This window comes from Scatophagus argus, chromosome 2, assembly GCF_020382885.2.
Source record: "Scatophagus argus isolate fScaArg1 chromosome 2, fScaArg1.pri, whole genome shotgun sequence".
Taxonomy (NCBI): Eukaryota; Metazoa; Chordata; class Actinopteri; family Scatophagidae; genus Scatophagus; species Scatophagus argus.
The window spans coordinates 26,974,666-27,223,328 of NC_058494.1; the positions used below are offsets into that span (position 1 = coordinate 26,974,666).

General features: G+C 45.6%; 26 protein-coding genes and 3 long non-coding RNA genes across 54 annotated transcripts; 16 read left to right on the forward strand and 13 right to left on the reverse strand.

Annotated features, from left to right (window-relative positions):
• Positions 1 to 1,109: 1,109 nt before the first annotated feature.
• socs7 (suppressor of cytokine signaling 7) lies at positions 1,110 to 17,129 on the reverse strand. The gene is made up of 10 exons (XM_046374955.1): positions 15,235 to 17,129; positions 14,362 to 14,441; positions 12,783 to 12,887; positions 11,401 to 11,535; positions 10,931 to 11,076; positions 10,211 to 10,379; positions 6,476 to 6,604; positions 5,216 to 5,351; positions 4,826 to 4,969; positions 1,110 to 4,325 (listed from the first exon to the last, which is right to left on the reverse strand). The coding sequence occupies exons 1-9, from the start codon at positions 16,791 to 16,793 to the stop codon at positions 4,849 to 4,851; spliced, it is 2,580 nt and encodes an 859-aa protein (XP_046230911.1). The 5' UTR covers positions 16,794 to 17,129; the 3' UTR covers positions 1,110 to 4,325; positions 4,826 to 4,848.
• Positions 17,130 to 21,992: 4,863 nt separating this feature from the next.
• On the forward strand, positions 21,993 to 42,273 carry gpr179 (G protein-coupled receptor 179). The gene is made up of 11 exons (XM_046374930.1): positions 21,993 to 23,438; positions 24,507 to 24,615; positions 29,170 to 29,266; positions 29,968 to 30,197; positions 31,668 to 31,736; positions 34,863 to 34,972; positions 35,310 to 35,548; positions 35,696 to 35,834; positions 35,931 to 36,033; positions 36,920 to 37,066; positions 37,461 to 42,273. The coding sequence occupies exons 1-11, from the start codon at positions 22,516 to 22,518 to the stop codon at positions 40,665 to 40,667; spliced, it is 5,373 nt and encodes a 1,790-aa protein (XP_046230886.1). The 5' UTR covers positions 21,993 to 22,515; the 3' UTR covers positions 40,668 to 42,273.
• Positions 42,274 to 42,360: 87 nt separating this feature from the next.
• Positions 42,361 to 47,821, reverse strand: mrpl45 (mitochondrial ribosomal protein L45). 2 transcript variants are annotated; one of them, XM_046375202.1, is made up of 8 exons: positions 47,662 to 47,821; positions 46,758 to 46,953; positions 45,092 to 45,209; positions 44,767 to 44,865; positions 44,392 to 44,440; positions 44,118 to 44,267; positions 43,781 to 43,954; positions 42,361 to 42,824 (listed from the first exon to the last, which is right to left on the reverse strand). In XM_046375202.1, the coding sequence occupies exons 1-8, from the start codon at positions 47,722 to 47,724 to the stop codon at positions 42,726 to 42,728; spliced, it is 948 nt and encodes a 315-aa protein (XP_046231158.1). In that variant the 5' UTR covers positions 47,725 to 47,821; the 3' UTR covers positions 42,361 to 42,725. The 2 variants fall into 2 exon arrangements, with proteins under 2 accessions (XP_046231158.1, XP_046231148.1); XM_046375192.1 differs by having other exon boundaries at positions 44,392 to 44,449.
• Positions 47,822 to 47,958: 137 nt separating this feature from the next.
• On the reverse strand, positions 47,959 to 67,211 carry LOC124051541 (zinc finger protein OZF-like). 3 transcript variants are annotated; one of them, XM_046375019.1, is made up of 3 exons: positions 67,134 to 67,210; positions 60,949 to 61,139; positions 52,694 to 54,457 (listed from the first exon to the last, which is right to left on the reverse strand). In XM_046375019.1, exons 2-3 carry the CDS (start codon positions 61,118 to 61,120, stop codon positions 53,211 to 53,213), a joined length of 1,419 nt encoding a protein of 472 aa, XP_046230975.1. In that variant the 5' UTR covers positions 61,121 to 61,139; positions 67,134 to 67,210; the 3' UTR covers positions 52,694 to 53,210. The 3 variants fall into 3 exon arrangements, with proteins under 3 accessions (XP_046230965.1, XP_046230975.1, XP_046230985.1); XM_046375029.1 differs by lacking the exon at positions 52,694 to 54,457 and adding an exon at positions 59,330 to 60,786 and having other exon boundaries at positions 67,134 to 67,211; XM_046375009.1 differs by lacking the exons at positions 52,694 to 54,457; positions 60,949 to 61,139; positions 67,134 to 67,210 and adding exons at positions 47,959 to 49,901; positions 50,064 to 50,503.
• Positions 64,363 to 67,234, reverse strand: LOC124051590 (zinc finger protein 311-like). Of its 5 annotated transcripts, none has more exons than XM_046375134.1 (4): positions 66,943 to 67,234; positions 66,304 to 66,780; positions 65,888 to 66,051; positions 64,363 to 65,683 (listed from the first exon to the last, which is right to left on the reverse strand). In XM_046375134.1, the coding sequence occupies exons 1-4, from the start codon at positions 67,112 to 67,114 to the stop codon at positions 65,546 to 65,548; spliced, it is 951 nt and encodes a 316-aa protein (XP_046231090.1). In that variant the 5' UTR covers positions 67,115 to 67,234; the 3' UTR covers positions 64,363 to 65,545. The 5 variants fall into 5 exon arrangements, with proteins under 5 accessions (XP_046231090.1, XP_046231071.1, XP_046231061.1 ...); XM_046375115.1 differs by having other exon boundaries at positions 66,136 to 66,780; XM_046375105.1 differs by having other exon boundaries at positions 65,888 to 66,780.
• A 752-nt stretch (positions 67,235 to 67,986) lies between these two features.
• npepps (aminopeptidase puromycin sensitive) lies at positions 67,987 to 84,753 on the forward strand. Its single transcript, XM_046374943.1, has 23 exons — positions 67,987 to 68,385; positions 70,304 to 70,388; positions 70,536 to 70,613; positions 70,749 to 70,870; positions 72,140 to 72,247; positions 74,250 to 74,450; positions 74,671 to 74,767; positions 74,852 to 74,885; positions 75,501 to 75,615; positions 76,041 to 76,205; positions 76,343 to 76,447; positions 76,546 to 76,606; positions 76,699 to 76,808; positions 77,410 to 77,473; positions 77,577 to 77,716; positions 79,183 to 79,317; positions 80,180 to 80,399; positions 80,580 to 80,722; positions 80,958 to 81,014; positions 81,114 to 81,221; positions 81,496 to 81,651; positions 81,981 to 82,028; positions 82,703 to 84,753. Exons 1-23 carry the CDS (start codon positions 68,083 to 68,085, stop codon positions 82,847 to 82,849), a joined length of 2,802 nt encoding a protein of 933 aa, XP_046230899.1. The 5' UTR covers positions 67,987 to 68,082; the 3' UTR covers positions 82,850 to 84,753.
• Positions 84,754 to 86,091: 1,338 nt separating this feature from the next.
• Positions 86,092 to 89,101, forward strand: c2h6orf120 (chromosome 2 C6orf120 homolog). 2 transcript variants are annotated; one of them, XM_046375319.1, is made up of 2 exons: positions 86,092 to 86,229; positions 87,927 to 89,101. In XM_046375319.1, the coding sequence occupies exon 2, from the start codon at positions 87,975 to 87,977 to the stop codon at positions 88,530 to 88,532; it is 558 nt and encodes a 185-aa protein (XP_046231275.1). In that variant the 5' UTR covers positions 86,092 to 86,229; positions 87,927 to 87,974; the 3' UTR covers positions 88,533 to 89,101. The 2 variants fall into 2 exon arrangements, with proteins under 2 accessions (XP_046231275.1, XP_046231284.1); XM_046375328.1 differs by lacking the exon at positions 86,092 to 86,229 and adding an exon at positions 86,413 to 86,594.
• A 1,472-nt stretch (positions 89,102 to 90,573) lies between these two features.
• mrpl21 (mitochondrial ribosomal protein L21) lies at positions 90,574 to 91,376 on the reverse strand. Its single transcript, XM_046375306.1, has one exon. The coding sequence runs from the start codon at positions 91,322 to 91,324 to the stop codon at positions 90,743 to 90,745; it is 582 nt and encodes a 193-aa protein (XP_046231262.1). The 5' UTR covers positions 91,325 to 91,376; the 3' UTR covers positions 90,574 to 90,742.
• A 979-nt stretch (positions 91,377 to 92,355) lies between these two features.
• wipf2a (WAS/WASL interacting protein family, member 2a) lies at positions 92,356 to 107,449 on the forward strand. The gene is made up of 8 exons (XM_046375039.1): positions 92,356 to 92,868; positions 97,109 to 97,248; positions 98,284 to 98,416; positions 99,411 to 99,545; positions 100,098 to 100,766; positions 102,900 to 103,148; positions 104,705 to 104,806; positions 105,228 to 107,449. The coding sequence occupies exons 2-8, from the start codon at positions 97,186 to 97,188 to the stop codon at positions 105,269 to 105,271; spliced, it is 1,395 nt and encodes a 464-aa protein (XP_046230995.1). The 5' UTR covers positions 92,356 to 92,868; positions 97,109 to 97,185; the 3' UTR covers positions 105,272 to 107,449.
• Positions 107,450 to 108,099: 650 nt separating this feature from the next.
• Positions 108,100 to 127,071, forward strand: LOC124051559 (butyrophilin-like protein 2). Of its 6 annotated transcripts, none has more exons than XM_046375060.1 (6): positions 108,100 to 108,187; positions 110,292 to 110,630; positions 111,884 to 111,937; positions 124,216 to 124,554; positions 125,814 to 125,867; positions 126,392 to 127,071. In XM_046375060.1, the coding sequence occupies exons 2-6, from the start codon at positions 110,306 to 110,308 to the stop codon at positions 126,862 to 126,864; spliced, it is 1,245 nt and encodes a 414-aa protein (XP_046231016.1). In that variant the 5' UTR covers positions 108,100 to 108,187; positions 110,292 to 110,305; the 3' UTR covers positions 126,865 to 127,071. The 6 variants fall into 6 exon arrangements, with proteins under 6 accessions (XP_046231016.1, XP_046231023.1, XP_046231031.1 ...); XM_046375067.1 differs by lacking the exon at positions 108,100 to 108,187 and adding an exon at positions 108,196 to 108,490; XM_046375075.1 differs by lacking the exon at positions 108,100 to 108,187 and adding an exon at positions 108,196 to 108,487.
• Positions 118,624 to 121,366, forward strand: LOC124051681 (myelin-oligodendrocyte glycoprotein-like). Of its 2 annotated transcripts, XM_046375292.1 has the most exons (5): positions 118,630 to 118,972; positions 119,257 to 119,595; positions 119,751 to 119,798; positions 119,932 to 120,006; positions 120,326 to 121,366. In XM_046375292.1, exons 1-5 carry the CDS (start codon positions 118,915 to 118,917, stop codon positions 120,355 to 120,357), a joined length of 552 nt encoding a protein of 183 aa, XP_046231248.1. In that variant the 5' UTR covers positions 118,630 to 118,914; the 3' UTR covers positions 120,358 to 121,366. The 2 variants fall into 2 exon arrangements, with proteins under 2 accessions (XP_046231238.1, XP_046231248.1); XM_046375282.1 differs by lacking the exon at positions 120,326 to 121,366 and having other exon boundaries at positions 118,624 to 118,972; positions 119,932 to 120,311.
• LOC124051656 (myelin-oligodendrocyte glycoprotein-like) lies at positions 124,111 to 135,281 on the forward strand. 5 transcript variants are annotated; one of them, XM_046375270.1, is made up of 4 exons: positions 124,111 to 124,161; positions 133,102 to 133,510; positions 133,665 to 133,712; positions 133,846 to 134,225. In XM_046375270.1, the coding sequence occupies exons 2-4, from the start codon at positions 133,186 to 133,188 to the stop codon at positions 134,004 to 134,006; spliced, it is 534 nt and encodes a 177-aa protein (XP_046231226.1). In that variant the 5' UTR covers positions 124,111 to 124,161; positions 133,102 to 133,185; the 3' UTR covers positions 134,007 to 134,225. The 5 variants fall into 5 exon arrangements, with proteins under 5 accessions (XP_046231226.1, XP_046231218.1, XP_046231209.1 ...); XM_046375262.1 differs by lacking the exon at positions 124,111 to 124,161 and adding an exon at positions 130,835 to 131,816 and having other exon boundaries at positions 133,172 to 133,510; XM_046375253.1 differs by lacking the exon at positions 124,111 to 124,161 and adding an exon at positions 132,539 to 132,887 and having other exon boundaries at positions 133,172 to 133,510.
• Positions 135,282 to 138,036: 2,755 nt separating this feature from the next.
• On the forward strand, positions 138,037 to 141,472 carry LOC124053501 (CD276 antigen homolog). Its single transcript, XM_046378727.1, has 5 exons — positions 138,037 to 138,041; positions 138,136 to 138,473; positions 140,315 to 140,632; positions 140,997 to 141,095; positions 141,357 to 141,472. Exons 1-5 carry the CDS (start codon positions 138,037 to 138,039, stop codon positions 141,470 to 141,472), a joined length of 876 nt encoding a protein of 291 aa, XP_046234683.1.
• A 6,104-nt stretch (positions 141,473 to 147,576) lies between these two features.
• On the forward strand, positions 147,577 to 155,744 carry LOC124051608 (V-set and immunoglobulin domain-containing protein 1-like). 4 transcript variants are annotated; one of them, XM_046375181.1, is made up of 8 exons: positions 147,577 to 147,624; positions 147,758 to 147,832; positions 148,152 to 150,234; positions 152,056 to 152,394; positions 153,655 to 153,708; positions 154,235 to 154,552; positions 154,917 to 155,015; positions 155,277 to 155,743. In XM_046375181.1, the coding sequence occupies exons 4-8, from the start codon at positions 152,070 to 152,072 to the stop codon at positions 155,390 to 155,392; spliced, it is 912 nt and encodes a 303-aa protein (XP_046231137.1). In that variant the 5' UTR covers positions 147,577 to 147,624; positions 147,758 to 147,832; positions 148,152 to 150,234; positions 152,056 to 152,069; the 3' UTR covers positions 155,393 to 155,743. The 4 variants fall into 4 exon arrangements, with proteins under 4 accessions (XP_046231137.1, XP_046231129.1, XP_046231112.1 ...); XM_046375173.1 differs by having other exon boundaries at positions 147,580 to 147,624; positions 148,152 to 149,931; positions 155,277 to 155,742; XM_046375156.1 differs by lacking the exons at positions 147,577 to 147,624; positions 147,758 to 147,832; positions 148,152 to 150,234 and adding exons at positions 150,241 to 151,043; positions 151,361 to 151,411 and having other exon boundaries at positions 155,277 to 155,744.
• Positions 155,745 to 157,063: 1,319 nt separating this feature from the next.
• On the forward strand, positions 157,064 to 162,535 carry LOC124051639 (myelin-oligodendrocyte glycoprotein-like). 2 transcript variants are annotated; one of them, XM_046375223.1, is made up of 7 exons: positions 157,064 to 158,903; positions 159,623 to 159,787; positions 160,186 to 160,239; positions 161,037 to 161,372; positions 161,528 to 161,581; positions 161,715 to 161,831; positions 162,151 to 162,535. In XM_046375223.1, the coding sequence occupies exons 2-7, from the start codon at positions 159,736 to 159,738 to the stop codon at positions 162,291 to 162,293; spliced, it is 756 nt and encodes a 251-aa protein (XP_046231179.1). In that variant the 5' UTR covers positions 157,064 to 158,903; positions 159,623 to 159,735; the 3' UTR covers positions 162,294 to 162,535. The 2 variants fall into 2 exon arrangements, with proteins under 2 accessions (XP_046231179.1, XP_046231171.1); XM_046375215.1 differs by lacking the exon at positions 157,064 to 158,903 and having other exon boundaries at positions 159,071 to 159,787.
• Positions 162,536 to 164,048: 1,513 nt separating this feature from the next.
• cdc6 (cell division cycle 6 homolog (S. cerevisiae)) lies at positions 164,049 to 169,207 on the forward strand. Of its 2 annotated transcripts, XM_046375346.1 has the most exons (13): positions 164,049 to 164,203; positions 165,058 to 165,361; positions 165,499 to 165,639; positions 165,694 to 165,762; positions 165,915 to 166,114; positions 166,198 to 166,346; positions 166,796 to 166,902; positions 167,030 to 167,169; positions 167,266 to 167,366; positions 167,563 to 167,630; positions 167,729 to 167,907; positions 168,248 to 168,388; positions 168,865 to 169,207. In XM_046375346.1, exons 2-13 carry the CDS (start codon positions 165,070 to 165,072, stop codon positions 168,955 to 168,957), a joined length of 1,680 nt encoding a protein of 559 aa, XP_046231302.1. In that variant the 5' UTR covers positions 164,049 to 164,203; positions 165,058 to 165,069; the 3' UTR covers positions 168,958 to 169,207. The 2 variants fall into 2 exon arrangements, with proteins under 2 accessions (XP_046231302.1, XP_046231294.1); XM_046375338.1 differs by having other exon boundaries at positions 165,499 to 165,762.
• Positions 169,208 to 169,372: 165 nt separating this feature from the next.
• On the reverse strand, positions 169,373 to 175,298 carry ccsapa (centriole, cilia and spindle-associated protein a). Its single transcript, XM_046375360.1, has 5 exons — positions 175,045 to 175,298; positions 173,545 to 173,932; positions 172,267 to 172,607; positions 171,751 to 171,926; positions 169,373 to 170,442 (listed from the first exon to the last, which is right to left on the reverse strand). Exons 2-5 carry the CDS (start codon positions 173,894 to 173,896, stop codon positions 170,364 to 170,366), a joined length of 948 nt encoding a protein of 315 aa, XP_046231316.1. The 5' UTR covers positions 173,897 to 173,932; positions 175,045 to 175,298; the 3' UTR covers positions 169,373 to 170,363.
• Positions 175,299 to 176,653: 1,355 nt separating this feature from the next.
• Positions 176,654 to 180,390, reverse strand: acta1a (actin alpha 1, skeletal muscle a). The gene is made up of 7 exons (XM_046375404.1): positions 180,232 to 180,390; positions 179,085 to 179,224; positions 178,409 to 178,733; positions 178,042 to 178,203; positions 177,752 to 177,943; positions 177,481 to 177,662; positions 176,654 to 177,103 (listed from the first exon to the last, which is right to left on the reverse strand). Exons 2-7 carry the CDS (start codon positions 179,211 to 179,213, stop codon positions 176,960 to 176,962), a joined length of 1,134 nt encoding a protein of 377 aa, XP_046231360.1. The 5' UTR covers positions 179,214 to 179,224; positions 180,232 to 180,390; the 3' UTR covers positions 176,654 to 176,959.
• On the forward strand, positions 176,985 to 191,661 carry LOC124051758. Of its 2 annotated transcripts, XR_006841876.1 has the most exons (5): positions 176,985 to 177,125; positions 177,449 to 178,763; positions 179,000 to 179,247; positions 183,081 to 183,288; positions 190,740 to 191,661. It is a non-coding gene; the product is annotated as an uncharacterized LOC124051758 (long non-coding RNA). The 2 variants fall into 2 exon arrangements; XR_006841874.1 differs by lacking the exon at positions 190,740 to 191,661 and having other exon boundaries at positions 183,081 to 183,652.
• nup133 (nucleoporin 133) lies at positions 183,755 to 194,864 on the reverse strand. Its single transcript, XM_046375372.1, has 25 exons — positions 194,599 to 194,864; positions 194,044 to 194,159; positions 193,819 to 193,922; positions 193,260 to 193,493; positions 192,982 to 193,152; positions 192,722 to 192,877; positions 192,470 to 192,540; positions 192,091 to 192,238; positions 191,659 to 191,809; positions 190,764 to 190,918; positions 190,468 to 190,559; positions 190,141 to 190,298; positions 189,807 to 189,901; positions 189,491 to 189,715; positions 189,280 to 189,402; positions 189,091 to 189,190; positions 188,172 to 188,435; positions 187,969 to 188,102; positions 186,691 to 186,849; positions 185,548 to 185,683; positions 185,273 to 185,391; positions 184,497 to 184,577; positions 184,347 to 184,411; positions 184,123 to 184,211; positions 183,755 to 183,984 (listed from the first exon to the last, which is right to left on the reverse strand). The coding sequence occupies exons 1-25, from the start codon at positions 194,724 to 194,726 to the stop codon at positions 183,848 to 183,850; spliced, it is 3,411 nt and encodes a 1,136-aa protein (XP_046231328.1). The 5' UTR covers positions 194,727 to 194,864; the 3' UTR covers positions 183,755 to 183,847.
• Positions 194,865 to 195,333: 469 nt separating this feature from the next.
• Positions 195,334 to 200,590, forward strand: taf5l (TAF5-like RNA polymerase II, p300/CBP-associated factor (PCAF)-associated factor). 2 transcript variants are annotated; one of them, XM_046375392.1, is made up of 5 exons: positions 195,334 to 195,919; positions 196,354 to 196,495; positions 196,848 to 196,952; positions 197,061 to 197,821; positions 197,996 to 200,590. In XM_046375392.1, exons 2-5 carry the CDS (start codon positions 196,357 to 196,359, stop codon positions 198,791 to 198,793), a joined length of 1,803 nt encoding a protein of 600 aa, XP_046231348.1. In that variant the 5' UTR covers positions 195,334 to 195,919; positions 196,354 to 196,356; the 3' UTR covers positions 198,794 to 200,590. The 2 variants fall into 2 exon arrangements, with proteins under 2 accessions (XP_046231348.1, XP_046231341.1); XM_046375385.1 differs by having other exon boundaries at positions 195,342 to 195,820.
• Positions 200,591 to 202,806: 2,216 nt separating this feature from the next.
• Positions 202,807 to 211,696, forward strand: capn9 (calpain 9). Its single transcript, XM_046375427.1, has 20 exons — positions 202,807 to 203,124; positions 204,071 to 204,140; positions 204,229 to 204,347; positions 204,960 to 205,093; positions 205,946 to 206,114; positions 206,245 to 206,328; positions 206,773 to 206,858; positions 207,160 to 207,237; positions 207,441 to 207,601; positions 207,705 to 207,862; positions 208,005 to 208,213; positions 208,393 to 208,429; positions 208,511 to 208,591; positions 208,991 to 209,048; positions 209,558 to 209,622; positions 209,778 to 209,846; positions 210,294 to 210,372; positions 210,612 to 210,728; positions 210,877 to 210,935; positions 211,392 to 211,696. Exons 1-20 carry the CDS (start codon positions 202,918 to 202,920, stop codon positions 211,416 to 211,418), a joined length of 2,067 nt encoding a protein of 688 aa, XP_046231383.1. The 5' UTR covers positions 202,807 to 202,917; the 3' UTR covers positions 211,419 to 211,696.
• Positions 211,697 to 213,048: 1,352 nt separating this feature from the next.
• ltv1 (LTV1 ribosome biogenesis factor) lies at positions 213,049 to 219,172 on the forward strand. The gene is made up of 11 exons (XM_046375439.1): positions 213,049 to 213,244; positions 213,777 to 213,908; positions 214,052 to 214,264; positions 214,385 to 214,472; positions 215,322 to 215,454; positions 215,556 to 215,787; positions 216,533 to 216,660; positions 216,746 to 216,885; positions 217,279 to 217,331; positions 217,754 to 217,954; positions 218,352 to 219,172. The coding sequence occupies exons 1-11, from the start codon at positions 213,242 to 213,244 to the stop codon at positions 218,460 to 218,462; spliced, it is 1,434 nt and encodes a 477-aa protein (XP_046231395.1). The 5' UTR covers positions 213,049 to 213,241; the 3' UTR covers positions 218,463 to 219,172.
• Positions 219,173 to 219,437: 265 nt separating this feature from the next.
• Positions 219,438 to 225,382, reverse strand: ifngr1 (interferon gamma receptor 1). The gene is made up of 7 exons (XM_046375452.1): positions 224,985 to 225,382; positions 222,602 to 222,719; positions 222,292 to 222,473; positions 222,067 to 222,215; positions 221,546 to 221,714; positions 220,850 to 220,974; positions 219,438 to 220,754 (listed from the first exon to the last, which is right to left on the reverse strand). The coding sequence occupies exons 1-7, from the start codon at positions 225,052 to 225,054 to the stop codon at positions 220,416 to 220,418; spliced, it is 1,152 nt and encodes a 383-aa protein (XP_046231408.1). The 5' UTR covers positions 225,055 to 225,382; the 3' UTR covers positions 219,438 to 220,415.
• Positions 225,383 to 229,958: 4,576 nt separating this feature from the next.
• Positions 229,959 to 233,098, forward strand: LOC124051798 (small integral membrane protein 28-like). The gene is made up of 2 exons (XM_046375476.1): positions 229,959 to 230,161; positions 232,109 to 233,098. The coding sequence occupies exons 1-2, from the start codon at positions 230,063 to 230,065 to the stop codon at positions 232,529 to 232,531; spliced, it is 522 nt and encodes a 173-aa protein (XP_046231432.1). The 5' UTR covers positions 229,959 to 230,062; the 3' UTR covers positions 232,532 to 233,098.
• Positions 232,930 to 233,909, reverse strand: LOC124051805. Its single transcript, XR_006841880.1, has 2 exons — positions 233,774 to 233,909; positions 232,930 to 233,650 (listed from the first exon to the last, which is right to left on the reverse strand). It is a non-coding gene; the product is annotated as an uncharacterized LOC124051805 (long non-coding RNA).
• Positions 233,910 to 234,410: 501 nt separating this feature from the next.
• On the reverse strand, positions 234,411 to 236,603 carry LOC124051789 (lysozyme C, milk isozyme). The gene is made up of 5 exons (XM_046375463.1): positions 236,405 to 236,603; positions 235,448 to 235,717; positions 235,035 to 235,098; positions 234,709 to 234,753; positions 234,411 to 234,574 (listed from the first exon to the last, which is right to left on the reverse strand). Exons 1-5 carry the CDS (start codon positions 236,601 to 236,603, stop codon positions 234,505 to 234,507), a joined length of 648 nt encoding a protein of 215 aa, XP_046231419.1. The 3' UTR covers positions 234,411 to 234,504.
• Positions 236,604 to 238,360: 1,757 nt separating this feature from the next.
• Positions 238,361 to 242,433, reverse strand: LOC124053507 (integumentary mucin C.1-like). Its single transcript, XM_046378740.1, has 5 exons — positions 242,285 to 242,433; positions 241,336 to 241,506; positions 240,270 to 241,136; positions 240,122 to 240,182; positions 238,361 to 238,748 (listed from the first exon to the last, which is right to left on the reverse strand). The coding sequence occupies exons 1-5, from the start codon at positions 242,358 to 242,360 to the stop codon at positions 238,682 to 238,684; spliced, it is 1,242 nt and encodes a 413-aa protein (XP_046234696.1). The 5' UTR covers positions 242,361 to 242,433; the 3' UTR covers positions 238,361 to 238,681.
• A 4,240-nt stretch (positions 242,434 to 246,673) lies between these two features.
• Positions 246,674 to 248,471, reverse strand: LOC124064698. Its single transcript, XR_006844304.1, has 3 exons — positions 248,121 to 248,471; positions 247,682 to 247,893; positions 246,674 to 247,547 (listed from the first exon to the last, which is right to left on the reverse strand). It is a non-coding gene; the product is annotated as an uncharacterized LOC124064698 (long non-coding RNA).
• Positions 248,472 to 248,663: the final 192 nt, after the last annotated feature.

The following is a 248,663-nucleotide window of genomic DNA, read 5'->3' on the forward strand; positions in this document are numbered from 1 at the left end:
CTCCCTCTCCACCTCGAGTGTGCTGTAGCTGGCAGTGGAGGATGCAGATACTGTCTATCAGCTTCTCCCCAGGCACCTCTGTGGAGAGCCTCAGAGAGAAAGAGCTGCATAATTTAACTGGGATATCTCACTTTTTTCGCTTAACAGCCTTCGTGAGCAGGCCAAAGCATTAACTGGAGAGTTTCCAGCCTTAAACAATTCAAAGTGAATAGCTGACATTAAAAATTTACAACAGTTTCTATGCCATGAAACCTTCAGCAGAAACTGAGTGGCATCTTTACACTGCTAACTGCCATGGCTGAATTCATAATGTCATATTCTTATTCAAAATATCATATATAAATGTAGAATTATGCAATGTACTGTAAAGTACATGTTGATGCTAATACTTCTGTACTTTGAATGCTTGCATAAGCATTAATATCTATACTGTGGTGTTGCTTTGATCTTTGATTATGCAAACTTTTAAAGACCAAATGATTAAACAGCATGAAATGAAAATAACCACCAGTTCCTGCTAAGTTAAGCTTAACAGTGACGGAGTAATGCATGTGGATGTGTGTTTTCTTCTGTAGGACTCTGAGGTCATGTATTTTCTGGAAATTTGGTGGTTCCCCTTAGTATTTTTTAGATTAAATATATACAAAACTGACCATTTTTAAGCCAATAAATAAGTCAGGGATTCTGTATTTCTTTATTCCTGTCAGTGTGAGTCCTTGCTTCTCCATAAACGGATCAAGCGGCTAAAAACATTTAAAAATCCACTGAGTATTGGAGGAAGGCATTGCTCCAGTGATGAAAACTGATCTTTCGTAACCACATGGTAAAAAAAAAACAAAACTTTGACACAAGTTCCAATTTAATTGTCATTTCTCAAGCTTTCAATCACATCATGTGGTCTTCCTCAATGGACAGAGTTTGTCCAGTTCATGAAGATCGTTTAGATCCAAATAGTTAATCTATTCGTTAATCACATGAAAACAACGAGATGATCCGTCCGCTGTGCAAGGCCATGTGATGTGGCTGAAAGCTTCAAAGTTGGACGTATGTACGTATATGTTGAATTTTATCCTGTTAGGAAATAAGATTTAGGGCCAATATAACTGAAGCTTACTGAATAAATCCAGGGGCAGATTTTGGCTTGGACCTCCTGGAAATCCTGGCTGTGTTCCTGGTGTGAACCACCTACAGCTGTAGTTTCTTGTACTTTTTTCCAGAGTTTTTATTATGATATATAGCAATGGAACTTGAAATATTTTCAGACTTATTTGTCTCCACAACTGTATAATAATTTTCAAATAGAAAAATGATGGCACACACCAATGTTTATTTTTCTCCTTTTTGTTTTTTACTGAAATCGCTGAGCCAGTAGCCAGCAAATAGAATGAGCAAAATACACCTGGGCATTTCAACAAATAAAACCGACAGGTAGAGTTGCATCATGGCAGACATACACGGTCTGAGGCAGGGCATTGTGGGAAAAACGATGCCTTAGGGCAGAACATCATACCACCAGTACAATAACACCAGATTTACAAAAATCTTATGCTAATGGAGGTAAACTCCACATTAGTTTTGTCTTTATGTGCAAAACTCCCTTGTGTTACTTCTTTATTTGCTGAAGACTATCAGCATCAGTGCATTAATCAAACTGTGTAATACTGTTAAGCTGTTTCTACTGTAAATTGCATTTCTGAAGATATTTTTCTTTGGTGTACTTTCCCCAATTCCTGTAAATACCTGTCCAAATGTAAACACCAACTATATTCACATCTGTTGCTCTTACATAATCGTGTCATATAATAGCAACAGATATCAGATTATCTGACATCGGGCGCCTCAGTGGACCAGAAGCTCAGGAAACATTGTGTTATGAGTATCGGTCGCAGCCTACTGCTTGTAAACTAGTTGGCAGCATATATCTAACAGCATCCGAAGTTTGAATTTTTTGGAGAAACACAAAGCAACAGGACACTTAAACTACAACAACAACAACAGCCATGGCCAACTACTCCCACTGAATAGAGGTCTGATAATGTGAAGAGTGTTTGGCTATTGAATGTTCAACAGAATAGGCTCCAGGACCCCCGCGACCCTGACAGATAAAGCGGTATGGAAAATGGATGAATGGATGGATGGGTGTTCAAAAGAGGCACAATCCATCAAAAGAGTGACAACCAATCAAAAGAAAATAGCATTATTTCTTCCTTGCTGTCATTCAAACTAGTGACATTTGTTAAAAAAAAATAAATAAAATGAAAAAGCAACCAGGTAGACAACTGCAATTGAATCAACATAAAATCACAGTGGAAATAAAACTACTGACTTCTGTGGGCTGAAACATTTTTAACATGTTGCGCTGCATGTTTGCAGGTTTCAACCCACTGCGGGTAATAAAGCAGAGCCAGTTTCCAGACATTTGAATCAACACCCACATTTCCAGTTTGTTCAGGGATTAAAAAAGATTCGGAGTTGTGCTCAGTAAAGGCTATTTCTGCCAGCTGGTGAAACAAATGAAGAATCAGTTGCTACATGGCTAATTTGCTACATCCATGAAAAATAGCTAACAATCATCAAATATACCAAAGTCAAATGTTTAATCCCAAATAAAATGATTTGAGTGGTTTAAATGTCAAATTTAATCCTACCCGGTGTGATTTCATTGCCTTAACTGTCAAGTTTGGGCAGAGTTAAACATCAATTTAAGTGTTTTGGACTTGGGTTTGGGCTAAGGTTAAACAAACAGTTTGTAAAAAGCAAAAAGGACTACTGTTATATGTTAGATAACATTGTCATGAGCTGCTCCAACCCCTGCATGGAGGACAAACATAAATGTAATGTTATGTTTTTGTTACAATCTTTTGTTGCAGTAGAATCACACATTTAGATGTAGGCTACGATAGGCTACCAGAATTCACAAGGTTAGCCAGAAAAGTCACATATCATCCCTCATTAATATGAACAACAACTTAAATCTGCTGTGTTTATATAATTAGTCAAATCTGTTTCAAATCGTCAGTCGAAATTAGCTAGTACCCCTAAGCTACAACTATTATTGATTTTATTAATGTTGGCCTTTTAACAGTTAGCACCCCAGCTAGCTAATATGTGTAGCAAACCAGTTGAAAATGTAAATAATAGCCGCTATTCAGCTCTACATTAGCATAGCAAGTATGAACATGTAATTTGTATGTAACTATAACAATATGAGATGATAACACCAACTATCGGAGCAACTTTCAACACTCAAAGTTAGCATCCAATCACAAATTATGTTTAACCTTATCCTTATTTGACAGGTAAACCAATCAAACCACGGCGGGTGGGCTTAAGCGGTCTCTTCATTTGATATGAAGCAACTTGCAAGTTCCACGTTAACTGCCAAAATAAGACTCACCTACATAAACAAAAATCAGTTAACACAATCCATCCATCCATTAGCCATAGCCACTAATGCATTAGAAAGTCACATGGGACTGGAACTGATCCCAGCAGCCATGCCCTGGGGAGGGGGGGCCAGTGAGTCACAGGGCTAACACAATGTCAAACAAAACTCTTTAAGTAAAGCAAAATGGCAAGTCATTCCGATCATCAGGCTAAAAAAATCAGAACGTTCAAAGGCTGAGATGCAGAACAAGCTGTGAAGTTTTAAAGGCTTCATAAAATCCGTATGTGTAACAAGCACCTCCATTAAAACAAAGAGAGTCATGAATTCAGTTTTAAACTAATCTCATGTCTAATTTACATTAGCACTGTAGTTAACATTGAAATTGTGTTTGTTTCCAGGCAGAAAAACCAATCAGGCTACCAAATATTAGATTATAGGTTCTCCAACATCTCTTAAACACCTCGAGCGTTTGAATGCTGGGCGATGGGCCTCTGTTGCCCTGCCTCTGTGTGTATGTCTGTCCTGAGGGCAACTTTTAATCCAAAAACCCTCATTTAGACAGACTGGAAGGAAAAACAAGGAAACAGCAGCAAACAACAGTTGTACAAATTGACCAGTGCATTGTGTTTGAAAAGTCCAGTTCAGAAAGTTCAGGAAATTTGCAAGTCCGAGTTCATAATTTACGTCCTCCTTTTGTTTCATACCAACATGTGTTGCAGGTGAGAACATCTCTGCAGTCCCTCAGAAGAAGAGGCTGAGTCGTCAGTGTCTTCAGTGTTTTCCCACCATCCAACTACAAACACTCATCCGTCTTTTCGGTTTGTTGGTTTCAAGAGAGAGGCGGGTCCATCTAAGTCCAACTGGACACAGAGATTTCCAGGGACTCTGACTGGCTGATGCTGGCCGAGCAGAACAGATCGGTCCTTCACATAGAAACCTAGGCAGACATACAGGTACCGAGCAGAGTTACGCTGCATTCACGTTAGCACAATATATCCAAACAAACACTTTTCAACTTGTTGTCATGCATTAAAGACAGAGGTCAGAAAGCATCCTGATCTGTTATGCTAGAGGACAGATGTGTTGCTTATCAAACATATCAGTGCCTTATTCATAAGGCTCTCAAAAGGTTTTAATGATGTAACTCGACGTGTGCGTCAGATTCAGAAAACAAAGCATTGTAATGACATTAAAAAGTAACAAAGTAAGCACAAATGAAGAAGAATGAATATCATCCAGTATTTATAAGCAATTTAAGGATCAAAACCTTTTTTAAAATCATGGAAACTGTCCTCCTCCTCCTCCTCCTCCTCCTCCTCCTCCCTCTCTGTGACAAAAGCTGTCCACCCAACAGTGTGGCTGTTCGGGACACCTGAAGACACTTTCCTGCTTTCATACGAACTAACTCTTATTGAACTTCACTTGACCCTCACTCACTTGAGCAGAGACGATCTTTGATGCTACGTCTGTGACTCAGCTTCTTGCTCTGCTCCCACCACCTGTCGGATGCTCTTGATGGACAGGTACATCTCCTCCTCCGGGTCGTAGTAATAAAACTTACTCAGGTAGGATATTAGTGGTCTGGAAGGGAAAGCCAATGATCAGCCGGTCTGTCTTGTGTTGTGTTGTGTCATACTGTGCAGTGACAGGTGAGTCATGTGTTAGCGTGGGGCACCGCATCATTAAAGCCACGGAGGTAAAAATCTCACCACGACAAGAATCAACACTGTTTGAAATCGTCATGCAGCCTCCTGTTCATGGCACAACAGGTGTATATGTCAACAGGTGTATGGTTAAAGGATCACATGACTCATGGGAGCTGAGTACCTGGGCAGTGGAAGCTCCTGGATGTGGTCGATGCGGACTATTTGTCGGATGCAGAAGCGACAGAGATGCTGCAGTGACTTCACGTTGCTGAAGCGAGACACAGGATACAGCAGCTGAACCGGGGTGGGAGGAAGCCCTGCAACACACACACACACACACACACACACACACAAAGTAAATCTTCAGATAGAAACAGATTAGAAATAGACTATTCAGTTTTTTAAAAATAAATTCTTAATAATTCCCTAAAATAGCTGCTGACTGTTAACAGGATTAAATAGTGCATTTGATGGAGACTATTTTCAGTGGCGGATTAATCCACATGTGTAGAGTTGGCCTAAAGCTGTTGAACTGTTCTTTCAACTTTTTTCCTCGGGGAAAACGAGTGCACAGACCCAACTCTTCATCATCCAGCGTTTACATCACAATTTCCTCTCAAAATAATCTTGTCTAGTTGATTTTGTTGCAGCACCTAAATATTGTTAGGTGTTACATCAAAAACAGGGAGTTTATCTTATATGCAAAAAGAATTAAGATGATATAAAAGCATGACAGAATGCCCACAGTAATTTGTACAGACGGCCTTCAGTCGTGTTTTACACTTTTCTCACATTTCTTTTTGGTTTAATCCTTAAACGCACCACATGTGATTTCTGCTGCTAAAGGTGTCTCCATAAAAACAAAGCAAAGGATGTAATGGTGGTTACTGTGTTCACTGTTGAAATGCTCACAGACGAGGAAATGTTTTAATGTTTTATTCACGTTATGTTTAGTCGCGACCTCCCTCCTCGCTGCCCCATAAGTCACAGCAAAAGGCGACCAAATGAAACATAAAATTCTGAAATTCTCTGGGTTTGAACATTGTGGGAAACATTTGGAACCATTACAAATTATATCCTTTTTCTAACTTTATTGTCATTCAAATCATAACCCCAAACCAAAGCACTAATCGTAGCCAGTGAACAGTCTTTGACTCTTTGGGGAGGATATTGAGTCACATGAGAGCAGACACTCACATCAGGATGAACATGTAAGACAGATGTATGTGCACACAAACACGTGCTGGAGGCTATTAGCTACAGCCTTCCTGCTCTGAGGACAACCCACACACACAGATGCATTCTCACCATCATGAATGATGCACAGGCTGAATGCAGACATACAGACATACACTCCTGCTCTCCTCCGTCTCACTAAGTGGCAGCTCGCATCCATTTTTGATCGGTTGGGCTGCGTGCTGATATATGACCTATATTTTACCTGGGACTCTGGAGCGGAGGAAGTAGAGGAATTTGCCGTTCTTGGAGTGCATGATGGCCCGCTCGATGAACTCCACCACAGAGTGGCAACGGTCCTCAAACTTGGGGTGACACCACAAGCTGAATGTCCCTGAAGGGAGACAGAAATGTTTTTCTCTGTATATCACATGTATAGCATTTTAACATCTATAAATCATACCCACATTAATTATGCATCATTTGTATAATTACAGTAAACATGTAAGACCTGCCTGTGTGAGTTAGCTGCTCCTCTCAGCACCTTTGGTGCTTTTTGCAGAGAAATTCTTTTGTTTCTTTAACCACAGATGGTTTAAAGTCCTCAAGTTCCCCTGTTGTACCAACATTTTGTTTAACTCTTCTGATTGGCTGGACGGGACTGCAGCAGCACAACATCACAGCTGCACAAAAAGACTCCTGATTGGTTTGTCATAAACACCATCTTGCGCATCTTTAAGTTGGAACAACAAAGCCCGGCTGAACATAAACTTCAGATTTCCGTTTCTCCTTTGCATGCCTGGATTTCCACCAGAGTGGGCTGCACTGACATTCATTTTCCAGCTGTGCAACTTTAAAATGTTCTGCTCACACACATTACATTTCGCTGGCAACCAAACAGAGCAGCCTGATTAAAAATGTTTGCGTTACAGGTTAGATTCTGTTGCAGTAAATTGCATTTCTCTACACAATTGGATTGGACGTCACGACGAACATCTGGCTTCGATGGGAAACACGTGACATAACAGAACGAAACCAGGATTAACCAGGTTAGCTTTAGGTTAAAACTTTAGACTTTATGTTTTTGCTGTCAAGTCCGAGTTTATTCTTGATGTGTGCAGCTGAGTCTGAAGTGAGTCAAGTCTCCTGTGACTTCAGACTGACTCACGTCTGGAGCTCTTTGGGCTGCTGATGTTCTCACACACACACACACACACACACACACACACACACACACACACACAGACACACACACACACACACACACACACACACACATAAAGCACCTCTTTAATGACAGACAAACATTTTAAAGCTCACTAACTCAGCGTGAAATCATTGCTGTTGTGTTTGTCCAAAGTGTTTGTTTTTTTCATGAGCTGGGATAAACAGTTTTGCTCTCAGCTTCATTACTGAATAATATTTTTGGACAGCTTTCTGAACCCACAGAGGAGCTTCAGTGTCCATGGATTTCTCGGTTGCAGTAACAGACAGGATGAAACTGCAGGTTGTGTGTGGACTGTGTTTCATGGACGATCTGGCGTCATGAATGGGAAACATTTTTTAAAAATTATGGATTTAAGTATGACAGTTTTCCACAGTAAAGTTTGAACTTTGTTGCATTCATTACTGTTGTCATTCATTATCATCTGTTGCTTTTTAGGATCTGAATATTAGTTAAACTACAGGAACCACCTCAAGGCCTTTACTTTCAGTTGATACCACACAGACAACCCGGTTCCTCCAGGAACCCGGATAGACGGTCTAAATGTGGCTTAAAGCTTCCTGAAAGCAATGTTTCATATGAGATTTAAGAAAAAGGCGCCTTTAATTTGGTCAGAAAGTCCACTATCCACGACCAGCCGATCTGTCATCGCACACATGCACACGTCTGAATAAGCTGGTGTGAGCTGACTTCCTGCTCAGTGGCTGTTTGCATCCGAAAGCCTTCCTGCCCTCGATTCATGTCAGGCCACGGTGCGTTCATGCACACACGATTGTGTTGATTTGAATGTGTTGTGTCAGTCGGGGCTGCGCGTCTGAATAATGAATGTGTTTCCAGGCATGACTCCATAGCTTTATAATGGTGACTCATTAATGCACGGCCCCATTTACATCTGTGTGTGTGTGTGTGTGTGTGCCTGCCTGGTTACGTGTGTGTGTGTCCCTTGCCAGTTGCCTTGCCAGTGTGTCACACGTGTGGCAAAAGTGTGTGCAAAGACGCATGTTGTGTTATGTGAGTTATTCATGCTTCAGTACTGTAGGGTGATCTTATTGGTCTATTAGTTATTATGTTTATGCTCTGGTGTTTTTCTTTTGTGTTTAGCTTTCCAAATGTTATCTTTTATCACCAACATATGAAAAGCTCCAACAAAGTGCCAACAATAAAAACACTTTTACATTATTTGGTGAGCTACATTATGTGGAGGACAGCATTTCACCAGTTTAACTGCTAACTGCTGCTCACTACAATCTTTTCTATAACTAGCCTGTAGGCTGTAGCTACAAGCTGCCCTTAGCTAGTTAGCTCAGTTAGCTCAGTTAGCTGACTTGAGTCTGCCTGGACTGGGGAAGTTGGCAAAGGAACCAGGTCAGGCAGCCTCAGCGAGCACAGCCAGACTGGGCTGAGATGGACAGAAAAGCAGGACCACAAAGACACGGCGTGAATGCAGAGTTGGAATATTTTAGCGTAAGAGTTGGTGATTGTTGGAACGGTGGAAAGACAAACTGTGACGAGTCTCGGTTTAATGGAGTGTGTTTTACAGGTTCGTTAGCAACAAACTAAAGCAAGATTAAGAAGATACTTAAGAGGGTCTTAGTTTGATTACAGGGAGAAACTTGAATTCAGAAGGTGTCAGTTTGTATTGGCCTATTTGTCATTATTTGACAAAAAAGTTCTTTTTGACAGATTAAATTTAGGATAAAGTAAATCCACGTTAAATCTCCTGGGGTAAATTTGTGATATGTGGCTAAATACATAACATTGAGCTGACTTGGTTGAATGTCATGGCATCATTTTATATGCATATTTGTGCGTGTGTGTGCTGATCTGGGGTCTGCTTGCATGAGAGCCTAAATGTCTTGTATGACTCATCACGGTGGTGTGTCATCATACATGTGGCTCGTGTCCATATTACATGCCTGAAGTGTTGGATGACCACCATATGGATGTATGTGTTTCTGTAGGCCTCATGTTTGTAGTGTGTGTGTGCGTGTGTGTGTGTGGGGGTGTTGCCTTGAGCCTGCATTATGTTTGCATACCTGCACACATATGTAAGCATAATGCAGGAAAACGTGTGTGCATGCTCTTCTGTCCCTGACAGTTTTAGCCTGAGAGTGAGGACATTTAGGATGAGAACTTTGTGTCTGGTGTTCAGGTTCAAGGTAAAGGTTATAACTGGGTTTAGGCTGAGGCGAGGCAGGGGTTTAGGCACGTGGCTCTGATGGTTATGGTTAAGGGTCCGCAGCCCAAATGTGTGAGCACTCACATTATGTTTTCACTGATGCACGTTTGCAAGCCTCATGTTTTTCATCTACACATTCTGCAGTCTGTATTCTGCACACTCTGCCCTCTTCACACAGGTTCGAATCCTGGTCTGGGCCCTTCTGTGTGGGGGTTTCTCAGGGTCCTCCGGCTTCCCCCCACAGTCCCAGAAACATGTACATTAGGTTAACTGGCTGCTCTACGTCGCCCCTCAGTCTGAGTGTGTGGTTGTCTGTCATTGTGTGCCTGCCCTGCAACTGACAGGCAATCAGTCCAGGTTGTGCCCCGCCTCTCCAGCGCCCCCTGCTGAAGGATAAACCTGACGGTGTATTGTGACTGTTACGCACCAAAATACCCAGATGAATCTGATTTCTGACAGGTGCAGATCTCACATGCATCTGTTGTCAGCATCTGTCTCAGTGTGAGTATATCAGGGTTCATTAAGGCTCAGGGAACATCTGTTACATCACAGAGGACAGTCACTAGTGTAGAGTACGAACCAAGTGTGTGTCTCACCTCGGTAATGCTCCATGCGTGTGTGGTGTGTGACTCCCTGCGACCTGAAGCTGAGGCTCAGGATGTATCGGGGGTCCGAACTGTCTCGGACCAGGAAAGATCCGTCCGGTTTCCCCTTCAGCTTCATTTCTGCGTCCTCCCAGTTCATCGGTCCCCAGTACCAGCCACACTGAAGAGGGACCAATAAAACCTTCAGTGATGCTGGGAGAAACCAACAGGCTTCCACCCAAACAAGCTGAAGACCTTCAGAAACCTAAACACTAACCAGAAACCTCCACTTCCCTCAACACATCCCTCACAGGAGATGCAACAACAATTACATTAAAGGAGTAGTTCACCCAAAAATGATTCAGTTCAGTTCTGATCTCCTCACCTCCACGACAGTTTGTTTGGCTAAAGTGAAGATGTTGGCTTACAAAAGGGTGTAAATAAGATCTTTTTAAATCAGCTTGAGATCTCTGGGTGTCTGGACGAGCGTTAAGAAGCCATTTTCTTTATCTTTACATTTTGAAACAAGTCCCCAACTTTTTCAGTTGTTCTTTGGCAGAATTCTTCAGCTATGGTTTTCCTGAGCACAAAAAAAAAAAACTAAGACCAAAATGTTTGATTGAAAAAGTGAACATCAGATTCATGAATAAAGAAGTTCATGTTAATAAGGTTTGAATGATAAGCAGGACACCATGAAACAGAAAATCTTTTTCCCTCCAATGAGAGTCCTACCTTCTCCAGCTCTCTCAGGCTGGCCGTGAAGTTGCTGGCTTCAGACCGTCGCAGAGCGCACAGCATGGGGGGCGGGGCCTGTCTTGAGGGAGGTGGGGCTTCAGCCGGCGATGGGGTTGAATGAGGAAGTGCCCGGAGGAAGGCGTCTAAATCGGGGAGAGAATATCAGAGAAATGAAAGGTGCTTCATTTAAATTCTCTAAAGTTTTCATGTAGGGACAAATACGTGATGCCATAGATGTTGTGCATATTTTTACCTTTTTTCAAGAAACAACACAGCCATTTTTGGCTTATTGGTGGAGGTCTATTATGATATTTTTTAAGGCCAGTCAAAAGACACAAGATAAACACGCGGGACAGTTTCTCTACATGTCAATAATATGACACAGCGGACAGCAGGGCTCGATGGAGAGACGCAGCACTCACTTCCTGTTTACTGTCAGGAGGCAAATGAGCAGCAACACGTCTTACCATTGAGGCTGACGCTGTGCTGGATGGTGGCGTGGGAGCGAGGGGGAGGCGGAGGGAGAGGCAGGGGGAGGGACTGCAGGGAGGCACCCATAACGCTCACAAGGAAAGGCCCAGGCTGAGGCCCGGCTATGTCATCTGGAGGAAGGACAGGAAGGAAAGGAAAGGGCAAGGAGGGAGAGGAGAGGAGAGGAGAGGAGAGGAGAGGAGAGGAGGAGAGAGGAGAGGAGGAGAGAGGAGAGAGGAGAGGAGGGGAGAGGAGAGGAGAGGAGAGGAGAGGAGGGGAGAGGAGAGGAGAGGAGAGGAGAGGAGGAGAGAGGAGAGGAGGAGAGAGGAGAGAGGAGAGGAGGGGAGAGGAGAGGAGAGGAGAGGAGAGGAGGGGAGAGGAGAGGAGGAGAGAGGAGAGGAGGAGAGGAGGAGAGAGGAGAGGAGGGGAGAGGAGAGGAGAGGAGAGGAGAGGAGAGGAGAGGAGGGGAGAGGAGGAGAGAGGAGAGGAGGAGAGAGGAGAGGAGGGGAGAGGAGAGGAGAGGAGAGGAGGAGAGAGGAAAGGAGAGGAGGAGAGGAGAGGAGAGGAGAGGAGAGGAGAGGAGGAGAGGAGAGGAGAGGAGAGGAGAGGAGGAGAGAGGAGAGGAGAGGAGAGGAGAGGAGAGGAGAGGAGAGGAGAGGAGAGGAGGACAGGGGAGGAAGGGGAGGAAATGCAAAAAGAAAGAAAAAAGAAGGGCAGGAAGAGTGAGGGAAAGAAAGGAAAGATAAAGGTAGGAAGGAAGGAAGGAAAGGAGGTAAGGAAGGAAGAAAAGAAGGAAGAAGAGACAGGAAGCCTCAGGTCACCAAATTAAAACACTTCACTCTTCTTTTAATGTTAACCAATAAAATGTGTCTCTTTGTTATCAGGGACAAAAGGAGCTGACGTTTAGGATTTCAGTTTTTCATATTTCACATTGTTTACAGCTGATTTCTTGTCCAGTATTCATACATCAGTGTTGGACTCTGTGATCAGTGGGAACCTCTGATTTGGTCACCAGAATGTACCCTCAAAACAGCAGACAAGAAAGTACAAGTTGTGTTTTTTCATCCTGGCATGGATTGTTTTTCCGTGACGAGAGGGAAACTGTTTTTCTCATCGATTGAGTCGCTGCACTCAGATTTCAAATTAAATCTGCAGTTTGCAGTTGACCTTTCAAAGCTCCTCAATCAGATTACAGCAGATTACAAAAACTTGTCTTGTCTGTTCCCAGCAACGTACGACAGAAACCAAAATTCATAAGCACTTGACAGAAATATTAAGAGAAACTGCCTGAGGCTCCTTTAACTCGAGCTTTGCCATCGGCTGCCGCGTGATATCACCTTATGTGTGTGGGTCTGTTGCATGAAGGAGGGAAAAATACCTAACAAACTGAGGCTTCGGCGTGGAGGAGGAGGAGGAGTGGGAGGGTGTGGCGTGTTCGCCCCTCGCCGTGAAATATCCACATCCACCAGGGAAACAGTCTCACCTGAAGCCGGGAAAGTAGCAGAGGAGGGAAGAAAGGACGGGAAATAAAGACACACAAGTGAGAAAAGGTCTGTACTGCGCCAGTGTTTGGTCTGTGCTGCAGAGAGGATGTGGATGGAAAATTGCACCCAGCTAATCAGCCTAAATCACCGCAATAAAGAGGAACATCCCACCCCTGCTAATCGAGATGCTGCAGATTCACTGTTTACCCAAGTGAACGTCTGCAGTCGGGGACGGAAAGAAACAAATTCACACGGAAAAAGCCAAATCCCCACGGTCTCCAGAACAGCAGAGAAAGCCGGACCCACCAACTTCAGATCTCGTCTCCTGTCATCTCCCTGGCCGTGAAACATCACAGACCGGCTGGCCTGGTGGACACGAGCCTGCTGAGCTCATGACTTGTGGGTCTTGAAGTCCCTGAGATTTAACTGACCCTCCCTCCTGTGGGGCCCGGACACGTTGACTGTGTGGTGCAGCTTTAATGTTTCCATCTAATTGCTGGTTAGCCCCTGTATTCATTAAACCAGGGGGAGAAAACTACAAAAATCATCTTCAAGAAGTGGATTTACTAAATCTGAGCTCAGCAAGCAACGTGGGACACCAGAATGTACTTCTGAGCCCTGCGGAGGCTGTGGACCGATTCTCATAAAGTCAGCTAAATGATTTTTGCCAGCTGCAGACCTCCTCAGCCTTCGTACCCATCGGCCTTTTGTGCTAAATCCTGTCTTATCTTATCTGGTGCACCAGCCTCAGAGTCTGACTGGTTAAAGGTTGCTGCTCGGATGCTGAAATTCTGCTTGTTTTTGTGTCACTTTTACAGTGATAGTTCAGCATTACGAGCAACATGCTTATTGAAGTTTCCGCTCAAGATTTAGATGAGTGGATCGATACCACCCGCACGTCTCTGTGTTAAATAGAATATTAATTTTTGTGTGTATTAAGCAAACAAAAATCATTAGAACTTGTTGAGCTTCATATGCTCCAATAGACAGACCTCCCCCAGTCTTTAGCGAAGCTAAGCTAACCATCTCAACATTCAATATTACACAACATAAAAATACATATGATACATATGATTTGAAGGTACACGATACTTTAGTTTAAATGGCCAAGCCAATAATAATCAACTTTTTTTGAGAATTGATGAACTGAAGAAAACTAGAGCCAAACTTTATTTTCAACCCCACAGTTGTGAGGATGGCCTGATTTCCCCTCCCTGGTGGGATTGTAGACTGAATGTTTCATGGGTTCTGGACTGTTGATCAGGGGAAAAGACCTTTCAGGACCCTTAGGGAACTGTGGCGGCCATTTTCACAGATGACAATCGAGAAAATAATCAGTTGAATCGATAATGAAAACCATCTTTAGTTGAAGGTCCGGTGGAGAATTTGGACTGTGCTGACTGAAGTGTTGGGGGTTGGGGAAGCATCCCTGAGGGAACCAGAGTCACAACCAAAGAACGCAGGAGTCCTTACCGGTGAAAGCAGACAGGGAGGCAGAGAGGGAGGCGGGGGAGAAGGCACTGTGGGCCCTGGTCAGCCTGGGCTGGCTGTGGCTGCAGGACATGCACGCAGAGCAGCAGAAGAAGAAGAAGAAGAAGAAGAAGAGCATAAGAGGAGAGCTTAGAGTGCAGAGAAGACGTATTAGTAGCTGCAGAGGTTCAGAAAATTAACTTTTCAGAGTGTGTGTGTGTGTGTGTGTGTGTGTGTGTGTGTGTGCAGTTTTGGGTCCTGCAGCTTTTTCACTTTTTCTGTTTGATGCTCTTAGCTCTGGCTCTGACTTCTGAAGCCATGTTTTTTTAATCATAGCCTTCCTTCGGTGTGCTGTTGTGAATAATGACTAAGCAGAGAGTTAGATGGAGTGTGACAAGCCACAAAGGTTTCAAGAGTCTCTGCATTCAGTCACACGCAGCAGTAAAAAGTCCTCCAGCGTCTCAGAGAGGCCCGACCAGCTGCCGGGCAGGACGGACTCCATTCAGGTTCATTCCACAAAACAAACGCTGTCAAGCTTATTAAAACTGCACAGCAGAACTGGGAAGGGAGTCAACGGGTCTGGACTCTGAATGAGTCCTCATCAGTGACTGGATTCAAAACGTGTTGCTCATCATGCACATCAGATCAGGGTTTTTTATTTTTGCATGACTTCTAAAGTCTACCTTTTGAGTTGTTTTTCCTTAAACTTCCTCGCCTTCATCTCTGAAAACAAACTGATTCCTTCACTTTTTCTAAGTAAAACTCATGCAGGGACCCTTAAGAGCAGAGATATTTCACTTCCGAAGCTTAAGACTCTCTGTGACTGTGCTGCTTCATGTTTTCCAAGTGTTTTTCAAAGGACTGTTAGCTGCTCACCTGTCTGCGTCCTGCTCAGCACCGGATGTGCTCGCCATGTCCACCAGACTCCCGGCAGAAGACACTGAGTAGGTCACTGAGGGCCTCTTGTCCAGCAGGTGGTTGGGGCCGCTGCAGCTTTTAGTCCGGAACAGTTTGCTCAGGCGGATCTTTAACGAACCCTTTTTAGACTTCCCTGGAACTTTGAGCGTCTTTTCCCCACCGACGGCCCAGCCTGTGGGAGTCCGGGGCGCGCTGGCGCAGCGCTCCGGCCGCCTTCTGGGAGTCGACGCCTGACTCAGGTTTGGGCTTGTGGTCCACGGTGAGCTCTGGACCGGTGTAGGTGAGGGTGACATGGCAGAAACTTGGGCGACAGCCTCTGGATCCCCGGAGCTTACCTGCGAGAGCCGGCTGGCTAAGTTCCCGTGGAGGCTGCACACCTGCTCGTCAAGGTGCGCTGCTGCCGCCGCCTCTGTGGCCGCCGGGGCCATCCCCTCCACCTGCCTCCTCAGCTCCGCTTGGAAGCTGCTGATGGAGAAAGCCCCGGACATTTTCTGAACTATTTCCCTTTTCCTGTTGAGTAAAAACTCGCGGCGTCCGTTCTCATCATCAGTCTCATCCTCCGTGCACTCATCCATGTCCAGGCCGGCAACGTCCCCGCTCCCAAGTCCCTCCAGGACCAACAAAGCATCACTGGTCTCTGTGGGGTCATCCCCGGGCCCTACTCCCCCTCCTACCGGCCCGTGTGCACCCTGACAGGAGCACTGCGGGAGCTCCCCCGCTTTCAACAGCATCTTTGGGACCGCACCGACACCCAGCTCGCCGAACCGTCGGGCCAGTTCGAACACGGCTCCGTCTCTGTCCCTGGTGGCGCATCCCCACTTAGAGTCAATCACGGTGAGAGGATTGGATCTCTCCGACAACAAGGGCCACTCGGGCGGGGTGGTGATGAGTCGGTGCTGGCGGCACAGCTCCGCAGCTCCCTGCACCTCCGCGGTCACAGAGACCGACGGATGCGCTCCCCATGCCCGGTCCTGCAGGTTCTGCTGCTGCTGCTGAACGTCCCCGGGATTTAGGGTGTTGTTATTGACAGTCGGGCCGGAGCAGCCAGACCCCGGGCTGTGGTCCAAACGCAGAGCTTCTCTCGGCTGATTCCGACGGTCTAATTCTAAAATCCCTTCTCCGTTCCGCATTATATTGGAGAAGACCAGCAGCTGAGGCCGTAGGCCGGGACTGGGAGCGAAGTCAAAGCCCTGGGCCTCCATGGGGCTCTGCGGCGGAGGAGGCGCGGACAGCGGGGCTCGGCTCTCCGTCACCCCGCTGTCAGGTGCAGCCGTGCCCTCGCCGCTCGGTGGGGCTTTGTTCAGGCGGCTGCTGGGATGCTCGAGGCCCGCCGTCGGATCTCGGCTGATATCCAACCCCGCTTTGACGCCGCTGTGAGCCAGGACCTCCTTCCCCAGCCCTGGCACCACTCCTCCCGGCGGCAGATTCCCGTTTTCTGCGTCCAAGCGGTCATCCTCGGCCGCGGAAACCAGGCGCATCAACACGAAATCGGGCGACATATCTTGCGCGTTGTTCATAATTACTCCTCAGGATCGCGAAATGAGAATTATTAGGCGATCTGCTCTTCACATAGCTAACCGCGGAGATCTGCTTCCTATAATAAAGAAAGGGCCAAGCCGCCGCTGCCTCCCATAAATAGACTATGAGCGAAAATGCCAAAAAATATATCAGGCGATTTTTTCATCGTCCTCCCCTACGACAGCGCAGCATCCATCTGTGAAATATCGGGGAAATGAGCGCAGTTTGCTCCCGGCAGCAGGCGGACCCCTGGGTCACACACGCGGTCTGATTTGAGTAGAATAAAAGCCAGTAGAGACTCCGGTCAGTGACCACAGTCTGCCTCTGTGTTCCCAGCCAGGCCCCACCCGCTCCTCCTCCTCCTCCTCCTCCTCCTCCTCCTCCTCTCAGCCCATAACACCACTTTATGAGCACCGATGATGAGAAGTGTAAATTAGTCTGTGGCGTTTTAACATCACCCGATTCAGCCCCACGCGCGAACAGCTGATTTCTGTTTTCGTTCCTTACGAGGGGGCGAAAGTGGAAATAAAACGCTGTATTCTTAGAATATTTCTGTAAAAGCTGGTCAGGAATCTGTATATATCTGTACTGCAGGTTCACATTTTACTGCTTTACTCTTTGTTCTTTATTTCTTTTCTCTACTTTAAATAATCCAGCAGTTCATGCGAGTTCATCAGCTGGAAAGATGAGACTCAGCGGACAGAACCTGTGGACGTTTTGGTCTTTTTCTCTGACTGCAGCTTCTCTGGTGTGAAGATTTGCTGCTTTTCCTCTGAGTGATTTGAATCACCTGAATGTGTTTGTGATAATGTTGGGCTGAACAAACACAGTGAAGGTGTCACTTTGGCATCATTAGCTGCAGTCCTGTATAAAATACGGTATGTAGACAAAAGTATTGGGGCACCTGACCATCACACACAGACAGCTCTGCAGCTCTAACAGCTTCCACTCTTCTGTGAAGGCTTTCCACAACATGTTGGAGTGTTTCTGTGGGAATTTGTGCCCATTCATGCAGTAGAGCATTTGTGAGGTCACACACTGATGTTGGACCAAAAGGCCTGGCTCACAATCTCCGTTCCAGTTCATCCCAAAGGTGTTGGATGGGGTTGAGGTCAGGGCTCTGTGTGGGCCAGTCAAGTTCTTCCACACCAAACTCATCCAACCATGTCTTTATGGAGCTTTGCTTTGTGCACTGGGGCACAGTCATGCTGGAATAGAAAAGGGCCTTCAACAAACTGTTGCCACAAAGTTGGAAGCATAGCATTGTCCAAAATGTCTTGGTATGCTGAAGCATTAAGATTTCCCTTCACATCCCTTCAATGTCTGGATAGTTTTGTCTACATGGTGTTGTTCAAAATGAGCTCCAGCTCAACAAACTCCAATAGTAAAATCCTGCTTTTATATTAATGCAGGAGTCACAGTCATCTGATCAAAGGTCAGATATCACAGTACACTTAACTGCACCAAATACTTTTAATACTTTAAAAACATTTTCTGGTTATACTTAAATACTTTCACTTGTCTGCAGGTGTTAGTGCTTCAGTAAAGGATGTGAACACTTCCTCCACCACTGCTGACACCCCCCCGTACTTTAATGTGCTCAGAACTCTTTAATAGCACACATTTAATGAGCTGTTGGGAGCGGATCTCTCTGGCCTTCTCCCAGGTATCCGTATGAGTTCAGAACAAGTTCATGAAGTCCTCCGTCACTCCACTGTCACTCCGTCAACCCAAAGTTCACAGGCTCATCCTTGGCTGCAGACTGCTGATGCATTCAGGCTCCCAACAACCCCGCAGGCTTCGAAACGGACTGATCTATAGAGAACGTAGCTCGCTGTGGCTCCATAGGGTGGTTCGTGGGAGCTCTCAGGTTTTGGACAAAAGGAAAGACTGACCTGATGGTGGCACTAGAGGAGGAGTTAAGACATCACCATGGTTACTATGGCTCAGCAGGTGGAGCAGGTCGTCCCCTGATCGATTGTTCACATGTCCTCGAGGAAGACACTGAACTTCAGCAGCTCCTGATGGTCCAGGTAAGCACCTTGTATGGTGAATAAAAGCGCCAGTCCAATAACAAATCACCCTGAGGTGAACATGAATCGGTATTTCATGGTACAAACAGCTGTAGAGACATAATTTCAACATGTTTAAAAGAAGATATTTTATCACTATAGGTCAGTTCTTGTGTTTTGATATTTGTTTTCCCATGAGAATAAACCAGGAACCAATCTATCACACTACAAATGTGGTTGTCATGTTGGCACTGGAGAGGAAAGCCAGGGGACCATTACAGTCAGCTGGATTCATCCTCTGGAGATCACGATCAGCATCACAATTCATCTAACAGCAGCTGAGATATTTCAGTCTGAACGCTGCCATCCATACGGCCATGTTGTTAACAAAAAACAAACAAATCAGGCAAAAACAGGTGAAATTTGCTCAGAGGTCTTTTTTTCCTTCATAAAGTTTGAGAAGAGACTCAAGAAACTGAAACAGAAGAGAGCTTCTTTGTTTGAGTGCCCCCTGGTGGCTGCAGGGCTTCAGCACAGAAAACAACATGCACACGCGGTGTGGGCTGCACGCTCCCCGTGACAGCCCTGAGAGCTGCAGTAATGTGGTGTGGCAGGCAGATGGCGCTGCAGGACACCCAGCAGTGATGGATGATGCTGCTGGTGAACATGATAATGATGGGAGAGTGGATGAAGAGCCATTAATCCAACCTGTGTGTGTGTGTGTGTGTGTGTGTGTGTGTGTGTTAACATGTAAGCCACACAGAAGAAGCCAGCGTTTGTTCATATCTGATGTTTATGTGAAGTAATCAAACTAACAAGCGGCCCTGCAGAGCTGAACATTGATGTGATGCAGCCTGGAGGTCAGAGGTCAGCGGCATGCAGCTTTGACGTCACTGCTGCTGTCTCATGTTTTGTTTGTCTCGTCATATGCACCTGAGCACGTCTCCACTCGTGTCTTGTTGCCTTCCCAACTCAAAGAGAGGCGCCGCTGGAAGGCTCTTTGTTTTATCTCGATGTCTTCTGTTTGGTTTTCTCATCTCACCTCAGTCAGATTAATGTGTCACAGCTTCCCTTCACTCGCCTCGCTGCACCTGCTCCTCGTTTGACCTCATTTGATGTTGCGGTAAACGATGAACAGGAGTGCATTAATGTGCTCAGGACTTCAGTGCAGCGTCTCGAGCTGTAGTGTTGGCAGACGCAGTCGGGGAGCACAGATTGTCCTGGCACGATGGTACCAAACCTGGCAACCTCGCTGTGACAAAAAGACCTCATGAAGAATTGGAAGAGCACAAGAACTGGTCCCAGTACGCACCTCTACAAAACAAAAACAACCTACGAGATTCACTCATTAAAATACAATGAAAAATCAGTCATCGCAGACTGCTGGAACGCTGCATTTTTTGGGCGAGCTGCTCCTTTAAGATACAATAATTTTGAGATAAATATAAGTTAGATTGCTTTCAGGAACCAACTCTTGGACTTTTGGGTGTTTGTAAAACTGCTTCTATGATCTCTCATGATCTCTCAGCCTCAAAATGCATTTGGAAACAAAAGCTTTGCTGGTGTCTGTGGCTCCAGGCTGAACCTGATGAAGACATGCGGTCTGTGTGTGTCATGTGTGCCCCAGGGTCCTGGATTTGGTTGGTGAGGCCATTTGAAGGACATATTTGGATCTGAGCTGTAGTCCTCTGAACTGGGAGAGAATCTGAAAAGAGCTCAGAGGTGAAAGAGTTTCTCCTGAAGAACATGCAGTTCAAACGATCATTCAAGGACCAGTAAAATGTCTCGTCTTCTGGATGGACGGTGATGAAGAGAGAGGAAACCTGGGACTTCTGGTGTCTCATGTGGTTTCAGCGCTTGCATGTGCATGACAGTAAATCACAGAACTGCTAAGCACAGACAGACTTTGAGAGAGGAGCAAAAAATATGTGACTCATGGAGGCATCTGCTCATCCTCACGCTTGTTTTTCGTTTACGGCTACACGAGAACAGACAGAAACACAATCACACTGCAACACAACACGTACGCACAGGTCACGCACACACGCACACGCACACACACACACACACACACACACACACACAGTCTGCCTTATTGTTTTCCTCAGGCTCAACTGCAGCACCTTCGCTGCTCTGCAGTGAAATCCCAGGGCGGGAGGTGGGAGTGATGTGTGTGTGTGTGTGTGTGTGTGTGTGTATGGGGGGGGGGGGGATTCTCAGAAACGGGTTGCCATGGTCACCAAAACAAGAATTCTTGCCTGCATCACTCCTTCCTGTGAGCTTCACCTCCCCTTTCCTTTTTTCCTCACACTTCACATGCAGCATCTCTTGCTCATCCAGACTTTTGTGCATGCATACACACAGACAAACATAACGACAGTGTATGTAACACACACACACACACACACACACTCCTGCACACACATGTATCCATGAACACGCAAGAAGGGGATTCCCTGACTGCAAAAAAAACAACAACAAAAAAAACATAAACAATAATAAAATTCCAATCTCTTCTGTAAATGTCAACATGCAGCATCTATGATCTCCTCCAGTGTGTGTGTGTGTATGTGTGTGTGTTACATACACTTTCTTTATGCGTGTGTGTGTGTGTGTGTGTGTGCACTAACGGAGCATCCTCTTCCCCATCGCTTCTCTCTGTACGGGAGGGGTTAATCCATCCATCCATCCAGCACAGGGGATTCACGGTGGACGCTGAAATGCAGCGGAGCAGAGCTTAACCCTCAGCACTGACTGACTGACTGCATCATCTCACACACACACACACACACACACACACACACACACACACACACACACGACAGATGTACCACTCTCATCACCTTTCCGCGCTGATGGGTGCCCCCCGTCAATACGGAGGAGGGAGGCACGGGGTGAATGAAGGCGAGGGAGGAGAAGAGGGAGGGAATGATGGGAGAGAAGGGGTGGTGCCGGGGGGTGGGGAGGGAGGATGGACGAGCATCACAAGCCTCCGTCAGACGGGCTGGACGCTCTTTGGAGCAACAGATAGCAGAGCGGCAGACAGAGGAGCAGAGGAGCCAAGAGGAGGAAACTTTCTCCATCCCTCCATCTCTGCGACACACGAATCTCCTCCTCCTCCTCCTCCTCCCACCTGAGTCGGGGATGCCCCAACTTTAAGGCTTTCCCCACTTCCTCCTCCACCTCCTCCTTCTTGTGCAGTCCGCGTCTGCTTTGCTCTGGTGCCTGGCGCTCCACGTTGCTGTAAACCCCGGGAAACGGAGACTGAGCCCAGGCAGGACGGCGGACTGCGGAGATGCGGGGTTTGGCCCCCGCGTCCTCCGCCTCCCACCAGCAGCAGCAGCACCGACGACGACACGCATGTAAATGATATCTCCGTGCGAGTGCGTGTGCGAGCGCAGAGTGACGCGTGCGCGTGTGCGTGTGGCGCACAGATGGAGCTGTGCGCTCCGAGTGTGACAGGGAGCGCCGCAGACCGAGTGGCCGCGCTCCTCCCGGACACCTGCTGCTGCGGCGGCGGCGGCGCCTCGCTGCTGTGAACGATGAAGAAAGTCCGAACCTCCGCAAACATGTGACATTTTGTGTCTCCTCGAGGGAATTACGTACAGAGGGGTCAAACGCCAACGAGAGACGGTGTTACAGGAGTGTGACCCCCCACTCACCCCGCCCCCCTTCCCCTCCTCTTCCTCTGCTTCAGAGTGAATTCAGGATGGGTCCTGTTTGGCTGCTTCTTCTGCTCCCATCCCTCCTCAGAGCACAGGTGACTCCAGACTTCACCGCAGGAGCCACGGTGGAGGCAAACAACAGCACTGACTCTTCAACAAACAGCACGGGAGCCGCAGACGTCCCCACCACGTCCTCCAATCCCCTCAGCCGTGCAGAGCCTTCTGGGCTTCCAGCGATGCCCTCAGAAGCTCCCACAGAGGAGGAAGATGACTGGTCACCAGCAGAAACCTTCATGTACACTGGAGAACCCTCCACGCTGAAAGAGGCCCGCTGCTCACGGGCGTACAGCCCACCGGCGCAGACCGGATCCCTGCCCATCAGCTTCAGCGCCTCCCTCCGACCAGCTCTGGATGCACTGGCCAACACGGCCAACTTCCTCAACATGATCTTCCAGGCCAGTGACCTGCGGGAGAGCACCGTTCAGGAGGATATGGAGTGGTACCACGCCCTGGTCCGCGCCCTCCTGGAGGCCGACATGCTCATCCAGCGGGCCCTGCTCACCTTCGACGCTGACCCAACTGCCCCAGCGCCACAGCTGGTGCTCAGCGCTTCCCGCAACCAGACAGCTAAGGTGCAGACCATCATCCTCCAGGACTTATCCAAAGCCTGGGGGACCATGCACCCGCCTGCCCCAGCCCCAGACGACAGCTGGTTCAGAAGCTTTAAGTTCCCAGAGTCCACCAAGCCAATGGCAGCCCTGTCCAAGCGGGTGCTCCTCAACGACCTCAGCACCTTGGACACGCCCAAGTGGGGGCAGGGCGACAGCTACGTGACCAATCGCAGCGGGGTGCGTTGGGCCAGCGCTCCCTTCCTCGACTGTAAGGACGGTCTCTTCGTGCCCGGCTGGATGCTCATCCTGTCTGCATCCTTCTACGGCCTCAAGCCTGACCTGACGCCAGAGTTCAGGTCAGAGCCACACACACACACACACACACAACCACACACACTATTATGCAGACTGTTACAGCGCAGAAATACGGGGCGACACAAACACAACCAAGCTGTCTCATGTTGATGACGTCACTAATTTCGGTCAAATCTATTGGTGCAGCTGGTGTCTGAAGGTCTTTGGCCATCAGCGCTGTCACATGAACAGAAAGCTGCACTGGGTTCTCAACAGGCCACACCTCCATCAGGCCTCCTGCAGGTTTTTCATTCGCTGCTTGCATCACACAGTGTTTGAAAGCATCCAATTACATTCCTAAGTACTGCACTTAAACAGTTTTGTACTTATTTGACCACCGTAGTCACTTTGTGTGTTCAGTTTGATAAAATGCAAAATAAGAGCAACACATAAATTATGATGCAACATGATAAATTTAGATGAAGCTTTATTGACACCATAGTGGTTAACATTCACTCCACATTCACCAGCTTCAGCAAGTAAACAAGTAATAACCATATCAGAGGTTCATAATACATTACACATCAGTCTGAAATGGGTTATTGGCATAATGAATGCTTTTACTTTTGGTACTTTAAGTACATATTGATGCCAGTGGTTTTGGAGTAAAGAAACCTACACTGTGGTGTTAATAATTTTACATCGTCTACTCCCTCCATGATGCCCAGAATCATAAACTTGTAAAGTGAAACTGGTTTAACTCCAGTTGCTTCAAATTGCTAACTGATTATCTTGTCTTTCCTGCCAGTAAAACATTAAGTAAAACTAGAAATTCTTCTGTGAGAAGAATAAAAGCTTTGACGCTGACAGCAGCAGTGTTTGAATCTCACCTGATTTTTGTTGTTGTTGCTGTTGTTGCACACTGGAGACAACTTTGACCAGCATTTGGAATAAAAAGAAAAAAGTTTGAATCAACGGAGTTGGATAAGATCTGACATTTGAAAGGGGATTCACCCAAAGGCCATGCAGGTTTCTGTAAGGAGAGAAGAGCATTATTATCATAATGAATGATGATATTTGGAGCCACTCTGACGTGTGTGTGTGTGTGTGTGTGTGTGTGTGTGTGTCAGAGGTGTGATCCGTGTGGATGTCAACATTCAAGACATCGACTTGGACCAGTGTGCAACAGGAGACAGCTGGTTTGCTGATACTCACCAGTGCAACCGCACCACCATGGAGGTAAACAAAATGCTTACGAGGACCAAACGGACCTGACAAAGTCCGCTTGTTCACGACTTTGGCCCACAGTGACACATCTCCACAGCTGCTGTATCGCTGGCTTTCAAATTTAGTACAAATGTTTCCCAGAAGGTCAAACATCGAGCGCCACTAGCAGGTCAAACTTTATGTCCGTGGTTCCCAGATGATGAACCCTCTTGACTTTCGTGATACTTTCACTTTTTACCTAGCGACGCCACCAACATTTAGGAGGAAGCAGTAAAATGTTCATGCAAACATTAACTGGCTTGCCAAGAATTTTGAATGATGAATTGCAACAGCTTTTAAATTGAATTTTAACACCTCACTAAACACTAAACAGGCTGGCCTGAGAGTTCGTATCAGTCGCTGTCCAGAGTCCAGCCTAACGTACCACCCAGCAAACAGCACCAAGGTCACTTCACCTGAACCGTGAAACAACTTGACGTCTGCACAGACAAAATGCATGAAAAACCAGAGGAGAGTTACCCGCAAGGCATCTGTTTTCATGTCACGAGATTGATTTGTTTGGGCTTAAAACATATGTACTCACATTGTTTAATCTTCTATATTATATATATATATATATTCCACCTTTGGTATCAAATGTACAATATTAACATAGAGTGGGTATTTGAAAGAGAGTGTGATAAAGCCTGCGCAGGGACTGTATAGTACACACTGTACTGTACCTTAGATTAATGAGCCATCAGCATGTCCCCTTTTTGTGAGACACCAAATCACTTTCAGCCTATCAGCCTCATCTATTAATGATGCAGATTAAACAATGATAATCTTTGTCTTAATAATGGGGATTGGGTTGGAACTCCAAGATCACAACTTTGAAACAATAACACTACAGGGACGATGGCTGCCATTCATAATATTTCATGGTATCCACAAAGGAGCCCCTTGCTGTTTAGCAGCAGGCCAATTTTTTAGGGTTTGGTTTTCTTCCTTGTTCTCTGGATACACTATATGGACAAAAGTATTGGGGCAGCTGCCCATCACACCAACAGGGACTTTAATGACGTCTCATTGTAAACACACAGACAGCTTTGCAGCTCTAACAGCTTCCACTCTTCTGTGAAGGCTTTCCACAACATGTTGGAGTGTTTCTGTGGGAATTTGTGCCCATTCATGCAGTAGAGCATTTGTGAGGTCACACACTGATGTTGGACCAAAAGGCCTGGCTCACAATCTCCGTTCCAGTTCATCCCAAAGGTGTTGGATGGGGTTGAGGTCAGGACTCTGTGTGGGCCAGTCAAGTTCTTCCACACCAAACTCATCCAACCATGTCTTTATGGAGCTTTGCTTTGTGCACTGGGGCACAGTCATGCTGGAATAGAAAAGGGCCTTCAACAAACTGTTGCCACAAAGTTGGAAGCATAGCATTGTCCAAAATGTCTTGGTATGCTGAAGCATTAAGATTTCCCTTCACTGGAAGTCAGGGAGGGCGGCACGGTGGTGCAGGGGTTAGCCGTGTCGCCTCATAGCAAGAGGGTTCCAGATTCGAATCCCGGTCTGGGAGTCGGAGTTTGTGGAGTTTATGTGGAGTTTGCATGTTCTCCCTGTGCCTGCGTGGGTTTTCTCCAGGTACTCCGGCTTCCTCCCACAATACCAAAAACATGCACATTAGGTTAATTGGCTACTCTACATTGCCCCTAGGTGTGAGTGTGAGAGTGTGTGGTTGTCTGTCTTTGTGTCTCAGCCCTGCGATTGACTGGCGACCAGTCCAGGGTGAACCCCGCCTCTCGCCCGTAGTCAGCTGAGATAGGCTCCAGCTCCCCTGCAACTCTGATGGATAAGCGAATGGATGGAAGTCAGGGGCCGAGCCCAAACCCTGAAAAACAGCCCCCTAACACACCAGAATCTTTTGCCATCTGGCTCTGACAGGCTCAACTAAGAGTTTTTGTTAGCAAAACAATCTCACCACAGTTAACTGATGTGTATATTTAAAGGCAACATGGACAAGAAGTACTTAAAGTCCTTAGAGAAATAAAAATACTAACAAACTCCTTGGTCCGCCAAGGAAGATGATGTGATCAAACGCTCCAGAGCAGCTGCGAAGTGTACTGAAGCACCACCTGGCTGGGAGATTGTTTCGCCAACTGTTTGCCAACAAACTGAAGAGTGGCCATCATACAGTGTGTTCAAGGCATCATTACTGCAGGCAGGCCACAACTCAGACTACCTGAACTTCATGTAAATACTGTTTAAAGTGTAGGCAAGCTGTTCAAACTGTCTGTGAATTTTAGTTACATCACACAAATACGCTCTAAACTGTTAGCGACCTCTGAAAATGGTTTAAGCCCTTTCTGTCTGTGCCCATCACTTTGTTTTTGCCTTTTATCCTTTGCTCATGCTTTCACACTTTGACTCTTCTGTCGGCTCCCTCCCATCATCTCCATCTCCAGTCCTGTTTTAGCTTCAGTTTCCCTTTTCCCTGCCGGCCTGTCTGTCCAGACCCAATCCTCTACCTCTCATCTCTGCCGTCTATTTAAAGATGGTTGCGCTGGGTGGCGGGCTGCAGGATGATCTGATGGATTATGGCGATAATCCAGTCCGCTGACATACTTCCCCTTTCTGCATCGCACTCACGGGGGTCTGAAACACAAGAGAAGAACAGTCCTAAATATTCCCAAATCCACATGGCCGCCTTTGTCCCGTCCCATCCTACCTGGCTTAGAGGATTCAAACCCTTTGGCTGAACAGGGTCACCCACTTTTTTGTCCTGTTTGGTCCTGTCCCCTCTTGTTTCTTTACGTCTTGTTTTGTCTCCTGTTGTCTTTTCACACCATCTCGTCATCTCGCCTCGTCCTGTCTTGTCTTTTCAAGACTTGTTTCATTTTTTCATCTTATCTCATGTAGACTCGTCACCATCTTGTCTTCGTCTGTCCCGTCTTCCCTCAGCACGTCCCACCTGATGTTACACAGTCTCTCCCTCGTGTGTCCTTCAAGCGTTGTCCCATCTTCTTGTTTGTATGGCCCCACCATGTCTAAAAGGATGACGTCCTGATCGGTCTCATCTCATGTCAACCGGTCAACCAGTCGTTCCAGCTGTGCTCACACATGCTGTTGGGTTCAACTGTTTAAACGCAACATATTTTCTAACCTCTTTGAATGTTTTCTATGCAAAAATCTTAATTTGTCAAGGTTATGCAGATGAAATACTTGGCCAGTTATTGACGTTAAGATGATTTCACTTATTTTATTGATTGTGGTATGAGGGGTCCTTCCCCACAGACAATCGTGAAGCTGTTCAAAGTGGCCGTCGTGGTTTCAACTTAAATGTGACTGATGACTGAATCCATTCAGTTTCTATGACTCTCTGCTGAATTGAGATGCGAGCACGAAGAGAATTAAGTTTACGGCTCGGTATAATCCATATCACATTAATGTTCAGCCTGTGGCATTAGGTCTTTGAGCTTCTGATAAGGGGGTTGTGAGTTTGTATATACATATGTGTGGCCAGAGTGTGTGTGTGCTGGTGCTTTGGAACAGGATTTCTCTAGAAAAGGATAATACTCTCAGTCGAGGCATTATGTATCCATTTAGCTTTTAACTTAGATTAACAAACAGACCATCCAAGTGTGTGTGTGCGCGTGTGTGTGCGCGCGTGCGTACGTGTGTCCTGACTGGCTCAATTGAAGCCAGCATCAGAGGGAATCAGACCGAGAGAAAGTGACCCCTTTTTCATTCAGGCACTGTTGTCTTCATGTTCTCACATTTCAACTTATTTTTCCTGTTTGTTGGGATCCCTGCTAGTTGTTGCCTTGGCAACAGTTTCTTAACAAAGTGAATGAACTGCATCCAAACCTATCCTCACCCTTCAGCCACGTGACTGAACAGCGACGTGCCAATCGTGAGCCTGAAATCTGTGCAGAGCAGTTTTGCATGTTTACATTATGATTGTTGATGCCTGTTTTGTATGTGCATCAATGTGGAATATGCACTTTGACACACAGACAGTGGATGTGCTACCGTTGGGGTGTCACAACACACAAAAAATACAATAGATATTTTATGTACATTTGCAACTGCTGCTGGGAGTCAACACAGTCAGGATTTATTTATAAGAACTTTGAGAACTTCTCAATAATTTCCAGACTTTTATGTCATTTAGAGACAGCATTTACAGTTAATAGCTAATGAAATCTGTGGATGTTATTGGAACATAAGAAATTTGAAATGTGAACACAGAGGATTTTACTAACGTGTGAAATCTTTCAAAAAAATCCTTATTTTGCCTATAATTAGTACCAAATCATGTAATTATTTGCAAGAAAAAGTTTAGGAGAAAATTTAGGAAATGATTAGAAAATTACACACTTGTAAAAAGTGATGGTGCCATATGTTGTTATTGTGTTTGCCCCTGCAAACAGGACAATAACGTGCCAAATTCAAGGGCGTATATGTATATGGGTATATGAGGTGCATGAGTCAAACAGGAAAGATAAGTAGGCTGTAATTCAAAACCTGTCAAACAGGAACATAAAAGAATAATGACCAGAATTATCTTTTTGTTTCTTGCAGTGTGTACCGATTCCAGGCCGAGGTTTTCGACTGGGTCAGTACTGCTGCCGCTGCAAAGAAGGTTACTACAACCCTGAAATCGCCCCTCAAGACCCAGGTGAGTCACTGACTAACATCTGCTCACAGCTGGTGAGATGACGGAGACACTCCCCCGACCACTGCCCCGATCTTCGGCCTTTGAGGTCTTTAATATCACTTATCCCTCATTTAAACAAAACCAAAGTTCACAGAAAGAAATTCAGATTAAAACCATTTTTAGCCAAGTGATGAGCTTTTTCCCCATAAAAAGGTTAGTATTGTGTATAGCCTTTGGTGAACACATGGTATGATTTCTGTAAGTTTCTTATATATCCTACACTTACATTTTACAGAGAAGAGAAGGTCGTGATGGAAAGGTTCAATTAATTCAAGAAAAAACAACTTACTTACTCACTTCGTAGCTCAGATTAATGAAGAGTGGAGCCAAGATGCTTCGCTAATCCCCTCACAAAGTTCCCCCTCTCAAACCACCACCACCACCACGCAGACCTCCAACCTGCCCAGTAAAACATCACATGGACCCAGTTAGAGGAATCAGGATTTCGTCACATTCACCATCACTGCCTGCCATTACGAATCAGACGGTGGTGGGTGAGAAATTTGCCTTTAGCTGCCTGTGATTATTTCATAACACAACAGAAAAAGAAGTAAGTTAGACAAATGATACGATGGTTTTCCTGGTTAGGAGTGTATTGCTTTGTGTACTGTATGTACTGAAGTCACGTGTACATGAGGTCCTCACATGGGTTTGTGTGGGAGTTGGTGCAGATGGTGGCCCTGTGAACGGGAGTGACGGCGGTGGTACGTGTTACCCGAACATGCCCACGTGTCTGCCGTGCTGGCCGGGCTGTACGAGTTGCCAGGACGGCACCCCCTGCTGGGTGCAGGAGGCCTGGCTTCTCAGGGCTGGCGTGCTGGCCGTCCAGGGTGTCTTCATGCTCCTCATCTTTGTCAGCATGCTGGTGGCCTACAGACATCGTCGAAACCGGGTGAGTCAGGTCTTTTGGCTCAGATGGGAATGGGAATCAGGGTGTGCTGGGTTTATTTTGGAAATGTAGACTGTGATGACCCCGACTTGCATTTCTGTCTTTATGTGCATATGAGTCGATGTTTGTTGTGATGCTGCTGATGCTGATGTGTCTTCAGTCCCTCAGTGTTACTAAACCACAGTTGGGCTGCCACTGATGGTTACTTTCATTATCAACTAATCTGTCAGTTACTGTCACAATTAAGTGTTTAGTCTATAAACTGTCAGAATACTGTGAAAAATGCTCATTGTAGTTTCCAAGGGCACAAAGTGCCGTATCAGTCAACAGTCCAAATCCCAAAGAGTCTTCATTTACTGTCAGAAATGACAAAGAAAAGCAGTAAATCCTGACAGTTAAGAAGCCCACACTTTGGCTTTAAAAATGACTAACTGCTTATCAAAAGAGCTGGCAACTAATTTTCTTTCAGTCGACTAATCAGTTAACCAGCTAATCAATGGCATTAATGTGTCAGCCTAGAATGCACAATATGCGTCGCCAACACCAACGTGGACGTCGACTTGGCACAGAAAGAGTATTAAAGAGTTCAAAATCACTACATGACTGTCCCGTTGACAGCTGCAGCTTTGTGAAAGGAGAGTTACTTTGTACGTTAGCTAGCTAGCATGTTGGACTGGCTCTTAAAGGTTGTTTTTCGCTGTGAACTTATCTTTGAAACACACAAACATCATATGTGTATGATTTAACCGCAATCAAAAAATGATTTGTTTCTTGCCGGCAACGACTGAAATCTGAAATCAGGTCCCATGGTGGTCCACAGGAAGGGGAGGGACTTTGCTTCCATACAGCTCTGGTTATGTTTTGGTTTCGTGTTTTTATGTTTTATGTTTTTGTTTTAACAGGTGAAAAATGTGCTTTTAGCAGCGTGTAAAAAGTGCAGGAAAAGTTGCTGTTGTTTTACTACAGCATCTACATGTCATCTGCTAATTTTTGCAGCATAATACTTTGGTTTGGGTCTTATTATTTATTCCTTGGTCTTCTTTGGTCAGGTTCTGACTGTCTCTTTTGAATTGGGTCAAAATTTAAAAGAAACTACTTCATTCTGTATCATGTTCAGGTAGGTTTGTGAAAAGTCCACACGTTGGACATGCTAAAGCCTTTAATAGACACCTATTTAACCATTCAGACTGTGGAGAGAAACCCCAGTGCAAAGCTTTTCAGAAGGAAGAAGAAAAGAAAAACGTCAATGTGAAAATACACTGAAAACTGAAAGCAGAATAGAAGCTAACGAGGCCTGGGACACACAGCAATCTAAAAACTGTACCAATGTGCTCAGCAGTAATGTCCAGAATAATGCATTGTAGTCAGCAGCTTGTGATAATACACAGGTATGAGCCTTTAACCTGCCAGCCAGCGACGCACCTTCACCACAGCTTTGTAACTGCTGTTCTCCCCCACCTTCTCCTCCGTCAGAGGATCCGGGCGTCAGGCCTCCTGCTGCTGGAGACGATCTTGTTCGGCTCTCTGCTCCTCTACTTCCCGGTGAGTGCCGGCTGAGTGTGTCACAGATTAGAGCTCTTTACAGATCACTGCACAGCACCGCGCCATGGATTATATCATAATGGACCGTTTGTGGGAGGGTGAACGGGTTGAGGGTGTGTGTGTGTGTGTGTGTGTGTGTAAGTGGAAATGGGGTGGGTGGGAAGGCAGTCGACAGTTTTCATAACTGCTCCGGTGACAGATTATCAGTCAATCTTCTGATTCATTTTACCAATTAAAGAGCTGTTAAATCAAGTCAGCCATGACTTTCTATCCATACATCTGAAAGAGCCGGTCGATGTGAGACTCACTGACCCTCGGTGTGTGTGTGTACTGCAGGTCATTGATTTAGTTTAATGTGTGGTGTGTGTACATGGTAATGGGCCGTTTTAATGGCAGCTCTTTGCCTCTTAAAGGGACATTTCACCCTCAAATCAAAAATACTTTCATTTCCTTTCACCTGCAGTGCAGTTCACCCATTTAGATTGTCTTGGTGTGAGCTGCACAGTTTGTTTGGAGAAGTTGGGAGTTTTTGCACAAGCAGCAATGACTGAACAGATTACAGATTAAAAACAAAAAGGGTACAATGTCAGATTAATGAAGAGGTCTGGATTTTATTTTCCCACTTGCTGCCATCTTGGCAGCTACAGGACACAGTCCTCATTGATTTTCCTGAATTAGGATTTTTGAGGATTATGATCAGGATTGAGTTTATTTGAGGTAGCACAAGTGTGACAGGCTGAGACACCTTTCAATCAGGCAAACATGCTCTAAAACATGTCAGTTTATTGGGTACATTTAGCTCAGACTAATGCAGTGCAATGCAATAACTTCTACTGTCAAGAGACTCTGTGGTCATTCTGGGGGTTTTGTGGTGTGTGTTTCTGTGCACATCCATCCATCCATTTTCTATACCGCTTATCCGGTTTCTGTGGACTTGTGTTATGTTATTCTGATATGCGCTGATAATATGCCGGATATAATATAATTTTACATTCTCATTTTCATGCATTTTGCAATAAAAATGTAAAGCTTTTCACAAGCGGTTTCTCTGGTAATACCTGGAACAAGCACTCCCATCCCGCCTACAGAGTAAGTTCAGAGAGGCAATGCAGCTTGTGTGTTACAGTCGCCACCCTGTGGTGAAGTTGAGACACTGCATGCCATTTATTTCTCATGTCAAGGTGGCTGCAGCTAGCGCACTACTTAGGTGGGCCAATCAGGATCCAGTATTCACTCTGACCAGGAAATCAGGGTAAATATGAGATACATTATGAGATTCAAACTGTCAAACCATATACAGTACGGTGAAGTTAGTCAGGACAGGAGTGCAGGAATTGAGTTGAATTGAATCTTGAGTCTTTTTTGTCATTTTGGGATGAAGATGTAAGAGTTTTGTCTGACAGATTCAAAGGTAAACTGCAGCCCACACACCTGACTGCAGGTGTGACAGATGAAAAGTGAGCGTCCACACTCTCATCTCAGTGAGGACTCACTGTGCCTGGGAGTCCATTTGATCTACAAACAGATCACCTGCTGCAGGGCCTGTTTGGTCGCAGTGCTGAAAAGCCTTTTCTGTCTCTTCAAATGGCTACTGATTGATTGTATTGATTAAAAAAATGCCATTTTGTGTTTGTATTTCAATTTATTTTTAATTTATTTATATTGCACCTTATACAATCAAAATTGTCTGTAGATGCTTTACAGAGACCCAGAGCCTGAACCCCTGAGCAAGCAGACAGTGGCAAGGAAAAACTCCCTATTTGACTAGTTAGTTATTTTTTGCTTAACACAAGGAAAGAATTTAATACATACAGCGGTGTAATATAACTGAATATGTTTACTCAGGTACTGGAGATACTTTTAGTCTCTTTTCACGCCACTTTCTACCTCTACTCCACTACGTCTTGATAAAAAATCTATTATGTTATTTTTGCAGTCACCAAGGACGTCATTCTTCTGATTTTACTTCACACATAATTACTTTTAACTAAGAACTTTTCCAAATCCGTGCTTTTAACTATTATTACAGTATAGTATCAGTACTTTAAAGGATACTGAATACTTCCTCCACCACTGAATACCTCTCTTACATTTGTTGGGGAACAAAAGCAGCTACATTAGTGAATAAAGCACACATACGGTGATGACGTCATTGCAGGATACTTTTGTGACTCCATAGATAAGTTTTCTATTAGTGCCCCTACCTTATATTACCCCGATTCCTAAAAAGGTTGGGACAGACTTGAAAAATATTTAGTCGTTTAAGGGCTAGTAAACATAAAGCATCATAACTTCCCTCAGAAGGTTTTTCTGTTGGCAATTCAACGTGAAGGATTAATATTCAGCTAAATGATGTAAAATCCATTTTTTGGCAGTCGGTGTGAGAATTTAAACCAGTCTGCATCTGTGGCGTCCTTAGTTTGAAACCTTCTTTTATTTCTGTGCAGTGCTGAATTGTGTAGTTAAACGTACATGTTATCTGCGTACAGTTGATGCAAAAGGCTTCACATTTTAAAACCATCCAGACACCCAAAGCTGAAGAGTTAAAAAAAAACAAAAAACATAAAACGTTTCTTTTGCTTTGCAGCTTCAGACTGACCAATCAGATTATTTCTTCTTCGTCCAGAGCAGCTCTGTCTATCACCGAGACTCCAATCTGCCTTTGAGCGCAGGCCATTTCTGCTGATTGCAACTCACATGTTTTCTGATTCTATATGTATTCACTCTGAGTAGTTTATCCTTTATGAGCGGTTTGAACACCATCATGTGAATTTGCATTCACATTTTAGGCTTTAGCTGATGCTCTTATCCAGAGCGACTGTCACAGCACAATGAGCTTTAATTCCTGGATTACAGTCATCCACTCTTCTGTTACATACTCAACTGTAGTACTGATGTTACTTTTGTCTACTGCTTGTACAACACTAGTAACAGCAACAGCTTAGTAAGAAACATAGTAGCAGCAGCACTTGATCACAGCAGTGATAGATAGTGGAAGTAATGATCATCCATATAATAGCAATAAAGGTATAATAGCAGTGAGGATTGCTTATTTCATACAAATAATCAGTCGTCCACACTGATGCAGTAGTTTGACTCACAGTAAACGTCTCTCTGGCTCTCCAGGTCTTCATCATGTACTTCAAGCCGAGTACTTTCAGGTGTATTCTGCTCCGCTGGGTCCGAATGCTCGGCTTCTCCATCGTCTATGGCACAGTCACACTGAAAATGTACAGGTGGGTTCACGTTAAGGTTTCCCTTATTGTAGAGTAACACAACAAAATACAATTCTGATCTGAAAGTTCAATACAGAAGAAATAAAAACTCTTTAAACATCTAATATGATTCTATAAGACTCGCAAAAGAAGTAAACACTTCATACATCTCCAAAATCATTTCTGTTGTTTTCTAATTCTGCAGTAGGAAACTACAGTGCACCAATATCCAGTTATCAGGTTCAGCAAAAGTTAAAGAGTTAAAGGTCCTTAATCTTTCAAAGTTAGTTTCCCTTTATGTTCACAGTCGTCTGCATTCGTCTCCAGCAGTCAAACACTGATTCTCGCCTCTGCACAGGGTGCTGAAGGTCTTCCTCTCACGCACGGCCCAAAGAGTGCCCTACATGTCCAGCCTCCACCTGCTGAGGATTCTGGGAGTGATGCTGATGACCGTCAGCTGGTTCCTGTGTGCGTGGACGGTGGGTGTCCTCCAGAACCGCGACAGGAACATCCCGGTGTTCATCACAACCACCACGTCAGAGGGCCAGGGGTTCAACCTGTGTTACCTGGACCGCTGGGACTACATGATGGCTGTGGGTGAGTGGCACCAGTTGGGGCTGATGGTTCCCGTCACTAATTGACATGAAAGAATGTCAAAGAACTTAAAATACAGGACAAACAACTGCACTATCCATATGTGAACTCTGAAGTGACTTTCTCTGTTCTTTCGTTGTTCTGGCCCAGCTGAGCTGCTCTTCCTGTGCTGGGGCAGCTCCCTGTGGACCGCCGTCAGGCCGGTCCCCTCGGCCTTCCACGAGCCTCGCTACATGGGCATCGCCATCCACAACGAGCTGCTTCTCTCCACCATGTTTCACCTGTTTCGGTAAACAGCGAGTGTTTCTCTGAACTAACCTGCTAACCTGAGTGGTAGCCTCAACAGTAAAAACACTGATGTGGTGTGATTTTCTGTCCCCTTCAGGTTCACCTTTCCTTCTCTCCATCCTGACTGGATGTTGCTGCTCTCCTTCACACACACCCATGTGACCATTACTGTCACACTCGCCCTGCTATTCATTCCCAAGGTATTCAGCATTTTTATGTCATAATGCCAAAATGAATACGTTTCAGGGGAGATTACGGGGGGGTAAGTAGAAAAAAAGGTCAACAATAAAGCATTAAAAATGTAGATTGATGAGTAATCCTAATTTCATTCTTTCTCTTGACACTCACCAGAAGTGACAACTGGTACTTCTGAAATCATTCAGATGAGGTTGAAATGTATTGCATATAATGGATTAATGGGACAATGATTTTGTGAGATTATGAATAGTACAGTGTTATTGGATATTCCGAGAAATTAATTATTTAAAAAAGTTTTAAAGGCACTTATCATCAAAGAGATGACAAGAAACAAAATTCTGAGTGAAAAATTATGACTTAACTTTATTTTCACATACTAACATCTAATGTTTGTCTTGAAGTTCTGCACTATAGAAAAGTTGTTTGATAAATTAAAGAAGTTTTACAGGCTCAGGATTACATCGAGAGAGATTTTAGATTACTTTTTTCTGCTTGGAGAAACTTTTACAAATGTTAAACCTCCATGGATCAAAATATAACGGAACTAGACTCATAATCGACCGTGTTTGCTGTTTGGTGTTGTTTGACAGTTTCACAGACGTGTTTTATAAAAGGAAAAAAATCGATTTCGGGCCTCAGGGAAAACTTCTGCTGCTACTTCAGTTTAGCATGTATCATTTAGTATTTAAGCCTGCTAACATGCGTACACTTAGCATAATAACAAGCTAGTGCTTGGCATGTTTTGTCCAGGAAGTCAGTGGACTGTGAATGTCTTTTGTGACAAGCCATTGAAGAATGGGCATAACTGCAACTCAATTTCAACTCAATTTCATTTCCACGTGCAAAATGTTAAAATATGAGCTGTATGCCGGTGTTTGTGTCCCACAGTTTCTCTACGTGTCCAAGCCTGGGAGAGAGGAGATAGCAGCAGAGGTGTATGAAGATGAAGTGGACCTTCGGCGCTCCAGCTCGTACCTCAACAGCAGTTTTCACTCTGCTTGGAGTGAGCCCAGTGTGGACCCCGAAGACTTTCGGGTAAACTCTCAAGTACCCTCTGAACGATGTTATCATTTTACACTGGCATACAATTTGCATGAGATGGAAGAAATTGCAATAGTCACATTTAAATAAGAAATATAAATTTCCCTTAAGTTCAGTTATAAACACATGCAGACTCAATTTAACACATCTTAAATGTATTATAATTGATATCTTAAATTAACTGTAAAATACAATCAACAGAATGAACGCATGCTGTACTGTATAACCTTTCTCTCCTCTTGATCCTTTTCCTGTCCGAAACTGCGTTCTTCTTAAATGAAAACGTATCTTTTAGCTTTCCTCTGACTTGTTACTCTCCATATCTTTTCCTCTCCTCAATCATTTCAACCATTTCCTCAATCTCTTCATCAATCCCCACCTGCGCCAGGATGAACTGAAGAAGTTATATGCCCAATTAGAAGTCCACAAGACCAAGAAGATGACTGCAAACAACCCTCATCTGTCAAAAAAGCGAAGCTCTCGATGTGCACTGGGGAGATCAATTATTAGACGCATTGCTGAGATCCCAGAAACCATGAGCCGGCAGTGCAGCCGCGAGGACAAAGATGGATCATTCCACAGTAGAGGTGTGAATCAGTCTGAGTCTTTCAGGAGTGCCGCAGATACAGTATCAGTCAGTATCAGTTACAAAAGTTCAATGAAAACTCCATCACCATCGATGCGCAAGTCCCACAGTGATCATCACTATGTCAGGGAAAGAGACTCTTCTTTGCGTGGCTCCATGTTAAAGGCCAACACTGAGAAGAGATCTTCCCGACGTTCTGAGACCGATTCCCTGGACATTCCACCAGGGGTCTGTAAGTCAGCCAGTGCCCAAAATCTGACAATTGATACCAATCTCCTGCACCCTGATCACACCAGGCTTCATAAGTCCTGGAGTCTGACATCAACTACCGGCCATTCTATGGAGAACATGTCTAAGGTTAATAGAGCCAGCACAGTGATGACAAGGTCAAGGCAGAGCATATCCATTAGTGACCAGACCAGGAGTGCTCTTCGCTCAGAGTCATTTGACAAGGCTGAGGTCTGTCCATGGGAGGTGGAACCAGAACAATCAGGAGACAAGAGCCAGAAGCATGTCACATATGCAAACTCTGGGGACAATGAGGTAAAAAGGCCACTATCTCCACAGGCGCTTATCTGTCCCTGGGACCATTTACCACCTGTACAAAATAATCCTCCAGAGGACAAAGGAATACAAGGTGAATCTGAGTCCCCCAAACCACAGGCCCCTGTGTCTGCAAGTGCACCAGGCTCCCCAAGACCAAAGGTCACAAAAGATCAACGTGTCTTCTCCTTACGCACCACCAGCACTAAGTGGCTTTCTGTGAAATCAATTATGGGATCCATGGATGCAGGAAGCAAGTCCAGTAGGGATGGAAGTTTGCATAAAGAGGATTCAATTTCACAAAAAAGTCAGGAAAGTGCTTCGACTACACCAAGATCAGGAACATCTAGTAGACGTCCAAGCATGGAAAAGAGGACACTGCATAAAAGAAGTATGACAGCAACAGACGGAAAACCATGCCTTGTGAAGCAGAATGCCATTAGATTGTCCTCAGGGGATTCTTCAGACAGAAGTCCGAGAAGGCTTGTGATAGTAAAATCTGCTGTCTACCCTTGGGACATGGATGATGTGCAAAAAGATGGCACTTATGAAAATGTGTTTTTATCAAGGCAGAATAGCAAACGTAGTAGTATAAGTTCTTGGGAAACTGCCAGCAGCTGCAGAACTCCTTCGACCCACAGAAGAGGCAGTAATCGAATAACACCAGTCCGTAATGTTTCCCATGCAGATGTGTGTCCATGGGATGGAGCAGGTACTTTCCAGGAAGGAGAGGGACCAAAGAAACAGCAGAGCATTAAAGCAGATGTCTGTCCTTGGGAGTCACAGGTATCTGAAATATCTAATGTATGCCCATGGGAAGATCACAGTAATGTGAGAAGACAAGGAAGTGCCCATGGAAATGTGTGTCCTTGGGAATCTCAGGATATTCCCGTTATTTATCATGCTAACATGTCCAGAGATTCAATGACACAACAGTCTTTAAAACGAGCAACAGACATTTGTCCCTGGGAGACTGCAGAAACTCCCCAACCTTCAATAAGGCAAGATAATGAATATGCAAATGTTTGTCCTTGGGATGTTCAGGGTAAAGCAGAAGTTGTGTATGAAAACCTGAATCCTTTGGAGACCAAGGGAACACTAACGGTGCCAGTTCGACAAGAAGTTATAAAACCTGCCATCTACCCTGGTGCATCAAAAGAAAGTTTAAGTAATGAGCAACAATACTGTGCAAAATCACCTGCCCTGCCTCTGGGCAGACAAGTGACCAAGACAACAGAAAACTGTCCATGGGATTTCCCTGATCCCCCTAAAATCATGGAGAACATTTGCCCATGGGAAGAGGGGAACACAGAGCCAGTAAATACAGACTCAAAGTCGCAAACGACCATTAAAGTAGATATTTGTCCTTGGGAGACTGGAAATCAAGACAGACCAGAAGACTCACAAAAAGGTTCCACACAGACTGAAGGAAGAGACGGAACAAGGGTAAACATATGCCCATGGGAAACTGAGCCCCCTGAAAAACCTGCAGCTACCATAGTGGTGTCACAAGGACTGGAAAGACAGGTGGATGTTTGTCCATGGGATAGTAATGAACCAGAGTCCAGAAAAACAGAGATCCCCAGAACATCAGAAAGTCACGTAAGGCAATACACAGCTCATGCAAACGTTTGCCCATGGGAAACGGAATCCCCAGGTGTTCTGGAAAAGAAAGACAGCACTCGAGCAGATGTTTGTCCATGGGACACAGAGGAACCAAAAGTTCTCAAAAAACAAGACAGTGCTCAGACAGACGTCTGTCCATGGGAGACAGAGGAGCCAAAAGTTCTCAAAAAACAAGATAGCGCTCGAGCAGATGTTTGTCCATGGGAGTCCGAAGAGCCAAAAGTTCTCAAGAAGCAAGACAGCGCTCGAGCAGATGTTTGTCCATGGGAGTCCGAAGAACCAAAAGTTCTCAAGAAGCAAGACAGCGCTCGAGCAGATGTTTGTCCATGGGAGTCCGAAGAGCCAAAAGTTCTCAAGAAGCAAGACAGCGCTCGAGCAGATGTTTGTCCATGGGAGTCCGAAGAGCCAAAAGTTCTCAAGAAGCAAGACAGCGCTCGGGCAGATGTCTGTCCATGGGAGACTGAAGAACCAGGAGTCATCAAAAAGCAAGACAGCGCTGGAGCAGATGTTTGTCCCTGGGAATCCAAGGATCCACAAACAAGTAAAGCTGATATTCCTAACAGTGACAAAGATGAAATCACAGAGAACCTGGGACCGCTCAATGTAGAGGAGAATCCAGCATATATCGACACAGAGCAAATAAGCGAGTCTAAAGAAAACTTAGCTCTTGGCCGACGTGATGCTCTGTGTCCCTGGGAGATGGTAAGGAGCAGATCTGGTTCATTCACAGATAATTCCTCTGACGTTTTTACATGGGAGCCTGAAAATATTCCTGAGGAAGATGAGGAGGATGATGCAGAATGTGCAGCTGAGGCTCTGGTATTCCCACCTGACTTGTGATCTAAATCTGGCCCGCATTTGCTTTCACTTTTGACCCCACCCACTAAATCAAGGGGAATGAGCTACCATTTTCATGGTACTCCACTGAAGGCTAAGGAGAAAGTTTTTAGCTTGCCAAGCTCCACAAGGAGGTCAGAGTGCATGGTCTGCTCACAAACCAAGGCCCTCTATTGGACAATTACTTGGACTAATAAAAGACAGATCTTAAGGCTGTTATTTCATGTTGGACTATCCCAGAAAGAGGTCTGTAGTCGAAACTCGATGAGCTGGACACAATCAAGTCGTGCAAATATGACTGAAAATACATTTTAACTGGAGCACGTATTGCACACTCATTATGTTCCTAATTAATCCAGCGATGAACTACAAACAGACATTTCTTGGCTGTTGGAAGGGCATCTAAGGCATTTAGATGAAGTCGCTTTTCTTCCTGTTCCCCTCCCCCCATTTTATTTAAAATCTTTTTTGTGTCTTTGTATGTTATTAGGTGACAATTCACACATTTGCCATGTACGTAGAGTATACTGGACACATGGCTGGGGTGAATATGTTACAGAACCACGACTAGTCCACAGTACTCAAAATCACAAATATAGTACAGGATGGAGGTAGAAGGAACTTAGTGGAAGATGGAAGCTTAACCAGCACACATATAAATGCTGGTCTAATTTTGCTGTTTTGTGGAAATTATATTTTGAAAGTAGAAGAAAGAGTTAAGTTAAAAGCTGTGCTGCCAGAACTACAATGGATGTCAAATTACGTTTCTATCAGTTGATAAAACTATGCATACCTGTTTGCTTATGGACTGATTTCATGACTAAAAGCCAATGATTAATATTATTCTTACTTTTGATTCAGTCATAACAGACTTAGGTTTAGATTGCAGTTAACCTGAAATGATTCTAAATTTAACTAAAAGCTACAAAGAATCTAAGTTATGGTCAAATGCAAAAACTTTTTCAGGGTTCTTTATGCAGATCATATTATTGGTTATAGTCACTGCTGGTAAGTCACATCTTTGGCAACACCTGAGAATTCATAAATACTTTCTGAAGGTACTACACTCACATATTCATATGCTGATGATCAGTAATACTACAGAATTAATGAGACTGATTTTTTTTTTAATTAAATCTAAGAATGGGTTGTTGTATGGCTAGGAGATGTCTTTAAGTAATAATTTCTTTCCATCAAAAGCAGAGTGGTATTTTAAAAACTTAAGAATCATCACATTTCAGATGCAGACTACTGCAACTTAATTAATTAATGATTTACAGTAAATTAAACTTACATCAACGGTTCTCTGTATTGATGTAGTTAAGTCACATGCCTATGCCACATGTCTTTTTTCAGCACTTCTGCTACAGTGACTCTGGATTTCATTCGGTTATATCACTGTGAAAACGCTGCAAAGTTTTTTGTCAATGGAGTGACCTAGTTTTGTGTGCATTGTTGCATGTTGGTGTTCTTGAATGGGAGTGTTGTAATTTGTCACATAAAAAAAAGTATTGTTGTAACACATCCCTTTGCGTGGAGAAACAGACAGTGTTTTCAATTTTGTATGAAGTATCTTCTATGAAAAATCCTCTTGACATCTACTGGTGTGAAGAGAGGCAGATGGGACAACTTTATTTTTGTATTTCCTGAGGTCAACGTGCAACATATCCATCAGAGAAATAAACCATACAATTCGTGGAGATCTTTACATTTTATTTATTTTACATGTACACATTAAGTTAGTATGATGGAAAAAAATCCATGAAACAAATTTGGTGGTAAGAGCTGTTATTGTCCGCAGCCCTTGTGTCATATTTTGCTGCGAAGAGAGAAGCAGCTTTATTGGCTGCAGGACGCAGCAGTTTGTTCATACTAAAACTCACCTGCTGCTGTTTTCCACAGCCAACAGCATTTAGAGTTAAGAGCCTCCAAAGGAACACTGGTTTCCTGCCAAACTGGACAAACTAAGCAGCTACAGCCAAAGTTTAAACACCATTTGGCACGTGACTGCAGATAATGTCCTACTGTGGTTTGATGAGAACAGCAGCACCACCTGGTGGACTACTTGTTCCACTGGACCGCCTCTGGTTTGGGAATACTGTAGTTGAGGGCATCAAACTCTTCTTCTGGCCTCAGCTTTGGTCCAGGAATCATGACAGTCTGAAAGAGTAAGAAGAGCAGACGAATATCATTTGTAAGCAGGGTCAACTTTTACTAATATACATTCCTACACATATCTACAATGTCATCTACGTTTCCTCCAAGGGGAATTAAACCTGAGGACCAAGATGAGAGAACTGGTTTGTGACATTCAGAGAGTCGGAGAGGCGCTGCAAAACGACTTCATTCCACAACATCCCTGTAAAAGAATCCAAGTGCAACTGAATTATTTGCTCCCACATTCCCTCACTGTTATATATGAATAGAAATGGTTTCCTAGATTTTCGTAGAATTAGGGTATATTTACCATTTACCTTCTTTCACTAAATACTTGGAACAAAGTTTACCACTTACTGCCCCCCAAAACAGGACAGCAATTTCAATTTTGTCGCATCTGGTGTTTATTTTGCCACATTTTTTTTCCTTTACATACAAGGTCCACTAACAAGTTTTTCTGTGGAGTTTCCAACCTCCAGCAGACTTGTTGACAAAGTGTGTGTGAAAGGCGAGCGAATGGACCTTGAGTTGCGATTGTTGTCAAACTGCTACCTGAATGAACCTTTACGCTTAGTTTTGGCTCAAACGATGCTTCACTGGACATCACCACGCACTCATTTAGTCAACAGTTTCAAGCCGTGTCCACAGCTCGCTCCCAGAGATTTAATTTTCAGCTTCTTAGCTTTCATAATGAGCCAATGACTTGTCTGAAACAGTCCAGCTTTGGGGTGCACTACATGAGTGTGCTGCCTCAGTTGGCTGCTGACACTGAAGACGGCTGTTAGTGAAAGCCTAAAAAATATCCCACCGATCTTATTCACGGGGTCATTAAAGTGAAGTATGAACTGGCCGGTTAATAAAGATTTCATAATTTCCTTTTGACAGGATCTGTCCTCTGCCCTTCTCTTACGAAAGCATTTTTAAAAGATGTTGTCAGACACTGCAGAGCAGAGGGTCACCTTAATAACTGGGTCTTTGGCAGGGGCCCAGGATGGCACTATTTTTCCATGTAATCTCCACTGGCCGTAGGGGTTGGTGAGATGTCGTTCCATGACCAGGTACTCCAAGACGTCTTTCATCTGCTCCTCGCTGCCCAGCATCAGCCTCCCAAAGCGGTCGTAGATGGCCAGTGTCTGCGGGACAAGCAGACGTAAGAGAAAGGTCACCCAGTCGACTAAAGCCCGACTGTAATCTTGGCTTTAAACCTCAAACCTGTGCAAAGATTTGCTTTGCAGAAAGATCTGTACACCAGTCGTTCATGCTTGCATCATGATTAGACAGACAAATGAGTCATACCTGCTTGGAGTGCATGCGGACCGTCACCTGGCCATACAGGTTGTCTTTGGAGACCATGTCGAGGCAGCGGGCGTGGACCACTCTGGGCGGCTCCAAGGACTCGACAAACGTCCAGCGGATCGTCTTGTACCGGTTCCCCCTCGTCATCTCCTGAACACAGGAGTGATGATGATCATAATATTAATAATGATAAGAAGAAGAAGACAGAAGTGACTGATGGGAGGGAAAATTGGGGATTTGATGAAACTGAACTGTAAACAAGCTCAGAACTTACAGGGTAACACCTTTCTGTCACCAGTGAGTGAAGCTTTTCCTTGTTGAACCTACAAAACCAGTAGCAGATGTTGATCTCACAAGGGTGAATATTATGTCAGGTTTAGTCAGATTACACATCAGGCCATGCTTTCAATTCATTTCAAGCCAATTCTGAACCATTATGCATTTTTCAAAATAGTTTAAATGTAAGCTCTGATTATGAGAGAAACATTACAGCATTTGCTGCGAAAAAGTGACCTAAATATTTTTTGCAAAATGTGCAGTTTTGTTTCTTACAAGGAAAAAAACAAACTTAAATGTACTGAATGAACTTAAGAGCCATAGCCGGTTTGCTGGGGTCAGGGCTTTCAAACACATCAAAACATTTTCTTACTGTGTCAGGCAGTTGTGAGCCTCAATGAAGATTTCTTGGGCTCGTTCTGCAAAGTCCCTTGATTTGAACTGAGCATCATGGTCTTTGATTTTACGAATCCTGTTGGAACAAACATTAAAATAAAAAAACACATTCAGCTTTCTCGCATTTGCAGTGAAGTCCATCATCTTAAGACGCTTTGAATCTGATTCAGTGAAAGAGCTGCAGGAAGAGGCATCGTTGTTCCTAATGACGCAACTCAAATCCGTCCCGCACGGCTCAGATACGTTAGACAAGAGAAAATTCGGCACATGAAAAACGTGAGGACGTAGAGAAACAATCTTACGCAAGCTGTGAGGCGGCGGTGCGTTGTATCTGTTCAGTCCGTTGTTTGAGGCCTTCCTTCGACAGACTGGAAAGACGAGCGTCGCCCTCTGGGGGCACGTAGGGGTCAAAGATTTGTGCTGGAAAAGACCGCAGACAAGACTGATCAATCAATACGTACCCGCCAGCCGGGTGAGAGATATTACAAATTAAACACACATTGATGAGGAGCAGCTTCACACTGCTGCGCAGCTAACAGGCATTTCATTTACAATAAAACAACACAAGTCCAGGTGTTGACATTTGAAGACGGATGTGCTGGTGTCACATCCATCTTACTTTCTTTGTCCAGATGATGACTGAATAACTGAGTTCCTGTACCGAATGCCAAAACATTCCAAAACAAATTATTTTTACTTCCAGCAAGAAATGTAAACATCTTTTTCTCGAAAAATTTTCCAATTAACAAATGGAAAGACAAAATACTACAGTTAAACCTTCTTAACACAAGAAGGTGCACAAGTGGCCCCCGTCCCCGAAACAGCAATTGAGTCTGATTATCATGCTGATCAGAATCAGAATCAGAAAAACTTTTATTGCCAGGTAGGTTCTACCTACAAGGAATTTGTTTTGGCATCTAGTGCAGCAGACAAACACAAGAAAAGAGAACAAGAACGACAAACAGTGAAATGCCAAAAGTCCGTATACATAGTATACATATACATACATCTGTATATACAATGGTGGAGGTAAACATTTGCAGATGGCCATGCATATTTTTTAAAGTGCAGAGTGATGATGTGCCAGGGAACTGAATGTGCAAGGGGAGAGTGCATGACTCTGTGTGTGTGTGTGTGTGTGTGTGTGTGGGGCTGGGGTGTGTCAGTGGTTGACTTCTCATGTGTTCATGAGCCTGACAGCAGAGGGAAAGAAGCTGTTTCTGTGGCGAGAGGTTTTGGTCCGAGATGACCGCAGTCTCCTGCCAGAAGGGAGCACCTCAAAGAGTTTGTGTCCGGGGTGACACAAACTCTTTGTGTTAAAGAATACAGAAGGAACAGCGTAACATTCAACACCAACTTTCATTGCCTGACAGTTTAGCTTTGATACTACATTTATGACATAAAAACTCATTATGTAACACCCAGTTATACTGATTACCAGTTTAAAGTCACTGGTAAACAAGGAAAACGTACTCGCATTACCATACTTGATCATTTCATTGTTTCTAGTTTTGTCTGAGGAATACATAAGAATGCTTTTAACAGACCAAACCAAAATTATGAACAGCCAGTTAAGACAGTTTGTGTACTCCAATGGTCATGAGGGTTGTTTAAAAAGGGAAAATGTCTACCGTTGAATTATATCAGACACTTTCACTTCAGCATTCCACTAATTTAACACATTGTTTTGTACCATGTGAAATATGTCCTGGTACTACAATTAAGTATACAGCAACAGAATATACTGATATATAATCAAGACCCATTTTACCATGTGTACTGTCACTGTCAGTGCTTCAAGTAATACTGCAATATGAAGTTTTGACTACTGCACACAACCTCACTGGATCAGTTCCACCTCTAACGATAAGGAAGCAATCTGTGAACTTGTCCGACAAAGGAGGCAGCATCTAGAGCCAGTAGGCTCAAAGGCTCAAACAGCTCGACAGATGCAGAAAGCTTCAGTACCAGTGCAGGAGATGTTGATGGGCCTCTCAACATACTGCTGTCTGAAGACGACGCCTGCTGCTCGGGCCTTTACTTCTATCTTCGGTTGCTCCTTTCCCTTTATCCCCACTGCCGGGGGGATAAAGTACCGCTTTTTGGTCCGGACCGGCAGGAAATTTGGGACAGGATGTCTTGCATCCAAAAACCCTTCAGCATTCTGAGAGGAGGAGGACACATAAACATCTTACTGTCAGAGGAGCTTACAGCGTGGTCTACATTTGTGATGCGGTCATAGAGGTGAGAACCTCTGGAAGAATCCCAGAGTGTTTATGGGTGTATGGGAGGTCTAAGGGCAGAGGGCGTTCAAACCGCACAGTAAAGCCCCCTGAGGCAGTGTGATCTGTAATGGTTCTGGGCTTTTTAAACTACATTTATTTGACCTGCCTACTGAGGCCACATGTGGTCGCTAGTAGACTATAGATACTAAGCACATTAACCCATTACTATCCTAAAGTACATTTTAGGATTACAAGTATTTGTACTTCTTAAGTATTCAGATTTTATACTAATTTGTACTTTAACTCTACTACATTCTGGGAGCTAATACTGTACTTTTAATTCCAATACATTTACGTCTTTAGTTACTAGTTACACTGTCGAATCATACAGATCATACAAACCAGTCATACAAAATATAAACCAGCTCATTGTTATTTCTTACATTTCGTATATATTGTCCCGGGGGACATTAGACTTCTACGCATCGACGCGGAGGTTGATATCAGCTAGCTGCTAACGTTAGCTAAGCTAACTCCGCGAGGTGTGACGCGATCATAACAGGCCAAACAAACGAGCTGTTTCTTCAGGATAACTGAATGTCACCGTTTATTTGTTGCAGAAATGTGTTTATTAAGTCTCCCCATACCTTCAAACTGCTGCATGTCGCTCTGTGAAGAGCCACCAGTGTCCTCCTCATGGGCACCGCCATCTTGGCCGTCTTCCTTCTTCTTCTGTTGTTTTTTTTTTACGTAAGTGGCCATCCAACATATTAGGCGCACTACCGCCACCTTCTGTGGAAGCGCTGCTGCAGGGTCATCTGACTTCTTGCAAAGAAGTGAATCTTCATAAAGAACTACTAAATAATACTAAACTCAAATACTACTCGAGGTACACAGATTAAAAGTGATTCTGCAACGCTTCATAGACATTTGGAAAAAAAACATCGTGATCACACAATTTATTACTGTTACAGCCACTTCTGTGCATTCAAACTAACAATTTTGGAGATTACAACTGATGGCACCTTGGCACTGATGGTAACAATAAACATATAGACTGAAAAGACAAACAAACAGAAAACAAGCAATCAAAATACAAAGAATGAAATACCCCCACCAACAATACTAATAATAAAACACACGAGAGTTAAATGTGAATGAACTTCCACTTCAACAACAACACTGCCTTCAGGACAAGAAGAAAGACTTCGCCTTCACTACCAGGTTTCCGATGTGTTTCTTGTGTTTTGACCATGAAGCACAAAAACTGAATCATTTCCCATACAATTTGCAAATACAACACCACGTGCCTGAATGTGATCTTCTATGCCTTGCCAATTCAAACACATTAAAGTATGTAAGAAAACAACATCTTACAAAGTTACGGCTTCTCATCAGTCGAAGTCAGCAGCTCCTCACTCCTACTGTAGACAGTATTAGCAGGGCACTGCTTCCCTCTCCTGAGGCGGCTTCTCTTCAGTGTGGATTTTTCTTACGTGAAGTGACAAGTCCCAACGCCGTCTGAAGCATTTCCCACAGGTTTTGCAACAGTACGGCATCTCACCTGTGTGGATTCTCATGTGCTCCACACAGGATCTCTTCTGACTAAAAGGTTTCCCACATGTTATGCAAACGTACGGCTTCTCACCCCTGTGGATTCTCATGTGCACTGACAACTTACTACTCAGTCTAAAAGGTTTCCCACAGGTTTTGCAAACGTACGGCTTCTCACCTGTGTGAATTCTCATGTGCAGCATCATGGTACGACTCTGCGTAAAACCTTTCCCACATGTTTCGCATACGTACGGCCTCTCACCTGTGTGTAATCTCATGTGAATTGACAAGGACATCTTTCGATCAAAACATTTCCCACATGTTTTGCAAACATATGACTTCTCACCTGTGTGGACTCTCATGTGCCATGACAAGTAACCACTCTTGGTAAAACCTTTCCCACATGCTTTGCAAACATATGGCTTCTCACCTGTGTGGATTCTCATGTGCACTGACAAGGAACTCTTCCGACAAAAATCTTTCCCACATGTTTTGCAAACGTATGGCTTCTCACCTGTGTGGAGTCTCATGTGAACTGACAACTTACTACTCAGTCTAAAACCTTTCCCACATGTTTTGCAAACGTACGGCTTCTTACATGTGTGCACTTTCATGTGGCATGACAAGGTGCTACTCTGTGTAAAACCTTTCCCACATGTTTTGCATACGTACGGCTTCTCACCTGTGTGGATTTTCAAATGAACGTTCAGCTCTGATGTACGCCTGAATCTTTGTCCACAACTGCTGCAAGAAAATGGCTTCTCACCTGTGTGGATTCTCAGGTGTGCCTGAAATACTGACTTGTACTTAAAATCTTTTCCACAATAGTCACATATAAAAGCCTTTTTACCTGCCTCAGAACTGCTGTGAGTTTTTAACGTGCTGGGGTTGTGTACATTCTTATGACTTTTCCGTTTGTGCTGTTGTGAGTCTTCATGTTTGCCTCCGTTCTGATCTCGACTCTCAGCTGCATCAGAGTTGTTGCAGAGCAGCTTCACGTCACTGTTTGCTTCTGATACCACAGAGCTTGAAACTGACATGTTTACTACACACTCACTCTGTGCTGCATTTTCAGTTTCATCAGGATTCAAGTACACATTCTGATCTTCACTTTGCTCATTTTCCTCATAAGCAGGAGTCAACATAAAGGATTCAGTCTCCTGCTTCAGTACAAGCTGCTCTCCCTCCTGATTGGTGCAGAGTTCCTCCTCTTCCTCTTTAATCTGTGGAGGCTCTGGGTCCTCTTGGTCCACAGCGGAGCTCCTCTCCTGGTTACAGAGCTGCTGCTCAGTGAGAAGCTCCTCCTCCTTACAGACATGTTGCTGTGGGAGCTCTGGAGGACAGAGAACACAGGGAACACAATACTACTGTGACAGTACAACGACACAGACATGAGAGCAAATGGGGACCAGCATATGTTCAAATAATTACAATTAAACAGGGTTAAACGTAATTCCTCTGTTTCGTGTTAATGAGACAATGTAATGTTACATACCTATCCTGTGTAACTTTATCTCGGGTTTCCACACTACAGCCAGCAGCCTGCGCTGACGATCGACTTCCTCTTCATACTCGACGATAGTTTTGTTAAAAACTCCGAATATTTCTTCAGCAGCAGCAGTTAGTCGCTCGATGACAAACTGTCTCAAATACTCAACTGAAGACATTGTTTGAAACTGGAAAAATATCCACCCTGCGCAAATATCTTCTTCCCGTTGATTCACGTAGGCAGCTAACGCAAGTAGCACTTCTATTGTTTACTTCCGCCGAATGTTACGCTGTTAAGTTCCGACAGTGTAACCCCGAGAACTTTTTGTTCTGATTTCAAATGTTGGTGACATAGACATAATAAAGAGTAGCTACTGCCTTTTTCTGTCATTTGTATTAATTGAGAATGTAACCTGAAGAACAAGTCATCATGAGCTAGCCACTCCAGTACAGTAGGTGGCGATATGCACCTTTTAAGCTGGTTGCAAAACGCCAAAATCACCCAGAGAGAGAGAGAGCGCTGCTGCCTATTGGCGCTGACGAGCCGTGGGGCCGCCATCTTGGACCGGTCACCCGCTCCACTCAGTGTAATCTGTTTGGCAGGCGCAGTGAAGTGTCAGCGCATTTCATCAGTCATAACACGCTGAATATTTCACTGATTTTCATGAGGTTTTTTTTTCTGCAAACGTCATACATGTAGCTATGATACAGGACACACACAGGAGAGAGAATAAAAATGTAGATGCTCAAGTTAAACACAAGAAACTGACACCCCCTTGCCCCAAACCATATTTACACATGCACAAAGTTTGCTAATGAAAGTTTTAATTTTGCTAATAACGAAAGTTTTTAAATTTTTTGAAAATTTTCCCTGAAATCCCCCAAAACTCTTTACTGTGGTCTTTGCTCTCATTTCTCTTGCCATGGCGTTCTTCTTCTTCTTTCCTTCCAGACTTTCCACTCTTGCTAAGGCTTCATTGACTCTGGGCAGGCGAGGCACAGCCATGATCCTGGTAGAAAGAGGGATGGACATGGTTTGACTGTCTCACTTCACACACATCAATCTGACACCACGAGAGTATGACCCACATTCTGTCTCATAGTCATCACCTGTCAAAGCCACTGCCAGCACTGTGTGTGTGTGTGTGTGTGTGTGTGTGTGTGTGTGTGTGTGTGTGTGTGTGTGTGTCATGGATGGAATAACACCATCTCTGAGTCAGACAATCTGACCTGTCCTATCAAAATCTCCCTGCTTAAAACATTCACTGCAAAGCAGTGAATGTTTCCCCCCTCAAAGAGCAAATTGGGGGTTAGGTGCCTTGCTCAAAGTCATTTTCTCATCAATTACTCCACCACACCCAAATTTTTTCCACCCGTCCGGTGGGCGAACCCCTTCTCCAACCTTGAGGCCACAGCTGCCCCCAGCCCCGATGGCAGTTGTTGAGATGGGGTGTTACCTGTTTGATAATTTGATAAAACATCCAATTATTTGAGCTCATTGTCTTTCAAATATCCTTGTCCTCTTTAAAATGTCTTATTCTACAAGGTAATTTATCAAATGACAGCTGTCATATAAATGTTTTAAGTAAAAATAATATTTGCCTGTGAAGGCTGGTGATCCACAAGACCGCATACATGTTAATAATGATTTCATTGATGCTGTTTTCCGTTTAGTGTCTCGTTCCCTGTTGATCAACTGTACACAAATCAGCCTGTAAGTGTTTTGAGCTGATTGCAAACTGGAAATGGTAGTTTGAGAAACAGGCAGTAATGACACTTGACAAATGCCCTTAATCACACAATCCGTCATCACCATGACACTGTTAGTATAAGATAAGATGAACTTTATTGATCCCACAGTGGGGAAATTCACCTGTTGTGGCAGCTCACAAGGACAGAAGAGAAGTGCAAAAAGCAAAGAGTGTGCAAAAACAGTTACAAAAGAATGTAGAGGTAAAATAAATTAACAATTTACACGGCAAGTAAAAACAGTACACTATAAAGCTATATACAAGTCCTCATAAGGGAAGAAAGAGGACTCGACCATAGAATTATACAGTCTAACAGCAGTGGGAATGAAGGACCTGCTGTAGCTCCTTCCTACACTGAGGGTGTAGCAGTCTGCTGCTGAAGGAGCTGCTCAGAGCCTCCACTGTCTGATGCAGAGGGTGAGAGGTGTTGTCCATGATGGATGTCAGCTTGGCTAACGTCCTCCTCTCACCCACCTGCTCCACGGAGTCCAGTGGGCAGCCCAGGACAGAGCTGGCCCTCCTGACCAGCTTGTTCAGTCTCTTCCTGTCCCGGTCCGTGCTGCCCGGTCCCCAACAGACCACAGCGTAGTGAATAGCAGAGGCTACCACAGAGTCATAAAAAGTCCTGAGGGGGGGCCTGCACACTCCAAAGGACCTCAGTCTCCTCAGAAGGTGGAGGCGACTTTGGCCCTTCTTGTACAGGGCATCAGTGTCATGTGACCAGTCCAGTTTATGGACTGGCATGGTAATTTTTATAACGGCCACTACTGTGTGTTCACTGTGAAACGCAGATCCTCAACATACACAAGACTTTGGTTGTCCTGAGAAATGCTGCTGCTCCAAACCTTGGAATGTATGGAAGTACAAACACACCCATTTGGAAAACTTTGAGGGTATACATATTTTTACTGAAGTGAACCACTTCCACATGTTGAAAGTGTGCAGTTTCTTATCTGTATGACTACAGCTGAAACCTCTTCAAACTGACAGCGATTCTGAGATGCTTCATGAACAGACATTTGGAGGGGTGGGGGACACATCAAGATCACAGCATCCATTACTGTAACATCCACTGTGAAACTGACATTCATCCTCCATTTGGGAAATGACAGTTGTTTCAAAGAAATACTGTGGCTAACAGAAATATTAGTAATATCTAAACTTTACACAGAGACAATGACATAACATCTTTAGGGTAAACATTTTACATGGAGCTTTAATCAAAGTGTACTTCTTTCAGCAGGTGAACACGTCTTCACAGGAGTTTCAGCTTGGTGTGTTTTTCCAAGTACGTGATTTGTGTAAAACTTTTCCCACAACTGCCACAGTTCAGTGCCTCCTCACTTCTGTGTTTTCTCCGTGGACCAGTTGAACTGATTCATCTCTTCACATGCACTCCAGCACTACTTGTCTGAATGTGATCTTACGTGTCTGGCCAGTTGAGTCACATCAAAGAATCTTTCTCCGCAGATCTTGCAAAGGTAAGGCTTCTCACCTGTGTGGGCTCTTCTTACATGGACTGTCAAGTGACAACTGTGTCTGAAAGCCCTCCCACACGTTTTGCATGAATACGGCTTCTCACCTGTGTGCATTCTCATGTGCACTGACAAATCACTGCTAACTCTGAAATCTCTCCCACATATTTTGCATGAATATGGCCTCTCGCCTGTGTGGATTCTCATGTGGACTGCCAGGTCACTGCTAACAGCAAAGCCTCTTCCACATGTTTTACAAAGGTAAGGCCTCTCACCTGTGTGGGCACTTCTCATGTGGACTGTCAACTGACCACTGTATCGGAAGGCTATCCCACATGTTGTACAAGTAAACGGTTTCTCACCTGTGTGCATTCTCATGTGAACTGACAAGTTACTACTCTGTCTGAAGTCTTTCCCACACGTTTTGCAAATAAAGGGCTTCTCACCTGTGTGGATTCTTACATGCTTGTTTAATGCTGGCATGTCCCAGAATCCTTTCCCACAGGTCTTGCAAAGGTAAGGCTTCTCATCTGTGTGGGTTCTCAAATGAACGTTCAGTGCTGATCTACGACTGAATGTTTTTTCACAGCTGCTGCAAGAAAATGGCTTCTCACCTGTGTGGACTCTCAGGTGTATCTGAAATTTTGACTTACACTTAAAATCTTTTCCACAATAGTCACATATAAAAGCCTTTTTACCTGCCTCAGAACTGCTGTGAGTTTTTAACGTGCTGGGGTTGTGTACATTCTTATGACTTTTGTGCTGTTGTGAGTCTTCATGTTTGCCTCCGTTCTGATCTCGACTCTCAGCTGCATCAGAGTTGTTGCAGAGCAGCTTCACGTCACTGTTTGCTTCTGATACCACAGAGCTTGAAACTGACATGTTTACTACACACTCACTCTGTGCTGCATTTTCAGTTTCATCGGGATTCAAGTACCCATTCTGATCTTCACTTTGCTCATTTTCCTCATAAGCAGGAGTCAACATAAAGGATTCAGTCTCCTGCTTCAGTACAAGCTGCTCTCCCTCCTGATTGGTGCAGAGTTCCTCCTCTTCCTCTTTAATCTGTGGAGGCTCTGGGTCCTCTTGGTCCACAGCGGAGCTCCTCTCCTGGTTACAGAGCTGCTGCTCAGTGAGAAGCTCCTCTTCCTTACAGACATGTTGCTGTGGGAGCTCTGGAGGACAGAGAACACAGGGAACACAATACTACTGTGATAGTACAACGACACAGACATGAGAGCAAATTAGTTGTAACATATATATAAACAATCTTAAACATATAGCAGAATTCCTCTATATTGGACCTAGGCCAGGAACAGCCACAGGTCAGGAGACACTTCAGGATTGGCAGAAGAAAAAAAACTTTTTGGGAAGTTAGGGAGAAGAACTTTCAGTTTGCCTCAAAGAAGGTCTGCCAAACTATTTGATATCTCATGAAGGGAAAGAAGGGCTTGGCTCCACCTGCGATTAGGTGCGGGTGAGAACTGACCTGCACAAAGAGCACTTTGAGGTGCTCCCAAACTTGACTAACACCTGTCCTCTGACTTAGAGTCTGAAGACTCAGGGCAAGACCCCATCCCTGGCAGAGGTCGTTCTACAAGACCCTCAGTGGCAAGGTGACGGGGGTGGATGAAATTCATCCTGAGATGTTCAAAGCTTGGACACTGTTGGGCTGTCTTGAGTGACACGTCTCCTCAGTGTCTCTTGGAGGTTCCCATGTTCAGAAAGTGGGACAAGAAGGTGTGCTCCAATTGTAAGGTTATTCCTTTGCTCAGTTTTCCAAGGAAGAGAGGTTCCGACCTACTTCTGAACCTCAGGTTCAGGAGGAGTGATGCAGATTCTGTCCCAGCCATGGAACTGTGGACTAGTTCTTTACCCTTGCAGAGTTTTTTTGTGGGATCATGGCAATGTATGCTTTGTGGACTTGAAGAAGGCAGACCACCTTGTCTCCTGAGGAGTTCTGTGGGCAATACTGTGGGGACTATCAGTGCCACTGCTATCAGTCATCTTGCCCCATATAAGCAAGGTGAGATCTGCATCCATATTCTTGGCACAAAAGCCTCATTTCCAATACCAATAGATGATGCCCCAAGTAAGAGTTTCAGTATCTCAAGGTCTTGTTATGTAATGGGGAGAAAGCAGGAAGATACTTGGTTTTAACAAAATTCTACATATTTATTTAGTGTAGTCAAAGGTAAATCTGTGTGCTTAGTATGTGTGCTGTATCGGTCACTACTAAGCTTTCCTAGACAAGTTGTAATAGAAACATGGACCTTTGCCAAATTTCACGCATCCACGGATGGAGCAGTCAAGTCCTTCTCTGATGGGGAGTTTGCCTAAAAGTGTTTGGTGGACTCTGCAGAGCAAATATGCCCTGAGAAAAAAGAAGCATTTGAGAATGTGCTGCTCTCCAGGCGAACCGTAACAAGATGGATTGAGGACATCCCAAGAAATCTGGATCATCAGCCGCTAAGCAAAGATTTTTGACTTTCCCTCCTTGCCTCTAGACAACAGCTGTGATGTCAGCGACACAGTCCGGTTACTCAGCTTTGTACATGGGATAACGAAAGGCTTTGAGATCACGGAGGAGCTGGCAGCATTGCCATAAGGGACGGCGATGGGGAGTGATTTGTTCGTTGAGGTAAATGCATGTTTGGACAGAAAATCACAGTTTGTTGCACTTTTGGCGGAGCGTGAGACAGAACGTGGTGACACCACACAGCTGTCACATGGCTCAGTATGGGCAAAGTGTATCACAGAGTATGAGACCGGAGAGCAGAGATTCAGGACTTTTGTGAGAGCAAACTCAATGACATCCCAGAGCTCTCAGATGCAGGCTGGATGGCACATGTTGCAGTTCATTCAAGCCAAATGGTGGGAAACATTCTCACCCAAACGGCAACACTGACGGAAGCCACACCATCAACCGATCACCTCTGCAGGAACTCGTCCATGTTAGGGACACTGCATGGTGAGGTGATCTGAAGACTTCAAGACTGTTGGTAATGAAATGCACATGATTTCCTCTCCTGTCACTTGCACCTAGTGATGTTCAGCCCAACTCACCGACCTGCGGTCTGATGGTCTGATACACGACTGACTTCAGTCAGTATCACTGCTGGATTTTCATTCTTCTCTCAAAGAGTGGAACTTTCCACACATGACGATGCATGCTCAGGAGATGTAGGCTCTCTTTCCATCCATCCACATTAATATCATGAAGCATCGTTCTCTCTGTGATGAAGTTAAACAAATCCAGACACAGATGATCACCGTTCGGCTGTCAGTCACACATCCACCTCAGACATTCAACCTGGCTTCAGTGCTCTTGTTCACACCCAACACAGGCTAGCTTTCTCTCACTGAACTCGACAAAAGATCTGGAAAACAGCAAATGAGGTAATTAGACTACAAACAAAAGAGCAAAAGCACTTAATGCTGTTCTTTGAAATACTGCAAAAACATTTTTTATAAACGAAAACTAAAAGCGGACGACAAAAACATTTTGAGCTGCTGATGCTACTGAATCGGCCACAGCATTGTACATGGCAGAACGAACGCACAGCCGCTTTCGCTACGCAAGTGTGACACTCTAAAAAGTCCGTGTGGAAACATGAACCAGATAACATAACATCGCTAACGTATCCCTAAACAGAAACCATGGGGTGAATACCCTCATCCAAAATGACGAGAAGAAAAACATTATTACAACAAATGGCAAAAACCCATCAAAATTCAAATAGTTCGCCTTGGAACTGTAAAATCTTTGTCCTGGACCACACCAATCTGGTCACTAGACAGCGGGTTCTGTTCTCGGCAGATAACAGCATTAAAAATTGACCTACGGATGACGTCATATTCCGTTGTGTTGTTGCAAAAATGAAGTTTCACATACCTGTCCTGTACAGCTTTATTTCGGGCTTCCAAGCGATATCCAACAGCCTGCGCTGACGGTCGATTTCTTCTTCGTATTCGACGACAGTTTTCTTAAAAACCCCGAATATTTCTTCAGCAGCAGCAGTTAGTCGCTCGATGAGAAACTCTCTTAAATACTCAACTGAAGACATTATCTTCACCCGGAATAATATGCTGCGCTACAACGACAGTGTCATGTTGCAGTTCACTCTTCACATGCATACAGCTAAAAGAGTAATGTCACCTGTATTCTTCGGTGTTACGAATACGCTGGCAGCTCGTCTTCACCTTCTTCCGAAGTAAAAATGCGGCAGATTGGACGCAACAGGCGCGTTGCTGCCCCCACACGTCACTTGTGGAATTACACCGACTGGACTGAATCCTAACACTCAGTAAATACAAAGTACACAAAGTATTTACTTTGTAGACATTTTATTTGCGCTTTTATTGTTTTTCATATCACGCTGTTAAGTTCACAGTGTGACTGCGCTAGCTTTTTGTTCCGCTTTCAAATGTTGGCGAAGAAAACAACAGAAATGACCATTAGCAAAATATATTTCAAGTAAGAAATGTTCAACGTTGCACACTTTTGCTGTGCTATACATTTTCCACTCCAGTCTTCAGATTAACCCCAAACCTAAATCTGTCTGTAGCTCATTTGAGAGTCTCACTCTCAGCCTGTCTCACCAAAACTGGAAGTCAGAAAAGCCAGTTTTATTAGTTGTTGTGTATCACCTGCTGATGCTTACTCAGAGTTCCTGTCTGAGTTTTCTGACTTCTGATCTAGTTTAGTGCTCAGTACAGATAAAGTCATTATCGTGGGTGACTTTAACATCCATATGGATGTTGACTCTGACAGACAGGCTTTAGTTCACTCTTAGATTCAATAGGTTTCCTTCAGATGGTAAATGAACCAACACACTCTCATAATCACACACTGGATCTGGTTCTCACCTACGGCCTAGAAACTAAGAAGCCGTTAGCTGTCCCTCAAAACCCTCTCCTTTCAGACCATTCATTTATAACTCTTGAGCTAACTCTAACAGACCTTAGCAGAGAACAAAAAGGTCTACCACACCAGATGCCTCTCTGAGAATACTATAGACAGATTTAGGGATGCAATCCCATCACAGCTCCCTTCAGCACCATGTACCAGTACAACAGAGCATACTGATTTAAATATTACTCTCGCAGAAATTGATTGCTTTGTCAACAACACTGCCCCACTGAGAAAGAAGGTTACAAATCATAGGAGGCTAGCTCAGACAGATGGACAGGAATTGTAACTCCTCCAAATCGGTTGATTCCCAGAGCGCCTGGAAAGATAGTCTAATGACATTTAAAAAGGCCCTTCGTAAAGCCAGAACAGCTTATTATTCAACATTAATAGAAAGTGAAATGGGATGGGGCCATGTTTACCAAGATGCAGCATCCCTGGGAACTGAGGAGACCAGTTGCTGGAGTTCTGGGATGGGAATGTTGTCCCATGTATATATATATATATGGCACAGTGAATTGTGTTCACATGCCATGATTTCTTGAAGCATTCCTGAGCCTGTGCAGCGATTCCCATCACAGAATCATGCATGTTTGGAACGCAGTGCAATCCGAGGCCCTGAAGTTCACGGCCATCTGATACTGCTTTGATTTGATGTTTTCAGTGTTACTTTGTGAATAAAATATGGGTATGAGATTTGCAAATCACTGCATTGTATTCTTATTTACACAGCATCCCAATGTTTGTGCAATTGGGGAGTTTCAGCACACTGGTTTCTATATCGCGTTTTAAACGTGAACCACAAGAGCTGAATTGTCTCCTGCATATTTGGCAAATACAACAGTACTTGTCTGTATGTGATCTTCTATACTTTCCTAATTTAGACACACAAAATAATCTTTTCCCACAGATCTTGCAAAGATAAGAAGAAGAAGAATCAGCTTTATTGACAGTATATATATTTTTACATACACACACTGAATTTTTCCGCTGTATTTAACCCATCCTTAGTTGAACACACACATGCAACACCCGGCAAATTACACGCAGTGAAACACACACAGGAGCAGTGGGCAGCATCAAGCGCCCGGGGAGCATATTGGGGGGTTAAGTGCCTTGCTCAAGGGCACACCAGTCGGGCATTTGTCGCATTAATCACTCCACCACACCCAAATTTTTCATGCCCGTCCGGTGGAAGAATCGAACCAGTGACCCTCCGATCACAAGCTGCTTCTCCAACCTCCAGGCCACGGCTGCCACAGCTTCTCACCTCTGCCACACATTAGTTTCTCACCTGTGTGCACTGACAAATCACTACTAATCTCTCCCACATATTTTGCATGAATATGGCCTCTCGCCAGTGTGGATTCTCATGTGGACTGCCAGGTCACTGCTAACAGCAAAGCCTCTTCCACATGTTTTACAAAGGCCTCTCACCTGTGTGGGCACTTCTCATGTGGACTGTCAACTGACCACTGTATCGGAAGGCTGTCCCACATGTTTTGCATGAATACGGTTTCTCACCTGTGTGGACTCTCATGTGCTTTGACAAGTAACTGCTTTCTCTGAATCTTTTACCACACGTTTTGCAAAGGTGTGGCTTCTCACCTGTGTGCACTCTCACGTGCTTTGACAAGGTACTGCTATCTCTGAACCTTCTACCACAAGTTTTGCAAAAGTATGGCTTCTCACCTGTGTGGGCACTTCTTACATGGATTGTTAATTGATGACTCTGTCCGAAAGCTGTCCCACATGTTTTGCACGAAAATGGTTTCTCACCTGTGTGGATTCTCATGTGCTTTGACAAGGAACTACTGTAACTAAAACCTTTCCCACACGTTTTGCAAAGGTACGGCTTCTCACCTGTGTGCATTCTCATGTGCACTGACAACTTACAACTCTGTCTAAAACCTTTCCCACACATTTTGCAAAGGTAAGGCTTCTCACCTGTGTGAATTCTCAAATGATCATAGAGTGTTGATCTACGATTGAATCTTTGTCCACAACTGCTGCAAGAAAATGGCTTCTCACCTGTGTGGACTCTCAGGTGTATCTGAAATACTGACTTGTACTTAAAATCTTTTCCACAATAGTCACATATAAAAGCCTTTTTACCTGCCTCAGAACTGCTGTGAGTTTTTAACGTGCTGGGGTTGTGTACATTCTTATGACTTTTGTGCTGTTGTGAGTCTTCATGTTTGCCTCCGTTCTGATCTCGACTCTCAGCTGCATCAGAGTTGTTGCAGAGCAGCTTCACGTCACTGTTTGCTTCTGATACCACAGAGCTTGAAACTGACATGTTTACTACACACTCACTCTGTGCTGCATTTTCAGTTTCATCAGGATTCAAGTACACATTCTGATCTTCACTTTGCTCATTTTCCTCATAAGCAGGAGTCAACATAAAGGATTCAGTCTCCTGCTTCAGTACAAGCTGCTCTCCCTCCTGATTGGTGCAGAGTTCCTCCTCTTCCTCTTTAATCTGTGGAGGCTCTGGGTCCTCTTGGTCCACAGCGGAGCTCCTCTCCTGGTTACAGAGCTGCTGCTCAGTGAGAAGCTCCTCCTCCTTACAGACATGTTGCTGTGGGAGCTCTGGAGGACAGAGAACACAGGGAACACAATACTACTGTGACAGTACAACGACACAGACATGAGAGCAAATGGGGACCAGCATATGTTCAAATAATTACAATTAAACAGGGTTAAACGTAATTCCTCTGTTTCGTGTTAATGAGACAATGTAATGTTACATACCTATCCTGTGTAACTTTATCTCGGGTTTCCACACTACAGCCAGCAGCCTGCGCTGACGATCGACTTCCTCTTCATACTCGACGATAGTTTTGTTAAAAACTCCGAATATTTCTTCAGCAGCAGCAGTTAGTCGCTCGATGACAAACTGTCTCAAATACTCAACTGAAGACATTGTTTGAAACTGAAATAATTTGCTGCGACTACAATAAAACGTCACGGCGCGTGCGTCTCACCTTAACGACGCTTCTACTGTTTACTTCCTCCGAATGTCACGTTAACTTCCGACAGTGAACGCATGAAAGCTTTTTGTTCCGATTTCAACCGATATCATTTTATACTTGACTTGCGTGTTTGAAATCAGGTATGTGTCAAACTTGGTTGATTTCGCCAGAAAAATTGCTACTCTTTCGATCACAGTTTAAAATATTCTTAATCGTTCCTTAATGTTATTTGTTATTTTATTTATATTGTCACATTGCTTTATGTGATTTTGACACTCTTGAAAAGAAGTCACAACGGGCCTCACAGCAGCAGTTTTCATGCTATGTTGAAAGGTAACAGTGTGTTGAGAGCGACTTACTATTGGCAAGATGTCATGAGCTGAAGCAAAGTGAAAGGGGATGCTGGAACTTGATCAAGGGGGCTGGTAGAAGACTTAATTTGGTTTATAGCCTCACTGAGATCTCTGGAATCAACAGGGCAGAAATATTTGAGCTCAGAGGCAGAAATACTGTATTGCTCACTGGAGGAACTTGTGTTGACACTGTGGGATCGTCAGTGTGCAGCACTGGCAGGGTGACAAAGCTGGCAGCTGAGTCGGACTTTGGGATGTCAAGATTTTGTCACTGAAAAATGATATAAATTCATTGCACTGAGCAGTTGAAAAGGTCTGAGAGTAAACAACCAGGGCCTGAGAATACGTGTTTTGGATTATTTTTGTGAGTGTCAGAAGTTGAGAAAATTTCTTATCTGGCTTGTTTCAAGTTGCTGTTGAAGTTCTTTCACAACACAATGTCCATCTCACATCACCACACACCAGATCTGAGGACAGCTGAGGAAGCTCCATCCCAGGAAAGCAGCAGACCCAAACAAAGTATGTCCAAGACCATCGAAGACCTGCGCTGCAGAACTGGGGCAACCACTACAACAGATCTTCAACCTTAGCCTGCAGCTAGGGAGAGTGCACCTACCTGGGCACAAAGGGCCGGTGTGGCTGCGGGTTTTTGCTCCAACCAACCAAGAGCACACAGTTTGACCAATCAACTGTCTGAAGACTGAGATCAGTTGATTAAATGAGTCAAGTCTGGTGTGCTGCTGCTTGGTTGGAAAGAAAACCTGCAGCCACACCGGCCCTTTGTGGAACAGTTTGCCCAGGTCTGGACCTAGCTGAAGACATCCTGCATCGTTCCAGTCACGAAGAAGAACTGGCCTGGCGAACTGAATGACTTCCGACCGGCGGCACTCACTTCACTCCCAATGAAGACGTTGGAGCAGCTCTTCCTCAGTCTCCTCAGACCACAGGTGCAACACGCCCAGGACCGCCTGCAGTTTGCATACCAGCCAGGTGTTGGTGTGGAGGATGCCATCCTCTACCTGCTACACCGAGTCCACTCCCATCTGGATAAGGGAAACGGCACAGTGAGGATTCTCTTTTCGGACTTCTCCAGTGCCTTTAATACCACCCAACCCAAAGGGATCAATAAAGTGAAGTCTAAGTCTAAGAGAAACAGTAGCAGAAGTGTTTGTCAATAACAAAAATTAGGCACATTCACACTTTAGACAACTCTCAAATGTAAAATATATCTTCTTGTAAAGATGTGTTGGAGTCATCATACACGACTACCAAATAATACTTAAGGTACAATTTGAGACATGAAGTCTTTAACTCAGAATAAAAACTGATATTGAGATACTTTATAAATAATTTGGTAAAACCGACAACTATCAAGATCACAACATTTATTACTGTTAGCAGACAAAACTCACACTGTGAAACTAAGTTTGTTCTCCATTTGGGAAATGACTTTCTTCAGAAAATACTGAGGCTGAAAATATGAAAACTTTACACATCTGACTTTGACGTCTGGTCCTTACAGAAAACATTTTACATTAAATTACAGACCTGTAGCTTTTACAAAAGTGCATTTCTTCCAGCAGCAAAACATGTCTCCACAGGAGTTTCAGCTTGATGTTTCTTTGCTGTGTTTAAAAAAGCCTCAGGTGTTTGTTCCAGGTATGTGATTCATGGGAAACTTTCCAAGCAAATTATGTGGCTCCTCACTTCTGAGTTCTTGCACGTTTTGGCATTTGGAATTGAATCATCTCACATATATTGGCTGCATGTAATTTCATATGGTTGGCCAGGTGAATCACGTCCCAGAATCTTTTCCCACAGATGTTGCAAAGGTGCCGCTTCTCATCGCGTGGGTTCTAAAATGCCATCTCAGTGCCGATCCATCACTGAATCTTTTCCCACAGCTGCTGCAAGAAAACGGCTTCTCACCTGTGTGGGTCCTCATATGGAGCGTCAATTGATCATTTCTCCTGAAAGTTTTCCCACATGTATTGCAAAGGTACACCTTCTCACCTGTGTGGATTTTCATGTGCTTTGACAAGTTACTATTCTGTCTAAAAGCTTTCCCACATGTTTTGCAAAGGTAAGGTAAGGCTTCTCACCTGTGTGGACTCTCAGATGAACTTTCAATGTTGCTCTATGACTGAATGGCTTCCCACAGCTGCTGCAAGTAAATGGCTTCTCACCTGTGTGGATTCTCAGCTGTCTCTGAAACATAGTGTTTCATCTATTTATTTCCCCTGTTGTTTTATACTTTGAGACAATGCAACAAAATGTCGCTCATGATGTGCACTAAACGGCAATAAAGTCTAATTTTTATCTATATTTTATTGTAATCAATGATGTCACACCGTGTAACGTTCGTATGTAGCAGCTTGTCCAGGTGGAGCTCAGTTTTTATCTGTTTGAAATCCCCTTGGATAATAAATAGCCTAAATGAAATGTTAAATAAAACATCTTATTAAATGAGCATATTATCTTGAAAATATCTTATCCTACAAGGCAATTTTATTAATGTCAGCTGTCACATAAATGTTTTTAAGCAAAAATAATATTTGCTTGTGAAGGCTGGTGATCTACAAGAACGTATACATGTTGATAATGATTTAACTGATACTATTTTCAGTTTATTCTCTTGTTTTGTTTATCAGGTGTATGAAGACCAGCCTGCATACAGACACAATCCGTCGTCAACATGACACAGTTAGCATAACATAGCAATTTACTGAAGTGAACCACTTCCACATATTGAATGTGTGCAGTTTCTTATGTGTATGACTACAAACCTCTTCAAACTGACAGCGATTCTGAGATGCTTCATGAACAGACATTTGGAGGGGTGGGGGACACATCAAGATCACAGCATTTATTACTGTAACATCCACTGTGAAACTGACATTCATCCTCCATTTGGGAATTAAGATTGTTTACAGACAAAAACAACAAACACTAAGACTATTAGAAACTTAACACCAAAAATGTTCATATATCAACAACTCATCTTTATGGAACACATTTTATAACAATTCCAAGAAAGTTGGAACACTGTGAAATGGAAATAAAAACAGAATGCAGTTATTTGCACATCTCATAAACCCATATTTTATTCACAGTAGAGAAAACATTTCAAATGTTGAGAATGAGCAACTTTATTATTTTATGAAAATACTACCTAATTTTGAAATTTATGGCAGCAACTCATTTCAAAGAAATGGGATAGGGCCATGTTTACCAAGGTGTAGCATCCCCGGGAACCGAGGGGACCAGTTGCCGGAGTTCTGTGATGGGAATGTTGTCCCATTCTTGCCTGATACAGGATTTTAACCACTCAACAGTCCTGGGTCTTCTTTGTCATATTTTGCGTTTTAAGATGCACCAAATGTTTTCAGTTGGTCGTGAAAGGTTTGGACACCCGGACTCCTCTTCTACACAGCCATGCTGCTGTCAGCACGCTGCTCATTCCATAGACACTAAAACACCCTCACACCATCAGAGAGGCAGGCTAGCGAACTGTTCAAGGGCTTGATGGCTGCCTGCTTCAGCACAGGATAAATGGTGCTGGTTTTCAGGCAGGTGGGGACTGTGGCTTGTTCCAGGGAGGTGTTGAACAGGCTCATGAAGACTTCACTCAGTTGGCCTGCACAGTGTTTCAGAACCCGCCCGGGAATGCCGTCCAGTCCAGGTGCCGTACCCGGGCTGATGTTGCCGAGGGCTCGCCTCACCTGGTGCTCGCTCAGCACCAGGACATGTGATGTGGACTCCCTAAGTCCAGTGTGGTGGTGATTGGTGCCCTCGTCGAAGCGTGCGAAGTTGAAATTTGTTGAGGTCGTCAGGGAGAGTTGGGTTGTGTGAGCTGAGCAGACAGGAGTTATTGTTCTCGTAGTCAGACTTAATGCCTTGCCACATACACCTGGGGTCAGAGTCCTCAAAGTGCTGCTCTATCATTCTTTTGTAGGAACGCTTAGCTTCCCTGATGCTCCTCTTCAGGTTGGCCCTGGCTGCTGAGTAAGCCACCTGATCGCCTTAGTGAAAAGCATTGTCTCTCAGTGTCAGCAGACTCTGGACTTCTCCGTTCATCCAGGGCGGAAAAGTGCGGATGGTCTTGTGAGTAGTGACATTGTCCACTGTCAACATTTGATATGTTTCCACTGTTATTCTGTGAATAAAACATGAGATATGTATGAGAGTATGAGATTTGCAAATCACTGCATTCTATTGTTGTTTACACAGCATCTGAATTTGTAGCTTTCACAAACAAATACAACACTACTTGTCTGTATGTGATCTTCGATGCTGTCCTAATTCAGACACACAACAGAATCTTTTCCCACAGATTTTGCAAAGGTACGGCTTCTCACCTGTGTGGGCTCTTCTTACATGGGCTGTCAAGTGACCACTGCGTCTGAAACCTTTCCCACATGTCTTGCATGAGTATGGTTTCTCACCCATGTGCACTCTCTTGTGGTCGGACAAGGAACCGCTAAATGCGAATCGTTTCCCACACGTTTTGCAAACGTACGGCTTCTCACCTGTGTGGACATTCATGTGATTTGACAAGTGACCACTACATCTAAAAGCTTTTCCACATGTTTTGCAAAGGAAAGGCCTCTCACCTGTGTGGACTCTAAAATGAATGTTCAGTGTTGATCTACGACTGAATCTTTTTCCACAACTGCTGCAAGAAAATGGCTTCTCACCTGTGTGGACTCTCAGGTGTATCTGAAATACTGACTTGTACTTAAAATCTTTTCCACAATAGTCACATATAAAAGCCTTTTTACCTGCCTCAGAACTGCTGTGAGTTTTTAACGTGCTGGGGTTGTGTACATTCTTATGACTTTTGTGCTGTTGTGAGTCTTCATGTTTGCCTCCGTTCTGATCTCGACTCTCAGCTGCATCAGAGTTGTTGCAGAGCAGCTTCACGTCACTGTTTGCTTCTGATACCACAGAGCTTGAAACTGACATGTTTACTACACACTCACTCTGTGCTGCATTTTCAGTTTCATCAGGATTCAAGTACACATTCTGATCTTCACTTTGCTCATTTTCCTCATAAGCAGGAGTCAACATAAAGGATTCAGTCTCCTGCTTCAGTACAAGCTGCTCTCCCTCCTGATTGGTGCAGAGTTCCTCCTCTTCCTCTTTAATCTGTGGAGGCTCTGGGTCCTCTTGGTCCACAGCGGAGCTCCTCTCCTGGTTACAGAGCTGCTGCTCAGTGAGAAGCTCCTCCTCCTTACAGACATGTTGCTGTGGGAGCTCTGGAGGACAGAGAACACAGGGAACACAATACTACTGTGACAGTACAACGACACAGACATGAGAGCAAATGGGGACCAGCATATGTTCAAATAATTACAATTAAACAGGGTTAAACGTAATTCCTCTGTTTCGTGTTAATGAGACAATGTAATGTTACATACCTATCCTGTGTAACTTTATCTCGGGTTTCCACACTACAGCCAGCAGCCTGCGCTGACGATCGACTTCCTCTTCATACTCGACGATAGTTTTGTTAAAAACTCCGAATATTTCTTCAGCAGCAGCAGTTAGTCGCTCGATGACAAACTGTCTCAAATACTCAACTGAAGACATTGTTTGAAACTGAAATAATATCCACCCTGCGGAAATATCTTCTTCCCGTTGATTCACGTATGCAGCTAACGCAAGTAGCACTTCTATTGTTTACTTCCTCCGAATGTTACGCTGTTAAGTTCCGACAGTGTAACCCCGAGAACTTTTTGTTCCGCTTTCAAATGATGGTTAGGAAAACAACGGAAATGAACATTAGCAAAATAAATTTCAAGTACGAAACGCTAAAATAATCACGACGTCCACCCGTCAGTTCCATATGATTATATAATGTTTTATTTTAAATTAAAGATGTCACGACCTGCAACGTTCGTATACAGCAGCTTGGATGGGGCTCAGTGTTACCTGTTTGATAATTTGATAAAACATCTGATTATTTGAGCTCATTGTCTAAAATATCCTTATCCTCTTTAAAATGTCTTATCCTAAAAGGCAATCTTTCTAATGACAGCTGTCATATCAATGCTTTAAGTAAAAATAATATTTGCCTGTGAAGGCTGGTGAACTAAAACGTAGAAGAACGGAAGGAAATTAAAGTGATCTGACTTTATTTAAATAACGTTATGATAAAGTCATAAGTTATCAATCAGAACAATAATATTTAGCTGAGTGGACTTGCTGTAGTCTACTTAAACTTCCACTTAAAGTCTTACTTGAACTTGATTCAACGCTGACAATTAAACTGATACAGCAATTTTAATGTCACCTCATCGTCTTTCAATATTTCAGTTATTTCTTTAAAATTCAGATGACAGTTAGAAAGTGGAAATACATATTAAAAGTTTTTATCCTTAAAGACGCTCTGTAATTGCTGGCTGGTCGGAATTTGGAGCGAAATCACGTACACCCTTTGGCACGTACGGTCAAACGTGATGACGTAGTGCCTGTAGGTCGACGCCGCTTAACTGAAGTTGTTTGGGCTATCTACGAGAAGAGATCTGTAGCTAGCGGCGCAGAGAGGGTTTCAGTTGATGTTGCTGCTCCTGGGCCGCAGGGTTCCGCTGTCATTCGTTCAGAGACTTATTTCCTGCCCTCCACCCTCACTGTCGAGGCCCGTTTTGGTCAGCTCTGTACTGATAAATCTCAGAGCGATAACTAGAGGCACACACAGCACCATTTTCGTTAGCGCAGCCGGCCAAAATAGAGGAACCATGCCCGAAAGGAGGCCCTTCGTACGGTTGCCAACTGACGTTTACCCAGTCAACTATGGCTTGTGTCTGAAGCCCGACCTGATCGACTTCACTTTCGAAGGAAAGCTAGAGGCGCTGGTGGAGGTACGTGTACCAGAGCGTCTGGCTGTACACATGGATGGATTTGTCTGTGCATAGCGGGGATCTTGTTATGTAATCTGACCAGCTAACGTAGCTAGCTAATTTGCTGTGTCCGACTCATGAATCGGTTTAGCCCAGCAATCGTAACATAACCTAGCTTCATCTTAAGCTGGCAGTTGCTGACTAGCTTTCTGATGGGCCCACGTTGGCCGGAGGAGACCCATGGATGAAGGATCACGGTGCATTTCTGTCAATAGCCGAGGGCTAATTGACGCTAGCTAGTGTGTCCAGTGGACAGCAGCAGACTTGCACTCTCACGTTAGCTTAGCCAACCGTCTCATACCGTGGATGTTAGCCAAAAGCGCTCGGCAATGCGCTCGAAGTGTTTCGCGAGCAGATCGTTGCATGCCAGCATCGTTAACCTCTCGCACCAGCCATTCGTGACTATGAGCCACCATCAGTTCACAGGATTTTGATCACTGAAGTTGTTAGCCGGTGGCTAGCTAACGCTCACTGTGTTTGCTAAATCATGGCAACATCATGTCGCCCCCTCCCACCACCTGCCTCACTCACTCGTTGAGCTCAGCGTTAGATGTAAACATTTTTCAAACTGTTCTGGCCGTAAAGTGACACGGCTCGGGTGAATTAGCATGACAGCCGATTTTCAGAGCGGCTCTCGTTAATTTTAAACTATTTTACAAACAGGCTTATGAGTACATTTGAGGAATGCAGCCTGCGTTTACTGACGTTGGTGAGCGTTTAGTTGACTGAATAAGTTAGCGAATCGGTTGGGTTCCCTGTGACTTCCTGTCAAAGATAACACACTGACAAACATACCAGCTCACTTGGGTCAGAGATAGAATCAGTGTGCGTTTGGCTCCGATGTGCGGGCCCACAGGTGTGCTGGTTGAGTGACCTCACACCTGTGCCTGGTTGGAAACACTCCCTTGCCGCAATTTATCAGGAAAATCAATACAGACAACGTTGTCATAGGTGACCTTTTTAAAATCTTCGCATAGCATCTTTTTCTAATGGCATTTGAATGGCTTCACTGTTGTGAACAGATGAAGTGATGGTAATAAAGACAACACAAATCCTTTAAAGCACATGGAAAATAACACAGGCTCAAAGTGGAAGTGAAATCAGGAAAGTTTAAAGTTCACAACCCAGAGAATGAAGAATGACACCTGGCACAAGGAACGTATGTGGGACAGCAACACACACGCCCACACAACACCTTTAAGTGTTTACCTGCAGTAACTGCGAATCCTCATTTCAGCAAGTCTTCAGGTTGAGACCACCTGAGATTTTTTTTTAATGCTGCGTTTGCTAAGAGCTGAAAATTCCTGAACTCAGTCTCTTTTGGCAATACCTAGCTTACCTATAGTCTGTCGAAAGCGACGCTAAAACTCAACAGGCTGGGAGAAACTCGGCTTGCCTGGCGAGTTTCACGATTATTCCCTCTCTGATGCTGTGTCAGACGTGTCCATCCAGCAGCGCCACAAACTGTCAGTGTCACTATTCCTACAGCATCCAGGTGTGCCACTGTGTTGTCTCCCTCAGTAAGTTAAGTAGTCACACGCTCTGTCCGAGACCCCAGTCTTCTGTCCGAGTTTGTACTGCCTTTCTTTGTTCATTTTTTCGGATAGCACTGGCTCTTCATCTGTGACCAGTTTCACCCTTCAGCCTCTGCAAGTTTCACTCACAGTAAGAAGGTTGATTCCCGTCCGAAGTGTCTGACCCAACATTTGGATTCACCGTCACGCGTGTCAAACAAAACGCAGTCAGAGCTGTGGCGACGGTTTCATTGGAGAGTCGCACTTGATTTAAACCTCATGTGTCCCAGCTGACAGATTGAAAATGTGGCAGAGCAGAGATCATCACAGTGAGCAGTTATGCTGTTTCATGTCAATATTTACAGGTAACACAAGCCACAAATCAGATTGTGATGAACTGTGCTGACATCGACATCATCACGGCGTCCTTTGCACCACAGGGAGGAGAAGGTGAGGGTCAAACTTTGCCCCCCCCCACCCTTTTCTTCTTCTTCACAATGTTATTCCCTGGTTGTATTACACCTGATTTTAAATTCTTAATGTTGGAAAATGAAATATTTCATACTCTGCTAATCCTCTCCTGCTTTTCTGTTGTAGAAATTAATGCCACAGGATTCAACTATCAAAATGAAGATGAGAAAGTCACCCTGTCATTTCCAAGCACTCTACAGAAAGGTGAGGAGCTCTGCTGTCCGTTGTTCCTGCTTTTTAAAGCTGATTCTGTCATCACTGCTGTTGAAGAATAACAGCTTTCCCTCTTTGGTTGTGGCTGAATGAACAGTGCGACTCTCTTTGTACACGCCTCCTCAGGCTCCGGCACGTTGAAGATCGACTTTGTCGGGGAGCTGAACGACAAAATGAAAGGATTCTATAGAAGTAAATATACAACCTCTGCTGGAGAGATCCGCTATGCTGCTGTCACACAGTTTGAGGTGAGCTGATGGCCTCGGGGAAAAGGATGTTTTCTTTTGGGGAGGGTTGAGTGTATTGCTTAATCTGCTACTTGCCTGTGTTGCGACACAGAAGGGTGTGATGGTCATGTGACTGTTGTTGTTGATCCAGAATATTCCTAAAGATGAGGCAATATCTCTCATTTCTTTCTATTTTTATGTCTGTTCTGAAAACGCTGCCGTATGTTGACCGGGAAAGTGGAGCGGCTCGGGACCAGCACGGTCTCGTCTGGGCTCGGGGGGGAGGGGCGTTCACTGGGAGCTGAATCTCACCAGTCACCTGCAGGATGAGCATCTGCTGTGTACAAACACAGATTCCTCAGCACAGTGTGCACACGCTGCAGGGTTGTGTTTTAGCTGAGGCGCTCCCATTCATCACTCGTTCACAGATTGTGTAAGCTTTGGCTTGGGGATGCTCTCTGCACATCCTCAGAGCACACAGATGTGACACAGATGTGCATGAGAAAAAGTGGGACAGCATATGAGTGAAACAAAAGCAGGTTTACTTTTGCAGAGAGATTTATTGCTGAATGTTGATGCAAAGTGATGACTGATGAGCTGCTTTAGTTAGAAAATCAGGCTGTTGTCTTTGGAGCGTTACAGTTCAAGGTGATCACCTCAAAAATGGTCTCTGATCATATGTGATCACTGAACTTTTTTAAAAATTTTCTCAATGGTTTCGTTTCCTCTCAGCTTGGTACAAATGTTCTGTTTCTTGGTACGAGTCTGCGGAAGTTTACAGTCACTTCAGTGCATTTCTGGTGACGCAAACAACAACATGTGGAAAACTTTTAAAGCGCCAGTTAGTGGACCTCAAAGTACTTTCAGACATTCAGGTGATGGCCTGAAGACAAGGTAAGCTTGACATAAAGTGATGAGTCAGAAGGGTCACGTCTAAAGGCAAAAATGTTGCTTCAGGTGACAACTCTGAAGCGCAAAGCCTGCCTGCTGAAACTGCTTCCAGCGCACAGATAAAACGCTGGCCGTGGTGAAACAAAGGGAAGGAGTCTCGCACAGCTGAATGACAGTCTGTGTCACTTTGATTTCTGAAATGAGGGAAAATACTCGAGCTTCAGGTTTCCATAAATGTCTTTTGTAAAACCTCTCAAACCGTTTCCACCCAAAGTGGAATGAGATAAACGACTTTACCCTGCATGTCTGTTTTACTCATTGAATTGTCACGTTTGTATCAGTTGGACCGAAGACTCGGGGTCTCACTTCGTGTCCCGTCTCCCTCTGCCTCCCCTCCAGGCCACGGATGCTCGCAGAGCGTTCCCCTGCTGGGACGAGCCAGCTATCAAAGCCACCTTTGACATCGCTCTGATTGTTCCCAAGGACCGAGTCGCCTTGTCAAATATGGTACGTGTCATCTGTTCCCTGCTGCCTCTGAGAAGCGTCAGACCCCCAGACTGCCTGAGTCACTTTCAGCTGCCAGGTTTCTTTAGTCTGTCTGTCTGTGTCTGACTGTGCTTCCCCTCCTTTCGCTTCCTTCTCTTTTCGTGGCTTACGTAACAGAGGGCAAACAGTCGCTGCGTGTCCCACCTCTGGCTAATGCTACGTTTAACTACATGTGAAATGTAACTACTGTTTTGTTTGGTTTGTCGCACCAACATGTCTTGTGTGTGCTGTTCACACTCCTCCCTTTCAGTGAGTTCAGCTAAATTGCATCAGAAAACTTCGTCTGGCTTAGATTATTTCTCACAACAAGAAGCCTCCAGGCTAACACGGTTCATCTGGATGGTGACAATGAGGCTAAATTTGGGTCTTGCTGATAATAACGTGTTTTTCTATGTCCTGTCCTGTTGTGTCAGTTTTTGAATCCGAACAGGCATCTTTCCACAGGAGGGAACAACAAAATTTGATTATGGAAGACAAATTACCAAAGAATATTTATCACAGGACAAACAAACCTGAGCGCTCATCAGTTTCTCAGAGCCCAGAAGTAGTCAGATGGCTTCTTTTGTGTAAAGCCCCAAACGTCAGCAAATCCTGACATTTAACAAGCTGGAACCTGCAAATGTTTGAAACGATTAAGCGATTGCCAAAATTGTTTGCAATTAATCTCCTTTCAAGTGGAATAACTGATGAATTGCCTAATTGTCGCAGCTCTGCTGTATACGCGTAGTGATTCTGACGGTTGCTGAACAGATCGTCATGCACAGGCCTGAAGCGAGGCCCCTTCAGCAGGGCTGAACGCTCCACAGAGCGATGCCGGTTCAGCTCGTGACCTTTTGTGTCCACATATCTGCTGAAATGTATTTTCTCAACAGTCCACCGTGACCTTTAGAGTCCTGTGCGACACATTTAGTTTGAACGTGCACGTGTACAGATGGATTTCGGTGGCTACATGCGGGCACGCCTCAGACCTGCCAGCATTGGTACTAAAGGATGAGTCCAGTGATTTTCTAAATTTTTTCTATGTCAACAAATCCCCCAAAACACCAAAACCAACACTGAATGTGTCTCGTGTTCTCTGCCATAGTGCTCCATTGTTGTGAAGAGCCCTGCTGTGCTGGCTGTAGGCCTGAATGATGTGCAGCAAAGCTCTGAGATACTGTGACTGTTTATGAGTCCAGGATCATTTTGTCATTTCACTGAAACAACATAGAAATCTGGTGTGATTTTTGCTGGGCTCAAAAGATCCAAAAAGTTCAGCTCCTGCGATTCGGATATTCAAATTCATGTTGTTCGTTGTTCAGCCCTAACAGGATGTTCCTTCATGACCGTGAACACACACACCATCCTGCTGCTACACACACTCAGTGAATGTGTCCATCCAGCAGCCAACCACCAATGGAAAATGAACCTTTTTTTAAAAAAATCCAACATGTATTTGTGAAGAGATCTTCACTGGACTCAAAGGAAATGGAGCTGAGACTGACAGACAGGAAGTCCTGCGGTGTTGAGGGATGCACCAACACGTTGTTGTTTTGGGTCGTTTTGTGGAATTTGTTTGCAATAAGATAAACGTCCTTCAATGTTTGATTTCAGATTTGTAGAAGACTTTGCTGCAAAGAGTCAGAGGACGAACCGTTTGGATTTTAATGACCCTCTCACGTTTTCCTCTAACGTCAGCCTCCAGACAAGCCGACATGTTTAGCCCTGCTGTCCTTCTGACACGCAGTATTTCAGCCCTTAGCAGCTGCCGGTGGGGCTTCAGACTTGAGGTCTGTTTGAGTAATTCAGAGTCGCTCTTTACCCCAAAAGAAACAAAGTAAAAGGACTGGGCCCTGAAGCTTCAGCTCCAAAACAGAAATCTGCTCCAGTCACATTTTAGCAAAGTTTCCCGACATGTTTGACTTCACTTGTTGTTTCCTTATGACTTCGCCACCCTGAGCCATGCAGCTCTGATCTTTTCCAGAATGTCATCGATCGAAAGCCATATCCAGATGATGAAAGCCTGGTGGAAGTGAAGTTTGCCACCACACCCATCATGTCCACATACCTTGTAGCTTTTGTCATTGGTGAATACGACTACGTGGAGAGCCAGTCATCAGACGGCGTCACGGTACGCGTCTACACGCCCGTCGGGAAGGCAGAACAAGGGAAATTCGCACTGGAGGTGAGAATGTTGTCCAGACACTTTTGACCTTTCAGACGTGGTTTAAGCCTCAGTGGGTTCACTATGTGCTCTCGTGAGAATTTAACTCAAACACGACGGAGGGGAAGACAAATGCACAGAAAATGTCCATCTTTACCAGCTTTTGTGGGATTCATCGGATTGAATTCTAAATTCTTGTAACTTTTCTAACTTTGACTTGTTTTCTGACCTTTTTTTGCAGGTTGCTACCAAGACCTTACCTTTCTACAAAGACTACTTCAGTGTTCCTTATCCTTTGCCTAAAATTGATCTCATAGCGATTGCTGATTTTGCTGCTGGTGAGTAGTCGTCGGTTTTCCGTTCTGTAGCTTGAGTCATCTCCTCTGAAAATGTTGAAACACAAACCGCTTCCTCCTTTTCAGGTGCCATGGAGAACTGGGGCCTTGTCACCTACAGGTAAGCTTTACACGCTCTTGAACCTTTAAACAACACAAGCGGAAAATAAAACTCTTTATTTCGTTCACCCGCCACACTGCTGCCCCTGTGGCAGATTCTGGAAAATTTGAGTTGAACTGAAAATATTCTGAAGTGGTATACTGAATAATTATGATGATGACGATTAATAATTATGTAATGGTGGCTTATTGGTAATAAAATAACTGATGATTCATGAGAAATTCCAAAATGTATAAAAGCTACTTGACCGTTGTTGTATATGTTGTCGAATTTGGCACTTAGGTTATCCCAGATGTTATTTCCCGTTGCTATGACGTCCATGAGAGTCAGGGAGGGAAGAAGGAAGTTGTGAATAAAACCTGAAAACATGGTGGCAGAAGCCGCATCGTGTGTGTTTCTCTCTGAGAAGTTCGTGTTGTTGTTGTCTGATTTTGGTCGACGGCGCTGATGGCCCTCTGGTTGGTCTGCGGTCAGCTGGACGCGCGTCCACCTGTCAGCCGTCGGCACACGGCAGCGGGCTGCGTTCGCACCTGCTGTGGCGTGCAGATGGCTGATGGAGGAAGTGGCGACCTTCAGCCGTCTCTGTGTTAACCTGCGCTTTGTGTTGTTCTTCAGGGAGACGGCACTGCTCATCGACCCCAAGAACTCCTGCTCGTCATCCAGGCAGTGGGTGGCGCTGGTGGTCGGACACGAACTCGCCCACCAGTGGTTTGGAAACTTGGTCACCATGGTAACCAGCCGCAATTCTCCCTCAGCCGTTTCACAACAATAAGATAATAAGTCATAACCGTAACAACTGGACACTAACTGAAAGGTTGTGTCTGAAGTGTGGGAGAAAATCTTCACATTTTAACCTGATAAAAGCAGCTCAAAAGGAGAAACTGGTCACTTTGTGTAGTTGTGTTTAACACTAAAAGCTTGGTCTCAAGATGCTAAACATTTTAATCTGAGGTGAAATGTACTGAAGTTGTTGTATATAATAATTACAGACTGTGTGAATGTCCACATTAAAGGGGAGTAAACTTGTCTTGTTAAACACATACTCACACTCACAGAGACGTGATCCCTCTCAGTCATCACTTGTGTTTATCTGCCCGCTGAGGACATGGCGTCAGCTCAGTGTGTGTGTGTGTGTGTGTGTGTACATGTACACAGGAATGGTGGACCCATCTGTGGCTTAATGAAGGATTTGCCTCCTGGATTGAGTATCTGTGTGTGGACCACTGCTTCCCAGAGTACGACATCTGGACACAGTTCGTCTCAGCGGACTACACCCGCGCTCTGGACCTGGACGCGCTGGACAGCAGCCATCCCATAGAGGTGAGCAGTGGGGGGGGTCATCACGTGATCACCTCACCTGGTTTATTTATTGAATGTATTGATTTAGGCTGCGATGAGGTCAATAAACGACATGAAAGTCGTGACGAGTCTCCGAACATCATTTCTGTGTGCTCCAGGTGAACGTGGGCCATCCGTCAGAGGTCGATGAAATCTTTGACGCCATCTCCTACAGCAAAGGAGCATCTGTGATCCGCATGTTGCACAACTACATTGGAGACGAGGTTGGCTGTCCTAAACTCACAGTTGCTTGCAGTGTAGTAGACTTTGGATTTTTATATTTTGTTTAATAAGTTTTGCTTCTTACTCCTTTTTTTTGTAGGACTTCAGGAAAGGAATGAACGCATATCTGTTGAAGTTTCAACATAAAAATGCTTCGACAGGTAAGAACAGACAGGAAGTACTCTTGCACGTTGGATGGAACAGCTGTGTAGCTCGATCCCTAACCGTCTGAATCCCGGCTTGTCGCCTGCAGAGGATCTGTGGGACTGTCTGGAACAGGCCAGTGGAAAACCCATCGCTGCAGTGATGAGCTCGTGGACCAAGCAGATGGGCTTCCCGATCATAGCAGTGGACCAGGAGCAGGTGAGCTTCACTGCTGTTCAGTCAGCCACAGTCTGTTTAAGTGACTGAACGAAGGAAAAACGTTAGGCGCGTTAGGATTGACAGGTTTGGAGTGAATAAATCAGGCGACACCAAGCGTCATGTGTGCCGTACAGGCTAAAGTACATGTTCAGTTGTTTGCCAGTCGTTCAGAAAGCTCAGAGAGAAGAACAAACGATAATAATGCTATAATGCTATTAATATCCGTGGAGACACAGATGGTGGAAACATCTCATCAGTCACTGCTGATGTCATCTCCCAGTAAGCACATCAACTCATTTTTAAAAATAAGCAAACGTGCCTGAAGTGAGCGTAAAAACTTTGATCAGGCCCCACAAACACATTGCAAAAGACTTCCTAAAACGCTGTCAGTTAGAAAAGTCATAGCTAACAGGATGGCCGAGGAAGCAGAGTAGACCTCACGTGGGCACTTCAGTATTTAACCGGCAGAGTTCGCCAGACCAACCATCCGCTTGACTTTTTGTTCTCCAGCAGTAATGAAAAAGTGTTTGTCTGGTGGCTTCTTCTAACGTCTCACCCTGTTTGGTCGGTGCACACACTGACCACACGATGTCGTTTATAGCAAGGTGACGACCGCATCCTCAAGATATCTCAGAGAAAGTTCTGTGCCAGTGGACCACATAACGGTGAGAGTTCGTTTGCATCAAGTGTTTTCAGACCAAAAGCCCACACACAGGGGTTAGTGCCGTGGCAGCTTCTCATTGGCTCTTCCGCTCGTCTGTCGGACAGGTGAGGACTGCCCCAGCTGGATGGTCCCCATCAGTATTTGTACCAGCGAGGACCCCAAATGCACCAAGCTCAAGGTTCTGCTGGACAGACCCGAGACGACCATCACTCTGAGCGACGTCAGCACGGACCAGTGGGTCAAGGTGAGGTCAGAAGAGTCCGATCAGGTATCACAGTTGGTTTGGATTGGGGCGGGGCTCCACAAAGCACCAATGCCTTTCCGTTTTCGAATATTAACAGCATGTTTGCGTTGTTCAGTGTGAAAACGTGACTGCAGGCGTGTGAAGACTGTCGAGTACGAGCAGACCTTTAACATGAGAGATAAGTCACCAAAAAAAGAAAACCTTTCTCTCCTCAAAGCAGGATAACCGCAGTCACTGAGCTAAAAGATGCTTCACTCTGTCCTGCTTTCATGATGACATCAAAGCTCTGACAGAGTTCAGATTGGACTTCCTGGTTGTCAGTGGGGAGGAAGAGGATGTGGTCACTGCGAGCTCATCCACACTTCCTGTCAGCCCGGCAGAGTTTCTACATGTGCTCACCGAGTCTTCTAACATCAGTTTAGTCACTGATGATATTTAAACTTTTATTCTGCTCATTTCACAGTGTAAATGTTGTTGTTGTTGTTGTTCCTTTTTGTGAAATCGGGGAGGAACTTGATGGGACTTGTTGTTTGATCCGTCATGGGTTTAACTCCCAAGTTAGAGCTGCTGTTAATTAAAAATGACCACGAAGGGCTGAAAATTGATTGGGCTTCAAGCGGCTGATGCTCGTCTATAAATGACATGTCCAGCGTGTCCAACATGTCCAATGCGATCCCTGCTCCTGTTACTCTGAGGCTCCCAGCTGCAGTTTAGAGCCACAGATTGGCAAAGGAAATCTAAATGAATAAGATTCTCTGGCTCCTCCTGTCTGTTCAGTTTAATGGCAGGCTCAATTATTTTTGTATTTTCAGATTTTTATCCCTTTGAAGCTTCCCAGTATTATACCTTATGCATCCAAACCTCAAGGCTGGTCCACGTTTTGGAGCTTTAGAGTCTCTCTAAAAGCTTTGCCTGACTTTGCGAGCTGCAGGTGTGTGTCTGTGTGAACCTGGTTCAGGGCGGGGCTGAGCCTCACACGGCGGACAGGATGAAGTGAGCACTTCAGCTGAATTCACATGAAACCCAGCAACGCAGCTCCTTGGCACAGGATCGTCCTCGTGCTTTAGAACGTAACCAAACGGTCGGAAACGGCGTTTTATTCATCTGATTGGCTGCTGTGTTTGTGCTAACGCCACTCCCTCCCTCCCTCCCTCCTTTGTGCAGTGTCACTTTGAATTGATTCACTTTTAATATTGGATGAAAGCGAGAGCATCATCAACCTACGACGCTGCGTTTCGCTTGCAGCTGAGCAGAAAATGACGGCGCTCGTGTCCAGCGTTTGTGGAGATTTTGCCGCCACAACAAGCCCACTGCTGTCGACTAAAGCCTCGAGCTTTAGCGTTACGATGATGCTCTTTCACTTACTTTAAGCCACGCTGAGTAAAAGCACTCAGTCTGGGAGATAAAAACGGTGACACTACGTTTTTCCCCACAGTCTGACCCAGTTGTGTCCCTGCTGTTCACAGATCAACCCCGGCACTGTGGGCTTCTATCGCATCCAGTACAGCTCGTCCATGCTGGAGAGTCTGCTGCCGGGCATCCGAGACCTCAGCCTGCAGCCTGTGGACCGACTCGGCCTGCAGAACGACCTCTTCTCTCTGGTGAGACACACACACACACTCACACACACACACTGCCTCACTGCAGCAAATTCAGTGTTCCTCTCAGAAATCCACGGCCTTCAGGCGTCAACAAGTGGAACCAACAGGAAGACTGAGGAAGGAAAGTGAGGGATGACGTCTGGTGAAATGAAAGGAAGGAAGTCAAACGAGAAGATTCAGCTTCAGCCGCTGACGTTGACTTAAAACGGTTCCTAACACGACTGGAGTTTTTATGTTTGGCATATGACTGAAGCCATGTTGGTGTTGCACAACATGAATGTTTTTATCAGCTCGCGTCACATGACCCACAGTGACCCTCAGCCTGTGGTCACTTTGTGGAAATATGATTTACGTGAGTGACAGACCGGAAACTTTTGTCAGTGGACTCGACTCTGCGTTCATCCTCTGGTGGCTTCCTCCTTTCAGCTGCTGTCGTGAGTCAGTACGATGGAGACGTTTTAGGCTCTTCTGTTTGTTCTTATTGACTGTTTGTCTGTCTAAGATGAAACGATGGGAATTCAGCTCGGTCACATGTTGAGCTCTGACTAACGGCATCTCAGCAGGAGTCTTTGAAGTCGAGATGTTGGGGTGTTTTCAAGTCACAGAGTTTGATGTGAAGAATTTCTGCCTCTGGACGCTCTCACTCGTCCTTCTGAGGCACATCGTTTAATTAGCAAAATAAGGTGACGAAAAGTTTCCTTTAGAGCCGACTGATTTCTGTTATTCCCAACAGGAAAAAGCCTGTTTTGTTTGTTACTTAATGCTTTAGCAGCAGGTGTTTGTCCTCTAAAACCTGCAGTGTGAGACTTTAAATGAAGCAGCTGAGTCCAGCAGGCCTGAATCTGTTGTTTTGTTGCTTCAGTCTCGTGCAGGGATGATCAGCACGGTGGAGGTGCTGAAGCTGATGGAGGCGTTCGTCAACGAGCCCAACTACACAGTGTGGAGCGACCTCAGCTGCAACCTGGGAGTGTTGTCCTCCCTGCTGTCGCACACCGACTTCCACGAGGAGATCCAGGAGTTCATCCGGGACCTGTTCACCCCCGTCGGCCTGGAGCTCGGCTGGGACAGCAAGCCAGGGGAAGGTGAGGAGGAGCTGGACAGGAACCGACTGGCAGAGTTCAAATGTTTTTATTTGAAGTTCGTCTTTATGAACATTCAAGATTCGTTCGTGCAGTTTACTTCAAGCTATGTGTCTCCATGACGACCGCAGTGCTGCGGCGAGAGAAAGACCACAAGTTGACTGGATGGTTTCTGTCCCGCAGGTCACCTGGACGCCCTGTTGAGAGGCCTGGTCCTGGGGAAGCTGGGCAAGGCGGGGCACAAACCCACACTGGAGGAGGCCCGACGGAGATTCAGGGACCACGTGGAGGGCAAACAGATCCTGCCTGCGGACCTGAGGAGCCCGGTAAGCAAGATAAAAGGCATCACGCCTGTGTTCTGCGGCAGGTTCTCCAACAGCCTTCATGGTGGACATGTGGTTTGTAGTTCAAACAAGATAATAATTCATCATCTGACTTTGTGTATTCAGACCGTCTTTTTGTTTTAGTTTTAATTGTTGCTGCGTGTTGTGAACATCACATGGATGCGTTTCCATGTTTTTATTACCGTGTTAATTCTCACGGTGTGCGTGTTGCCTTCAGGTGTATCTGACCGTGCTGAAGCATGGAGACAGCACCTCGCTGGACACCATGCTGAAGGTGAGACTGCAGCCAGCAGCCATCAGTCGCTGTGTGAACCTGTGCGATGAACCTTCACTGTTCAAATCCTGAACCTTCGTTCTCTCTCCACTCTGTCAGCTCCACAAACAGGCAGACATGCAGGAGGAGAAGAACCGCATCGAGCGAGTGCTGGGCGCCATCTCTGCCCCCGACCTCATCCAGAAAGTCCTCAGCTTCGCCCTCTCGGTACTGCATGTAGTCCAGTGCTGGTTTTGTTTCTGTTGTGCAGTTTTTGTGTTTCAGGGGAAGATCAGACTGTTTTTGTTGTTTGTTCATCCATTTTTTTGCATCTCTGCGTTGATTTGTTTTTCATGGTGGGGAATGACGAACTGTAAGAACAACATAAGGCACTTTGACTGTGCAGTAGTTTGACATCCTGAGCGGTTTCAGACCTCTTCAGGAGCTTTGCTGAACAAAGGTCAGCACAGCCAACCTCCCTCTGGTTCTTCTCCCCCGACAGGAGGAGGTCCGTCCCCAGGACACGGTGTCAGTAATCGGGGGCGTGGCAGGAAGCAGTAAACAAGGCCGGAAAGCTGCCTGGAAGTTTGTCAAGGACAACTGGGAGGAGCTTTACAACCGCTACCAGGGCGGCTTCCTCATATCACGGCTAGTCAAGGTAAAGAACAATCAAAGCTCCCGCTGCTTCTGCCTCTCACACAAAATTTCATGAGGCCATTTGTTAAAGGGAATTCAGTCCTTATCTCCTCGCCCCCGTGCTAATGGAAAGTCGGGTGGAGTTGCTCCATCCACAAAACATTTCTCACAGCAGTGAAGAATTCTGCTAAACAGCCGAAGCTTTGTTTAAAGTGTCGACTTAACTGATGTAGTTTAGCCTACGACACGTGACACACGTCTGCCTGGTGGACAGACAGAAAGACGGTCAGACTCGGACGCGAACGTCAGCGTGTGCTCGCTCACGTGTGTTTCCTCTTCGTCTCTTCGCAGCTCACAGTTGATGGATTTGCAGTCGACAAAATGGCTGCTGAAGTGAAGGTGAGAAACTCTTTTCATTCTGCACTTTCATCTTGTTTTTGAGTTGGGAGGAGTTTGTTTCAGGAAGTTTTTTTTCTATTTGGAGAAACGACAAAAAGCTTATTGAATATTTTGCTAATTTACAAATATGAATAATTTTATTTTCTTTGCAACAGATTTTAAAAAATGGAAACAGTTCCAGATTTAAATCAGGTGAATTAGTTTCACCACTAGGGGGCAGAATGTCCTCACAGCAGACTCGATTCGCTCCTGATGAACCGCCTGCACATCGACTTTTAGTCATCGTGTTATCAACAAACTGTTGTCTGCTCACTCATAAAGGAAACAGAAACTTATCGCTGAATTTGAGAGGCACTTTTTCCTTTTTGTTTGTTAGCAAACAAGGAAACGTGGGGATGGGAGGAGGTCATGACATGCCACAAAGTTCTGCGGTTTGCACCTTTAATCGGTTATGATCAGTCCACGCAGTTTGTGATCGATGTTACCACGTTATCAGGGTTAATGCAAAGAAATTACATGTGAGCAAAAAACAAGGTTTTGGACAAAAGCAGACACCTGAGGTTTTTAGGCACCAGACAACTTAACGATAAACCGAGAAAACGACTGGCAGACTGACTGTCAGCTGCAGTCCTGTTGTCTTGATCTGGTCTCTCCGGGTGTTCCTGTCCCTGCAGAGTTTCTTCGAGAGTCACCCGGCGCCGGCGGCCGAGCGTACTGTGCAGCAGTGCTGTGAGAACATCCTCCTGAACGCCGCCTGGCTGAAGCGCGACGCAGACGACATCCACCAGTATCTACTGCAGCGCAAGGCGCCCCCCGTCTGAGCCGCCGCCCACGCCGCCTCCTCCCCCCTCCCCCCTCCCCTCCTCCCAGCGCGGACCTCCCGGCATCATAGCTGCCTCAGCCCCGCCCCGCCCCCCCGCCATCGACACCCTCAGTACAGACCAGAGCGAAACTGCAGCAGGCTTCATTTCTCTGAAGAAACTGTTTGAAACCACAAGCAAAGCCAAGAATTTAACAAAGTGATGGAAGCTCGGAGAGACTCTTTCTACGTTAACAAGCAGATCCATTTTAGCAAGACCAAGAATGTAGTCTTACCCCCATTCTGCCCGGCAGATCTGCGTTATGAGACCGGTGCTCACCTGCCTCGTGTGCACACCCTCATCCACCTCTGCGTCGTAGCTGAGAAAACTGTGAATCCCCCTCCCTCCCCCCTCCCTCCCCCCTCCTCCCCCTTTTTGTTTTTCCTGCCGTCGCTCATTTTGAATGCTTGATTTTTCTGCATCAGCTGCTGCGTTTTCTCAACAAATGAATCCTCCCCTTCCTTCCTCCCGCTTTGCACTCACACCTCCTCCTTCCTCCTTCTGTTTCGGGCGTCGTGATTGGGCGAAAGCAGAAGGCACCTGGGCAGAATGGGGTTAAGAGCAGTAGTGTGTGTTGTAGTTTCCAACAGCACTGATTCTCCATCTGCTAATGAACAGTTAGGACGCGGCGAGCAGCGCTAGCATGGTACTACATTGTAAACTGTATAATGCAGGCATTTTTGTTTTTCTTTAGCGGACGATGTTCCTTTTTAAAAGAATTAAATGGAAAAGTTCACGGTTAACCCCCACCCTCGACCACCACCCACCCCCACCCAAAGATAACCCCTGCAGCTCTGTCCAGTCAGAGTTTGTCATCAACAAGCATATTCAGACTTTACCTGCCGCCCTCGATGAAATGAAGTTATTGGCGTGTTTTATAAGACATCACGTGCGGTGATTTATTTAAATGTCGAGATGATCTTGTTTTCCGAGGAGAGAGGGGGACAAAAGAGATCACAACACTACTTTTCGGGGCCTTTTCACTCTGAAGTAACATCAGGAAACGCCTCTCGATGGTCCGATCGACTTGACTGTCAAACTCGGGAGCCTTAAATTGGTCGACTTGTTTGCAGTAAAACGTTGCACACTGAAGCGGCGACGGTAGACGGCTTCCACGTAACGTCAGACGTGTCTAATGTGACAGATTATGCAGACCCGTTGAACGAGTGTATCAGTATAACATTTACTATTTAATGTGGTTTTGAGAACACACCGATCGAGTCCTCCAGCCTGTTGTCGAGACCCCCACCCCCACCCACCCCGGAACATTTGTTGTTGTTGTTTTTTTTTTCTTTTTGTTTGTTTGTTTGTTTGTTTTGTTTAAAACTAAAGTTGGTGTTCATTAAAGTGAAAAAGGATTCTGAAAACAAATGTGAAATTAGTACACGTTGATTTTAATGCGTGAGGAGTGAGTGTGAATGCCTGGAGAGACGCCTTCCTAATTTATTTTGTAATATCTCACGTCATATTGGATTACAAATGGTTAAAGCAGCACTGCTGAATTGTGTGTGTGTGTGTGTGTGTGACGGCTGAATTACACCCAATGAGAATAAAAAGTGGTTACAGATGGACACAGATGAGTGCAGAGAGGAAATTCAAATGTCTTCACGTTTTGCTTTGATGATGAAGTGTCTGTAGAAAACGTTGAGGCAGCGTTCTGGCTTTGCTGTGCAGATGTTCAATGTTTTCTTGTCTCTTTTGTTTCTGTTTTGTTTTTTTCTAATGAATCTGAATTTAGTTGAACATGTGGGATGTTTTTTTTGTGGTTCTGACTTTAAGAAGAGGAAAATCTGTCAGGCAGGACAGCTTCAGTGATGCCAAGGCGTACGTAAATATGCAGTCCAATAAAGCAACACTTGATGAGACGTTTTTCTGTCGCTGCGGGACGTTTCTGTCGTCTTCCACTTGACGAGTGCGAGTGGAAGGTGTTTCGATGACCTGCTTTACTACCGAACAGGGTCCCACGGGCGTCTGCTTTGTGGGTATTCAATAAATCATAAACTTGTTTGGTTAACTAAAACCGTCTTGGCCACGCGGTTACAAGATGGCGGACGCAGAGCGATGAGGGACGTCTGCAGCTCCTGTCCTGTGCAGGCCCAGCAGTGCATGTTAATCGATGTTTGGGCCTTTCGTGTCCACAGGGATCATGTTTTCTGTCTTCCAGTCCGTTCTTGTGAACAGGATGTCTCAGGAAAACCTCCAGGGATTTGGGTTTTTTTTTTGTTGAACCAATTCGTCCACTTGGACTCAAAGATGAAACGATGAGACTTTGGAGGTCAAAGGTCACAAATCATAACTCAAGACTTCATGCATTAATTATGGCAGAATTTCACCCAAATGTCTAGCGGGATAAAACGATGAAGTGATGACATTTTCTATCCAAACGGTCGGAAAACATCCTGATGTTTCCTGATGTTGTCTGTCCATCATTAGCAGCAGAGCTCTGGGACCAGATTCCACATGTGGTCATATACTCAACTGGGGACGCTGGTCTTCTGTGCTGCTGGGTTGAAAATGTGTGTGAAGCCTCCACGTTTTCCAGTCTGCAGCTTCTCTGCAGGAACGTCCATGTCTGAAGCGCTGCAGTCCACCACCGGCTCACTGGCTCGACGATACTGAGCTGCAGGTGGTGGTTTTGTGATGAGGTTCTCCATCAGTCTCTGCATTAATGGATAGAAAATGGATGTGAAGCGCAGCATACAACCCTTCTAGTTTCTGAACACAAGATGGCACACAGCAGTCAGTTAATTAAAGAGTTTGGTCTCGACCTGCTCTCATTGGAAAGTGTAATGGGATAACTTTTGTTGGGAATTGGTGCCATATAAATAAACTGCATTGAAACATGTGGGAAACCTGGAGGGTTTGTGGGGGAAATGAATTGACTAAACCACCGCAGAAAGACTGCAGTTTGGACATGTCCTTTGGGGTTGTTTGTTTTTCTATTATGCTGTAGCTTTAGTTTATGATTTTAGGTCGAGCTTATGTGGGTCAGACTGTGGGGTCAAGCAAACAAAGCACCTTTTCATGTCTGATTCAGTAGAAACACTGTGATAAAAGATAATGCAGCAATGGCCTTCAAATTGTCTTAATACTTCAAAGACTAAAAACAATCTTATTATTCACTTATCCTTGCATTATCACGTCTATGCGTCATTAAGTTCCGTCTTTCGCAGGCCACACGCATGAGGTGCGTGCAGATGCGTGCAGTGCCCACGTGTGACCAGTAGGCGGCGTCGGCGGGCGGTTCTCGGTTGGTCACTTAAAGGAAGTGAAGAAGTGAACTTTGTTTCCAGCTGGTTGCTGTGTTGAGACGAAGATGCTGGTGAAGAAACGGCAGCTGTGTAAGTAACCGGAGAGGAGTGTCAAACGCCTTATTGATACGTGTTAATTAATCAATTCGTAACTTAATGCATAAGTTTGAAGTCATTATGCCGCCTCTCTCTTGTGGAAGCCTGAGCGGATTTAGCGAATAAGCTAGCAGCAACGTTAGCTGCGTGGTAGCTTACTGAACTGTGAGTGTTAAGAAGCTAGCTAGCCTGGTTTAATAAGTAGCTCGCTGTGAGCTCAGGCTGACGCTGCAGAGTGTGAGCTAACGTTGACAGGAAGGCTGTGATACGTCTGTTTAGAGGAACGCCTATTTTTGTTTTTTTATTTCAATCCCTTTGGTTGTCGACGTTGGAGCTGCTGGCAGGTGCCTCGTTAGCAGGTTAGCATCAAACTTGTCGAGGTGTTTAGTTATTCCCGAGGATTCATAGTAAATTGCTCGCACGTTTCTGCCTTGAAAGTCGCGAACCCGAACATTAACGTGAATATCAGACGACCCGATTGGTGAACGACGTTAATAGCCGGATCTGTTGCCTGCCTGCCAAAGGTCACACTCAGCAGTCGGCCGATCGGATTATTTTTAGCGGTGCAGAGGAGCTTTCAGGCGGTTTCTCAGCTTTCACTGGACTGCGGGGGGTTGGAGAGGTAGTCGGCTAGCAGCTCACGTTTTTACACGCTGATGTGTTTTGCTCATTAGCAGGAAACTTACTTTTATGTGTGTTTTAACAAACTGGGCTCCACAACAGGTTAATCCGGACAGACAAGGTCGATGAACCCCGTCCTGACTGTGTGCATCCCCGCCAAAGACTGCAGGGATTGATTAACTTCTCTGACACACACACACACACACTGACAGGAGGGAGTTAGCATAACATCACACTGACAGTTAGGAAAAGCATTCAGTCAGACTGTGTAGATACTTTTAAATGCTTTGTGTGGTTTTACTGGTGGTGTAGTGGTTTGGATGGTGCTCCTCACGGTGGTGGAGTTACTTGGTGTCGTGGAGTCACGTGACGATTACCGATGGACCGGATGGGGCCCAGCCATATGGACAAAACCACATGTCACAGTATTGTTACAGTAATGACAACAGAGAGTTTTAAAAAATGCTAACACAGTGAGATTTGTTTGAGAAATAAGGATCATTAGTATGGATGTGATGAGTGTGGTTAAGCCAAACAGGTGGAACAGCCCCGTGAGCTCAGGTAATGACACCAAATCCCTGCAGTGTGGCCTTTGAGACCAGGGAAAGACGGCGACAGTATCTGAAGTGTGAGACGATATCCAGTCTCACATCTCAGTATTGATAGTTTGCCTTAAAACAGGAGTAATCAAACATTTTATGGCTGAATATTTTTCCTCTCCATTTAATTTAACCACAAGAAAGTTTAAATCAAACACCGACTTCTTTCCAGACGAACAACTTAATCATTAACTTTTAATTTAGTACTGTAGTACTGCACTGGAATTTGTGAGGTTCTTGTACTTAACTCCAGTGTTTCCTTTTACTGCTACTTTATACTTACAGTATACTCCACTGCATTTTGGTTTCAAATATTCTCTTTTTTTACTCTGCTTTATTGATATTGCTGGACATCCGATCTGACAATTGACTGGTGAATAATCTTGTTTATCTGTGAGTGTAACGCATCACAGCGTTATTTTCTCGGTTGGTTTGGCCGCCTCATGACGCTTCTGGTCCTGTTGTTGTCAGGCTGTCTGGTGTCGTCCAGGCGGTGACTGACCGACCGATGCCTTCATCATGATGCTGAGCTGCAGCGCTCTGGTCGTTGCCCTCCTGCTGTCCCAGGTCAGAGGCTTCCTGACCCCCTCAGAGGACGACAACGTCCCCGAAGAGTGGGTGCTGCTCCATGTGGTTCAGGGCCACATCGGGGCCGGAAACTACAGCTACCTGCGCCTCAACCACGATGGCAGAATCATCCTGCACATGCAAAGCCTCAAGGGAGACGCGGACATCTACGTGTCGGATAAAACCCTGCGTCCGAGCTTCGACACCTACAGGCTGCAGTCGGTCACCTGCGGCCAGGACGTGGTGGTGGTGCCGAGGGACTTTTCCAGGCCCGTGGGCATCGGCATTTACGGTCACCCGTCTCACAAGGAGAGCGAGTTTGAAATGCGGGTATTTTATGATCAGACGGTTCCTCAGGACCCCTTTGATAAGGACTCATATCCTTCAGAAGACGGACATAAGAAAAAGAAGTCCCCTCAGGCATCAGAGGAGGACTTTCAGGAAGAGGAGTCCATCTTTTGGACTATTCTAATTGGACTTTTGAAGATTATACTTGAGATTTTGTTTTGAAAAGGTTTTCCTGCCTCGCTGTGGTAACAGAAGGAAGAGATTTGGCTCAGTCAGCATTTAGACGTTCAAGAAAATAAGTTTTTTCCGTTCTGTAGGGATGAGAATTTGGGAGTGAACTCTGGCATTTCAGGATTGTCTTTCTTTGTGATCAAACCTACACAAGTTGTAGCTTCAAGATGAAAGTCGTTGGTGAGCTGAAGTCAGCAAATGTTTCAGAGTGTGTGTGTTTGGCGATGAGCACAGCAACATTAGCCTGTCAGCAGATTCGGCTTTGCTGTCCTCTCCTAAAAAGACAGAACAAAGTGTATTAAAGGGCTCGTTTGGGTTTCTTTCAGTGCGGTTGGTTTTGAGCTGCTTCTCCGTGTGGAGCACCACCTGTCTGCAGTGGCAGCAGGAGTGCAGGTGTAGGAAGCTGAGTGCCGGACGCGGCAGCATGTAGTCTTGTGCTGCTGACTCCGCCCACTCAGGTGCTCCTGCTGCCTCTGCAAAGTGGTGGTGTGCCGATTGCCTTCTGCAGGTAATACGATGACCATGGATAAGCACCTCATACAACCACACTTTAAAAACAACAACATGCTGAAATATCCCAGTAAGTCTGATTACAGACTGCAGTCATCACCTGACTTTGAGCCTTTGTGGTTTTCTGTAATGAACTGCAGTTCAACCAAAGGAAACAAGGGGGTCGCGTTTCTGGAGTCTTAAAGGACCAGTTTGGGTTTTTCAGTCCGTTTATCTTAAAGCTCACACGGCCGAGACGCATCCTGTTAGTCGTGTGGTGGTTTGTAGGGACTCCACTTCACTAACAGGACTCTGAAGGCCCTGAGCGGATGAACTTTGAGTGGTGCGACCTCACGGTGAGCGTCTGAGAACCAGATTCAGCATCAAACAGGCGTACGTGTTGAGGCTGTGAATGAGTGAAACCGCTTGTCTTAACTCCTCATGTCAACACCGCACAGGGTGTGTGTGTGTGTGTGTGTGTGTGGCTAGCTTTAAGTCTCGCTAACAGTATCAGAACTCAGCAATACCGTCGTTTTGAGACGTACACGATGTGAAGACGCCGCTGCCACGACTCGTGATTCTCTGCTTGCAGAGTTATTTCCTCGATTCAGACTCCAAATGGGAACATCAGGTTCATGAAGACGTGCTGACATTAGCAGCAACGTTTCACTTGGTTTGATCACTCGCTCTGTTTTTTTGTTTTTCCTTGTTGGACAAACTCCTGATTTAAACATCTTCATCTTGTGTTGGAGTTCAGTTATTAGTAACCTTGTGATCACCGAGCAGAAATGTTCAACAGTGCCTTCAGATCCGCCTCCAGCAGGGGTGAACCGTCGCAGTTTTCCAGAGAAGATTCAGTCAGATTTCTTAATAAAGCATTTTCCCCCCGACTGTTAAAACGTTTTGTGTGACGAGTCGTTTGTTTCAGACTTAACAGGCTGAAGGTGACGGATGTCTTTGTCAGAAGGTTTGACTGTGAGGAGAAACTGGTGAAATACTCCTCACTTCTTTAACAAGAGCTCAGCTTAAAGGTGCAGTTCACCCAAAAATGAGAATTAAAAAAAGCCTTGCAGCGTTCTGCTGAATGACTGGAGAAGCTGAGGATTTGTTTTAAAATGAGTTGATGTAAATCCCTTAATCACACTTTGTTGTAAGACTTCTCTGTTACCACTTAAAGGTAACATTGTTTTGCTCCATTGGTAAATTGGCTCTTGTTTCCAAAGTCATATCCAACCAGCATAAAGACAAGGTACAGCAAACAGAAAAGCAACAAAGCCGAAAAAAAGCTGAAACCAGCAAATGTTTAATGTTTCATATCAATAACGTCATCAGTGACGACTTTAATGTTGGTCGACTAATCAATGTGTGAATATTCTTTATGTGTGATTTCTGATGCATGAGCATATTTCCACAACAGAAGCCACATTCTGAAGACTTCACGAATCTCACATACTGCGTTTTCCTGCATTCAGGACAAACTGAGGCATTCAACACCTTTTAACCTCCAGGACTTACAGGATTTAGGAACAATCTTTGAAACATCTGCCATCTGCAAAAGATGAAGCTTTATTTACAGGAGCACAACAGAGCAGACTGCAGGGCTCAGGTCTTCAGAAACACAAAGTCACTTTGGCTCCCTGAGCCCAACGCGTTTTAATCACACAGATCAACCGGTCCGAGTGTCAGATTTACAGTCCTCAGCATCATCATCATCATGCCAGTCTTGGGGCCAGCTCGATGCTGTTGATCCTCAGCACCGTCTGTGGCTGGATGATGGTCTTCTTGCGTTGGAACCGGTGTCTTTTCCAGAACCTCATGTGGACTTTGGGCCAGGACTCGGTCTTCTCGATCACGGTAGCCTCGACCCTGACCAGGTCCTTCCCCAGCAGAGGCCTGCCGATCAGTGTGAAATCCTCCGCGCCGACCAGCAGCACCTTCTCCATCCGGATCCGCTCCCCGCACTCCGCTTCGATGTGGTTCTCAGTCAAGATCAGGTCTTCGTTGGTGACCTTCCACTGGCGGCCAGCGAAGTGGACCACGGCGAACAGCCGGCCGAAGTCCTGCTGGTTGATCTTCTGGTTCACGGTGCTGACTACCGCGGCATGTCGGCTCCGCTCCTCCTCCTCCGAGACCCGGACCAACTGCTCCGACCATGGAGGTCTGGACAGCGAGGTCCGGGGCACCAATTCCCCGCTCGCGGTGCTCTGTGTTCGGACAGCGGCTGGGAATAGGAGAGACTGTCTGGGTAACAACCTGCATGTCCTCCACAATCCCACTCCTCTGCTCAGCGCCATCTTGACAGGAAACGCATGAGTTCGCACTGCGCATGCGTTGCCTCTCCACACATTCCATTTTTGCACATGCGTCAGCGTGCAGTCACCTGACGTTCTGCTTTCCAAACTTCAGTGGTGGATATTTAAGACAAAAGTTACATAAAGTAATACAATGGAAAAATATTCAAGTACAATACTTTAAATAAGAGTAAGTACTACAGATAAAATATACTTTTTAGTTCTTAAAGCACAAAGTAAGTAATTATTTTATTAATATTTATGAAGGCTGTCCACATACTGAGAAATCCTTGAAACATTTGGGAATCTACTATTGGAATTTCAGTGTCAGATTATAATCTGCTGATGTTGATATTATTCCACCGCTCAGTGAATATTTTCATCTTATTACAGGACATTTATCTGTTCACTGAGAAAAACAAAAAGAAGGCAGTAAGGTAGAACAATGATAGATCAAGGTGGGGCTTGGTATGACTGCTTCAATGACTCTTGTAATACTGACAATCATTTTCTTCAGCTTCCGGGAAATAAAAACGTTTGAGGGCGTTAGGAACCATAATTGAGTGTATGTATTAGCTGTGTAATATGTGTGACAACTAAGTCTGCCCGTCACAACTTCAATTTAAGTCAGATTTAAGTCTGTTAGATATGGAAGTTGGCTATATTATAGGTGATGTCGCCATTTAACCGTCCTTTTATCTTATTTGTTTTAAATTTTCCATTCCCTGCATTTATAGTCGATAAACTTTCTATAGTTACTTTCTTCTGTTGTGTTTGATTTGTAGGATTTGATTTTAACTGATTGGAAATCTGCTTTTTAAGAGGAGCTATATAAATTCTTCTTATTATTGTGACTATTATTATTATTATAATACCATAATTCTTAATAATCTTGTGAAATAAAAGATGCACCAATTTTCTTTAAAATGTGTCTAAGTAAAAAGAAGGACAAAAATGTTCAAGTCCTGGACAGTTCTGTCTTTACATTACCAGCTCGGAGTCTGGAGTTGGACATTTACTGCAGCACCTTAACGCAGCAAATCTACCTCCATTTTGTATCGGGCGGCCCGTTTCCGGGTTTCTGAGAAGGGACCGATAAAACTGTGTCAAGGGGGAGTATGGCTCTGCTTGCAGGTCAGGAGTGCGGGTAAAGTTTTCCGTAGCTACCTGAAACTGCTAAAAGTGATTTTTAAACACTTTCAGAAGTTGTGTATGTGCTTCTTGATCGCAAAGAACTCTTGTTGGCAGAGTTTACAGCCAGCCGGACTGCGCTGACACTGACAGCTGGAAAGTAAACAGCTCGACGCTAACCAGCTAACCCCAGCTAGCTCTATTATACCCGCCACCAAACCGTCGAGAACAAGCTAACGTTAGCCGGCTAACCTGTGAGCTTTTTGGTGGCGTTAAATTACATCACCAGGACTTGCCAGCACCCTCCCATCCTAATTTTTGTCAAACTCCTCCGTCGAAGGATTGCCACAACGGCACTTTCCATTCATGTTGTTTAGGAGGACGAGACTGTCAAACCTCCTGTTCGTCGAGCCAGGGTAAGTAAAATGTTAGGATGTTGAAGCTAACTTAACCCCACCTAACTTTAAGCTAGTGCCAGGTATGTTTGTTCCGTTGGATCTTTACCTGGGAGCGGCACGAGCGGCTGAACGACCTGCCCAGGCCTGATAAATCCTGTTTTAATGACATGTAACGTTATGTGACGCTGTTTGAATGTGTTTTTTTAGGAAACTTTGGATTTTTTTGCAAGAACATGTATCATTTACTTTATTAAACTATAGTTCAATATTTATGTAAATACCCGTTAGCTGCACGGTTAAACAAAGTTAGCCGAAGAACGCGTTTCTTATGGCCAGTGGATGAGCACACAAAGCGGGCTGTGTTCTGCCCTGGGCTGTCAGAGCCCCTGAAATCCTGGAAACACGCACTCAGACCCGCAGGCCTTTAGCTCAGTGTATTTCCTTGACCGCAAAACCGTCTGACTTCCTCGTACAGCCCCCTCCCTGCCTCCCCGGTGGTATTTATCTGTGCTGTTGATGTGGGCGAACTTCTCGCTGTTAAATGGTTGTTTACTAGTTGTTAGGATGAGCAGCTTTATGGAGACCAAACCTCGGCAATCATGACCTACATAGGACTTCCTTTTGCTTTGATCTTGCATTGAAAGGATTAGTCAGATTATGAGGGTCAAAGGTCAGGACCTGTTGGCTTTTATCAGTGTATCGCTGTGAGTTTTGCATGTGTTTGTGAAAGTAGACATCCTGCAGAGGTAACAGATGATCATCAGGGCACCACGGACATGTTTTCTTCTTCTTCTCTGCCATCATACAATAACAGAGACTGATAGTGGAATTTCCTACTTGATTATAGATATTCAGAATTTAAATATCCACCACCTCATATGTCCTCCTGTCTGTGGGTTTTTTACAGTCACGTATTTGACTAAGCGGTGAATCTCATCCCATCCTTGTGAACGATTGATCCCTCCCAGGATGACCCTTTCAAACCAAATCCTTTACTGTCACCTGTTAGCCTGTTTACCTGTCGAATGTTCCGCACAGATGTTTTTTAAAGTGGTCCACAACATTGCCAGACTTCTGTTGCCCCTGTCCCAGCAGGTTTGAAACGTGTTGCTTACATCAAGTTCAGAATGAGTTGATATTTATTAAAAAAAAAACAATGAAAGTGATGAGGAATTAAATATATTGCCTTCATACTGTTTTTAGTTGAGTATATGTCAGAAACAATGAGCCGACGATCACATTCTGTCTTCAGTGCCTTACACATCATCAAAACTTCGGGGGTTACATGAAGTTTATTTACTGTCAGGCCTAACAGACTTATTTTATTTTACCCCATGCAAGTTGATAACTCGCTTTGATGCTGAAGCCCGTTAATTGATGTGTTGACTAACAGAAAATTGATCAGCAAGTTTTGATAATCAGTCATAATCATGTTTGTTATTTTCAAGCAAATTTCCCAAAGTATAAATTACTGGTTCCAGCTCTTATTGCTGGGAGCCTGTGCTTCTATTTGTGCTTTTTTTCTAGATGAATAAATTAAGTGAGAAGATGATTAGCAGATAAATCAATACTGAAAATAATCACTAGTTTCAGCCCTAATAGGAATAATACAACCAGCAATTATTATTATTATTGTTTAAATCTTTCTCCAAACTCAGGCATTGTCATGTGTCCCACAGAAGAGACCCGTGACACTGTTGGCTCACTGAAGTAACATCTTTATTTTAAAAAAATTACTCCTGCAGTTACCTAAAGGACAGAAGACAAGTTGAGGTCCTATTGAGATGTTCAGTATTTCTTACATCTGTTAGTGTTTCTGCAAGATTGTGTCAGCAAGACATCGGTTTGTGTCAGCTGTTATTCAGAAACGAGGAGTGTTGATATTCCATAAATAGAAAATAATGGCTGCAGCTGCAACAAGCTGCTATTTTAATATCCATTAATCTGTCTCTTGTCATTGTAATGGAAAATTCCCATCAGATGTTACCAGAACCCAAACTGACCTCCTAGTGGTCGTTTATGCTGTGAATCAAACTTGAGTGTTTTTACTTAACAACTGACTTCAGAGATTTTTTTTCTTTGATTATATTAATGCTAATTGATTGTGACTGATGGTTTTATCTGTCAAATTGGTCACAGGTTGATGCGTCTCAATTTCCAACAGAATGTCGTGGCTGCGTGAGATGTGTTAATAGCGGGTTGGACAATTGTTCTGATTATTAATCTAATAATAACAGCCTTGAAGCGTTGAATGCTTGTCACTGAAACTAGCCCCTTTGGCTTCAGTCCTTGCGCACTCAGCACATGTTGAGATAACGTAACGCCACAGTCTGAGTTTCTGTCTCTGCTGCCGTGTGTTTCCGTTTAAACCACGTCACTGACTGACTGGCGAGCTTGCTCGGTGAGATTCCTTTGGTTTTCCTTGGTGAAAACTTGCCCCGACACTCAGCCAGGCGGCCTGAGGAATGGAGCGGCAGCAGAGCATGAGGGTGGGGTGAGGAGCCGACGCTGCCTGCATGAGCCAACAATGGACCCAGACAGCGAACTGGTTTGGGGAGATCCACTGACCTCAGTCATAGTATGCCGAGCTGACACATTCAGAGCAGTTTGAGGTAGATCGTAGTGGCTGTCTTTTAATTTGAACAGGCCTAACACTGTCTTTATCTTGAGTCCAACTGGGCAAACTCCTCTTGAAGCAGTGTTTGCACAAGTGGAAATGAGGGGAAACAACTGAACCAGTGGAATATTCATCTTTCACCAGGAGGAATCCCACGTGAGTCCGTCTGGTCTCCAGACTGCGTTTTGTCACTACGACACCCACCATAATGACATGACGACATGTGCAGAACAGGACATCTAAATGGATGACCACAAGAAGCGATTGGTTTGTTTATTGGGTCCAAGAAGTCTGCGTCACTTTTCTTGTGCTGCGGCTCCGGTGCTCTTCCTTCTGGACTCCTCCCCTCTGTCGGCCAGATTAGATATTCAGCCTGATATATTTTGGTCTGCATGGGCAAACACTCAGATTGCTTCTTTGGAATTTAACATGTAGTGATCAAGCTCAAATTTGCCTCTGGTCTGAGGCTTTTGTCCGTGATCTCCAGAAACCATCTGCGAGTGGAAAAACAGGCCTCCAGTCCTGTAGTGTGAACTTAGCAGCTTCCAAAGACCGTGTGTTCCCTCAGTAAAATGCAGATGTATTTCCAAAAAGTGCAAACCCCAACTGCATGCCAGCCTCGCAGGCAGCAAAGACAGCACAGTCAGTAGGATTTATCCTGTGGGCTCCACTAATTTGTGCTCCTCTGGATCAGCAATCCAACACTGCTGTCCTGGGTCAAACGGGTTCACAGCTGACATTTTAAAACACTCTCTTTCTGTCCACCTTCGTTGTCGAAATGCTCATCCTCTCTCCACACTTCACTCAAGTATGCCGAGAGCTGCTTCGGCGACTGCTGCCTTCGGTCAGAGAATGAAACGTGTCGGCATCCAGCTCGTCGTGCTGTTTTCTCTTTACCGTAGTATTCATATAAGCAGGAGTATTCTGCAGCTACACCTGCTGAGCTCGTGTTTTTACATGCTCAGGGTTTGTTCTACAAATGGGTGGAGTGACTTTCTGTACCGTAAGCCTCATAAAACCCTGAAGATGTTTTAAAAATGACAGATGACTGAGTTATGACAGTTCATAGTTGAGTGTCCACCATTAAGGAATCCATCAACTTCATGGTAGTCATGGTAGGGGAATATTTTTCTGTCAAAAGCACAGCAGCTCTCCAGTGTTATGCTCTACACAGCAACGTGTTGGATTCTGCCTCTGTAAATCTGAGGCTTACGTCCCTCAGTTTATTGGAGGCAGTGATGAAGCCCTTCCCTGCAACACGCTGAGCTCTCACAGCCCAGCAAGTCCTACTGTGATGAACTACAATGTTGTACAGATGTGTGTATCTCCTCCTTTTCCCTGTGCTTCGAGCCTCTGCTCACTCTTAGCTTCGAGTGTTGTCATGCAAATCTCAACCCAGTTTGGAATTTTAGCCAAATTTATGTGCGCTCCATCCACTGGTGCCAGCAGCCAATCAGAGATGCGTCACTAGCAAGCCAGTGCCTTCCTGTGGCATGTGACCGGTTTGTCACTGTCAGGACTTTTACACCTGACTTCCAAAGCAGAGTTATGCAGCAGAGAGGCCAAACTCGTGACGGTGTGTGAGGATTTGGAGGCTCATTTCCCTGTTTGATCAGTTGAAATGCGTCTGTTGTTTTGCAGGAGTCAGTGTGCCCAGCTGACGTGGTGAAGCCACCGGAGCTTACCCCCACACAGAGAGGTGCCATCAGTGGGACAGGATGCCTATTCCTCCCCCTCCCCCTCCTCCTCCAGGACCCCCGCCTCCCCCCACCTTCAATGAGGTCAGTGACCGGACTGAACACACACAGGTTACATCACACAGCCCCAGAAGCTGAGAGGTAGCAGAGTCCAATGTAGCCGAGTTCATCTGCAAGGCGGCTAACGGGCTAAGTTTAAACTGTTATGTTTTCAAGGTTACGAATATTCTTGAATTCAAATGTGAGGCAAAAATCTTTTGATATTGAATTCGGAAAGAATTAAATTATCCTGGTTAACACACACGATCAGAGTTGATATGAACAGCTGGTTGAAAAAGTGACAATATTCACTGATTGCTGTGGCTGCAAAGGAAATCTGTAAACTCAGTTTTATCACATATAAATTTTGGATGTGACAAAGTGCTTGAATTTTGATCCAAAAGTCTGCATGAACCCTGTTAAATTTAGAGTTTAGTCAGTGTCCAGTCAGAGAGTCATAACAGTTTACTGTTTACCAGCCTCCACTGTACGAGGTAGACCCCTTCATTCATGACGCTTCAAACTCCAAAGTCCCAGCACTGAGTCAGTGCTTTGTGTGTCCTTTTGTGCGTATTTAGTGTGTCGAAAAAAAATCAGTTTAAAATTACAGGTGAGCAGCTGCCTGTTCCTACAAAGGTTCGATTATAAAAGCTGTGCTGAATGTGGTTTGGCTGGATTAGCTGAGATAAGGGAAAGTAGTGCACAGTCACTTGTTTGGTTTATTCTGCCTGGGTACAGTTACTTCCTCTGTGAGGTCTGGAGTGCAGCTAATTACTCCTGAACTGAGTCCAGCCTGACGTCAGAGCTGATGATCATGTTCCCCTGGTTGTTTCGGACTTACCGCAAAGTTCAAAGTTAATTATAGCAGTTTCAGACACTGAAGTCAACCTCTGCCAAAGTCCCTGAGCTGCTGTCCAGTACGCCAGCTCCAGGCGTCATGTGACTTGTGTTTACAAGTCGTGGTTCTCGCTTTGAGTGTGCTGTGTGAACCCAAACAAACCGAGTCCACAAACCTCCCACTGCGGCTCAGACCCTGGGAAGCTGGAGGTGTGACCGCATCTCTGTTAACTTCCTCCACAGGCGAACACGACTCCTCCCAAACTGAGCTCCTCCGAGTCTAAAGGCCGCGGAGCGCTGCTGTCGGACATCTGCAAAGGCACCAGGTTGAAGAAGGTCGGAGTGGTCAACGACCGGAGTGCCCCCGTTATAGAGAGTAAGTCACAGCAGGTCCACGCCAGGCGCACATGCACGCACATCTGAACGGATGTGGGAGCTGACTGAGAATACACACACACACACACACACACACACACACACACACACACGCTACAGACACAGGAGTGGAATTTCTTTTTTCAAAATGAAGTTAACTCTTCTTTGAGAGCTTTTAGCTGCATTTCACGGGCTTCAAAAAACTGAACGAAGTCTGCTGATGAAGGCTCTAATACCATTTTTATGCCAAAATGAGCACATGAAAGCAGGTTTAAAAACAAACAAACAAATGAACGAACGGATAAATCTGATTTTTAGAAAAGCTGGTGCAGAGCCATGTGACCCTGTCGCACTGAGGACAAAAGCCAGATCTCAGTGGGACCTTGAGTTAAGATAAAAAAAATCAGTTTACTGTTTTGTATTTATTTCATTTTGAGCCTGTATTTAACAGGATAGTAGTGAAGATTTTAATCCTTAATTCCATAAATGCATGAAAGAAACTTTTCATACGTGTGCTGATTAAAAATACGTCCTAATCTTCAATAAAGGAATGTTTATGATCGTCTGTGCAGATCTGATGGCCTGATCAGTCTAAAAGATTGTTCTTGTTAGAAAAACTGTCCATTAAAGCATTTTAAAGTTCACTGTCATCAAAAAACCTTGAAAATACGAAGCTAAGATGTTTCAGTCACACGTATTTTGAGCCAGAATGAGCCGTCATCCTGCTCTGTTGTTTTTCCACTCATAAAATAGAGGAAACAGGAATATTTGCATGGAAAGGAGGAACTAAGTCAACACACAGCTTTTCTAGCAATGTTTCCACACATTTCCTGTTGGAACTCGCACTGAAATGTTGCTCCACCTTTTCTCTGCACACTTCACCACCTGCCGTGTCGCTGAACAACTCCTGTTCTCTGCAAATATTTGAATATTTAAATGTATTACTAGAGCTGCCTGATGTGTCCATATTGACTTGGGTCTCATTTGCTCACCAGAATCAGGTGGAGGAGGAGGAGGAGGTGGAGGTGGTGGTGGAGGAGGAGGAGGAGGAGGAGGGTTTGGAGGTGGAGGTCCGATGGGAATGGGAGGCCTTTTCCAAGGAGGTGTGCCAAAATTACGCCCAGTTGGAGGTAAAAAGTTACTTTGAATGTTAGATTTCTAATTAAAGGTCTTTGCTTTAATGTGATTGCTTAGAGTGTTTGGCTTCAGGTGTTTTCTGTCAAGGCCACATTAATAAACCAGAGAGACTGGACCCAAAGTCAAAGTCCACCTCTGAGGGGAGTGAGCTGATACAGCTTGTACCAGACTATCAGTTTGTTCAGCAAAAAGGGAACACGCATGGGAGATAAACGGAGAAAGCATCTGGATCTGAACGTGGTTACTTCCACAGTCCTCTCATCTGATGGAGCAAACAGATTTATGGCCAGAGCCAAAGCAGTGAGGAAGGAGGGATGTGAACTATGGATGAAAGTCTAGGATGTGCTTATAGTCAGAATGTGTGTGTTGCACATGCAGAGCAGAGCGGCTGTGGAGGAAGAGGTTTAAAATAGAAAATAATCAGCACATCAGTTGCATAATAACCTGGCTGTTGTAGTTGCTCTTTGTAGGAGGAAGAGGTTTTTAACTTTAGTGTTACGCCTTGCTGTGATGCCATCAACACCACCTCTTTGTCCTCCACCCAGATGGTCCAGCCGGTGGTTCGGTGGGCAGATCCGCTTTACGGCCCCCGGGGTCGCGGCCCGCGGCCCCTCGACCCCCGACGGGCCGCTCCAGCTCACCCTCCCCGTCCAGCAAGCCCTCTCCGTCAGAGCAGCGCTCGCACCGCCCGTCGCTCCCTGACATCTCCCGCCCCTCCAGCACCAGCAGCAGCTCGTCCACAGGTGGCGGGATGAAACACAGCACCTCCGCCCCGCCTCCTCCTCCACCCTTCAACAGAGGTGGTCGTGGCAACGCTCCGCCTACCCCCAATCAGAAAGCACCTTCCTCATCCTCTCACAGCAGAGAGAAGCCCCTCCCACCGACACCCAACCGAGGCCATACTCCTCCCAGCTCTGTGAAGCCTCCTCCATCTTCTAGCAGACCGCCGACAGGTGGCTCTTCAGCTCCTCCACCTCCCCCGCCGTACAGACCGCACACATCAGGCGGCGTCTCCAACGGGCCGTCCAACACCGACGGGGGCGGGGCTCCGGAGCTACCACAGAGGCACAACTCTCTGCACAAAAAACACTCATCTGGAGGCGGCAGCCAAGGACGCAGCCACGCTCCTCCTCCACCTCCTTCATCTTCTCCTTCCTCCCAGCAGGGCGGAAGACCACCACCACCAGCCAGAGAGCCACCAGGACGCAGAGCAGGTACAGCAGTCCGCACCGTGAACACACCACCGTCAGCATTCAGGTCTTTTAAGGTTGGACGTCTTGACTGCAGATTGATGTCAGTCTTATTACATGCTGATATGTATTTCCAGTAAACCCAGTGGACCCAGAGGTAGCAGAGACCTGACCCGGGTCTCGTTTGGTCAGATAGACTCCCATTGTGTTGGTGGGGGTCTCAGGTCTGCATGTCTCAAAGCCTGGGTGGACCCAAATGTCTGTGATCTGACGGCGTATGCTCATCTGATTGTAGATCATAGATTGATTATCAATTTAACTCGAAGATGATCAGTATTTTGTTGAATTCCGCCTCCCCACTTCCTGTCCCTCTCAGAAAGCCGTAATAAATGGTTTGATTGTTTCAGCTCAGTTTCACGTTATGTAAACACGGTGAGTGTGTCCCAGTCCCAGTGATGGAGACAACATCAGGTCTTCTGCGTCAGCTGGAGTCGTGGAATGTTCATTCAGAGACCAGAGCGAGTTTTGACTTGTCATCTTAACCCAACAGAGTGTGCTGAAAGGTTTCCTCCATGATCAAGCGGAGGGCAGGGACCCGGTTTGATTGGCTCTTTGTAATGTCTAAATCCCTCTGATGTCCAAGCCTGATGTGTGCACACACACTTAACACACAGAGTATCTTCTGACTCTCTGTGGTTTATCCCTCTGTGGATCAGCAGTCAGTCGGGCAGGTTTCAGTATCTTAGCGTGTGGAGCAGAAGCGTGTTTGGACTTGACTGGCTCGATGCTACATGAGTGACGGCACATAAGAGGAGCCTCCTTATGGTTCTGAGGTGAATTCTGTCTGAGCAGAAATTAAACTCGTTTCCTCCCCGGAGCAGATTTACTGCTCTCTGGAAACATTCATAATTTGAATTCAGGGTGAACACACCAAACAGGAAGGCTCTTGTTAGCTGGAGCCGTGTGTTGTGATTGGACGACGCAGCGACTCGCCACGAGGCCTCCTGGTTTCTCTGCATTCCTGAAGCCCTGTGGAAGATTCCTGCATTCTTCCTGACTTTCACTCTCTGCTGTTTTCTCAAGACGCCTCCTGTTGCTTTCGTTGTTCCTGTCGTTTTCTGATGTCTCAAAGTAAAAATGGGGCAGCGCAGTCGCGTGTTGCTGGTGAAGCAGCTGCACTGAGCTCTGCTTTGTAATGATATGCACACACACACACACACACACACACACACACACTGTTCACTGTTCAGCCGCATATGAAGCACTGTGCTGCTATATCTGAAACTAGTAGTTCATTCAAAGGTTTAAGGTCATTTATGAAGAAAAGAAAAGAAAATCTGAACATTCTTCAGTTCCAGCTGTTCAAATGTGAGAGAATTTTGCTTTTCCCTGTTTTTCTCTAATTTTAGATTGAATATCTTTGGGTTTTAGGTCTGTTGTTTGGAATGAATTGAGACACTGAAGATGTTTCATAGCATATACCTGAGCTGATTGTCAGTTGAAGCCTAACATGTGTTAGCATATTACTGTAATTAAAAACAATAGTAAAGATACTAATGACTAATTGTGTGTCTAATTTTGGCTGACTTTCTTCCCTCTGGGTCATAGTTTGTAGCTCAATAGAAAATTAAAGTCAGTCGTCAGTCTTGCTGCAGATGGTTGATTCACCACAGTGAATATTAAGTAGGATAAACAGCACTTATTTACGGTACAATGAGTAGGGACCATTTTCAACTCTCTTGGGGTGCATTTAAGAACACTCTGTGATTCGGGAATTGAGTTACAGAGTGGATTAAAGTTGTGCTTTAGAGAGAAAGTGAACACAAGTGAAAAACATCAAATCAAAAGAAGCATAATGTGATTCAGAGTTGATGATTTTGAAATCAGTTTGTTGTCAGAGAGCGGTTTCCCTCTTCCCGGTTGTCAGAGGCTTCTTGAATGCACCAACAGTGGATTATTTCTTGGTATCAGGCTGTAAAAAAGGGCCACAGCTGATCTGTCAGCAAAATAAACTTTCATCAGAAACTTTGGGCAAAGACATTCATTAAAATCCTGAGCTCTGCTTAATATACAGAGTAACATGAGTGTGTGTGTGTGTGTGTGTGTGTGTGTGTGTGTGTGTGTGTGTGTGTGTGTGTGTGTGTGTTGTCCACACAGCTCCCCAGGTGCCCCCTCTCGGGTCTCGTAATGGCGGTCGGGACGCCCCTCCTCCCCCGCCCCCATACCGCGTTCACAGCTCCGGGACCTCAGAGACCCACAGCCGAGTGGGCAAACCACCTCCACCTCCCTCCTCTTCCTCCATCTCATCCTCCTCTTCCTCCTCCCGAACCCCAGCTGGACCCCCTCCGCCGCCCCCGCCCATCCGGAACGGCCACTCCTCCATCTCCTCCTCCAAGTCCATCATAGGTGAGTCAGCACGGGCCGAAGCGGCAGCATGGCGTTCTCGGCTGCTGTGTTCACTTTGGCTTTTGCAGAACAAATGTGATGTTGGAACCAGAACACCACGCGGCTCTGCTCTCAGGTGTGACACCTGAACAAAGCGTGTTGGGTTTTGTCACGGGGGTATTTGTATTTGAGTCGGTGTGACCCTTCAGTAACCTCAAATATCAGTGGTGCTGCGTGTTCTCCTGCAGCCAGACGTCTTTCCACTCCTCAGCACTTCTCACGTGCCACAAATAATACAAGTGGGATTCCCGTTACTCCTTTAAAATGAAGTAACCCTTCATTTTGGCTGGCTGCTGATTTCTGCGTGAAATGAGATGTTATGACTCATGACATTTTAGTTGTCGACAAACCGCCGTGTTTTCTCTCTAAATGTCTCGGCTGCTCTGCTGTTGAACGGACTCTGGCCTCTCCTGTCGGGCGTTGCTGTATGTTTGTAGACATTCTCTGATCACCCTCAACGGCGTGTGTGTGTTTGTGTGTTTGTGTGTAACCCTCAGGTACTGGAGTTGTTCACATGTTTCTGATCTTGATGTGATGGCGATGAGTGACCCTCCATAGTCAAATATTCCTCTGAGCCCATGCAAATCAGCCATTTTCCTGTCTTCCTGTCGTGCTGGAACAAATCAGGAAGGCGCCGGCGGTTCCTCGATTACCGTCTGTCTGTATGGTGTTGTGGCACGTTGAATATTTAGTGAAACTGCTTTCCTTTGCCGCTGAAAGGCTGATCTTCGAGGTGTCTTCAGGCGCATCACACCACACAGAGCAGGGCTTGGACAGGACAGTGTGGCAGGAATAGTAACACTGAATGTGCAGATGTGTTAACCAAGGGGTGTTTTAAAAGTGAGTGACGTGTTTCACTGCTGAACACCAGACGGAAGGCAAAAAGTGCCCAAAACAGGAAGAGAAGGCAGCTGCAGTCCAGGCCTGTCAGTCAGCACCCTGGAAGATACCAAGAGTCTGAATTTACTGTCCTACAAAGCACTTTATTTAAATTGTTCTACACTGTGTATCACATGTGGATGTACTAAAGACCCTTAACTTAAAACAGGAAGTCACTTGAACCTCATAGTCACTGCTTTGTTTGAATTCAAACTGTCCGTCTGTGGGCTGTACTGCAGTCAGCCACCAGGGGGCACTCCAGGTGTTTTGGCATCAGTTTTGGGCAGCTCTCATGTCGTCCATCTTTATATACAGGTCTGTAAGGCTTGACAGGAAGTGAAGTAGTACTCAAGTCAAAACAGTGTGTCTGTAAGCAGTCAGTAACAGATATTACTGGTAGTTTTCAACAGTACAGCTGTCTTTAAAAGGGCGTTGACCTGGCTGCTTTTCAGTATGAAACAGTTCAATGCATCGCCGCTTGCTAACCAACAGCCTTAAAAATGTGTCAGAATGTCAACCACAGCTGAACACGACGAGCTTCAAAGCTCATGAGCTGCAGGCTGTTGTGTCTGGATCAGATCCTTCAGGTGGGCCCAGTGAACTGGGAACTTGATGCTTTTTTATTTTCCTTCCCTCAGATGATTTTGAGTCCAAATTCAACTTCCACCCGATCGAGGACCTTCCACCTCCAGAGGAGTACCGGCATTTCAACAAGGTCTACCCCAGCAAAAACAACAAGGGTACGAGCACTAGACGAACACTGAAGATCACTCGTTTATATTTTCAGTTAGTTAGTTAGTCTCAGCTGAGTCTGACTAACGCCTGGAACATTAAGTCCATCCAATATTCTTTTGTGTGTATTTGGTGTATCCGCCTCCTAACGGGAAAAGTTCATGGACCAATCCAAAGAGAGGATTCAGATTCACTCTCTGAATTGTTCCTTTAGTTTCAGATCGTCCCCCCACCATCAGAGGGTTTTGTTACTCATTTGCAGCCCTTCATTCGTCTCCGTGTCACCTCAGCCGTGTGGAATTTACAGCCTGTTGAGCAGCGTTAATCATTTCTACCTGTGTGTGTGTGTGTGTGTGTGTGTGTGTGTGTGTGTGTTTTGACGTGGGAGAACTGACCTGTAGTGACCCCAGTCTCTCCTTCTGCCCTCAGCCATGATGAGAGGAGCTCCTCCAGCTCCGCCGGTGGGGAGGTGAGCAGACCTCAGCTCAGGACCTTGGACTCTCAGTCAGCCGACTTGATGGGCGTTCAGTGGCGGCGGCGGTGGTGAAGAAGCACTCGAATCACAAACACACTACAACACATGCACGCCCACACACACACACACACACACACACACACACTAACACTAAACCACCAGCTGGAATCACAGGGTGAAAGTAAACACTACTACACCACGCAGGTTTGACATGACTCAGTGGTCACCTCCTCTCTTTGCACAAGACGACAGAAAACCACTCGGAGGCGAGCAGCTCGCTCGACCCTCCTGACTGCGACCACCTCCACTTCTCCTCCGCCGACTGTTTGACATATCAGGACCGAACTGGACTCTTCCAAATCTATGCATTCCATCTTTCTTTGCTAAAAAACAAATGCATATTCACAATGATGATGATGATGATGATGATTTTCATACTTCTGAATAACATCTTTGATTTTGTTTGAGTTTATTATTTTGCTGTCAGCATAAACTTGCGAGGGGACATTGGGCACTTTGTGTTTCTCAGCAGATGATTTACACGCCTCCCACTGAACGGTTAAAGCCTCAGATGTGGGGCTTCTAGAGTTTTAGTTTCTTTGTGCTTGACGGCCATTCCAGCAGTGCCAGGTGAGGGTGTGTTTGAATCAGATCTTTGTCAGTGTGCCAAAAGCGGGCGGAGTCAGATGACCTGCACACAGTGAGGACAGTTTCCAGACATCATGGTCTTCATGTCACTGACGTGATTTAAATTCTAATGCATTACTGGAAAGCTTGCCAATTCATGACTCAAGTCTGGCCTGGTTGGGGTTTTGGACATTTGAATGGGGCTGTTTTCTCTCTCTTCTGTTCTGAAGCCCCTGCTCTCCTTTGTTCGGGGGGTGTTTGTATTTCCATCTTCGGGCGATGTTGCACGGCAGCTTGGATTCTGTGCATGACTCTCCTTTATGCACTTAACTGACAGAAATGTCCCTTTGTTCCTTCCTGATGTCTTCTGACGAGCTGCAGTTCACATAGCCAGCATCCTTCTCCAGACACTCGCTGGTTCCTGCCTGGTTCCACAGTGGAGGCCGAGTCTTTATTATTGTTGTTATTATTTGGACCAAGTACGTATGTTTTAGCCACGGGTTTACAGTGCAGAGTTTTGGACGTGTTTATAAGGGATCATTTATCAACTTCCTGTCAAGGGAAGTCAGTCTTAAAGCTCAGCTCTGCTCTGAATCCATTTTACTTTGCTGCTGGTGGCCCTTTTTGTTTTGTTTTTTATAGAATGACTGTATGGCCAGAGAAAGATGACGTATTGTTTGTTTGCTATGCAAGGAGCAGTTTGTACAGATTGTAGTTGGTAGCAGCTAACCAAAACAACAACAAAAGGAACACTTAAGTGCCAGAGAACTGTGTAAGCTGATGGAGCTTCTTTACTTTTGACTTTTCTTTAAGCTTGACTTTAAAACACTAAGTACATCGTAGTCAAACTAAGATGCCATGCGGGAGGAGTGAACATCTTCCTCAGTGATGCAGCGCCTCCTGCTGGTCTTTGCCTTACACAAACGTGTTGTCACTCTCATCGGTACCAGCGCTTTTTACTTTTGTTTTTTTTTTGTTTGTTTTTGTAGAGAGGAGAGGATGACAACAAAGTAAATAAGAAACAAGTTTATTTGAAAATGCAATAAATATTGTATATTTACATTAAGGAATATGGTAATCATAGTTAATGATCTATTTTTATGTTGTAAAAAGCCTGTAATATAGGAAAGAGAAATGATTATAACAATGTTCCAGTCGCTGAGCCTCGGTCTGATAGAGCGGACTGTGCAGCACTGCTCTCCATGTTTGGCCACGAGGGCGGATGAGCTGAACGGATGTGCGTGAGGTTTCAGCAACGAGCCAACACTCTGGGGATCCTGTTTCCAAAGCTCGGGGGCTGCAGTGAAGGCGGGTCCGGCTGGCGGACGACGACGGCGACACACAAAGCAAACAAAAGCAGCAAAGGAACAACACTTCCTGTCCTGGATGTACGCTCACCTTGTCACACAGGTGACCCGACACCTTTGTCAACTCCTGTTCTCACCTTATCCACTCCGAGGGCAAAGAAAAACCCTGTGGTCGTTTCATGTTAATCAGCCATGTTTTTATCATTTGAAATAATTTCAAATAAAAGTGGGGGAAAAGGGTACCTGATGGACAGCGTTTTTGTTTTCTCTTCCTGTTTACTGCTGTTTTTGTCATCTCTGCAGTGACTTTTAGAGAAGAGTTTAAATCTTTTCCTGAATTAATGAATTGGTTGTAGCACAACTCAAAATATTCTAAATGTTTCTAACAGTATTTCAGTGTTTCTGTTGGTAAGTTTAAATATAAGGCCTGTACACAAACTGGTGACTTCAGCTGTCAGATGTGACTCGTCTCAACATCAACTACCAGACTCCAGCAGAAAAACTTGGTCACATGTTTGGTCGCCATCGCGGTCTTTATGTTTGTTGGCTTTTTTCCTCATAGGCGTCATTTGAAAGGTGAAAGATTAAATGCACACGTGGGAACATGAAATAACATGTGAATGTCTTTAACATGATGTGGAAGCTACAGTAAGAGTGACGTGCAGGCCAGACTGTCGGTCTGCAACACGTGGATACACACACTATGATGTAAACGGATGCGAGGAGATCGCTGCTTTACGCGTGACGGAAACACGCAAGCTATCGCGAAAGAGGCCATTATTGAACGCTACATGACTGAAACTCGCCGTTATTGAGATCTGCAGAAGAAGCGCGAACAACAGCGGAAGGGGAGGGGTTAGAGAGCACGTGACCCCGCGGTTGACCTATTTCACCTATAGACGTGCAGGGTTCAACCAGCATTCGGTGAAGGGAAATTCAAACCTTTCAGCATGTGGACTGCGCTCAAAGTTTCAGACCAGGTAACAAAAGTCTAACTTCATTTGGTAAACACTAACCCTGAGTTTTTGTGGGTTTTACCACGCCAGGGTCTGGCTGAACTCTGCAGGCTGCAGCTGCTTCATTCAGTTCAACGTCCCTTACAAAGATGCGCGTATCTTCGGTTGGAAATACTTAACATCCGCTCGGGCAACAGTTTCACCATGCGGTTTGTGCAGCGCCGATAAAACAAGTGAAATATCAGCATGTTTTAAACCCAGGAGTGTTGAGGCTGACTTCATCGTCTGGTGGCAGTTTGGAGAAAAATGTTTTGCTTCGGCAACGTAGTAAGTCACCTGAGAGTTCTGAACCTTTTGTACCGATAGTCACTTCACAGCAGGATTGACATTGTGATAGTTCAAAGTTGTACAAGTGTCAAAATGCTAGACATACAGAAGTGAAAAAATACAACCAGTCTTTTAAGTTTAATTGGTTACGGTCCGAAAAATCTGTATTGCTGTAAAACCGAAATCTAAAATAATCTAAAATCAAAATAGTCCTACCTTCATTCATATTAAGAATAGCGTGTACCCGTTAGACTGGTAACTCAGTGTATAAATCACATGCTAACACCGTATGAAATGTTGAAAAAAATCTGTCCTATTTACGACATTGAACAGAAACACGTAAAAGACTAAATAATGGGATTATTGGTGACAGCGCGACATCCTTCTGAAACATGGGTTGGTTAAAAGGCGCTCTTCTGGACTGTACCATTCTGACAGTAAGGGGGGGCAGTGAATTCACCAAGCCAGGCGCGTTCTAACATTAACGTGTGTTAAAGTAGTTATATAGCAGAAACGTTATATAGTTGTATAACAAAAAGTTATAAAGAAGTAATTATGGTTAAAAGTACGAAGCTGCGGCACTCTGAGACCAGCGCCTCATCGTCGCTCCACCCTTTGTCCCAGCTGATTGGTTGTTGTTTGGCGGCAGAGTTGGCTGATGTCATACCCTTTTAACGCGGCTTGTTCGAAAACAACGTGAGCCCGTCGCGAGATCTGCCCACCTCTGAATCGACGCGTTTGTGTCAAAATGATCGCGAAACTGCAAACTTTACTATTTATTTGCATTAGCATTTCATCGTTAGCTGCCGGTAAGTTTACTTCACTGCTCTAAAAACGGAAGAAGAAATGATGTCCAACTAAAATCTGGTCGCTGTTTGACTCCCTTGTTATTAGCAGCTAGCGCTTGTTAGCTACATGTCGTAAGATTAAGCTTGATCCGCTCTGTTTAAACTTTAAAAGGACTTTAAAAAACTTTGAACTTTAGTTTTGACGTATTGAAAGTTGCGTTTACAACTTGATAAAGTCAGTGTTACACCACATACGATGGCACCAGAAGTGTCAGAATGAGCAGCAGCTGAAAATAACGTGACCGACCGGTGTCACAGGTGCGCAGTCTGGACATGTGGACTTCACGGTCACTGAATACACACTAAATGGTAACGGTTACATAGTGCCGTAGTATTACAACAGTATTACATTAAAACTAGCCTCTTTAGATTTGAGCTAAAACAGCGAGTCTGCTGAACTTTCCAGCCTGTCCTCAGTGAGAGTAAACAAACAAAATATTTGGGTGTTTTATTCCAAAAAGTAATTTGAAGAGGACACCTTGGGATCTGGTAAAGTGTGATGGATGTTTGTCTTTCGGAAAGTAATCTCACAGTTTTCTGCTAATTAAAGGCCTGAGTGGAGCCTGAATTAAATTCCTGTTAGCCTTTGAGTATTTGGAAGTCACGCTGAATTTGTACATCAGCTTTCAGATGTCTGTAAAGTATTATGGGGGGGGATTACTGTACAATCTGCTCCAGAGGAGGAGGAGAGAGAAGCTCAGTGCATCATGGGAGATCCCCCGGCAGACTGAGCCTATAGCAGCATAACCAGGACCAGCCTAAACCAGCCCTAACCATAAGCTCTATCAAAGAGGAGAGTTTTAAGTCTACTTGAGTGTAGAGAGGGTGTCCGCCTCCCGGACCGAAACCACAAGATGATGTGAGAGGCTGAGAGTTGTGAAGCTGAGCTGACAGTGCAGATAAAATGTTTGGAAACATTCTTTCAAACCGTCTGACCTTTTCTGTTTCCTCAGGAGAGCTTCGACTCATGTGCCCGACTCAGCAAGTCAGGGCAACAGAGGGTGAGAACGCAACTCTTCCGTGTCATCCGGATCAACGGATCGACTTGTCTAACCACACAGTGGAGTGGACCAAACTCAACCCCGAGGAGACCGTCCACGTCTATCGACGCAGAAAGGACGATCCTGGCCCACAGAGTCCACAATACAAAGACAGGACGACTCTGAACCGTGAGGACCTGAAGACAGGAAACCTGGCGCTGCACATCTCCTCAGTGAATCAGTCTGACAGCGGGACGTACAGATGTGTCATCCCAGAGGAGGCAGAGCCCTGTACTGTTGTCCTTCTCATCGGTGAGCAGTCAGAAGCTAATTCTGTGTAGTTCACATGTCAGAATGTGACGTGTCTCTGCATGTTAGGATGATAATGAAACGACTTGTGAGCTGCAGCCCACGTGGACACTTTGGTTGGACAGTCGGCGTCCACAGAGTTCACACAGCGTTTGTAACAGTTCAGCTGTTCAACAGATTCTCCACAGAGCACATAGAACACACCTCACTCATCCATAAACCTCAGCTTTAACTCCATACTTTCAGCTACGTACTAGGGGTGGGAATTGAAGTTTTTATCAATCGGTCGATTCTGTCTATCAATCCAATTCCTCATCAGTTCTCTTATTGAGTAGTTCATTGAATGACAAAAAGGAGTTCTACAGTCTTCTGCACCAAAAGCAACCATTTTATTTTTTTCTCAAAATTATGTCTGCACAAGACTGTGAACCTGAACATATTCAACTCGAACACTGAACAGCACCTTGACAAGATAGAGTGTAGAAAGAAAATATTTTTTTCCTTTTCTTAAAAAGGATATTGTAAATGAGGTAACAGTGGACACACAAGTCCTCTTTGGAAAAATAGTCATGTATGCCACGATAACATTGTTTATTTAACTTACTGCAAGCTTAAACCAGATTTAACCAAAATTATTATTACTTAATTCCATGCTGGGTGGACAAATGTGTTAGGATGTTGCTGGTATTTGCACCCTTACCCGATATTACAGCATTGTGCTGATTACACGTGGCAGAATTCTCATCTTCTCATGAGAATCTCATCAGGCTTTAGATCGCTTTCTCCTCTCTATGATGCTGCCTGGTGGTGTGGTTGAAGATCCGAGTCGTTGCAGAGTGTGTGACGCAAATGTACCACGACTCCAAATTTCTGGAAAAGGGAAATGAGAGAATCGTTAAGAAGAATCAATGACATTGGAGGCGTACAATTCTGATGGAATCGGTCAGTTGGAACCAGTTCTGAGTCAGAACTGGTTCTCGATTCCCATCCCTGCTACGTGCATGACCTTGAATTTGATGATCCATTAGATCCAGTTGTCATCAGTAGCAGGAAAACCACAGAGCTAAGAAATAGTGTGACACAAAGCCCCGGTTTTATTTTTATACTTTAGTTGGTTTATACAGGTAAAACACAAGACGTAACATGCTGACCGGGGACAGAGCAGGACCAGCTGGTCCCCTCTGGTTCCAGGACCCTTCTGTCTGACTTTATATTTTAGCCAGTGTTTTCTGACATCATCTTGTCATTTTAAACAGAAACCCAAGACCAACCGGGCGAGATAGAGACAACAACGCGTCTTCTGGAAGAAGGTAAATATGTGACCTGACGACAGCACTGACCGGTTGGGTTGAGAGAGAGAGAGAGTGGGCGGTGCATAGACTGAGATGTATAACAACAGTATTGGAATGACAATGACAGTATTAACAATAATAACATTGATAGTAATTATAATAATGCGGAAATATAACAGCTGGTAACAAGAGTCGTCGGTGTCCAGGAGGACCGCAGCAGGAGGTCCAGAAGAGGCCAGAAAGCATAAAGACTCACGACATGAGAGTTAGAGGAGGAGAGAGAAGCTCAGTGCATCATGGGAGATCCCCCGGCAGACTGAGCCTATAGCAGCATAACCAGGACCAGCCTAAACCAGCCCTAACCATAAGCTCTATCAAAGAGGAGAGTTTTAAGTCTACTTGAGTGTAGAGAGGGTGTCCGCCTCCTGGACCGAAACCACAAGATGATGTGAGAGGCTGAGAGTTGTGAAGCTGAGCTGACAGTGCAGATAAAGTGTTTGGAAACATTCTTTCAAACCATCTGACCTTTTCTGTTTCCTCAGGAAAACCTCGACTCATGTGCCCGACAGAGCGAGTCAGGGCAACAGAGGGTGAAAGTGTGACTCTCTTGTGTCATCCGGATCAACGGATCGATTTGTCTGAAGACACAGTGGACTGGACCGTCCACGTCTATCAGTGCGGACAGGACGATCTTGATCCACAGAGTCCACAATACAGAAACAGGACGACTCTGAACCATGAGGACCTGAAGACAGGAAACCTGACGCTGCACATCTCCTCAGTGAATCAGTCTGACAACGGGACGTACAGATGTGTCATCCCAGAGGAGGCAAAGTGCTGTATTGTTGTCCTTCCTGTCGGTGAGTATCTTGAAGACTGTACAGACCAATTTAGGACCTTTTTAATTCCAGATTTTGGTGATGAACTGCAGATAATGAAAGACCTTTCTCCCTTTGCTTGTGTGAGTCATGGGGAATCAGTGGGAATTGTATATCATTTGAAACTACAAACATGATGACAGGAGGCAATCCCAGCTCAACTGGACCTCCAGAAGGGACCAAGCCAAGCAGGAAGCACCTTGATTTGGTTCTCTAGAAAAGTCTTGGATGTCTTTGAGTACACGATAATCTGACTGGGGGTGTTTTTAAATTATGAGAACTAATTATCAGAACGAAGAACTGTGTTGTGAAAACCACTCAGCTCGGCTCCCTGATGTTCCTTCAGATGGCGCCAAGATGGAGGCTGCCTGGATCGTCATCTCCACCGGTGTCGTCATCGCTGTTGCTCTTGTTCTGTTCATCCTGGTGAAATGTGGAAGCACCAGTAAGTATCAAAATTGGTGGGAAAACTCTCATCACCTCGTTAGCTAGCAGTGTCAGCCAGCTGATCCGAGATCTGCTGCCATTCAGTTTGTGGGAGGAGGATGAGTTAGTTGGGCTGAGAGTGGAGCAAAAAAACGATTTCTGTCTGGATTTTTCAAATCCAAATTTGACCGATCGTATAAATGATTGAATTATTTCAATAGATTGAATCAGGTTTTTTTGTAAATTGAATGCGTTGCAAACTGGTTTCCATGTTCCCACAGAGATTTGTAAGACGTTGGAATGGATGAAGGGACAGGAAGCAGAAAAGGCAAACAATGGCGAGATGGAAAACCTGAGGACCCAAACAGAGCGACGTAGCAGTGAGTCGGCGGTCTGAGGCGAAATCCATCCATCCATCCATCTTCTGGGACCGGGTTGCGGGGGCAGCAGCTTGAGCAGGGATGCCCAGACTTCCCTCTCCCCAGACACTTCCTCCAGCTCTTCCGGGCAGACCCCAAGGCGTTCCCAGGCCAGCCGAGTGACATAGTCCCTCCAGCGTGTCCTGGGTCTTTCTCGGGGCCTCCTCCCGGTGGGGCATGTCCGGAAGACCTCCCCGGGAAGGCCTCCAGGGGGCATCCGAAACAGATGGCCCAGCCACCTCAACTGGCTCCTTTCGATGTGGAGGAGCAGCGGCTCTACTCCGAGCTCCTCACCTTATCCCTAAGGGAGCGCCCCGCCACCCTGCAGAGAAAGCTCATTTCAGCCGCTTGTATCCGAGATCTCGTTCTTTCAGTCATGACCCAAAGTTCACGGCCATAAGTGAGGGTAGGAACGTAGATTGACTGGTAAATTCAGATCTTCACCTTACGGCTCAGCTCTGTCTTCACCACGACAGACCGATACAACGACCGCACCGATCCACCTGTCAATCTCACGCTCCCATCTTCCCTCACTCGTGAACAAGACCCCGAGATACTTAAACTCCTCCACTTGAGGCAGGAACTCTCCTCCAACCTGGAGGGGACAGACCACGTTTTTCCGGTCGAGAACCGTGGCCTCGGATTTAGAGGTGCTGATTTTCATCCCAGCTGCTTCGCACTCGGCTGCAAACAGGAAGCAGAAAAGGCAAACAATGGTGAGATGGAAAACATGAGGACCCAAACAGAGCTACGTAGCAGTGAGTCGGCGGTCTGAGGCGAAATCGTGTCCATAAAAGACCACGTCAAGAGGAGTCTGGTTCTTTTTCTTTTCTTCTCTTTCCTCCTCCTCTTTTGATATTTTTTGTATGTTTTAACCCATTAACTTTAATAAGTGGATTATTTATTTTTGTCAAATCATGTGTGTATTTATCTTTGTGCTGCCTCAGAACCATGAATTTATAAATATATAAACATGAAGTCTGTGATCTGTGCTTTCGTTTTGTCTCTCCTTTGGTCATCAGAACTTGTGTGTGAAAGAGCAGATTCAAGGCGCGTTACCTTTTAACAGAAGTAAACCTCCACTAGGGGGCGCTGCACTTTTATATAGAGAGCATCCGTAAGAGGACGACCGAGAAGAAAGTTCTAGATGGTTCCTTTTGCTTTGAACTGTTCCCGTAAGCACCACCAGTTTTTTACCTCCAAGGCCATTTAAATAGTTTTATGTGCGATAAAACGTCATTAAGATCGCAGTAAAAACTAACGGGAAAAAGTACATACAAAACAAACTTGATTTATAAAATGGAGGATAAGCACGAGCTACATGACCTTTTTCACCCCAAATTCACAAACCTCGAATCTGAATCTGAAGACTTGAACTGTCCTCATTATGATTTTACCTCGTTATTCTACTGTTCCCTTTCATTATCGTGGGTGAGTTTCGTCATCATTTGATATATTACTACATAATTATAATTTGCTCACCTATTTGCATATTCATAATGACCAATAAACAAAAACAGCTGCGTCTCAAAGTACGTGATATTAAATAAGTTGTCAAAAGTGGCTCATGTTCTGGTAATAAATTCACTTAAAAGAAATCAATCTGCCGGCCGCGTGTATTTACACGTGAGCTTACTGCGCAGGCGTGTAACCTGGTTTGTCTGCTGGCCTTTCTTGATCCCACAGCAGATCCCCTTTAGACTGGAGTCATTAAGGTCCAAAAGGTTGGACTTCTGACATGATGACGCGTCTTTGTCCACTTTCTTGTCTCTTGGTGTCCATGTTTTTACTTCTTTGACACAGCGTGACCCACTGCTTGCTGTTTGCGTGTTTTTGTCGTTGGGGCAAACGAAAAAAAATGTAAAAAATCAACTTAATTGGTGGCATAATGGTGGACTGAGGACTGAACTTAACTCGACTGCAGGTAAAACAAAGTCTTGTGCAAAGCTGTTGTCCTCTGGGTGATGTTCCCATTTATTGCAACAGAAACACAACGTCACCATCAAAGTTGATGTGAAACTGAAGCTCAGAAGCACTGGCTGTCCTCTGGAGGTCGCTAAGAGCTGTTGTGTTCCTCACCACCATCTAACTCACACTGATTCATACCTTATTCACTCACCTGCTGCTGGGTGGGTTACCAGTTAAACCGAAACAGAAACATACTGCACCCTTGTGGTCAAATAAGGTATTTGCACAAAACCTCAATGAAGAATGGCTCCTACAAACACAAACGGACACCAATGGAAACTTTGACGGCTGAGTTGTGCTTTACGCAATACACAACACACACAAACAATAACTAACTGAATAGCAGTGGTTAATAACATACTGAAACTGAATTACTAAGAAGTTGAGTATTGAAAGTAAGCAGTCCAGAAAATGAGAGAAGAACACAGCAAATCGTAAAACCAATTCAAATAAATGAACGGACAGACAAATAAATGAATGGAATCCAGTTGAAGTCCACACTGAAAGGAGGATCTTCTGGTGGCCAAACACCAAAAGGACACCTCACTGTGGCCTTTTGTTCTGACTGGGTTTAATTAAAAGGCCGCTTCAGCAAGACCTGAGGGTTCTTCATAACATAAGTCCAATCAAAGTGCAACCAGGACCGTGAAGAGCTTCGTAAACCAGTTTCGGCATGTAAGTCTGGTTGAACGGGGGACAGGAAGTTGGAGGCAAACCCTGCTGATCTGAGTCAGCAGTTGTGCTCTAATGCTGACGACGCCGACTTCCAAGGAGGGCAAACAGTTCGTGTCCTTTAAAATGTTCCTGTCTCTGCTGAGACATCTGGAGCTGGCACTGTCCTCCAGAGAAGGTAAGGGACCTCTGATGATTCTCTCAGCCGTTCTTATTGTCCTCTGAAGTGTCTTCTTGTCTGCAGCAGAGCAGCCAGCATACCACACAGTGATGCAGGCTGCCAGCACCCTCTCCATGGTGGAGCGGTCGAAGGTCAGCAGCAGTGTAGTCTCTGCTGGGACACAACCGGCTGGTGTACCTGTGCACCGCTTGGACAGGGTCCTCGCCTCATCCCTGTCATTGCCTCCGGAGATCAGGCCGCCCACAGTGGTGTCATCAGCAGGTCTGATGGTGGTGTTGGAGGAGTGGATGGGAGTGCAGTCGTGGGTGTACCGGGAATAGAGGAGTGGGCCCAGAACTCAGCCCTGTGTGGGGGGCCAGTGCTGAGCGTGAAGGTGGAGGAGCAGCGAGGACCAGTCCTCGCATTGTGGGCGGTTTGTGAGAAAGTTCGTAATCCAGGCACAGGTGGGGGGTGCAGGTGTAGCAGTTTGTCCACGAGCATCTCTGTGATTGAATGCTGAACTGTAATCCACGAGCAGCGCTGTGACGTAGTTAGGATACCTTTTGGGGTCGGGTGAGTTAAGAAGCTTCACGCTGCCGGCGCCGTCAGGGTTAACCTCACGGTGTGCACCTTGGCTACACGTTTGCCAGCAAGTGTCCTCGCACTACTTTCTGTCTTTCCTGCTGTCTTACTCTGAGGCGGAGTCCACCTGATATCTTGATCATCAAACATCCTGCACATCCGGTCCTGCTGCCGCACCAAAACAAAATACTCCGTCACAATGCAAAGTCCTGCAATGGCTGGTTGCTCAAGTACTCAGGAAAAAGTACTTGAAGTATTAAAAGTAAATGTTCTCGCTGTATAAAAACTCGCCTCGTGACTGTTATATCGTTATGCCGTCATCTGCCGCCTCGTTTGCCCCGCGTGTGCGGGTTTGCCGCAGGTTGCTGATTTCAGTCAAATACTTTGCGGGGGATGCGGGAGCTGTTGTGTTATGTTTCCTATAAATGTTATAAATATTCAGATTTTTTTTAAAAAAAAATAATTGTAGCTGGATTATCTGTGCGCTCAAATACCTGCAGCATATTTTCTGTTACTTGTTCATTGTGTTGTTATTTTGCTGTTTCTGCTGCCGCTTGAACGTGTAATTTAATGAAGGAAAGAGTCGAGATTATGTTTTATTCTGTTTATTGATAGTTTATTAATGCAGTGTTGTTATGATGTTAGTTTGGCTCCTGTACAGGTGTGTTTCAATGTTGGCATGACAGCCCGACAATCCTGTCCAACAGCTTCAGCGGATTTCGGCTGACGGAAACTGTGTCCAGTCTCACCTGAACACCTGAACACCTGCAGCACCTGCAGCACCTGTAGCACCTGCAGCACGAATCACTCAGCGTGCAGCCATGAAAGCTGTTTTGTTTCTCTGTACTTTACACTTCACTGTAACGATTACAGGTGAGTTTCTTTAGTGTTTCATGTACTTCTCAGATAACACATAATTCTGTTTATGTGTTTGTTTGTTTGTTTGTTTGGAGGGGGGGTGTTTAGTTCCGTGTCAGGGCACGTCTACATCCCTCTGACGTGGGTCCCACCGATCAGCTGTTGTATCGATGACACTGATCGGTTTGTGCTGCTGATGCCACGCTGTGAAGTGGGAATGTTACACGAGTGGCATCGGGGGGAAAAGGAGGCCACTGGAAGGGTTCAACGGACAAGTTTCCCTCGTGACTGAAACACAGGAGACGCAACATGCTGACTGGGGACAGAGCCGGACCAGCTGGTCCCCTCTGGTTCCAGGACCCTTCTGTCTGACTTGATGTTTTCTGAAACCATCTTGTCATTTTAAAAAGAAATAATTAAATATAAATATCAAATAAAAATATAATAGAAATATGAAACAAACCTGGCGAGACAGAGACAACAACGCGTCTTCCGGAAGAAGGCAAATATGTAACCTGACAACAGCTCTGACCGGTTGGGTTGAGAGAGAGAGACACACACACACACACACACACACACACACACACACACACACACACACACACACGCACGCACAGGTGCATAGACTGAGATGCATAACAGCAGTACTGGAATGACAGTGTTGTATACTGGGTAGTGATGGTGTGGAGGTGTTGAAGAGATCTCTGCTGACACCATTTTGCTTCTATAAAATGTTTATTACAAGAAGCTCAGCATCAAATCCAGCACCTGCTGTGAGAGGATCCCAGCCTGTATGGCTCACTCTGCTGAAACATCTCCACTTGTCTGCTTATGTAGTTTAGTTCACATGAAATGAGGAGGATACAAATTAACCAAAGACCTTTCCAAGACACAGAGAGAGGGGCAGAGGGTATTCGCCTCCCGGACCAAAACCACAAGATGATGTGAGAGGCTGAGAAGCTCTTTTCTCCATTTTGACTGACTGTGAGATGTGCTGGTTGGACCCACACTGACTCCTCTGTGTCTTCCTGAATGGATGAGGACACGTGTTGGTGTTGGAGCTGCACAGACTGGAGGTGTGCTGTAGCTGGTAAGCAGGGTGGAGGCTGCCGTCAAAGTTGCACCGTGTTTCTCCATACGTCAGTCCGCTTGAACAAGCAGCACAAAGTGACAGAGCGGCGTTTGTGAGGAATTACTCTGATCTCCTTCAGGAAAAGAAAGTCTCTCAGCTGATTCCTCCTCAAATGGGGGGCAGAAACTGCAGCACAAGCACCACCGAACTAAAAGAAACCTGGACAGTGCAGATAAAGTGTTTGAAAACATCAGTTGTTATTTGGAGGCTTTCAAACCGTCTGACCTTTTCTGTTTCCTCAGGAGAGCTTCGACTCATGTGCCCAACTCAGCGAGTCAGGGCAAAAGAGGGTGAAAGTGTGACTCTTCCTTGTCGTCTGGATCAACGGATCGACTTGTCTAAAGACACAGTGGACTGGACCAAACTCTACCCCGAGGAGACCGTCCACGTCTATCGAGGTGGACAGGACGATCCTGATCCACAGAGTCCACAATACAGAGACAGGACGACTCTGAACCGTGAGGACCTGAAGACAGGAAACCTGGCGCTGCACATCTCCTCAGTGAAGCAGTCTGACAGCGGGACATACAGATGTTACATCCCAAAGAGGGAAAAGTGCTATACTGTTGACCTTCTCATCGGTGAGCACTCAGAAGCTAATTCTGTGTAGTTCACATGTCAGAAATCAAAAAGGTGCAGCTGACGTGTCTCTGCATGTTAGGATGATATTGAAATGACTTGTAAAAAACATAATGTGACTTTCTGTCTCTGAGTGTCATCTTGTCATTTTAAACAGAAACACCAAGTCAGTTGGTTGAGACAAATACGTCTCCTCCAGCAGAAGGTAAATGTCTTTGTAGTCTGGGAAACTGAAGTGTCTTTCTTTCTCCCTGAGTTAAACACAATCTGACTGTCTGAACGTTCACTGTGAGCGTTTCATCTGCACACACTTAGCATCTTCTCTGATATTCCTTCAGGTGGTCCGTACCACTGGGCTGCTGTCATTGCTGTCGTCCTCTTTGTTCTTCTGGTACTGAAGAAAACAAAAATCTGTAAGTACAAACTCCTGCTCCACAGCTTTTTATTTCCAACATTTAATGTCCTGAGCAGTGAAAACAGGGACAGAAAAAAGAACTGAAAGGATTAAAAGTTGTACTCTGACATATTACATCATTAGACAAAGTGTTAGTATGAACCTTCACTGTGAACAGTGAACTTCCTGTTTCCCCCAGTGAAGGCAGGAAGTGAGGACACAGACTGACATAACTTTTCATGAGGCAGAAAAAGAGTTTGTGTACTATACTTTAATTCTTTGCTTCTGTGGTTAAATACCCTTTAATCAGTGTCACAAACTGCTTTTCTTCCCCTCAGGGGATTGTGTGAAGAGGGTCTGCAGAAGGTAGAGGCTGAACAGAGCAGCTGAGGGGGACGAGGACCACGACAGGCAGGAAGAAAAGTGATGGTCGACAGTCAGCTGCAGGACACGCCGCCTCCACCTGTTTGATCAAAGTGTTTACTGGGCCGACAACCATTAAACCTCCACACGCGTCTGCTGGACCTCAGACACCAAACAACATGAAAGCTGCTGCTCATCATTCAGCGTTAATCTGGACAATCCAACTCCCACTTGCACTACAGTAAATACTGCACATTGTCACATTTTTAATTTTATTTTTTTATAAGGTTTATTTAATTATTTAAGTTTATTTATTATTTATTATTTTGTATCTATAAATGCCCATCGTACTTGTGGGAGGAGTGAACATCTTCCTCAGTGATGCAGCGCCTCCTGCTGGTCTTTGCCTTACACAAACGTGTTGTCACTCTCATCGGTACCAGCGCTTTTACTTTTGTAGAGAGGAGGTGATGACAGCAAAGTAAGAAACAAGTTTATTTGAAAATGCAATAAATATTGTATATTTACATTAAGGAATATGGTAATCATAGTTAATGATCTATTTTTATGTTGTAAAAAGCCTGTAATATAGGAAAGAGAAATGATTATAACAATGTTCCAGTCGCTGAGCCTCGGTCTGATAGAGCGGACTGTGCAGCACTGCTCTCCATGTTTGGCCACGAGGGCGGATGAGCTGAACGGATGTGCGTGAGGTTTCAGCAACGAGCCAACACTCTGGGGATCCTGTTTCCAAAGCTCGGGGGCTGCAGTGAAGGCGGGTCCGGCTGGCGGACGACGACGGCGACACACAAAGCAAACAAAAGCAGCAAAGGAACAACACTTCCTGTCCTGGATGTACGCTCACCTTGTCACACAGGTGACCCGACACCTTTGTCAACTCCTGTTCTCACCTTATCCACTCCGAGGGCAAAGAAAAACCCTGTGGTCGTTTCATGTTAATCAGCCATGTTTTTATCATTTGAAATAATTTCAAATAAAAGTGGGGGAAAAGGGTACCTGATGGACAGCGTTTTTGTTTTCTCTTCCTGTTTACTGCTGTTTTTGTCATCTCTGCAGTGACTTTTAGAGAAGAGTTTAAATCTTTTCCTGAATTAATGAATTGGTTGTAGCACAACTCAAAATATTCTAAATGTTTCTAACAGTATTTCAGTGTTTCTGTTGGTAAGTTTAAATATAAGGCCTGTACACAAACTGGTGACTTCAGCTGTCAGATGTGACTCGTCTCAACATCAACTACCAGACTCCAGCAGAAAAACTTGGTCACATGTTTGGTCGCCATCGCGGTCATTATGTTTGTTGGCTTTTTTCCTCATAGGCGTCATTTGAAAGGTGAAAGATTAAATGCACACGTGGGAACATGAAATAACATGTGAATGTCTTTAACATGATGTGGAAGCTACAGTAAGAGTGACGTGCAGGCCAGACTGTCGGTCTGCAACACGTGGATACACACACTATGATGTAAACGGATGCGAGGAGATCGCTGCTTTACGCGTGACGGAAACACGCAAGCTATCGCGGAAGAGGCCATTATTGAACGCTACATGACTGAAACTCGCCGTTATTGAGATCTGCAGAAGAAGCGCGAACAACAGCGGAAGGGGAGGGGTTAGAGAGCACGTGACCCCGCGGTTGACCTACTTCACCTATAGACGTGCAGGGTTCAACCAGCATTCGGTGAAGGGAAATTCAAACCTTTCAGCATGTGGACTGCGCTCAAAGTTTCAGACCAGGTAACAAAGTCTAACTTCATTTGGTAAACACTAACCCTGAGTTTTTGTGGGTTTTACCACGCCAGGGTCTGGCTGAACTCTGCAGGCTGCAGCTGCTTCATTCAGTTCAACGTCCCTTACAAAGATGCGCGTATCTTCGGTTGGAAATACTTAACATCCGCTCGGGCAACAGTTTCACCATGCGGTTTGTGCAGCGCCGATAAAACAAGTGAAATATCAGCATGTTTTAAACCCAGGAGTGTTGAGGCTGACTTCATCGTCTGGTGGCAGTTTGGAGAAAAATGTTTTGCTTCGGCAGTAGTAAGTCACCTGAGAGTTCTGAACCTTTTGTACCGATAGTCACTTCACAGCAGGATTGACATTGTGATAGTTCAAAGTTGTACAAGTGTCAAAATGCTAGACATACAGAAGTGAAAAAATACAACCAGTCTTTTAAGTTTAATTGGTTACGGTCCGAAAAATCTGTATTGCTGTGAAACCGAAATCTAAAATAATCTAAAATCAAAATAGTCCTACCTTCATTCATATTAAGAATAGCGTGTACCGTTAGACTGGTAACTCAGTGTATAAATCACATGCTAACACCGTATGAAATGTTGAAAAAATCTGTCCTATTTACGACATTGAACAGAAACACGTAAAAGACTAAATAATGGGATTATTGGTGACAGCGCGACATCCTTCTGAAACATGGGTTGGTTAAAAGGCGCTCTTCTGGACTGTACCATTCTGACAGTAAGGGGGGGCAGTGAATTCACCAAGCCAGGCGCGTTCTAACATTAACGTGTGTTAAAGTTGTTATATAGCAGAAACGTTATATAGTTGTATAACAAAAAGTTATAAAGAAGTAATTATGGTTAAAGTACGAAGCTGCGGCACTCTGAGCCCAGAGCCTCATCGTCGCTCCACCCTTTGTCCCAGCTGATTGGTTGTTGTTTCGCGGCAGAGTTGGCTGATGTCATACCCTTTTAACGCGGCTTGTTCGAAAACAACGTGAGTCCGTCGCGAGACCTGCCCACCTCTGAATCGACGCGTTTGTGTCAAAATGATCGCGAAACTGCAAACTTTACTATTTATTTGCATTAGCATTTCATCGTTAGCTGCCGGTAAGTTTACTTCACTGCTCTAAAAACGGAAGAAGAAATGATGTCCAACTAAAATCTGGTCGCTGTTTGACTCCTTGTTATTAGCAGCTAGCGCTTGTTAGCTACATGTCGTAAGATTAAGCTTGATCCGCTCTGTTTAAACTTTAAAAGGACTTTAAAAAAACTTTGAACTTCAGTTTTGACGTATTGAATGTTGACGTATTGAAAGTTGCATTTACAACTTGATAAAGTCAGTGTTACACCACATACGATGGCACCAGAAGTGTCAGAATGAGCAGCAGCTGAAAATAACGTGACCGACCGGTGTCACAGGTGCGCAGTCTGGACATGTGGACTTCACGGTCACTGAATACACACTAAATGGTAACGGTTACATAGTGCCGTAGTATTACAACAGTATTACATTAAAACTACCTCTTTAGATTTGAGCTAAAACAGCGAGTCGGCTGAACTTTCCAGCCTGTCCTCAGTGAGAGGAAACAAACAAAATATTTGGGTGTTTTATTCCAAAAAGTAATTTGAAGAGGACACCTTGGGATCTGGTAAAGTGTGATGGATGTTTGTCTTTCAGAAAGTAATCTCACAGTTTTCTGCTAATTAAAGGCCTGAGTGGAGCCTGAATTAAATTCCTGTTAGCCTTTGAGTATTTGGAAGTCATGCTGAATTTGTACATCAGCTTTCAGATGTCTGTAAAGTATTATGGGGGGGGATTACTGTACAATCTGCTCCAGAGGAGGAGGAGAGAGAAGCTCAGTGCATCATGGGAGATCCCCCGGCAGACTGAGCCTATAGCAGCATAACCAGGACCAGCCTAAACCAGCCCTAACCATAAGCTCTATCAAAGAGGAGAGTTTTAAGTCTACTTGAGTGTAGAGAGGGTGTCCGCCTCCGGACCGAAACCACAAGATGATGTGAGAGGCTGAGAGTTGTGAAGCTGAGCTGACAGTGCAGATAAAATGTTTGGAAACATTCTTTCAAACCGTCTGACCTTTTCTGTTTCCTCAGGAGAGCTTCGACTCATGTGCCCGACTCAGCAAGTCAGGGCAACAGAGGGTGAGAACGCAACTCTTCCGTGTCATCCGGATCAACGGATCGACTTGTCTAACCACACAGTGGAGTGGACCAAACTCAACCCCGAGGAGACCGTCCACGTCTATCGACGCAGAAAGGACGATCCTGGCCCACAGAGTCCACAATACAAAGACAGGACGACTCTGAACCGTGAGGACCTGAAGACAGGAAACCTGGCGCTGCACATCTCCTCAGTGAATCAGTCTGACAGCGGGACGTACAGATGTGTCATCCCAGAGGAGGCAGAGCCCTGTACTGTTGTCCTTCTCATCGGTGAGCAGTCAGAAGCTAATTCTGTGTAGTTCACATGTCAGAATGTGACGTGTCTCTGCATGTTAGGATGATAATGAAACGACTTGTGAGCTGCAGCCCACGTGGACACTTTGGTTGGACAGTCGGCGTCCACAGAGTTCACACAGCTTTGTAACAGTTCAGCTGTTCAACAGATTCTCCACAGAGCACATAGAACACACCTCACTCATCCATAAACCTCAGCTTTAACTCCATACTTTCAGCTACGTACTAGGGGGTGGGAATTGAAGTTTTTATCAATCGGTCGATTCTGTCTATCAATCCAATTCCTCATCAGTTCTCTTATTGAGTAGTTCATTGAATGACAAAAAGGAGTTCTACAGTCTTCTGCACCAAAAGCAACCATTTTATTTTTTTCTCAAAATTATGTCTGCACAAGACTGTGAACCTGAACATATTCAACTCGAACACTGAACAGCACCTTGACAAGATAGAGTGTAGAAAGAAAATATTTTTTTTCCTTTTCTTAAAAAGGATATTGTAAATGAGGTAACAGTGGACACACAAGTCCTCTTTGGAAAAATAGTCATGTATGCCACGATAACATTGTTTATTTAACTTACTGCAAGCTTAAACCAGATTTAACCAAAATTATTATTACTTAATTCCATGCTGGGTGGACAAATGTGTTAGCATGTTGCTGGTATTTGCACCCTTACCCGATATTACAGCATTGTGCTGATTACACGTGGCAGAATTCTCATCTTCTCATGAGAATCTCATCAGGCTTTAGATCGCTTTTCTCTCTATGATGCTGCCTGGTGGTGTGGTTGAAGATCCGAGTCGTTGCAGAGTGTGTGACGCAAATGTACCACGACTCCAAATTTCTGGAAAAGGGAAATGAGAGAATCGTTAAGAAGAATCAATGACATTGGAGGCGTACAATTCTGATGGAATCGGTCAGTTGGAACCAGTTCTGAGTCAGAACTGGTTCTCGATTCCCATCCCTGCTACGTGCATGACCTTGAATTTGATGATCCATTAGATCCAGTTGTCATCAGTAGCAGGAAAACCACAGAGCTAAGAAATAGTCTGACACAAAGCCCCGGTTTTATTTTTATACTTTAGTTGGTTTATACAGGTAAAACACAAGACGTAACATGCTGACCGGGGACAGAGCAGGACCAGCTGGTCCCCTCTGGTTCCAGGACCCTTCTGTCTGACTTGATGTTTTAGCCAGTGTTTTCTGACATCATCTTGTCATTTGTCATTTTAAACAGAAACCCAAGACCAACCGGGCGAGACAGAGACAACAACGCGTCTTCTGGAAGAAGGTAAATATGTGACCTGACGACAGCACTGACCGGTTGGGTTGAGAGAGAGAGAGAGTGGGCGGTGCATAGACTGAGATGTATAACAACAGTATTGGAATGACAATGACAGTATTAACAATAATAACATTGATAGTAATTATAATAATGCGGAAATATAACAGCTGGTAACAAGAGTCGTCGGTGTCCAGGAGGACCGCAGCAGGAGGTCCAGAAGAGGCCAGAAAGCATAAAGACTCACGACATGAGAGTTAGAGGAGGAGAGAGAAGCTCAGTGCATCATGGGAGATCCCCCGGCAGACTGAGCCTATAGCAGCATAACCAGGACCAGCCTAAACCAGCCCTAACCATAAGCTCTATCAAAGAGGAGAGTTTTAAGTCTACTTGAGTGTAGAGAGGGTGTCCGCCTCCTGGACCGAAACCACAAGATGATGTGAGAGGCTGAGAGTTGTGAAGCTGAGCTGACAGTGCAGATAAAGTGTTTGGAAACATTCTTTCAAACCATCTGACCTTTTCTGTTTCCTCAGGAAAACCTCGACTCATGTGCCCGACAGAGCGAGTCAGGGCAACAGAGGGTGAAAGTGTGACTCTCTTGTGTCATCCGGATCAACGGATCGATTTGTCTGAAGACACAGTGGACTGGACCGTCCACGTCTATCAGTGCGGACAGGACGATCTTGATCCACAGAGTCCACAATACAGAAACAGGACGACTCTGAACCATGAGGACCTGAAGACAGGAAACCTGACGCTGCACATCTCCTCAGTGAATCAGTCTGACAACGGGACGTACAGATGTGTCATCCCAGAGGAGGCAAAGTGCTGTATTGTTGTCCTTCCTGTCGGTGAGTATCTTGAAGACTGTACAGACCAATTTAGGACCTTTTTAATTCCAGATTTTGGTGATGAACTGCAGATAATGAAAGACCTTTCTCCCTTTGCTTGTGTGAGTCATGGGGAATCAGTGGGAATTGTATATCATTTGAAACTACAAACATGATGACAGGAGGCAATCCCAGCTCAACTGGACCTCCAGAAGGGACCAAGCCAAGCAGGAAGCACCTTGATTTGGTTCTCTAGAAAAGTCTTGGATGTCTTTGAGTACACGATAATCTGACTGGGGGTGTTTTTAAATTATGAGAACTAATTATCAGAACGAAGAACTGTGTTGTGAAAACCACTCAGCTCGGCTCCCTGATGTTCCTTCAGATGGCCAAGATGGAGGCTGCCTGGATCGTCATCTCCACCGGTGTCGTCATCGCTGTTGCTCTTGTTCTGTTCATCCTGGTGAAATGTGGAAGCACCAGTAAGTATCAAAATTGGTGGGAAAACTCTCATCACCTCGTTAGCTAGCAGTGTCAGCCAGCTGATCCGAGATCTGCTGCCATTCAGTTTGTGGGAGGAGGATGAGTTAGTTGGGCTGAGAGTGGAGCAAAAAACGATTTCTGTCTGGATTTTTCAAATCCAAATTTGACCGATCGTATAAATGATTGAATTATTTCAATAGATTGAATCAGGTTTTTTTGTAAATTGAATGCGTTGCAAACTGGTTTCCATGTTCCCACAGAGATTTGTAAGACGTTGGAATGGATGAAGGGACAGGAAGCAGAAAAGGCAAACAATGGCGAGATGGAAAACCTGAGGACCCAAACAGAGCGACGTAGCAGTGAGTCGGCGGTCTGAGGCGAAATCCATCCATCCATCCATCTTCTGGGACCGGGTTGCGGGGCAGCAGCTTGAGCAGGGATGCCCAGACTTCCCTCTCCCCAGACACTTCCTCCAGCTCTTCCGGGCAGACCCCAAGGCGTTCCCAGGCCAGCCGAGTGACATAGTCCCTCCAGCGTGTCCTGGGTCTTTCTCGGGGCCTCCTCCCGGTGGGGCATGTCCGGAAGACCTCCCCGGGAAGGCCTCCAGGGGGCATCCGAAACAGATGGCCCAGCCACCTCAACTGCTCCTTTCGATGTGGAGGAGCAGCGGCTCTACTCCGAGCTCCTCACCTTATCCCTAAGGGAGCGCCCCGCCACCCTGCAGAGAAAGCTCATTTCAGCCGCTTGTATCCGAGATCTCGTTCTTTCAGTCATGACCCAAAGTTCAGCCATAGTGAGGGTAGGAACGTAGATTGACTGGTAAATTGAGATCTTCACCTTACGGCTCAGCTCTGTCTTCACCACGACAGACCGATACAACGACCGCACCGATCCACCTGTCAATCTCACGCTCCCATCTTCCCTCACTCGTGAACAAGACCCCGAGATACTTAAACTCCTCCACTTGAGGCAGGAACTCTCCTCCAACCTGGAGGGGACAGACCACGTTTTTCCGGTCGAGAACCATGGCCTCGGATTTAGAGGTGCTGATTTTCATCCCAGCTGCTTCGCACTCGGCTGCAAACAGGAAGCAGAAAAGGCAAACAATGGCGAGATGGAAAACATGAGGACCCAAACAGAGCGACGTAGCAGTGAGTCGGCGGTCTGAGGCGAAATCGTGTCCATAAAAGCCGACCACGTCAAGAGGAGTCTGGTTCTTTTTCTTTTCTTCTCTTTCCTCCTCCTCTTTTGATATTTTTTGTATGTTTTAACCCATTAACTTTAATAAGTGGATTATTTATTTTTGTCAAATCATGTGTGTATTTATCTTTGTGCTGCCTCAGAACCATGAATTTATAAATATATAAACATGAAGTCTGTGATCTGTGCTTTCGTTTTGTCTCTCCTTTGGTCATCAGAACTTGTGTGTGAAAGAGCAGATTCAAGGCGCGTTACCTTTTAACAGAAGTAAACCTCCACTAGGGGGCGCTGCAGTTTTATATAGAGAGCATCCGTAAGAGGACGACCGAGAAGAAAGTTCTAGATGGTTCCTTTTGCTTTGAACTGTTCCCGTAAGCACCACCAGTTTTTTACCTCCAAGACCATTTAAATAGTTTTATGTGCGATAAAACGTCATTAAGATCGCAGTAAAAACTAACGGGAAAAAGTACATACAAAACAAACTTGATTTATAAAATGGAGGATAAGCACGAGCTACATGACCTTTTTCACCCCTAATTCACAAACCTCGAATCTGAATCTGAAGACTTGAACTGTCCTCATTATGATTTTACCTCGTTATTCTACTGTTCCCTTTCATTATCGTGGGTGAGTTTCGTCATCATTTGATATATTACTACATAATTATTTCCTCGCCTATTTGCATATTCATAATGACCAATAAACAAAAACAGCAGCGTCTCAAAGTACGTGATATTAAATAAATTGTCAAAAGTGGCTCATGTTCTGGTAATAAATTCACTTAAAAGAAATCAATCTGCCGGCCGCGTGTATTTACACGTGAGCTTACTGCGCAGGCGTGTAACCTGGTTTGTCTGCTGGCCTTTCTTGATCCCACAGCAGATCCCCTTTAGACTGGAGTCATTAAGGTCCAAAAGGTTGGACTTCTGACGTGATGACGCGTCTTTGTCCACTTTCTTGTCTCTTGGTGTCCATGTTTTTACTTCTTTGACACAGCGTGACCCACTGCTTGCTGTTTGCGTGTTTTTGTCGTTGGGGCAAACGAAAAAAATGTAAAAAATCAACTTAATTGGTCGCATAATGGTGGACTGAGGACTGAACTTAACTCGACTGCAGGTAAAACAAAGTCTTGTGCAAAGCTGTTGTCCTCTGGTGATGTTCCCATTTATTGCAACAGAAACACAACGTCACCATCAAAGTTGATGTGAAACTGAAGCTCAGAAGCACTGGCTGTCCTCTGGAGGTCGCTAAGAGCTGTTGTGTTCCTCACCACCATCTAACTCACACTGATTCATACCTTATTCACTCACCTGCTGCTGGGTGGGTTACCAGTTAAACCGAAACAGAAACATACTGCACCCTTGTGGTCAAATAAGGTATTTGCACAAAACCTCAATGAAGAATGGCTCCTACAAACACAAACGGACACCAATGGAACTTTGACGGCTGAGTTGTGCTTTACGCAATACACAACACACACAAACAATAACTAACTGAATAGCAGTGGTTAATAACATACTGAAACTGAATTACTAAGAAGTTGAGTATTGAAAGTAAGCAGTCCAGAAAATGAGAGAAGAACACAGCAAATCGTAAAACCAATTCAAATAAATGAACGGACAGACAAATAAATGAATGGAATCCAGTTGAAGTCCACACTGAAAGGAGGATCTTCTGGTGGCCAAACACCAAAAGGACACCTCACTGTGGCCTTTTGTTCTGACTGGGTTTAATTAAAAGGCCGCTTCAGCAAGACCTGAGGGTTCTTCATAACATAAGTCCAATCAAAGTGCAACCAGGACCGTGAAGAGCTTCGTAAACCAGTTTCGGCATGTAAGTCTGGTTGAACGGGGGACAGGAAGTTGGAGGCAAACCCTGCTGATCTGAGTCAGCAGTTGTGCTCTAATGCTGACGACGCCGACTTCCAAGGAGGGCAAACAGTTCGTGTCCTTTAAAATGTTCCTGTCTCTGCTGAGACATCTGGAGCTGGCACTGTCCTCCAGAGAAGGTAAGGGACCTCTGATGATTCTCTCAGCCGTTCTTATTGTCCTCTGAAGTGTCTTCTTGTCTGCAGCAGAGCAGCCAGCATACCACACAGTGATGCAGGCTGCCAGCACCCTCTCCATGGTGGAGCGGTCGAAGGTCAGCAGCAGTGTAGTCTCTGCTGGGACACAACCGGCTGGTGTACCTGTGCACCGCTTGGACAGGGTCCTCGCCTCATCCCTGTCATTGCCTCCGGAGATCAGGCCGCCCACAGTGGTGTCATCAGCAGGTCTGATGGTGGTGTTGGAGGAGTGGATGGGAGTGCAGTCGTGGGTGTACCGGGAATAGAGGAGTGGGCCCAGAACTCAGCCCTGTGTGGGGGGCCAGTGCTGAGCGTGAAGGTGGAGAGAGCAGCGAGGACCAGTCCTCGCATTGTGGGCGGTTTGTGAGAAAGTTCGTAATCCAGGCACAGGTGGGGGTGCAGGTGTAGCAGTTTGTCCACGAGCATCTCTGTGATTGAATGCTGAACTGTAATCCACGAGCAGCGCTGTGACGTAGTTAGGATACCTTTTGGGGTCGGGTGAGTTAAGAAGCTTCACGCTGCCGGCGCCGTCAGGGTTAACCTCACGGTGTGCACCTTGGCTACACGTTTGCCAGCAAGTGTCCTCGCACTACTTTCTGTCTTTCCTGCTGTCTTACTCTGAGGCGGAGTCCACCTGATATCTTGATCATCAAACATCCTGCACATCCGGTCCTGCTGCCGCACCAAAACAAAATACTCCGTCACAATGCAAAGTCCTGCAATGGCTGGTTGCTCAAGTACTCAGGAAAAAGTACTTGAAGTATTAAAAGTAAATGTTCTCGCTGTATAAAAACTCGCCTCGTGACTGTTATATCGTTATGCCGTCATCTGCCGCCTCGTTTGCCCCGCGTGTGCGGGTTTGCCGCAGGTTGCTGATTTCAGTCAAATACTTTGCGGGGGATGCGGGAGCTGTTGTGTTATGTTTCCTATAAATGTTATAAATATTCAGATTTTTTTTAAAAAAAAATAATTGTAGCTGGATTATCTGTGCGCTCAAATACCTGCAGCATATTTTCTGTTACTTGTTCATTGTGTTGTTATTTTGCTGTTTCTGCTGCCGCTTGAACGTGTAATTTAATGAAGGAAAGAGTCGAGATTATGTTTTATTCTGTTTATTGATAGTTTATTAATGCAGTGTTGTTATGATGTTAGTTTGGCTCCTGTACAGGTGTGTTTCAATGTTGGCATGACAGCCCGACAATCCTGTCCAACAGCTTCAGCGGATTTCGGCTGACGGAAACTGTGTCCAGTCTCACCTGAACACCTGAACACCTGCAGCACCTGCAGCACCTGTAGCACCTGCAGCACGAATCACTCAGCGTGCAGCCATGAAAGCTGTTTTGTTTCTCTGTACTTTACACTTCACTGTAACGATTACAGGTGAGTTTCTTTAGTGTTTCATGTACTTCTCAGATAACACATAATTCTGTTTAGTGTTTGTTTGTTTGTTTGTTTGGAGGGGGGGTGTTTAGTTCCGTGTCAGGGCACGTCTACATCCCTCTGACGTGGGTCCCACCGATCAGCTGTTGTATCGATGACACTGATCGGTTTGTGCTGCTGATGCCACGCTGTGAAGTGGGAATGTTACACGAGTGGCATCGGGGGAAAAGGAGGCCACTGGAAGGGTTCAACGGACAAGTTTCCCTCGTGACTGAAACACAGGAGACGCAACATGCTGACTGGGGACAGAGCCGGACCAGCTGGTCCCCTCTGGTTCCAGGACCCTTCTGTCTGACTTGATGTTTTCTGAAACCATCTTGTCATTTTAAAAAGAAATAATTAAATATAAATATCAAATAAAAATATAATAGAAATATGAAACAAACCTGGCGAGACAGAGACAACAACGCGTCTTCCGGAAGAAGGCAAATATGTAACCTGACAACAGCTCTGACCGGTTGGGTTGAGAGAGAGAGACACACACACACACACACACACACACACACACACACACACACACACACACACGCACGCACAGGTGCATAGACTGAGATGCATAACAGCAGTACTGGAATGACAGTGTTGTATACTGGGTAGTGATGGTGTGGAGGTGTTGAAGAGATCTCTGCTGACACCATTTTGCTTCTATAAAATGTTTATTACAAGAAGCTCAGCATCAAATCCAGCACCTGCTGTGAGAGGATCCCAGCCTGTATGGCTCACTCTGCTGAAACATCTCCACTTGTCTGCTTATGTAGTTTAGTTCACATGAAATGAGGAGGATACAAATTAACCAAAGACCTTTCCAAGACACAGAGAGAGGGGCAGAGGGTATTCGCCTCCCGGACCAAAACCACAAGATGATGTGAGAGGCTGAGAAGCTCTTTTCTCCATTTTGACTGACTGTGAGATGTGCTGGTTGGACCCACACTGACTCCTCTGTGTCTTCCTGAATGGATGAGGACACGTGTTGGTGTTGGAGCTGCACAGACTGGAGGTGTGCTGTAGCTGGTAAGCAGGGTGGAGGCTGCCGTCAAAGTTGCACCGTGTTTCTCCATACGTCAGTCCGCTTGAACAAGCAGCACAAAGTGACAGAGCGGCGTTTGTGAGGAATTACTCTGATCTCCTTCAGGAAAAGAAAGTCTCTCAGCTGATTCCTCCTCAAATGGGGGGCAGAAACTGCAGCACAAGCACCACCGAACTAAAAGAAACCTGGACAGTGCAGATAAAGTGTTTGAAAACATCAGTTGTTATTTGGAGGCTTTCAAACCGTCTGACCTTTTCTGTTTCCTCAGGAGAGCTTCGACTCATGTGCCCAACTCAGCGAGTCAGGGCAAAAGAGGGTGAAAGTGTGACTCTTCCTTGTCGTCTGGATCAACGGATCGACTTGTCTAAAGACACAGTGGACTGGACCAAACTCTACCCCGAGGAGACCGTCCACGTCTATCGAGGTGGACAGGACGATCCTGATCCACAGAGTCCACAATACAGAGACAGGACGACTCTGAACCGTGAGGACCTGAAGACAGGAAACCTGGCGCTGCACATCTCCTCAGTGAAGCAGTCTGACAGCGGGACATACAGATGTTACATCCCAAAGAGGGAAAAGTGCTATACTGTTGACCTTCTCATCGGTGAGCACTCAGAAGCTAATTCTGTGTAGTTCACATGTCAGAAATCAAAAAGGTGCAGCTGACGTGTCTCTGCATGTTAGGATGATATTGAAATGACTTGTAAAAACATAATGTGACTTTCTGTCTCTGAGTGTCATCTTGTCATTTTAAACAGAAACACCAAGTCAGTTGGTTGAGACAAATACGTCTCCTCCAGCAGAAGGTAAATGTCTTTGTAGTCTGGGAAACTGAAGTGTCTTTCTTTCTCCCTGAGTTAAACACAATCTGACTGTCTGAACGTTCACTGTGAGCGTTTCATCTGCACACACTTAGCATCTTCTCTGATATTCCTTCAGGTGGTCCGTACCACTGGGCTGCTGTCATTGCTGTCGTCCTCTTTGTTCTTCTGGTACTGAAGAAAACAAAAATCTGTAAGTACAAACTCCTGCTCCACAGCTTTTTATTTCCAACATTTAATGTCCTGAGCAGTGAAAACAGGGACAGAAAAAAGAACTGAAAGGATTAAAAGTTGTACTCTGACATATTACATCATTAGACAAAGTGTTAGTATGAACCTTCACTGTGAACAGTGAACTTCCTGTTTCCCCCAGTGAAGGCAGGAAGTGAGGACACAGACTGACATAACTTTTCATGAGGCAGAAAAAGAGTTTGTGTACTATACTTTAATTCTTTGCTTCTGTGGTTAAATACCCTTTAATCAGTGTCACAAACTGCTTTTCTTCCCCTCAGGGGATTGTGTGAAGAGGGTCTGCAGAAGGTAGAGGCTGAACAGAGCAGCTGAGGGGGACGAGGACCACGACAGGCAGGAAGAAAAGTGATGGTCGACAGTCAGCTGCAGGACACGCCGCCTCCACCTGTTTGATCAAAGTGTTTACTGGGCCGACAACCATTAAACCTCCACACGCGTCTGCTGGACCTCAGACACCAAACAACATGAAAGCTGCTGCTCATCATTCAGCGTTAATCTGGACAATCCAACTCCCACTTGCACTACATGTAAATACTGCACATTGTCACATTTTTAATTTTATTTTTTTATAAGGTTTATTTAATTATTTAAGTTTATTTATTATTTATTATTTTGTATCTATAAATGCCCATCGTACTTGTGGGAGGAGTGAACATCTTCCTCAGTGATGCAGCGCCTCCTGCTGGTCTTTGCCTTACACAAACGTGTTGTCACTCTCATCGGTACCAGCGCTTTTACTTTTGTAGAGAGGAGGTGATGACAGCAAAGTAAGAAACAAGTTTATTTGAAAATGCAATAAATATTGTATATTTACATTAAGGAATATGGTAATCATAGTTAATGATCTATTTTTATGTTGTAAAAAGCCTGTAATATAGGAAAGAGAAATGATTATAACAATGTTCCAGTCGCTGAGCCTCGGTCTGATAGAGCGGACTGTGCAGCACTGCTCTCCATGTTTGGCCACGAGGGCGGATGAGCTGAACGGATGTGCGTGAGGTTTCAGCAACGAGCCAACACTCTGGGGATCCTGTTTCCAAAGCTCGGGGGCTGCAGTGAAGGCGGGTCCGGCTGGCGGACGACGACGGCGACACACAAAGCAAACAAAAGCAGCAAAGGAACAACACTTCCTGTCCTGGATGTACGCTCACCTTGTCACACAGGTGACCCGACACCTTTGTCAACTCCTGTTCTCACCTTATCCACTCCGAGGGCAAAGAAAAACCCTGTGGTCGTTTCATGTTAATCAGCCATGTTTTTATCATTTGAAATAATTTCAAATAAAAGTGGGGGAAAAGGGTACCTGATGGACAGCGTTTTTGTTTTCTCTTCCTGTTTACTGCTGTTTTTGTCATCTCTGCAGTGACTTTTAGAGAAGAGTTTAAATCTTTTCCTGAATTAATGAATTGGTTGTAGCACAACTCAAAATATTCTAAATGTTTCTAACAGTATTTCAGTGTTTCTGTTGGTAAGTTTAAATATAAGGCCTGTACACAAACTGGTGACTTCAGCTGTCAGATGTGACTCGTCTCAACATCAACTACCAGACTCCAGCAGAAAACTTGGTCACATGTTTGGTCGCCATCGCGGTCTTTATGTTTGTTGGCTTTTTTCCTCATAGGCGTCATTTGAAAGGTGAAAGATTAAATGCACACGTGGGAACATGAAATAACATGTGAATGTCTTTAACATGATGTGGAAGCTACAGTAAGAGTGACGTGCAGGCCAGACTGTCGGTCTGCAACACGTGGATACACACACTATGATGTAAACGGATGCGAGGAGATCGCTGCTTTACGCGTGACGGAAACACGCAAGCTATCGCGGAAGAGGCCATTATTGAACGCTACATGACTGAAACTCGCCGTTATTGAGATCTGCAGAAGAAGCGCGAACAACAGCGGAAGGGGAGGGGTTAGAGAGCACGTGACCCCGCGGTTGACCTACTTCACCTATAGACGTGCAGGGTTCAACCAGCATTCGGTGAAGGGAAATTCAAACCTTTCAGCATGTGGACTGCGCTCAAAGTTTCAGACCAGGTAACAAAGTCTAACTTCATTTGGTAAACACTAACCCTGAGTTTTTGTGGGTTTTACCACGCCAGGGTCTGGCTGAACTCTGCAGGCTGCAGCTGCTTCATTCAGTTCAACGTCCCTTACAAAGATGCGCTGTCTTCGGTTGGAAATACTTAACATCCGCTCGGGCAACAGTTTCACCATGCGGTTTGTGCAGCGCCGATAAAACAAGTGAAATATCAGCATGTTTTAAACCCAGGAGTGTTGAGGCTGACTTCGTCGTCTGGTGGCAGTTTGGAGAAAAATGTTTTGCTTCGGCAACGTAGTAAGTCACCTTAGAGTTCTGAACCTTTTGTACCGATAGTCACTTCACAGCAGGATTGACATCGTGATAGTTCAAAGTTGTACAAGTGTCAAAATGCTAGACATACAGAAGTGAAAAAATACAACCAGTCTTTTAAGTTTAATTGGTTACGGTCCTAAAAATCTGTATTGCTGTGAAACCGAAATCTAAAATAATCTAAAATCAAAATAGTCCTACCTTCATTCATATTAAGAATAGCGTGTACCCGTTAGACTGGTAACTCAGTGTATAAATCACATGCTAACACCGTATGAAATGTTGAAAAAATCTGTCCTATTTACGACATTGAACAGAAACACGTAAAAGACTAAATAATGGGATTATTGGTGACAGCGCGACATCCTTCTGAAACATGGGTTGGTTAAAAGGCGCTCTTCTGGACTGTACCATTCTGACAGTAAGGGGGGCAGTGAATTTACCAAGCCAGGCGCGTTCTAACATTAACGTGTGTTAAAGTTGTTATATAGCAGAAACGTTATATAGTTGTATAACAAAAAGTTATAAAGAAGTAATTATGGTTAAAAGTACGAAGCTGCGGCACTCTGAGTCCAGAGCCTCATCGTCGCTCCACCCTTTGTCCCAGCTGATTGGTTGTTGTTTCGCGGCAGAGTTGGCTGATGTCATACCCTTTTAACGCGGCTTGTTCGAAAACAACGTGAGTCCGTCGCGAGACCTGCCCACCTCTGAATCGACGCGTTTGTTTCAAAATGATCGCGAAACTGCAAACTTTACTATTTATTTGCATTAGCATTTCATCGTTAGCTGCCGGTAAGTTTACTTCACTGCTCTAAAAACGGAAGAAGAAATGATGTCCAACTAAAATCTGGTCGCTGTTTGACTCCTTGTTATTAGCAGCTAGCGCTTGTTAGCTACATGTCGTAAGATTAAGCTTGATCCGCTCTGTTTAAACTTTAAAAGGACTTTAAAAAAACTTTGAACTTCAGTTTTGACGTATTGAATGTCTTTTGACGTATTGAAAGTTGCATTTACAACTTGATAAAGTCAGTGTTACACCACATACGATGGCACCAGAAGTGTCAGAATGAGCAGCAGCTGAAAATAACGTGACCGACCGGTCACAGGTGCGCAGTCTGGACATGTGGACTTCACGGTCACTGAATACACACTAAATGGTAACGGTTACATAGTGCCGTAGTATTACAACAGTATTACATTAAAACTAGCCTCTTTAGCTTTGAGCTAAAACAGCGAGTCTGCTGAACTTTCCAGCCTGTCCTCAGTGAGAGGAAACAAACAAAATATTTGGGTGTTTTATTCCAAAAAGTAATTTGAAGAGGACACCTTGGGATCTGGTAAAGTGTGATGGATGTTTGTCTTTCAGAAAGTAATCTCACAGTTTTCTGCTAATTAAAGGCCTGAGTGGAGCCTGAATTAAATTCCTGTTAGCCTTTGAGTATTTGGAAGTCACGCTGAATTTGTACATCAGCTTTCAGATGTCTGTAAAGTATTATGGGGGGGGGTTACTGTACAATCTGCTCCAGAGGAGGAGGAGAGAGAAGCTCAGTGCATCATGGGAGATCCCCCGGCAGACTGAGCCTATAGCAGCATAACCAGGACCAGCCTAAACCAGCCCTAACCATAAGCTCTATCAAAGAGGAGAGTTTTAAGTCTACTTGAGTGTAGAGAGGGTGTCCGCCTCCTGGACCGAAACCACAAGATGATGTGAGAGGCTGAGAGTTGTGAAGCTGAGCTGACAGTGCAGATAAAATGTTTGGAAACATTCTTTCAAACCATCTGACCTTTTCTGTTTCCTCAGGAGAGCTTCGACTCATGTGCCCGACTCAGCAAGTCAGGGCAAAGAGGGTGAGAACGCAACTCTTCCGTGTCATCCGGATCAACGGATCGACTTGTCTAACCACACAGTGGAGTGGACCAAACTCAACCCCGAGGAGACCGTCCACGTCTATCGACGCAGAAAGGACGATCCTGGCCCACAGAGTCCACAATACAAAGACAGGACGACTCTGAACCGTGAGGACCTGAAGACAGGAAACCTGGCGCTGCACATCTCCTCAGTGAATCAGTCTGACAGCGGGACGTACAGATGTGTCATCCCAGAGGAGGCAGAGCCCTGTACTGTTGTCCTTCTCATCGGTGAGCAGTCAGAAGCTAATTCTGTGTAGTTCACATGTCAGAATGTGACGTTGTCTCTGCATGTTAGGATGATAATGAAACGACTTGTGAGCTGCAGCCCACGTGGACACTTTGGTTGGACAGTCGGCGTCCACAGAGTTCACACAGCGTTTGTAACAGTTCAGCTGTTCAACAGATTCTCCACAGAGCACATAGAACACACCTCACTCATCCATAAACCTCAGCTTTAACTCCATACTTTCAGCTACGTACTAGGGGTGGGAATTGAAGTTTTTATCAATCGGTCGATTCTGTCTATCAATCCAATTCCTCATCAGTTCTCTTATTGAGTAGTTCATTGAATGACAAAAAGGAGTTCTACAGTCTTCTGCACCAAAAGCAACCATTTTATTTTTTTCTCAAAATTATGTCTGCACAAGACTGTGAACCTGAACATATTCAACTCGAACACTGAACAGCACCTTGACAAGATAGAGTGTAGAAAGAAAATATTTTTTTCCTTTTCTTAAAAAGGATATTGTAAATGAGGTAACAGTGGACACACAAGTCCTCTTTGGAAAAATAGTCATGTATGCCACGATAACATTGTTTATTTAACTTACTGCAAGCTTAAACCAGATTTAACCAAAATTATTATTACTTAATTCCATGCTGGGTGGACAAATGTGTTAGCATGTTGCTGGTATTTGCACCCTTACCCGATATTACAGCATTGTGCTGATTACACGTGGCAGAATTCTCATCTTCTCATGAGAATCTCATCAGGCTTTAGATCGCTTTCTCCTCTCTATGATGCTGCCTGGTGGTGTGGTTGAAGATCCGAGTCGTTGCAGAGTGTGTGACGCAAATGTACCACGACTCCAAATTTCTGGAAAAGGGAAATGAGAGAATCGTTAAGAAGAATCAATGACATTGGAGGCGTACAATTCTGATGGAATCGGTCAGTTGGAACCAGTTCTGAGTCAGAACTGGTTCTCGATTCCCATCCCTGCTACGTGCATGACCTTGAATTTGATGATCCATTAGATCCAGTTGTCATCAGTAGCAGGAAAACCACAGAGCTAAGAAATAGTCTGACACAAAGCCCCGGTTTTATTTTTATACTTTAGTTGGTTTATACAGGTAAAACACAAGACGTAACATGCTGACCGGGGACAGAGCAGGACCAGCTGGTCCCCTCTGGTTCCAGGACCCTTCTGTCTGACTTGATGTTTTAGCCAGTGTTTTCTGACATCATCTTGTCATTTGTCATTTTAAACAGAAACCCAAGACCAACCGGGCGAGACAGAGACAACAACGCGTCTTCTGGAAGAAGGTAAATATGTGACCTGACGACAGCACTGACCGGTTGGGTTGAGAGAGAGAGAGAGTGGGCGGTGCATAGACTGAGATGTATAACAACAGTATTGGAATGACAATGACAGTATTAACAATAATAACATTGATAGTAATTATAATAATGCAGAAATATAACAGCTGGTAACAAGAGTCGTCGGTGTCCAGGAGGACCGCAGCAGGAGGTCCAGAAGAGGCCAGAAAGCACAAAGACTCACGACATGAGAGTTAGAGGAGGAGAGAGAAGCTCAGTGCATCATGGGAGATCCCCCAGCAGACTGAGCCTATAGCAGCATAACCAGGACCAGCCTAAACCAGCCCTAACCATAAGCTCTATCAAAGAGGAGAGTTTTAAGTCTACTCTTGAGTGTAGAGAGGGTGTCCGCCTCCTGGACCGAAACCACAAGATGATGTGAGAGGCTGAGAGTTGTGAAGCTGAGCTGACAGTGCAGATAAAATGTTTGGAAACATTCTTTCAAACCGTCTGACCTTTTCTGTTTCCTCAGGAAAACCTCGACTCATGTGCCCGACTCAGCAAGTCAGGGCAAAAGAGGGTGAAAGTGTGACTCTCTTGTGTCATCCGGATCAACGGATCGATTTGTCTGAAGACACAGTGGACTGGACCGTCCACGTCTATCAGTGCGGACAGGACGATCTTGATCCACAGAGTCCACAATACAGAAACAGGACGACTCTGAACCATGAGGACCTGAAGACAGGAAACCTGACGCTGCACATCTCCTCAGTGAATCAGTCTGACAACGGGACGTACAGATGTGTCATCCCAGAGGAGGCAAAGTGCTGTATTGTTGTCCTTCCTGTCGGTGAGTATCTTGAAGACTGTACAGACCAATTTAGGACCTTTTTAATTCCAGATTTTGGTGATGAACTGCAGATAATGAAAGACCTTTCTCCCTTTGCTTGTGTGAGTCATGGGGAATCAGTGGGAATTGTATATCATTTGAAACTACAAACATGATGACAGGAGGCAATCCCAGCTCAACTGGACCTCCAGAAGGGACCAAGCCAAGCAGGAAGCACCTTGATTTGGTTCTCTAGAAAAGTCTTGGATGTCTTTGAGTACACGATAATCTGACTGGGGGTGTTTTTAAATTATGAGAACTAATTATCAGAACGAAGAACTGTGTTGTGAAAACCACTCAGCTCGGCTCCCTGATGTTCCTTCAGATGGTGCCAAGATGGAGGCTGCCTGGATCGTCATCTCCACCGGTGTCGTCATCGCTGTTGCTCTTGTTCTGTTCATCCTGGTGAAATGTGGAAGCACCAGTAAGTATCAAAATTGGTGGGAAAAATCTCATCACCTCGTTAGCTAGCAGTGTCAGCCAGCTGATCCGAGATCTGCTGCCATTCAGTTTGTGGGAGGAGGATGAGTTAGTTGGGCTGAGAGTGGAGCAAAAAACGATTTCTGTCTGGATTTTTCAAATCCAAATTTGACCGATCGTATAAATGATTGAATTATTTCAATAGATTGAATCAGGTTTTTTTGTAAATTGAATGCGTTGCAAACTGGTTTCCATGTTCCCACAGAGATTTGTAAGACGTTGGAATGGATGAAGGGACAGGAAGCAGAAAAGGCAAACAATGGCGAGATGGAAAACCTGAGGACCCAAACAGAGCGACGTAGCAGTGAGTCGGCGGTCTGAGGCGAAATCCATCCATCCATCCATCTTCTGGGACCGGGTTGCGGGGCAGCAGCTTGAGCAGGGATGCCCAGACTTCCCTCTCCCCAGACACTTCCTCCAGCTCTTCCGGGCAGACCCCAAGGCGTTCCCAGGCCAGCCGAGTGACATAGTCCCTCCAGCGTGTCCTGGGTCTTTCTCGGGGCCTCCTCCCGGTGGGGCATGTCCGGAAGACCTCCCCGGAAGGCCTCCAGGGGGCATCCGAAACAGATGGCCCAGCCACCTCAACTGGCTCCTTTCGATGTGGAGGAGCAGCGGCTCTACTCCGAGCTCCTCACCTTATCCCTAAGGGAGCGCCCCGCCACCCTGCAGAGAAAGCTCATTTCAGCCGCTTGTATCCGAGATCTCGTTCTTTCAGTCATGACCCAAAGTTCATGACCATAGTGAGGGTAGGAACGTAGATTGACTGGTAAATTGAGATCTTCACCTTACGGCTCAGCTCTCTCTTCACCACGACAGACCGATACAACGACCGCACCGATCCACCTGTCAATCTCACGCTCCCATCTTCCCTCACTCGTGAACAAGACCCCGAGATACTTAAACTCTCCACTTGAGGCAGGAACTCTCCTCCAACCTGGAGGGGACAGACCACGTTTTTCCGGTCGAGAACCATGGCCTCGGATTTAGAGGTGCTGATTTTCATCCCAGCTGCTTCGCACTCGGCTGCAAACAGGAAGCAGAAAAGGCAAACAATGGCGAGATGGAAAACCTGAGGACCCAAACAGAGCGACGTAGCAGTGAGTCGGCGGTCTGAGGCGAAATCGTGTCCATAAAAGACCACGTCAAGAGGAGTCTGGTTCTTTTTCTTTTCTTCTCTTTCCTCCTCCTCTTTTGATATTTTTTGTATGTTTTAACCCATTAACTTTAATAAGTGGATTATTTATTTTTGTCAAATCATGTGTGTATTTATCTTTGTGCTGCCTCAGAACCATGAATTTATAAATATATAAACATGAAGTCTGTGATCTGTGCTTTCGTTTTGTCTCTCCTTTGGTCATCAGAACTTGTGTGTGAAAGAGCAGATTCAAGGCGCGTTACCTTTTAACAGAAGTAAACCTCCACTAGGGGGCGCTGCAGTTTTATATAGAGAGCATCCGTAAGAGGACGACCGAGAAAGTTCTAGATGGTTCCTTTTGCTTTGAACTGTTCCCGTAAGCACCACCAGTTTTTTACCTCCAAGACCATTTAAATAGTTTTATGTGCGATAAAACGTCATTAAGATCGCAGTAAAAACTAACGGGAAAAAGTACATACAAAACAAACTTGATTTATAAAATGGAGGATAAGCACGAGCTACATGACCTTTTTCACCCCAATTCACAAACCTCGAATCTGAATCTGAAGACTTGAACTGTCCTCATTATGATTTTACCTCGTTATTCTACTGTTCCCTTTCATTATCGTGGGTGAGTTTCGTCATCATTTGATATATTACTACATAATTATATTTCTCGCCTATTTGCATATTCATAATGACCATAAACAAAAACAGCAGCGTCTCAAAGTACGTGATATTAAATAAATTGTCAAAAGTGGCTCATGTTCTGGTAATAAATTCACTTAAAAGAAATCAATCTGCCGGCCGCGTGTATTTACACGTGAGCTTACTGCGCAGGCGTGTAACCTGGTTTGTCTGCTGGCCTTTCTTGATCCCACAGCAGATCCCTTTAGACTGGAGTCATTAAGGTCCAAAAGGTTGGACTTCTGACGTGATGACGCGTCTTTGTCCACTTTCTTGTCTCTTGGTGTCCATGTTTTTACTTCTTTGACACAGCGTGACCCACTGCTTGCTGTTTGCGTGTTTTTGTCGTTGGGGCAAAAAACAAAATGTAAAAAATCAACTTAATTGGTCGCATAATGGTGGACTGAGGACTGAACTTAACTCGATGCAGGTAAAACAAAGTCTTGTGCAAAGCTGTTGTCCTCTGGTGATGTTCCCATTTATTGCAACAGAAACACAACGTCACCATCAAAGTTGATGTGAAACTGAAGCTCAGAAGCACTGGCTGTCCTCTGGAGGTCGCTAAGAGCTGTTGTGTTCCTCACCACCATCTAACTCACACTGATTCATACCTTATTCACTCACCTGCTGCTGGGTGGGTTACCAGTTAAACCGAAACAGAAACATACTGCACCCTTGTGGTCAAATAAGGTATTTGCACAAAACCTCAATGAAGAATGGCTCCTACAAACACAAACGGACACCAATGGAACTTTGACGGCTGAGTTGTGCTTTACGCAATACACAACACACACAAACAATAACTAACTGAATAGCAGTGGTTAATAACATACTGAAACTGAATTACTAAGAAGTTGAGTATTGAAAGTAAGCAGTCCAGAAAATGAGAGAAGAACACAGCAAATCGTAAAACCAATTCAAATAAATGAACGGACAGACAAATAAATGAATGGAATCAGTTGAAGTCCACACTGAAAGGAGGATCTTCTGGTGGCCAAACACCAAAAGGACACCTCACTGTGGCCTTTTGTTCTGACTGGGTTTAATTAAAAGGCCGCTTCAGCAAGACCTGAGGGTTCTTCATAACATAAGTCCAATCAAAGTGCAACCAGGACCGTGAAGAGCTTCGTAAACCAGTTTCGGCATGTAAGTCTGGTTGAACGGGGGACAGGAAGTTGGAGGCAAACCCTGCTGATCTGAGTCAGCAGTTGTGCTCTAATGCTGACGACGCCGACTTCCAAGGAGGGCAAACAGTTCGTGTCCTTTAAAATGTTCCTGTCTCTGCTGAGACATCTGGAGCTGGCACTGTCCTCCAGAGAAGGTAAGGGACCTCTGATGATTCTCTCAGCCGTTCTTATTGTCCTCTGAAGTGTCTTCTTGTCTGCAGCAGAGCAGCCAGCATACCACACAGTGATGCAGGCTGCCAGCACCCTCTCCATGGTGGAGCGGTCGAAGGTCAGCAGCAGTGTAGTCTCTGCTGGGACACAACCGGCTGGTGTACCTGTGCACCGCTTGGACAGGGTCCTCGCCTCATCCCTGTCATTGCCTCCGGAGATCAGGCCGCCCACAGTGGTGTCATCAGCAGGTCTGATGGTGGTGTTGGAGGAGTGGATGGGAGTGCAGTCGTGGGTGTACCGGGAATAGAGGAGTGGGCCCAGAACTCAGCCCTGTGTGGGGGGCCAGTGCTGAGCGTGAAGGTGGAGGAGCAGCGAGGACCAGTCCTCGCATTGTGGGCGGTTTGTGAGAAAGTTCGTAATCCAGGCACAGGTGGGGGGTGCAGGTGTAGCAGTTTGTCCACGAGCATCTCTGTGATTGAATGCTGAACTGTAATCCACGAGCAGCGCTGTGACGTAGTTAGGATACCTTTTGGGGTCGGGTGAGTTAAGAAGCTTCACGCTGCCGGCGCCGTCAGGGTTAACCTCACGGTGTGCACCTTGGCTACACGTTTGCCAGCAAGTGTCCTCGCACTACTTTCTGTCTTTCCTGCTGTCTTACTCTGAGGCGGAGTCCACCTGATATCTTGATCATCAAACATCCTGCACATCCGGTCCTGCTGCCGCACCAAAACAAAATACTCCGTCACAATGCAAAGTCCTGCAATGGCTGGTTGCTCAAGTACTCAGGAAAAAGTACTTGAAGTATTAAAAGTAAATGTTCTCGCTGTATAAAAACTCGCCTCGTGACTGTTATATCGTTATGCCGTCATCTGCCGCCTCGTTTGCCCCGCGTGTGCGGGTTTGCCGCAGGTTGCTGATTTCAGTCAAATACTTTGCGGGGGATGCGGGAGCTGTTGTGTTATGTTTCCTATAAATGTTATAAATATTCAGATTTTTTTTAAAAAAAAATAATTGTAGCTGGATTATCTGTGCGCTCAAATACCTGCAGCATATTTTCTGTTACTTGTTCATTGTGTTGTTATTTTGCTGTTTCTGCTGCCGCTTGAACGTGTAATTTAATGAAGGAAAGAGTCGAGATTATGTTTTATTCTGTTTATTGATAGTTTATTAATGCAGTGTTGTTATGATGTTAGTTTGGCTCCTGTACAGGTGTGTTTTCAATGTTGGCATGACAGCCCGACAATCCTGTCCAACAGCTTCAGCGGATTTCGGCTGACGGAAACTGTGTCCAGTCTCACCTGAACACCTGAACACCTGCAGCACCTGCAGCACCTGTAGCACCTGCAGCACGAATCACTCAGCGTGCAGCCATGAAAGCTGTTTTGTTTCTCTGTACTTTACACTTCACTGTAACGATTACAGGTGAGTTTCTTTAGTGTTTCATGTACTTCTCAGATAACACATAATTCTGTTTATGTGTTTGTTTGTTTGTTTGTTTGGAGGGGGGGTGTTTAGTTCCGTGTCAGGGCACGTCTACATCCCTCTGACGTGGGTCCCACCGATCAGCTGTTGTATCGATGACACTGATCGGTTTGTGCTGCTGATGCCACGCTGTGAAGTGGGAATGTTACACGAGTGGCATCGGGGGAAAAGGAGGCCACTGGAAGGGTTCAACGGACAAGTTTCCCTCGTGACTGAAACACAGGAGACGCAACATGCTGACTGGGGACAGAGCCGGACCAGCTGGTCCCCTCTGGTTCCAGGACCCTTCTGTCTGACTTGATGTTTTCTGAAACCATCTTGTCATTTTAAAAAGAAATAATTAAATAAATATCAAATAAAAATATAATAGAAATATGAAACAAACCTGGCGAGACAGAGACAACAACGCGTCTTCCGGAAGAAGGCAAATATGTAACCTGACAACAGCTCTGACCGGTTGGGTTGAGAGAGAGAGACACACACACACACACACACACACACACACACACACACACACACACACGCACGCACAGGTGCATAGACTGAGATGCATAACAGCAGTACTGGAATGACAGTGTTGTATACTGGGTAGTGATGGTGTGGAGGTGTTGAAGAGATCTCTGCTGACACCATTTTGCTTCTATAAAATGTTTATTACAAGAAGCTCAGCATCAAATCCAGCACCTGCTGTGAGAGGATCCCAGCCTGTATGGCTCACTCTGCTGAAACATCTCCACTTGTCTGCTTATGTAGTTTAGTTCACATGAAATGAGGAGGATACAAATTAACCAAAGACCTTTCCAAGACACAGAGAGAGGGGCAGAGGGTATTCGCCTCCCGGACCAAAACCACAAGATGATGTGAGAGGCTGAGAAGCTCTTTTCTCCATTTTGACTGACTGTGAGATGTGCTGGTTGGACCCACACTGACTCCTCTGTGTCTTCCTGAATGGATGAGGACACGTGTTGGTGTTGGAGCTGCACAGACTGGAGGTGTGCTGTAGCTGGTAAGCAGGGTGGAGGCTGCCGTCAAAGTTGCACCGTGTTTCTCCATACGTCAGTCCGCTTGAACAAGCAGCACAAAGTGACAGAGCGGCGTTTGTGAGGAATTACTCTGATCTCCTTCAGGAAAAGAAAGTCTCTCAGCTGATTCCTCCTCAAATGGGGGGCAGAAACTGCAGCACAAGCACCACCGAACTAAAAGAAACCTGGACAGTGCAGATAAAGTGTTTGAAAACATCAGTTGTTATTTGGAGGCTTTCAAACCGTCTGACCTTTTCTGTTTCCTCAGGAGAGCTTCGACTCATGTGCCCAACTCAGCGAGTCAGGGCAAAAGAGGGTGAAAGTGTGACTCTTCCTTGTCGTCTGGATCAACGGATCGACTTGTCTAAAGACACAGTGGACTGGACCAAACTCTACCCCGAGGAGACCGTCCACGTCTATCGAGGTGGACAGGACGATCCTGATCCACAGAGTCCACAATACAGAGACAGGACGACTCTGAACCGTGAGGACCTGAAGACAGGAAACCTGGCGCTGCACATCTCCTCAGTGAAGCAGTCTGACAGCGGGACATACAGATGTTACATCCCAAAGAGGGAAAAGTGCTATACTGTTGACCTTCTCATCGGTGAGCACTCAGAAGCTAATTCTGTGTAGTTCACATGTCAGAAATCAAAAAGGTGCAGCTGACGTGTCTCTGCATGTTAGGATGATATTGAAATGACTTGTAAAAAACATAATGTGACTTTCTGTCTCTGAGTGTCATCTTGTCATTTTAAACAGAAACACCAAGTCAGTTGGTTGAGACAAATACGTCTCCTCCAGCAGAAGGTAAATGTCTTTGTAGTCTGGGAAACTGAAGTGTCTTTCTTTCTCCCTGAGTTAAACACAATCTGACTGTCTGAACGTTCACTGTGAGCGTTTCATCTGCACACACTTAGCATCTTCTCTGATATTCCTTCAGGTGGTCCGTACCACTGGGCTGCTGTCATTGCTGTCGTCCTCTTTGTTCTTCTGGTACTGAAGAAAACAAAAATCTGTAAGTACAAACTCCTGCTCCACAGCTTTTTATTTCCAACATTTAATGTCCTGAGCAGTGAAAACAGGGACAGAAAAAAGAACTGAAAGGATTAAAAGTTGTACTCTGACATATTACATCATTAGACAAAGTGTTAGTATGAACCTTCACTGTGAACAGTGAACTTCCTGTTTCCCCCAGTGAAGGCAGGAAGTGAGGACACAGACTGACATAACTTTTCATGAGGCAGAAAAAGAGTTTGTGTACTATACTTTAATTCTTTGCTTCTGTGGTTAAATACCCTTTAATCAGTGTCACAAACTGCTTTTCTTCCCCTCAGGGGATTGTGTGAAGAGGGTCTGCAGAAGGTAGAGGCTGAACAGAGCAGCTGAGGGGGACGAGGACCACGACAGGCAGGAAGAAAAGTGATGGTCGACAGTCAGCTGCAGGACACGCCGCCTCCACCTGTTTGATCAAAGTGTTTACTGGGCCGACAACCATTAAACCTCCACACGCGTCTGCTGGACCTCAGACACCAAACAACATGAAAGCTGCTGCTCATCATTCAGCGTTAATCTGGACAATCCAACTCCCACTTGCACTACATGTAAATACTGCACATTGTCACATTTTTAATTTTATTTTTTTATAAGGTTTATTTAATTATTTAAGTTTATTTATTATTTATTATTTTGTATCTATAAATGCCCATCGTACTTGTGGGAGGAGTGAACATCTTCCTCAGTGATGCAGCGCCTCCTGCTGGTCTTTGCCTTACACAAACGTGTTGTCACTCTCATCGGTACCAGCGCTTTTACTTTTGTAGAGAGGAGGTGATGACAGCAAAGTAAGAAACAAGTTTATTTGAAAATGCAATAAATATTGTATATTTACATTAAGGAATATGGTAATCATAGTTAATGATCTATTTTTATGTTGTAAAAAGCCTGTAATATAGGAAAGAGAAATGATTATAACAATGTTCCAGTCGCTGAGCCTCGGTCTGATAGAGCGGACTGTGCAGCACTGCTCTCCATGTTTGGCCACGAGGGCGGATGAGCTGAACGGATGTGCGTGAGGTTTCAGCAACGAGCCAACACTCTGGGGATCCTGTTTCCAAAGCTCGGGGGCTGCAGTGAAGGCGGGTCCGGCTGGCGGACGACGACGGCGACACACAAAGCAAACAAAAGCAGCAAAGGAACAACACTTCCTGTCCTGGATGTACGCTCACCTTGTCACACAGGTGACCCGACACCTTTGTCAACTCCTGTTCTCACCTTATCCACTCCGAGGGCAAAGAAAAACCCTGTGGTCGTTTCATGTTAATCAGCCATGTTTTTATCATTTGAAATAATTTCAAATAAAAGTGGGGGAAAAGGGTACCTGATGGACAGCGTTTTTGTTTTCTCTTCCTGTTTACTGCTGTTTTTGTCATCTCTGCAGTGACTTTTAGAGAAGAGTTTAAATCTTTTCCTGAATTAATGAATTGGTTGTAGCACAACTCAAAATATTCTAAATGTTTCTAACAGTATTTCAGTGTTTCTGTTGGTAAGTTTAAATATAAGGCCTGTACACAAACTGGTGACTTCAGCTGTCAGATGTGACTCGTCTCAACATCAACTACCAGACTCCAGCAGAAAAACTTGGTCACATGTTTGGTCGCCATCGCGGTCTTTATGTTTGTTGGCTTTTTTCCTCATAGGCGTCATTTGAAAGGTGAAAGATTAAATGCACACGTGGGAACATGAAATAACATGTGAATGTCTTTAACATGATGTGGAAGCTACAGTAAGAGTGACGTGCAGGCCAGACTGTCGGTCTGCAACACGTGGATACACACACTATGATGTAAACGGATGCGAGGAGATCGCTGCTTTACGCGTGACGGAAACACGCAAGCTATCGCGGAAGAGGCCATTATTGAACGCTACATGACTGAAACTCGCCGTTATTGAGATCTGCAGAAGAAGCGCGAACAACAGCGGAAGGGGAGGGGTTAGAGAGCACGTGACCCCGCGGTTGACCTACTTCACCTATAGACGTGCAGGGTTCAACCAGCATTCGGTGAAGGGAAATTCAAACCTTTCAGCATGTGGACTGCGCTCAAAGTTTCAGACCAGGTAACAAAAGTCTAACTTCATTTGGTAAACACTAACCCTGAGTTTTTGTGGGTTTTACCACGCCAGGGTCTGGCTGAACTCTGCAGGCTGCAGCTGCTTCATTCAGTTCAACGTCCCTTACAAAGATGCGCGTGTCTTCGGTTGGAAATACTTAACATCCGCTCGGGCAACAGTTTCACCATGCGGTTTGTGCAGCGCCGATAAAACAAGTGAAATATCAGCATGTTTTAAACCCAGGAGTGTTGAGGCTGACTTCGTCGTCTGGTGGCAGTTTGGAGAAAAATGTTTTGCTTCGGCAACGTAGTAAGTCACCTTAGAGTTCTGAACCTTTTGTACCGATAGTCACTTCACAGCAGGATTGACATCGTGATAGTTCAAAGTTGTACAAGTGTCAAAATGCTAGACATACAGAAGTGAAAAAATACAACCAGTCTTTTAAGTTTAATTGGTTACGGTCCTAAAAATCTGTATTGCTGTGAAACCGAAATCTAAAATAATCTAAAATCAAAATAGTCCTACCTTCATTCATATTAAGAATAGCGTGTACCCGTTAGACTGGTAACTCAGTGTATAAATCACATGCTAACACCGTATGAAATGTTGAAAAAAATCTGTCCTATTTACGACATTGAACAGAAACACGTAAAAGACTAAATAATGGGATTATTGGTGACAGCGCGACATCCTTCTGAAACATGGGTTGGTTAAAAGGCGCTCTTCTGGACTGTACCATTCTGACAGTAAGGGGGGGCAGTGAATTTACCAAGCCAGGCGCGTTCTAACATTAACGTGTGTTAAAGTTGTTATATAGCAGAAACGTTATATAGTTGTATAACAAAAAGTTATAAAGAAGTAATTATGGTTAAAAGTACGAAGCTGCGGCACTCTGAGTCCAGAGCCTCATCGTCGCTCCACCCTTTGTCCCAGCTGATTGGTTGTTGTTTCGCGGCAGAGTTGGCTGATGTCATACCCTTTTAACGCGGCTTGTTCGAAAACAACGTGAGTCCGTCGCGAGACCTGCCCACCTCTGAATCGACGCGTTTGTTTCAAAATGATCGCGAAACTGCAAACTTTACTATTTATTTGCATTAGCATTTCATCGTTAGCTGCCGGTAAGTTTACTTCACTGCTCTAAAAACGGAAGAAGAAATGATGTCCAACTAAAATCTGGTCGCTGTTTGACTCCCTTGTTATTAGCAGCTAGCGCTTGTTAGCTACATGTCGTAAGATTAAGCTTGATCCGCTCTGTTTAAACTTTAAAAGGACTTTAAAAAAACTTTGAACTTCAGTTTTGACGTATTGAATGTCTTTTGACGTATTGAAAGTTGCATTTACAACTTGATAAAGTCAGTGTTACACCACATACGATGGCACCAGAAGTGTCAGAATGAGCAGCAGCTGAAAATAACGTGACCGACCGGCCTCACAGGTGCGCAGTCTGGACATGTGGACTTCACGGTCACTGAATACACACTAAATGGTAACGGTTACATAGTGCCGTAGTATTACAACAGTATTACATTAAAACTAGCCTCTTTAGCTTTGAGCTAAAACAGCGAGTCTGCTGAACTTTCCAGCCTGTCCTCAGTGAGAGGAAACAAACAAAATATTTGGGTGTTTTATTCCAAAAAGTAATTTGAAGAGGACACCTTGGGATCTGGTAAAGTGTGATGGATGTTTGTCTTTCAGAAAGTAATCTCACAGTTTTCTGCTAATTAAAGGCCTGAGTGGAGCCTGAATTAAATTCCTGTTAGCCTTTGAGTATTTGGAAGTCACGCTGAATTTGTACATCAGCTTTCAGATGTCTGTAAAGTATTATGGCGGGGGGTTACTGTACAATCTGCTCCAGAGGAGGAGGAGAGAGAAGCTCAGTGCATCATGGGAGATCCCCCGGCAGACTGAGCCTATAGCAGCATAACCAGGACCAGCCTAAACCAGCCCTAACCATAAGCTCTATCAAAGAGGAGAGTTTTAAGTCTACTTGAGTGTAGAGAGGGTGTCCGCCTCCTGGACCGAAACCACAAGATGATGTGAGAGGCTGAGAGTTGTGAAGCTGAGCTGACAGTGCAGATAAAATGTTTGGAAACATTCTTTCAAACCATCTGACCTTTTCTGTTTCCTCAGGAGAGCTTCGACTCATGTGCCCGACTCAGCAAGTCAGGGCAACAGAGGGTGAGAACGCAACTCTTCCGTGTCATCCGGATCAACGGATCGACTTGTCTAACCACACAGTGGAGTGGACCAAACTCAACCCCGAGGAGACCGTCCACGTCTATCGACGCAGAAAGGACGATCCTGGCCCACAGAGTCCACAATACAAAGACAGGACGACTCTGAACCGTGAGGACCTGAAGACAGGAAACCTGGCGCTGCACATCTCCTCAGTGAATCAGTCTGACAGCGGGACGTACAGATGTGTCATCCCAGAGGAGGCAGAGCCCTGTACTGTTGTCCTTCTCATCGGTGAGCAGTCAGAAGCTAATTCTGTGTAGTTCACATGTCAGAATGTGACGTGTCTCTGCATGTTAGGATGATAATGAAACGACTTGTGAGCTGCAGCCCACGTGGACACTTTGGTTGGACAGTCGGCGTCCACAGAGTTCACACAGCGTTTGTAACAGTTCAGCTGTTCAACAGATTCTCCACAGAGCACATAGAACACACCTCACTCATCCATAAACCTCAGCTTTAACTCCATACTTTCAGCTACGTACTAGGGGTGGGAATTGAAGTTTTTATCAATCGGTCGATTCTGTCTATCAATCCAATTCCTCATCAGTTCTCTTATTGAGTAGTTCATTGAATGACAAAAAGGAGTTCTACAGTCTTCTGCACCAAAAGCAACCATTTTATTTTTTTCTCAAAATTATGTCTGCACAAGACTGTGAACCTGAACATATTCAACTCGAACACTGAACAGCACCTTGACAAGATAGAGTGTAGAAAGAAAATATTTTTTTCCTTTTCTTAAAAAGGATATTGTAAATGAGGTAACAGTGGACACACAAGTCCTCTTTGGAAAAATAGTCATGTATGCCACGATAACATTGTTTATTTAACTTACTGCAAGCTTAAACCAGATTTAACCAAAATTATTATTACTTAATTCCATGCTGGGTGGACAAATGTGTTAGCATGTTGCTGGTATTTGCACCCTTACCCGATATTACAGCATTGTGCTGATTACACGTGGCAGAATTCTCATCTTCTCATGAGAATCTCATCAGGCTTTAGATCGCTTTCTCCTCTCTATGATGCTGCCTGGTGGTGTGGTTGAAGATCCGAGTCGTTGCAGAGTGTGTGACGCAAATGTACCACGACTCCAAATTTCTGGAAAAGGGAAATGAGAGAATCGTTAAGAAGAATCAATGACATTGGAGGCGTACAATTCTGATGGAATCGGTCAGTTGGAACCAGTTCTGAGTCAGAACTGGTTCTCGATTCCCATCCCTGCTACGTGCATGACCTTGAATTTGATGATCCATTAGATCCAGTTGTCATCAGTAGCAGGAAAACCACAGAGCTAAGAAATAGTCTGACACAAAGCCCCGGTTTTATTTTTATACTTTAGTTGGTTTATACAGGTAAAACACAAGACGTAACATGCTGACCGGGGACAGAGCAGGACCAGCTGGTCCCCTCTGGTTCCAGGACCCTTCTGTCTGACTTGATGTTTTAGCCAGTGTTTTCTGACATCATCTTGTCATTTGTCATTTTAAACAGAAACCCAAGACCAACCGGGCGAGACAGAGACAACAACGCGTCTTCTGGAAGAAGGTAAATATGTGACCTGACGACAGCACTGACCGGTTGGGTTGAGAGAGAGAGAGAGTGGGCGGTGCATAGACTGAGATGTATAACAACAGTATTGGAATGACAATGACAGTATTAACAATAATAACATTGATAGTAATTATAATAATGCAGAAATATAACAGCTGGTAACAAGAGTCGTCGGTGTCCAGGAGGACCGCAGCAGGAGGTCCAGAAGAGGCCAGAAAGCACAAAGACTCACGACATGAGAGTTAGAGGAGGAGAGAGAAGCTCAGTGCATCATGGGAGATCCCCCAGCAGACTGAGCCTATAGCAGCATAACCAGGACCAGCCTAAACCAGCCCTAACCATAAGCTCTATCAAAGAGGAGAGTTTTAAGTCTACTCTTGAGTGTAGAGAGGGTGTCCGCCTCCTGGACCGAAACCACAAGATGATGTGAGAGGCTGAGAGTTGTGAAGCTGAGCTGACAGTGCAGATAAAATGTTTGGAAACATTCTTTCAAACCGTCTGACCTTTTCTGTTTCCTCAGGAAAACCTCGACTCATGTGCCCGACTCAGCAAGTCAGGGCAAAAGAGGGTGAAAGTGTGACTCTCTTGTGTCATCCGGATCAACGGATCGATTTGTCTGAAGACACAGTGGACTGGACCGTCCACGTCTATCAGTGCGGACAGGACGATCTTGATCCACAGAGTCCACAATACAGAAACAGGACGACTCTGAACCATGAGGACCTGAAGACAGGAAACCTGACGCTGCACATCTCCTCAGTGAATCAGTCTGACAACGGGACGTACAGATGTGTCATCCCAGAGGAGGCAAAGTGCTGTATTGTTGTCCTTCCTGTCGGTGAGTATCTTGAAGACTGTACAGACCAATTTAGGACCTTTTTAATTCCAGATTTTGGTGATGAACTGCAGATAATGAAAGACCTTTCTCCCTTTGCTTGTGTGAGTCATGGGGAATCAGTGGGAATTGTATATCATTTGAAACTACAAACATGATGACAGGAGGCAATCCCAGCTCAACTGGACCTCCAGAAGGGACCAAGCCAAGCAGGAAGCACCTTGATTTGGTTCTCTAGAAAAGTCTTGGATGTCTTTGAGTACACGATAATCTGACTGGGGGTGTTTTTAAATTATGAGAACTAATTATCAGAACGAAGAACTGTGTTGTGAAAACCACTCAGCTCGGCTCCCTGATGTTCCTTCAGATGGTGCCAAGATGGAGGCTGCCTGGATCGTCATCTCCACCGGTGTCGTCATCGCTGTTGCTCTTGTTCTGTTCATCCTGGTGAAATGTGGAAGCACCAGTAAGTATCAAAATTGGTGGGAAAAATCTCATCACCTCGTTAGCTAGCAGTGTCAGCCAGCTGATCCGAGATCTGCTGCCATTCAGTTTGTGGGAGGAGGATGAGTTAGTTGGGCTGAGAGTGGAGCAAAAAACGATTTCTGTCTGGATTTTTCAAATCCAAATTTGACCGATCGTATAAATGATTGAATTATTTCAATAGATTGAATCAGGTTTTTTTGTAAATTGAATGCGTTGCAAACTGGTTTCCATGTTCCCACAGAGATTTGTAAGACGTTGGAATGGATGAAGGGACAGGAAGCAGAAAAGGCAAACAATGGCGAGATGGAAAACCTGAGGACCCAAACAGAGCGACGTAGCAGTGAGTCGGCGGTCTGAGACGAAATCCATCCATCCATCCATCCATCTTCTTCCGCTTCATCTGGGACCGGGTTGCGGGAGCAGCAGCTTGAGCAGGGATGCCCAGACTTCCCTCTCCCCAGACACTTCCTCCAGCTCTTCCGGGTGGACCCCAAGGTGTTCCCAGGCCAGCCGAGTGACATAGTCCCTCCAGCGTGTCCTGGGTCTTCCTCGGGGCCTCCTCCCGGTGGGGCATGTCCGGAAGACCTCCCCGGGAAGGCCTCCAGGGGGCATCCGAAACAGATGCCCCAGCCACCTCAACTGACTCCTTTCGATGTGGAGGAGCAGCGGCTCTACTCCGAGCTCCTCACCCTATCCCTAAGGGAGCGCCCCGCTACCCTGCAGAGAAAGCTCATTTCAGCCGCTTGTATCCGAGATCTCGTTCTTTCAGTCATGACCCAAAGTTCATGACCATAGGTGAGGGTAGGAACGTAGATTGACTGGTAAATTGAGATCTTCACCTTACGGCTCAGCTCTCTCTTCACCATGACAGACCGATACAACGACCGCACCGATCCACCTGTCAATCTCACGCTCCCATCTTCCCTCACTCGTGAACAAGACCCCGAGATACTTAAACTCACCCACTTGAGGCAGGAACTCTCCTCCAACCTGGAGGGGACAGACCACGTTTTTCCGGTCGAGAACCATGGCCTCGGATTTAGAGGTGCTGATTTTCATCCCAGCTGCTTCGCACTCGGCTGCAAACAGGAAGCAGAAAAGGCAAACAATGGCGAGATGGAAAACCTGAGGACCCAAACAGAGCGACGTAGCAGTGAGTCGGCGGTCTGAGGCGAAATCGTGTCCATAAAAGAGCCGACCACGTCAAGAGGAGTCTGGTTCTTTTTCTTTTCTTCTCTGTCCTCCTCCTCTTTTGATATTTTTTGTATGTTTTAACCCATTAACTTTAATAAGTGGATTATTTATTTTTGTCAAATCATGTGTGTATTTATCTTTGTGCTGCCTCAGAACCATGAATTTATAAATATATAAACATGAAGTCTGTGATCTGTGCTTTCGTTTTGTCTCTCCTTTGGTCATCAGAACTTGTGTGTGAAAGAGCAGATTCAAGGCGCGTTACCTTTTAACAGAAGTAAACCTCCACTAGGGGGCGCTGCAGTTTTATATAGAGAGCATCCGTAAGAGGACGACGAGAAAGTTCTAGATGGTTCCTTTTGCTTTGAACTGTTCCCGTAAGCACCACCAGTTTTTTACCTCCAAGACCATTTAAATAGTTTTATGTGCGATAAAACGTCATTAAGATCGCAGTAAAAACTAACGGGAAAAAGTACATACAAAACAAACTTGATTTATAAAATGGAGGATAAGCACGAGCTACATGACCTTTTTCACCCCTAATTCACAAACCTCGAATCTGAATCTGAAGACTTGAACTGTCCTCATTATGATTTTACCTCGTTATTCTACTGTTCCCTTTCATTGTCGTGGGTGAGTTTCGTCATCATTTGATATATTACTACATAATTATATTTTCCTCGCCTATTTGCATATTCATAATGACCAGCGTTACATAAACAAAAACAGCAGCGTCTCAAAGTACGTGATATTACATAAATTGTCAAAAGTGGCTCATGTTCTGGTAATAAATTCACTTAAAAGAAATCAACATGCCGGCCGCGTGTATTTACACGTGAGCTTACTGCGCAGGCGTGTAACCTGGTTTGTCTGCTGGCCTTTCTTGATCCCACAGCAGATCCCCTTTAGACTGGAGTCGTTAAGGTCCAAAAGGTTGGACTTCTGACGTGATGACGCGTCTTTGTCCACTTTCTTGTCTCTTGGTGTCCATGTTTTTACTTCTTTGACACAGCGTGACCCACTGCTTGCTGTTTGCGTGTTTTTGTCGTTGGGGCAAACGAAACAAAATGTAAAAAATCAACTTAATTGGTCGCATAATGGTGGACTGAGGACTGAACTTAACTCGACTGCAGGTAAAACAAAGTCTTGTGCAAAGCTGTTGTCCTCTGGGTGATGTTCCCATTTATTGCAACAGAAACACAACGTCACCATCAAAGTTGATGTGAAACTGAAGCTCAGAAGCACTGGCTGTCCTCTGGAGGTCGCTAAGAGCTGTTGTGTTCCTCACCACCATCTAACTCACACTGATTCATACCTTATTCACTCACCTGCTGCTGGGTGGGTTACCAGTTAAACCGAAACAGAAACATACTGCACCCTTGTGGTCAAATAAGGTATTTGCACAAAACCTCAATGAAGAATGGCTCCTACAAACACAAACGGACACCAATGGAAACTTTGACGGCTGAGTTGTGCTTTACGCAATACACAACACACACAAACAATAACTAACTGAATAGCAGTGGTTAATAACATACTGAAACTGAATTACTAAGAAGTTGAGTATTGAAAGTAAGCAGTCCAGAAAATGAGAGAAGAACACAGCAAATCGTAAAACCAATTCAAATAAATGAACGGACAGACAAATAAATGAATGGAATCCAGTTGAAGTCCACACTGAAAGGAGGATCTTCTGGTGGCCAAACACCAAAAGGACACCTCACTGTGGCCTTTTGTTCTGACTGGGTTTAATTAAAAGGCCGCTTCAGCAAGACCTGAGGGTTCTTCATAACATAAGTCCAATCAAAGTGCAACCAGGACCGTGAAGAGCTTCGTAAACCAGTTTCGGCATGTAAGTCTGGTTGAACGGGGGACAGGAAGTTGGAGGCAAACCCTGCTGATCTGAGTCAGCAGTTGTGCTCTAATGCTGACGACGCCGACTTCCAAGGAGGGCAAACAGTTTGTGTCCTTTAAAATGTTCCTGTCTCTGCTGAGACATCTGGAGCTGGCACTGTCCTCCAGAGAAGGTAAGGGACCTCTGATGATTCTCTCAGCCGTTCTTATTGTCCTCTGAAGTGTCTTCTTGTCTGCAGCAGAGCAGCCAGCATACCACACAGTGATGCAGGCTGCCAGCACCCTCTCCATGGTGGAGCGGTCGAAGGTCAGCAGCAGTGTAGTCTCTGCTGGGACACAACCGGCTGGTGTTGTCTGTCCAGGACCAATCTTGGGAGGGTGGGTCCTGTTTGTCCTGAAGTCCAGCACCATTTCTTCAGTTTTCTTGGTGTTAAGGGACAGGCACCTGTGCACCGCTTGGACAGGGTCCTCGCCTCATCCCTGTCATCGCCTGCGGAGATCAGGCCGCCCACAGTGGTGTCATCAGCAGGTCTGATGGTGGTGTTGGAGGAGTGGATGGGAGTGCAGTCGTGGGTGTACCGGGAATAGAGGAGTGGGCCCAGAACTCAGCCCTGTGTGGGGGGCCAGTGCTGAGCGTGAAGGTGGAGGAGCAGCGAGGACCAGTCCTCGCATTGTGGGCGGTTTGTGAGAAAGTTCGTAATCCAGGCACAGGTGGGGGGTGCAGGTGTAGCAGTTTGTCCACGAGCATCTCTGTGATTGAATGCTGAACTGTAATCCACGAGCAGCGCTGTGACGTAGTTAGGATACCTTTTGGGGTCAGGTGAGTTAAGAAGCTTCACGCTGCCGGCGCCGTCAGGGTTGACCTCACGGTGTGCACCTTGGCTACACGTTTGCCAGCAAGTGTCCTCGCTCTACTTTCTGTCTTTCCTGCTGTCTTACTCTGAGGCGGAGTCCACCTGATATCTTGATCATCAAACATCCTGCACATCCGGTCCTGCTGCCGCACCAAAACAAAATACTCCGTCACAATGCAAAGTCCTGCAATGGCTGGTTGCTCAAGTACTCAGGAAAAAGTACTTTAAGTATTAAAAGTAAATGTTCTCGCTGTATAAAAACTCGCCTCGTGACTGTAATATCGTTATGTCGTCATCTGCCGCCTCGTTTGCCCCGCGTGTGCGGGTTTGCCGCAGGTTGCTGATTTCAGTCAAATACTTTGCGGGGGATGCGGGAGCTGTTGTGTTATGTTTTCTATAAATGTTATAAATATTCAAATTTTTTTACAAAAAAAATAATTGTAGCTGGATTATCTGTGCGTTCAAATACCTGCAGCATATTTTCTGTTACTTGTTGTTCATTGTGTTGTTATTTTGCTGTTTCTGCTGCCGCTTGAACGTGTAATTTAATGAAGGAAAGAGTCGAGATTATGTTTTATTCTGTTTATTGATAGTTTATTAATGCAGTGTTGTTATGATGTTAGTTTGGCTCCTGTACAGGTGTGTTTCAATGTTGGCATGACAGCCCGACAATCCTGTCCAACAGCTTCAGCGGATTTCGGCTGACGGAAACTGTGTCCAGTCTCACCTGAACACCTGAACACCTGCAGCACCTGCAGCACCTGCAGCACGAATCACGAGCTTCATCAGCGTGCAGCCATGAAAACTGTTTTGTTTCTCTGTACTTTACAATTCACTGTAACGATTACGGGTGAGTTTCTTTAGTGTTTCATGTACTTCTCAGATAACACATAATTCTGTTTATGTGTTTGTTTGTTTGTTTGTTTGGAGGGGGGAGGGTGTTTAGTTCCGTGTCAGGGCACGTCTACATCCCTCTGACGTGGGTCCCACCGATCAGCTGTTGTATCGATGACACTGATCGGTTTGTGCTGCTGATGCCACGCTGTGAAGTGGGAATGTTACACGAGTGGCATCGGGGGGAAAAGGAGGCCACTGGAAGGGTTCAACGGACACGTTTCCCTCGTGACTGAAACACACGAGGCACAACATGCTGACTGGGGACAGAGCCGGACCAGCTGGTCCCCTCTGGTTCCAGGACCCTTCTGTCTGACTTGATGTTTTCTGAAACCATCTTGTCATTTTTAACAGAAATACGAGACAAACCAGACGAGACAGAGACAACAACGCGTCTTCCGGGAGAAGGTAAATATGTGACCTGACAACAGCATTGATTGGGGTGAGAGAGAGAGAGACTCACACACACGCACGCACACACACACACACACACACACACACACACACACACACACACGCACGCACAGGTGCATAGACTGAGATGCATAACAGCAGTACTGGAATGACAGTGTTGTATACTGGGTAGTGATGGTGTGAAGGTGTTGAAGAGATCTCTGCTGACACCATTTTGCTTCTATAAAAAGTTTATTACAAGAAGCTCAGCATCAAATCCAGCACCTGCTGTGAGAGGATCCCAGCCAGTATGGCTCACTCTGCTGAAACATCTCTATTTGTCTGCTTATGTAGTTTAGTTCACATGAAACGAGGAGGATAACATCTGGAAATTAACCAAAGACCTTTCCAAGACACAGAGAGAGGGGCAGAAAGACCATCTTCCTGTACCATATATCACTGAGGGGCCCCAGGAAACCATCATTCCTACTAATCACCAGGTCCCAGGATGACACCAATCATACCAATCTTCAGACACTACAGCAATGACAGTATTAACAACAATAACAGTGACAGCAACAAAAATAACACAGAAATATAACAGCTGTTAGTTAGTGACACACGACATGAGAGTTAGAGGAGGAGAGAGAAGCTCAGTGCATCATGGGAGATCCCCCGGCAGTCTCAGCCCATAGCAGCATAACCAGGACCTGAGAGTTGTGAAGCTGAGCTGACAGTGCAGATAAAGTGTTTGAAAACATCAGTTGTTATTTGGAGGCTTTCAAACCGTCTGACCTTTTCTGTTTCCTCAGGAGGGCCTCGAGTCATGTGTCCGACTGAGCAAGTCAGGGCAACAGAGGGTGAGAACGCAACTCTTCCTTGTCATCTGGATCAATGGATCGACTTGTCTAAAGGCGCAGAATGGAGCAAACTCGACCCCAAGGAAACCGTCCACGTCTATCGATCCAAAGGCAAAGCTCTTGGTCCACAGAGTCCACAATACAAAGACAGGACGACTCTGAACCACGAGGGCCTGAAGACAGGAAACCTGGCGCTGCACATCTCCTCAGTGAAGCAGTCTGACAACGGGACGTACAGATGTTTAATCCTAGAGGGGAAAAAGTCCTGTACTGTTGACCTTCTCATCGGTGAGCAGTCAGAAGCTAATTCTGTGTAGTTCACATGTCAGAAATCAAAAAGGTGCAGCTGACGTGTCTCTGCATGTTAGGATGATAATGAAATGACTTGTAAAAAACATAATGTGACTTTCTGTCTCTGAGTGTCATCTTGTCATTTTAAACAGAAACACCAAGTCAGTTGGGTGAGACAAATACAACAACATCTGCTTCAGCAGAAGGTAAATGTCTTTGTAGTCTGGGAAACTGAAGTGTCTTTCTTTCTCCCTGAGTTAAACATAATCTGACTGTCTGAACGTTCACTGTGAGCGTTTCATCTGCACACACTTAGCATCTTCTCTGATATTCCTTCAGACGGTCGGAACCACCGGGCTGCCATTGCTGTTAGCATCTTCATTGCTGTCGCCCCCGTCCTCCTCCTCCTCCTCCTCCTCGTCCTTGTTCTTCTGGTACGGAACAGAGCAAAAATCTGTAAGTACAAGCTCCTGCTCCACAGCTTTTTATTTCCAACATTTAATGTCCTGAGCAGTGAAAACAGGGACAGGAAAAAGAACTGAAAGGATTAAAAGTTGTACTCTGACATATTACATCATTAGACAAAGTGTTAGTATGAACCTTCACTGTGAACAGTGAACTTCCTGTTTCCCCCAGTGAAGGCAGGAAGTGAGGACACAGACTGACATAATTTTTCATGAGGCAGAAAAAGAGTTTGTGTACTATACTTTAATTCTTTGCTTCTGTGGTTAAATACCCTTTAATCAGTGTCACAAACTGCTTTTCTTCCCCTCAGGGGATCGTGTGAAGAGGGTCTGCAGAAGGAAGAAACCAGAAGCAGAGACGGATGGATCTGCTTCTGAAATGAAGAAGCTGAACAGAGCAGCTGAGGGGGACGAGGACCACGACAGGCAGGAAGAAAACGGAGACGTCGTCTGAGGGGTGAAGTGATGGTCGACAGTCAGCTGCAGGACACGCCGCCTCCACCTGTTTGTGTGTTGACTGGGCCGACAACCATTAAACCTCCACACGCATCTGCTGGACCTCAGACACCAAACAACATGAAAGCTGCTGCTCATCATTCAGCGTTAATCTGGACAATCCAACTCCCACCTGCACTACATGTAAATACTGCACATTGTCACATTTTTAATTTCATTATTTTTATAAGGTTTCTATTTTATAACATTTAATGTGAAAAAATTGCTCCCCCCCTCCATTAGCCGGCTGATGTGCCCTTGAGCAAAGCACTTAACCCCCCAATATGCTCCCCGGGCTTGATGCTGCCCACTGCTCCTGTGTGTGTTTCACTGCATGTAATTTGCCGGGTGTTGCATGTGTGTGTTCAACTAAGGATGCAGAAGACAAATTCAGTGTGTGTATGTTAAAATATATATACTGTCAATAAAGCTGATTCTTCTTCTTAATTTTACTCATTCTATTTTACTTACCTATTTTTTGGTCACTGCACAATGTGCCGTGTGTGATCGTGTGTGTGACAAATAAACCTATCTTGTATCTTGTATATATAAATGCCCCCCTCAGGTGGTATCCTGGGGCAGTCGTGGATCAGCGGTTAGGGTGTCGGACCCGTAACCGGTGGGTCGCTGGTTCGATTCCCCGTACCGGTGTCCATGGCTGAGGTACCCTTGAGCAAGGTACCTAACCCCCACTGCTCCCCGGGCGCTGCACGCGGTCGCCCACTGCCCCGGGTTTGCTGTGTGTGTGTGCACGTCACTTGGGTGGGTTAAATGCAGAGAACAAATTTCGTTGGAGTGAGTTCCCTCCAATGACAAAATATGTCACTTTCACTTTCATCCATCTGTCTTATATGTCCAGGTTTCTGAGATTTCATTTTCTTTTAATTACAGTACTGTGCAGTACAGTACTAAATGATTAGCAAAAGATATGAAGTTTCCCCTGTAACTCTGCATCTTAACTTTAATGTGTGAACGCTGCTTTAGGTCACCTTCCAACATGGAGGACGGCTGATTTTCTCCCATGAGCCTGTGGGGCTCTTCCCTCAGACCAAACATCTGGAACATAGCTGTTGTGACAACGTTGAAACAAAATAACACGTTTTCATTACATTCTAAACATCCCAACATTTCCTTTTGTTTTCTGAAGCAGGATGGTGGTTAGCACTGAGGTCTCACAGCCAGAGGGTTTTAGGTTTGAATCCCAGTCTGGGCCCTTCTGCGCAGAGTTTGCATGTTCTCCCTGTTTTCTCTGGGTACTCGGACTTCCTCCCACAATCCCGGAAACATGCACGTTAGATTTCATTGGCTGGTGTGACGCACGGTGTCGTGTTGAAAATGTATGGATGGATGTTTTAAGTAAATCATTACTTAAGTTAATTATAACAACAGTGAACAGTACCGAAATTAAACTCACATCCTCAGTCATGTCGTCCACTAACACACTAACATAAACAACATATTATGACAGACATTTTGTAGAAACAGTCGTATTTTAAATGGAGTCTGGCACAAACAGCTCGACACGTTAAACGCTGACGTAGCAAAACAACACCGACGTTCCCGGGAAAACCATATTCCGCCAAAAGTGTTCTATTGAGTCTCCCGCCACTGGCCTGCCGGCTTGTTAAGACTGACGTAACGTCCGCCTGTGACGCTCAGCCAATGAGCTGTTGCTGTCAGCTGGAGTGGACCAATCAGAGTGCAGCGGCGGGAAACACAGCTGATCGAGGAGGAGCCGGAGGAGATTTGGCGCTAGTTAGAAGTCAGAGTGCGGAAGAAGACGGACTGAAAGGGACGCCGAGAGGACCTCAGGACGATAAAACACCCGACCAGAGCCGAGAAGACGTCTTTTATCTTGTTTTTAGAAAGGTACGTTCCTCACCAACACGATCATTTTAGTGTTAAGACGAGAAGTCGATTGTTCATTGTAGCCGGAAGACGATTTCTTCTTCTTCTTCTACTACTCTGCAGTGCAGTTTGGTTTGCTAGTTTATCGCCTGACTTATCAGGGCGCGCGTCTTTCTCACGCTGTGTATGGACAAATCTTTTCTACAGAATGGTTTTCATGTCGCTCCACGATGTGTTTTTGGTTAGACTTGAGTCATACTCGTGTCGACATGGAGGTATTTAATGACGACCGTCTCCGTGTGGTCCTCCGCTCTCTTGGCGCCATTTAGCCGCAGCGCCGCTTTGTCGCTGCTGTAAAGATGACCGCGCTGAGCGGCTGCTTTAGCGAGCTTTCAGCGCGTTACGCTTACTGTGGTGAGGGGCGTTTTACGATGTTAGGCTCATCTGATGGGTAACATTACGTTTCATCGACGGTAAGGAACCACAACGACCTTCAGTTCACTGAAACTTTATTGAATTTTCATTGACACGAATGAACAGACACACGTGGATGTTGGTTAAATGTGTGAAGCTAAAGAGCTGAAAAACCTATGATTTAAAAACAGAATGTAGTGTTGCATATGCAGTTTGAAGACAGTTTCTTCCCAGACGTGAAGAAATTGGAATGACGTAAAGTATGAATGATGTTGGGCTGTAGAATGTAGTAAATAAGTTTTTATTGCTGCCCGTCCTCTTCGATCCATCAGGGTTTAATGTTAGCAGGCCTGAGTTTCAGGTTTTTATGTAGCACCAACATTCACAGCAGGATTTATGCAATTCTGATTTAAAACCAGTAAACCACCAGACTCATGATGCATCTCACCCGTATGTTTCAGGTCCAACCCAGAATGCCCAGCACGCGCTCTCAGGGCCGGGCTCAGCCCACGCTGTCGTTCCCTCGCCGCAAATCCTGCAGAGTTTCCTCGCGTTCCAAGACACCACAGCTGGAGAAACCTCCCGCTCCATCACCCACCAAACCTGAGCTGCAGCCCGTCGAGCAGACCCTGACCCGGATCGGGCCGCTCTCTCCGAGACGCCCTGCTTACCAGCCCTGCTCTCTCTCGCCCAGACATCCTGCTGCACCTCCCTCCTCCCCCGGCGTCCAGCCACGGCTTCCGCTCAGCCCCCGCAAACGCACAGGTGAGAGACTCCTGCAGGACGGGAACACGTCCCTGAAGTCTTGAAACCTGTTCTCCTGTCATGATGTCTTATGCGAGTTCCTCATCTTCATCATCTTCACTTGGAAAATTAAACACTTCTGTATTTTATCTGCCAAGGGGACGACAACGGCTGTAACCTCAGCGCCGGCCTGCTGGGTTCGCCGCCGAAGCAGAGCAGACCATGTCTGGCCTCCCCACGAACGCTCCGCTTTGACGAGAACTCGCCTGTCCCGGCTCGCCGACAGCTGGTCCCGTCATCGCCGAAGCAGCCCCTCTCTCCCGCCGCCCAATCGTCCCCAAGGCGACAGGAAACGCCCGCTGGAAGTCCAGCACGCCAAAACCCAGAGAAGAAGCAGCCGGTAGCGGTGCTCTTTGCAGAAAGTAAGAAGTGCTTCCAACAATTCCTCAGTTAATGTAAAGAAAATAGGAACTAATGTGTCACAGGTATCAAGAGTCAGCACGACTGACATGACTGACTTGTCAAAAAGCTGATGGATTTGACTCATCGTCACTGTTTGACGTTTCTCCTGCAGAGTCCAGGTTTCAGTGTGTCAAGCAGGCGCTGCACACCGCCGTCCCCGAGCGGCTGCTGTCCCGGGAGGCCGAGCGGACGTCCATTCGCTCCTTCCTGGAGGAGAAGGTCCTGCAGCGCCTCCCCGGCAGCCTCTACATCTCTGGGGCCCCGGGGACGGGCAAGACGGCCTGCCTCAACTGTGTGCTGCAGGAGATGAAGGTACGTGAGCAGGTCTGTGACTGTGCTGGGTGTGGTTGGAATCGGCTGCGTGGATCCTCAGTTGTTGTCTTCTGTCGCGTCAGGCCGAGCTGTCGTCGGTGCAGACGGTGGTGGTGAACTGTATGAGTCTGCGGAGCTCCCACGCCATCTTCCCTCTGCTGGCCGACAAGCTGAGAGCGCCCGGGGGACAGACCGGACTGCAGAGGTTCCTGGTGGCCCCGGGGCCCGCTGTGTGAGTAACCTGACCTTGTTGGGTGCGATTAGCCAACTGGTTGTTTAAATGTTGTCAAACTAGTCCTTACTGGTCTGTTAAAGTTTAGATCTTTGTTGTAGAATAAAGGCTTCAGATTGGTTCTTACATGCAGTGTTTTTTGGACGACGTTCAACCTTATTGGTTAAATGAGCTCACTTTTGACAGTTGATTGTTCTTATTTTGTCTAATTGTTAAGTTTAAACTTCCCCTTTGAGCTTCAGGGAAATTTCCAACAGGCTGGCGACAGAAGTTTGTAAAACCGTTAATTATAAACCGAAGCTGTGAAAGGCTTGAGGAGGACTAAATAAGACACCTTTGATCTGACCACCCGGCGTCCTCATGCATTGAAAACACTTTGGCCAAAGACGCCTTCAGTCGTGGCTGAATTGTGATGAGTAATCGAGGCTCCGCCAATCTTCCCTCCTCAGGCTTCTCGTCCTCGATGAGATGGACCAGCTGGACAGTAAAGCTCAGGACGTCCTCTACACCATCTTCGAGTGGCCGTACCTGCCGAAGTCTCGTCTCTGTCTCATCGGTGAGAGCGTCTCTGCTGCTGAACCTCCGAGCTTCTGTTTCGCCTCGTGTTGTGTTGAAGTCGTTGAAGAAGAACATTAAAACTGAAGTTGTTCCTGTGACAAACCTTCACTCATGTTGTTTTGCAGGTATCGCCAACGCTCTGGATTTGACAGACCGCATTCTGCCGCGCCTGCAGGCTCGTCCTCACTGCCGCCCCCTGCTGCTCAACTTCCCTCCCTACAGCCGGCAGGAGCTCGCCGCCATCGTGCAGGACAGACTCGCTCAGGTGGGTCGACCGACTGACCGACCTGCAAGTTTGTCTTGATTTTAAATTTCCACACCTCATGATGAGACTTTTGTGTTGTCGCGTTCCTCCTGGCAGGCGTCGGCTGAAGGGATCATGGACGCCTCGGCGGTTCAGTTCTGCGCCCGGAAAGTGTCGGCGGTGTCGGGAGACGCCAGGAAAGCTCTGGACATCTGCAGGTGTGCATTTCCGCCTGTTCAGGAGGAGAAGCTCAGATCAGTTTTTCTTTGTGTGATGAACTGAAAACCGAACTTGACACCAGCTTGTCTTGATGAATTTTTTTCTTCTCGCTGTGGATTCGTGTGATCATCTCTGCTGTGTTAGATCAAGAACTGAAGCCGTTTGACATACAATTGATTTCGTTTTCATGCTCAGGAGAGCCGTTGAGGTCGTGGAGTCTGACGAGAGGAAGAAAGGATCAGAAGAGAAACCGGAAGCTAAAGGTGAGTGCTGCTGTGACTTCGTCCTCCTGACGCTTGGTTAACGCGGCGTAAACGAGCCACAAACGCTAACTCAGACGTGTCTTGTTCTCGGGGTTCAGCGTCGCGGGTCGGCCTTCCTCAGGTGGCCCGGGTGCTGTCGGAGGTCTACGGCGACCGGATGGCGTCTCAGAGCGGCGGCTCCGATGGAGAGAGTTTCCCCCTGCAGCAGAAGCTGCTGGTCTGCTGCCTGCTGCTGCTCACACGCAGCGGAAAGAGCAAAGAGGTCGTCCTCGGAAAGGTGAGGCGCCGACCGACAGAATCCGGTCCTGATAGAGATGTTATTGATCCCGAGGGTAATTCAAGACTTGTCCTGGAGAGCCACTTCATTTATTTGTTTGTATTTTTATTCTGTGGGAAGCAAAGTCTTGTCAGAATCATTTTTCTCTTCCATGACTTGCAGTTAAACTAAAGATGAGTTGTGATGCTGCCACCACAATGTGTTGTAAAGCTCACATTACTTAACAAGAAGCAAACCTGTCAGTTAAAACAGAAGCTGCAGCTTTCTTTTAGGTGTCCAGCAGGTGGCGCCGAAGCCCACGCTGAAAAGAGTTTCTAACGTGTGTGTGTGTGTGTTTCAGCTCCACGAGGTCTACAGCCGTCTGTGCGCTCAGAGGCAGGTGTGTGCCGTCGCTCAGGGCGAGTGTTTGTCTCTCTGCACGCTGCTGGAGAGTCGAGGGATCTTCGCTCTGAAGAAGGCGAAGGAGGCTCGGCTCACTAAGGTACAAACGTCAGCGGCGCTCCTGTCGCTCAGCCGCATCACGGTCAGGCCTGTCGGGGCTCAGCACGCCACGTCAGGGCAGGCAGATGAAGGCTGACTCGTCTCCGGTCAGAATCGGTTTCCTGTCAGATCAGTTGGCCGCTTTGTGCTTTTACGCACTGAACAAACTGCTGCCGTGAAGCCGGATTAGTTTCAAAACTGGAGAGCAAATCAGAACCCGAACCAACATCCGCGTGACCCTGGCAGGAAGTTTTCTGTCAGTTTGTGTGATTAAGTCACACGTTTCCTCCAAACGTCTTTGGTTGAGATCGGGTTTGCGGCTCGTTGTGGTTCCGGGTGTGCAGCAGTTAGTCTGAGTTTTGGTAAGCTCAGGTTAGCGGCCCCGCGGAGCCTCGGTGTTGTTGATGTTTCAGGGTTTTGATTGGCTGTTGCCTGGTCGCTGTGATGTGACGTATGAATGTTTATCCGTCCCTGCAGGTGTTCCTGAAGATCGAGGAGAAGGACGTGGAAAACGCCCTGAAGGACCGGACTCTGCTGGGCAGCATCCTGGCTGCAGGGCTGCCCTCATGACCGCGTTTGTTTGTTTTTTGTTTTTTTATCTCACTTTTTTTTAATGGACTTTTTATTCTCATTTTTGCTGAGAATTTGCAGGGTTTTTGTTTTTGTTTTTTTTTGTGAAAATGTTCAGAAAAAAGATTTTTTTTTTTCCTCCTGGTGCTGAACTGCACACATCAGCGATGAAATGACAGCATTTGTTTCAGTTTGGATTTGAAACGTTTGTGTTTTTTATGCTGTAAATAAACGTGTACAGACATTTTAATCAGCTGTCAGTGAGGTTTTTGGTGCAGAGAAACGACAAACCCAGCAGGTTCGCTTTGACCTTCAAACCTCAAAAGCTTCTCAGATCTGACAGGTAAACCACCTGAATTCAGTCAGATCGTGTCATTAAATTATGAGATTTAATTCCACAGACGAGACACAAACAAACTATTCAAATATGATTTATTCACAGCAAAGTGGGTGAAAGTAGAAGTTAAAATAGAAATACAGTGAGCCAAAACGTAAACCAGGCTGCAGATGAAGTCAGATTAAATATTCAAACGTACGGAAGGTTTCGTATCCTGCGAACGACCACACCGAGACAGCAGACGCTCGAAGACGATGCCACCGCAACACACACACGCCTCACCTGTGTGGCGTCCGCTTCCTACCTGAGACACGTTTTCAGGAAGTCGCTCATGACACAAGCAGAGAGCCAGACGATCTTTCTGCAGTCCGACTGTCAGTCTGTGACTGAGTTACTGCTGCTCACCTCAGAAGCTTCTGGTCCACAGCTGCGTCCAGAACCCAAAGAGAACTTTGAAACCCAGCAGACTGAAGAAGCCCTGAACATCTGAAGGTTTGACTCCCTGATTCTTGTTCAAGGTTAAATTTTCATTTATTTAAATTCAGAACTGTCCTCCAAAATGTCAAATTTCCAGTAATGAATCTTGATTTCTGTTCTTAAAAAGTAAGAAACTCCTAACGGAAGCTGGACTGGACCGAAGGAAAAGCGTGACGACGTTCAGCTGCTGTTAAAGTCAATAAAAACATTCTGAGTGTTTGTATGCGTTCAGTGCACACGTCCAGGACACGAGTGGACTTTAGCCCTCAGTTTGGGTCACGACGATCGACGACATCACGAGTTTACGATCTTATTTACATCAAACCATCAGAAAAAACTGGTGAAACCAAACACTTCAGATCAGACAGAAACACCAAACTGAAAATAAAGTTTGATTCCAGGCGATCAGGAGGACTTTGTGGTTCTTTGTGGTCATTTTTATACAAACATTTGGATATTTTTTTAATTTTAACTGCAAACCAAACTGTTAAACTTGTAATCCAAAGCTTTACTAAACCACCTGACCTTCGTGATCCACATCACGACAGCATTCAGATCCTCCAGGCCCACTGAACACATCAGGTTTCTGGTTTTATGCTCCTGCTGAGTCCAGTTTTATTGCAGATGAAGCCGCTCGCCTCCACTGAGGAAAACTGTGAGGTTTTTGTATTCTGGTAAAACAAATGAAATCCAGCTGTCTGAGTACTTCATACTGCAGTTCTCTGAATACTGAGCTGCACTGAGTTCGTGTTAACAGGAAAGCACCACTTTAACATCAGTGTAAACCACAAGCTGCATGTCAACGTGCCAAAATAAACTCTGATTACTATAAAGCTACCACGTTTTCACTCAGAAAATACCTCCAATACTGCGTTTATCTGATAAATCTCAAGTTTCTCTGCAGTTTATTCTAATCTAAAGTCGAGTCTGTAGATCCAAAATACTCCGATATCAAAAATAGTCCAGTTTGGTCCTTTCTGTTGCCTCTGAGTCGAACACTTTGAGGTAAACTCACAGCTGCCTCTGACAAACACAACCGACAGGAGACTTAAGGGATAAAATAAAGCGGCAGTGTGTGTTTCCACGCACAGGAAATGAAATACATTCAAACGAGCTGTGATCTGGACGTGATTTCTTTAGAAAAGCTCAGAGAGTCTGAACTCCCTCTGACGTTTGTTCTTCATCAAACAGAAAAACCCTCCGCGAGCCGTCACGCGTGGCGCCTGCGGAGTCGCTGCCGCCGAGTGAAAACACATCGCGGAAGTAACTTTGAGTGGACGACGCCATCGAGACCCAACTGACATGAAGAGGAAACACAGTCAGGTGTTGTAGTCCCGCTGGCTGAGCTGTGGACACCGTCAGCAGGATCCAATCAGCAGAAACTAAATGAAACTTTGAATGCAACACAGGCTGCGGACGTTTTCGTCCTGACGGCAGCGACTCACTCTGAACAGACGCTAAAGCAACAGGAAAGAGCTGCCAGTCGTCCCGTCATCACGTGACGCGTCCCATAAAGTGAAGAAGTGGGCTGCTTGGACCACCAGTCGCGTTTAAGTCTCAGTCCGGGATTTGCTCTCTGTTTTGGTCTCCACCGACTCCTGAGGCCAACATCTGGCTCTTTGTTGTCTGCTGTCTGAACATCTTCACACAAAAACACTAACATAACTCAAGGAGAAAACTACGAGTCCCAGAGAGCTCCGGTGGGAGAAACGGCCAATCAGAGGTCGAGATTTATTTGACTGAAACTTATTCTCAGAAGAAACCAAATTCTTTATCAGCAGCTCTGCCCACTTCCTGACTTTATGTGACGCTGCCATCCTGCCGTCCAATGAGGGCTCGGGACGGCGAGTGCGGTTCTGGTTTGATGGACCGTGACGAGACGACGTGCATCTCATTTTGCTGTTTGAGCTGAACAAACTAACGACCTCCTGTTCCGCCGTGTGACATCGTGGTTTTAGGGGCGTGGCTCCCGTCTCTACCTCAGCCGGGCGGAGAAGCAGCGCATGTACTCCGTCATCCAGCGGTCGTCCACCACCATCAGCTGAGACCGCCTCAGCTTCTCCAGGTCGGCCGAGCGCGCCCGCCGACGATCCAGGTTGGAGCTGCGTTTGTCGGACTGCCGGCGGGTCTGAACGCAGGCGTCCGACGTGCTGGTCTGAGGGGAGAAACCAGAGAGGTGGAGAGAGGCGGTGTTTTATTATTAATGCTGGGAGAGTGTTTGGTGACTCGGCTTCACGTCTCTGGTGTCCTGTGATCGAGACACTCGTTTGGCTTCTTCTTTTGAGCTCCAAACTCTGAAGTTGTTCCTTTTTAACTGAACGTACAACAACATCACAGGCCCTGCAGGTGGCGTCAGCAGCTACACACAGTGTGCACCTTTCGTTTTGTTTTATTTACGCTCTTGTGTATTGAGGTTTAGCTGTGGAGCATTTGTTTCTAACTAATACAGAAATGCACTTTTTGTCTCAGTGTGGTTTTGAATGAATTGTCCTCACCTCATTCGGCGTCCTCCGGACCTCCGCCTGCCTCTCGGTCCAGTCCAGTCGGCTGGATGACCGTCGGGTCTCCTTGGTGCTGATTGCCGGTTGGCTCTTTGCTCTCGGCGGTTTGCGGGCGACGAGCGGTTTGTCGTCGTGGGAACTGTCCCGGTGTCCCGGTTCAGACCGAGGGATGCGGCGGCGGTGACGTCGCCTCTGTGCCGGGCGCACCGACTCCCCGTCAGAAGACGGAGTGTCAGCAGGACCGTTTTCCGTCTCCGTGTCGTCTGAGGGTCCGCTGCTGTTTGGAGCCGCCATCACCGAACCACCGCCGGCCTCACTCACTTCGTTTTCTACAGCTGAGACACAGAAGATTTTATTGCAGAAAGTTAACGTCATCCAAAACAAAACGCACATAAAGAAGCAGCAAAATCCAACTGAAAGAAAGAAACGACTGAAACAACTGACAGTCGATTGTCTGGGCAACATGCTTCATGCGTCCTGAGCTCAGACTGTCTTTAGTCCAGGAATGGATGGCGTTTGTGTCGTTCTGGCTTTTAATAACAGAAAGCTGCTTTTCACTTTGTGGTTTTGTTGTGCGGCTTGTGGACCTTCTAAACTGTGTGGTGGTGGACTTCAGAGCTGCTCAGTCTGAGCAGGAGGAAACAGTCCAACCACTGAACCTTCAGTCCACGCATATATTTAGCATCAGCGCCTCCTCTGGCCCTCATACTGTCAGAGTGACGAGCACACAGGAGCACAAAGGAGCTCCTCTGGGGGTCCGTCAGATGGTCCCAGAATACTCCTGGACCCCAGACAGCAAACAGAAGAACCAGGAGCATCTTAAAGGGACAGTTCACCTCGAAATGAATACTGCACATTTTGTTGGTGAGTTGCAGAGTTTAGGAGGCGTCCTTGTGTCTCTTCCTCGCCTCAGTGGGAGGGATCGAGATGCAAAGAGAGGAGGAAAGGAGGAAAGGAATCGAGGACGTACAAGCTGAGAGGTGAGCAGAGGCTCACATTAACGTGCTGATGTTCATCAGGCTGTTCTCATGCTAACACCGACTGGTTACAAAGCAAGAAGTACTGGACAAACATCAAAACATCGAGTTCAGGTTTGTCCGTGAGCTGCACCGGTTAGTCAGTCAGATCTGTTGATGGACACAGCAATGACAATCGGTTCAGTATAAAGAGAAATTAATCATTTATTTCAACCTGTCGACTGACCAACTGATCAATCTGCTAATCATTTCACCTGTAAAAGTCAGTAAAATGATTAGAAAACAGCTTCCTCACCTGCAGGCGGTGCAGCGTCTCCAGCTGCCACCTCACCAGCTCCCACATCAGCCTCTCCATCTTCAGGAGGTGGTTTCGGTCCGGGACTGGACAACCTCTGCTTCCCCTCCGAGGACGCAGGCGGTGGGAGGGACAAGGGGGCGATTTTGTTCCGGCTCAGCCTCGGTGTGGACCAGCCGCTGGATTCGGAGCCGCTGTCCCAGCCCTCCCAGAACCAGGGCTTGTGGGAATGCTCCATCACCCGCCGGGTCAGACGATACTTCAGGGAGTCCTCGTAGCATTTGGAAAACGTCTCCCATTTGGGGTCCCTGAACTTCTTCATGTACTCCGTCCGGATTTTCTTGGTCACCATGGCTCTCGTTATCGCTCGCCTCTGTTGCTGTAGACACTGGAGGAAAAGCAGAGGAGGAATTCAAAGTATTGCAATAAAAACAGGATCGTCTCATAAGACATGATGTGAGACAAGAATTTCCAGGTAGTTAGTACCCACAGTATGTCATCAGTAAAGTACGGAGGACCAAAACTGCTAAAATCAAAAGCAAAGCGACTCAATCAGTAATCAGTGTGCCATAAAGACCAATAAAGTTGTCTGAATCTGAATAAAACGTGACATAAATGGATATTTCTGTTTTAATTAGCTTTTTTATTCATTTACTTTGGGCTCATTTCCACTTTTATCTACATTTTGATTCAACTTTATCTACAAATTTATTCACTTTAGTTTAATTTATTTATTTCTGTATGATTTATTTATTTTTGTTATTTAGGTATTTTCTTTTGTACTTCTCCGTGGATATTCGCTTCATATTTCAAATGAGTGGGTCTGTCACGCAGCCCTTGGTGACGTGCCTCTGCCAGGTGTGGTCTACCTGTAAGCCCCGCCCACAGCAGCTTACAGAGCGAGCAGAGGAGGATTGAGGCTTATTATAGTCTTACTACTGACTGTACTACTGCTGCTGTTAGTCACACGACCAGCACCAGGACAGATCTGTTTCTATGAGGACTCTTCCCGCCTACTCACATTGGTTTTTTAGATGAATTCCTGCGTTATCTTCAGCGAAAATCAACTACATTAAATATTCATCCCTCTGAGCTGGCCTACATCCCATCCCAGGACGGAACCGGGAAAATATTTGTCATCAGTTTATCGTTAAGCAGCTAATTATTGCTAATTTATCGGTGTATTTTCCCCTGTAACTGAAACACACATATGGTTCTCTTATGCCGAAGGCTTTAATTTCCTCAGTCACACCCTGAAAACATCGTCTTTTCGGCATTTTAACCTGTGAAAACACCGCAGGGTAAAATAACACAGCTGTTTATTTCTGTTAAACGTGAATAAATGCCGCTCAGGGTGTAAATGTGAGTTTTAAACCGTGTGAAAACAGGCTACAGCCATATTCACAGCCGCTACCCCCACCTGCCTGCTCCGCTAATCCCCGTTTGTAAACACCGCCAGGTTAGAAAAAATAAATTAACGTTTGTATATTTCTCACTCACCCAGACCTCATCCCAGAGGGGTCCGGTCTTTATTTTAAACACAGTATGATCCTTTCGCCCGGCGGTCAGACGACCAGCATCGCTGGGTTCCTCTCTGACTGACAGCGAACACCGACAGCCGAGCAACAAGCTAGCTAAGATACAACATTCCGCTTCCGGGTGTGACAAAATAAAAGCACGAGAAAACAAACAACACTTCGTAATGGGACAGAAAACGAGGGATTCATCAACTATCTTAAGACAGGTACAACAACGTTACGCCATCTAAATTTTCGTGTACACGAGAGGTCAATTTCACATGTTTGACTATGGCTGAGATCGGACTGCTAGTTAGACTCCAGACAGATGTATAGATTCATCAGCTGCCCAATGAATCTTTCCGGTACAGGTCTGCTTAATTCTCGTCCACCCGATGGGACTGAACAGCAACGTAGTAATGAAGATTGAAACATGATTTGCCGTTCATATGCAGAGAACAGACTGCGCATGCGTGTCTCAGATGGGCAGCGAGGACAACAGGTGAAAACAGACGTCTTTCCCCTTCTCGAATTCTGCTTAATTATGATTACTTTTTATGCACAAACAAGCCTAGATAAATTCCATGAAAACCTTTGTAGCAATTAGCTAAATAGTTTTCAACCATGTTGTTGTCACTAGGACTTCTTTTCTTGGATTTCCCTCGGGATCAATAAAGTATCTATCTATCTATCTATCTATCTATCTATCTATCTATCTATCTTTTCTGTTTTGGCATAAGTAAATGTTCACTGTTGACAAGCGGAAGTTCGTGTTAGACATTTAAGAGCGACCTTAAGCTGGGATTGTTTTGTTGAATGTCACTGTAGCGGGTTGTTGTTTTTTGTTGTTAGCTTGTTTTTTGCTGGTAAAGTAAAAATAATACACTTTATTCTGAGGTCTGGCTTTGACAAAGTCACCTTTCTGAATAAATCTCTACCTTCTTGGCTCAGTTTTCCCCTAACAGTCATGAGAACATTCATTTTCAAGCGGATGATGATACACTTTGGCAGTGAGCGGGACACCAGCAGCAGGTGGAGGATATTAACTTGTTAAATCATGACAGTGTTTGGTTTGGCACAAGGGTGCTGCTGGTTTTCCTTCAGCCCTTAAAACCTGAGCTCGTTGTTTGTCTTGGAGCTTAGAGAGATTCGTGAGTTTGTTATGAATTTGATGTCACTCATGTATTTGGATTCAGACCAGTAGAGTGGGATTTTTAATGGCTGATGGCTTCCAGACTTTATTTGTGGTGACTTTCCTGGTGCTTTGAGTCATGCAAGATTTCCTTTCCTGTTCCATTAGATTTATTAAACTGGTCCACATCAGGACGGTAGTTTTCATTTCAACATTTTCACTCTTTCAGTTTTTAGTTTGGCTTGTGTCCCATCTGCTAACATGGAGGGGGAGGAGTTTATGAGCTGTACTGCAGCCAGCCACCAGGGGGCGTCCAGATGTTTGGACTGCAGTTTTAAGGAGTTCTCATGTCACCCGTTTTATATACAGTCAGGGCTTCATGTAAATACATTTGGATGTTTTTTAGGTTTTTAAAACCTTAAAGTGTTTAGAATTAGAAATAACAGACATCAGTCATACGTGAAAATAAATCAGTTTTATTTGTCTCGTTTCTTTTTTTGGTATTTTCTGGGGGAGTTTTTTCTCCTTTTTCTGAGTTGGTCCGAGTTGGAGTGTGTCGTACCTCGAAAGCCAACACTCGCTTTGCTTTCACATACACACCGGACATCATTCACAGTCAAAACATCACATACACGACAGAAGGAATAAATAACATATGTACAGGTTGGACGCCACACGATGAACATCAGGCGTCTCATTAAAGACAGCATGTTGTTTCAGAGTCCTGGGACAGCAGCGTTTTGATCCGAGGCGGTTCTGGAGGCGTTTAGAAGCACTTGCGGTGGACGATGCTGGGACCGGCCTCATCATACTCCTGCTTGCTGATCCACATCTGCTGGAAGGTGGAGAGGGAGGCCAGGATGGAGCCGCCGATCCAGACGGAGTATTTACGCTCAGGAGGGGCGATGATCTGCAGGCAAGAAGGAAATCAGGTTGTTTTATTTTAATTACCTGATAACATAATAATCACATCACAATGGGACACGTCCACCTCATCTTTTAAAGGCAACAAAGCAGATTTACTACAGGTGGCAGAACAGTTTCGCTACGAGGTCTGTTTAGTAGTTGTTCCAATTAGTTCCTTTTTATTTTCAGTTCAGTTTTTGTTGTCTTGCTGTGCTTAGTTTAGTTTCAGTTCTTCAGAAAGGTTTGCTAAAATTTAGACCCTGGTTCCTGTGGTGGGACCGTTGGATGTTCAGCTAACGGCCGTGGGTGTAATTTTCAGGTGTCCACATACAGTTTTGTCTCATCACAGGTGGTGTGGAGGTGGCTGACTGATTGTCGTACCTTGATCTTCATGGTGCTGGGAGCCAGAGCTGTGATCTCCTTCTGCATGCGGTCAGCGATACCGGGGTACATGGTGGTGCCACCGGACAGCACGTTGTTGGCGTACAGGTCCTTACGGATGTCGATGTCACACTTCATGATGCTGTTGTAGGCGGTTTCATGGATACCAGCGGACTCCATACCTGTTCGGGTGCACAACAGAGAGACTCAGGTTACACATGACCAAAGGCTGCTACACTGTGTTCGCACAGGTGCAGTTCAGGCTACGCACCGATGAAGGAGGGCTGGAACAGGGTCTCAGGGCAGCGGAAACGCTCGTTGCCGATGGTGATGACCTGACCGTCGGGCAGCTCGTAGCTCTTCTCCAGAGAGGAGGAGGAGGCGGCGGTGGCCATCTCGTTCTCAAAGTCCAGAGCCACGTAGCAAAGCTTCTCCTTGATGTCACGCACGATCTCACGCTCAGCTGGAAACAGGAAGTGAAGATCAGACTCAGGAAACACACAAACTCACACCTGGTTTTCAGCGCCTAACAGGGTTTAGAGTCTGATGTGAAGTGTTTACCGGTGGTGACGAAGGAGTAGCCACGCTCGGTGAGGATCTTCATGAGGTAGTCGGTCAAATCGCGACCAGCCAGGTCCAGACGCATGATGGCGTGAGGCAGGGCGTAGCCCTCATAGATGGGCACATTGTGGGTCACACCATCACCAGAGTCCAGCACAATACCTGACAAAAACAAGTTTTGGCCACATTTTCAGCATACAATTAGAGACACCGAAGGACGCTCGTTTTTAAAAGCAATATATCCCTAAAGGACCGATGGAAATAATTCTTAGTTGAACCTCTACACATAACACCTAACACAGAAGTTATTATCCAGTGCTGCGATCATCATGAACACATGGAACGTTCAGTGTAAGCACAGACTCACCGGTGGTACGACCGGAGGCGTAGAGGGACAGCACGGCCTGGATGGCCACGTACATGGCAGGGACGTTGAAGGTCTCAAACATGATCTGAGTCATCTTCTCCCTGTTGGCTTTGGGGTTGAGCGGGGCCTCCGTCAGCAGGGTGGGGTGCTCCTCGGGGGCCACGCGCAGCTCGTTGTAGAAGGTGTGGTGCCAGATCTTCTCCATGTCGTCCCAGTTGGTGATGATGCCGTGCTCAATGGGGTACTTCAGGGTCAGGATGCCCCTCTTGCTCTGGGCCTCGTCACCCACGTAGGAGTCCTTCTGACCCATACCGACCATCACACCCTGAGGGGAGGAGGAAACACAGGTGGAAAGGTAGGAGATGTTTTAGAGCTCCATTTAATAAGTCCATCAGAGTTAAATGTGCTGCACAACTCTTCTCCAACAGACAGTATTTCACACCCTGTCAGCTACCTTGCCCTCATCGGAGTGATGCGTTTACATGTGGCTAAAAGTAATGAATGAACAGTGGTGTCAAGCAGGAGTACAGGGGCAGCATGTCACCAGAGTCACTGCTAACTGCGTCTCACTGTGGTTATCTCTGGCTACAGCAGTCGAACTAGTGGTCCTACAGCTGACTGGATCGGTCCTGGACCGGTTCACAGGGGGGAGTCACCACAGACAGCTCTCGTGTACCTGATGACGGGGGCGGCCGACGATGGAGGGGAACACGGCCCTGGGGGCGTCGTCTCCGGCAAAGCCAGCCTTCACCAGGCCGGAGCCGTTGTCGCACACGAGGGCGGTGGTCTCATCGTCGTCACACATGTCTGCGGGTTCTGCAGGAGAAGAATCAGAGCTGGTGAGTTTCTGTAGCACTGATTCATCTGAACGATTCATTCGTCTGACGTAGAGGTTTCACATCTAATTTATAAAAAATACTTGTACGGTACTTTATTCTTCAGCTGCCATCAGAAATGCCATTACTATGACTCATTTTTCTGTGCAGCACTCGTTCTGTTTAAACTGCATGAATGATCACTAATAATGACTGTAACTCAGCCTTCCTAAATACACTTTGTGAGCCCTGTGGAGTCTTGATCCTGTATCATTAAACCAAAGCGTCGTTAATCAGCTGAATGCAGTTTACTCCTCCTGTAATGACACGTAGTCATTAAGAAGCAAACAGAAACACTATTAACCCTCATTCAGTGTAATGATGCCTTTAAGTGCTCCTCAGAAACTCCTACATCTCAACTTTCAAGTTGTGTTAAGCTAACATAAAAAGTACTGAGAACACAAAAAACAAACTCACTCTCGGACACATATTTTGTGAGAAAAGATTTTGTAGGGTGGGTCATGCGTTCAAAATGCTGCAACTGGCCAGTTAAATGCCAACTTAGGCTATTTACAATACCGATGTATTGTGTAAAACAGTGCACAATGACAAAAATAATCACACTTTTGGTACATTAAGTGATAGAGCTTAGACAGACCCTGTTATTCAAACGTTACTTTTTCATTTTACAGCGAATCAAATTCCAATTTTCGCGATTATTGTGTCATTTTCTCGTAAAAATCTAAAAAACAAACAAACCAAACAAAACAAAACAGAATTTCCGACAGCGCCTGAACGCAGCAACACTGGCTCCCTGACAGGAAGCCGTTTTCCCTGTCAAAACAAAAGCTGTTTTTTCTAACCGCTGAAGGTGAACAGAAGCAGACTACGGTTCGCTGCCAGCTCCCATCACTTAACCACTCAGTCCGGATTATTCTCCATCTGTCTCAGCTAACAAGCTAACCAGCTAATCCCAACTCTCTCCTTCCCTCCATCCAAGCCGCTTACCTTCTGCTTGTCTCCGGCTGTCTGTGGGCTAACCGCTGCTGGTTCCAGCTGAAGGGGGTGACGGCCAGCGACCACCGGGGTCCTTATATATCCCCTCTCCTCCATACCACCCGGGCAGATTTTTTTTCTCCCCCCTCCAGACAGCCGTTAGGAATGTCCGAGTATTCGACAGGAATCCAACCGGCCCTTCGTCCATATTTGGTCGCGCGGGAGGGCGGCCGCATGCATGCACACAGAGGCTCGCGCGCCTGGCGGGCCAAATATGGAGAGGAAGCCCCCGCGAGGCTGCCGTGGAGGGCTGGAGCCCGTGTATGGAGCGAGACCAGACCGTGTGGAGTACTACTACTACCACACACACACTCAGTGTACAGAAAGTATACATTCAAAACTTTAACACAAAGAGGCAAAAATGTTATGGTTTTATTCGACAGTTTTCATATTTACATTGTGGACCTCGACATAAAGGTGGTAAACTGCCAACAAAACATTCAGCAAGAAAATCATTTTTATCAAAAAGAAAAAGAAAAATGAGAAATAAGGTGACTTTAACCAGAATGGTAAAAGTTACTCTTGTCAAGGCTGAAGTGTAGCCTGAGTGTTGAAAGCAGTTTAAATATCACAAGAACCACACACGCCGTAACTGACTTTGATTTGTCACATACTTTTACTGCGGTTTTCATTGTTTTTTTTGTCCTTAAAACAATAAAGCACATACTGAATGACACTGAAGAGGCAGTTTTACCAGAAATGAATGTTGCTGGAAGCTCTGAAACAAGATGAAGTGAAACAGAGGTGACAGTTTGTGCCGAGTTAACTCTGCATTGTGAGTTAACTCTGCATTGTGAGTTAACTCTGCATTGTGAGTGTAATCTGCATTGTGAGTTAACTCTGCATTGTGAGTTAACTCTGTATTGTGAGTTAACTCTGCATTGTGAGTGTAATCTGCACTGAGAGGAACCAAAACATCAGACAGCATTGACAGCTGAGGTGTAAGCAGCCGAAGCAGCTGAGGTGTCGACTTATTTAGTGTAATTATTGGATGATTGAAAGCCTTTTCTTCATTTATATAAGAGCAGCTGCTGTTATCAGTCCTACGTTCTGTAAATAAACTTTAATTTTAGTTTAAAAACATCTGTGAATATTTCCCTGAGCCAGAAAATAATCCTCTCGGCCTCAGGAGGATTTTTTGTCCACCACCCTGAGCTTCCTCGGGGATTGAATGGCGCTCGGCTGGAAGCTTGAAGAACAACATCAACACGGCAGCTGAGTGACCTTCAGGCTTCAGTTTCTGAAACAAGAGGGTCAGGACCTCCAGCCCCTGGGACAGCTGCAGCCAGACGACTGAGTCAGGATCCCTCCCAGAGACAAAAACTGAACCGACAGGCCCGGCTGTGTTTACCCAGCTGCTGGCTGAGCTCCGCCGAGCTGTCGGGATCAGTTTTAAATGGAAGATGACCTGAAACTGTGACAGGGGACTGCAGTCATCCATCCAAACGGGAAAGATGATGCAGCTCAGGCATCAGCTGAGAAAAATCCCTTCTCTTTGGCTGCCGCGATCACATCAGGACCCTTTAGGGCAAACCCTCGGCTCTCTGTGACAGGAAGTGTGGGACAGAAAAGACAAACGGGCTTCTGTGTGAGGGTTCGTCACGAGGAGAAACTCCTTTCCTGTTTGACAAAGTCTTTTGATCCCCCAATTAAAAGTTAGAGCAGCGTCTTCACACTGGGACACCTGTGACACAGCCCTCCAATCAGAAACAAGCCTGAAGGACGACGCTCACTCTGCACGTGCTCAGTAGGACTCTCTGTGCCTGTGGACAAGGAGCAGGATCAGTTCACCTTGGCAGTTCTTTTTAGCAAAAACACAAAGTTCCTTTTTGGATGTACTGTATGTATTTTTCTCCTGCCATCTAAAGTTTAGATGGCAGTGAATTTAATCTTACGTTAGTTTTATTTCTAACTTAGCGGTTAAAGATGAACGAGGAGAAGTTTGATGTTGCCGCCTGGCATCCGAGATGGAGGAAACTTTCAGATTAGTGGAAAGAAATCAAGCAGAACACACGTTTATGTGTTTATTTTAGTTTGGGCTTCTGTTCTGGACATTTAGTGCATATTTAAAAAATACATTTCAGAAAATTTACAGCACAAACATTGAAATTTGTACCTCCATCACCTGAAATGTCTCACTGTTGGTCTGAAAATGACGGAGTGTTACAGTGATGGTTGTTTTCTCAAAATGAGAGCCACAAATCTGCACTTCAGTAACACTTTAGCACACCAGACCTTCTGGTTTTATTCCCGTCTACGTTTTGAAGGTTTTTACACAAGGCCTTTGTTCAAACACCACTCACAGCCATCATTCTGTATCATTTGAGTTTTCTTTCTTGGCATTTTTGTTCACTTGAACAACAAGTGGTTGTTGAACTAAATTAGTTGTGCAGTGCATAATAGAACACGCAGGATTGGAACTCAGGTAGACGCCATAACCGGAAGTCATTCTGTATCATTTTACTTTTAAAAACGTGGCTAAATCTATTTATTGCTTTTAATCTTCAACTAAATTATCAACGTGAAAAAAAAAATCCAACACTCAAATTTCTGTTCTGGAAATGTACATCAGTTGGTACATATTTAATCAGATATGTCTCATTTGCATATTTACACATGAAGTGTTCATGAGATTGGATATAAAAAAGTAATTGTGAGTTAAGTGTAACATCTGTTGCGTCTTGCATTAACAAAGTTTATTTCCTTTTCTGCTGAGATAATAACTTTTGTTTTTCCCGTTGGACGCTTGACGGCCGTGCAGAGCTGATGTCCCTGATCTAACCTACTTAAACTATTTTTAGGTGAGCTGGACCCTGAGGACCGTTGAGGAGCCGCTGTAGCTGTGAAAGTGGATCACGGTGGAGGATCCCCGTCAGCCAAGACGTCCAAATCTATTTCTGCCCCTGGACAACAAACGGGAGGAAGTCGTCCCTGATGCAGGCCAGCTTCCTGGGCCTGCGGGCTCAGGTTTCTGCCACTTTCGAGGTCTGAGGGCTCCCATGTGTGACGGTAAGACAAAGACAAGCTGCAGTGTCTGAACATCCTGAACACCCGCCGACACGTTTTCATGTTGTGTTGATGAAATCAAAGCAGATTTTTGTGCTTTGCTTTTCTGACAAATGCAAAGCACATGCATTCAAAGTATGAGTGGAAAAATATCAGCATCACAACACACCTACAGCAGTTCAGTCTGTCTACTCAAGCCCACGCTGATGGGAAGTCGGGTGAAGTTTCATCTGGTCGTGCACGGATCTCATTTTTCCCAGTTTTCTCAACTGAAGGCCAAACAGCAAAGCTCATTTCTGCTCCAGCAGCAACAGAAACGTACAGGAGCGTTTCCTCCCACAGCCGACCAGCCGTTTCTGATCCTGCTGCAGGCTAACAGAGCTTTACTTTGTCCGTGATGTCCGTGTTGTCTTAAAGCTGCAGAAACGTCGTGGGATGTCAGTAAATGATCACAGGACACAACAGGACGTACACAAATAACAGCACGTTTATTCAGCAAAGAGAACAGCACAAAAACACAAACGAATCTCTGGGATGATCCGAACGCAGAGGGAAGCTGAGGTCACATCTGGGCTTGGAGGTAATGTTCGTAATTGGCTCGAAGGACAAACTCAAAATATGGTTTTGACTTCAAACCGCTCAGCTCGTCCAGATCCAACAGGTCTTTGACGTCGGGCAGGTACGTCTGCAGAGAAACTCCTGAAAAGACACAGAGATTCAGTTCAATGACTCAGACCCATTAAAACTCTGATCGGTTCGGATGCCGATGGAGACGACAGACTGAGGGACGCACTTCAACACCACGTCTGATTCCTGAGCCTCGTGAACGTTTCTCACCTTCCTGTATGAGTTTGAGGAGGATCTTGACGAAGGTGCTGTCCTTGGCGGCGTCCAGAGGGTCGTCAGATCCGTCGGCAGAGGACCAGCTGGGAGACACCAACCAGCAAAGTCAAACACAACGTAAAAAGGAACAAAAACTAATTTCACAGCAGCCAGGGACCGCGATGCACGCAGCCTTCAAACCGCGATGAGATAGAACAAAAACGTCACGTGGATCTTACTCGTCTCTCCGGAGTGCTTTGCCCAAGATCTCGCATTTCAGCGCATCAACGTCCACAGCGTCCTCCTGCAACGTGAACACAGAAAATCCTCATAAGGTGACCTTAAACTGCCGTCGAAACTGTCGTCTAAACAGAGCGGCGGGACGTTACCTCGTCGATGTACTCCAGGAGGTCCAGAGCCTTTTTGAAGTCGTACTCGTTGGCTCGTCTGTTGTCATCGCAGATGTACAACTGCAGAGAGGAGGAAACGCCGGAGTGAGCAGAGGCTGGCGTTCACGGCTGTGATGCGATCATTGACGGCAGGAATCCCACATCAGATGTGTAAACTGGAGATCAGTTTTTTAACTTCTCTTAAAGCTTCTGAGCTTTAACGCTTTAGAGTCACAAACGATAACGACTCATCAGATTCACTACGTTTATATGATTTGCAACATGGAAGAAAGCACGTCATGTTATCCCAGTATCTGAGCAGAAAATGGCTGCCATGTGCATACGGTCCACTGATCGTCTGTAAAGATGGACGACACGTCAGCTCCCCCACAGTGCAGCCCAAACATCTGCATCGCCCCCTGGTGGCTGGCTGCAGTACAGCTCACAAACTCCTCCCCCTCCATGTGAGCAGATGGACCAAAATAAAAACTCAAAGTGCACATCAAATAGATTCTTCCCAAAGATGGCTTCCGTCATTTTTGATCGTTATATCACACCGTTGTTTGTTCAGTTTGGTTTTAATTAGTTATTTGATGCTATGAAAAGGAGGCGAAAACATTGCAACTGACAGCTGAGCGCTGATCCTGATTGGCTCAGTCAGGTTTATGGGTTTGAACTCGACAGGAAGAAGCACTGAGATGTCCCAGCTCCACTGGATGATCCCCGAACCTCTTTGTGAGAGGAGGATGTGTGTGTGTGTGTGTTCACGTGTTCACCTGGATGAGGTTGTGAGCGCTGAGCACAGGCATCGTGTCGGGGTTCTGCTGCTTCTCCTCCAGCAGCTGTCGGGGCAGCGTCTCCTGATGCAGCAGGAAGCGCTCCTGCTCCACGATGTCTGATTGGACAGATGAAGGGGACAGAGTTCAGTGCTGCGTCTTTGCCAGGCGATGGTCTTCTGCTTTTCTGAAGTCACGTTTTCAGATCAAACAGGAACTGAAGTCAATCTGTCACCTCCTGGTTGGTTTAAAAACGACAGGCTCATAATTTTTACCGTCAACTTGTTTGTTGAGCTCGTCCTCTGGCAGGTTGGACGCCAACACCGTCAGCTTACTGAGAGCCAGCAGAGTCTTCTTCTTCACAAAGTAACGCGTCTCCACGTTGGCCTGGTTGTAGAGCGTCCTGTGAGCCTGCAGAGACCCGAACAAACCAAAGTTACTCTAAAGTGTCCTCTGAGTGCTTAGTGGATCCGATCGGCAACCAAAGACCCTGAACGGGTTCAGAGGCAGCGAAAGCATCAACTCTTCACATTAAAAACCAACAGGTTATGAATGTGAATGGCTGCAGTTCTGTACACTGTGATGTGCTCTTAACCTTGTTTTGCTACTGTTTTGCTAAGTTACTTGACAGAGTAATAAAGTTCTCATTCATTTTCTTAATTTTGTGGGAGTTTTTTTAACATCTTGTTGCATATTTGATCAGCATGCAGGACTCAAAACGCACATTTTGTTTCCTGATGAGTCAGACTGAGCTGACTGAAGCAGAAACCAGGAAGCTTCTTCTTTATGTGTGTGTGTGTGTAGTTTTCTCGTTTGACCGCAAGCAGGAAGGAAGTCATACAATATATGTGTGTGAGTGTGTGTGTGTGTGTGTGTGTGCTGCAGAGCTGGTAAAGTCGGTGCTGTATTTAAAATGTTAAAAGCTGTAGAAACAGGAAGGAAACTGAGCGTGTGCGCGCCCTTCACTGCAGCGGCGGCAGGCTGCAGGGAGGAAGGAGGGAACCATTACATAATCCTGGAACGAACGCATTTCATCTGTCCTTCACTGAGGCAGCAACAGGAAGGAAGGAAGGAAGGAAGGAAAACAAGGGTAAAAGATGGAAAGAACAAATGCAGGACAGAATTAAGAAAGTACAAAAATGAGAGACGCAAAGTATAAAGGACAAAAAGACAGGATGGAAGAAGGAAAGATTAAAGATTAAAAATAAAAACAAAGACTAAAATATAGACAGGAAGGAAGGAAGGAAGGAAGTAGGGAAGGAAGCCTTGCTGGGGTGTGTGTGTGTGTGTGTGTGTGTGAGCTGTTTTTATACCAGGGGTAGTTTCAGGGAGGATGTGGCTGTGGTTTTGTACTGGTGCATGAAACAAGAGTTCAGTGTGAGTGCGAGTGTGTGTGTGTGTGTGTGTGTGTGTCGTACGCTGCCGTAGTCGTGGACGTGGATGTGGTGCAGCCAGCTCAGGTGCTGGTGGGACTGCAGGAAGCTGGCGAGCTGCTGGTGCTGAGTGGCCGGTTGGGACAGCAGCTTCCCCCTCTTCCCCTTCTCCATGTACCAGCGGAACAGGAAGTCAGCAAAGTTCTGCAGCAGAAAGTAACAAAGAGGAAGTCAGCGTGAGAAAGAAAAACCGCAACTTCACATCAGTCTGACGTTGGCTCAAGGTGTTTGTTTTGTGAGACGAAACCTTCTGAAAAGCTAAACTACGACTGCACTACATGAACTGACAAAACTTCCTGATTTTCTTGAAAAATAAAAATACAAATAATTATTATTCCATTTTTTTTGCTCTCTGCACGTCACAGAGCTTCATCAGGCATTTGACTCAGAACACAATACAAACACTTGACATTAACGGTGAGCATCACGTCCCATCAGAGACCAGCAGAAGTCAGGTATCAGCCTGACTCTCCAGACCCTCAGAGGTCGGCTCTGGGCAAAACCCTCAAAAGCGGCTGAGACCTGGAGCTGGTTCCCGGGTCTCAGCACTCTCAATTCAATTCAATTCAATTCAATTCAATTCAGTTTATTTATATAGCGCCAATTCACAACAAAAGTTATCTCATGACACTTGAGCAGGTCCAGACCAAACTCTTTAATTAAACTGTAAATAGGAACTAAGAACTCGGCTGTTCTTAGTGGCTTTGTGCTGCCCGTTTGGACTGAACTCTCAGTCCCTGAAGGCATCGTGCACAGCTGTGTGTTACGGGACGTCGCCACACGTTGCTGCTGGCGCTGCTCCACCCATTTCCTGTCAGACGACCACACGCTCTGCGATGCAGCTGGCGTGTGAACCACTGCAGGCAGGACGTTCACAGGTGTGATCACACTGACTCGCACACAACATGACGGTGGAGCGGGCTGCGGCGTCTCATGTCAACACAGTTATGTCTTCAGTCCGTGTTGATCACAAAAAGGCGTCATGTGAATCAGAAACAAAACATTTAAAAATATTTACAATAAACATGTCAGCTGGTTTCTTTGTTGGTGCATTTAAAACGTTGGCCTTCACTTCACAGGGTGACTGTGACCTCATGTGACTCTGGACGTGAGTCTAATCTAGCTGTTAAAAAGACTTTCTGCAGGGAACATGAAACAGGAAGTGGCGCATTAAACCGTTGCACACAGACTCCACAGGGTCTGCAAGAGGCCGACACAGCAGGATCCAGGATCCTGAGAACGTGCTTCTGGCTCTCTGGGTACCTGGTCTGCGAACTTGGTCATGTAGTGCTGCAGGCGGCTCTGGTTGTCGGTCTGCTCACACATCTGAACCAGGATGTCGAAGTCGCAGTACTTCTCAGCCAGCGCTGCCACCCACTGGTACTGGCCCAGGTCCACTGCAACACAGGACAACTTAGATTGTGTTCTTCTTCTGTGCTCTCAGTGCTGTTTGTTCCTCCACTTACACAGCGGGGCCAGCAGCTCGGAGCGCCGCTGGCTGTACTCCATCTCCAGGCTGTTGTAGCGCTCCTGTTGGGCCCCCGAGGGCCTCTGCTGCTGCAGGGAGGTCAGCTGGGCCACATAGCCGCTCAAGTAGATGTCCAACAGCGCCACCAGCTGCTCGCAGAGGGCGCTGCGCAGCTCTGAGTCGGCGTGCGGGTACACGGAGCGCAGGATGATCTCGTGCTGGCGGGAGATGACGGTCCGAACGCCGCCGACGCCTCCCGACGCTGGAGGAGAGAGGATCGGGAGGGGGAGGAGGGGTGAATACTTTATTTTACTCCAACAAGCGCCTGTGTAGGTAATTAAACATCTGGGGGGGTCTTCAAATAGACAGAGAACAACTGGAAATTCTACAACAAACAAACAAACAATATTTTGGTGATTAATTTCATTTGAACTGTTTACGTGGACGTATTTTGATATTAGGAAAGGAGGAAAGGAAAGTGACATATCTTGTCATTGGAGGGAACTCACTCCAATGAAATTTGTTCTCTGCATTTAACCCACCCAAGTGACGTGCACACACACACCGGTTACGGGTCCGACACCCTAACCGCTGATCCACGACTGCCCCCATTAAAGGTAATCGTGGAATTTTTGGCCACTATGGAGCCTTTTTAAAAATCATCTGGGTCCCTGCCACCAGCGGCTCCACCTCCTCCCATTTACAGATAAACAAATAAATAAAAATCTCAGGTACTGGTGCAGCGGAGCTCGAGTTCCCGTCCCAGTCAGGAGCAGAACTCGGCTGTGGCTCAGGACGTTTCACTTCCATTTTATAGAATCAAACATAATCGATATGTAAACAGATCGATGAGTCTCTAGTGAGGCGTTTTCGGACCAAACGGTTCTGAAGCTGATGGGAGGAGAGTGAAGGTCTACCTGTCCAGGGGATGTACTCGGGCTCTGCAGCAGCGTTCTCTGACGCCCTGTACATGGAGGCTTTGGTCTCCCTGAACTGACCAGCAGCCTGAAGCATGTCCTGCACACACACACAGTCGCCACAATTATTTCACTTCACCAGACTGCCAAAGGTGTTTCAGTCAGGTAGCGTCAGAGCTGCGAACGCACCTTGATGATGTTGTTGACTGTGAGAACCACTTCGGCCCACTGCACCGAGTCGACCGGGTTCTCCTTCAGACTCCGCTCCTCCTCCTCCAGCAGACAGTCAAACACGGAGGAGATCTGAGACACCTGCAGGTGTGTCGATAACAAAGCTTTAACACACACACACACACCAGCCGTGTTCCGCCCCAGCAGCTGAACCCAGCGCGACACACACCTCTCTGAAGAAGACGTCAGCAGCGGTGAGGCTGGGCGGCACCGCGGCGTTGTTCCTCTGCAGCGCCACGTTGATGGCCCGGTTCACCAGCTCGGGGTGTTTGCTGTGGTGGTTCTTCAGCACCATGGCCGCCTGAAGCTTCTCGGCGTGTTCGCACAGCAGCAGGCGCGTTGCCATGGGAGACGAGCGCACCGTCACCTGGCCGAGTCGATCCAGCAGACCAACCTGACGGGGGAGGGCGGAGAGGATCGATTCATACATGATTCTAGTCTTAGATCGGCTTTTACACCAACTCTCTGTGTGTGTGTGTGTGTACCTGCAGCAGGAAGTCCATGAAGCAGCCGTGAGCCTTCATCTTGTCCTCCAGCTGGTGCAGGATGATGAGGGAGGTGAGAGGAAATCCGGCGCTCTCTGGATGTAAAAACAGTTTGAACGAGACGATGAAGAACCTCCATGAAGTCCAAGTTATTTAACATGAATGTTATCTTTTGTCTGTACTGTTCTTTAAGTTCTCTAAGTTAAGTTCTTTAAGCGCATCGATTTACATAATCCCGTTACTGCACTCTGACAAACCACTTTCCACTCAGCTCTCCCTTTAGCTGCAGGCCTTGTGTCAGCCATGCTGAGGACAGGCGGAGGGACCTCCTCACCGTCAGGGACGGACTCCGCCCAGCGCGGGTCTGAGGCCGGGTAATCGTCCACCAGGTCCAGGTTGATTCGAGTCACCACCACATCCAGCTCGGCTCCGTCCTCGCCGTCAGCGGGGAAGAGCTCGTCCGTGACGGTCTGAGCTCCCACCAGATCGTTACTGTCAAAGCAAACACGATCAACGGGACTACAAAGACAAAATCTTTTATCAGAAAGCAGCGTCAGTCTAAACCTTCTGACGTCCACCTCCAACGCTGATCCTCTGCTGTGTGACGTCACCTCCAAACCATCAACTAAAGGCTTGGATTTTTCTTTCTGATCAGACGTACCGACAGAACTGCAGGAAAGCCGCCTTCAGGAGTTTGGTTTTGTCCTCCTGAGCTACAGGTTCTGCTCTGGTCGGAGTCTCCATGGCTGAAACCTTTAACACACAATCAAAACCAGACGTGCACTTTAAAACTGAGCCACAGTCTCGCAGCTTGGCCCCTTTTTCTTCACTTCCTGTGAGTTTCCTCCTGACTAAAGTCCTACAGGTTGGTAAAAGTACTCATCAGCTGTTACCACATGAATTAAATTTCTTCCTTAATCTTTCCCCGTGCAGCCCGTCACTCAGTCCGAGTTTTACCTCCGGGGCCGCGGCCAGCGAGGAGCACAGCGAGTCCTCCATGGTCTCTGGCAGGATGGAGGCGCTCTCCCGGGCCACCACCGCCACCAGGCCGCTGTTCTGGGAGAAAAACACGGGCAGGTTGGCGCAGCAGCCTCCTCCACGCACCGAATCACCTGGACGGACAGACGGGGACACGTCAGACATGTTTAGAGTTGTCATCGAGTGTCATCGAGTGAGAGAAGGTTCAGGTTTGTTATTCAAACGTCTTCCTGTCGCAGGCTCCTTTCAGTTTTCTTTCCAATTGTTTAAATCCCAAACTTTCATAGAAGTCACTGATTTGCTTGAAAGCATGTTAAAAAAATGTGCTACACAATGTGTTAGTTTCCTTAAATTGAATTGAATTAAAGAGGTTATAACCCACCCCCAGTTTGCACAAACAGGGGAAAAACAATTTTTGAAGGGGAAAAGAAAAAAATGCAAAGACTGTTTTTTTTTTTGTTTGTTTTTAACTGTGAAAAATTTGGCAGGCAAACATTTTCTCTTCATCAGTTTTCTTGGTGTTGGGTTTTGAAATACAGATTTTGAGCCACAGGAGGCTGAAGTCCACCATAACTCCTCAAGAAGTGACAGCTAAGTTAGAAACGATGTGTGATGAGAAATTAAAAGTCACCTCAACTCACATGCAGGAAAACATGACTGCTGTCAGTGCGGCACTGCGGCCTCTAGTGGCTGAAGTGAGTACTACACACCCGCCTGGACGTTACTGGAAGAACTTTGGCATCTCACGTCTTAATGATCATTTAAGCCTCATATTCTGTCACACCTTCACTTTCCATTCTGTAAAGCATCAGCACACTGATCACACTAATCTGAGCCCGAGATGAATCCACAGACCCTTTTTTCCGTTTCTCACCGGGTGAGCTGAAACCGATCTTCTCATCAGGAAGTCCTCCTCTGCTGGTTCCCGTCGAACAAGCGAACACCAGCTCCTCGTTGTACAGGAAGGCGGTGGAGCCGGGGGAGTGTGGCAGCACCAGCCGTGTGGCCTGCAGGGCCTCCTCACTCTGAGAACATTCACGTGCAAAGTTTGTTACAGAAGAACTGAAGGGAAAGTAAACCCGACGACATCCTCTCAAAGAAGCTGATCTTTCTATCATAAACTGGCAAGAAATACACCTTAAATGGAGGAATAAAACACTTTAAAGTGTCAGTTCACACTAATTATATGAAATCAATATTTGATATTTTCTATATCCCAACCAGTCGAGATCATTTTGGATGCATTAGTCCAAGCCTTCGAACGACTGCCACCAACGCCACACGGTAATCAGGATCGGGGTCTGACCTGGAATGGAGGGCTGTACTTGGTGACCTCCACAGTGAACTGGTCGGAGATGGCGGCTCCGTTGTCCTGCAGGGTGACCAGGCAGAAGTAAGCCAGGCAGGGAGTGTCTGACGGGTGCCAGGCTGCAGCCAAAACCACCAGGCCGGCTCTGAAAGCACACAGCACAGACTGAGAAATCCACCTCGGCTGCAGAGCAAACACTGACTCGCTCCTGGTCGCTCATCTTGACTCCATCATGAATAATCATCAGCAACGGAAAGACGCTGTTTAGCCAGGCGCGTTTTCTGTTTCAAATCTTAAGTTTCATCTGAGCTTACAGACAACTTAAGACCTTTAATTCTGAAGGAACAGGAAGTGACACACAGATGAACACACTCACTGGCCGAGCTTCATGTCCAGGTACGTCACATTCGCTCCCTCCTTCATCTCCTCGTAGTTGCTCTCTGAACCCTGATGGGAGAGAAGGATTGAGGAACATTTTTAGGTCTGACTACGACAGACGTTTGCTGCATTGACGCTTTGAATGTTCTGCAAATGTTTAAAAGAGAATCCGATCGATATGGCTGATCAGATGGCGGTCTGATTCAATAAAAAGAGCTTCAGCTGTGTTGTCGTGTGTCTTCATACTGACCCATATGGCGTCTGCGATGCTCTCAGTCAGAGCTCTCTGGGCGTCCCAGCTGAGGACCTGGTGCTCGTAGCTGTCGTCCACCTCCCATTTACTCAGACTGGAGCTGGTCAGGGTGTACAGGCAGCTGGCCCCGCCCACCCACAGCACGCTGTGGAGCTGCAGCACAAACGCCAAACCTTACCAATTTGTGCTAAAAACCAAACCAAAACCTAACGTGTGTGGTGAAGGTAACCACAGCAGAATCTGTTAGCGTGACTCACCGTGTCGTTGGCTGGTGGGGACAGGATGCCGAACAGGCTGGAGACGCGGCGCCCGATGCCGGAGAGCATTCCCTGACCCTGCATCAGGGCTCGGTACTGCAGCTTCCCCGACAAATCCGCACTCGCTCTCAAGAGCCGATTCCTCACTGAGGACAAGACGAAGCTTCCACCCTGAGGGAGGAGACAAAAGTCAGAAACAGAAGACAGAGAAAAACACCTGCTGCCGCCAGGTGAGAAGCGTCAGCCGCAGGGGCATCAAAATTCATCTCATTACTTACTCTGACAGCAACAACAAAGTTGCAGAGATCTCCCAGGTCCACGTCGGTCTCGGTATAGTTGCCCTCCTGCGCCAGGCTGGGCCACAAGCGAGCCGTCCCCTCCGCAGCCACCGCCAGGACGGAGATGGACTGAACGCTGGCCGTCTCCAGAGGAGCGGCGGACGTCACGGCCACGAGGTCGGCCGTGTAGCTGTACTCACTGCTGGGCAGCTGCAGCTCCTTGCACACCGACAGCTGCAGGAAACACACGGACAGTCGGAGGACTTTTGCTTCTGCTCGAGCTGCAACAAACTCATCTCTGAATTCGGCTGTTAGAAAATGCACATCGCAGTTTCCCCGAACCCAAAGTGACACCTTGAAATCGCATGTTTTGTCTGTAGCCCGTCAAAGGGCCAAATATGTCCGCTCTATGACAACATAACGAAGATAAAAGCATCCCAGCTGAAACAGTCGCAGCATTCGTGGTAAAGTCTTGCTCCGACTTTCATTGTGTGATTAAATCTCTGGACTCAAAGGCAGCTGTTGTTGCCGTCCCACTTGCAGCTTTCTGTTTCTGTACCTTAGCCACAGCAGTCTGACAGATCTTCCAGATGATCAGTCTCTCTCCACAAACCATCCAGGCCCAGCCGCTCTCGTTCACTTTCACTGAGATCTGGTCTTCAGCTAGGGGGACCGACACACACAGAACTGTTCAGTGGGACATACGGAAACTTTCAGACAGAAAAGGTGGTGGTCCAAAGCCCCTGAAATCACACAACACCACCAGCGGTGAGGTTTCCTTTACCATCAGCCATCGTCAGGGCCTCCATCACTTTGACAGGCAGCGACGAGCCAAAGGTTTGCACGTCATAGTTGACTGTTTCTGCGGCTGCATGACTCTGCACTCTGGTTGGTGTCGACCTGATGGAGAGAGACATTTAGAGTAAGAAGGTTTCCTCTGGACCATCAGCTGAATGTTACAACCTCTCTGCGGTGCTGTTGGTTTGTCATGCACCATACTGAGAGATGTTCGCAGTATGTGGCCGAAACAGGACGCTTTACAATTCAGCAACACCACAAGCTACACCGTCCAAAATGACAATACATAAGATAAGATGAACTTTATTGATCCCGCAGTGGGGAAATTCACTAGTTGTGGCAGCTCACAAGGACAGAAGAGGAGTGCAAAAAGCAAAGATGTGGATTAACACATCTCTAAAACACTATCTTCTTCATGGACGTACAATATACTGTAGGATTTTTGTATTTAACAAAGTTACTTTTAACCAGGTATACCTGATTAACTGGCAGCCGAGTGCGAGAGCAACGGCTAAAACGTTATGGTTCAGGTTCCACTCACCTCGCCGACAGAGGCGTCCTGCGCGGGGAGAACAGCAGGCTGGCGGCCGCACCGGAGACGCCTTTCCTCGCTGTGGTCCTGCCCTGCTGCCTGCGGCCGGAGCCCGGGGCGGCTCGGGGGCTGAACATGCCTGCTGGGATACCGAAATCTGCCCAACAGTTCGGGGATGTGTCAAATTTACAACACCGTCAACCCTCGCTGTAAAATCTTCTCCGAACAGCGCGCGGTGCTGTCGCTTGAGATATACGTCATCGTGTGTTCGACGGAAAGTCCCGCCCATCGTCAAAACGAAAAAAAAACATACATATTTCACCATTTTAAAATTAGTTTTAAAAGACTTTTAAGCCTTGAATGCAGCCCCACCAACAGCTCCGACTCGCACTGTACATTTAAGAAGATTACACTGTGTAGTGTTTGTTGACACTGTCACAGATATGTTAATTCAGCACCGAGTGTCGAAGCTAGTGACGTTGGACAGCAGGCGTGTGTTTCTAATAATCCCCCTCCTCCTTATTGTAAATTTGTTTAGCAAAATATTAGAAATCATTAAATGGAATCTATAAACATTGTATTAAGCCATTGAGCTTGAATTTTATTGTTAATCTGGGTTTTATTGTTAATCACCTGAGATGGGTTGAGACTCCAAAATGCCTTGAAAAAGGTGTCACTTAACAGTTTGATTGCTCAGCAGTGGAAATGCACCTCTATATAGTATAATAATCACAGACGTGCAAAGTGGCACATATTATGATTAAACTGGACTTTTTGTTCATTGAGGTATTATGTATTAAATCCTTTGAATCTTTTGTGCATCGACAGTCGAAGGAATCTCAAAAGCTGACATTTATTTGGGAATATGTTGGCTATTTGGTGAATGATATTTCCAGCGTTTGTTTTCTCTAATTTTTCACTTGAGTTTGGTTTAAAATTCGCCGCGCTCGAAAAGGCCAGACATGGGTAGTAGATCGTCGATAGATTCACCCTAACGACGATGAAGGGAAGCCAGGAGGACGAGTAGATTGACGCTAGCTGTTAGCCCGCAGAGATGAAAGCGGCGAGCTAGCTAAGTTAGCATGATTTGATGGAGGCTGGCCAGGGGGCGGAAAACCACGATGGAGCGGCAACGACAGGCAGCGGCGTAGCTTTAAGTGGATACGAAGTAGCATTAAACCCTTATCGGCTTGCATACAGTCACTGAGGACGGCGGACGGCACGATATGCAGTGAGTACGGGTTTTGAGCCGGTGGTGCTACGGAACTGAATCAATCCCGCTAAAAGTTTGGAGTCGCCAGGCCCACTGCCACTAGCGTAAAGTTAGCCGGTTAGCTCATTCCTGCATCCTACTCTAAAGAGGAAAGCTGTCGGTCTGTATACTTTCTTAATACGTGGCTCCAGCTGTATCAGGCTTTCACGTTGCTTTCGGGCTAAAACACAGTTTTAGACTGTCAAAGAGGGAGTATCAACTCCAGCGTCTTTTGGGTTAACGTTACGTTAGCTCGCTTCTTTGCTAGCTAATTAGCCTTGAAGATGCTGTGCTCAAGAGTGTTAACATTGTCATGGAGACGATGAATGTGTTGTAAAGCACTTAAACAGATATGCACCGTCCTGTGCGACCATTTGCGTACATGAAATCAGTGTTTGACGTGCTCGATCTTTAGGCTCGGCATGAGGATGAGTAGAGAAAGTGCCGTGCAGGTGTATGCTCCCCTCTGACACGCCGCAGGTGTGTGACACTTGGTTCGTCATGGTTTTCAGGTCATGAAGCGGGTTCGCACTGAGCAGATCCAGTATGCCGTGGCTCAGTACCTGAAGAGGAGGCAGTATGTGGACACTGATGGCTCCCTGAAGGGCGCCAAGCTCTTTCAGTCAGCTGAGGAGATGGCCGCCAGCCTCACAGGTGAGCCAACTGCAGCGAGCAAGATGATGGCGTTGTCTTCCACATTAGATAAAGAACACCTCTCACTTTTTCTCTGCGACATGTGTTCGATACTTTGGTTTCACCTGCAGAGCATGCTGGTGTAATATGATGCGTTCTTGTACCTGTATATCCACAGAGGTGTGTTGAGTGGCTGATTAGACCTGTTTGTCTTTGTTCAAAGCTATAATTTACACGAGGTCACCAGAGTTCATGTAGTCACAGAGTGATAGATGTCTGCCAAGCCCAATTCATTCACTGCATAATGAATATTTAGCTTACTCTCACTCGATGGCGAATCTATTTCGTCCTGCCTTTCTGGTTCTCTGAGCAGTGCAGACGGAGTCGGGTTGTGCCAGCGTGGTCACTGCTGCTCCCTGCCAGTCTGATCCACAGCAGTATGAAACTCAGTACTCCAGGCTGCGCTCCTTTCTCTCAGGTATCACACTCGCACTCAAATCTTATTCTTCAGCATTTTTTTGGATGTTATGTGAGCTTGTTTTTCATGACAAAACCCACAGAATAATTTTTATTTCCTCTAAATCAGAAACGGAACTCTCCTGGGCCAAGGAGGTCAGCAGCATCCTCTTCCCACTTTTTGTCTACCTCCATCTGGACATGGTGCGCTGCGGCCTGAAGGGGGCAGTAGACAGTTTTTACAGTCGTTTCCACGGTGCCTTTCTTCAGGACAGTGAGCAGCGTGCCACCATAGAGCAGCTCCGCCATGTTCTCACAGCCCAGGACATTGCAGCCAACCCCAAACTGAGTGCTTTTCTGGAACACAAGTACGTGGTTCACCTGACAGAGCCGGCCTACAGCTACCTGCTGCGTCACCTGCAAAGCGAGGACAACGGCGCCCTCTGCAGGGCCCTCAGCACCCACCTGCAAGTGGAGGTCACTGCCTTGCGGCGTACAGACTACCAGCTGTATGGAGCTGCCGGTGGAGCAACCGCCGCACCAAACTCCACCTCCTCCTGGGCGGGAGTGGACGGGGCAGAGTGCGGAGAGGGGGTGGAGGTCCCCGCAGGGATCCCGCAGAGTGAGGCGGCCCTGGAGGCTCTGCAGGACAGCATCAAGAAAGTCCGTGAGGGCCCGCCCACGCTCACCACCGTGTGTTTTTATGCCTTCCACCACACGGAGCAGATGCTGAACACCGCAGAGGTCTCAGCTGACAGCCGGCTGCTGGCCGCTGGCTTTGACAGCTCCACGGTGAAGCTGTGGAGCCTCCGAGCCAGAAAGCTGAAGGCCAAACCGCATCAGGCTGACGTGTCGCTCATCCACTTGGCCTGTGACGTACTGGAGGAGGAAGTGAGTTGAATGAAGGGATGTAGTAAATGTAGTAAACAAATCGTGGTCTCACAGTAAAAGTAACTGCTGTTGCTATTGTTGTCCTTGTAGTACATGATAGTAGTACTTGAGTACTTCAGCAGTTTAGGATCAAGTCAGTGACTAACGTCACATTTCTCCATTGTTTGTCCTCAGGTGGATGAAGAAGACATCTCCGGCAGCGAGATAAAGACGCTGCGAGGTCACAGCGGCCCGGTGTTTCGTACTGCCTTTCTGACAGACAGCTCCGGTCTGCTCTCCTGCTCTGAGGACACGACCATCCGCTACTGGGACCTGGGTAGCTTCACCAACACGGTGCTCTACCAGGGACATGCCTACCCGGTGTGGGACGTGGACATCAGCCCCTGCAGCCTTTACTTTGCCAGCGCCTCCCATGACCGCACAGCCCGCCTCTGGACATTCTCACGCACTTACCCTCTGCGGGTCTATGCCGGGCACCTCGCCGACGTTGACTGCGTCAAGTTTCACCCCAACTCCAACTACCTGGCCACCGGCTCCACAGACAAGACTGTCCGGCTGTGGAGCACCCAGCAGGGGGCGTCTGTTCGCCTCTTCACTGGCCACCGGGGCCCCGTGCTGTCACTCGCTTTCTCACCTAATGGGAAGTACTTGGCGTCCGCCGGCGAGGACCAGAGGGTGAAGCTGTGGGATTTGGCGTCAGGGACGTTGTTCAAAGACCTGCGGGGACACACAGACAGCGTCACCAGCCTGTCTTTCAGCCCAGACAGCAGCCTGGTGGCGTCGTCGTCTATGGACAACTCGGTCCGGGTGTGGGACATCCGGAACTCCCACGGCGGGACGCCAGCCGACGGCTCGTCCAGCGAACTGGTGGGACTGTACACTGGAAACACCAGCAACGTGCTGAACGTCCAGTTCATGGCCTGCAACCTGCTGCTGGTGACTGGAACTGCACAAGAGAAAGCAGAACAGTAGCCACGGCTGTGTGCTTTTGGGTTCGTGTTTGGAGGCGGGTCAGTCCGTGTCAGCCCACCTCGGCCCTCCCAGTTCATGTCAAGTATTTTCTTTAAAACTTCATTTGGAAATTGACATCCTCCTCCTCCTGCTTTAGCTCTGGTCTAAGTGGGTCTTCAGTTTTTGAAGTTAAGAGCTTAATTTCATAATTTTTGTTGTTTTGATGGCATCTAAACTTCATGGGCTAAACTGGGATAAGTTGTGAATGGTGGGTGAGCTGCTGTGGACTGACCCGCATGTTATCAGCAGTCAAACTGTTGTGTTGAACCAACCACCGAGAAGATCCTCCTAAAGCTGGGTTAGATATTCATTTATAGATAAATGATCTTTGGTTGTGTTTTCTGGTTACCAAAGCACCGTCTTCACTGGATGTCAGTATTAAAGAGCTTCTCAGTATACCTGAAGATGACAAATTGTTAGCCTCAGACTTGGTGGTTGAAAATATTTAGGATCTTTCAAAGCAGAAAAGCAAAATTTAACAAAATATGGTATAAAACAAAAACAAAAACCTGTGAAAATCAGTTTGACCTGAACAGGAGATGAAAATGAGAAAATATTAAAACAGATTTATTTCCTGCTGGTTGTCTGATGCAGAGTCGTGTTAATGAGTGAACTGTTGTGTTGTTTGCTGAGTGTTCGGAGCGCACTGTGCAGTAAATGCTGCACTGTAGAAGGCAGTCGGACACTCGTTAGCCATCTTACCCAAAATCATGTGCGTCCAGGATGTGTTAGCGTAGCTTAGCACATATGCTGAAAGCAGGTGGAAATTGCTCATCCCGTTCTGTCTGAGTGTGTGTATATTCACCTTCCAACAGCTCTGAAACCTTCTGTTATCTGCTGCCTACAGAATTTAGCCCAAGCGTTGCAGTTTCATTTGGGCATTAGTGGCTGAAACATTCAGGAGAGTCAGGGACTGAGGCAGGAAGTCGGCACACAGTGACCAAATATAAGTTTAAAACATCTCATTTCTGTCCAACTCACCTCAGATTGTCATCAGTGGTGGTTGTTTCGGTTCACCTAAAAATAAAGACTCAGTCCCATATGGATGGAAACCCCGAGATCCCAAACTGGGACATTACTGACACCCTTTTTCAGATGAAATCTGTAACCATGAACCTGAACGCTGCCGCCATCATGTTTTTAGAGGTTTTCATACCTCTGGGACAGAATCAAGGTCACAAAATGTGGGACTGTTCCTTTAAAGTTTGTCCTTTTTCATCTGTTTCACATTAAAGCAACAGCTTTCACTTTGCCGATCAGTTTGCTGCTTTTGGACAAACTCCCATCTACAAGCAGAAGGTTGGAGGAGTTTTGAGACGGCGTTGAGAGGTTTTGGAGGTGGACCACAACAGGAAGTGGCTCTTCGTTTCTCACAGCAGCAGTGAAGGCTGTTGATTTGGAGGAATAACGTGTAAAAAGCCTCACTGAGGAAATTTCTCAGAATTAAAGGCTGTGTTTTTCACACTGCTCCACGAGTGGCACGGACTGTGCAATGCTTAAAGTGTACATAGACTGTATTTTTGTAATATTTTGGGTACCAAGTGTCTCCATCCAGGCTGTGCTCAGTGAGGGCTAAAAGATGCTGACGCAGAAACTGATTTTCTGGATCGTCTTCGTACGTTCAAAGTGTCGTTGAGGATTGTTTTCAGTTTTGAATATTTCGTTCATAAATGCAGCCTGGAGTTTTCCCTTCATAAACTTCTCTTCCCTTCTGTAGCCCCAAACCAAGAATAAAAACAGAATTTATTTGAGCTTTAATGGGTTCCTTTTTATTAATATAACATGCTGACTGAGCCTCATCATGATGATTAACTGCGTATAAAATGTGACCCAAACTTTACAGCTGGGTTCGCTGGCTGTGCGAGTCTTCTGATCCTTGTTTTTGTTGTTGACGACTGCCTTCATCCTGTTGAGTCCTGAGTCTGTTTCACTGAATTCTTTGTGCTTGTGATGAGACTGATAGTTTACCTCTAAACAGTTTTGTCTCCCCGGTCGGAAAGGTGACGATAGAACAGGATGTTGAACGAGACAAACGAGATTAGAGATCACATAAACCCTGGGAAGTTATGTGCCACGCAGTCCTCAAACCAGCCGCCTTCCCGCCCTTCACCCACTCAGGCAGCTACATACACCTCAGGGTGGGTGGGACCTCCACCTGCAGGGGGCGCCGTGTCTCTGGTGAACATGCAGTCGGATCAGCACCCGGGACTCTGTTCTGTATCACACCGGGAGTTTTAGCTGGATGTCCCTAATAAAATGGCAACGTAGACTTCCTGTTGTTGTGTGGATCAGGGTGCCTGGGGGCTCCGCTGAGCCCACTTTGACCCTCACAAGTTACCCAGCAGTATGTGACACATAAGCAGTAAAATGAGCTTCATGTTTACCACCTGCAGCATCAAAGTGAAGAACTCGTCAGCAACTGTGGAAAGCAACCAAGTGCGTTTACTCAGGGATTACACTGAAGTACCATTAGGAAGTACTTGTACTTAGTATTTCCACGTTCTGCTGCTTCGTATTTTCACTTCCCTACAATTCAGAGTGAAAGATTATTCCACTACATGTATCCGACAACAGTAAATAAATCAACAAATACATCCTGAGAATGAAGTATAAAGGGAGTAAAGAATATATATACAGGGAAAGATTATTCAGAAATGGACTATTCTGCAGTGAGTACTTTTACTTTAGGTACTTAAAGTCTATGGCAGTAGTATGTCTATATTTGAGTAAATGATCTGAGTAATGTTTCCACCACAGGTTATCTGCTTTGCACGCCGCCGTCCTTCACGATGTTCCTGTTTGTGATTTAGTTCTAATGAAGTTCACAGAGCATCCGAGAGGCCCTGAACAGACCTGTTGGTGGATGAGGCGAACCCTCAGCGGGCCGCACTGTCAGCACACTCACCATGAGCTATGAGAGGAATCCTGTGACGGTGCGGCAGGAATGTGGATGTTGTGGCTGACAGACTGCTGTGGGTGCAGCACAGACCACGTTGGCACACCCGCCTCGCCCAATAGAAAGTCTAGGTACTGGTCTGACTGACCTGATGAGTGTTGTGGAGCAAATACCACAAGATTTGCCTCAGAGATTTGGTGAAGCACAAAGTTGCTTCACCAAATCTCCCCCCGCTCTATGGACCTGTGTCTCAGAGTTGGGGCTCGGCCCCTGACTTCCAGTGAAGGGAAATCTTAATGCTTCAGCACACCAAGACATTTTGGACAATGCTATGCTTCCAACTTTGTGGCAACAGTTTGTTGAAGGCCCTTTTCTATTCCAGCATGACTGTGCCCCAGTGCACAAAGCAAAGCTCCATAAAGACATGGTTGGATGAGTTTGGTGTGGAAGAACTTGACTGGCCCACACAGAGCCCTGACCTCAACCCCATCCAACACCTTTGGGATGAACTGGAACGGAGATTGTGAGCCAGGCCTTTTGGTCCAACATCAGTGTGTGACCTCACAAATGCTCTACTGCATGAATGGGCACAAATTCCCACAGAAACACTCCAACATGTTGTGGAAAGCCTTCACAGAAGAGTGGAAGCTGTTAGTTTTGTTGGGTTTCTCTAAAAATCAAATTAAAGAGTTTGGTCAACACCTGCTCTAACTGGAAAGTGTCATGAGACAACTGTTCTGTGGTTTGTCGCTTTATAAATAAATTGAATTGAATTAAATTAAAGTCCCTGGTGGTGTAAAGGTCAGGTGTCCCAGTACTTTTGTCCATACAGTGCAGATGGTAAAATAAGCAAAAACACTTTTGTTATCCTTCAAAGGAACAACAAAGCTTCCTTTTAGAGATGCTGAAGTGAACTTTTAGGTATTTATGTTCTAGTTAAGTCATTTAAAAATGGATTCTTCCAGTTTCCGTACAGAGAGTCAGCAGGGGCGAGGTTCACTGCCACGGGAAGATAAACCAGTTTCTGTCTGGAGGGTGTGTACCTCCCAGCTCTACCAACCTGACCGGCTCGTCCCCTGCATCAAACACACACACACCAGGTGACTCCCTCCATCACACACACCTCACACCTCACATCTCCTTCTCCATTCACTGAGGTTCTTCCCTGAAGAAGAAGAAGAAGAAGAAGATGCCCCTGCAGTCCACTCTGTCCGGCGGGAGCTCAGGCTCCACCAAGGCCTTGGACACACAGTCAGACGGGAAGTCGTTTGAGCAGCTCAGGCAGGAGTGTCTGCAGAGGGGGGTCCTGTTTGAGGATCCAGACTTCCCCGCCACCGACTCGTCGCTCTTCTTCAGCCAGTCTGTGCCCGTACAGATTGAATGGAAGAGGCCCACGGTAGGTGCAGAAGGGGGGCTCGGCTGATGCTCGGGTCAAAGCAGACAAGTGAGCAGGTTGTGTTAGAAGATCGAAATGTGAAAATGTCTTCGCTTCAGGGTGGAATCTGTTCAGTGAACGCAGACTGTGAGATGCTGAATGAATGAAATGTTGAGGTTTTCAGGTGCTCAGAGCTTCTGTCTCTCATGCAGGCTGGTCTTTGATGTGTCAGCTTTGTTTGCTTTAATATTCAAACTGTTTTAGTGATTAAAAAAAACAAACTTGTCATATTTTACTATTCTAACAGACATTGAAGAACAAAACTCAGTTCAGCCTAAGCAAATAAAGCCTGTTGGCAGCATTGATAGAGAGAGTAAGTGTTCACAGATGTTATGGGACTGAATGAATGGAGTGAGGGCTTATTTGACGTTGTTTTTGGCTTTTCATGCAGAAAAACAATTAAGTAGTTATGGAGCCGTAGCTGCAGAACCAGTTCTGCTGAGCAGCAGTGTAAACAGAGTGGAGTGCAGGAACAGTTTCCTCACCTGAGCTCCCGACACACACTTGGTTTGAGCTCATCTGCTTTATTTCAGGACACCTGCTCAAACCTGCCTGGTTGTTGTCATGAAATCAGTGCGATGTTCTCGTGTCTTATGCCACTGCGAACGCGTCTGTTAGCTCACCTGTACCTGTCAGCATGTCAGCAGACCCGAGCACAGTGGAGGAAACTCACCTGTCGTGTTCTCTACAATGACTGCACATTTCTCCGTTGGGCGTTGCTTCAGAGTAAATGTTTCAGCTGCCTGATTTCTGTGTGTGTGTTCCAGTGACTGGGATCTGAGGCTGATTAATATGCCTGGAATGCGAACACACCTTTCAAAGCGACATGTCGCCTCTCAACTGTCAGGCTTTGTTGTTTTTGTTTTTTTAAATAAGCCAAACTGTTCTTCTCCTGTTCGTCCTGCAGGAGCTCTGCCACAACCCGAAGTTCATCGAAGGCGGCGCAGACAGGACGGACATTTGCCAAGGACAGCTTGGTGGGTATACTCGAGTTATCCGCAGTCTCGGGTTTCGTTTGCACACATTTCACCCATTTACCCACGATGCACCTGTCTGTCATCACAGGGGACTGCTGGCTCCTGGCAGCCATTGCATCCTTGACCCTCAAAAAAGACACCCTGACCCGAGTCGTCCCCCACGACCAGGACTTCGAAAACAAATACGCCGGCATCTTTCACTTCCAGGTACGTCACCAGCTGACCGGTGAGGCACCCGAATCGAGTCTCATGTGGTCCTGCCGGCGCTTCAGTTTGAATCAGGAAGGACAAAATGAAACTCTGCCTGGAAAAAGACACAAATGAACCACACAGATTAATGCAGAACGGATGGGAGTAAGTACGTAGTGCTCACTGCCTCAAAACCCCTTTGATCAAATCAGGTAGTGCTGTGAGGGGTACAGCCGGCTTTCTGAATGGGTCAGAACCAGATGAGGTCAGTCCGCACATTTAATCCAAAGTGTTCACTTTAGCTCAGCTTTGGCAAAGATGGTGAAAAATTAGTTTGTGAAATGTTGATGACATTTGTAGGATTTGTGTACATGCACACAAATGAACTCCCATAAATAGACAATTTATGGCCATGTGCACAAGGCCTGCTGATTCACTGTTGTTGAGTTTCTGCTCACGAACGAGCCGAAACAGAAAATTCACAAAATACATCAGCGTCGTTTCACAGAACAGAGCGTCGTGTTTTGTTTCAGCTGTGGGCAAACTGTATGTTACGTACGAAAGACAAACGGGATGATCAGGGCTGTGAAGGCAAAGTGTTCGGTCTCACGTTTTGCATCTCTGCTTCAGTTCTGGCAGCACAACAAATGGCTGGACGTCGTGGTGGACGACAGGCTGCCGTCGGTGAGAAATCAACTCATCATGCTTCACTCCGCCTCCAACAACGAGTTCTGGAGCGCCCTGTTGGAGAAGGCCTACGCCAAGTAACTACACCTCAGCTACACGCAATAAACACACGCACCACCCGTCCTCTTTTACTTTGTTTCCTGCAGAAGCACAATCACGTCTCAGTACGCAAAAATGTGAAGCTCTGCTGGCTGTTCTGTTACTTACAGCCACCTCAGTGCCTCATCGGCGGTGGAGCTCCAACAAAAGGAACATTAAAATGACAAGGACGCACAAACATGCACATTTGTGGTTTTGTGTGAAATCGCACTGAAGCTTTCAGATGGACGTTTGTGTGCCCAGACAAGCTGTGGTCAGCCTGGTGACGTCTTGGTCCTCCATTTTGTTCCGTCTGACTAAATACCTCCAACACCAACGACAGCTGTACTTTGTGTTTAGCATTAATTAGCCCATGTTAGCATGCTAACACACTAGCAGAAAATGGTAAACATGGTTACTGTTAATTTACATTTACACTGTAAATAAATTTGTGTTGTCTCAACTTGAAGTCAATATTTTCATGATTGTGAAAACATCCATGACTCAGCATAAAACATATCGAAGACACACATCTCAGGTTTCCATCACTCAGCAGAGTTTTCGCTCAGTGCATGCTGCGAAGGCTGCTCATGTTTCTGCAGAAACTTATTTTAATGAGTTGATTGAACTCATAAAACAAAAATTAACTTGATCAGAATAAAACTTGTGTATTTACTTGTTGATGAGAAAATCTCGCTTCCTGTATGATTTTTTACAGTGTGTTAGCATTTTCATTATGTGCGTGTTAGCGAGAGCCTCTTCGCTCTGAAGAAGTAAACCTTTAATTTCAACTTTGTGACTTTGTTGAACCTGCATTAACCCGTGGTGATGTGTTGTCCTGTTTACCACAGACTGCACGGCAGCTACGAGTCCCTGAAGGGCGGCAGCACAATGGAGGCCATGGAGGATTTTACCGGAGGTGTGGGGGAGATATACGACACAAAGAAAGCCCCAGACAACCTGTTCACCGTCATGAAGAAGGCCCTGGACAGAGGCTCCATGATGGGATGCTCTATAGACGTAAAGACCCAAACCCCAAAGAAAATTCTCTCATCAAAGCCATTAATTACTGTTGCTTCCAGTCCTCCGCTTCTGAAAGCGCTTGAGCCCAGCTCTCCTGTTTAAAACCTCTCTGGGTGTTTTTCTCCAGATCACCAGCTCTGCAGAGTCTGAGGCCAAGACCACCACGGGCCTGGTGAAGGGACATGCGTACTCCATCACAGGCCTGGAAGAGGTGAGACCCCATCCTGGAGTCAGAACCAGCAATGCTAACCTTTTCACAGTGATGACGTTATTGCTGCTTGGAAATCAGTAAAGCTTAAAGTGGCACACAAAAGCAACACACTATAATCTTTTGATTTAAAAAAACGCACTGCTAGAGAGATTATTTGTCTTTGTGTTTTTTAACAGGAAAATACATAAATCGCCAATGGAAATACACCTAAGTCACATACTGAGGCAGTCCAACATAGTCCGAGTTTAAAGGAACATTTCATCCTCAAATCAAAACTCTTCCCTGTAGTTCTGCTCTTCTCCATGTGAATAGTTTTGGTGTGAGCTGCAAACAAAGGATGACGAATTGTCCCTTTAAACAAAACACAAGCCAGTTCTTTGACCCGAAAAGCTGAGGATTGTGTTTTTAACAGTAAAGTAAGTGAACAGTTTGTCTTATTCTCAGGTGAATTCTGGAGGAAGGAAGGTCCAGCTGATCCGCATCAGAAACCCCTGGGGTCAGGTCGAGTGGAACGGCCCCTGGAGTGACAAGTAAGCATGAAGGACCTGCTGCTTTGTCCTGACGCTCAAAATACACAATACATGCAAAAAAAACCCCAGAAAAAACAAAGTATATTCATGGACAAATCATGAGACCATGGACTCAAATAAATGAATAAAATCACAACACCAACAAAATGTCTTTTCCCTCATCAAGATGTTTATGTACAGCATGCCAACTTACCACACACATGAAATGTCAAAAACAGGGCCTCAAATGAGAAAGTAAGGCTGTTGGTGTGTTTTGGTCAGTTCGTCCTGCGTCTCTCTGAGGCTGTTCTGTGTGTTTCAGCTCCAGGGAGTGGAATTACATCGACAGGGCGGAGAAAAATCGCGTCTTGCAGAACTCGTCAGACGACGGAGAATTCTGGTGAGTCCACAGGATGAAGGTGGTCCAAACCAAAGATCGAGAAACACTCAGTTTTCGGACTGTTCTTATGTTGTGCGTATGCAGGAATGTAGTGGAGAGTAAACCACGAGCTGAATAAATCCGTGCCAAAAAGCTGTGGTAACATTAAACTCAAAACGAGACAAAGCTCTGGTGAATGACTCTGAATGTGTTTCTGACCCCAGGATGGAGTTTGAGGACTTTAAGAGGAACTACGACAAGGTGGAGATCTGCAACATGACCCCGGATGACCTGAACGACAGCACAAAGCGCCACTGGGAGGTCAACATGTTCGAGGGGAACTGGATCCGCGGCTCCACCGCAGGAGGCTGCAGGAACTACATCGGTGAGACCAGCAGACCTGACGATGAGCTGAGACATGTTTCAGTTTAGACCTTCTGTTTAGACCCCAATCTGACCCCTTAACCTTCTGCACCTTCAACCCACAGACACGTTTTGGACCAACCCTCAGTTCAAGCTGAAGCTGGAAGACGCTGATGATGATGACGATGTGTGCAGCGTGGTGATCGCTCTGATGCAGAAGAACAGACGAAAGCTGAGGAAGGAAGGCCTGGACTTGGAGACCATCGGCTTCGCAGTGTACGAGGTCAGAAACCAACCTCAGACGTTTATGTAGAAAATATTTTCTTGTTTTTCATCTGATGTCCTTCAGCTGCTCTGCCTGAACCCTCTGTGATTTACGTTGTTTTGACTCTGAGAGCCTTTTCCTTCTGTCTTTGTCCATTCAGGCTCCAGAGAACGAGGACCACACCGGGAAAGATTTCTTCCGTTACCATGCGTCCAAGGCTCGCAGCAGGACCTACATCAACATGCGAGAGGTGTCCGAGCGCTTCACTCTGCCTCCGGGGAACTACCTGCTGGTTCCCACCACCTTTCAGCCCCACCACGAGGCCGACTTCCTAGTCAGGATCTTCTCAGAGAAGAAGGCTGGAGCTCTGTGAGTGTTTGAGCTTGGGCAGGGGGGGACAAACTCAGACACCAAACAAAAAAGTCGACGTTAAAAAAGAACTGAAAGAGTCTGAAAACTGAGAAACATCAATAGCATAGCTGAGGAATAAAGTCAAAAGTAACTCTCAGACTCTTTGTTCACATTTCACGCGTGGTTCTCCTCCGCAGGGAGATGGGGAGCGAAGTTGATGCTGACCTCCCAGATGTAAGTACATCATCCAGGGTTTGAAAATCAGCCAATCAGACTGTCCTGTCCGTTGTACTGACGCCGTCTTGTTCCCACCAGCCGCCTCCACCCAGCGCTCCAGAGGAGGAAACAGACGAGGAGAAGGGCCTGAGGAGGCTGTTTGATCAGCTGGCCGGTCCGGTGAGGAAACATCAGATCAGTTCACATTTAGTGGGCTTTAACTTCCTGTATTTTCTGTTTGATTTGGGGTAGCAAATCTCAGATGTCAGAGTGGCACGAAAGACATCTGTTTGCTAATATGTTACGTCATGAGGTGATAATATGTCAGGGATGTTTGTCTTTCAGTTTAGTGTCTTTTTCTGCCTCCAACTGTCCAAAACCTAATGCAGCTTTAATGTTGCACATTGATTTTACCTGGAACATTTTCTGAAACCCAAAGGTCAAAATATTTACTTTAACGCTGAGGAAAAATGTGACTTTAAGGTTAAATGTTGTACACCTGACAGGAGTTTGTAGACATCCAGTGTTACACAATAGAATGTCTGAATTTACAGTCTTTCCACCCTGGTGTGTCTGCAGGACAAAGCTATCTCTGTCAGAGAGCTCCAGCAGATGCTCAACGGCGTTCTCAGCAGACGTAAGTGACAGACAAAATTAAAGTTTTTTAATTTTTAGTTCTATAGTTCTCTGTTTAACACCGACGAGGCAGATAACTGTGACATACAAGTCACAGTTCAGTCCGTTGAATACGAGGCTCCAGCCAGCTGCCAGTTAGCTTAGCTTAGCACAAAGACTGGAAGCAGGAGGAGGCAGCTGGCCGGGTTCTGTCTGTGGCTTGACTCTGAACTGTACCACCAAACCAGCATCAATCAGTGCTAAATATTGGGAGGTGATAGACCTTGGAGAGAACGAGCGTCAGGCGTCATCACGTGAGTAACGTTGTGAAACGGTTGCAGTTTGGTTAGGTTTAGGCAGCTAAGTTACCAGACACTGTCACTCTTTTGGTCCCACACTAAAAATTCTGATTTTCTTTTCATTTCATTTCTTAATGTGCTTTAATATGCTTCTTAGCAAGTTAAAATGCCACCCAACTGAATGATTCGGCTGAAGAACGTTCCACTGTGCTTCTGTCTATTTTGTCTGCAGGAAAAGAGATCAAGTTTGATGGCCTGACCCTCAGCACCTGCCACAGTATCATCAACCTGATGGACGTATCCTTCTGCTTTTACCTCACTTCACTTTATTACGACCACACACAGTATGTACAGATCGGAGACTGTAGAGGGGGGAGGGGAGCAGCACAACTCTGAGATGGCTTATGAACTAATCCCCACAGTGCAAAGTTTTGTCCTTGACGGGAAACCAGGTGGACAACACAGGCAAGATGGAGTTCCAGGAGTTCAAGGTCTTCTGGGAGAAGATGAAGAAGTGGATCGTACGTGTTGATTTACGTGGTGAAACTGTGAATCAGTGGTTGGAGCAGCGCTCACACGTTTTATTTAAAAATAAGTAGTCACACCACAGTGTAGTTTTACCTATTTCAGAATATATGATGTTACTGGATTATGACTACTGGTGAATTCGTGTTTGTCTGGTGAATGTGGAGCTAATCTACTGTGTACACATATCATCAGAATCAGAATCAGAATTCCTTTATTTATCCCCGAGGGGAAATTCTTTATCATCATTAACTTGATGGTTATATTCTGTATTATTCATTTGAATCTGAAAAGTAAGTTATAAATAAATGCGGTGGACTAGAAAACTATAGTATTTAACCTTAAAAATGCCTTCAAAATGTACCGTAGTACAGTGCTGGGGTAAATTCCTTTATTTACTGCAATAAATCAGGCTCTTCAAGGTGGATTTGTGTGGTTTGCAGATGCTCTTCTTGTCGTTTGACACCGACCGCTCGGGGAAGATGTCGTCCTACGAGCTCCGCAGCGCCCTCAAAGCTGCAGGTGAGTCCACTGAATCCTCTTTAAACTACTTTTTTAAATTCAGTAATTTCATTTAATTTGAATGCTTTTATATTTCTTAACAAATATTTCTTTTAGGCATTCAGACAACACGTCTCATTCCTGTATGGAGATGTTTGTTTTTGTGGTTTATGTTCGTGTCATGTGATCGTTTTAAATCTCCTGTTAATTAATATTCACAATAGGAAAAGTGTTGTAGTAACGACTTTGTTACCCTGAAGGCATGCAGCTCAACAACAAGCTCCTGCAGCTGATCGGCCTGAGGTTTGCTGACGAGAACTACGACATTGACTTCGACGACTACCTCACCTGCATCGTCCGTCTGGAGAACATGTTCAGTACGTAACAACGGCCCATGGTTAAAGGGTCTACAGTCTCTACATTAATGCCTCAGAGTGATCCTGGTAAAGATTTACTGATGTTAAAATGAACTGAAAGGAAGTCATTGGCTACTTTGTGCTGACTGAAGCTCTTCCTCTGAACCAGGAGTTTTCCAGGCTATGGATAAATACAAGAGGGGACGTGTGAACGTGAACATCATGCAGGTAAAAACACGTACATGTGACACCACGCCTTTTAAAGGTGCAGCTTGTAAAATAAGACCGGAATTTTAGTTGAAAATGTTAAAAGGTTAACTGACACGATCAACAGACTGAAGAAACAACAGTGTTGACATTATGTCAAAGTCGTCTGTGTACGGTGTTTCAGGGATACGAACCAAAGTTAGCATGCTAACCAGCTAGCCCGGCTCGTCGTATCTGTAATATCACTTTGTACCTCTAGAGGTCCCTGTAGTTTTAGCTGGGAGATGAATACGAGTGACATGCTAACTTAGCATTTAATCTAACAAGGAAACAAAACAAGCAAAATGCCCAGAAATTTTCTGACAGCTTTTTTCTATGCTAAACAGAGAAATTCAACCAAATCCAGCTTTTCTGTTCTGGGCTTTAATTTAGCTGCAGTTAATTCAGATTTAACTTGAGTTTCTGTTTGACTCACAGTTCCTGATGTTGGCGATGAATGTCTGAGGAGTCGCTGAGAGCAACCAGAAGCCACCAGAAGAACAAAACTCAATGGCGGATGTCGGAGTGCAGTGTGTTGAAATACAATCCGAAATTATGAATATGAACACGCGTTTTATTTGTCATGTTTCACATGCTTTTGAGCAAATAATGTAAGGTACTGCCTGCGTTGAAGTACTGACATGGGGAATCAGATGTTATATTTGTGGACTTAACACTTTTGGACAAAACTTTGTTTTATTTTCTCTGCTGTCTGCATGTATGGAAATAAATTTTGAGTAAAACCTCTTGCTTTCCTGTGCAGAAATGCTACCGAACTGGCCTGATATAAATTAACTTTGATGATTAATCAATTGCTTTTCCTTTTACTGTCATAAAATTAGAACTAAATCATCACATAATTAGAGAGTCAGTCAGGTCCTCAGTACTTTATTCTATAAAAACAGGTCAGAACTTATTAGTTAATTATTATCTTTGTCTATCAAAGTTCTGCAACCACCGCACCAAAATAATCAAGCTGGATAAACAGCACTACAGGGACGAGGAAAAATATGTGTTTTTGATTTTGGGGTGAACCGTCCCTTTGTTTGTCAAGTAAATGTGGAGTAAAAAGTGCAATATTTCCCCGTAGCTGTGGAAGTAGTAAGTGTAACGCAGTTTAAAATAGAAATAATTTAAACTTTAAAGAAATAAGTAAATTACACTGAGGTTAGGACTTGTGTAAATGCACTCGGTTGCTCTCCACCTCTAGTGCGTGGCATGACATCCGTTGCTTGTGTTTTCTTAGCATAGGGGTTGTTTTGATGAGGCAGACATGAAACTGTCAAAAGTTTACATGCAGGAGGGTCAGTGTAAAAACAGGTTGGAGACTGGACGCAGGTGTGTTGACTGAGCTGGAAACACAGGATCCAAAAGATTTCACTACGCTAAGGTTTAACATGAGAAATGGAAAAACACCAGAGAGAAAAGAGGAGTTACTAATAACCCTGGCTACAGGGACACAATGAAATTCAGATTTCACTGACTCTGCTTTTCCTGGTGTGGCGAGTCAAAGCGTCCTCTAGGAATGAGGCCATCACCTCTCAGAACCTGCCAAACAGGAAGTGACACTTCAGTTATACTCCTGCTGGGACATTACTTCACTACAGATTTGCTGTGCGTCAGTTACTTTTGTGTTCAGCTGATTAAATACACTTTACTTTGACATATCTATACAGGAGGAAAACAGCTCTGGAACTAAGACTGGGACAGGATTCCCCCACTGGCTGTCCTTGATTTATAATGATACGCAATAGTGATACAAGAGCAAACCGAAAACCCTCATTTCAGTTCAGTTTATGGTAGCAAAAACAAAATCCGAAATAAATTTACAATTAAAAGCAGTTGCTCTCCCACTTTCCGACCAGCAGGTGGCGGTAATGTACATAAAAACTGGTTGACCAAAAAGTCGGGGCAAAGAACTAAGCCATTCGGACTATACCAACAATAAATAGACTACTAAAACATAAATTAAATTATTGATGCAAATACACAGATCTATTCTAAAATCATCCATGAATTATTTCCCACCAATTATAAATTGTTATAAGAGCTCTCAAATGAAAACATATTAATTTCGATTTCAAGCCCCCCCCCGTTGACGTCAGGAGTGGTTCTTTCCGGTAATGGTAGCAGCAGCATGCTGAAGGAGAGACCAACGTGGATTAACAACAACAACGATACTCTCTGGATTTAACTGGTTATTTACTTTAACAGCCTCATCTAGTTTGAGGTTTGAGGATCTTTAAAACCGACCAGTCGAAGAAAACCATCAGAGATTGCGCTACACAATGGTAAGCCGACATTTTTAAAGACGGTTAACCTTGTTAGCTAGCAGCGGCTAACGTCACTGATATGTACCCACCAAGACGGTCCAAAATCACTACAGTAGCTCATTTTGAGTCGCAGTCATATTGTTTCCTTTCACTCTTATTATCCTAGCAAACTAAGGCTGCCTCTGCTCAGCACTGAAAGAAGTTTGGTAGAAGCGAAAATAAAGTGCAGCTTTAAATTGTCCGGCTGAGATGTGAGGATGCGCAGAAGCAGAGGCAGGAAACTCATCACAGTGAATTTCTATGAACAACAGCAGTTTGACCAACGGTAAACTGGAGGTGGTCGGTGTCAGGATGCTCTTCGGGCTGTTGCTGACACTTTAAACTGCTCTTTGTTCTTCTGAATTGTAAATTTGGTCATTATTAAAGGAACAGTCTCCCCCAAAATGAAAACGCAATCTGTATCTACTCACCCGCACGCTGATTGAAAGTCGAGTGAAGTTCCTTAGTCTACAAAACATGATGAAACATCACTGCTGTTTGTCTCCTCCAGCCTCATCGAAAGAAGAAGGCGTTCATTGAAAAGAAGAAGGCCGTGACCTTTCACCTCGTCCACAGAAGTCAGAGGGACCCGCTGGCTGCAGATGAGAAAGCGCCGCAGCACGTCCTCCTGCCCGCCGCCAAGGTACAGTCAGAGGAAGTAAACCTGCTGGTTGTTTTGTGGCTGTTGCCTCTTCTTTCCTGCCTCGTTAACCTCGTGCTCGGATTTAATTTGCAGCCCTGAAAGTCTTTTGCCTGCTGTGATTCCACGATGTTGATGTTTCTCAGGTGGAATTGGAGAAGAGACGCGAGGAGCAGAGGAACTTTGGCGTTTTCTTTGACGACGACTACGACTACCTGCAGCACCTGAAGGAGGCGTCGGGGCAGACTGAGCTGGTGGCAGTCGGCCCCTCGCACGCCGACAGGCGACCTTTTCACCTCCGCGATGAAGACGAGGAGGACGAGCAGGAGGAGGAGGGCGACACGAGCAAAGCCCTTCCTGTAAGTACTGATTCCTCAGTGTTCAAACACAAATTCAGACATTTGTCTCAAGTTTCGGGCCTTGAATGCAGTGGTGTTGAAAAGGCTCTGAAATGATTCTCATCCTGTTTGATGAATCAGGCTGCCTCCATCAACCTGCCGTCATCAGTGTTCGCCTCGGAGTTCGAAGAAGAGGTGGGACTCCTGAACAAAGCTGCTCCCATCTCAGGTGAGCTGTTGTTTTTGTTCTTGTCGCATTTTCACTGCAGTATAAAAGTCCTGCTCCTCTGCGGAAACAATCGGGGCAAGAAGTGAGAGCATCTCAAAATGTCTTCGGTGCAGTATGACACAGTTGTGCTGTCAAAAATAGTATAAAAGGAAAATAAATGTTAATTTGGATATGTTAAATCATATCATGATTCAGCACACAGTCTGCTAAATTAAACTTTAAACGAGCATACGAGAAGGCCTATTTCTTACCACATTTTGAATTATATACTCTAATTATACTCAAATAAAAGTTACATTCATTTATTTGGAGAGCCTTTACATAAATGTTTACTTAAACATGTAACAAAATCTAAATTAAGATTATAACTATAATACATATAATAGTATAAATACGAGTTTATTGTCATATGTGCAGCTTCTGCAAGCTGTGTTGTTTTTTGGAGTTCTGGTGGTTGCAGTGTCATGAAGACCTTTATCGCCCTCTTCTGGTGATGAGTGAGAACTGCAACACGTGGACGTAATGCAGAGTAAATGTAGTTTCTTTAGCTAAAGCACCTTTTTAAAGAAGAAATAATTATAGAACTAATAATTTGAGGAACAGAGTCATTATTTCACACGTGTTGTCTATATTTAAGTTGTTGCTTTGGATTATTTTGTGTGTTTAATATGTGTTTCAATGTGTTACACTACACTGAAGCTGAAACTCACTCAGAAGATTTTTTTATCTAAAAATCCACCTGTAGCGTCACTTTATACCCGAACTTGACTTCATGGTGTTTTTCTCTTAAGCAGAGTTAAGTGTTTCAGACGTCTTCCTCCTCATCGTCTTGTGTGTTTTTCCCTCCAGGACCACGACTGGACATGGACCCCGACATCGTGGCTGCTCTCGATGAAGACTTCGACTACGACGACCCCAGCAACATCCTGGAGGACGACTTCATCATCAAAGCGAACAGTGCGGGCGGAGCGGGCGGAGCAGAGTAAGATGTGGATTGTGTCACGATCGCACACAAAATGAAGGGAACATTTCAACGTGTTTCATGTTCTGTGACATTTTATTGTGATGTGTAACCCGTGGCAGAGGTGACGAAGACGAAGATGATGACGATGAGTGGGAGGACACAGACGACGAAGGCGACTTCGACTCCGAGGGCGGGTTTTCGGACGACGAGGACGTGGAAGAAGGCGGCCGCGGTCGAGAGTTCCTGTTCATGGATGAGGAGACGAAGAGTCGGTTCACAGAGTACTCGCTGTCGTCGTCTGTGATGAGGAGGAACGAGCAGCTCACCCTGCTGGACGACCGCTTCGAGAAGGTGAACTCTTTCTCACAAACGCCGTGAGGCTTAGACTGAGAGGAGGTACAGGTGGAGTCATGTGACCGCTCTGTGTGTGTGTGTGTGTGTGTCGGGTTCAGTTGGGCGAATGAGCAAAGAGAGCGACTTTGTTGACTTGGCTTAATGATGTCAGTTTCAGTACTGACGTCCCTGAAAAGAGGATCTTGTGAAAAGCAAAAAGCTTGCAGTGACCAGCAGCTCTGTGTTCAAACTTTCTAACTTTATTTACAGTAACAACAGGCCAGAGCACAGCAGCGATGTGCCCGAGACCCGAACCGTCAGCAGCACTCAGGAAACTGTCCGATAGGAAGTTCAGTAGTTTCACTTTAGTGCTTTAAATGCAAACATAATGAATATGTGTGGGCTCACAAACAGTCATTCATATCCCTCGATAATGAGGGGTTGCCGTGGTTACTCCCCCTGAGGGGATAACTTGCAACAGGTGGCGGCCGTCAGGGACGAACTCGCACTGAGTTCAGAATATAAAACCCGAATAAGAGTTTCACCTAAGAGTCAGACATGGAGAAAAACACACAACAGGGACGTGTCTCCTGTCTCGTGTCTCATGTCAACACGTCCCCCACCTCCACACTTTCATCACTGCCTCCTCACTCGTCCACTTGAGGTTTTCCTCTGCAGGGCCGTCGGTCTGTTTCACGCTCTGTCTGTAAATGTGAGCCACAGACTCGGTCCAAAACGTGCAACCGTGTTGTTGTTGTTTCAGTTTTACGAGCAGTTTGATGACGACGAGATTGGCGCCCTGGACAACGCGGAGCTGGAAGGCTTCATCGAACCGGACAGCGCTCGTCTGGAGGAAATTATCAAAGACTACTTCGTCCAGAAAGAGAAGGAGTGAGTGACTCGTGGTTCTCTGCCCTCCTGATCTGGTTCAGATTCTTGTTCCTGGCTGACTAACGGGTGTCTGTCGGTGGTTTAGGTCTCTGAGGCCTGACGACTTGGGTCCTAAAGAACTTCCTGTGGTGAAGGAGGAGGAGGAAGATGAGGAGGAAGAGGAAGAGATGGAAACTGTTGTCGTGGCTACTCCAGAAGAGAAGTGGGACTGTGAGACCATCGTCAGTGAGTTCAGCTTCCACTCTGCTGCCTCACTGTGTGTTAGCTAGCTGTTACTGCAGCCAGAAAACCCTTCAGTAACAACATGTGTGCTAAGCTAAGCTAAGCTAAGCTAAACGCAGATCAGACTTAAAAAATAAAACTTAAACTCACGAAGACTGCAAAGAAGTTGAAAGTCTCTTAAAGTTGCTTTAGCTTCAGTTTAATTTGTCTCGGTGAACTTGGCTCTGCTTGGCCTCATGTGGGCTGTAAAGTGTTTGACTGTGAGTCCGAGGTTAAAATCTTATCTGTTCCAGTGAGGCTTATCAGGTCAATGGTCGACTGCTGCAGTAATTAAGCGCCAGTGAAACGTCTGAACATGTCTGAGGTTGTTCTGTCCGTGTTGTCTTGTCTTTTTAGGTACGTATTCCAACATTTACAACAGACCCAAAGTCATCGAAGACCCACCAAAGGTATGAAAACTGCTTCTCTCATGTTCCTGCCACCTGCCTGTGGACATGTTTAGCTCTTTTCTTGCCACTTCCTGTGAGGCAGGCGACGTGTCATGCCCACACCTGTGACTCTGCTGAGGAGGCGAAACTGCGTTGGTGTGTGCTTTATTGTGCCGCCTTCGTGAAGGACTTTGTGGCGTGTGTTTTCAGAAGGTGTAGCACGTGACAGAACAGAAATCTGGTTTCAGGCTTAAAAACCTGCGAAACAGTTTTATTTAAGACAGCAGTTTGCTTTGCTTTGTTTGTTTGATTTGTGCAGTTTTTAAGCACAGGCAAAGCAGAAGTCAGACCGACTTTAGAAAGAATCACATGACCAGGAGGTCATGCCAGGAGGCTGAAGAAGACGGTAACGATTGGCTCGTCTTGTGTCCTTCTGTCCCCAGCCAAAGCCGATCCGTGTGTCCACTAAGACGGGGATCCCTCTGGACGTCCTTCCCGCCAGAGGCCTGACCACCAGGCAGGCGGAGCGCATGACGAGGATCAACGACTCGGACCTGCCTCGCGTCTCCACCCAACCCCGCGACAAGCAGGAGAGCAAGGAGGAGAGGAGGGCGAGGAAGCAGGCCATCAAGGAAGAGCGCAAGGTGAGGAAAGACAAGAAGGCGATGTGGCGTGTCCTTGGCTCACGGCCCGTCAGATGCTTCGCTTAGATTCCCACATTAGATTTGATTGGCACTGACCTGGTAACATCAGCAAACGATTTGTGTTTGTGTTTCCAAAGCTCACAAACACAAACGTCTCACGCAGGATAATGAAAACTGTTCCAAGTGTGGGATCCGTTTTATGGGCCATTAATAGTGACCTTTTTATTCTGAAAAAATCCCTCGCATGACACCCTGCATTCAGATATTTACCAAAATAAAGGCACCGTTAGTGTGGCAGCGCTTTGAGGTCACCTTTTTAAGAGAACAAACAAAAGCCTGAAAAACTGTGGCAGCCGAGGAGGAAAACGTGTCAACTTCTGCTCGTGTGTTTGAACAGGAGAGGAGGGTGGAGAAGAAAGCCAACAAGATGGCGTTCAGGGAGGAAAAAGCCCGACAGGAGAAGCAGATGTTGAACCTGAGAACGAACATTCAGGGTCTGAAGCTTTAGCGGCCGACCGGCAGCTCGCCGCACGCACAGACTGTAAAGACGTCAGCGGTGGACACGCTGCTCTTCACTTCAGTGGAGCTGACAGCACAGCAAACAAACCCGGGCTGACCGGACGCCAAGACGCTTCCATCACAACATCAGCTCGACGTCGAGACGCCGAGCGAGGATGATCTTTATCTGCAGTGAATCGACTCAGGCCAACGGTGTGAAAAGCAGGAAGTCTGAAGGCTGGGAGGAGCCGAGATGTTTTCAGCGCCGCAAAAATGTTTTGGTGACGTCTGATCGTGTTGTTTACTCATCTTTTTCACAACGTTTGTGCTTAACCACATTTAAAGGAAAAATTCACCCAAAAAAAGTAGAACAGAAAAAATCAGTCAGAGCAAAACTGTTGCAGTTTTTATGTCCTCAGCTTCTTCAGGTGTTGCAACTCGGTTTAACTGTGAAGGTCTGGTGGATGAAGACGTTTCACTGACTCTCCATCAGCAGGCGGAGTGAAGACATTATGGCCGCGTTTATGGGTGAACTGTTCCTTTAAAGGAAGTCTTGTGGGGGAGAGTTAGATGAAAAGATTGAAGCCAGAATGCAAATGAAATGAAAAACATTTTGCAGGAAATGGTTTACGTTTCTCATTTGGTTTTGTTGTCTGTGCTAAAACTTAGCCACCATGTCAGGATTTCCACCTGAGGTCACAAAATAAAACTCCAAGCTTGTTCTGGTGTTGATCTGATCCTGCTGTACCTGCCCACAGGTGAGCTGATGATCGCCTGTCAGGCTGGTATTCGTCTTAGCTTTCTCTGATGCCTTGAAATGTTTGGCAGAGCATCATGTTCAGCCTCTGACGCAAACAAGCATCAGGTATGTTGGGAACATTAACCTGTCATGAGAAGAGCGTTCTCACTCGGCGAACGCGGCCTGGGCGGCGAAGAAACGTTTCAGATGCAATCAGTTTTTACCCCCAAAAGACACGCAGAAAAGTGTAAAATGAGTGTTTATTGGTGTCATTTTAGCCCTTTATTAAAGTGACAAGACAAAAGTTACTCACAACTTTTAAAACGAGCTACCCCGAAGTAGTGTAAACACACACACACACACACACACACACACACACACACACACACACGGTTGGTCACAGCAGACAAACAGCAGGTTGTACAGTCGATGAGGTGTGGCTGCTGGCGAGGCTGGAAGGCATTTACAAAACCTGCTGTGCAGGAACAACCAGGAGGAGCGTAAAGGTTCACTTCACACCAACAAAGAAACATTTTTTAATTTACCTCTGCTGGCACTTTGTCATGAAGTCGTTCTGATTCAGCCGCAGCATCTCTTAAATAAGCCTCCATGTTTGTCCTGGACGACCTGCAGCCTCCATGTTTGCACTGGAACTACTTTGTACAAAAGAAGCCGTCTGAGCTGCATTACTGTTTCTAAAAACAGAGACAGGACCAAACTTTGTTCAGCCTCACCTCTGCGACAGAAATCAAATATCACTTGATGCAAGCGAGTGTCAAACATCCTACTAAACAATAAAACCATAAAAGCTGGCAAACACAGCAGTTCCAGCTGCAACTATGTGACAACAAAAAGCCCTCATAGCAGACGTGATTTGCTCTTCGTTCCTTCAGATAAAAATCAACCTGACTACAGTCTGCACGGCTGCAGCTGTAAGCAGGCGGCGAACAGCTGGGAAGCTGACAGGAACATCACCAGTTCGTTCCAGTGGTGAATCCAGCAGCGCGGCGAACTGCTGGATCTTCTAAAATGTGATTTTCTAGTGAAGGAAGTTGATAGAAACAAGTGTTTTCTGGGGGTGGAGCTGTTTGCAAGGCATTGTGGGTAGTGCTGCATCCAATCGAAGAAAGTCTGAGGGTGAATGTGGTGTACAGCAGCTCCTTGTAAGGTCTTCAGAGCAGGTGTGCTGAGGGACGCATGTGACCGAGTCCTCCGACTGCTGTCCTACCTGCTGGTGTAAGCTGTGGCCGTGTCTCCGTCACCCATGTCCACTTGTATGAGGTGAGGGCGGTCGTAGGCCAACACTTCCTGTTCCTGTTGCTGCTCCTGCTCCCGTTCCTCCAAATACATCGAGAGACACTCTGTTTTCTCGGAGTCTTCAGAGTCGTCCTCTGAAATCGACCTCAGCTCCTGGCTGCTGGAGTGTGTAGGATTTGTCTTGGTGGGATGTGTCCCCTCGTCCTCGGAGCTGACTGAAGAGCGTGAAGGGGGAATCACTACAACACGAGAGTAAACGGTGGGTTTAATCTTGTACGTCTGCCTCTCATCGCTGGGAGGGGACGGCTGTGAGGACAGAAGTTTGACACAACGGTTAAAATCACGACTAAAGCAACACAGCTGTCAGTGTTTTGTTGGTGTCATCCATTTGGACACTTTACCAGAAATTTGGGTAGAGGCTCGGATCTCATCGTCCAGGCCTTCACCTTCCAGATGAGGACAATGGCCACGCTCACCAAGAGGGCCATGATGGACAGCAGGATGATCAGCGTCAACCCGTGACCCCCTGCAGTCAAAAGGTGTGTTTTACTTAGTTTGATGATTTGCACCCAAGAGCCAAAGCAAAGACAACTTTTCAGACAATCTTTCAAAGCAGGTGCGTGTTGGGTAAGTTTGGTCCTGATGGTCAAAAAGTGATTTTAATAAAGTGGTTTGATTTTACTGCCTTAAAAGAAAAAGAGCCTTCTTGTGCTAACACACAGTGATACTCTGTCTTACCAAGACACACTTCAGCAGTGAGACAGCACAAAGCGACTCCGCTGAGCACTTCGTCAATAAAAAGAAGAAAATACTTTGGTGTCTGGACGTACAAACACTCAACACACGACTTCCTGAAACTCCGCTGGCTGTAACACCTCAGAGCAGACCGACAGCTCTGGCCTACAGAGTGTGATTTCCTGCTGCAGATTACTACATCCTTTTGCTTTTCATGCTGTGAGCATATTCAGCTGATTGCATTTTTACTGGAATAAGGCTTTGAAAGCAGGACTTTTACTCGAAGTGCAGTGAATTGGGGTCTGAATAAAGACGAACAGACACGTTCTGATGCAGGAAACTGCCAGTCAGTTCAGACCTACCAGATGACGGTTTGGGGCAGATTTTTTCAGTCTGTCTGAACAACACTTGGCCAACACCAATGCTGTCAAACAACGTTCCTCCCAGCGTGACGCAGTTCACTCCTTCAGGAAGTACGACATCACGCCTGCAGTTTTCTTCTGTCACTTTGCAGCAAAACTCTTTTTCTCCCTGAAAGTCAGAGCATAAATACTAAACATTGAATTTGTTTTTTATTGTATTTGCATATGAGAACATGAGAGTTATGGGAGCAAAAAGTGAAGCCCAAATATCTGTATCACCCCCTGGTGGCTGGCTGCAGTACAGCTCATAAGCTCCTCCCCCTCCATGTTAGCAGATGGGACACGAGTCAAACTAAAGACTCAAAGTACACGTCAAATAAGATTTTTCTGTCATTTTAAGGAGTTCTTATCACGTTGATGTTTGTTGAAGTGTTCATTTCTCTGATCATGTTTGTGGTAAGACAGAAGCAATTGGTAAGTAAACACACCCGTCCTCTTGACATCCTGGAGTTTGTACTTACGCCATCCCAAATGATGCTGAAACTAAAGCAGGCAGCACCCGACTTCTCAGCCTCCTTCAGTTCTCTGTAGAAGTAGGAGGGATTTGTGAAATTCACTGTGGCCTGCGACTCCTTCAGCTTCAGGTTCACAGGAGGGAAATCTAACCGACCTGTGAAGAGACGGTTTGGCATCATCTCCTTATTCACAGTGAAATGAGCACATTTTTCCATCCACACACGACTTACATGTCGTATCAACTGTCTTCATGTTGTTAAAGCTGAATGTTTTAGACTGGGCTGGTTCAGACTGCTTGTTTCCCTGTCTGGCCGTCACGGCGACGAAAAAGTTGTCCATGTAGTGGTCTTCAGATGACCAGACGAAGCGGCTCAGATCGAACTGACGGTCAGAGGTTTCATTCTCATGTTGCCTTAAACACAAGCAACAGATTAATCTTTCATCTTAAGAATTTAAAGCATGATAATCAAAAAATATAGTAATAATTTAATTTACATTTAATAACCAAAGCAAAGTCAGAATTCCTTGTTTTGGTCTTACCCATTAGCACCTATGAGGAACACCTTGAAGCTGGTCTCTGGTTGCTGTGTGCTGTATTCCCAGCTGACGATGACTTTGGTATTTTGGCAGCCCACAGTCACGTTTGTTGGAGGCCGAACTGCAAGTTAAAATGAAAAAGACCCACAAACGTACATGAAACTGCACATACCCTCATCACAAATCATAAGGACATTCAGTTCAGCAGTGAAGAGAAGACAGGAGATGTGAGCGGTGCACCACAAAGTCCACGTCCAGACTCCAACTGGGGGTTGGCATCTGGACGCCCTAGACGACAAGGGTTCCCACCAGAACAGATCTAGAGAGCGGACTGCACTGAAGTCTCCTCAGTCCTGATCCTGTCAAACGTGTTGTCAGGGTCCCACAAGACGGTTCGCTGTCATGACGTGCTAAAAGCACGTCGACCACATCAGACACCACGTCTGAGCAGCATGAGGTGTGGTACATACTTTCAACCAACCAACTCCCACAACACGCCTTTGGTGCCTCATCTTTCGCTCTTGATCGTAACAGTGGATGAACAACAACTGGTCCGTCGCGTACCGTTCTGGTTGTTGCTCTCCAGCATTCCTCCAGAGTCGGTTTCAGCCTACCGACATGCCAGACATCGCTGGAGGTCAAAGTAGGCCATAAGACAGGAAATCAAAGCTGTCTCACTGCGTCTTCGTCGGGTCAAAGACAGAGTCAAAGTATGGATCAGTCCTGGGTCCTTATCAGGACTGGCTGACTTTTACCGACCGTAAGAAAACCAGGAGCCCAGTAACTGCTACTCGGAAATTTAAATCTTGGTGTCAAAATTCAGAATAAGCAGTGATGCTTTATGTAACCGAGTGTAACTTTGAGGTACTTTCAGATCTCCGATACTTCATGTTTTAACTCCACTACATTTTGGATGCACACATTGTACATTTTACTGCACTAATAACTTTTTAGTTACTTTGTAGATTCAGGTTGTTCACTGTTGACTGGCTGTTACTGGTGACACAAGCACCTCAGAACTGTACTACAGTGCAGTACTACTGCAGTTACTTTCCTCCACTGCCAATGTGTGAATATTGTGGAGAAAAAATCACTAAAAGTTCACAGATCTTTGAAAAGGGTGGATAATATTGTTTATCACAACCACTTTGGGTAAAATGTACCATTCAACCAAAACCAAAGGAGTTATGGTGTCTTTAAGATGAAGATTTAAGGCTGAGAACCAACCAGGAAAAAAAAAATTCACGCAAATGTCTGTCCACATACTTTTGTCCATTTGATGAACCCGATTCGTTTTCAGTCTTATCTCTAATCAGTGTGTCGTCCACGTATCTGATCAGACACACCCCAGCAGCAAGCGCTTTGACCTTTGTGTTACAGCGTCAAGAACGTCCACATGACAACACAGTCTGGAAAGTTTCAGGCCCAGTCTGTCATGTTGCTCAGAATACCAAGACGACAAACCCCCGAGTTCACCTGTGCAGGAGGAGCAGGAAGTGTGACCATATTTGGACGCGTAGTTCAGGGAAAACATCACATGCTAAAAAAGCCCAAAACCCAACACGATAACATTCAGGGGAAAGCAACCACAGCCGTGACTCACAGTCAGAACTGTTTCACCTGTGCTGGTGTGTCCGCTGACCAGCTGTAATCACATGACTTATTTCAAAATGTAGCTCATTAATCTTTAAATCACAAGGGGGATTTTGCTCGTTTAAATCAGCAGCACTTTCAGTGTGGAAAAAAAGGAATAAAAACTCCCATCATTAAAAACAAATATTAACCAAACTGGCAACCTGAGTGGAGTAAAGTTTTATGTCGTGGTATTTTAATGACACATAATCCCGCCCCTGTAAACACATTTCTGCCTGTTATCTGAATTTCAGTCTGTGTTATTTCAGTGCCACAGGAAACATCGACAAAGTCTGATTTTGAGCAAAACGACAATAAAACATCCAGCGCGTTTGGATTTGACTTCATATTCTCACATGCATTTATGATCTTTATCGAATCAGGCAGCAGCTCAGGCAGATTATAACCTCCATTTCAAAAGAGTGAAGTCAATCACAGGAAGGACTCAGCAAACACGTCGAGGAGTTCATTAAAACACGACAAACATTACAAACACCAGCTGGCACAGGCAGTGAGAACCTTGTGGCCTGAGTCAAATCTTCAGCCGGTGTTCATGGTTCAGCAGCTGAAGTGAATTCAGAACAAAAAGCCAAGTTTGACTTCTAACTTCGGTGTCAGTTGTTGAATGTGAAGTTTGAATGGCAGATTTCGGACTGTTGTTGCCCGCTTTGTGGTCTCACAGTAAGTAACAAACCTGAAGCGTTTGAGAAAGAAAACTGGGACGACCTCCAGCAGGACCTGCTCGCTCACTCACCTGCCAAAGCTGAAGCTCCGCTGACCAGAAGCAGCAGGGCCGTGAACGCACCGTCCCGCAGCAGCCGCATGTTCAGGTCTCCGGAGTGTCCGACAGCCCTTAAAAGTCCCGCGGTTCTTCTCAGCACCGAGCAGCCCAAAGGAAACGGACACAAAGCCAACGAGCCTTCGTCAGAAACACTTCAGAAACGTTAGAAAGTCAACGCGTGAAGTTTCCACGGGTTTCCTTTGTCATTTCGACGGGGGGGAAACGTCTGTGAGAGAAGATTCACGTCAGGAGACAAGTGTGTGTGTGTGTGTGTGTGCGCTCAAACAAATCAGTCATAGTAACTTGCTCAACCTGGAAAAGCACCTTGATGACGCGACCGGAAATAGTAAAACCCGCGGGTCACCTCTCCTCCCCCAAAATGAAATTCAGAAGAAAACAATTAACTAACTAACTAACTAACTTTCTTTGCACTAACGTGACAAAGAAAGTTTGATGTCTGAGCATCAGTGAGGCGGGAAACTCGTGTGTTCTCAGGGAGGCCCGCGTACACCTCATCTGTACGATTTAATAGTTTTAGTAAATGTACTCAAAATTAAGCTAATAAATTATCCAAGAATAGCAGTGTAATCAGAAAACAGCAAGCGACGCCTAAAAACCATAACGAAGTTTATGAAAATAATCAAATGTAGATTAAAATAAGTAGGAACTTCGTAGATGTAAATATATTTGACAACTTTATTGATCTGTGTGATGTTTTTGATGAGCTTCTTTCTCTCCTGCACCATAAAAAACCCCCAAATTATTAAATTATTTCACAACTCACGAGTGAAAATCAGCTTGTGTTGTGAACCATTTTATTTTCCGGTTGTGTTGATTGCGCAGGTGAATGAGCTCACGATGAAAGCTGGTGTCTGTCGCCCCCTACAGGTCACCAATGAGAGCGCAGCCCGCGCGCTTTTCTGATCTGTTTTTCCCTCCTGTTTAAATTCACGTGATAAATCCTGTTTGTATTTGTGTGTATCTTTAAAAATCTGATCTTGGTGACTCTTTAGTTCTTATATTAAACAAATGAACTCGTCTTTCCTTTCATCACGTAAACACAAAGTTGGCTTCATTCCAATGCATGGAAATAATTTGTGTATTGATTAAACCTGATTAAATCGTGTGTGACACATTAATGTCCCTCCAGCTTATTTGAAAGCACAGCTTCTCTCTCTTTGTGTGTGTGTGTGTGTGTGTGTGTGTGTGTGTGTTTATCACACTGTGCCAACAGCGTCCGACTTCAGCAGAGTGAAAAGCAAAGCCTCTTATGGGATTACAGCTGCAGTCTTTTACTGAGGAGAGGAAAATATTCTCCCAGGAAAATCATCTCAGCACAGAAATATTACAAAAGATCAAGTACAAAGCACTGCAGGACGTTACGCTGAGACTACTGCAAGTAGTCAGAGCAAAAAGCTTAAACGTTTGTGGCTCGTAACAAAAATGAGCAGCATCTGGACGTCATGTTTCTAAACTTCTCACGAGGTTGAACTTCAGGAGGAGTTCACCTGAAGGGGCCAAACTGCCATATAAAATACTTCAGTCGAGCTGCTGCGGCTGAGCAGTAAAACCTGTAACAGTCCAGTAATGTCAGACGCTGGAGGAAAACTCCTCTGACTTTTGATTCTGTAAGTACATTTTACTGACGACGCTTCTGAATGCAAGGCTTCACCTCGTAATGGAGTATTTTTACTTTACGTAAAGGAACAGCCACCCAAAAAATGAAAGTTCACTCATTACCTCCTCAATCCCCAGTTGATGGGGGCTACAGGGAAGATTCAAATCAGTTTGGGGTGTCTGTTCTTCTTGGATTTGGATTACGCCCTGCGAGCTGTGTGGATTCATTTCATTTATTTATTTAGGTTATTTTATTCCATTTAAAAACAAGCTCCCGGTTTCTTCTTGGGGTGAACTGCTCCTTTAAGTAAAGCTGCTGCGCTTCTTCCAGCAACAGTTGGTCAACATCAGGAATACAAATGAAATGTCACGTCAGGGCGGCGGGATTACTCAGGCCGCCATCAGTGGTGTCACGACAGGTCTGACTCCTACCCATGATCCTCCTCTGCACGCTCGGACCCGCTCCTCGCATTTCTGCCCACTCAGCTCGCCACGTGAGGAATAATTACAGCCGTGCGCCTGGACGGTAATCCTGCAGGGACAAATCAACCCGCTGCCCCCCCTGCTGGGTCGCCTCCAGACAGATGTTGAAGCCCACAGCTGGAGAGGAGACATCTTTGCATCGTGAGGAACAACATGTGGACGCTGAGGACAGGGAGGACGCTGGACGCTCTCTGATGACCCGACCTCGACGTGTGGGAGGAACAAAGTGGTGCTTCGGTTCCCTTTCACTGCAGTCAGTGCAGGTCCTGAATAAAGTCCATGGATGAAATGCTGAGAAGAAACTCATCAGGTGTTGCTCTCCAGGTTGTTACGTGTGGACGTGGACAGTCGAGTCCTCTCAGGCCGAACTGAGAAAAACGTTTCTTTGCGGAGCTGAAACACAAAATGTCCGGCCTGAGTCTGTTTGTCTGTCTGTACGATCACACACTCATCCTCATCATCTTTAAATCCCCCGACTGAAGCGTGTTGACTTGAGGATTTAAAGCCACTGAGGGAAGCTTCTGCTGGTTTGGGGGGAAGCGAAGCGTCGGCTTCATCAGGCCTCGTAAGCTTCTGTGTGAAGTCGGACGGAGGTTTAAATCATCTGATGCTGCTGGCGTCGGCCACAAAGTGCAAACGAATGAAGCCATCAGAGAAAGGAGGGTCGCTTTTGGTGAAGCAGACGTGAAAGATCGAGAAGATCAAAGCTTTGGATTCAGCTGAGCTTTTTATTTGTCCTCTGCAGGAAGATGTTGAGGTGACTGTAAAGATTCAGCCTGAACTTGGAAATGCTTTGATAAAACATTTGGACTCGCGGTGAGGAGCTCAGGCAGAACTTTGCTTTGTGCATATCACAGCACAACACGCGTCACATGTTCACACGAGCTGAATTTACCCTCAGGAGCTGCAGGCCAGTGAAACCGCCACCAAACAGCCACCAAACAGTCTTCAAACAGCCACCAAACAGCCACCAAACAGCCTTCAAACAGCCACCAAACAGCCACCAAACAGCCACCAAACAGTCTTCAAACAGCCTTCAAACAGCCTTCAATCAGCCACCAAACAGCCTTCAAACAGCCACCAAACAGCCTTCAATCAGCCACCAAACAGCCACCAAACAGCCACCAAACAGCCTTCAATCAGCCACCAAACAGCCACCAAACAGCCTTCAAACAGTCTTCAAACAGCCACCAAACTGCAGCATTTTAAAGGACACGTTGGGAGATTTTCCAGCCTGTTGGTGGCCACTAAAAGACGGTCATTTCAACAAGAAGAGAAGATGCTTACAGACCACATGCTTTAAAAGCAAACCTGATCCTGAGTGTGTTTGTGGTCGAACCTGAGCAGACCTGAAGACGACACAACAGAAAACTGAGGCGTAAAGTTTGAACTGAATCTCAGCGCCAACATCACTGCGTTATTTTGTTTTGTTTGTTCTGAGCGGTGGGAACGCGGCGACCTTCCATACGGCGAAACGTGCGCATAAAGCTCGTGTCTAATCCATCCTATAGATATTTAATCAGAAAATGTTTTCAGGTATTTTCTCTCTCAGGCAAAATTTCAATCAGGATTAATGCAAGGAGGCTGCACGCTAACAGCTGAGGCTGACACACACACACACACACACACACACTCAGCAGATGTTTGACACCCTCAGCTGTGCACACCTCACTGACCTGCAGGCTGCACAGAGAACAAACACTCGTGTGGAAGGCCAGAGGTCGAATGTAAAGGAGTCCTGCATCTGAAGGGCACTATACGGACAAAAGTATTGAGACACCTGCCCATCACACCAACAGGGACTTTAATGACGTCTCATTGTAAACACACAGACAGCTTTGCAGCTCTAACAGCTTCCACTCTTCTGTGAAGGCTTTCCACAACATGTTGGAGTGTTTCTGTGGGAATTTGTGCCCATTCATGCAGTAGAGCATTTGTGAGGTCACACACTGATGTTGGACCAAAAGGCCTGGCTCACAATCTCCGTTCCAGTTCATCCCAAAGGTGTTGGATGGGGTTGAGGTCAGGGCTCTGTGTGGGCCAGTCAAGTTCTTCCACACCAAACTTTTATATTAGAGTGAATATTTGTGACTTTTGCATGAAGAAAAGAAGACGATTTTGCATATTTTCATGCATTTACTTTACTAACATCTCTAGCTGGTAGATCAGAAAGACGCCTTTAAAAGGACCAAATCCACAAGACTTACTGACATGGCAACAAAAACCCAAATGCAAACAATCAAGAAACTAAATTAATTCAGTTCAGTTCAGTTTATTTATATGGTGCCAATTCACAACAAGAGTTATCTCATGACACTTTCCAATCAGAGCAGGTCCAGACCAAACTCTGTAATTAAACTGTAATACAGAGAGCCCAACATTCAGCACTTCAACAGTGATGAGGAAAAACTGCCCTTTAGAAGGCAGAAACCTCAGAGCAGACCCCGGCTTTACAGCACAGCCCTATGTAATGTACACACACACACACACACACACACACACACACACACACGCACAGATGTATAACAGATGTGTTATTTTACAATCAGTGTGTTTCTTCCTCAAGTTTGTTCCACGTGCCCTGAGATTGGATCTGACGTTGAGTCCCACCTTTTTCTGTCACCCAGCTTTACTGGCACACAAACTGGATCCACACGCACGCACGCACACACACACACACACACACACACACACACACTATGATACAGGGCGGCTGTAAATCCCATCATTGGCCTGAATCCTGTTGCTCTGCTGCATGTGTTGGCATGTGAGCAGCTGCTTAGCTCCCAGCCCCTCCCATCAGGCCCCCCCACCTCACCCACCTCCCCTCCCCTCCCTCCCCCCCTCTGCTCTGCTGGACAACAATAACAACTGGATGCTTCAGTCGATCATCACCATCGATTTACTCCACAAACACACATCTCTCCCGCCGCCAGCATCCCCTGTGCGTCATGCGCGTGCTCCTGGAGAGCAGCTGGATGAGGTTCGGACCGGCCGGCCGAGGCTCCTACGACTGGGTGACGGGCTCACCTTCGACGCAGGAGAAGCAGGTGAGCGCGTGGAAAGCGTGTGGATTTAAAGTGAATCCCACTGACACGCTGCGTGTTTCTGCTGCTTTCAGGGCTTAGCTGTAGCTGCTGACACATTTCCACACACTTTCAAGTCAAACCAAAACATCTTAAAAAGCCCGTGGACATTTGAAAAACACGCGCGAAAGATGAAGCAGCCAGGTGCGCTCACCGGACTCGAACCTTCGAACCTCAGGTGGATCGTGACCTTCCTGAAGTCCTGACCCTGTTTCTGTGTCCGGGGTGTTTGGGCTCCGTGTTGTGTGCGTGGATCATGTGATATACAAAGTCCCATCACGGGGTGTCAGTGGTGGACGTTGACTGAAGTTCAACTCGGCCTTTCTGACTTAAACTCACCTGAAAACGCGTTTCCTGTTTGACCTCGTCAGCTTCACTGACTTCTGTAAATATGAGCTTGTTCTGACGCCAGCAACAGGTTGGGACAGGTGCCGCGACAGGTGAGCAGCTTGCCAGGTGACAGGTGAGGATGTCACGAGCGAGTCAAGGATGTTTGTGAAACCGTCGTAGGTGAACGCGGTTTGTTTACAAATGATTTCATCACCTGTGCTTGAATGTTTTCATTTTCAAGTCTCTGAGGGGGTTTTTGGACCTTTTCCTGCACTGACAGCTTTAGTTAAATCAGAGATGATGACCTGAAAGACGTCTGATGACGTCATACAACACGAAACCCCCGCCAAAAGCAGCGTCCACTCGGGTCCTTCTGCCACAGGGTTCAAAACCGTTTGTTGTTCGTTTATCAGAACTTTGTTTTTCCCTTGTGATGTCAACTAAAGATCAGGTTTATTGACAGCTGATTTGCAGCAGCACACCTGTATCCTGCCGTGTGACGTCTGCTTTCTGAGCGTCAGGTTTTGTTGGATCTGCTTCATGCTGGTGCTGAATTATGATTTTTGACACTAAACAAGATGAAATGAAAGCTGAAAGAGGAGAAGCAGTCAGGTGTTGTGCTCAGCACTGGAGACCTGCCTGTTTCTTCGTGCTTTTTCCAGACTCTGAGGACATCAGCACTTGGTACTGAGGGCAGCTGAACCACACTCAGACGGATTGAGAATTAAAACGGTCCCCTCCTGCTGAGAGTCTGCAGGGTGCTGGGTCATCCGGGCAGCATTAACTAATTGCTAGAAAAAGGGAGGCAGGGGGAATTTGGGACACCGAGCGGCGTAAACAGCAGCGCCACATGTTGTCCTCTCACAGCTGGAGGGGTGCAGGATCAGCCTTCATGTCTGGATCAAACACTCACTTGTAAGCACTGCAGACTTACAGCTGTTCCTTCTCAGAGGAGCTCTCTGAATCTGGAGCACATTCATTCATTCTGCTGTGAAGCTCTGACTGATCTCTTACTCTGGCAGGGTAAACCCCTTTCAAAAGAAATCTCCCTCCGTCCTGGTTTGTGACGGAGCAGACACAGTTTGTCTGAGACGCTTCACTCTGGTTTGATATGATGTGGGGTTTGAGTGGCAGATCAGCTCTGCTGTATGCAAGCGTTGCTTTGTTTCACCGTAGGAGTTTCTGAACAAATCTGAAGGTGTGAAATAAACAACCCACAGATTTAAACTGAACAGTTTGATCTGGTTTTCTTAAGAGAAGCGTTTCGGCTCAAAGAGTGACAGTCCTAACTGCTGACCTTCAGCTGACTGTGTCTGAAGTCAGCTCCATGGTAGGTCATCTGATGGTATTATAACATCACCAATACAAACAAAGGCTGTGATTCCTGCTGCTCTTCCCGTCAGCGTCAGCAGTGGCCAGCTAGCTTCACTATGATTTGGCTGGAGCTAACAAGCTAGCATTTCAGCTTTGTAGGTTAGCTAGCTCGACGCTACATCACGCTTCTTTGCTCTGATTAGTTGTCCCATCGCCTAAATACTGACAAATATTTCCTGAAATCAAGTCCTTCTTTTTGATCTCCAGGGCTACAACTGGAATGGGTTGGACCTGGGAGAGGACAGAAAGTCTGAGCTGGTGGTCTACGTTGTCCTCCCGGTCGTCTCCGTCCTTCTGCTGGCTCTCCTGGTCGGTTTGATCTACCGCCGGTGCTCCCGCAGCAAGCTGAGCCTGGCCGACATCATCACTCTGGACCTCCAGGACACGGAGAGCAGTGCAGAGTTTCTCTCCTCCCTGACCAGGAACGCAGAGCGCCACACCAGCACCAGCTCCGACGGATCAGACGGGGTCTTCGTCATGGTCTACCTGCCCCCACCCTACGAGGAAACGCTGACTAAGATCACCCGTGCCGCCAGCCTCTCCAGCTCCAAAGACGTGGAGTCGATAAAGATAGAAGACCTGGAGGCCAAGCTGTGTCCCGAGCTCAAGTCCAGCGGCCGATTTGTGTGAAAAGACATTGTAACTCCAACATCTGGTGTTTTTATAACTTTGTTGTCTGTAAATTATACTTATGTAATTATCAATCAACTCTGCTGCAGCTATCCAGATCTTTTTAGTCTCTTTTAGCTCTTTTTAGTTTTGGTTTTGCAGTAAGCTCCACCGACACCCACATCAGCCTCGTTTCCAGCATTAACAAACCAACTATACACCCCCTGCACAGCAGCAAACAGCTCACATCATGGATCATCTGGCAGCTAAAGAGCCAGACCTGACCCGAAGGAGACCGAGTGGACACCACCAGGACCGGTGAAGTTGCTCTGGATGTGTGTGTTAGCTTGTGTTGGAGTTGTTCTGCCCTTTACTGTCCAAACATCAATAAATAAAAACAGTTTTAAAGGAGTCACATGTAGTGTTTTACCATCATTTAATAAAGTTTTGAGACATGAGTAACATTACTGAAACGTTTGACCTCATCAGCCGTGTTTGGTTTGAGTACAGCTGAGGCTGATGGGAAAGTCTTAACAGTATTGAAAAGATATCCATTTTGGCCTCATGGTGGTGCTATATGACAAGTCATCCTGGTTGGGACGTGCATGTCTCAGCCAAATTTGATGGTAATCCACGGTCGTGGAGACATTTCACTGACGCAGAGGTTTTCAGAGTGTTCGGTGGGCGTCCACCAGGGGGCTCCAAACAGCATCAGGGGAGGCTCAATGAATGGAAGAATTTCACTGTTTTTCCGACTTTCCAAGGGTCAGAAACTAATGTATGCCTGACAGACATGTCTGAAGTCAGGATGTCTTGGCTCACTTCTTCAGTGTCTCTGGCAACTGATTCAGTTATCTTTCTTCAGATCAAACAGATGGGATTTGCTCCATTTGGCGGTGAGCTAAACACACCCACTCACTGCTGAACTGCTGGCTTTCAACGTTTACTTGTTGTTTTTCGTGAGGGTCGCTGAGAGGGTCGTATGGCCTTTGGTACAACGCTAGATGAGTCGCTGGTGTTGTAATGAAGAAGCCCACAGATGCGAGCTCTGCGTGGCTGTGTCAGCAGGGACGTTGGCGAACAGAAATAATCAAAGGCCCGGGTTAAGGGGCTGTTCTTGGCCACCTGACCACGACTGATCTATGGGATCAAATCGCATAAGTCAAAGTCAGTAGAATTCGATCCACGGGAATCACGAACATCTCGACAAACTTTCATGTAAATCTGTCAATTAGTGGGGGTCCTGCAGACAGACAGACAGACCTTGAGATTCTGCCAGCTGAAAAACATCCAAGGAGACAAAACGGACACCAAACATCACGTGGCTTGTCCTGATGTGGGACGTCAGTGTGATTTGTACGTACAGCCATGTATAAACTGCGTGGGTCGGACTGGGACCAAAGCAGGAGTCTGAGGGAATCATCGTCTGAATGAGGAAGGTAAGTCTGACCTCTAGTGGTGACAAGGCGAAACAACACCGTCTCCGGCAGTATTATGATTTTTGACACATTTAATAATGTATACATGTGGGCTGTGTAGTTTTCAAAACTGGAAATCAGTATACTGTGTATTTAATGGTGATATTTGTAGAAATGTTCATTGTGGAGCCACTAAATTATCTTGAAACTCGTAAAATCAACCCTACTTTTGAAAATAAAAATAAAGATAGTACATGTTTAGGCAGGTGATCATATTGACACTTTTAATAAAGGTTGTAGCTAATTAAAGGTCCTCATGCTGAACATCCATTGTGTCAGCGAGGAGAGATGTCGCTCTTCTTCTTCTTTGAGTTCAAGCTCATTAGGAAACTGCATCGTTAGTCCGTACTTTAGTCACTTTTTTTAAATGTTGTCGGACAAATTTAATTTTGGAATTATACACACAAAAACCAAACAACAAGTGCAACATGCTTCAATTTATTATTGTCATAAGTCACTGGCCTCTCATTTGGGAGAAGATTAATCCCTCCAGCTATGGCAGGAAGTGAATTTAGATTACAAGCATTCAGCGAAGTACTCAGAGGCATTTTTGTCTCTGCAGCCTCTCTGGTAGATGAGCCTGATCCTGCAAATAAGAACAAGAGAGCAGCACACATGTTGTTTCCTGTTAAGCAAAGTGACTGTTTTCATTTCAAAATTAAATGGACAAAAGCAGCACATAATGACCGTACTTTCAAAAACGTGAAGATATTAACTCACATTTTCTTTAACTCCTCCCAGTGTGCTGCTCCAAAACCGTTGTCACTGTGAAAATATTCAGAGTAGAAACACACGAGAGTTTAGTTCCTAACCGAATCACAGACTCTGAATCTTTTTCTTCACGTTTTTCAATTTGACCCTTTAGATGCCACAGAGTCTTCTGTCTCAGGGTTCTTTTCAAAGATCGAGAATCTTTATCAGTTCAGTTAACAATAAGCAGAGTGAGTTAATCCGATCAAATACGTGAGAAAAACATAAAACAGGCGAAACTGTTGTTCAATAAAGTGAACAAACATCAACATACAAAACATTCTGAGTGAACTTACACAAGATTGGTGAAGATCTGCAACAGGCAGTTCATGTCGTCATGTATGTCGTCATCAAGCAAGTCTGAAATGAACAGTTTGGCAGTTTGGCAAAGTTAAAACGCAGAAAACTTGAAACGTTTACACCAGAAGAGAACACACTCCAACTGTGACTTAAAATTTATACTCAAAAATAAAATTTGCCATTGAAATCAAAATTTTGGTTGAAAAAAGAAAAAACCGAAACACTTGAACTGAAAAAAGTTGTATTGCAGTTGAGATCAAATATGACTTTTTATTTGAATCATTTGTTTACTGTATCTCGATGTGTTTTCATTGAGAATCTTCTGATTGGAGTTTCTTTGCTTCAGGCTACAGCTAACACCTGTAGGACCGACACACTGGACTCGAAGCGAACTCGGACCGAGACTCACCGTTGCAGTCCATGTCACAGATGTTGGGCGACGGATTTGTGCCGTCGCTGCAGACCAGATGATTGCTGAGCTGGAAAAGCCCATAGAGGGTCCAGACCGCATCGTCGTCATGTGGAGTCCCGGTGTTGGACTGAGTCCGCCTGGCGTGCCGTTTGTCCCGGATGTTCCTCTCCCTACTGTTCTCCCCGCTGTGATGTTCTCCCGACTCGGAGGTCAGCTGGTTGACCGCGCTGGTGTTAAAACCCGATGCCACCTCAGCGTGACAGACGACTGAAGGCAAAGGAGAGAAACAGAAGTGACAGATCTCATTATCACCCCAGACTCTCAAGTGGAGGATAAATGAAAAGTTTAACCTGCTGGTGGTGTTAAATGAAAAGTTAAGAGATCTTCAAAGTGTTCACAGTCCGTCCTGCAGGGAGCCTGAACATTTGTGGTCCTTTAGTTGTAGACAAACTGTGCAGAAAAGCACAACCACGACCAGAGAAGGTCCTAAATGACACCTTTTCAGATCAGTTCATGATCCCTGATCCTCCTGAGACTTGGGTTACGCTGAGCTGAACGGCTGAGACATTTCATGCTTTTCTTCCTGTTGTTTTTACACATTTTAAAACAAGTCCCCAGCTATTCTGTAGACTAACTTCACCCAGCTTTCCATCAGCTCGGGGGTGAGGAGATAATGACTGAATTTTCCTTTTTTGAGTGAACTGTTTCTTTAATTTAACTGCTGTTATCCAACACATGATTGTAGAATGAAGCTCAGACTTATTCACTCAAACTGATGAATAAATAATCAATATGTTTTCTGTACCGCGACAGCAGCAGGTACCTCTGGGCTGCGGCTGGGAAATCAGCCAAATCTGTTATCCCCTGAAATTTTTCTTCCAGTTAGTGAAATATTAGACACTTATTTTTCTAAACCATAATATTATGTTTGTAACAGTTACAGCTGGTACTCACTCTTGGCCACTAAGTTCTCCACCGTCAGCCCCTTCCGCTTCGCCTGCTCCGGCAGGTCACCAATCACACTTGTCAGTTCATCCCTCAGTTCACATTTGGACACAAGTCTTCCTTCAGTCAGACTGCAGCCCAGCGCTGCCAAAAGAAACAGCAGAAGTGCTCTCATCTCGACTCTTTTCTCTGAAAACTCGTGTGGCATGAGATATATATAAAGTGTCTGCAGAGCCAAAGGTGGCCAACATCTTTTATTGTCCTCACAAAAGGGCCACTCCCTTCAGCCTTGTTGTGTCAAATCTCACGCCTCACTTTGGGTTTCTGAGCACCAAAGAGGTCGGAGGAGGAAAAATGACCCGTCTACGTGAAAACATCTTTTCTCATTTACAGGTTACGCCTTTGTCCCGATGAAAAGGCCCGGGCGTTAGGCTAAAGACCAGATAAGGTGAAGCAGTGTGTGTTCTCACGTCACCATAAGACACTTAAAACTCCAGAAGATCGCATGTCAGCACCGACAGAGTGTGTGTGTGTGTGTGTGTGTTTTAAATATCAGGCCATTGGTTTCCTGAGCACAGCTATCATGTTCCAACAAAGTCCAACAATGGAGGAAGCAATATGAAAGAGAAGCAATACAGCAACATGGAAGATGAGCAGAACACAGTGAATAAGTGAATAAGTTTTCCATGAAAAACCCCCACTCGTCTCATCTCATCTCGTCTCGTCTCATCTCATCTCATCTCGCATTAAAGATGCATTAATCAAACAACAAGACCTTTCATGCTGTGAAAGGAAGAGAACGTTGTGTGAGAAGCCAATGAAAAGTCTACTAAAACTGCTGAAAGGTTATGTGAATTAACCACAATTCAAGTACTGCACATTATTAATGTATTTAATTTACAACTATTTAATTTGTGAGTCTTTTATCTGCCCTCTTGGATGCCTTTGTGGTAGGTGAAACTTGATGAAGGCCTTTCAGTGAACAAAGCTTTCTGTCCTCTGGTGTCCCTCAGATGGCCTGAGTCCTCCTCTGGGAGGCTGGACTCAGGCTGGGACCATCAGTCTGTGTCCACTTTGGTTCAAACACTGACGTTAACTTTAACCAAAATCATCCAATTTGTTTATAACCAAATACCTGGAGAATTAATGATTAAACTAAACTACAACATGCTTTGTGTTCAGTCCTGGTATTGTAGTATTTTAGCATTTTTAGCATGCTAGCAAAAATGAACTGAAATGAATTGAGACTTGTTAATCCCACCACTGTTTCTGCCTTCTTTCTACTCAATGAGAAAATTAAGGAATTATGGACTTTAAGTTTGAGATTTATGTTTATTAAAGGAGTCATGGCTTCCTTTGAAATGCTCACAGATTTTACACCACAGTTTCAGAAGTTCCCACTTTTCTTCAGCCTGTTACTACATGTGAAATAAAATCCAGGTGTTAACCGGCTTGGCTTTGTGCTGTCATGTCCAAGAAACAATGTTAAGTTGATTTAATCAGTTTTTATCTCATGTCTGTGTTGTCTTGTGATTTCCTGTTTTATTTTTTCACTACTTCCTGTTTGTGTCTATTTGTCCCTTTGTCTGTTTTCCCTCCTTTGGGATTACCTGTCTCCGCCCTGATTGTTTCCACCTGTGCCCTTACCTTGTGTGTATAGTCCTCGTCTCCCTTTGTCCTGTGCCAGTTTGTCTTGTCCCTTGTGTCAGACATCCGGCGTCATCTCCGTTGCCAGGTCTTGTTGTTTTGTTACTTTGTTCTGGTGATTTTCCATTTGTTTTCTTAGCCAAGCTTCAGCCTAGTGAGTGAGTTTTTCTTCCTTGGTTCAGTTTAGGTTTTTTTCCCGTGTGTAGAGTGATTTTACACTTTATTTTGAAACGTTGAGAGTCGTGCATTTGGGTTCAGGTCCGTCGTGACGTGCAGTTATTGTTACTATGAATAAAAGCTTCCCATGTAACACATTAGTTAAAGCAAGAGATGTTTATTGAAAGATTTCAGCACAAGATACAAGAATCATTCTCTTTATTTTTCTCAGTAGGAAATAATCACTGATCAAGAAATTATTCAAATCATTGCGATACATTGTCGTCTTAAGTCCAGGTTCTGGTGATTTTGGGTGTGGATTCACCACAGACAGACTAAAATGACTTCAGTCAAGTCATGTCACTGATTCATTAATGAAAAAACAAAATGTTTCACAGAGTGTGTGAGATAGGGAAGCGTTTCAGAGCAGACGGGTCTTCGCTGTAGGCGTCCAGCAGGTGGAAACCGTCTTCTGGTAGAAGCTCATTTGCAACCTCTGAACAAGTTTTGGACGTGATGACACACAGGAGGAGCCGTCTTGAAGAGCAACCTGTTTTTAATGAAGAAAAGTACAACAAATTGCTAAGTCAGCAGTTGCTGGTTTAATTTCTCTTGGCCTTTTATTACTCTTTGCCATTCAATGCCTGCACTTCTGTTTTGCTTGTTCTTGATCTTTGCTAGCTGGAAGACTTCCTGTACATGAATATACACTTGAGTCTTCTTGATATGTATATGAATGCAGTATTCAGCAGGGGTACAAAGCTAACTAAAATCTTCTGGCTTTTACTTGTCCAGGAAAGCAAGGCACAGGACGTCCACATAAAAGTTTAAGAAAGTTATAATATTTTTTTAAAGTCTCTTGGATGTAAATGTCAAACTTTCTGGAAACCTCTGGCCATTTAAACAACTTTAAAAGCAAGAATATAACCCTGTATGCTAACCTACGTCTGTAACTCAAGGTCCACTTCTTTTTTTAAAAAAAACAAAAAGGTTTGTGACAGGATTTCATGGTATTCAACACACTGTGCTTTTGGCTCAGCATCACTGGCTGACATTACAAATCCAAATTTAATATATTCAAGGTTGTATTTCCTCTTTTCTCTTTCAGAAATGATCCATTTTGTGTCATAAGGGAAAGTTAGCAAGCTAACGGTGGAAAAGCACGTTTGTCTCTCCTTGATGATGCGTCTTTATTGGTGGTGATATTCAACTGTAACAGACTTTTGAAATTTTAATTTGCCTTTTTTTATTTATGTGAATTCTTGAGCGCATTTAGAGATAAAAAAATGGCTGGCTTTGTTGCTTTGTCACGGCTCACTGGTTGAGATTAGCTGTACTAACTCACCACCAGCAGCTAGGCTAACTGTGATGCTAATCATGCTAGACATGGCTGACATACCAGTCATTAACCCATCTGAGTAGCACATATGCACAATTGCATTGCTCATCTGCCAGACAGCCAGACAGGGAAAACCACAGCTTCAGTAAGAAATATTCATTTAAGTTTTATAATGACTATGATTACATTATACTAATAATTATTTTGTAGTAACGTAGCATTGGTTTCAATATCCATATTACTGTTCGCAAATATCTGTAAAATTGTATTTTAATGATTTGGCCAATAAAGGCCCTCTGAAGTGAAAGCAGAACTGTACTACGACAGGCACCCACACATCACAGGTCAGTCACTGGCAAATGAAATGATAATCATTACATTATTAAACATGAATCAACAGTTTAACCGAAGTTCTGCACTTTGTTTAAATCGTATTGCTGTACTTAGCTGTCCAAGATGGTAATCAAATCACAGACAAGAATACGGTGACAGTATCTAAGCAGGCTGTACGGTGCTGTACATGTACAGGTGAGTGTATGCATGTGTGCTGATACGAAGTATTACTTTACTGTACAGAAACTTACCACCAGTAACCAGAGTTCACAAAGCATGCAACGTCGTCCGTGATGTCGTCGTCGGTGAAGGCTTGAGGAGACAAAGGGGACAGTTATTAATGTGCAAACCATCAGTGAATTCTCTTTAATCTGTACATCTCCAGGTTCAAACTCTCACCTTGGCAGGATGTACGGCACACGTTTCTGGACGGGCGATAACCAGAATTGCAGAAGTATTTGTCAGACAGCTGGAAGACCCCGTAAAAGCCGAGGGATGTATGCCTCCTCTTGGGCTTCCTGCGAGGCACGTGTCGCTTCTCACGTTCCCCACCTTCCTCTTGGCTCTCTTCGTCCTCGTCGTCCATCCCGCTGTCTTCCTGCTCCAGCTCCTCCTCGCCAAACTCGTCCTTTCCCTCACTCAACAGTTCCTCCAGGCTTCTCTCCATCTCTGTCATGTCCGACTCCTCGCTGGACGTATCAGCCTCTCGCTTTCGTCTGGCCAGAGTTGTACGGGTGGTTGTTGGTGTCGTGGTTGTTGGTGTCGTAGTTCTTGGTGTAGTGGTTGTTGGTGTCGTGGTTGTTGTAGTGGTTGTTGGTGTCGTGGTTGTTGTAGTTGTTGTTGGTGTCGTGGTTGTTGGTGTCGTGGTAGTTGGTGTAGTGGTTGTTGGTGTCGTAGTTGTTGTTGGTGTAGTGGTTGTTGGTGTAGTGGTTGTTGGTGTCGTGGTAGTTGGTGTAGTGGTTGTTGGTGTCGTAGTTGTTGTTGGTGTCGTGGTTGTTGGTGTCGTAGTTGTTGTTGTAGTGGTTGTTGGTGTAGTGGTTGTTGGTGTCGTAGTTGTTGGTGTCGTAGTTGTTGTTGTAGTTGTTGTTGGTGTCGTGGTTGTTGGTGTCGTAGTTGTTGTTGTAGTTGTTGGTGTCGTGGTTGTTGGTGTCGTAGTTGTTGTAGTTGTTGTAGTTGTAGTAGTTGTAGTAGTCGTAGTTCTGCGTTTGCCAAACACCCTGACCAGCTCAGTGTTCAGACGGGACTTCAAGAACACTTGACAGGTAACTGCAGCAAAACCAATCATGCAAGCAGGACGCAAACAAGGAAGAAGAAGAGAAGAGAAGAAGAAAGGGAGATGAATTCAGTGCATTGAATAGACGAGAGAAGAACTCTCACTCTTCTCTGTGGTCCACTGACAGCTAAATGGTTTTGTGACTTTCTAACACTCAGGACGCCCAAATCTCAAAATGTTTTTTAGCCTCACCTATCTCAATGATCCTTTGCTTGAATTTTTGCAGCCGTTCGGGCAGAATGATCATCTCCTCAAACTTTTCTTTAAGCTCGCATTTAGAGACGATCCGGGCCTCAGACAGGCTGGGCACCAGAACCGCCACAGCCAACACCACCAGCAGCCCCAGCTTCATGTCAGCAGCTTCTGCGGGGAAAAGGAACAAATTACAGTGGATTGAAAAGGATGGGATAGAGTGACACGCTCTGTGTGCCTCATCCAGTGCAAACTGATTTCACTTGGAACCAATTTCCACTGGAAGATAACAGGACTTTTTAAAGGCCTGAACAGGTGATCAGTGTGCAGTGAACAGCGCCCTCTGGTGGCGAGAACAGCTTCTGTTAATGAAAAGTCAAATGGGGTGAAAGAGCAAAAGAACTGCAGAACTGAGAAACATTTCGTAAACAGGACCATTAATCAATAATGAAAACATCTCCTCTACCAAGACGCATTATTGCCAGACAGTCAGTGATTCCATCAGGAAGGAAGTCCGAGTGAACAATAGGTCTTATCTGATTGCATTTTTAAAACATTTTTCTTAACCAAATCTGTCTCCAATTCAAGTGGAAATAATTTGTGAGGGTTTTTGCAGCTTAAAAGTGTATTTACAAAAAGCATGTTTTTACAGAAGAGCTTTTTATTTCTTTTCTCTACAAAGTCAGATTAACTGATTTTCATCAGTTATGTGCAGATACAGTGAGCAGAGGCAAATCACTTGTTTATGGACACGTTTTGACTAGTTTTTTTGTTAATTGATTTGATTTATTTTATTATCTCTGTTTGTCCAGCATTAAACAAATGATAAATAAAAACATCAATCAATTAATTGCCATAATTGGTAAGGTATATATATAATTAAAATAGATCTGACAATATGGAATTAGAAATCACAGCAAAAGAAAGGCGAAGAAAAGACGTTTCCTACCACTCGCGGTGTCTCTGTCCTGATCGATGCTCGTCCGTGTGTGTGGGTGTTCGTGTGTTCGTGTGCACACACACATGTATGTGAGTTTATATACCACAGCTTCACTCTGGACAGACCTGTTTTACTGGTTGTCATGGTTTCTGACCTGACTTCCTTGAAGGAAGTGGGAAGTGGGAACTTGTCAAAGTCATGACTAAGCAACCCACAAAGAGTGCTGTGATCATTGTGATCATTATGAAAACATGGATTCATTTTTTTGATTGATCAACGACGCCTGTTCATCATGTTTACAGTTTGTTTTCCTCATCGAACGACAGCAGCAACGAGCCAAAGCAGCTGCAGTTCAGAGCTTTGAACTGACTGAAGCTTGTGGAGTCGGAGTACGAGCTGCTCGGGACCGGGACGCTTTAATTTAACATTCATTTTAATTTTAATGTGACATTCTCCATCATATGACACGGCACTTTTCCACAGTAAAGGAACAGTTCACCCAGAAATGACAATTCAGTCTTTATCTCCTCACCCCCACCACCCCTGATGGAAAGTTTCTCCTCCCACAAAGTGTTTTTGCAGCTTTACAGACAAAAAACAAACAAACAAACAAAACTATTATGTTCTGTTACTTTTGGATTACCTTAATACCAAATGTGCAAATAAAGACAAATTTGTACTGTGATTTTACTTCTGAACTGAAAGTTTGTATCCCCACAGACCTTCTCAGCTGGCCTGGTCAGATACAAGTGGTGGTGATGGTGGTGGTGGTGATGATGGCTGTAGTGGTAGTGGTGGTAGTAGTAGTGATGGTGGTGGTGATGGTGATGGAGGCGGTGGTGATGGTGGTGGTGGCTGTAGTGGTATTGGTGGTGGTGATGGTGGTGGTGGTGATGATGGTGGTGGCTGTAGAGGTGGTGGTGGTAGTGGTAGTGATGGAGGTGGTGGTGATGATGGCTGTAGTGATGGTGGTGGTGATGGTGATGGAGGCGGTGGTGATGGTGGTGGTGGCTGTAGTGGTATTGGTGGTGATGGTGGTGGTAGTAGTGGTGGAAGTGATGGAGGTGGTGGTGATGGTGATGGAGGCGGTGGTGATGGTGTGGAGAGTTTACTACAACCGGGTGTTTTGTTGCATTTCTGACCTCTTTCTAACCAAGTGATTTTAGCTAAACCAGCTCAGCCACAACACGACATGAAGAGCGAGCAACATGAAGACATGGCAGCGAGTTAGCAGTCAGCCGAGTTCGTGTTGATTGTGTCGTCCGTATTTTAGAAAGTAACACGGACAAAATAACATCTTTTCTGCTCTCAGGTGCACACGGAGCCAAATCTGCTGCTCTGCTTTCTGTTTCAGCATGAAAACATGCGGACTGACCGGGTCAGAGTGACACCCGCGCTAAGCTAACGAGTTAGTCCGGCTTATGCAATCCAAACACCCTCACGTGCACGCGAGCAGGAAGTCTGACGGGTCTCAGAGAAAATCAGTCCCGATGACGTAAATTTCACTTAAAGAAAAACACTTTTTATTGATGCATCTTGACTTGTACTTTGACATGAAGCGAAGTCACGTCTCAGACTTTAAGTGTTGTTACACAGCACGAGACCACACCGTGAGAGTGGCGTTTAGGTTTGTTGTCTTTGAGTGTCCTCTGGGCCGTGCACGCGCCTGATACTCCGTACGCGCCACCCGCCACCCACCACCCAGTGATGCTCTGGGTGGCTGTAACGACCCGCTGCGGGGACTTCCTGTCAGCGTTTCCCCCCGCAGCTTTCAGCTTCCAGGATGCTTTTTATTTCCCCATCTGAGAAAATTAAATTCGCACAGGAATTTGGCCTCCGTAAGCTTCCTTGGCGAGGACGGTCGTTAGTGAGCTTTCCTCACCACAGCGGAGCCGTGTGACGTCCACTCCAGGTTGTCCGTGGACCTGAAGCTCCACATCAGCTCCACATCAGCTCCAGTCTTTTCGTCACTGTGATGAAATCAGCCCTCAGCAGCTTGTTATGACTGTGAGAGCTGATGTGCTGATATGAGCTCTCATTGTTGGCGGGGTCGTCGCCACGTTTGGGTGAGCAGGAGGGGCCGAGCACGAAGCCCTGAGGGACTCGGCTGAGCCGTGACTGTCAGTCCAAAGTGCGTTGCGGAGTGACGTCACCGTGCCGGTGCCAGGTCTTACAAACTTCCTCCGGCCTGTCACACTGTAGCTTATTGTTCAGGTATAATCGGTCTTTGTGGTCATGATGATCCGGTTCTTGTCATCATAAATCAAAAGGCTGACTGCTGAACTATGAACGCAGCAGATTTTCAGTCCAGAACAGAGACGGGCTTCAGGTGAACGTTGGTGTGCGGGAGTATCGGATGTTTTTCCTTTTGTCAGGTGACCTTTGGAGGAAAGTATGTCTCAGCCTCTGTGCTGCAAAAAGTCACAATATTTTTACTTTGTAGGATGGCGAAGGACTGGCCCAGCCGCCTCTGCGTCTGTCGGCCTGGTGAAGGGTGAGCTTGGTGAGGTAAATTCACAGCATGTAAGTGAAAGGTACGTTAAAACAGCGCAGTTTGCGCAGTTTGCCTGCACTGTTTGCAGTAACGCCCCTCTCGGTGGATTTCCCTCCCGCCGGACCGGTTGGCCGTGTGGTTTGCAGACTCATGCCGGTCATCACTTTCAGTCCCACACAGTGCGGCTCTTTGTTCGTCGTCTCTGTGACCCGCTGACCTCAGGCCTCGCAGGCTGACACACACCTGTACGGCAGCTCGAGCACACCTGCTCAGGTCTGAAGACAGAAATCAGCTTCACCTCAGGGCCCTCAGGAGCCGAGTCCACCTGCTGCTTCAGAAGAAGAAGAATCACTTTATTGGCAGTATATATATTTCTACACACACACACTGAATTCATCTTCTGCATCCTTAGTTGAACACACACATGCAACACCTGGCAAATTACACACAGTGAAACACACACAGGAGCAGTGGGCAGCATCAAGCACCCGGGGGGCATATTGGGGGTTAAGTGCCTTGCTCAAGGGCACATCAGCCGGCTAAAGGAGGGGGGGGGCGCATTTTTTCGCATTAATCACTCCACCACACCCAAATTTTTCCTGTCCATCCAGTGGGGGAATCAAACTGGTGACCCTCCGATCACAAGCCGCTTCTCCAACCTCCAGGCCACGGCTGACCCCAACTGACTCACCTGTCAGGTGCAAACTGGGTCGCCAACTGACGGTCGGTCGTTCGGCTGATTGCTTTCATCAGTTAGTCATCACTGACCTGAGAAAGAGTTTTAATCTTTAAGCAGATTCCTCTCGGTGTGTGTGTGCTGTTTAACACACACACACACACACACACACACACATATTTAAGTTATAAATATGAAATAAGATATGCTCACTGTTCAGATCAGTTGAACACAATATTTATTTAAACATCCTTGATTTCATTTTACAGCTCTAAATCTTATCCACACACACGCAAATTGAATTTTTAAAAAAGTTTTCAGTTTAACAAAGACTTCGAAAGCTTTAAAGTTACTGTGATATAATTTAACAAACTCAAAATCACGTGGAGTCACAGCAAATAAACGACAAATTGGCCAATGAAAGACATAAAAGAATAAGCATGAGGATTTTTGTTTGTTTTCACATTTATTTGCTCATTTCTGTTGATAATTGTCTGTATAATTGCCTTTCATATCTGTTGTCTTTACGTGTTAAAGACACTTCATGTGTCCGCAGCAGCACGTCGTAACATCAGACGTTTAATCTGCAGACAGAATCAACTTTAAAAACCTGAGATCAGCGGGGAGCCGCTCAGGTGAGATGACGTCACCGATGACGTCAGCGTGGTGTGTCTCCACTCTGACTGAACAAAATGTTGTTCAATCAGTGATGAGCTCATGTATTCCCGAACAGAGACCAGAGCTGTGTGTGTGTGTGTGTGAGAACATACCATGACGCTTTGTTTCCTCATATCCACAGCTGCCAACAAGCATCCAAGGACAATGAGAACAAATCGCCTTTGTTTGAACTCACCTGCCTGATTTACCTGAAGCAGGTTCTGTGGCTGTTACACAATGCAGAGTTCAGAGCTGGCATTACTTCCTGCTGTGAGAATGAAATGAAAATGTCGCTGACCACAAGTAACCACAACACATGAGCACGTGGCAGCTCGTAAACTAATCTTCAGCACTGAAAGAGGCTGCTTAAAGTCTTTAATGGAGAACATCAGGTGGTGATTTAGTGCTGCAGTGACATTGTTTAACCACAGGGGGGCTCTGCTGTGCAGATAAAAATAAATGGAAAGATTATTATAAATAAAGATAAAGAGATATTACTTGAATAAAGTATTAATGCTAAAGTGATGGGAAAATGACTAGGCAGTTAAAATACAATTAAAACTGAAAAAAATCATTTGTATATTAGCCCCCTCTGGTGGCCACCTGATGCTACTGTGGATGTAAAAATAATCACAAATAATAACTCAGTTATTACAGCACACTCCGTCCAAAAATATTTAAACCATCTTCTCTCAAAAGTATACGTGCAGTGGACAGTTTAGTGTTATGCCCAGCAGACCTGCTAATAACTGAGATGATTTGAGATCATCAAACACACACACACACATAATCATTCTGTTCCAGTTTTATTCCGATCAAACCGTGTCAGGAGCCCCACCGCTCAGCGCTGGGTGTGCTGTGGATGCCAGCAGTTTGCAAAAGGCTCTGATCGATAATGTCGAGCCTCTCACGTGACTTTAAAACGGAGGAGAAGGAAGAGACTGGAGACCAAAGTGCTCCTGATAGGCCGTCAGCGGGGGGCGCTGTTCCGGGACAGCAGGGCTGTGATGGAGGGCGGTCAGGGCTCTCAGGGTGTGGACGTCAAAGCTCTGCTGGAAGTCTTCACACGGCGGGTTCGGAGCCCGAGGAGACTCGCGCAGGGACCGAGACCCTCTGCTGTGAGGACGCCACAGGAAACAGAACATGGAGCGTTTCATTTGGGGATGTTGTGGACTCACATGCAGGCTTTTTGTTGGTCTCTGGTCCAGAACCAGACACAGTGTTTGCTCTACCGGCCAGACTACCATACAGGTGCTCTGGTTCGTCCCTGGGGGCCGGAGGGGTTGGCGGTGCTGCTCGGACCACCTCGACCAACCAACAATCACATCACCACTTCACACACTCAGTAGCCATAAACTTACCCACAATCCTTTGAGTGGACAGTATGGACTCTGCCCAGCTGTCCCGGGTAGAGTCCACGTACGTCTGTCCCCTGACGTGAGGGTCTGCAGTAGAACGAATAAAGCTTTTACATAAAGTTCTACCTTATTTTTGTCCGGTAGTGACATACGTACATTACAGGAAGACATCACGGTGTGAATATTTCTTTAAGTTTAGACTGATGATGCTGCTGACTCACTTCGGCCTTAATGCTGCTGCTCTCGAGTCCTGAGCCTCTCTGAACTCATGTAGCCTCAGAGCAACACCAGATCCTGCCATCACTGAGCTCGAGTCCAGACTGAAGACCGGGTCTAAAGACGGCTGAGGGCGAGTCCAGACTGAAGACCGGGTCTAAAGACGGCTGAGGGCGAGTCCAGACTGAGACCACAGCGGCTCCTGTATGACTGTTTCCTGTGGAAGAACAAAGATGCGTTCATCTCAAATCAAATGAAATGATCATCAAAATAATTCACATTTAATTTAAATTAAATTCAGTTGATGACTCGACGAATTATTGCAGCTGCACGTGGACATAGTAAGTACCTGAAGCTTTAGTGGAGGAAGAAGGACAAAGTGTCATGAGGAGAAAATACTCACGTGAGGACAAATAAATAACCAGCGTGTGTTTGTTGTCCCACCTGTCGCCTGTAGAGGGCGCTGGTCACACAGCGGGAGGAAGAAACACGTCAAAACGAGCTTCAAGCTGAGTTCAGCGCGTCTCACACCGACTTTAAGACACAGCATGCAACGTCCAAAGTCCCCCAGCAGCTGTCCTCCCCTTGAGATGAGAGACACGTCCCAGCGGCTGCTGACCTGGAGTCAGCCGGAGTCTGACTTACAGAAGGTAACGTGACAGACAGGCTGCTTCTGAATCTGCTCCACTTTACTCCTCACCAGTGAGCCTTCGTCTCCTATCGACGGCTCTGCAGGAGATCCAGAACAGAGAAACCTGATCCCAGCAGAGGAAACTGACACCAGCAACACACACACACACACACACACACACACACACACACACACACACACACACACACACACACACACACACACACATTCATGTCCTCATATTTTTATTTTTACAAAACTCGACTAAACAAGTGACATCAAGGAAACAATTGAAACAAACAAACAAACCCAAAACAATGCAATATAAATAAAAAATAATCAAGATTAAGGTTTGA

What these genes read in the sequence shown, in the direction of transcription:
- nup133 (XM_046375372.1), bottom strand. Translation starts at nt 194,726, where the DNA reads ATGTTCAGCCCCCGAGCCGCCCCGGGCTCCGGCCGCAGGCAGCAGGGC. An exon ending in CTGGACATGAAGCTCGGCCA is followed by an intron (nt 192,239 to 192,469) that starts GTGAGTGTGTTC and finishes GTGTGCTTTCAG; the next exon opens with AGCCGGCCTGGTGGTTTTGG. An exon ending in TCATGGACTTCCTGCTGCAG is followed by an intron (nt 189,716 to 189,806) that starts GTACACACACAC and finishes CTCCCCCGTCAG; the next exon opens with GTTGGTCTGCTGGATCGACT.
- ifngr1 (XM_046375452.1), bottom strand. Translation starts at nt 225,054, where the DNA reads ATGCGGCTGCTGCGGGACGGTGCGTTCACGGCCCTGCTGCTTCTGGTC. An exon ending in CGGAGCTTCAGCTTTGGCAG is followed by an intron (nt 222,720 to 224,984) that starts GTGAGTGAGCGA and finishes TTTAACTTGCAG; the next exon opens with TTCGGCCTCCAACAAACGTG. An exon ending in CTGCCCCAAACCGTCATCTG is followed by an intron (nt 220,975 to 221,545) that starts GTAGGTCTGAAC and finishes TTTTGACTGCAG; the next exon opens with GGGGTCACGGGTTGACGCTG.
- LOC124051789 (XM_046375463.1), bottom strand. Translation starts at nt 236,603, where the DNA reads ATGCCACACGAGTTTTCAGAGAAAAGAGTCGAGATGAGAGCACTTCTG. An exon ending in GGAGAACTTAGTGGCCAAGA is followed by an intron (nt 235,718 to 236,404) that starts GTGAGTACCAGC and finishes CTTTGCCTTCAG; the next exon opens with TCGTCTGTCACGCTGAGGTG. An exon ending in CTGTGACATGGACTGCAACG is followed by an intron (nt 235,099 to 235,447) that starts GTGAGTCTCGGT and finishes TGTTCATTTCAG; the next exon opens with ACTTGCTTGATGACGACATA.
- LOC124051559 (XM_046375053.1), top strand. Translation starts at nt 109,239, where the DNA reads ATGATCGCGAAACTGCAAACTTTACTATTTATTTGCATTAGCATTTCA. An exon ending in CATTTCATCGTTAGCTGCCG is followed by an intron (nt 109,300 to 110,291) that starts GTAAGTTTACTT and finishes CTGTTTCCTCAG; the next exon opens with GAGAGCTTCGACTCATGTGC. An exon ending in AACGCGTCTTCTGGAAGAAG is followed by an intron (nt 125,868 to 126,391) that starts GTAAATATGTGA and finishes CTGTTTCCTCAG; the next exon opens with GAAAACCTCGACTCATGTGC.
- mrpl45 (XM_046375192.1), bottom strand. Translation starts at nt 47,724, where the DNA reads ATGGCGGTGCCCATGAGGAGGACACTGGTGGCTCTTCACAGAGCGACA. An exon ending in CGACATGCAGCAGTTTGAAG is followed by an intron (nt 46,954 to 47,661) that starts GTATGGGGAGAC and finishes TCCTCCTCTCAG; the next exon opens with AATGCTGAAGGGTTTTTGGA. An exon ending in CATCAACATCTCCTGCACTG is followed by an intron (nt 45,210 to 46,757) that starts GTACTGAAGCTT and finishes GGTCTTTTCCAG; the next exon opens with CACAAATCTTTGACCCCTAC.
- LOC124051608 (XM_046375156.1), top strand. Translation starts at nt 150,983, where the DNA reads ATGATCGCGAAACTGCAAACTTTACTATTTATTTGCATTAGCATTTCA. An exon ending in CACTGAATACACACTAAATG is followed by an intron (nt 151,412 to 152,055) that starts GTAACGGTTACA and finishes CTGTTTCCTCAG; the next exon opens with GAGAGCTTCGACTCATGTGC. An exon ending in GGTGAAATGTGGAAGCACCA is followed by an intron (nt 155,016 to 155,276) that starts GTAAGTATCAAA and finishes ATGTTCCCACAG; the next exon opens with AGATTTGTAAGACGTTGGAA.
- LOC124053507 (XM_046378740.1), bottom strand. Translation starts at nt 242,360, where the DNA reads ATGTGTGTGTGCACACGAACACACGAACACCCACACACACGGACGAGC. An exon ending in GGACAGAGACACCGCGAGTG is followed by an intron (nt 241,507 to 242,284) that starts GTAGGAAACGTC and finishes TTTTCCCCGCAG; the next exon opens with AAGCTGCTGACATGAAGCTG. An exon ending in GTGCCGTACATCCTGCCAAG is followed by an intron (nt 240,183 to 240,269) that starts GTGAGAGTTTGA and finishes TGTCTCCTCAAG; the next exon opens with CCTTCACCGACGACGACATC.
- acta1a (XM_046375404.1), bottom strand. Translation starts at nt 179,213, where the DNA reads ATGTGTGACGACGATGAGACCACCGCCCTCGTGTGCGACAACGGCTCC. An exon ending in CTACTCCTTCGTCACCACCG is followed by an intron (nt 177,944 to 178,041) that starts GTAAACACTTCA and finishes TCCTGTTTCCAG; the next exon opens with CTGAGCGTGAGATCGTGCGT. An exon ending in GTTCCAGCCCTCCTTCATCG is followed by an intron (nt 177,663 to 177,751) that starts GTGCGTAGCCTG and finishes GCACCCGAACAG; the next exon opens with GTATGGAGTCCGCTGGTATC.
- LOC124051798 (XM_046375476.1), top strand. Translation starts at nt 230,063, where the DNA reads ATGCGCGTGCTCCTGGAGAGCAGCTGGATGAGGTTCGGACCGGCCGGC. An exon ending in CTTCGACGCAGGAGAAGCAG is followed by an intron (nt 230,162 to 232,108) that starts GTGAGCGCGTGG and finishes TTTGATCTCCAG; the next exon opens with GGCTACAACTGGAATGGGTT.
- ccsapa (XM_046375360.1), bottom strand. Translation starts at nt 173,896, where the DNA reads ATGGTGACCAAGAAAATCCGGACGGAGTACATGAAGAAGTTCAGGGAC. An exon ending in AGACGCTGCACCGCCTGCAG is followed by an intron (nt 172,608 to 173,544) that starts GTGAGGAAGCTG and finishes TCTGTGTCTCAG; the next exon opens with CTGTAGAAAACGAAGTGAGT. An exon ending in TGCTTCTCCGCCCGGCTGAG is followed by an intron (nt 170,443 to 171,750) that starts GTAGAGACGGGA and finishes TTGTTTTACCAG; the next exon opens with AATACAAAAACCTCACAGTT.
- cdc6 (XM_046375338.1), top strand. Translation starts at nt 165,070, where the DNA reads ATGCCCAGCACGCGCTCTCAGGGCCGGGCTCAGCCCACGCTGTCGTTC. An exon ending in AGCGGTGCTCTTTGCAGAAA is followed by an intron (nt 165,763 to 165,914) that starts GTAAGAAGTGCT and finishes TTTCTCCTGCAG; the next exon opens with AGTCCAGGTTTCAGTGTGTC. An exon ending in GTGTGCTGCAGGAGATGAAG is followed by an intron (nt 166,115 to 166,197) that starts GTACGTGAGCAG and finishes CTGTCGCGTCAG; the next exon opens with GCCGAGCTGTCGTCGGTGCA.
- LOC124051541 (XM_046375009.1), bottom strand. Translation starts at nt 50,235, where the DNA reads ATGTCTTCAGTTGAGTATTTGAGACAGTTTGTCATCGAGCGACTAACT. An exon ending in GATAAAGTTACACAGGATAG is followed by an intron (nt 49,902 to 50,063) that starts GTATGTAACATT and finishes TCTGTCCTCCAG; the next exon opens with AGCTCCCACAGCAACATGTC.
- socs7 (XM_046374955.1), bottom strand. Translation starts at nt 16,793, where the DNA reads ATGAACAACGCGCAAGATATGTCGCCCGATTTCGTGTTGATGCGCCTG. An exon ending in CCGAAGCCTCAGTTTGTTAG is followed by an intron (nt 11,536 to 12,782) that starts GTATTTTTCCCT and finishes TCCTTCCTCCAG; the next exon opens with ATGACATAGCCGGGCCTCAG. An exon ending in GCACAGCGTCAGCCTCAATG is followed by an intron (nt 11,077 to 11,400) that starts GTAAGACGTGTT and finishes TCCCCGATTTAG; the next exon opens with ACGCCTTCCTCCGGGCACTT.
- ltv1 (XM_046375439.1), top strand. An exon ending in CAAAGCTGCTCCCATCTCAG is followed by an intron (nt 214,473 to 215,321) that starts GTGAGCTGTTGT and finishes TTTTCCCTCCAG; the next exon opens with GACCACGACTGGACATGGAC. An exon ending in TGGACGACCGCTTCGAGAAG is followed by an intron (nt 215,788 to 216,532) that starts GTGAACTCTTTC and finishes TTGTTGTTTCAG; the next exon opens with TTTTACGAGCAGTTTGATGA.
- taf5l (XM_046375392.1), top strand. Translation starts at nt 196,357, where the DNA reads ATGAAGCGGGTTCGCACTGAGCAGATCCAGTATGCCGTGGCTCAGTAC. An exon ending in GATGGCCGCCAGCCTCACAG is followed by an intron (nt 196,496 to 196,847) that starts GTGAGCCAACTG and finishes TTCTCTGAGCAG; the next exon opens with TGCAGACGGAGTCGGGTTGT. An exon ending in GCTGCGCTCCTTTCTCTCAG is followed by an intron (nt 196,953 to 197,060) that starts GTATCACACTCG and finishes CCTCTAAATCAG; the next exon opens with AAACGGAACTCTCCTGGGCC.
- LOC124053501 (XM_046378727.1), top strand. An exon ending in TATTGTTGTCCTTCCTGTCG is followed by an intron (nt 140,633 to 140,996) that starts GTGAGTATCTTG and finishes ATGTTCCTTCAG; the next exon opens with ATGGTGCCAAGATGGAGGCT. An exon ending in GGTGAAATGTGGAAGCACCA is followed by an intron (nt 141,096 to 141,356) that starts GTAAGTATCAAA and finishes ATGTTCCCACAG; the next exon opens with AGATTTGTAAGACGTTGGAA.
- npepps (XM_046374943.1), top strand. Translation starts at nt 68,083, where the DNA reads ATGTTGCTGCTCCTGGGCCGCAGGGTTCCGCTGTCATTCGTTCAGAGA. An exon ending in TGGGGCCTTGTCACCTACAG is followed by an intron (nt 74,886 to 75,500) that starts GTAAGCTTTACA and finishes GTTGTTCTTCAG; the next exon opens with GGAGACGGCACTGCTCATCG. An exon ending in CTGCGGACCTGAGGAGCCCG is followed by an intron (nt 80,723 to 80,957) that starts GTAAGCAAGATA and finishes TGTTGCCTTCAG; the next exon opens with GTGTATCTGACCGTGCTGAA.
- LOC124051681 (XM_046375282.1), top strand. Translation starts at nt 118,915, where the DNA reads ATGGATGAGGACACGTGTTGGTGTTGGAGCTGCACAGACTGGAGGTGT. An exon ending in CTGGAGGTGTGCTGTAGCTG is followed by an intron (nt 118,973 to 119,256) that starts GTAAGCAGGGTG and finishes CTGTTTCCTCAG; the next exon opens with GAGAGCTTCGACTCATGTGC. An exon ending in TACGTCTCCTCCAGCAGAAG is followed by an intron (nt 119,799 to 119,931) that starts GTAAATGTCTTT and finishes ATATTCCTTCAG; the next exon opens with GTGGTCCGTACCACTGGGCT.
- mrpl21 (XM_046375306.1), bottom strand. Translation starts at nt 91,324, where the DNA reads ATGGCGCTGAGCAGAGGAGTGGGATTGTGGAGGACATGCAGGTTGTTA.
- c2h6orf120 (XM_046375319.1), top strand. Translation starts at nt 87,975, where the DNA reads ATGATGCTGAGCTGCAGCGCTCTGGTCGTTGCCCTCCTGCTGTCCCAG.
- gpr179 (XM_046374930.1), top strand. Translation starts at nt 22,516, where the DNA reads ATGGGTCCTGTTTGGCTGCTTCTTCTGCTCCCATCCCTCCTCAGAGCA. An exon ending in GACCTGACGCCAGAGTTCAG is followed by an intron (nt 23,439 to 24,506) that starts GTCAGAGCCACA and finishes TGTGTGTGTCAG; the next exon opens with AGGTGTGATCCGTGTGGATG. An exon ending in GCAACCGCACCACCATGGAG is followed by an intron (nt 24,616 to 29,169) that starts GTAAACAAAATG and finishes TGTTTCTTGCAG; the next exon opens with TGTGTACCGATTCCAGGCCG.
- wipf2a (XM_046375039.1), top strand. Translation starts at nt 97,186, where the DNA reads ATGCCTATTCCTCCCCCTCCCCCTCCTCCTCCAGGACCCCCGCCTCCC. An exon ending in CTCCTCCAAGTCCATCATAG is followed by an intron (nt 103,149 to 104,704) that starts GTGAGTCAGCAC and finishes TCCTTCCCTCAG; the next exon opens with ATGATTTTGAGTCCAAATTC. An exon ending in CCCCAGCAAAAACAACAAGG is followed by an intron (nt 104,807 to 105,227) that starts GTACGAGCACTA and finishes TTCTGCCCTCAG; the next exon opens with CCATGATGAGAGGAGCTCCT.
- LOC124051590 (XM_046375105.1), bottom strand. Translation starts at nt 67,114, where the DNA reads ATGTCTTCAGTTGAGTATTTGAGACAGTTTGTCATCGAGCGACTAACT. An exon ending in GATAAAGTTACACAGGATAG is followed by an intron (nt 66,781 to 66,942) that starts GTATGTAACATT and finishes TCTGTCCTCCAG; the next exon opens with AGCTCCCACAGCAACATGTC. An exon ending in CAGCCCATGTAAGAAGAGCC is followed by an intron (nt 65,684 to 65,887) that starts CACACAGGTGAG and finishes TCATGTTTTATT; the next exon opens with CACAGAATAACAGTGGAAAC.
- LOC124051639 (XM_046375223.1), top strand. Translation starts at nt 159,736, where the DNA reads ATGAAAACTGTTTTGTTTCTCTGTACTTTACAATTCACTGTAACGATT. An exon ending in AACGCGTCTTCCGGGAGAAG is followed by an intron (nt 160,240 to 161,036) that starts GTAAATATGTGA and finishes CTGTTTCCTCAG; the next exon opens with GAGGGCCTCGAGTCATGTGT. An exon ending in TACTGTTGACCTTCTCATCG is followed by an intron (nt 161,373 to 161,527) that starts GTGAGCAGTCAG and finishes CATTTTAAACAG; the next exon opens with AAACACCAAGTCAGTTGGGT.
- capn9 (XM_046375427.1), top strand. Translation starts at nt 202,918, where the DNA reads ATGCCCCTGCAGTCCACTCTGTCCGGCGGGAGCTCAGGCTCCACCAAG. An exon ending in TTGAATGGAAGAGGCCCACG is followed by an intron (nt 203,125 to 204,070) that starts GTAGGTGCAGAA and finishes TTCGTCCTGCAG; the next exon opens with GAGCTCTGCCACAACCCGAA. An exon ending in AACGGCCCCTGGAGTGACAA is followed by an intron (nt 206,859 to 207,159) that starts GTAAGCATGAAG and finishes TGTGTGTTTCAG; the next exon opens with CTCCAGGGAGTGGAATTACA.
- LOC124051656 (XM_046375235.1), top strand. Translation starts at nt 133,042, where the DNA reads ATGGGGGGCAGAAACTGCAGCACAAGCACCACCGAACTAAAAGAAACC. An exon ending in TACTGTTGACCTTCTCATCG is followed by an intron (nt 133,511 to 133,664) that starts GTGAGCACTCAG and finishes CATTTTAAACAG; the next exon opens with AAACACCAAGTCAGTTGGTT. An exon ending in TACGTCTCCTCCAGCAGAAG is followed by an intron (nt 133,713 to 133,845) that starts GTAAATGTCTTT and finishes ATATTCCTTCAG; the next exon opens with GTGGTCCGTACCACTGGGCT.